This window comes from Ctenopharyngodon idella, chromosome 10 (assembly GCF_019924925.1).
Source record: "Ctenopharyngodon idella isolate HZGC_01 chromosome 10, HZGC01, whole genome shotgun sequence".
NCBI lineage: Eukaryota > Metazoa > Chordata > Actinopteri > Cypriniformes > Xenocyprididae > Ctenopharyngodon > Ctenopharyngodon idella.
This window is the reverse complement of record NC_067229.1, coordinates 4,988,301-5,276,658: the sequence shown is the minus strand read 5'-3', so window position 1 is coordinate 5,276,658 and position 288,358 is coordinate 4,988,301. Positions and strand designations below refer to the sequence as shown.

Genomic DNA, 288,358 nt, shown 5'->3' with positions numbered 1-288,358 from the left:
TAGTATGTCTGAATTCACAGTACTCATAAATGAGTAGGCAAAAAGTAGCCGGATAATCTATTACTTCCGGCGAGATTGTTTACTATCCCATGAGGTCACAGGAGAGGATTTGTGAATGGCAGTGAAGCTTATTTAGTGGTTATTCAAAACAAGTACATACACAAGACAGTATGCAATTTTGGATGCAGTCCTTGTTTCTCTCTCAATTAATCTGTCTGTGATGTGCAAGGTGATGTGCATCCCAAATGTTTGGTTCCTTTCAGAACGTTAGATTGAATCGAAACTTCATGAGATACTTCACCAGACGTCATGATTTTTAATGGGCATAATCATCCTAATTAGGCAGCATTGAAGGTTCTTTTGCAGCATTTAACATTTTGATGTTCTTTTTGTGGAGTTTTTATTCTCTTCTTGAACATTTTTTTCTCTTGTTTTGAATGTTTGAGCAATTTCACTCTTGTTTCTTTTGGTCTCAGTTCAAACGTGTTCAACATCCTTTCTTTGTGAATTCAACATTTTGAATGTACTTTCAATTGTAGAATTTGAACGTTTTAAACATTCCTTGATTTGATTTTTTTGAACATGCTTCCTTTTGAATCAAACAGTTTGAGTGATGTTTCTCTTCAATCTAATTTGTATTTCTACCGATTTAAGCATTTCGAAGACTCGTTCTCTGAATTAAAGCCATTTGATCATTTTATTTAAATGTCTTCAATTTGAACGTTAATTAAACAAAAAATTCTGTCTATTTGAATGTTTTGAACATTCTTTCTCTTGAATTGAATCATTTGAATTTCTGTCTCCTGATTCAAACATCTTGAACTTTTTTTTTTCTTCAGTTGTTTTGAATGTTGTTTTGTTTATTCTGAATCCAAGCCATTTGGCCGTTGTCTTTTCAAAGCTTTGATCTTGGAATGTTTAGAACATACATTCTCTTGAGTCTATTAATTTGAATTTCTCTCTCCTAATTCTTGAACATTCTATTTTTCTTCAGGTGTTTTGAATGTTCTTTAATTTGAACGTTTTCTCCATTCAAACATATTTTTTCTTCATTTAAGTGTTTTTTAATTATCTTATGTTTTAAATGTTCTCTCTCCTGATTCAAACATCTTGAACGTTTTTTTCCCCAATTCAAACCGTATCTTTCAAATGTTTTGATCATTATTTCTCATTAACATTCATCAAATGTCATGACCATTCATCTACTGTTTAAATCAACTTAGATACGAAGCACGTTTTTAGCTTTCCTGATGAATGTTACAGTGCGGCTCACTGGGTTTAGAGAAAAGTCACTTTCTCTCTCTCTTGCTTGCTCATGTTTTCTGTTTCTGGCTTTGGCCATGATTTATACTCCCTTCTCCCCCACTGCTGCATTGTCTAGTATTTTATTTATTTATTTCTCTCTCTTTCTCCTCCTCTCGTTCACTATTTTTTCTATAAAACCGAAGCTCGTCTGCCATCATCGGGGCTGAATTATCTCTTTTATCGCGCGAGGGAGTCGTCATCGTCTCTTTCCACAGCTGCAGACTCTCCGCAGAGGACACTTGGCTTCAGCCTGGGTGCTGATATAGGCAGCTTTCCAGATCACTACAGCATACACTATAGTGTCTGAGGTTTGGGTTAAGTGTGCAGAATCTTAAGTAATAACAGGACGGTCAAACCAGCTGTTACTAGATTACAACATTTGGCTGAATCTATAATCTCATTTGGCTAAATCTGTAAATGTGATCTCTTTAAAATCTCAAGTAGTTCTCAAAGACAGCAATAATTTAACGATCAAATGGAGATTTTGCTCAAGTCTATTGCTTCTCGGATGTTTCACTTATAAAAAGTACCAATAATCTTACATGTGTAAAGAAATATGTATTTTATCATTTATAAACTCTCAAATATAATGTATATTAATATTTTAAAATAATTTTTCTTTTCATTGAAATTATTTTTTACAATATTACAACAAATAATGATAACTATTTAAGAGTTTAGAATGAGATCTCAAAAAATATCTCAAATTGGGCTCAGATTTGCCAAATATTCAATCAAAACTCAAGATCTCATTATGAACTCAATTTCTCATTAAACAATCCACAAATGTTTTCTAGCTCTGTACTCTTACACTGTACATTTCAAAGTTGTAAATAAAGCAAAGTTTACTGGAGTACATTTTACAAAAAAATAATATTTTTTTAAAAATTGTCAGTGTACTTACTGTATGTCAACTGTTGACTCATTTGTATCTGTTTTTTAGTAATTTTAGGAGAAACATCTGAGACGTTGGGAAACATTACTTAAAGGAATCGTTCACCAAACATGAAAATTCTGTCATCATTTACAAGTTGTTCCAAACCTGTATGAATTTCTTTCTTCTACTGAACACAAAAGAATATAGTTTGAAGAATATGGGTAACCAAACAGCTTATGCACCCAAATGACTTCCATAGTATGGAAAAAACAAATACCTTGGAAGTAGGGCTGTGCGATATGACGATATATATTGTTACCACAAAATAAAATGTCTATCGTTAGAGATTTTGCTATATCGTATATATCGTAGTATGTAAATATATTGCACTGTTGACACTTCAGAGTGATGAAATGCATGACTGAGAATATAAAGAGCGGGACGTGCTTGATGTTAAAAGAGTTATAAGCGGAATATATCCTGAAAAGGAACTCGGTGCAGCGCTTGTGCTGACTGGCACACTGCCAAAGTGCACGCATGAAACCTGCCTCTCTCAGAAGGCGATCGCGAATTAGAGACGTGCTCGATGTTAAAGTGTATTAAGCACAATAAGTAGGGGTGGGCTATATACTGGTAGACAAGACTAGCCGGTAGAAATTTGTCAACTGGTAGAGATTTTGGACGATCGTCTCAGTCGCGTGAGGTTGCTATGCTGCGTGGTCACGAAAGCTTATAATTTGCATGAGTTTTTAAGCATTGTTTTAAAACAAGTGGTTTTAAACCGTTTAAGTGCAATTAGCAGCAAAAGACAACTCATTTCAGCATATGCACACGCTTTCTGAGAGACTGTTTCTCAGCGCCATCTGAGAGAAGTGCGACATGAAGCCGCTGCTCATAGAGCGTGTGAGGACTGAACTGAGTGCTTTTAGACACCTAATTGGGCTTGAACGGTTAAATACACATACCTATGTGCCAAAGTGACCACATATTTGCAAGTAAACAGAGCCATTTATGTCTTAAATGAAGGTACAGTTGAGAAAGACAAGGCATGAGTTAATGGATTGGTGCAGTCAGTCTTAAAGGGATGGCATCCAAATTTACCTGCTAATCAAACAACAAAAAAGAGAGAAAATCTCTCACTGCTTGCTTTTGTAACTTTAATAAGAATAAATGTGTATTTAATTTACACAGTAAAGACTATGCATTGTTTTTTAAACCTTTGATTACTTTATACATTTTCTAGTGCTTGAAGTTTTTTCACGTAGGTCTATTTTGTCTGTCTTTGTTCTATTGTAGTTTGTTTTCTTTGCTCTTTCCTTATCACAGTTTATTTGTCTTCAGTAAGCTTGAGAGTTTTTTAGGCTAGTATAAATGTTTTTAATTATATTGAAATTGATGATAATTATGAAATTTCAATGATATGGAAAATTTTGGTTTCATAAAGATCTTATTTAAAGCAAAAATAACTATATTGTGATATATATCATTATCGTGATATAAAATTACTCATATCGTGATATAAGATTTTGGTCATATCGCCCAGCACTACTTAGAAGTCAATGGGTTCCTCAACTGTTTGGTTACTGACATTCTTCAAAAAATCTTTTGTGTTCAGCAGAAGAAAGAAATTCATACAGGTTTGGAATAACTTGAGGGTGAGTAAACGATGACAGAATTTTCATGTTTGGGTCAACTATCCTTTTAATTCTCCTGAGTAATGAATAAGTGAAGTCAGTGAAAACAAACTCTAAAAGACTCCATTGTGGGTTAGAAAATGTAAGTCGCTTTTCAAAAGACGAAGAAAACAAACTTTCATCAAATTCAATTTCCATCAAAAAATACAGCATCTTCAATTTAGGCAAGACGAGCTTCACTTTCACTGGAGAAATCAATGAGCTCTTATTGAAATGTCTGCCATTTTATTCCAAATGGAAGGAGCTGTATTGCTGTCGTTTTTTTTTTTTTTGTGTGTTTTCCCTTTGTTCACCGTGAAATAAACCACTCGAGACCACATCAAGGCTATTTTGGGCTGCAAACGATTTTCCCCATAAAATGCAATCTCAGTTGTGCCTTTGTCATGGTTCTGCTCTTCAAGTTTCTTCCTAAACCCACTGGGCGTCTCTGCTAGACTTCAGTATCACTCAGCGAACAGATAAGTAGCAGAGATTGGTATTACTGTTCCTTGAACATATCATTTCTGCAATGTAGAAGTTTTTAGCAACATATGTTCTGGTTTCAGACATTCTAGTGTCATTTTCAATGTTAAAATACCCTTTTGTATCCCAGTGCAATGTTGTGTAAAGAATATGACTTTTTTGGGTCATGCGGTTGCCTTTCGGCCATCATTGAGAGGGTTCACTTTGGACCTCAGACCACTGAAGCATTTTATACACAATTCAAAGCATTTCTTTTTTATTTCAGGCCAAAGGAGATGTACTATCACCCTTTCTTACAAAAGAGCAGTGCATGTACATTTAAGAGGCTGAAAATATAGAAAAATCTTGCATCAACCCTTCTTTTTTCAGTCTTCGCCAATATGATGAAATATTTTATATATCTTTTAACCCATTTCAGCATCAAAAAGAATACATTGATCCTCTCCAGCAGCAAACTGTGTGGAGTTTTTCTCTGGAAAAAAGCAAAACAAAACACAGTTTCCTCGTAATAAATTGGTCTTTGACCACAAGCTGCAGACCAAGTTTTTGCCGAACACTGATTTGCGTCTTCATCTGGGTTTTGATGCTCAGCGTGTGCTTGTCCTCTCAGTGGAGCCGCTTCCTCTTTGATGAAGACGTTTGAAAGAAAGCGTCTGTGACTGTTGAACATGTGGGTGTGTAATGACGAACTGCCACTGAGGTCCCATGCCAACTTCACATGCCTCCAAAATATGAAAAATCATTGCTGTTTCTTCTGCCTGAGCCCTGAAAGTGACAGGTTATTTTTTCCTTTTGACGATAAAAGCACAATCCTTAATTGTTTATTCATCATTTTAACATTTTTAAATACAATCTATATAACTAAAAAACAACAGAGTAATGCAGGGATGACATATTTTTGTAGGCCAACCCGGAAGTCAGCATTAGCTCGACAACAACCCAATAGGATTTTTCCATTGGCTTTTGGATTATTGCAGAAAGTAAGGTCCATGACTAACAAAAGCTTATGATTCTTACAAGTTTTGTTCATCGTGATAATCTTGACACAATTTTTATTCATTTTTAAGCATAAATACAGTTGGCAGAAGTCAAAAGCTAAACATAGGCTATGAACAAACTACACCACGGTCAGTCACATGACTTCAACGTGACTTAACATGACTTCAACGACTCTTTCAGTCTTTGTTTCAAAACATTTTCTCTGAAAGTCTGAGTTAGAATAGTTTGCAAGAGCACAATTATAAACACAAGGCTGTGAAAGTGGATTAGTGAGTAGTTTACCTGTTCAACTGGGGATGTTTAATGTCCTCGACAAACTCTCTAGTCCCACTGAGACACTTGTTAGCATCTGCCTTTTACAACACAAGTAAAATCTTTAAAAAAAAAACATCACAAGAGGGTTTTACTGATGTATTTTATATTGTAGAATAAAACATGAAAATATCTCGAGCTTGCTCCAAGCATTTAACCAAAAAAACATTCAAAAACCCATTGGCTTTGGGACGATGGAAGTGCTAAAACGCAAACTCGCCTACAAAAATACATCATCCCAGCACCATTTAATAAAACTGAATTTGCATATGAGTAATTTAATTTATTTTAAAAAAAATTTTTTTAGATTTATCTTTAGTTATTGCAATAGTGTGCTTGTTACAGGTGCTAGAAAGAAAAAAAAAAAATAGTCTCAAGAAATGTAATTTGTGCACCACTATTACAATTGCTTTTTAAGATAAACTTACAGCGTATCATGATCTGTTCTCTCACAAAACAACTTTTTAATTGTTTGGTGAGCCTCAAATTCTCTTTGTCATTTAAAAACTATTCTTGGCACATATTTAATGTGACTATAAAATGAAATGTCAACTGTGAATCGTAACACCTCCACTGTAATTTATTTGTGACATTCATAGCTCCTTGCGTATATTTTTTCCCTCAGTAAAAGAAAGGACAACGGAAGAGGACACACAGTGCTTGAATGTCCACAGATCCACCCACCAACATTCACTTCAGATAAGACCGAACACATCCGGGTGTTTACAGGTTTATTTTGGCACAGTGTTCTGGTCAATACTGTCCTCTGATACGTACACATTTGGACAAGAGCCTTTGAGAGGCATCTCAGAGCCTGCCAGTGAAAAAAAGGGGTTATTGACTTTGAACACATTGTTAAGGTAAGTAGGCCGTGACCTATGGGCATCATGCCCACTTTTGCCTGCTCGACTAACAGCCCGAGCTCAAGAACATGCCCACTTACTGTCGAACAGGGATGGAGGGTGTAATTATTGGTCTAAATGATGCATTGAACAAGAGTCAATTAAAAACAAACCTTATTGTGATGTTAAAAAAAAAAAAAAAACACCATAGTGTGAATGTGTTGACGTCAATGTGAGTATTCTTGTGATAGGTGCTATTTTTGATGAAATGCTGCAGCTGGCATGAATAACAAACTGACACTTCACTGTATTCACACAGAATTCATTCACAGACATATTTCCTGCAGATTCTCAATGCATGTTTGCTCTCAGAATGACCTAGTGCAAAGTTAGAATTTAAATATATATAATTATATTTCATGTACATAGTTTATTTACAAAAAAAAATTATATATATATATATATATATATATCATTTATCATCAGTATGAGGCATAAGCTAAATTTTGATACAAATGTGGCAATATTTTTTATTTGAGATCTTATTTCACTCAAAATAAATCACTCATGGTTACTTATCACAGAAAGGCATCTTTTTTTTCTTCAGATAAAATGAAAAAAGAACGTTTTACCACTGCAAATAAGAAAGTTCAGTGAAGTAAAAGGCAGCAGAGGATGAGCGCGCTCACAGAGGAACAGAGCAGAGCGCGCGCGGAAGGGATGAAGCTCGCGCTGTTGCTGCAACGAGCGGTACACATAATCGCCATTGAATTACTTTGACTGAATTTATGAAAATTGAACTTCTTAAAGTGCAGGACAGATTTACAGTATGACAGAACCGCAAGAGTACAGGACGCGAGGAAAATGTGGCGACGTGTCCGTTTCTGGCAACAGTTGAGACTTTTATACGGGCTATATTTCTCTTCCCTGAGAGGGAAAATATGGAGAAATAGTGTTTTACCGTCCTTATTTACTACAGCGCTGTATTTCAAGCAGTTTTGATGAATCTGTAGATTTCTTTCCCGAGCGAAACGCCTCAGGAACAGAACCGCGCGATGAATATTCTTTTTGGAGAGCCTTGAAACGTTTAACGGGTCTGAGGTAAAACTGCGCGTCAAAGGACTCAGACCATCTCCAAAATGTGCCAAGGCGACGCCGCACCAAAACAACGCACGGAAGGATCTCTGAAAGAAGCCGGAAAGCTCTTCTTGAAGCACACGACCTTTCACGGATTAAGACACGTCTTTCTGAGCGGCTCGTACCCGCGCAGAGTCGCGTGGCTGCTGGCGTTTCTGACGGCGTTGGCGCTTCTTTTCACTTGGTCCTCCAACCGGGTCCGATACCTGCTCTCGTCGCCGGTGTACAGCAAGGCGCATATGGTTTACGCGAAACGCCTCGTATTTCCCGCCGTGACGATTTGCAACCAGAACATCTTGCTGCCGCGACGTATGAAAAAACCGGACATCTTTAGCGCGGGACGGTGGCTTGGGCTCTTCGGGAAAAACTGGCAGGTGTCCGCCGCGGTTCGAGACGCGCTCGCATCGCTCGATGACGGAACGAGTAGTGAGCCTCCCTGGTCACCGTTATCTCGCATACTCGACTTCAACCACTTTCTGCCCCCTCCTCGAGACTCTCAGCCCTCCATGAGGCAGTTATTGGACCGTCTGGGGCATCAGCTCGAGGAGATGTTGCTTTATTGTCGATTTCAAGGGCAGCTGTGTGGACCGCGCAACTTTAGCACCGTAAGTGTGTTCATTTAACTTTAGGATAAAAACGAATAATAATAATAAAAAAAAAATCGTTGTAACGGAAGCGAGATATCAATTTCTCTTTTGCAGATGTTTAATTAAAAGTAAGGCTTTGTTCGCAATAGCATACTGCCATATTTCTCGTACTATTTTTGAAGTATGCACATTGTGTCTTATGTGCACCATGCAAATTTGAACGGTTTTCAACTAATTTAATTCAAACTTTGGAAATTTGTATGCAGCAATCCCACAATGCACTGCCTCTTAACCTTCCATTTCCATTATAACTAATTAACTGCAAGTAATTTCAGCTGCAGTTTTATCTTTTTTTACTTTGATAAGATAAACAGTATACAGCATGTTGCCTACTACTTTTTAAAAATAGTAAGCGACGCAAATACTCTTACTGCTGTGTATCGTGCACTTTGGACAGTATGTGAAATTTCCATTTGTCCAAAATGTGTAGTATACAAGAGCACAATAAATGGAAAAAATGGATCCCACAATGTGACCTTTTAATTTCCGGAGTGACAAATGAACAGGAAGCTCAATCGACTGCTTTTTAAACATCTCCATGATTTAGTCAGATTGCCAAATTTTTCAGACGTTTTTACACAAAATTGAAATGAACTATTTTTGGAGATGATGAATGTTCATGGCCGTACATGGCCTCAGTCTTGACCCCATTTATCTAGATGACTGCTTGGTTTCAAGATCGCTGTATTTGCGCAAGTAAATATTTGTCAGTAAACAAATACAATGGAGCTTTAGTGTCATGTTGAACACATTTAGCAATGTGACTCCCGGGATATCGTGCTTGATATATTGCATCAGGAGGCCCTCAGCATCCCAAGAGCCTTATTTGCAATCTCCTCGCGTTCAGGTCCCACGTAATTTAGCTAAATGTATGCAGCACGTTGCATTTGCTGTAGAAATTATGATCCGTCATTTTGACGAGGGCAATGCCCTGTGAATAGCTTTATTCTTCATTCTGCATTGCTAGTATGTGACTATAAAAGAAAAAAACGAGGAGACGCAGTCAAGGTGTGTATTTGGGAAATTATGACTGGATTTATGCGGCTCGTTTCTTTTTAACACTTCATTTTTGCATATTTTTTTAGGGAAATTGCTGGTGTTTAGCATGAATCATTTGACTGTGGGGCTTGAAGCACTTTGACTTGATTTGTAGTTCAGCATCAATGCAGCTGCTGTGGTAGGTCACTTTCCCTGTGGGCTTGTTTCTATTTAGTCAATACACACACACACACACACACACACTGCTTTAAACGTCTTAAAACTTTTGCTTTGTAATTCTACTTTTTCTATCCCCCGTTCACACATGAGCAGAGTCACTTTGTCTAATTCAATCGCAGCACCTCTGCATGAGTGGAAAGAAGCTAAGTCAAGTCTCAGGGGTCTATACAGATACGCTTTCGTTTAAATTGCATCTATCTTGTACTATCAGCACACCGGAGTCTTGAGATTGAAGCGTCAGTCGAGCTTGAAGTAAACTGTAATTATCCTAACACAGTTCTCAACCACTCTGCATTTCTTCTTGCTGTAAAGAAAAATGTATTTTTCAAACAGAACAGCGCTCTTCTCTAAGCGAACAGTATTGGTAGGAAAAGCTTGTAGTTTGATTTTGATGAGTCAGCTGATGTGATGGATTTTATATATTTTAGGCCCTGTTTACACCTGGTATTAAGAAGCATTTTTTCCAATCTGATTAAATGTAGACGACGCTAAATAAACGGGGTCTAAAATGTTTTGAACTTGATCATTTTCGACCACTTCCAGAGGTAGTTGAAAACGCATTCTACTAGATTGCTTTAGTAGTGCTTTTTGGGCTGCGCAATTAATCAAATTTCTAATCGCAATTACGAATACCACGATTTTGTAATCGTTCAAAGGCGCAATTACAAAAAAAAATCCTTAAAAGGTGTGTTTAGAGCATGTTACGTTGTGAGAGGTGAATCATGACTACTTCAGAGTGTAAAAGGTCTAACGCAGCACAAAAGAAACTACCAGTGATGTGAGTGTACGCTGATTGGTCGACGCACGCGAAACATCAGCACCTGCCATTACAGGATTAGTTCACCCAAAAATGAAAACTTTGTCATTTATTACTCACCCTCATGTCGTTCTACACCCGTAAGACCTTCGTTCATCTTCGGAACACAAATTAAGATATTTTTGCTAAAATCCAATGGCTCAGTGAGGCCTGCATTGCCAGCAAGATAATTAACACTTTCAGATGCCCAGAAACATATTTAAAACAGTTCATGTGAGTACAGCGGTTCAACCTTATAATTATAAAGCAACGAGAAAACTTTTTTGTGCCAAAAAAAAAAAGAACGACTTTTCAACAATATCTAGTGATGGCCGATTTCAAAACGCTGCTTCGAAGTGTTACAAATCTCTTGTTTCGAATCAGTGGTCCGGAGCGCCAAAGTCACGTTATTTCAGTAAACGTGGCTTCATTACATCATAAGTGTTTTGCAATTGCAGTAGTTCACATAACTTTGGCAGTTTTATAAGCAATCTGAACCACTGATTCGAAACAAATGATTTATAAAGCTTCGAAGCAGTATTTAGAAATCTGCCATCACTAGATATTGTTGAAAAGTCGTTATTTTGTGGGGGTGGGGGGCACACAAAAAGTATTCTCATCGCTTTATAATATTAAGGTTGAACCACTGTACTCACATGAACTGTTTTAAATATGTTTTTAGTAGCTTTCTGGGCATCTGAAAGTGTTAATTGTCTTGCTGGCAATGCAGGCCTCACTGAGCCATCAGATTTCATCAAAAATATCTTAATTTGTGTTCCAAAGATGAACGAAGATCTTACAGTTGTGGAACGACATGAGGGTGAGTAATTAATAACAAAACTAACCCTTTAAAAAGCTGTATACACAGCCTATATATTTACTCCACAAACTAACTCTACAAACATGGAAAACCGTGATAGATAGACCTTTTAATCTTACACTAAGAAAATCCAGTGCGACTTTGAGAAGACCAAGTGAAACATGATTATGTATTTCTGCTTAGTTAACGACACTGGGCATCAACCACACGGCAAAGCTAATACATTTTCACACACTGTCTACTTTCTTTGTATAACAGTTCTATCTAATAACGTATTAGACAGGACTGTTAAACTGATCGTAAACTAATGGAGAATGTGAAAATAAAAGTCACATCAACAGATGCGGCTTATGTCACTTCAGAGTTCCTACTGGTGGTGCGAATGCAACCAGGAAAATGGCCCATATGTTTTTTTTTTGTTGTTGTTTTTAGAAAACCAAACCAATGTACAGTTGACATTTGAGGCTTAATGCTCTAAAAGCAATAAAAAAAATTCATAGAGTGTTTTCAGCTTTTTTGTTTTTGTTTTTTTGTTTTTTTTTATATAAAAAAAATATAGCATGCAGTTGCTTCAAACAATGATATAAAGCTATTCAAAACATCATTCAATGTGAATTGTGATAATCGTAATTAATAATCGCAATTAAAATTTCAAGGGAATAATTGACAATTATGATTTTTGTCATAATCGTGCAGCCCTAAGTGCTTTAGTAGTAGTCATGTGGTTGAATGCGTTTGAACAGCCACCTCCGCCTACTGACCTAATGCGTAAACATTATGGAAGCGCACTGGCCAGATGAGATTTAAACTTTGTTGGCTGAAGACCCAAAATTGGTTTGAAGAAGAAAAACATACCAAGCATTTAACCGCCCATAGACCCTCCCCTCGAAGAATTAGGACAGAAGTGGTTGAAAGTGGACAAAAGAGATGGATTAAAATACCAGGTGTAAACGGGAATGTGTCTCCTTCGTCTACTTGTGATCCGATCGACCAAAACACATCTTCATACCAGGTGGAAACAGGGCTTTAGGTTTGTTGCATTCAGATGTTTCCTTAATGGTGAGAGGTTTGTGTAGTGCCATCTTGATTTTTACTTTACCAAAAGAACCGAAAAATTTCATTGGTGAAAAAATTGACATTATGTTGTTATCTTGTGTAATGTTGTGTATTGTGTTATTTAATATTAATAATTGTTACATATTTATTATTGATGAATCTACCTTAAGAGGAAATGTGGTGTCAAAACTTTTACTCAAAGTGACTATAAATTATTACATACAGTCCATTTAATAAATCATTCATAGTGTTCTTTCAACCTCATATTTTATGACGCATCTTCAGATGTATTTTTATTATTAAAACATTTTGCTTTGCATTCCTCAGTTTTTCAAATGAGAGGTGATTTGAATAAGGATGGACATCTCAAGAAAAAAGCCGGTTGTCTGCTGACTTTACTGCTGCGCTGCAGGTGGATTGGATCTTATTGAGAATCAATGAACCTTTGCTGGCTCTGAAGGTTGTAGTCCAGTGTGGAGATCTATCTGAGAGATTGAACCTGAGATGGCATTGAGAGATTGGAGCCTGTGTTCCTGTCCACAGGCAGACCACTGACAGATAAATCGTAACCCCTTTAGCAGGCCTGGTGGTCCTAAATTGGCCATATTACCTCTCCATTACATCACTGACTCTGCTGTCAATGTGTGCAACCCGCAGGCTCTCGCTGTCAATAGAGGAACCGGTATTGATTTTTGTGACCAAGTTGAGTTGAGGCACACCCGGTGGCCATCTTTGTGCCAATATTGATCGCTGTCAGACCGGGAACACTAACCTCTCAAACCTGACAAACAATTTAGCTTTTGAGATCAAACCCACACACAGCTACCAGGAGACCAAGGGCTCTTCCGACTGAAGCTTTACCTTTTTGAGTCTGAATGCTTTAAAGAACAATTCATTCATAAATTAAAATTCTGTCTCACCCTCATGTGGTTCCAAACCCCCAAAATGACAAAAAAGCACCATTAAAAATAGCCCATATGGCTTTTACACTAGTCTTTTAAAGCCATAAGATGTCTTTGTTTGCATTACAATAGCCATAGATGGTTATTTAATCATTTTCACGAATAAGGGCTTAAAATTTGGTCTTTTCTTGAGGCAAAACTATAACTCATGCAACATGAGCAGAGTGGATTTGGGTAAATTGTTCGCAAAACCATTCTAAGTTAAACTGTCATGTTCAGTTCGGTGGTTTACATGTTCTGCCCACATTTTATGACTGAGAATTTCCTGATTTGAAAAGCAGGTGACATGTTCAACAGCTTGACTTTGGCATCGATGTATATATATAATTTCGTTGTTTTCCGATTCAGCAACATTGATCTAATCCGTTTTGAAAGCACAGAGCCATCGTACTAATGGAGCCACCAGCTGCGGCAAAACGGACAGTGAGTTGTGCAGATTATTAGACACGCAAGCTTTGCAATCAAAGCCCTTTGACAACTCTGACAAAAAGCTTTAGCTTGCTAGGAGTTCGCCATGGTACGCAGGCAGGCCTCAAGCGGGCGGCACGGTGCCATTTGGGTCTCAGTGAATTATTCATTTCAGAAGGCGAAACTGTCATTGCGCTGATCTTGATCAGTACTGATGGGTATATCAGTCACGCTCGCGGGACACCGGAGCCGTGTCTTCTTCAGCAGTCTTCCTTCTATCATGGTGAAGTGGAAGCTAATAGTGACGTATCGTCTTCTATTTCTGGCCCTGCTGCGTAAGGTGGATTGTGAAATTGCTTTGTGGAGTTGCAGGCATGTGGAAGAAAGCATTAAATAAATAAATAATCAAAAAAAAAATGTCTCGGGGCGCAAAAAGAACAATGTGCGATTTTAAAATCATATATCAGGGTTTTCACACTCTCCATATTTCATGATAGACTTTTTCATAATTTCTGCCTCCTTTTGTGTTGATAATAAAATACTGCCACCTGTAATGGGACAGATTGTGTTTCACCTTTTACAGTATTTGCTTATACATGCATTTTTGTTATATGTGTATGTGCTTGCACACACACACACACACACACACACACACAAACACGGTTTCTTCAATCGTCTTGGATACATGGCCACAGTTCTTCTGGATTTAGTTCGTCTCAGTTTCAACTGTTTCTTCATGTAATCACAGACAGACTCGATGGTGAGATCAGATCTCTGTGTGGAGCACCAGCTGTTGTCAGACTCCTTGTGTATTCAAAAATTGAAAAGTGAAAATACTGACATGCCTAAGATTTTTGCACAGTACTGTGTGTGTGTGTATATATATATATATATATAATGTGTGTGTGTGTGTGTGTGTGTTCGTGTTCCAGTGAGATTTTCTACTATAAATGTAAGGTACTTAGGACACCTGATTAAAGATGCATCCAAGGTCCAAAACTGATAAAATTTGATCTTAAATTTCTGAGGTTTTTATACCCATGCTGTTTGCTATATTTATGTAGTATATGAAGTATATAAAACTAATAACCTTTTATAATAAGTTTGTGTATGTTAACACAATAGTTGACATGAACTAACAATGAAGAAAATCATGCAGTCCGTGACGGACAGATCATTAACAGCTGTTAAATACAGTACTTTGGACAGGACATCCAAACGCTCATTCATCGACCTCAAATATGGCTTATCATATGAAACGTATGTAGTAGCAACTTTACAATAGAAAAATGTGGGCTATTCCAGTGTTTGGGCAGAGTGTGAAAGCTGAATAGTAGATTGCTTACTGCATGACAGCTAACATAGAGGCGCCGGTGCGATCACTTGTACTTAAAATACGCTTTGGTCATCATACAGATAAGAGTAATACATCTTTTGAATCTGTAAAGTCTACTTTTATTTGTGTGTACTTACAATAGCAACAAAATGTTTTGCTTTTGTAAAATAATGAAAGCAAACAGGTTGCGCTTTCTGCCATCTCTCTCTGTGAACCTGAGCGTGGAAAAAAAAAAAAAAGAAAGAACCGAAACTTGCCTCACAGACATGAAAAATGTATCTATAGAAAGTGAAATGTCTACGTTTAAATGAACCAATTGAAATGGAAAACAAAATCTCAGGTTACGTAATCCGTATGTGACATAGGCACGTCCACTACTGCGGAGATGACGAGTCAGCATTGTCAACGTCATCACTGCAGCCGAAAATAAAGAAAACACTAGTTTATCAATCAATTATTAAAATGTTAAAGCAGTCTTATTGCTGTTTTTCCCAGACGCATTCATAATCATTACTTTTGCCGGTGCGCTGTGGCAAGATTTATGCATGCGCTTGTACACTGATTAGGCTATGTAGGCATTAAAGGCTCATTATTATGATTTACATGGTTTATTAATAAACGTACAATTAGTCAACTAATCGCTTAAAATGAATGACTCCTAGTGGACCAGAAAAATCTTTAGTCAGGGGCAGCCCTAGTGACTAATCTACATGAATAAATGCTGTAAAATGCTGTATCATTTGTTGTTAGTTTGTGATACCTAACACATTCAAACAAAAATGCATTTTTAATTTATTTTTTAATAATATGCTTTCATTGCAGATAAATCAAGCGTAGCGTTAGTTCTGGCAGGTCACGTCAATCAAACTCGCATAAGTTGACTCGCAGTCTACCAATAAGAATACGACACCTATCACAGCATCCCTATATCGCTAACGGTGCGTTCACACTGAGCCCTGGCATTAAAAGTTCTCATTTACTTTTAATGGGTGATGTCATGTGTTGCCAAACTAAATTGTTGGTTCCATGGCGTCACGTCACTGGCGTTGCTCATGTCAGAAGTTGGAAAATGTTCAACTTTTCAAGCACCAAAGCAGCCAGTCAGATCGCTTATGCAAATACCCTAGCACAGATGCTAGCAAATTGCGTTCATGCAGCTGTAACAGACGTAGGCTACTAAGAGCTGTGCGTGTAAACCTCACTCCCCTGAACTCAAGAGGTCCTCTAGAGACTGCGGTCTCCCTGTTGGAGCGCCCACCTCCCATGTGGACGGGCCCGGGTTCGCGTCCCGCTTGGAGCGGGCAGGTGTGACCTCTAGGGGCTACACAACAATGTGATTGGCTGATGTCACTGTGACGGTCACGTCAGCACCAAGCTTCAAACGCCCTCCATCAAGTGCAGACGCCCCGTGTGAATGCAGTGTAAGATCATCAGTATTGTCAGCAGCTTTATTGTGTTGCTCAAGAGTGAATTACCCTCCTTCATCCTCCTCTTCTCGCCACAATCAGGACTTGGCCTTCTGATATTCCTCTTCAAATCAGACTGTCATTTATGTTGGTTCTGTTCTGTTTACCCTAAGGGGTTATCGCTGCGCTCCCTGCTAGGCCGCATGGATGGGTGGAGAGTTCTTGCACAGAACAGAACCATGCCAAACTGCTTACTAATTGTCAGTCATCTTTGATGATGGTGGTGGTCCTGACAGAGAAATATTTATGGTAAATTTTCTCTATTGACCCGGCATTGGCACAAATGGAAAGAAGTTAATTTTGAACTTAAATCTTTTGAATTTAATGCAGCTTTCACAACATTTATTCACTTCTTAAGAAGTTCTCATGGCTTTTAAACGCAGACTAGTTTTATTTTCAAAGAAATTGCTGATTAAGGCTGTAAGTTCTCCTCTTCTCCCCTGCGATTCTCTTCCAGTCTCTGAAAAGAGTCTGCCAACTGACAGCGTCCTACTGGGAGATCAGAGCACTTCGCTCTCTCAAAGTCCCCTCAGCAGCCAGAAAGTTTTAAAGACGTTTCATTTTTCATAAAGTCCCGTTACAAAGGGCAGAAATGATCATGTATTATTGATGTCTTCATTCCTTATGGAGGCTGTTCTCTTGTATTAAAGCAGCAAAGACACACAAGATGCTTGATGACACTCAATGGCTCAGCTTTCGCACTAAAAATTTAACGCACCTTAGAGGTCTGTTTGAATGCATTATTAGGTAGTGTTGTTTTGGTCAAGCATCACCAGTACTGTTACTCTTATTTAGGGGTTAGTGATGTGATCAAACCCCTCACATAAAGTATTTTAAGTACACCTTTTATAAATGCTGAAAAACAAACTAATGAATTTCTGTCCTCAAAATAACTCAAAAGTACTCCAGTCAGGCACGTACACTGTGTTCCTGACTCATTTTCCTTGTAGAACGGCTTGTGAAGCCTTTTGACTATTGTAAATATTTTCAAAAGCTCTGTTAGCATATAAAGGTCGTCATGAAGGCCTGTTCTTTCAAAATAACAAGCAGGCATCCGCACTCAATGGACCAATGGCCTCACTGAGGGAACCTCATTGTGAAGTTTCTCAGAAAGACTCCACAACACTTCCACTAGCGCCGACTCTCCTGGGTCCCAAGGTCAACGCCACCCTAACTAACTACTGCGTTGCCACGGTTACCACAGCAACTCTCTCTCGTCTTGGCAACAGCCTTGCTTATGTTTGCTAAACGCTTCAGAGGCTGTTATCTCATCAGGAGTAGTTTAGATGTTGAAGCAGCTCTGGAGCACTTACTGTCGGTAATGGCAAAAGAGAACAATTCTTCTGATGCATTTAAACTTGTTTGTTTGGAAGAGGCAAGAGCTTTTAAAAGCATTAATGCGGATGTTCCTTTTAGGCATCAGTTGTGCTTTTTGAATGTTTAAATCGATTCTTTAACTCTGTTTGATGCCCAAAATGCTGTCTAGGTAAGCAGCTCACAAGTTTTTGAGATATGGCCTGTATTCAGGGCTCATCAATAAGGATGGTCCGCTGGCCTGGGGTCAGTATGAGAGAATTATAGGACCAGTTAACTGAACTGTCACTTGTGATAGTGGCAGTGCTATATTTTAGAGCTTTTGAATGTAAAAGTATTGCTTTTATGCCTTGTAAACGAGTCATTGACGAATAAGGTTTTTAAAAGTGTAAAAAAAAAAAAAAAAAACATAATGGAGATATAATTAATTTTGAAGTTTTATTAAGTGTTAACAATGAGATTATGTGGTTTTTATAATCAATTAACACTGCTTTTGTCATTTTTACAAGATGGACAAAATTTGTCAGCAAAAAAGTCATTCGGTTTACCCAAATGACACTTTTGGTTTTACCAAATGATGATATTTTCAAACAATGCTAACAAGCTGATTTTGCTAGCTAGCTAGCAAAAGGACAACTAAACATTTTATATTTAGTACAAGTTTTTAAAATATTACAACATTTTCCATGTTTTACCGAATGACCTGATGTTTCGGGACATGCGTATGAGCAAGTGAAAACATGAAAACATGCGTATGAGCAAGTGAAAACATGAATTTTTCAAATAGTTAAAAGAGAGTTAGTTACTTTGCTTCACGACCACGTGGTCCTTTGCAGGTGTCTGAATTATGGCACATCCTGTCACATGATATTGACCACATGACTTGATCTAAAATGGTCCCTTTATATTGGTTACTCCGAATGACATCAATGAAATTCATTTTTCCGGACATTCTTTCTCATAACAAAGCAACGACTTCTACACATAATTTTAATACTATTTAGCCCTGTTAATATATGATGTTATAAAATCATGCCAGAATAAAAAAATATATACATTTATTACATTTTTAGATTTTTTTGTTTTTTTTTGAACAATTTGTTTATTGAGATGTAACAAATTATGCCAATATATTACAACAATATTATACAATAAAATAGTTAGATCTCTTTTTACATAATAACAATAAATTAAACGACAATAAAGGAAAAACATCAACTAACAAAAAACAAATAAATAAATAAAAATAATAATAATAATACAAAAAGAAAAAAAAAGGCACAGGTCAGTTCAGATACAGACTAAGAAGAGTTGAAAATAGTCATACAAGAAGCAAGTCATTATATAAAAAGGGGTAATTTAGGAAAAACAGTAAATGGTTAAATGACTAACAGTTTGGTAGTAATAAAATGTGGGTGGAAATACGTTGAGAATCAAGATATTTTATCTTTTTCTAGATAAAATCTGAGTTTGAGATAAAGGATATAAAGGGTTTCCAAATATTCTCAAATAAGGACAATTTACCTTTTAAAATATATGTAATCTTTTCCATTGACAAACAAATAGACATATTATTAATCCACTGTACAACAGATGGCCTTTCCACTTTTTTCCAATACATAGCTACTAGACGCTTTGCTTGAAGTATACACATGTCAATAAGTTTACGAGTGCTGCTACAGTGTACAATATTTTCAGGAAAAATTCCCAAAATAAACATTTCTGGATTCATTGGAAGATTAACAGATACCAGCTGAAAAATAAGTGAAACTGCCTCTTTCCAAAACTCCTGCACCATAGGACAACCCCACATGCAGTGCAAAAGTGTGTCCTTTATCAGATGTGCATTTAATGCATGTGTCTGGAGTGTTCTGACAAATTTTGTTTAACCTAACTGGAGTAAAATACATTCTCATAATCCAGTTGTACTGTATTAATTTAAGATTACTGTTAATAGTTTGCGCTTGAGCTTTTATACATATTTTTTTCCCATATATCTAAGGAAATGTTCATTTTTAAATCTTCTCTCCAGGAGATCAGTTTGGATTCTGAAGATTCTTTAGAGTATGACTCTAATAATTTATAAAACATTGATATTAAGCCTTTAGATTGGGGTGACTTTGATAGTAAAATTTCAAGAGGAGTCTTAATGGGTTTTGTAAGCTTTGTACCTTGGTGAGAAGAAACATAGCTCCTAAATTAGTATTATTGTATTAATACTAATTTATAGAATTATTAGTATTATTAGTTCTTATTAGTAAATAAGTAAAGGAGTCTACTATATTAAATTGGGTAACAGCTGGTAGTTGACTAACATCCTTATTCAATAAAAGAATACATGATTTAGACTGATTAACTTTATAACCAGAGAAGTTACCAAAATTTGAAAGAAGTTGTATTAGGGAAAGAATGGAGTAGGCCAAACTTGTTAGGTATAAAATGACATCATCTGCATACAAAGAAATACATATATCTGTTGTGTTTAATCTGATGCCTAGTATGTTACAGTGAGACCTTATTGCTATAACAAGAGGCTCGATTGACGAGTGCCCCTTTGGATATTAAAAGCCCTGGAGACTATACTATTAGTAAGTACTTTAGCCATAGGATGCGTGTAAATTATCTTAATCCATTTACGGAAAATTTCTCCAAACCCAAATCTTTTCAGGACCTCAAATAGATAGGGCCATTCCACCCTGTCGAAGGCCTTTTCAGCATCCAGGGACAGAATGGCCGTATCAGAAGCTCCCTTTTTAAGATATAAAATGTTAAGCAGAGTTCTAACATTATGGAGACCTTGCCTGCCTTCAATAAATCCATTTTGATCTCGATGTATTGGGTAAAAGTGCCTCCAACCTCCTTGCCAGAATTTTACTCAGTATCTTAACATCTGTGTTAAGTAATGAAATTGGCTGAAATGATTCACATTTAGTATTTATTTTATTAGGCTTAGGAAGTAATGTAATTAGAGCATTTCTTAAAGAGTCTGGGATCACACCATTTTCAAAGGATTCTTTAAACATTTCCAAAATTGGTGGGACAAGTTTTCTATTAAATTTCTTGTAAAAGTCTACATTAAGACCGCCCGGTCCCGGTGTTCGACCCGCTGTTAAACTATCAATAGCCTCTATAATTTCTTCTTCTGTTATATCTATGTCCAGGGACAATTTTGCCTCTTCAGAAAGACTAGGTATGTATAGACTATCCAGAAAGGTTGTTTGTGCACCATTGTTTGAATATTCAGAGGTGTATAAAGGCTCGAAAAAGCATTTAAAAGTATTGTTTATTTTAGCCGGGTCACTTGTGATATTCCCCTTATTATTTTCAATAGAATTTATTTTTCTTTCAGAGTGATTTTTTTAAATTCTCCAAGCTAACAATTTCCCCGGTTTTTCACCTTGATCATAATAATTTTGCCTTAACATCATAAGACTGGTGGCTGCTTTTTTGGCAGATAATTCATTGTATTTAGTTCTAAGAGTTAACAATTCTTGATGAATGGTTAAATTATCTTTATCTGATAAGGTTTTTCAAGAAGTTTAATTTTTGTATCGAGTGTAGTCAATTCTTTTTTTGTTGCCTTTTGATTTACTGCTTGTGACACTTATAAGAACACCTCTAATGAAAACTTTAAAAGCTTCCCATCTGATACAGGCTGAGGTTTGTGCTGTGTTAATATCAAAATACGTTTCTATCTGTTGTGTGATATTTTCATAAAATTTTTCGTCTAGGAGCCATTTAAGGTGAAATCCCCATATTGGAGGATTACCTAATAATGTGCGGTCATTATAAGTAAATAATATAGGGGCATGATCTGAAATTACTATTGTATCATAAAGGCAATCAGTTATATATGACATAATTGTTGCTGAAATCAGAAAATAATCAATTCTGGAATAAGACTGGTCTGTTCTAGAAAAGCAAGAGTACTGAATATCCTTAGGATGTAACTGTCTCCATATTTCTAATAGGTTTAAGTCCTTTATAAAATAATGAAGGGTCTTTCTGGTCTGTCTATGTGACTGATCAATGCCAGAAGAACGATCTCTAATTGGGTCCAGTGTACAACTGAAATCCCCACCAATTACATAAAACCCAGAAAGCCTGGATAAAGTCAGAAAGAGGTATAGAATTTTGGGATGTCCTCATTGGGGCCATAAACGTTGACAAGAATCAGTGATTTAGATAATAAAGTCCCTTGAACAATTAAATATCTACCTGATGGATCCTGTATTGTCTTAGCTACTTGAAATGGAATTGATTTATGGACCATTGTAATAACCCCTCGTGCTTGAGAACTAAATAAAGCTGAAAACAATTGACCAGGCCATCTGTTATGTATTCTACATATGTCTTTAGACATTAAATGTGTTTCCTGGAGAAAAACAATTTTAGACTGTAGCTGCTTTATCCTTGTCATTACTTGTTTATGTATGCAGCCCCCTACAGTTCCAAGAAATAAACTTAACCACAATAATCCCTGCCATATCTTATTGTACTACATAATACAATACTCTCCTTAGTTTTAAAATAGAAAACCACCTGTACCTTGTGACAGTAAAAAGTAAAACTAAAAAACAACATAATTAAAAACACTAACCAATAGAAACATTTAAACACTACAACTGTGAGTTGCCAAGAACCACCAGCAAATCCACACACTACTTTACTTCTAACTTCCCCCATCTAAATGGTACGATAAATCGCATCCCACCTGAGCTCCGCTGAAATTACCTTATCCCCTTATAAGGAATATGTCTTATTGATAATTGTCCGTTATTCACATATTCCTGAGTGTGAACAAATCGTTAAAATAATGTCTCAAAATTTCATATTCGTTAGAAAGACGTCAACTTCGGATGGAGTTTGAAATTTGTGAGATTGGCCATTAACAGTCACCTGAAAGCGCGCTGGAAAGATGAATCCACACTGTAGGCCCATAGCTTGCAGCTTCTTCTTGACTTTATCGAATTGTCTCCGCTGCTTGTTTACTTCAGCAGAACGGTCTGGGAAAAACGATTGGAACAGCACGTCCTTCTTCGCTCTGGCCGCATTCATTACATGCTCCTTGTCTCTGTAATCCAAGAACTCCGCGATCATCACACTCGGCTTTGAATTCCTGTCCGTATCAGATCTTCGCATACTGCCAATCCTGTGTGCCCTCTCTATGGCCAGGGCTTTTCGTAGTGGCTCCATGTCTAGCGCCTCAGGTAACCAGCTTTCTAAGAATGCACATGTGTCACTGCCCTCGGATTTTTCTGGTAAACCTACGAGTCTCAGGTTGGAGCATCGACTGCGATTCTCAAGGTCATCTATTTTCCAGGTAAGTGCTGCAACTTTATTTTCGAGAGCGCTGGTCATCGATTGAAGTGTAGTAATCGAATCTTCGGTTTGTGAAATGCGTTCCTCCGTCTGCGTCAATCTTTCGAAACACACCGCAACTTGATTTTTAACATCTTGTACAGCTGAAAGGACGGTTTCAAATTGAGAAGCCATGTCAACTCTCACTGAATGTATTTCTTGGAGAATATCACTAGTGTCAGTGTGGAAGCCGCTAGCTTGATCTCCATAACTCGGTGACGAGTTTTCTTCGCCATATGCAACATGCAACCCTTGTTCCAGGCCCTCGGAGTCCAATGCAATATCTGTTGCTTTTTTCGCCTTTTGCTTTGCTGGTTTAGGTGACATCACAGACAACATTCACTTTGAAAACAAACTGTGGACGAATTTTAAATGAAATGGGTGAAATTCAAGAAAACTTAATACAATGACAGCGGAACCAACTCGTGCGTCTCATCAACACGTCGCCATAACCGGAAGTCCCCCATTTTTAGATATTTTAATCACAATTGTAACGGCTGTGTTGGCCTTTGGACGGTTAAACCACATGACCTTTTGACAATTCAAAATCTTTAAAATACCTTTATATGTAGCCATAAAACCTTTTGGATTCAATAAATAAAAAAAATCTAGTTGTACTACCTTACATACTTTGGATGTCATATCTTTGTTTTTTATTATTATTAAGGCCTTTGGACAAAAAAAAAATGACCCGTCACTTCATTCACCCAAACATAAAATTTTGGTTTTCTATGGCATTTGGTTGTAAATTCGGCTTGTTAATTTTTCATCTTGGTAAAATGATCTAGCTGGCTTACATTATAGTTTTGTTGAAACTGCAAGAATGAATTATGAATGCATTGCTGTCTTGAGTTTGTTTTGTTATTCTCAACATTCTTCTTTCACTGTAAGATTCATTGCAATGCGTCAGTGTTGGCTTTTTTTTTTTTTTTTTTAAATATAGCAGTCATTGACTCATGGATGTGTAGAATCTCATAGGCCATGTACACACTGTAAGTTTCAGGTGTGACAACTGCATTTAAATGCAGGAGTGAATCTCCTAAATTATCATTACATGTGTACAGAAAATGACTCAGAACACAAAACTGTGATGATTGACAGCTTGGAAACCATAGCAACATTCTGGTGTCTTGTGTGTTTGGTATCCATTATTGTGACCAAAGAAGGTAATATTACAGTGGCAAAACACTCGTTATTTTCAGCAGTTTAACTAAACACTGTCGACGGAGGCATCATGTTTTGTTTCACACTGTGTTGCCATGATCAATCATTATAAACGTTTTTGGGCTTGTCGTTTAAGCTCGACTCATAGAGTGACCAGGTTTATGGAGTTATTAAAGTGAGCAGACACGAGTCGTGATATTTTGGTCTTATATTCAGCATAAAGTATTTGGATTTATTTCGGTTTATTATGGGTTCTTGTTTCCTTTTTTTTTTTCTTTTCTTTTTTTTTTAGCAAGATCTGGCAACACGAATGAGTAAAGGCTCGTACTGCTTTCCCTGTGATTCACCGCACGCACGTTAAAAAAAGTCATTAGCAACTAATTGTTCAGTTTGGTTCTGTACGCACTGCATACTACCTGTATTTTTCGGGAGTTAATTCGGTTGTAGAATGCGGTTGTCACTCTCGTGTTTTACTGAACTGTGTGTGTACAGAACAGGATTAAGCACTAAAAGGTGAACTGACAACCAAATTTCGCTATAGTGTGTACATGGCCATAGAAAACAGAATCTTTTTTCTTTTTGCTGTCCTCGCCAGGATGTGTATAAATGCTCCATCTGTGAATATGTGTATGTGTATATTGGCTGAATCAACCATTCATCTGTCTGTCTGCAGCATTTCATTCATCACACACAAACCGATATCTGACACATCTTTCAGTGGCTTTGAGAGATGTCTATCTCAAAGAAAAAGCTGTCTGTAACACATGTTGCATTTCTTTCTGAGATGCGATTCCCTGGTGAGCTGCTGCCGTTTTCTTTTGTTACTACGTTCCCTAAAGATGTGGCTGTTTCATTTCCTCCAATTTCTCATTTGTCTGTGATGGTAATCAGGTGCGCCCACAGCGAGGAGTGGTTGTGTTTCTGAGACGCCATGTTCTCCATATCCTGCTGTCTGTGATCTGATTAGATGTCCATTAGTTCAGTTTCAATTAAGACTGTCGGCATGAGTCCCTCTCCCTGAGTGTAGATCACGTCACGAGTTAGAGATGCTCTATAATTAATCAAACGATTTCCCGAAACCTGCCTTATAAGACTTTGATTTTAGCGGGAAGTGCAACTGGGTCATTCCTGTTGTGAAGCACCTTTGAACTCTAACTTTAATGAATATGATTGTGAAATATGCTCTGATCGAACACTTCAACTGTATTAATAACTAGATCATTTATTTATAATAATTCCACATATGTTGATGAGCATTTGATGAATTAATGTGGCTGTGATCACTAGAAAATCAACGTTAATTTTGAGCAAACAGTTGTTAATAAACAATTGTCTCTGTTTATTTCAGATCTTCACACGCTATGGAAAATGCTACACCTTCAACTCTGGACAGGACGGACGGCCACTGCTGGTGACTATGAAGGGAGGGATGGGAAATGGCCTGGAGCTGATGCTGGATATCCAGCAGGACGAGTACTTGCCCGTGTGGGGAGAGACTGGTACGACTCATTAACCCCAGTAATCTCATGTGTCTTCTCTGTTTTAGATGAGATCCCATCATACTGACCAGCACAAATGTAAACAATGGCCTCATTTTTGTCTGCTTTTACATCTCCTAAAGAACTGTAGAAGAGACGCCAGAGATTAAGTTGATACTTGCATTTCATCTTTCGCCCTGTTTACACCTGGTATTAAGATAAGTTGTGGTCGATTTGGATTTGTTTAAAGGTGCCATAGAATGCACTGATACAATATTTTAAATTGTGTCTACATAGAAGGTATGTGGCAAAAATTCTCCAGATACGGTTTTACATGTCCTTTTACAACCCTAGGATTTGTCCCTAGAATGAAATGGGCTGTTATTACCTTATTTGGAACGGTCATGAATAATAATATTGAGCTCTGCTCTGATTGGCTGTTTCACAGGTCGGATCCTGATGATTATGAATAGAACTGCAAATAGCAGCTGACTCACCACACTAAGCAAGATTACCATTAATAATAGTACACAATTAATCTGTCCTTATAACGCAGCACATACACACTTAATAATAAGTATCATTACCTTTGCTTCAAAGGTGGGACCTCATTGTTTTCAAAGACAGTTGTGTTCCCTTAGATAAAACGATAGGATCATCTGTTTGGCAGCCTACATTTGTACGCAGGAACTGTGATGTACTCTGAAATACAAGCGTGCAAAATAATCATATTTCAGTTCTCAAACAAAAAAATATTTTAATAAATTGACTAGATGCCTTGTCAAATGACAATCAATTCAACTGAAGTGGTGGAGGTCATCACGTTAGCTAGAAGGAGTGAGTGAACTATCTGTAAGCAACCAAACTAACATAGTTAGCTCCTGAGTTATGTGTTGTTGATGAAATATAGTCTAAATTATAATTTAGATGTATCTACAGTTGTATTTTGTAGATTTATATGACAACACAGGCAGGAAATAATAACCTCTGCGTAAATAGGTCATCATACTATTTAGTTATCTACACTAGTTACTTGAAGCTTGCTAGTTAGCTATGGTTAACGTTACTGTACTAGCATCTTGTGTTCGATCTCGACAACACAGGGTAAATTATCGTTAATGTTGTTAGCTCGCTAAGAAACTTTCAATTTAAACAGAAATGGCTTCAACAGTCAAGAAGTGGATAAAATCACTACTTACTGCTTGCGGTAGGGGTTGTAATGGCAATATAGTTGGAATTGCCCCCCTTCTTCAGTATCAAATGCTGAGCGAAGCCTGCTTGATATTGTCCCAGATTAGAAAAACTGTCAGTGGTGAAATGGACAGAGCAAACTAACAACTTTGAATTAAATTGGTGCGGTATCCTGTTATAGATAAACATCAACCCCGCCCGTTGACAGTTCTGTTCTTTGGGAAGGGTATAAAAAGAGCTCACATCCCCTGCACAGCCTGGAACATAACATTTATATCCATGATCTGCCATTTTCGCATTGTCCTTGCTTGCTTCCTCACAATACCTGCAGAACTTCTAATGATTTGTCTGTGAAGGTCCACGTTAAAACTGCCTGGCCTAGAACATGGGTTGGTATATGCAAATTTTGAGGGCGTAAATATTAATGATCCCGAGTGCAGCGTCACAGTCAGTTGAATGATTTTTAGCAATGTAATGTGACAGCACATAGTCCATATGTCATATTTGCCTAATGTCTTGTACCGTTAAACATGGTATCACGTGGATGGGAGTGCATGGAAATGATATGCAGATGACGTTATGCATAGAAAAACATGGTGCATGTACGTACAATCTTCCGCTGACTGGGTTTTATAAAGGGAATTTTGCGCAGGTTCTTGCGTACGCATGGTTTTATTATAAATCTGCAAATCTAGCTTTTGTGCGTATGCACACTTTTAGAATAAAATCTATGGAAAGTTTTATACATGAGGCCCCAGGTGTAAACGGGTATGTGTCTCCCTCATCTACTTGTGATCCCATCGACCAAAACGCCTCTTAATACCAGGTATAAACAGGGCCTAGGTGGAACCATTCAGTCTCCTGAGGAAAGAAAGATCTTTTTCAGATGTTTATCCATCAGACCATCAGTTCTCTAGTTTTACACTCCTGATTCCGATTCCAGCTGAAACTCTTGGGATCGCACTCATTCTTCCAGGCAGATTTGCATAAAATCAGCATGACCTGAGCCGTCTAAACGTCAATAATCTGCTTATGAGGGTTTAGTTTAGGATTAAACTGTGTTTGCTAGACTGGGGCTCTGAATTTAATATTAATCAACAGGTTAAACTGAACAGACTGTTAAATGATGTTGTTAAGCTCACCGCAAGGGACAGAATCAATGCAAATCCATGAAAATACCGCTAGCGGGCATAGACACACAAACACACTTGCACATTAGCTCTGTTCCAAAACCTAGTTTGTATGCCCTACATAGACAGCTGCCTTCTAAGGCAGCATCCTATCTGAAGTACAAACTGATTTGAAATGCTCAACTCGACTTTATTTCAATGAAGTTTCAATGTTAGCGTGTTGCTAATGTTGATACAACTATAGGCTAAATAGTGTTTTTTATTAGATTAAACCATTTTATGCCTTAAATAAACAAAGACCAAGGATTTGGCCAAAATGAGGTATCTTAAATTATTAGTTCACTTTCAAATGAAAATTAGCCCAAGCTTTACTCGCCTTCAAGCCATGACTTTCTTCTTTCTGATAAATATCCTGACGCATCCGAGCTTTATAATGGCAGTGAACAGGGGTCACGAGTAAGAGCTGAAGAAAGTGTCTCCATCCACATCCATCCATCATAAACGTACTCCACACGGCTCCGGGGGGTTAATAAAGGCCTTCTGAAGTGAAGCAATGTGTTTGTGTAAGAAAAATATCCATATTTAATAAGTTATGAAGTAAAATGACTAGCTTCTGCCAGACCGCCTTCTGTATTCAAGTTACGAAGAAAGTGGCGTCGCGTCAGTTACACTTTTTCCGTAAGTTTAATCAGGAAGGTGTAGGACGTAGCATAAACTTTTTGAACTGCAAGAGTTTTACACTTTCTTTGTACGTTGAATAAGGAAAGCTAGATATTTTACTTCATAACTTGTTAAATATGGATGTTTTTTTACACAAACGCATCGCTTCACTTCAGAAGGCCTTTATTAACCCCCCGGAGCTGTGTGGAGTATGTTTATGATGGATGGATGTGGAAGGAGACACTTTCTTCAGCTCATACTCGTGACCCCTGTTCACTACCATTATAAAGCTCGGATGCGTCAGGATATTTATTAATATATCTCAGATTGTGTTCATCAGAAAGAAGAAAGTCATATACACCTAGGATGGCTTGAAGGTGAGTAAAGCTTGGGCTAATTTTTGAACTAATCCTGACTTTGTCCTGACTTGTCGGCCATAGTTAATTGTTTTTCACTGAGCTTGTTACAGTTTATTCTGGAATAATAATACAGACGATGTTGCCTTAAAGAAAGTAAGACAAATATTTTGGCCAAAATATGGTATCTTAGAAGGATTCATAACTATGCCTTTGACTTCTTAAAATGCTGTCTAGGTAGGGAGCTCACTTTTGGAACAGAGCTCTAGACACACAATAAAAACCAGTTCAACACCCAGCAGAACAGTTTATCAGACTGAGCCTTAAAAAAACGAAAGAGCACAACACTGCAGTAAACAACAACAGCAGACGTTGGACATGTTTTCCGGCTGAAGGTCAGAATGCTGCGAGGAGAAAACGTCTGTGACCTTTCCGGTAAAGTTCAATCGTTTTTTTTTAGCACTCAAGATGCATAAAGTGACGTCAGGCTGGATCCTATTGATCAGAAAATGGCAAATATACAAACACATGTTACAGCTGCAGGTCTGCAAGCCAATTAATCGTGATGCGATACATCCAGACTTGGAAGTGAAACTCACTCGTGGCTGTCTCTCAGCGGGACCGGTTTAACTTCTCAACACCTCTGTAATTGAAAAGAGAGAGGGGGTAGATGGGAAACCCTGCACACCTGCCTTGTGTCACCGCCCGACATTTACCGAGATTGTTTTTATAATGCTGTGATTTCCCGAGGAGTTCTGCTCGTGCCCCTTCAAATTTCTCCACACGGCAGGTGCTCTCTGAGTTCTCAGATATCTAATCACATCCTGCAAGCAGCTCTCTGGTTATTCGGGTGAGCGCTGTCCTGAAATCTTTTCCACAGCTGACTGGATTTCACCATAATTACAGAGCAGCTGTCTCGAAATCCTGACAATGCCAGGCTCCTTCAGATACTCTGCACTGCACTGTTTCTTCTCTAAGGCTTTTCCCTCTACACTTAGCCCAGGGTTAACGTCTTTTTAACCCTGAGTTAATACATGTGTCACGCTTTTAACCCTGGGTTATGAAGCCCTGCTAACCCTGAATTAGATACCAAAGGGGTACAACATGAAGCAATGCTGTGCTAGAATGTTTTAGCAAGGCGTTTAGCATCAAGCAACCAATCATAAACTGGCTATTTCTTGCCTAAATAAATATTCATGAGCTTCACAGCAACTTTCACTCATTTTTTTTTTTCACTTTCAGCATCTGAGGAAAATAGTTTAAAATGTTGAAAGGTGAGGAGGGAGTCAAGTCTTCATTTTGTATCAAATTTTAAATGGTTTAAATGGTCTCAGACTTTGACTTCACCAAATGTTCCGACCTTTCCTCAGGCAAATGGTTATTAAAACAGGTTGAATGCTCATCTTGTCCTGTACTTGTCCAATTTTGTAATTATATAAGAACATTGGCCCAGGGTTTTCAGTGTAAAACCTTGAAGCCTGACTAGTCAGGATTAATTACAAACCCAGGATTGAGTTTAGCAAGGCCTGCTATTGACTGCAAACTATGAGTTAATTCTGTTTGCTGGATGATTCTCCAGATGATCTGCTAATATACAATTCATTAAACAGGGCATCTGTGAGTTTACTGTGGTTGGCTGTATAATTTCCCCCATGTTATTCTGTTGGTGTTGTAATGATCATTAAGCAGATGTTTAAAAGGGAAAAATGGCAATAAAGCAGGTGGGTGACGTCTGTAACTCCTCTCTGCGCTCATAGATAATGTGCTTGGAAACTGCATTTGTAACAATAGTCATTAGTACTGTCACATGTGGACCGATTTGTTGACTGAATAAAAATCCAGCAGGCTGTGGAAGAAAGCCAGCATTCAGATTGTAATATGCTGATTTAAAGTATTTAAATGAGGCCGGGTAGTGTCAAACGCAGCCTGTAATCTGCTCTAACACCCTCAAAAGTGTTTGCTCAGCTGTCCGTAGAGAAACCTGAAGATTATTCCTGTTTACAGTCTGAGAGTAAAACACATTGCTAAATGTCAAAATATTATAGTTGTTTGAAATATTTTGAGACTAGTCTGTTTTTCTGCCGGTGTAACTGTTTTTTAACGTTTGTTTTTGGTTTGTTCTCTATTCATATTGTCTAATGTCTTTTTGAAAATTGTTGTTGATTTCCTGTTTACTAATTTGTGTTGTGCCTAAAAACTGTGACTGCAATTGTCTCTTGTTTAGAGCCAAATGTTTAAAACGGTCATGAATTGAGAAATCAACTTTTCCTTGAGCTTTTGATATATAAAAGGTCATCGTACTATAAGAATATCCTGTAAGTTTCAGAACTGAAAACTTCCTTGTTAGTCCAATAAAAGCTTTTATTGACACCAGGCTCAGCGAACGGCTGATCCTGGAATGTGCCTATCTATAGATAGGTGAAACGCCGCCTCCGCAGAAGAAATCAACGCCTACTTCATCATTGCAATGTTTGCCCCACCCACTGGCGCGTTAGTGAGATGAAGGAGAGAAGAGTGATACTAAAAATATCATTACCTTTCAAAGGATACTAATGCTAGGCATATAGTTATTTATTTTCAACAATGTGAATGTCTTAGTTGAGCTTTATTTATTTGTATTCGGTACTTTTCATTGTGGATTCTTTGGTAAATCAATCACATTTCGGCGCAGGCTTTGCAAACAGACTTCTATGATATGGGCTCGACAGTAATGAAACAGCATGTAAGTAACTGTGTTCATTCTAATGCCTGATCTGATATGTAATTATTCATGTACAGTCAGATGTTCTTTGTCTATGTGTCAGTAAATCAAACTAGTGACTAAACGGTCAGCTTCACATTGTTTCTCTTAGTAGGATGAAAATAAGATGTTATTTAAACGGTGATTAAATTATATATAGAAAGCGGTCAAAGAACGCTGCCTTTACAATCGCTGGAGCTGTCAATCAAACAGGGTGATTTTATCAGTGACAAAGTTCTGAAGTTCCAAAACTCCCATTTTATTTAGTTACATCGAGTTTGCACTGTTAGTTATGATGAAAGCATTCGTTAGTGTGTAGAAATTGAGTTGCAATGATGAGATCACTGCTTTCATGTGCTCAACAATATCTGTGATCGGCTGTTTATCACTGCAGCCTTTCATGACACAATCTAAATATAGTCATAGAACTAAATGTAATGCTATAATCAACACTTTTCATGATTAGTTAATCTTGAGAGCTGTAATAATAAAAATGTGCTAAAAGTTTTCGAGAGAGTAATACTTAGCTATTTCATAGGCAAAGATGTTAGCCAATCACAGCAGTGGGCATTTACACTGAAGTCTCACAGAAGACACGCCCCTTAAAACAGAGCATTCAAATCAGAGGGCTGAAGTCAGGGTAGGTAAAATGCCTTTTATTTCTAAATTATGATTTTTGATGTAAAAAGCATACTAACATTATAAGTGCACCCCAGGAAATATTATAAAACAACACAGTTCATGACCCCTTTAAACTAAGCTTTTTTGTTGCTTTATGCACAATGTTTTATCTCAATTGCTACATATTGTTATGGTCTTACATGCTGTTTTTATTCATATTGGATGTGGGACATTTCTCTATCGAAGTTTTATTGTCATGTGGTGTTTTTAACTTCCCAGTGGTTTCCTAATATTTGCAAACATCACTTGTTGAATATTGAATGTTTAAACTTGCATTATTGCATTGTTTTACTGTTATAATCACATTATGTCATGTTTTTGTAGAAGTCGTGCTTTTTTTGGGTTCTTAGTTTGAATTTAGTTTGTCTAATCAGTAGTCACACCAGTGACTTTCTTCATACAATCCTCTTTTACTTTTTCAATAAAAAAACACTCTTGGGTTGAACTTGAGTCTGTTTTATGCAGTGATAATCTGAAAGAGCAGCCCATCTGATCTGATATCATCTGTTCTTCTGAGAGACCTGCGTTGAGTACATGTCTCAGTCTTTTTGTCTCATTTTCTCTCTCTCAGATGAGACGTCGTTCGAGGCAGGAATCAAAGTCCAGATCCACACGCAGGATGAACCGCCTTTCATCGATCAGCTGGGATTCGGAGTGGCTCCAGGCTTCCAGACGTTCGTCTCCTGCCAAGAACAGCGGGTACCACATGATTGTTCTTTTTGTAAATTTCTCAGTGCTGGACTCATCTCAAAACGCACAGGACTGCGATGGTGTCAGTCTGATGTTTGAGTGTTTGGTTTTGGTCTCTACAGCTGCTTGTTTTTATTCATTTATTTGTTTGTTTTGTTTTGATTGCATTAATGTGAATTAGCACAACTCCATTTTAGAAAATTCTGATTGGCATAATGACATTATTTTGATGCAAATGAAGCAATTTTCAGCCCAAATTCTCATCACTGTAAAGCAGCATCAATTTTTCATTACTATATATTACGTAAAGTATTCATATATCATGGTAGTAGCTGTTATACTGCCTTTAATAAGTCAGTACACAATATTTTTGGGAATAATGAGACCAACAATTCTTCACATTTTGGTAATGAGAATAAAGTAAAAATGCAAAATCTCGTGGTCATAAAATAGGCTTCATTTTCACTATTCAAAAAAATCTTGTGGTCATAAAATAGGCTTAATTTTCACTATTCAAAGCATAGTTTCCTGTTTTTTGTTTGGTTATGAGGTTAGATACAGCTTTGAGATTCACCCAAGAAGAAATTTCATCTCCCACAACCACAAGCATGATTTGATTTCTAAAGGAGAGCAAACGGCCGACACAGAGGTCGACCCTGCTGTCTGGAATAAATATTATTTTTTATTTATATGATTCTCAGAATCCATGTATAATTTTCATGAAGGCCACATCATAAAATAGGAACAGCAGCTTTGTTTCTGTGAGAGAAAGAAAGAGGTGAAATCCAGGCGTATGTGATCGATAAATAAGCGTCAAAGAGACGGGCTGAAGATCTTGACTCGCTACAGACAGACAGAAAGGTGGTTGATATGCACAGACGGCTCCCTGCTCCTTGTAATTGGAGGTCATTGCGTCTCCCATGTGTGGTGGATTGATTTCAGTAACATTTCCCCTCATTTATTTTCCTCTTACACAAAGATCAGGCCTGCGTCTCCAGATGCATCAACAAGATTCAATGTCACTGGCTTTTACGGGATTAACATCCATCTCTGTCTGTCGCTCTCGTCATGGTTCACACAGTCAGCGTTTGGGATTGACAGGTGTATTTACTAATGGATGTGATGCTCAGATTGTCCTGGGCAGACAGGAGCAGATCGAATAATGTTTACATTAACATCTGAGTTAACGTGAGTCAATCAACTTCACTTAATCAAATAATGCCTGTAAAGTCCCGTTCACACCAAGAACGATAACTATAATGATAACTATATTTGTGTCCACACCAACAAACGATAATGGTCTGTTTATTCTGCGGTTTCCAAGTGTGTACAACATGTTTCTGCTGTTCTTGTTGCATTTACACGGCTTTAACCAGCAGATGTCCTCAGCATGCTATGTTTCGAGTGAATAGCTAGTGTAATCGATCTAATCTAACAGTGAATTTAGCTGATGAAGTCAATATAGAGGAATTAAAAAAACGCCTAGTCTTTTTCACTGCAACTTCAAAGGAAGCAAGAAAATGTTGTTGAAACTAGCGCTGGATACCTGAGGTAATTTTATGTTACACTGTTTGCTAGTCTGGCATAATGATCTTAACGTTAATACATTATTCAGAGGGTATGACCGATTGTTTTCCATAAAGTATCCTTGAAAAGGGGGTTTGACTAGTCAAACAGTGTTAGCTTTTTCTGGACCTTGGCAAATAACTCATCCGCAATGTTGTCTGCCATTTTAAATGTGCGAGCCCTTAAATTAGAACGGATTCTGATTGTCAGTGTTTTATCGTTCAACAGCTGGAAAAAAAAATCGTTCTGAAAGTGATCCCAACAATATCGTTTCTCTATATCGTTATCGTTATTGCTGTGATGTGGACAGAGCTATTCTTTTAACCAACTTCAATGCTCTTTACTAAAAATTAAGTCACTATCATTTTTAATTGCAAACACTTTTCTGTTTGCTGAAGCTTTCTACAGAATATGCCAGATTCATTTAAGTCATTGATATTCACCTCACACAGTCAATATGGCATTATTAGTACCTGTGGAAAGCAGGTGAAGTAATGCTGTACAGTTCAGAGTTTGACATGTTGCCAAGCTAACAAGGCAATACTCCAATAAGCCTAAAAAATACATATCTCACACAGAAATTTTGGCCAGATGTAATTAGGCTGAACTATTTTTAAGTCTTTTTTTTTTTTCACTGAGCCCAGTGCATTGTAGGATTGGATACATGCTGAAGCCAGGTATCTTAGAAGGCAGCACAATGATGCCACCTTCTACCTTGAAATGCTGCCTATATTGGCAGCTTACTGGGTTTCGAAGCAAAGTCAACATGTCAGATGCTGTCAGTAGAGCTTGCGTTGTTTTGAAACTGAAACATTGCTTAAAGGTTTTATGTAGGAAGTTTATGGGTAGTGTTGAGGGGTGAATTCATATGCAGTTATGTAAAGCATTAACTCATCTTACCTTTTGTGTCTGGAGTTTGTGTGTGTATTTTTAGCACATATGCAGCATTTGTTTTATGGTGTGTGTGTGTGCATTTCTTAAGCTGATAGTGAGGTGTCTTCAGGGATTATAGTGTTGTCAAAAACCAAGTGAGCTGCCTACCTAGACATAATTGTGTCCCAAAATGTAGGCTGCATTATGCAGCCTTTCGAGATACTTTGTTTGGTCAAAGGCAGCATCACATGTAAAATAATGCTTTTTCATGTGCTCAGTTTGAAAAATTGAGAGAAATGTCACTACTGCTATTTCCAGTGAATGTACAAGACTTCCGATTCATTTGCCGCTATAGGTAAATAACTAGAAGAATAACAAAGTGCAATAAACAGTAACTATTTGAGCTACAAACCAGTGTGTTTATGGCCACTCCTAGTCTTATATAGAAAATAAGGTGGATAATTTCCAGTATTTCATTTAATATTTAAAATATATTGATAAAAAATAGTTGTAGATGTGAATTTTTATGCTCATTATTTTGTTAAACTGTTAGGAACATGTGATAGCAATTGTGATTGAGTCTCCTGCACACTTCATGCGAGGAGCAATATTTGTGTTGCTGCCTATGTAGAGCTGTTTTGTGATGTGATTGCACTTTAATTTATTATAAAGTATTCACCTAAGATCGAAACAGTAATTCTCTGTTGCCATTTCCTTCTTTTCTGTCATGTAGCTGACATATCTTCCTCCTCCATGGGGTGACTGCAAGTCGACACCCATGGACTCTGAATTCTTCAGCACATACAGTATCACCGCCTGCCGCATCGACTGCGAGACGCGCTATCTGGTGGAGAACTGCAACTGCCGCATGGTGCACATGCCCGGTAAACAAACAAACATACACACACACACAGAAATGCAAAAGGTCTATTACACAGCACACATGATCGTGTCACATCTGGTTTTCTGTGTTATTCTCTTGTGAGCACAAAAAGATATAAATTTAACAAAATTTAAGCATAAATATTTCTCCAAATATTTCTTTTTGGTTTTATTCTGTATCCTAATTCTCAGTTAAACCATCTTAAAATCTTTAACTAGAATAAATGACCTGGTTTTATGTTTGATACGAAACCTCATCTCACAAAGTCTCATCTTTTTAGCTCGTCTCTATTTTAGTGTGTTCTTGCCACCAGTTAAATAAATTAATGGCTCATATTTTGTAGCTTGTTATTCCTTTTCAGAATGAAATGTTTTCAAGCAGTTGCTTTTTTAAGCCTCTGATGATTTCAAACCCTTCCTGTGCTCCCAAAGCTGTTTAGCACGTCTTGCTTTAATTCTAGTTTCTAGTTTTTGGCTTAGCGAAAGTAAGAGGATTTTAACTCCATAATTTCATGCAGCCCTGTTAGAAACCAGCACCCCACTGAGCTCTGCACATCCGTTTGAAATACAACCCTCTGATCATCTCTAAAGACTCTGTCATTAACTAGATCTGAACTGCGTCAAACAGTGATTTGCTGTATCTTAAACACCATCTACACTGCGAGCGGCGTGACAAAACCGGTTATAATCAACAAAGCTGTCTGCACTGCAAGCGGACAACATTGTTAGACAATTTTGTTTATTATAACTAGAGATTTGTAGCCAACTTTATTGATTTTGACAGGAGCTTTCTTGGCAAGTTTATTGTAGGGGAACGTTCTAATTTTGTTACCTCAGTAGCTTGCCTTGTCTAGACATGTTTTTCTTTCAGCATCTCATCGACTGTATGAGCTCTTTCTCTCGCTTCTCCTCACTGCAAGTCCTTGAACTATTCAAAGAAACTTCAAGACCTGAATAAATAAAATTAATTAAAGGAGGAAATCAGATTTTTGAGAAGGTTCGGCGCTGATAACAACAGCGTGATGGACGGCGACACGTTTTAATTAACAGACAGACAGAGGCCGCTTCATTTCACCTTTAGCCAGAACATTGTGTTCCTCTCTCTCTCGACGGCACACTTTTTGTTCTTTATCCTCACACATTTCTTTAAGGGTAAATCACACAAAAACATTTTCAGGTCTTATTTCAAAAGCTTAAAATGAGAAAATACTTTATGTAGGAAGAAAATGAAGCCTATTTTAGCACTATTAAGATTATTTTTTTGTATAGTAACTGTTATTTGCATAACAATTAAGCACATTTCTCATCACTGTAATGAGTGTGGACATTTTACTTAGGGTTTGTTTGTAATTCTCATTATTCTTAATGGTTCTGATCATTAGATTCTCATTACTGTTATAAGGTCATGAAAATTCTCTTTTGTGTCTATACTGACATCAGCATAATGTAAAGGCAGCACACAAATACTTCTATGGTATGTATACTTCATAATTTAAACAGATAACTTTTTCATGTAGTTTTTTTTTTTTATTTTGCAATGCCTAATTCATGCTTATTTCAATAAATAGTTATATATAATTATAATAAATTAATCACTGTGTCCAGACTAGAGGTTTGCTACCCGGGTCCCGAAGAACTTGCGGGTTTCGGGTTGGGTTTGGGTTAAGGTTTCTTGAATAGCTTCAGGTTCGGGTTGAGTTTGGGTTTGTAACAAAAAAAAAAAAACTTTGTAGGCTATATAAGATTTGCGTGCTGTCTGCTGTGTTGTGGCCAAAAGAGCGTGCGAGTTTGGGAACACATTTATATATAATTTATATAATAACAGAACTGTTTTGGTTCTGTTTTTGTTCTGTTCTGTTTTTGAACTCTCTTTCGGTCACAACGCAGCACACGACACTCAAACCTTTAGCTATGAGTGCGATAAGACAAAAAATGACTGAGTGAAAACTTGTTACAGTGCCAAATGCAGGGAAAGCTGCACTACAAATTTTACAGAATAAATGGGAAAATATTCATCAGACACATTCACTCCTCGTGTTTGCTGCATAACAGATGAGGCAGGATATAGCACAAAATTATACACAAACGTCTAAAATTACTACGCAATAATGTGTGTGTGTGAACTGAATGAGTGTAAACTGAGCACAGCGCAAGTCAAACAGTCTCTCAGAAATCAGAGCTTTATCAAGAGTATCAACTAAAATACAACATCATACACATTTTCTTCTATTTGACATATTTAAATGTTTTAAAAATAGTATGATATTATACACAAGTGTAAACTCTATGAATGAAATGAGCACAGCGCGTTCGTAAATCAAATAGACGCGTCTCTCAGAAATCAGCTTTGTCAAGAGCAGTCTACTATCATCTAAAACACTGCCTATATCATACGCATGTAGTATTATTTGATGTGTATTTAAATGTTTAAAACATCGTACAATATATAACATGATTGAGTGCAAACTATATGAATGAAATGAAGCACGATAGTAAGTCAAATAGTGGTGTTGCCGTCTCTGTGTGTCTCTTTAATATTATTTTGTTTCTATTTAAGCATTGTACAATGATCTTGTCGTTTTAACCAATAAATAGTTCAGTGTTTACATGCAGTGTGGGTCTTACAAAGCTGTCTTGGCTTATGATAGCAATAATGCAGGTACATCTCTACAGCGACAGATTTCGGGTTCGGGCTTAAACTTTTACAGTACCGGTCGGGTCAGGTCAAACGTTCTCGGGTACGGGCCGGGTTCGGGCTTAAGTTTAAAGCCTGTGCAAAGCTCTAGTCCAGACAAGATGATTTTCATAACTTTATTACAGTGATGGGAATCTAATGAAAATCACCATTAAATGTAATATAACAATGACAAGCAAACTTGTCACTCAATGAGGATTTGAGGGGGGAAATGTGTTTAATATTTATTAAATGCAAATCGCAAAATAAGAAACCTTATGACCCTAAAATAGGCTTAATTTTCTTAATGGAAAATATTATTTATTTTGATTATGGAGTTAAATTTGACCTAGACATGTCCTTGGCAGGTTTCATGAGATAACAATTATAAAATTAAAATGATATTTTACTGTTGCTGTTTCTGAGTTTTCTTCACTTTATAGTCTCTGTTTCTCTGTCTTTAGGAGACGCTCCATATTGCACTCCGGAGCAGTATAAGGAATGTGCAGATCCAGCTCTAGGTAAGAAATCTGCCTCCTCCATCCAACCTTTCAGTCTAGAGGCCAGTTTTCCTCGCTGAACCCATCTAGTCCTCATTAGAGATGGCTGAACCTGAGGCCACAATGGGACAGCTCGATTTATGACCCCTCCTAACCTCTCTACCCACTTCCCCAGGCCTTTTTAAACTTCTTCATCTGTCCCATTGTTTTCCATCCAGGATTTTTGAGGTTAAGAGAAATGTTCTGTCTTTTTCTCTGGCTGTAGATTTTCTGGTGGAGAGAGACAATGACTACTGCGTGTGCGAGACGCCCTGCAACATGACACGCTATGGCAAAGAGCTGTCCTTCGTCAAGATCCCCAGCAAAGCCTCCGCCAAATACCTGGCCAAGAAGTTCAACAAGTCGGAGCAGTACATTGCGTGAGTCTTGCTTGTCTCTGTAGTGCTACTTACAAAATTATATAAAAATTCAAGTAAAACAATCAGTGTTTTGGCCAAGACAAGACATTTGTTGATTGGTTTATATCTCTTGTCAAGCTCCAAATTCTCATTAAACCAGAACAGTTAATTTTGCTAATCTGACACTGCGCAACTTAATTATCTGAACGAGATGAATTTTGTGCAGACACTTAAAATGAGAAATATTTACTTAAGCATAATTAGGAAAACTCTTTGTTATAAGAAAATATATCTTGAAATAAGTTTATTTTTCTGACCTCATTGGCACTTGTTTTTCTTTCGTTTCCTTCTTAAGCATAAACTAAATTTAGTGAGGTTTAAATATGTGATTATGGTTGTTTGTGATGCCCTAAATGTTTCACCTCACATGTTTAATTGTCCAGACTGGCAGCTGTTTAGCGCCTCATCAGTAATTAACTGGGATCTTTGTCTGCCCTCACACAAGATCCAGACAGCCAATCATCAAAGCTGCTCAAAGCCCAGGCAACAGCATGGCAGACATGTAACACTTCACTGCCTTGACAAACACGCCAAGAAATGTCAGGAAATGTCTCCACATCCGCAACCATCTGGAACAACACGAATCCAAATTAAGTTTACAGAGCGAGGTCAAGAAAGTTAGTTTGGTGCTGTTTTCAACAGGCAATTATACTAGTTTGGTGTGTTGATGTAATGTCAACATGAAATTTGCATTTAATATATGTTTGAATCATTCATCTGTTTATGTTATTCTTAAGGGAAAAAATTGTGTTCCAAAATTTGTATGAAACTAGAATGACTTTCATTTTCAGCTGACGTGTTAAATATTACTTTAAAGCACTGTGTTGTGCCATTTCATGTTGACTTTCACATTCATTTGTGAAATTGTTGTCAGCCTAATTATACAAAAGAGTGACAATCAAAACTTTCATGAAACCCTTTTCTTATATTTGTGTGAACTGAATGGAGAAGAACTATTTGCAGTAATTTACATTTATAAAATGAAAAGAGAAGTCATGTGGAACCGTTGTAAATTATTTGCAGTATTTTACATTCAGAACAGGAAAAGAGAAGTTGCTGAAGAACTTGGGGGAATTTAATCTTCTGAAGACGACGGTTGAATGCCTCTATTTAGTTTTCTGCTTGTGCCCAAAGATATTGATGGCTTTCCAGTGAAATGGCTCAAAATCAGATCTCTGCTATAGTTTCTTAAATTTAGGAAATGAATCATAAGTAATCTTAGATCTGCCATCTCATCTACTTATCTTTGACAGTAATAGGGTTATGTATTAATCTAAAGCAGGGAGACTGATGTTTTGAACTCAGATGATGTAATCTCTGGGTTTTAAAGGAGGAAGATGGTGTTTTTTAAAGCTTGGTTTTAAAATAGCACCTCATTAATATTCCTTGATAAACCTGCTACAAAAGTACCATTAAGTCTAACCTTTTTATTGTTTTTGGCTTCCAGGTATTTTTGAAAAGCTTGGGCAAACACTCATAAAATAACTGCAGCTGTCGTCTGCAGCTTAATTAAACTTTTAATGTGTGTTCAGTGGGGACAAAAATTAAACTTTCACACTATCTGTAGTGAATGTGTAGAAAACGTTCCTAATAAAAACCAAGAAGTTAAGAAGTTCAGTACATTCTAGCTATGATATAAACTCTGAAGTACCAGGGCTTGAAGGTGCAGAAACGTTACAGAGGCGTTCAGACTCAACTCCAGCTGTGTCTAAAATAGCCCCAAGTCTCTGCTGGCTCCACTCCAACCATCTGCTTACAGCAGTGCTAGATTAGAGAATGAAATGCTGTGAAATTGGCAGAAATTGTGGATCGATGCTTGGAGGGATGGTGTGAAGGATCGGGAGGGTTGTGGAAGTAAGTGCAGTTGAGATGTCCTCACCTTTCCCTTCTGTTCTGCTTTTTAGAGAAAACATCCTAGTGTTGGACATCTTCTTCGAGGCCCTGAACTACGAGACCATCGAGCAGAAGAAAGCCTACGAGTTAGCTGGCCTTCTTGGTGAGTGACATTTTCCCAGACATCAAGAGATAAATTCACAAGCCTCAGAATAATTTGATTCCTTGACATTTCCAGTGGTTATTTCACTGTGAAAATATAAATGTTTACAAAAATAGCTCTCCCAAAAAGAAGTCATAGTGATTCACTTTTTAGAAAGTCAAAGTTGCTTACTTATAGTGACACTAATCATGGATACAATTCATGATTAATTGTATCCAAAATAAAAGTTTGTTTTTACATAATATATGTGTGTACTGTGTATAATTATGATGTATATATAAATACACACATGCATGTATATATTTAAGAAAAATTTGTTATATTCATATATAAAATATTTATATTTATATTAGGGCTGTCAATTTAAAGGGTTAGTTCACCCAAAAATGCAAATTATATCATTTATTATTCACCCTCGTGTCGTTCCACACCCATAAGACCGTCGTTCATCTTCAGAACACAAATTAAGATATTTTTGATAAAATCCGATGGCTCAGCGAGGCCTCCATTGACAGCAAGTTAATTTTGTTTTTCAGTGCCCAGAAAGCTACTAAAAACATATTTAAAGCAGTTCATGTGACTACAGTGGTTCAACCTTAATATTATAAAGTGACGAGAATACTTTTTAAACAAAATAAAGACTTTATTCAACAATATCTAGTGATGGCCAATTTGAAAAAAAAAACTGCTTCATGAAGCTTCGAAGCTTTACAAATCTTTTGTTTCGAATCAGTGGTACAGACCTATGTAGTTCATATGACATTTCATACAGTTGATTGATGATGAATATGATGCAAAGCAACAACTCACTGCGTAATGAAGTCCCTAAAATTCAAGATATGGGGGCAAAAAAGTCCCTGTTCGAATTTTTCTCATATTTAGAGCATACGAGTTAAGCAATATCACACGAGTAATGAGTGCAATATTACACGAGTGCTGTTTTTGTCCCATATCCTGTATAACGAGTGCAAATGCAATACTGATTTAATACAACAGTTCAGTAAATAAGAAGTTAATATTGTGTTATTTTAGACACACTATTGTCTATTTTGTTCAGTTTTGCCAATGTAAATATAAAGACAAAGCACAACTGTTCATCTCCATGCAATGCACAGCAGTGTTTCATTTCTGAATCTGCGTTTTGAACGAACCGAGTGATACCAATGTTTCAGCGGACCATTCATTAAAGACTTGTTGGACACAGACACAGACCGATCGGTGTATGACATCAAAGTACAGCGAGAGCAATTCAAAAGCATATGGAGCCGTCTGCTCTCTAATCGCTCTCACGGTACTTTGATGTCATACACCGATCGGTCTGTGCAGCACCGCTTCAAGTCCAACAAGCCTAAGAGAACCATTTAATGAATGAATCAGCCGTTTGAATGAGTCGAATGAATGTATTAACGACTTAATCATTAAGACATTTGCTGCCACCTACTGGCAGTTTTAGTTTCTTATTTAGAGTCTAATTTTATTTGAATAATAATTTCATATTTCCATATTAATTATAATAATAAAAAAAAGGTATAGTTCACCCAAAAATGAAAATTCAGTCATCATTTACTCAACCTCATGGTCCAAAAGTTCATGTGTAATAAATCCTATGTTGAATCTTTCTGAAGCTACTTTTTGCGATGTCTGTTTGATGCTTTACACAATAATGACTTCAAATTATCTTTTGTGGTTAATTTCTCAGCCAAAATTGATGGGCGATTAAATTGGGATTAATTAATCGCCACATCATGTAATTAATTAGATAAAAAATGTATATATAATATAAATTATATAAATATATACAGTATATACATGGAAATATTTCTTAAATATGTACATGTATGTTTGTGTACTTAAATATACATAATAATTATAGACTGTAAACACACACATATTATGTAAAAACAAACTTTTATTTTGTGTGCGATTAATCGCAATAAATCGTTTGAAAGCCCTAATTTGAACATAAAAAAACTACGAGAGCAGCTTGTAATTTTACAATTCATCCACACACTATATTCTGCAAAGCTTGTAAAGTGTGTTCAGGTGGCTAATTACTGAGCTAAACGGTTTCAGGTGACATTGGCGGACAGATGGGGCTGTTTATCGGGGCCAGTATCTTAACCGTCCTGGAGCTCTTTGACTATCTGTATGAGGTAAGACCTCCATGACTCAAATCTAAACCTGCACCTGTTATTTCTTATTATTTTTATGTATTAAAGACCCTTCAGAAATAATTGTGGAATTTCTCAGTCACTCAAAATGGCGTATGTTCTCCTCTCCCCTGTAATTGTGTTTGATATGACCTTCACAAAAGCAGTGCTCTCTTAACACTGGAGCTTTCTTCCACTCAAGACCCTTTGCCGCAATCAGAGTCTGAATGAACAGAGTGTAAATATAATATTATTTTACCAAGCCTTTGCTCAGGATGTGATTGCTTATGAGATATCAATACCCTGAAGGCGAAGTGTGGAATTATCTTTTGATTGGGAAAATTGTCATCGGGTGTGATAACAGGTGATTCAACAGGCAAGCAAGTAGAGCAGAGCAGAAGCAAACTACTAGAATTATATTCAAAGCGAGCCGTGGACTCAATGTTGTTGACAGATGCTGTGCCTCAGGCGTTATGAAGAAATCATTTTAGTGTGCATGCACACACTCTGTCATTAGCATCTTAATCAACCTACCTTCTGCAAAGATGTCCTCTGATCTTCTGTTTAAGATGATTGATAACCATCGGCCTCATCTGCAGAAGTATTACACACTTGGGTGGGCGATGTTACGTATAATATTGCAATATATTCCTCCTTTTGACAATTTTCACTGTATATCTTTATATTTATGTATTTGTTTCTTTGATCATAGGACCAAGTTGATTCAAAATGTTGAAAATATAGAAAAATACCTGTGCATCTTGAGTCATATATCATCACAGTATTCATGATTTTGCTTAATGTAAAATCAGCAGCAAATTCTTTGTGAAACACCCAGACCTGCTACGCATCAAAACATATGACTGGAATAACAGGGAGGTGATGCCAGGAGAGCTATTTTTCTTGTCTGTTGTCTCTGGCCCTCCTTGGGTATCTCTGTATGGCAGTGATTGATAACAGATCATGTGACCTTTTACAGGAAGTGCTGACTTGCGCCTCTGCCCTGCAGACTCATATTAGCCTGTGGAGAACAAAAAGCAAAGGCACAAGCATTCAAGATGTTTCTGCTGGAAGATAAAAGAGACACATTGAGATGTGAAAGGCATAGTTCACCCAAAAATGAAAAACCTGCTATAATTTACTAACCCTAATGTTGTTTTTCTTCAGCAATGTTGAGCAGAATGTTCATGAAGCACAATCTCATCATTCCCACTCGGGGTGTTTTTTTGATGCCTGATTTTCCTCATAATAAGAGAGAAAAAATATCCATCCAAAATACTTATTTTATTCTGACCGAAATCACACATTATTTTGTAATTATGATTATGATGTACAAACCTTTTGGGAGAACTTGAAGGTGGTGACCAAAGCCTGGGATCAAGTCTTCTGAAGCACTGTGATAGTTTTGCGTGAGGAACATATTGAAAGTCGTTATTTAGCAATTAAGAAATTTAAGTCATTTTTAGTGATTTATCATGCCAGAATAGATGCTTTCAGTTGGGGATCCTTTACCCAAACCATTCTTGTGGAAAAATATAAATAAACTTAGCAATGCACCACAGTTTTGATAAATTGACACTCAACGTAAATATCCCCTTGAGTCTGGTTCAGACTCGACGGCAGGCTCTGGGTATTACCAGTGACATTAGGACACAGATGGAAGACAGCTTGTCAGATATGGCAGGTGGAAACTGGCGTCGTTTGCAGGAAAATGAGGCACAAATACTGTCAGTTCCAGGACTTGTGTTTGTATAATCCAGCTGGTTTAAACTGACTTCTGAAACATGACAGCTGAAAGCCAATAACAAACAAACAAACATCATCCATCCATCATGTTGTTCTGTGTGTCAGGAGGCCCTCATGGGGAATGGGGGAAATGCCCCAGTTACAAGTTCAGATCTGCATCTTCATATTGTTCTGTCTGTCTCTAGAAAGCAGCATTTGAGGACAGAAGAAAATGTTGACTTCCTGGAAAATGTTTATTTTGAATGTGTGCTTTACTTTTGGAACCAATATGCAAAACCTTATATCTAAAAAACCCACAAGTGTTTAGTTGGATGCATCCATGTCATCCATGTACAACTTAATCTCAGTGGATGTTTTTCTGTAGTTATCTTCGGATGTTATCACATTTGTATTAAATAATTTACTACCAAATGCATTTAAATTTAAGTATTTGTTTACATTCTGATTTGCTGCAGTTGTTCAATTAAGCCGGGCACAGACTACAGGAGTTTTTAAATCCTAACCGATTATGAAATCTGGTTGCATTACACACATAAGGAGAAGTTCAAAACCAAGGCAATTTCTCCCAAACTCTTCTCTTTGTCCATATGGTTGTGTCATGTTTTCAAAGACACGTTATACTAGCACGTTATACTGTTGTTGCAACACCTCCACACGCCGTTCCACCATCTCTACTGTTCAACAGACCCGCGCAGCAGCTTGTTTCACGGTCGCAATTTCAAAAGCGCTTCACTTCTCTCATTGGCTATTGTAAAAGAACTGACGTAATCATAGTCGTAATCATCCCGATTTAAAATCCTAAATATCAAACATGTTTGATAAAATCATGTCCACGAGCAGATCGAGAGATTAAAGACTTGATCTGTAAACACCTCACGTTACCACATGACCACCTACTGCAGATATAATAGTGTGAACTGAACAGCAGTTCTAATGTGCAGGTGTATTTTCTCTCTTTGCAGGTGATCAAGTTCAAACTGTGTCGCTGCGCCAAGAAGAAACACCAGCGGAGAGACAACAATGAGCGAGGAGCTGTTCTCAGCCTGGACGACGTGAAGCGTCACGTCAGTAACTATCACATCAGTATCTGTGCTGACCGATAAACTCTTACTAACAGACAATAAAGACTATGTTTTGGAATAGCATACATACTGCCATAATACTCATACTATGTATGCAGTATTCGGTATGTATACTGTGCACAGTATGCAGTTTTTTAACTAGATGAACAACTTTTTATATGCAACTACAACAGAGCAGATGTTGCCCACAATGCAACGCGACCTTCCATTGACATTGTGATGATGTTTTTTAGCATCATCTTGAGTCATTATTTGATTTGACTGACAAAGGTTCAGACATTTTTACACAAAACTGAATTTGAAATGCATTTTTATCTCCATAGATAGCAACTTGGATGTGCACAAAATGAAACTTTTACTAAGGGTGTGACGGGACACTTAGCTCACGAGACGAGATGCGAGATTGAGTTCAAGAGAACGAGACGAGACAAGATCTTTGCACAGTATTTTTAAGAAATCAGTCGGCTTTTATCAGTGCTAGTGCTTTGGTGTCGGTTTGGTGTGTCCCTACCCTAAAAGGTTTTGCCACAAACTCAACTGACTGGCTTCTCTCTTGTATGATTTCTCTTCAGACCTTAATGTACATGAGTTATGAGCTTCCAGAACTTCTGATTGAGGCTGTGTGTGACCTCCTAATTGAACATAGAAATAAAAACCATAAAAATAACAAAAATAAATAAGTTTTTCTTAGTCTTATTAAGTGCAACCAAAATCACAGTACTCAATATTCAAATTGCAAACATAGACTGAAACAGAGACCAGAGCTAAGAGGTGGTTACAACTACACAGCCCAGCCTAAGGTTTGATACTGGGAGAGAGGCTATTGTATGTAGCCTAATTAGCTCGCGTTTTACTTTCGCTTTCGAATTTGTGATCACACGTACTCTGTGTATTGGGAGTGGCAGTGCTGAGGTGGAGGTGGTGGGCGCCGTAATGTAATGTTAACATAGCATATTCTATGCTAATTTCACCCTCATGCAAAGACTGCTGTTCACTCGACGAGAACTCTCACTACATTTTAATATCGCGAGATCTTGCGGCACAAGATCTCGTCTCACTCCTAATAGCTACTGCTGCATACTGTTTAATGTTTCATGTACTATTCTCAAAAAATAGTAGGCAGTATTTAGTTTATACAGTGCAGATTCTGATTATCTGTTTCCTCTCAGGCTCCCTGTGACAATCTTCGTACCCCGTCAACCTACCCAGCCAACATGCTACCTCACCATCCTGGCCAGGGCAACTTCGAAGACTTCACCTGCTGAGCTTAAAGCGAGAGCAGCCTGTCTGACAGAGAACAACCAAAGCCGATCACATCAGTACGGACTCCATTCACAACCGGACATTACAGAGAAACCTTCTGGATCTGCTGCACATGGGAAAACCACCATGTCCTGAGATATATAACCTGACAACGGAGGAATGGTACCAATCAACAAAGTGTATTTTCACTAACACACTACATGGAAATGTGCAAAACTTTTAATGTTTTTTGAACATTTAAAGGAAATACTGCCTCAAAAACAAAACTCCTTGAAGCCTCGTAAATGTGGAGCGATTTCCCCACGCCAAATTACACATAATGTGACTCGGACATCGAATAGCTTCTCGCAGCTGGACCCTGATGCCTTTTGTGTACATAGTGCCGGCTCTAAACTGTCTTCAGACCAGTGGCTTACGTAGATCAGTAGATAAATATAGCTCTTATTCACTGTATGTAGCCTCATTAGTCCCATCTGCTGGATCGATTCAGTCTCAGTGTATCTCACGAGAATGTAACTTCCCGAACAAGGTGACCATTACATGCGTCATGGTGGGTTTAGGGACAGTGGAGAGTTCGGGTTCCATATGACATTGTGTTACAGGTCTCATCTTGTAAATGCATGCTGGTTGTCCTGTGCATGTTTTTATTTTTATTTAGATTTCATTATTACTATTGCCAAGTTTGCCTCAATTATATACAGGTGTTGGAAGATGGTGTAAAGTTTGTTTTTGTGTGTATATGCGTGCGTGTGCAGGTTTTGCTGTTCTTGTGGGGATGAAATTTCTCTGTGACCCCAGAAGAATAGCTAGATGACAAAAGCACCTTGTAAGAACATCTCTACAATGATACAACAGTTCAAAAAGAAACTAAAAAAATGTATAAATTCATATCTAAAAATGCCAAAAAGTTTTATTTTACGTTTAGGATTAGTCTAGTATAATTAGCATATTTGACAAACAATAGATGTGAATGGTCCTCAAAAGGATACAGTGGCCCCAAAAAATATTTTGACACTCAAGTTACTCTTACAAATGTGGGGAAATGGTTGCATTAGAAAGCAGTTGTGCATCTCAAATGCTGCAGTTTGTTTTCTCTTTACTTGTCTTTGAATCAGCAGGTGTTTTTTAGTGAATTCTCCTGAAGTTCTTCATTTTAACACTGTTTTCTTTTTCCTCTGTCTTTTAACACTTTCCTCTCTTACCTCTTGTTTAAGAAACAAACTATTTGTCAAATGTTTTTACACTTTCTTTGATATTTTTTGGCCAATTAAATGATATTCAGACATTTGTAAGTGTGACTTAAAGGATTAGTTCACTTCAGAATTAAAATTCCCTGATAATTTACTCACCCCCATGTCATCCAACATGCTCATGTCTTTCTTTCTTCAGTCGAAAAGAAATGAAGTTTTTTGAGGAAAACATTCCAGGATTTTTCACCATATAGTGGACTTCAACAGGGTTCATCAGGGTTCAGGTCCAAATGTCAGTTTCAGTGCAGCTTCAAAGGGCTCTACACGATCCCAGACGAGGAATAAGGGTCTTTATCTAGTGAAACAATTGGTCATTTTCTAAAAATATATATATATAAATACATAAAATATAAAACTTTAACCACAAATGATCGTCTTGCACTAGCTCTGCGATGCGCCACGCATTACGTAATCACGCTGGAAAGGTCATGCGTAACGTAGGTGAAAGTACTGAGCAAGTGTTTACAAAGCGAACGTGCAAAGACTAAGTCACACGCCCTTTACAAAAAAAACAACAATGTCGGACGATTTTGAAGTTGGAGGAGAAAATGAGATGGATTTTTTTCAACCGCACTACTTCTGTCTACGTCACGTGACCTTTCCGACATGATTACATAATGCGTGGCACATCGCAGAGCTAGTGCAAGATGAGCATATGTGGTTAAAAAGTATATACATTTTTATTTTTTTCACTGAAACTGACATTTGGATCTTCAACCCATTGAACCCCACTAAAGTCCATTATATGGAGAAAAATCCTGGAATGTTTTCCTCAAAAACCTTAATTTCTTTTCAACTGAATAAAGAAAGATGTAAACATCTTGGATGACATGGGGGTGAGTAAATTTTAATTCTGAAGTGAACTAATCCTTTAAGTGCCCAAATACTTTTAGGGCTGGTGTATGAATACATGATTATGTGTGCATGAAGGTGTGACTGAACATGAATGTGCGTGACGAATCTTTCATCATTTGTGCGATGTAGCTGGTCTGTTTCTGGACGAAAAACTTTCCAGGATCAGGAATGTAACAAACCAAAGAGTTTGTATTGTTGGGTGGACCAGACCGATCGCTCGTACGAGATTCCAGTCATGAACGCTAACTATTCTAACTGTGCGTGCGTATGTGTGCATGTGTGTTTGTTCAAGTGAGACTGTTATTCTTCTGTCTTTATTTTGATTGTTAATGAAAATTTAACTGCATTTAACAACTTATTATTGTTCAGTTGAATTCTGTACTTGCGAGACGTATTTGTTAATGTCGCAAACTTCATATCAAAGCACAAATAAGACCACCGATATGTAAAGGTGATGTTAAAGAATGATAAAATATTCTTATCAGTGTTATCATGATAATCAGCAGATTCATTATTACTCTGTTAAACTTTCCTTTGTTTTCGTTTTTTACTACAAACATACATATTGCCTGATAGTGCAGTCGGCAGATAATAGGCTGTTCTATTTATCTATGAAGGTATAATAAATATTCATAATTTTACAAATGTCTCACTGTAATTTCGTTCAGCTTTGTTCATGCTTAACTTCAGAAGTGGGAGATTAGAGTCATAATTCTTCTGGATTCATCTATGTTACTGAATTATACTAAACTGCAACCTCGCTTTAACCATAATGCTTCAGATTCAAAAGTGGAGAAGCACTTTTACAGTATTTTAGTTCAATGTTTCGCTTGCATCAGCGGAAGAACGCAGACCTTAAGAGAACTGGACATCATGGAAATTATTCAGCTGCCGTATTCTTAAAAAAAATGGAATAAAAATGGTTTTGAATTTCAAGTGGTTCCCAATTCCCAGCCTTAATGTTCACTTACCTCAAAACTATTCATGAATTCAAACAGCAGGTAGAATTAATTTTGAACCTACATTATGGAAAGTAGAAACAGAGAGATGAAAGATGAAGGCAGTGTTCATGGGCATCAGACGGTATCAGGATACAGGACATGAGTGCATGAGCTGAAAGATCAAACCTAAGAGGAATAAGGGAAAAATCCAGGCATGCGACATCCATCAAGATCATCAGAGGACATCCGACCCGACTCTTCTCCGGAAGATGTGTATTAAAGTAGCCTACTGGCATCAGAACCATGATTAAATATAAATAACAGTTCGCATTTAACTGGACTGCATTGTCCAAAGTCACCCGCAGGCTTTCGATCGGCCCTCGTGGTGGTCTAGCATATGCTCTGTTTGTTTAAAGGAAGTGGAGAACATCACAAATGACTGATGAATGTCATTTCCTGCTGTCGTCTCTGCGCTGATGTGGGAGCTTCTCTGGCAGATGCAGGGAACACTGCCAAGGACTTCAGCCCCAACAGTCAGCGCATTCTAATGAGGATCTTGTAGTGCAACACTAGTGCCTTTGAGACGTTCCTTCTTGTCCTAGAAATGCATCAAATATATACATTTGGAAAGATGCATTTATTCTTGATTCACCACAGCTGCTACTCTTGTGAATGCACAATTTGTTTAGGGTTTGAAACCAATATCCTTCTAAGGCTACATCAAATTCACAAACTATCCTATGTTCAAAAGTTACCTAAATGGTGTACTATTTCAAAAGGGCTTTTCACACTTGAAATAGTTAATAATATAATAACCCAGGACAAAAGTGGTGCTAACCCTGCTCTGGAGCAGGGTTTCATAACCCTGGGTAAAAAGCGGTGCTAACCCCGCATCTAAATTACAAGTGTGAAACGTTCCTTTACCCGGGGTAAAGCAGTGTTTAGAACGACGATAACCTGGGGTTAAGCGCAGTGTGAAAAGCGATAAAAGGGCTTTTCACACTTTAAATAGTTAACCCTGGGTCATTCCAAACCCCAGGTAAATGGAATCCTGGGTTATCTTTATTCACATTTCACACTGCTCATTATACTCAGTCATGAACGCACATGAAATATTTATTTTTATATATATATATATATATATATATATATATAAATAAAACAGTTGCTAACTGTAAACAGAAGCTCGCAACGCTTTCCCCTCCTCCAAGTTCTTCTGATTGGTCCACTGTTTCAGAACTGACATTGATGAGCGGCGCTGCGTGTAAAAGTTGAAATTCTTTTAACTTGACACGATGTCTTAAAAACGCGGCGCTCATGTGTCGAGGCACTGCAAAAGACGCGAGCGTAATGGTCATGCATGTCCATCTACCACGTTTACATTGAAAAACAATGGAAAAGTAGTGCATTGCAATAGAAAAACACGTTCTGTGTGATTGGCCCCTAACCCCGCATTGTTTCACACCGTACAAATTTGGGTTTCATAACCCTGGCTAAAGGCTGATTTATACTTCTACGTCGGACCTACGGCAGAGCCTCTGCGCTATAGGCTATGCATCGGTTTTCATTTATATTTCTGTGTCGTTGTCTGCGTCGACGTGCATGTGCAGACCGCTAGTAGGCAGTGTCCGCGGTCATATTGCGTATCAAGGCAAAGGCCAAAGAAGAGGCAGCTTGTCATGTACGTTGTCAGAGAAGCTTTAGCAATGATTGCCGCCAATAGGCAACAACTTTTGTTGCAGTTTGACGGCGTGTGTCCCCTGAAACAGTGTTTTTTCATTCATATGGAAGTTGAAAACACTTGGTCTTCTCCGCTTGCTCCGCGCCAATTGTTTGACCTGAGGGAGGGGTTCTAGCAGACCATTGACGCGTTGTTACATTTTTGAAGAACCTGACGTACGCTTGAGGCAGAAATATAAATAAGCCTTAAAAAGTGGTGCTAACCCCACATCTAAATTACAAGTGTGAGACGCTTCTTTACCTGGGGTTAAAAGCAGTGTTGAGAATGACGATAACCCAGGGTTAAGCGCAGTGTGAAAAGCCCTAAAGTGTACATCATCCATGGTTAATTTTCTAAAAATGCCCATAAAGACTAATTTATACTTCTCTCGAGTGTACGCCTTAGCCTACAGCGTAGCCTGAAGTGCACCTCTCCAAAAATGTAACAACACGTCAATTCTGCGCGGACCGCAAGCGCTGTGATTGGTCTGCTAGAACCCCTCCCTCAGGTCAAAAAACTGGCACGGAGAAGAGCGAGCGTTTTCAACTTCCATAGGAATGAAAAAACGCTCTGTTTCAGGGGACTCACGCTGTCAAACTGTAACAAAAGTTGTTGCCTATTTGCTGCCATCATTGCTGAAGCTTCTCTAACAACGTACAAGACAAGACGCTTCTTCTTCAGCTTTTGCCTTGATACTCAACATGACAGCAGCTGCCTATTAGTGGTCTGCATGTTGCACATCGACGCGGACAACGACACAGAAGTATAAATGAAAACCGACGCATAGCCTACAGCACAGAGGCTCCGGCGTAGGTCCGACACAGAAGTATAAATCAGCCTTTACCCCTTGTACAACTAAGGAGGTCTAAGAATACCACAGCACCCCATGTTAAAATGTTCTGTGTAGTACCATGGCACCATGTCCATAAAAACACAATAATACCATGGTACACAAAATGGAGGTTAAACATCACACATGGTTTATAGTTTGCTATAGATATATCTAAATAATTGAGTAGACTGACACTAATGTCCTTGTCACCTGATAGGTGCTACGTTCCTATAAAGTATTATCACATTAGCTGTGTCACTTAATTTTTCAGATCATTTGAAACTGAAAATGGAAGTACCCTACAAGTCTCTTTGAGTTCATCACACTGGTACTCGCTCATTGAAAATGAGTTACTATTCATTTCCCATAATGCAACTGTCAGGAGTTTCTGCCCTTGTGCCAATTTATCCTGTCAGATCTCGTGGCACAATTAGAAGCTGCAGCCGTTCGTCACTGATAAGAGTGTCATCGCGCTCTTTGAGAGGATTAATAATAACTGCAGAGACTGGAGCTTTTTAACCGGCTCGACTGGAGAGACCTTAATTTGCTTTCATGCCAGTTTTGCATATATTCATTATATTTAGAAGGTCCAGCATCTGTCTGTGTGAAACATCTATCACCGATTGCATGTCAGATTCATCAGTAATAGTTTTGTGGAGAAGGATGCTGTGAAATAATATGACTGACTACAAGATGGTAAAACTAAAAAAACTTTAGTTTTGTTCACAGGCAGCAAAATTAGCAAAACATATCAGATTTAGCTAACAGGGACAAAAATACGGACAAGCAACAGTAAAAAAAGAAAAAAAAACTTTTTGTTTGTATGTCTGTCTTACTACACGTACCTGAGCCCTGCATCATTCTTCTTTGGCACATGTGTTGATGTAAAGGTTATAGCGAAGGTAATTTACTCACAGTTGAGTGAATCATACCTCAAAGGTTGGCCAATGTGGATTTCTCCTAAAAAAAAAAAAAAAAAAAAGGCAATAATCTTTTTTATATAATCTATAGCTCTCTTCCATATTCAATAAGTGTAAAAAAAAATGCAGGCCAGCGATACTGACCAGCATTAACTGCTTAAGATAACAGCAATACAGTGATTCTGAGGATAAACAGTGATGGCATGAGTGACATAGCCATCAAATGGGTGACATTTGCTTGTTGTAACTTAAACTTTATTTTGTATATGTTTTCAACACTGATTCTAATACTACACATATTTAACTATTCAAAATGTGTATTGGTCAATCTCAGGTTACTTTATTATGTTGTTGAAGGATTGTGTGCTTGTAGTACTTCACAGTGAATGAGGTGGAAAGAGGAGAAAAGGAGAAGAGAAAGATAGGGAGAGAAAGGGAAGGAGAGTCAAAAGGGGGAAATACAGAGGGTTGTGGGTGTTTCACTCCTTCCCTTGCAGTATGCCATGGGTGGGTGTTTCTGCATAAAAAAAGGCAAAAATTTTAAGTCATTTTGTGGTGGTACATTGTAAAATTAATCAACAAAATTATAGACATTATAAATTATAGACATTAATCCTGAATGTCTATAATTTAAGTAATTCAGCTGTAAATCTCATAAAACAGTTGAATAGTAATATATCAACTAATATTCACACTATTAAATCAACAAACCGGAGGACTCAACTCACTCCTGTTATTTGTCATATGAGCAACAGGACTGAACGTAACAGGAAATGATCAAATACATGACATATGGCCACATGGCGTACGCTAATAGCATGAGGACACACATATTTTTAAAATAAAATAACATCTAAGAAACAATTTAGGTAACAGGACAGTACATTGATTGACCTTCTCAGTCATAGTTACAATTTCATCAAATATACAGAGATTAAAATGAGAGGACTTACTTTTGGTGTGTGTGAGGGCAACAGGACTGAGTGAAAACCTGGGGACACGACTAAAATGTGTATTTTATGTTACATATTATGGATTTCTTATGAAAAATGTTTTAAGCATAGATGGTATATGGAGTCACAATGCAAAAAATAAATAAATAAATAAATTTCTGAAAGATTTTAATGATTATATTTCATGATAAAGTTACGGTTTATATAGCAGGGACATGTAACAAATGATGTTTTTTTTTTTTTTTTTTTTTTTTAAATAGAGTTTTAAAATTGTATATTTTAAATTTGCAGTTAGATTAATGTTCAGGACACTTTGATTAATAATAAAAAGTATTTTAGAGTTCATTTCCATGCATATTTATACATACAATGTCCAGGGGACAGAAATGTTACCCATTTATGAATTATTTGTTTTTTTGGAAATGTTCTCCCGAATGTTAATCACATTGGCATCTACTGGCAGTTTATGATCAGATTGGATATTTAGTCGCAGAGCATTTATGAACATTGAAAAACTCAATGTAACTCACAATAATAATCATAAATCGTACGAACATTACATGAGGAATATTTTTACTTCAGTAATGATATGTTAAAGACGTGATAATTAATTAAATAGCCAATTCTGAATCAGCTACTTTAAGCACAAACCAATGAAAGGGCGCAAATGGGGAAAATGATGCATGCCGTTGGTTAAATATGTCATTTTTATATTTGTAATTGTGTGTGTGTGTGTGTGTGTGTGTGAATATATTAAAATAAAAAATAAGGATTTGTTCTCATGTCACACATGAGAGTTGAGTCTGCTTGTCTCATAATGTAGGATTTGCAGAATCATTACCTAGAAAAAAAGGGGGGTTTGTGGGTCTGTCACTGTAGTTTTATTAAGGTGCGTTATGTGATTTATGGTCATTTTCAATATACATAAAATAATAACCAGATTATATCAGCTGTTAGAATCTCATATTTTGTTATTGTGATATATGGCATGATATGCCTGGGCAATAACATGGCCACAGAATCTGTTTAAGACTTATCAACATGTTAAAATGTCTCAGAGAACTGACCTTTGACCTTCATTCACTTTAAGTCACTGTTAGCAACATTTTTTCAATCATTGACAATTTTTGAGCTGGTTATAATAAATCTATTGACCTGTGGTCTGTTATGAGTAGAGCAGGAAAAATATGGCTTTACTCCTTGACTGAAGTGTTGATAGCTTTGACCCGGTCCTTTCTTGAAACTGAAGCAGAGCTTTAACCGAAAATATTTACCTTGATTTTGGTGAATCTTGACAGGAAAAGGGGCTGTTAAACAGCCATATGTGAAGATATATTTGATGTTCATATTTGTGTTTGTTGATCAGAAGTGTGGGTGTCAAGCAGGCCACCTGTTATATAGTACAAACACTCTCAGTATCCAAAGAAAACCTGACAATATTTTCTGATCTCTTGTTCACTCAGAATATGAAGTCTCAATGACATTATAAAACGGTTAGTTCCTGTCCTTGAATCTGATCGGTCAATAGCTGTGTTTTATTCACCCAAAAGTTCTGTGTATCACCACACAACACTCTTAGCAACCACTCTTAGCAACGTAAACTGTTTGTTCTCAATTGATTTTGTTCATTGAAGCTTACTGTATTATGTAGAAGAGTATTGTGAGAAAGAGATCGAGTGAGAGAGTTTACCCGCATTCAGATTTAGCATTTTCCTTCAGGTCAGTCCTATGTTCATAATGAAAAATCTGTTTAAATGTCTGATGTATTATCTTGTCCTTTTAACAGTTAAGGGGTTTTCCCGTGACTGACAGCGTTAGTCAAAGCATTTGTCAGTTGCGTCTTGTTCCGTGTTCACAACAATTCAGGCTTTTCAATGTAAAAGTCTTCGCTACTGACTGACACACTCATAAAGACAGTCTTTGCCGCCATCTAAGGGCGTAATAATGTAACTTCTGTTGCTGTTCACAGTCAGGGACTATTTTTTCTGGCGGAAGGAAGGCTTTTAGTGAAAGTTTACTACAGTTGCATTGATACATATTTTTGGCTTTAATATTTGTATTTTGTGGTAACCATGTCATGCCCAACAACACCCTTCAGCCGTGACTTATTTACGATACAGCACTAGCCTCGAGTACCTTATTGCTTACATAAAACATATTTTATCAAAATAGAAGGGAAAATGAAATGTAAATGAGAGGGGAGAGAATGAAGGCAGCTGAAATGTAAAGCCTGCTCGTTATTTCCTAATTAGATGAAGCAGATATTCTATTCCTGTTTCATACGGCTGTGCTGCAACTAATAGCACAAGATTAGCTCGAGTCCATTCCTGTCAGCACAATGCAATTAATAAAACCTTTCAAGTGGCTGCGAAAGAAAATGTTCACATTTATAATGATGACAAACATGCATGCTACTGTTTTTCGAGAGCTGTACTTTTACAAGTGTCAGTGTATTAGTGATTTTTACAAATGTGTTTTTTAGGCCTGCAAAGGTAATTTTTTTTGTATAGTCTCCATGGAAACGTTTGACCAGGAATACATCACACCTCATACACATATATTTGCACAGCAAATTAAAGGATTGATTTTAGAGTGCGCTAATGGGAAAGAGTTTAATGATATCATCAGAGTGTTTGTGACCAATGATGTGTGACTTATGGACTCTGGCTCAGTCGACAGGAAGCTGCTCGGCCCTCTTAATCAACCGCAGTGAGTGCTTATGTGAGCCACTCTGTGTGTGTATAAATCTGTGCATTAGGACGTCAGCCCAAATGTCAAAATGAAGGACATAGAGAGAGATGTTTGACTTCTGCCTGGATCTGATTTGATTCTGGGACCGATCTTTAAAAGCCATGTGATGTTTCATTCATGTAAAGGCCATAGATGATGACCTTTGACCCTTTCTCTTTTAACTGTTCTATTTTCATGTTGTGTTTTTATTTATAACAATCTAATTCCAAAAGGCTGTCAAACGTGACGAAACACCATAAAAATGTCGTTACTGTTTAGTGTTAATGCTGTATTTATTTTGTTAGTCCATCTAATGAAAGCCTAATGACTGTTTATGGGTGTTTGTCTCCCTCTTGTGGATGTAGTGTGAATTTATTCACATCCATTTGGGCCACGCGTAAATAAATGCTCACTTTTGTATAAATCTTTTTTTTGTTGTACGTTTTTAATTTCAAACCATGAGTCAAATTTTTTTGTAGCCTTTTTCTTTTACAAAACCACAAGAGTCAACATTAAAGCCTTACTGATTACCGCTAACGTATATCCACAAAATACAAAATGTTTATTATTAATAAATACAATCATAATATGAATGAATTACATTTATATTTTCATCTTCTTTAATAGAAATATAGATCATCAGATACTAGAACTATATATATATATATATATATATATATATATATATATATATATATATATATATATATATATTCATCAAATGTCGTCACTGCGAAAGCGGGATTACTTCACATCTCGCGAGATTACTTGTCGTTGCTGCTCTTCAGCTCTCGCGATACTCGTTCACATCACACCGGTGGTGCTCCGTTTGCGGCTCGCGGAGAAGATGGCGGCGCGTAGTGGTTTTCAGCCTGCGACACCCGGAGGCGGAGGAGCTCCATTGGGACCCGGGCCGCCAGTAGCCGGTGCAGGGCCCGGTATGGGTCCCGGTACGCCCTCGGGAAGGATGGGACCCGGCGGCCCGCAGAACCATATGTATCGATCACCGATGCCTGGATACCCGGTAAGGCGCGAGGAGAACAAAGAAGCAGCCGAACCTAGTCGCAGGGGTTTTGTTTAAATGTCTGCATGCAGGACTCGTGGGTTTATTCAATGCACCAAACATTCTGAATGTTTTGAAATTAATTAAAAGTGTTCAAATCAGAATACATTGTATTATTATGCGCGCGTGCAGTGGTGTTGCTTTGAGTAGGTCACTGCAAAGCATTAAACTTCATATGCTTCTGATCATTAAGCCAGATTATTTTTGTGAGTTTCAATTAAAATTAACAAAAGAAAATGAATCGGCAGTTAGTTTTGATGATGTAAGGGGAGTCTCCCGCTTAAATACTGGGGTTTGTATGTTGGTGGGGCCTACAAGAGCATCATCCTGGTGGGTTCGGCTGCAATAATGGTCAGTGTGTTTATGTTTATGTTAATATATTATGCTTGCAGTGTGCCTGAGACCACCAGTGGAAATGGTTTTTGCGGGGTTTTTTTTTCTCAGTCAAATATATATATTTATTCCATTATACTACCAGCAAGCAATTTAAGTGAAAAGTTGAATTGAAAAATGAACATGACTTTGGGAATTATGTTCTCAGCATGATTTGAAATGTTCCTAAGAGCATCTTAAGCTTTAATGACCATCTGAATAAAGAGTCAGATGATTAGTGACACTTATTTTATTAAACAATGTTTGTGTGCTATATTGTGACTTATCCATTCAAAAAGCTACTTTTAGGGTCACTAAAATGCTATTGTGTTGGGCTTGTTACTCAAAAAAATTTTAATTTATTACTCGTTATTAGTTACTTATTGCAAAGGTAATATTATTACTTATTACTTTCTGGCAACAGTAATTAGCTGCACTACTAGTTATGTTACTTTTCCCTCACGCCCCACAGAAGTTGTAATTGTGTATCTTCCCCATAAAATTCTTCTAAAATGTTACTAACAACATATTTCTGCCTCATCGTTTGACCAAAATCCACATTGGATCGCAGTCAGACGTTATTACAAACACTCAGTGTGGATTAATGCTGGCTTTTGAGTAGAAGTGTTGTATTAATTTCATTAATTGTGTAGCTTGAAGCCAATTGTAGCTATAATTTCTCTGTTATCCACATCTGATTATATTTCATGAAGTATTTTATCAAAAGAATCATAAGTTTGTGAGAAAATCTTTAATTTATATTGGGATCAGAAAGATGTGGGTGGGAAAGCCATGTAATGCCACAACTTAAACAACAATGTTCAAATCATCTTTTCTCCTGACAAAATGAATTTAATGGCAATATTTTCATCTGCTGAATGTAAGCTTTTCCATATTTCAAGCTTGCCTGCTGCACTGGTGACTTCATGTGCCTGTTTGAGTGGTGAAAATAAATCTAGGAATTATTGGATTTTTGGATTTCAAATCAGTAGGGGTTGAGGCATCGAAATTTACTAAGTAACTGTTTTATTGGTGGTAATGTTATTACTGAAATCTTATTAGTAATTAGTTACACTACTAGTTACAGCAAAGAGTAATATTATTTCTGTAACTAGTTACTGCCCATCACTGGTGTTGTGTGAAGGTCATTCCAAAAGAAGTTTAATACTTTAAAGGCAAGGAAGTGCATAAATGTCCATAAAACAGTGGATAAGAGCAAAAATAAAAACAAAGGTTACAAATACAGTCAAACTGTTTTTACAAAAACTGCTGGAGACCGAAGATTGTCATCCTCAAGCAGCAATAACAACCTTTGTATTAAGCTCCAAACCACTCTCTGTTCTCCTGCCTCACTTGTAAACACCTTAAACACAACATTTTCCCGCCTTTAGTTAATTGGAACATACAATTTTCTGTAAAACGAACCCTTGACTTGCTATATATTTCAGCAAGTTCCCTAAATAGTAGTTAAGACTAAGAGTTTAAAAACAATAAATACAACGTACACACAAGAGAAAAAACAAATATTGTCATTTGCACAACTGATATATTTCCAAAATTAGTTCAAATGAGCATTCCCCTCCTCACAGGGTGTGCACTTCCTTAGAGGTTAAGCCCACTCCTCCAACAACAGGAAATAATACAGTAAAACCCAGCATGAACAATTACAATATGCATGATCTAAAGAAGTTTTGAGCAGCACTGGCTCTCCATCACATGTTGGTCAAGAATTATAAACAGTCACAAGTTTTACAATTAGGAAAAAATATGTGGAGAATTTGTGCTGGCTGCATTTTGCATTCAAGGATGTATTAGGTTTTGTTTTGCTGTTTTTCTTGTTTGCATACTTCCTTCAGTAAAACCTTGAACACATTTACTCTTATTTTGGAGAAAAGCATAGTTTTCGCATTTTTCCACAATGCAATTTGCAGTCTCTAATTGTTTGAGTTGAGATTCAAGGTTATTGATTCTCTTTAAGGAATATAAACACAATGCAGAGGAATGATATGAGCGTTTTATTCAGCACATGATAAATTATCTTAGAATGGACTCGACAGCTTGTGCACTTTTAATGCCCTTTTCGAGCATGAATGGACTCCAATATTTGGCCCTTGACATTTACAACAAGAGGTGAACCGTCCGTCAGCCAGAGAAATGCTGCTGTTACTAACTGTATCAAAATAATACAAAAAAAAAGAGAGAAAAAAAACTATTAAATGGTTTAGTAGTTACAGTGGTTTTCCCTTTTTTTTCCAAAATCCACTCATTTATTAAGAATTTTATAAAATACATGTTTAATTTCAGCAACTTTATTTATCTTTTATTATTATTATATAATATGTGACAAATACATTTACGGCTGCACAGTTTATCATATTGCTTTATAAATACCAAAAGAAGTATAAATCTGCAAAAGAAGTGAAATCACATTGAATCTGCAGATCTCGTGGTCTCCATCCATTCAGATAACCGTCCTTCATTCCTACCTTTGCAGAGACCAGGAATGCCTCCAGCCAGTCGTATGACCCCTCAGGGACCCTCTATGGGGCCCCCAGGTTACGGGGCCAGTCCGGTGTCCCGCCCTGGCATGCCAGTCATGGACCCGTCCCGCAAGCGACCGGCGCCAAATCAGATCCAGCAGGTCCAGCAACAGAATCGCAACCAACAGTAAGTCCAGTTTACACTTGATTTTGTTAGTAAGTAACTGAAATCATTTGAATCATCAAGTGCTTAATTGAACTCATGGCTCTTTTTAATAGTGCTGTTTTTCATTTTAGTGCCAAGAAGAAGAAAATGGCTGATAAAATCCTACCTCAAAGAGTAAGTGTCCATGAAATCTGTTATTTTTAACTCATCAAATAAGTCTAAATAGTCTTTAAACCAGGGGTGTCCAATCCTGGTCCTGGAGGGCCACTGCCCTGAAGAGTTTAGCTCCAGCTCACCTCAACACACCTGACTGGAAGTTTCTAGTATGACTTGTAAGACCTTGATTAGCTGGTTCAGGTGTGTTTAATTAGGTTTGGAGCTAAACTTTGCAGGACAGTGGCCCTCCAGGACCAGGACACCCCTGCTTTAACCCATTCAAGATGTAAAACTAGTGGCATAATTTGTGCAGTACAAGTAGACAGCCTCAATAAACACCAGGTTGTTTGCAAAACTCAGAATTTTGTGTGATTTGGCATGCTTTTTTTCCCTGTATACTTTTTCTACCGATGCAAATAAAAAAAACCTTGTGTTTGTATCAGTTTATAATGAGAAATTGAGCTCAAAGACTGAACAACTAAAGATGTGGCTGATTGTGATGAAAACAGCTCGACAGATATGGTTTAAAAAGCTATTTAGATCATCTTATTTTTCTTATTTTAGATCAGAGAACTTGTTCCTGAGTCTCAGGCGTACATGGACCTGCTGGCATTTGAGAGGAAACTTGACCAGACCATTATGCGCAAACGACTCGATATTCAGGAAGCTCTCAAAAGACCCATCAAGGTACATGCAGATTATTTACCAACATTGTTCTGGATATATTTTGGTCACGTGGTTCCTTTTAGAAGAACAAAATTGTGGCTGAGCTTCCTTCATTTATGTGCTTTAACTACATTTTATTGAAAGGTGTCACTCAATATCTGTTTTCTCTGTTCAGCAAAAAAGAAAACTACGGATATTTATCTCCAACACCTTTAATCCTGCCAAACCCGATGCAGAGGACGGCGAGGGTACCGTTGCATCTTGGGAGCTGCGTGTGGAGGGACGACTTCTTGAAGACGTAAGTGAGGCTTTCAAGTCAAACTCTTTATTGACTTTGTAGAAATACTAGATTATTTCTGAAAGCTTTTAATGTTTTTTTTTCCTCCTCCTCAGACTGCTGTGTCCAAATATGAAGCCACCAAGCAGAAGAGGAAATTTTCTTCTTTTTTCAAGTCTTTAGTGATTGAGTTGGATAAAGACTTATATGGACCGGACAATCATTTGGTGGAGGTGAGATGCAGAGAAGTGCATTTCTCAATTGTATTACTTTAAACTTAGTTCACTGATGTACTGTCTACTAGATCCTTTTTGTTGTCATTTATTTTAGTTTCTTTGTCTTGATTTCAGTGGCACCGAACAGCCACGACTCAGGAGACTGACGGATTTCAGGTGAAGAGGCCCGGAGATGTTGGGGTCCGCTGTACTGTACTGCTCATGCTGGACTACCAGGTGATGATGCATGTAGTATGCAAGTATGCTATTCCAAACATAACCCCTGTTGATCCTGAGAAAGCACCAGCAGGTGGTGCCACCTCACATTGATAAATGTCTCTGCTGGATTATATTGTCTTTGAATTTCATTCAGTACTATTTTGAGTAAATGTGACACATCAATCTCTTTCTAGCCCCCTCAGTTTAAGTTGGACCCCAGGTTGGCCCGGTTGCTGGGGATCCACACTCAGACTCGACCCGTGATCATTCAGGCTCTGTGGCAGTATGTGAAGACCCACAAACTCCAGGACCCTCATGAACGAGAGTTCATCAACTGTGACAAATACCTCCAGCAGGTAACAGACTATGGAGTTTGTCTTTTGATGCTTTTAACCCTGTAACCATAGGTTATTAGATGACTGTAACCTTGTGAATTGCTGAATGTAGTCTTATACTGGAAATGCCCAATTAGACAGGAAAATTGACCATCTGAGCCAATGGAAAGCAGTTTTATGTGACATTTAAAGGCTAGTAATACATTTGAAATGGACTATCACATTGGTAGACTGCTGCGCAAAAAAATAGCACCCCATTTTAATAGACAACACCAAATAATTAGTTGAAAATGCATGTAATTTTTGTATGACTTTAGGAAGTTGTACAAAAACTAGTTGTTTGCAGTAGACCTTATTTCTGTTCAATATGCATTTGTTTGGATAAAGAGCTTCACATCCATTTTAAGGAATAATTGTTAGTTCTTCTAGTTCTTTTAAACCCAGAGGATGGCCTTTTATTGTCACATTTCTCAGTTATTTAAGTGTGTTCTTTTTGTCTTGTTTTCTGTAGAACTGAATAGTCATGACTCTGGAGAAAGATGAATTTCTGATCCTGATACCTTTTGAACAGTTTCTTAAAGAAGATCTGACAGTTATTCTTATTCTCATCCAGATCTTTGAACCCAATAATTGTTGGTTCTCCTTGTCGTAGATCTTTTGAAACCCAATAGTTGACCGTTTTTTTTTTCTCATTTTAAATATTTAAAATCTAAATACTTTTAATAGTTATTGGTTCTCATTCTAGATCTGTGGTCCTGTTTACACCTGGTATTAAAATGCGTTTTTGTTGACTGGATCACAAGTAGACGACACTAATTACAGTCTAAAAGAGTCTAAAAGTTTTGAGCTTGTCCACTTTCAGCCACTTCCAGAGGTAGTTGAAAACGCATTCGACCGGATTGCTTTTGTAGTGGAAACGCTCATGTAGTTGAATGTGTTTGAACAGCCACTAAAACCGCTTACTATCCACCTACTAACCTAATGCGTAAACATTATGGGACGCATGCTAGCTAGACGGGATTTTAAACTTTGTCGGCTGAAGACCCAAGTTTGGTCTGAAGATGAAAAATGTACCAAGCACAATGTTCTCTCACCGTTCCTGATTTCTAACACACACTCACAGCGTTTGGCCGGTCTTACGGCTGTCAGAGCAGAAATGAAAGCTGCTGATTTCCGTTGTCTCTGGTCATATGTAAATGTCGTGAGCTTATTTCATCCATTATGATCGAAAGATAAAAAAAAAAAAAAAAAAAAAACCCATATGCATTTACATTAAAACACCAGGTATAAACGGGAATGTGTCTCCCTCATCTACTTGTGATCCGATCAACTAAAACGCATTTTAATACCAGGTGTAAACAGGGTCTTTGAAACCCAGTAATTGTTGGTTCTCCTTGTTCTAGATCTTTGAAATCCAATTATTTCTGGTTTTCCTCATCTTTAGATCTTTGAAACCCAGAGGATGAAGTTCTCTGAGATCCCTCAGCGGCTGCATGCGCTACTGATGCCCCCCGAGCCAATCATCATCAACCACGTCATAAGGTAACTGCTGGCAATGTTATGCTATTCAAAACAATTATTTCTTCCTCATCTGAGATGTAATGTCTGAACATCCGTTTGTGCCTCAGTGTGGATCCCAACGACCAGAAGAAGACGGCGTGCTACGATATAGATGTGGAGGTGGATGACACCCTGAAGACCCAGATGAATTCTTTCCTGCTGTCCACTGCCAGTCAGCAGGAGATCGCAGGCCTCGACAACAAGGTAGGAAAGTTTTGCATGTGGCCGAGAGCCTCCAAAGTTGTGTCTTTTTGTTCTGGCTGGATAAACATTCCTCAAAGTGCGCGGCACATCACCACAGGGGAGAACGCTTCTGTTCTCGTTCACTCTGAAGATCTGCGCTGTTGCTTTGTGGCACATCCTGTGCTTGTCTGCTGCATATCAAAGTGACTCTTGGCAACACGCAGGTCTGCATGTTTTCGATTGGTTTTGTTGTGGATAAAAGACAGGGAGTGGTCCAGGAAAAAGGGTCCTGCTTTCCATCAGCTCTGGTCATGTTTAATTTTTATTCCTCCCAGTTTGCTGAGAGTCTTAAGTAGTCTAGTAACCACTTTAGGGATTGCAACCGGACTCACCATGGTTACAATGTTGCCACGGTTACTACATGCTTGATGTAATCATTGTTTTTTTTGCATGAGAGATTGTGAATTTGTTTAATCAGTAAAATAAATCAGCTGTGAGTGAAAGTTCACTTCCTTTCATTTCCTCTTTAAAAGTTTATTCAGTCACACAGTATTCGTTAAAAATAATAATAATAATAATTTATAGCGAAGATTGTTTGTTTAATGTTGATTATCTGTTTTCATACAGATACATTTTGTTTAAAAAATAAATTTCCCCAAATGTGTTTTTGCTATCAAGAATTTGCATTATATATTAGAATCAGGCATTGGAAAAACCCATATTGGCAACAACTAGTGTTTATAGGCTTAAGCATTATAGATTTCTAATCAGATTTGAGTAAATAGTGCTGTGAACTTTCACACACATACATTTGACCTTTTTTTTTCTTTTTTTTTCTTTTTTTTCTTTTTTTTTCTTTTTTTTTTGGGTTATTCCCCTTTGACCCAGTTGGCTCACTAGTCAGTTTGCAACAGTCTAAATCTCCGTCGCTCACAGTCAGTGTTTGAACTTTGTATTTTGTGACAGTTTGTGTTGATGAAAGCTAAGACTACAATAAAACCTCAATGATGTTTGGCAAGATTGTGTGATGGCTCTTATACTGCAGTTCACTAACGAAGTTCATATTTTATTACAATCCAAAGTAGTGAAGCAGCAGAACTAATTGTTGTGTAATTAAAATGTTAAACATGATCCCTCACATGTTTGCTTGTTCCCTCAGATCCATGAGACCATTGAAACTATAAACCAGCTGAAGACTCAAAGGGAGTTCATGTTGAGCTTCGCTCGAGACCCGCAGGGTTTCATCAACGACTGGCTCCAGTCGCAGTGCAGAGACTTGAAGGTGAGGCCAAATACTGCAAGAACCTGTGCACACATTAACTTTAAGAAGTAGTAGCATCTAAAACCTTTTGGTCCTGATAGCATGATAATACAATGCTTGCAATAAATTTGCTAGTCGGAAGAGGCTGTTTAACCTTCGCCCGGAGCTGTAGTCTTTCTCCATCTGTGTGTTTGCTCAGCTGAGTGTTGGTTAGTGGGCTGACTGGACTTGTAATGACTTTGGGGGTTGGGAGGTTGTTGTAGAGGCAATTGTATGGGATGCTGAATTTATCTGTAATTTATCTGTCAAAAAATGTACCATCTATTAGAAAGCAGTTGCATGTATTTCCTTGGGATTGAATATTGCGACAAGTCTCTGAAAGTGTGTTGCTCCAGACAAAAGCCATTAATCAGTAACCGTTGTCATATTCTGCTGATGTCTGAATTCGGTGTCCTTGCAGACTATGACGGATGTGGTAGGAAACCCCGAGGAGGAGAGGAGAGCCGAGTTCTACTACCAGCCTTGGGCTCAAGAGGCCGTGTGCCGTTATTTCTATTCAAAGGTGATGCTTTATACTTTGCAGTTATCTTATTTAGCCACTGAAATATTTGAAATATTGTTTAAAATCTTAAAGGTTACATGGGAAGTCGCTCCTTTTTATTGACATTTCTCACACATTCTCATTCTCTCAGGTTCAGCAAAGGAGACAGGAGCTGGAACAGGCTCTTGGCATTCGAAACACATAAGCAAGCTTGCAGCCGTTACGACACAGGACCGTAGGGGCTTCTGGGCAGCGAATTTCCTGCTGCACTGTACTGCAGATGCTGATCACTACAGTTATATTACAGTTTATCTTGTGCTGTCCTGCTGTAGCTGCCCAGGAATGACCCCTTATACAGAAATTATCTTATTTTTGTTGACTCCACCAAACTAACACCCCTTGAAGTTCTGCTGTCACCCTTGTTTTTACCTGATTGAAGCTTCCCATGCAACTGGACATTTTCAAAGTGATTGGAAAATGTAGTTTTCCAACGAAACTGACAGACTTTGTTGGATATTTTATTATTATCAACTACTAAATTCCAAGCAGAAGTCTTATGAATGCTCTTAGACATGCTAATGTTTGAGCCCATTTGCCACTGTCCTTGTTAGCATATCAACAACAGTTATTTTTTGGAGGGGTCGTTGTTTATTTTCAAAATTATCGATATTGTCTTTGATTATTTTAATGTTCTCATAATATGAACTTTATGAAGATCTAGTCTAGTTAAGCATAGATGATGGATAATGATGTAGTTTAGTACCTCAGCTCTGTGAAGATGAATTAGCCTATTCGGAGGAAGTTCCTTTGACCAAGTCTGTTGGCATTAAAGGTGAGAGCTCACTGGTTAACGTTTTCTGCAATGCTCAGTAAATAAGACTTTTTCAGAACTCATCTGTTCAATAGTCGTTTTAGATCCACAAGATTAGATGTACTGCTGATTGACCTGTTTGATTATAGATCTTTTGGTCACAAGCTTCATCCTGGACTGTAAAGTACTTCCACTCCAACCTCTCTGTGATATGTATTAATATATTTGGAGAATTGCCTTTATGGTTCAATGGTTCATTTGATTAATTTTTATCATAGTCGACTTGTCAGTCTCAAAGAACAACATGAAAAACCTGCCAATGCAAGTACTAACTGGCCATGGCTATCTACAAGAGATGTCTGGGAAAACTATCAAGTGTTTTAATATTTTATAGATGCGCTGCAGATAGGCCATTGGTTCTTCCACTCGAGTAATTCAAAGCGTTTAGAAGTCAAGTGCTAAAGACTTTAACATTCTTGGTAGTTTAAGTTTTAACTGCATTTTGTTGTTTTCCTAAAGTCATGCAATTGCGTTGATTTTATATCTTTACAATCTTGTTTTTCATTATTTTCTTTAATGGACCAAATGTTGTATTTCTCTACTAGCCCATGTGTTATAATAAAGATTATCTTGTATTGATGCTCAAACCAGTGTCAAGTGTATTTCGTGAGGTGGTGAATAGAACTGGTTGCGATGTGATGCAATATACAAACGCTAATATTATCATTTAATGCCATTTTCAGATTAAATTCTTTTGAGTTTTGTTTTTTTTAGTATCCACTTAGCCAAACTTGTAAAGACTTTTTAAGGCGAGACACTACAGGTGAATAGGGATTTTTTTTAAATTAGAAGATATCACTGTGAAACTTCTCCAGTTTATTACTGGCATAAACGTAAGAAAAAAATGTATTACAAGTTTTGTGTAAATTTATGTTTTAATATGCAAATGAGGCCTTATATACTTAAACATATGCTCATTTGCACACATTTCCAAAAACGAAATTGGAAAGGTCCAGGTTTAAAATTCTTGGTTCTATTTGTTGACATATTAGATGAAAGGGCTTTTACAGAGGGGATTCTGGATATCTTATTTTGTGCTTTAGTAAATTAGAGAATACTGACAATAGCCTTAAAAAATCTATTTTCGCCATGTTTTTTTTTGAGTAAAAGGACCTATAACACAGGATAGGAATGATATATCAACAAATCCCTCTGTAAAAGCCTTCAAAATATAGATAGGAATAAAACTGTAAAGTTTGGTGTATGTAAGTTCTGCTGAAGTGGAGATTTCTGACTCAGAGCAGGAGAAAAAACTCATTTTGAGAAAACGGCCTTTAAAGATATTTACTGTAATTGAAATCTATAGACGCAAATAGATAAAGTGCTATAAGATACACACTTAAAAATGTATTTTGGATGTTTTCTTTCCACCAGTCTGAAAAAGCACTTTATGAAAAGCCAAAAAGTGCAAAATCTCAAAATTGATAGGTGCCTGAAAAAACAGTGTTTTTGCCTGTAGTGTCTCCCCTTAAATACAGAAAAAAACTTATGTGCTATTCAACTAAAGTAATCCATTACTAAATTGATTAAATGTAAATTTCATTTGTTGACGTTAGTCAAATTTAGCTATTGCTAATCTGCGAGGCACAGTCTTTTGGCGCCCTTATGTCAACTTTCTGAAAAGATTTTTTTACCACAAACCTGTTCAGTGTACATTTTAAAGGAAACGTTTCTATTTTGTCTATAAAATACAGCAGTTATTAATGATATAATATAACTACTAACGTCTCGTCGAACTGTTTCTGTGTTTACCACAGAAGATTTTGAGATTGCGAAAATGTTTACAAACGCTGTTGACATGTTTCTTGTGTAATATAGAAAATTAGGCTCAAATTTTGCGGTTTCAAGTATTAAGCAGGTCAAATCTAACGTTATTTGCAAACTATACGAATGATAATAGTTTAAAATAATAATAAATCGTCGGATCATTGGTCAGTAGTCAGGATCCTGCCCTGAGTTCGGCTTATGTATGAGAAGAAATAATGAGCCAATGCGCGTTAAGGGGAGTGAGGCGCGTTCACAGGCTATTTAAAAGCGCGCCCACAGGATTCTCTCCGGTCCGTCAGCGGCTCTCAAACACACCGAAGTCTTTCAGCCAGTCCAGCCGGGACAGACGCGCAGCATGGCGGCCAAGAAAGTCTGCATTATCGGCTCTGGCAACTGGTGCGTGACATATACACTGAGTGATTGTTTTCTGTTTTTTTTTTTTTTTTTTGCTGGTTCGTGTTTTATAGTAATAATGCAAACCTGCTGTGGGTGTTTTTGATTTAAGTGTAATTGTAAGCAGCCTGTTTTAAAACAGAATTTATTTCTATTTTAAGTTGATTAAATGCGATATATGTTTCAAGGCATCCCTCTGCGGATATCAAGTGTAAACCAGTAATAACCCTGTTTAAATATCACACATTACATAAATTATGTAGTACTTTAGATTTAGTGAATTATTTTAAAATTAAGCTTATTTCATGTTTTTATATATAATGTATTCATTTATTTATTCACATTTAAAGTCCAAATGTGCATTGCCTGGCTTGCTGTAGTTGCTGAGGTAATATTTGCTGAGTAATGATTGACTCAGGTGTCCAGTGATCCTCCTCAAACCAAAAGAAAAGGCTGCAGGTTTTTTTTTTTTTTATGACCAATAAACTTCAGCCTGTTGGCGTTGCAGATACTGAAGCGAAACTTTAATATGATATGCTCTGGATTATTATTATCCATAATTAGTATCTTAATTGCATGGTTTCATGCTTCTAGTTTTAGAAGGTTTTTTTACTATTGCAGACATAATTTCAGATGTTTGAATGGTATTACCATAATAGTAGTTCCCAGAAACCAATGGTAAATAATGCAATAATGTTTACAACTTCAGCACCTGTTCCCAGTTGCAACAAAGCCAAGAGCCAATCTGTAGTTTAGAGAATGTGTGTCACAGTAATTCTTGTTAATTAAGCCCTCAGTAGACGTGCAGCTGTCATTACTGATCCAGCAGTATTGAGCACTAGCTCCATTACAGTTTATCTGTAATGTTAAAGCAAATGTCTTTCATTTCCTCAGGGGTTCTGCAATTGCCAAGATAGTGGGCGCCAATGCAGCAAAATACAACACGTTTGACAGCACAGTGAACATGTGGGTGTTTGAGGAGATGATCAATGGACGCAAACTTACCGAAATCATCAACACCGAACATGAGAACATCAAATACCTGCCCGGACACAAGCTGCCGCCCAATGTGGTGAGATTGTAAAGCGTCTCCAGAATCCTTGATCTCTTTTGCCATTATTGCCATTTACATGGTAACATCGACTCTGATTGGTGGATAATTTAGTACTTCTTCACTGGAAATTTGGCAATTAAACAGTGAAGTTGCATGTTAAGTTATGATATGTAAAGAAGCATATGCTTAACAAACATAGAAAAGAGCACAAAAGTTGCCTTTGATGAAGAAAAGTTTAATAAACCCAGTGATTTTTCTTCAGGTGGCGGTTCCAGAGCTGTTGGACGCAGTGAAGGGCGCAGATATCCTCATCTTTGTCATCCCACACCAGTTTGTGTCCCGAGTCTGTGACACAATCAAGGGTCACATCAAGACAGATGCTGTGGGAATGTCCCTCATTAAGGTAAATTTTCTTATATGCATTTCTTACTTTATGAAGTTTAGTTTGAGTTTGTATATGCACTGCTATATCACTGTGTGTGTTTCATAAGGGTGTGGATGAGGGTCCTGACGGACTGAAACTGATCTCTGATGTCATTAGGGAAAAACTAGGCATCACCATGACCGTGCTGATGGGAGCCAATCTGGCCAATGAGGTCGCTGACGAGAAATTCTGTGAAACTACAATCGGTAAGTACACAAAAAGAGAAACATTGCCTGGATTTCAGCAGTGGCATATAACGCAGTCACTCCTACTAGCCACTTTGGCGAGATTAATTTTATATATAATATAGGCTATACATTTTTCAATTGTAGTAATTTAAAAAGGCATCTGAAATAGTGTTGTCAAAAATATCAATTTTTCAAAACATATTGATAAATAATGCTTCCAATAGGCTACTCATTTTCCGCAGAATAGATATACAATAACAGCTGCGCTTTCTTGCTCTCTCATTTCTCTGACAGCAAGATGACACACAAACCCGCCTCCCCTCACTCACTCGTTTCATTTGCTCCGGATGAATATTGTTTTTTTTGCCGTCGGATTGTATGTATTGCGCATAATTTTACTCACACTCAAAGTGCACACATATAAAGCTCGTACTAAACTGAGTTATTTTTCGCTGCTTATATATTGTGCTTAAATAGTCAAAAACACACAAAATAATGACACAAATGCCGGTCTTGGCGAGTATTCACGTAAACACAGTCAGTTGTGTTTTAAGTGAACGTAAACATGCATGTGTAAGTTAACAGTATAATGGATCTGTGCGTCAGGTCTTAAAGTGACAGCAGCTTAATATACCTGCTGCCAAATTATGAGATTATATTAAAAATATCTATGGCAGTTTTTCCCCATGGTATTGATGTCAAAATTGTGGCCAGTGAAAATGTTGAGTGGCTAGTAGTTTTTAAAAACAACTAGCCACAGTAGCTGGTGAGCAAAAAAGTTAATGTCAAGCGCTGTTTATATTATATTAATATATATTATTCTATTATAATATATAATATTCAGATGTTATGATTTAATATGTATGGAGCCCCTAAAGGGGCATTAAAGGTGCAATGTGTAAAATTTGGGAGGATCTATTCACAGAAATGCAAAATAATATATATAATTTCACCATTTCAGTGGTGTGTAAAGACCTTACATAATGAACCGTTATGTTTTTATTACCTTAGAATGAGCCATCTCATACTCCGCGGGTCCCTCCGCCATGTCAAGTTGCCATTATGTGCCGGCATGTTTCTACAGCAGCCCTAAATGGACAAACACTCTAAAGAGCGTGTTTCCTCACTATGCTGTTCTTCTTTTAAATCGTTCATGTTTTTAGAGGCAGTTTGCATCGTCACTACGTTGAATACACACGTAGTAGTAGTAGTAGTAGTAGTCGTCTTTTTTATTAGAAGCAGACACCGTTCTGTGTTAAGGCCTTTGCACACTGAGTCTGAAATTTTCGTATGCGTTTTTTCGTATTCGTGATCCTAAAAATTCGTCACGCACAGAAACCTTGCACACTGAGTGCGATGCGTATTAACGAATCCGTTGCGGAAAAATTCACAAAATAATACAAAATGAAGTCTTCAAGCAGTGAGAATGATTTAGTTGTCCTCTCTCTTCTTAAAAAAGACAAAAAGAAAGAGGAAATATTGGGTACATCCAATCCTGAAATTGCGTAGAGAGGAAGGAGAGTTCCACCTCATCAAGGAGCTGCGTGATTATCCCGAGCGTTTCAAAGTTTACTTCAGGATGTCAGTGGCTCAGTTTGATGCTTTGCTAGTGATACCGGCACACACTATCTTTATATTCTGTCTCTTTCCACACTTTGTTTGTCATACACTGCTACTGCTTTGTGCTGTAGACGACATGGATCAACTTGTCAAATGGCATTGGGGATTTTGGCGTTCCCATACGGTGGCTCTGAATTGTCAAAACGTCTCTCAAAATGCGTGCCACGGATGCGAAAAACGCAGAAAATCGAACCTGATCCGAATTTTTTTATGATGGACGAAAGTTTCGGAGGCAGTGTGTAAACGTGATTGACATAACGTGAGGTCGTATTTATTTTTTAACGTGCGAAAATTTCGCATGCGAATTTCGGACTCAGTGTGCAAAGGCCTTTAGAAGTAAGAAGAAACCTCATTGCTTCACATAGGCTACTCTCTGCTCTCTCAGACGACGACATGTTAGCGAGACGGCCACCGTAGGTTCTCTGAAAAGGAGGGGGGCGAGGGGTGTGTGCCGTTAGTTGCAGTTTGCATCCTCACCACTAGATGCTGCTAAAATTTACACACGGCACCTTTAAGGAAAAAAACGTTGCGTTTACTCACAAAATGTTTTGTTCTCCCGAGAAACTTTGCACTTGCTTATAAATAACACACAAAGTTTCTCAGGGGAATGCAAAGTCTCTCGGGGAACACAAAAAGTTTGCAAGGGTTTTGTAAGCGAATGCAAAGTTTCTTGGGGAAATGCAAAATTGTGATTTTTTTTTTTTTTTTTTTTTTTTTTTTTTCTTCCCCTCATATTGTTTTCCATCACCATGCCCCATATGGATATATTAAATGTTGGATATAAGATTGACATTTTACAGACATTTTCATTCAAAAGTGTTTTAAATACAAACATGTATGCATTTTATGCTAGGTAGGTACAGTAGGTATTTAAAAATTGACAAATCATTCACATTTTACAGTTTCATCATTACCACAACGCCCAAAAATGTTGCTGTAATGATCTAAAAATTCTCCTGAGGACTATAATTGTGTTTTAATGTCATTACAAACATAAGTTTGTGTCCTTTAAACATGAATTTTAAATGCATTACCATTTAAAAGTTTGGGGTCAATAAGATTTTTTTTTTTTTTTAAGAAATTTAATTCAGTAAAGACCTATTAAACTGAAAGTGTATTGTGTTGTGGTAATGACAGAGAAGGACGATGTGTCCAAATATAGCACTATACCTATAATTACATAGTTCTGGCAAGAAACTCTGAGGATGCAGGCTGATAGGTCTTTCACTCATTTGGTAGTAATTGCATCATCATCTACACAGCACAGCTGATTGGTTGCTGTTGCTGGTTGCTGTCAGCGGCCAAAGAGCTTGCTGCTCAAACATTCAAATATTTGGCATTGATGGCTGTTAGCAGTGCAGCGTGCTTTCAGAACCCTCCTCCTTCCCCAGCTCCACCTGTGTAGATCTGCTACAGGGGTTGATTCATGTATGTTACATGTCTTACATGCTCACAGCAATGTCTGTGAATGTATTGGCAGTAGCAAGTCTCAGTACTTGATCTGCAGCAGCAGCAGCATAGCAGATCTAATCCGAAGACCAAATACATTAACATTGTCATATCCATTACCACGCCAATCTCAATTACCATACCAATATCCCGAGAGTTGTCTTGACAGAACTGTAGGTATGTTATCAGCCACTTAAACTTTTTCAAATAAATAATAATAATCTCATTTTCAGGATGTAAAAGCAAAGCTCATGGGCCTCTGTTAAAGGAACTGATGCAAACACAAAACTTCCGTGTGACGGTGGTGGAGGAGGCTGATGTTGTGGAGATCTGTGGGGCGTTAAAGGTAAAAGTTCATCCATTCCTTCTACTACTGTTCCTGAAACATTTAGCCGTTTTGTGTTTTATTGAATGATTGTGAATGATTGATTGTGTTTTATTGTTGTGTGTTTATTGTAGAACATTGTCGCTGTGGGTGCTGGTTTCTGTGACGGTCTGAACTTTGGTGACAACACCAAGGCCGCCGTGATCCGCCTGGGTTTGATGGAGATGATCGCCTTCGCTCGGTTATTCTGCACGGCCAGTCCGGTTTCTCCCGCCACGTTTCTGGAGAGCTGCGGCGTCGCTGACCTCATCACCACCTGCTACGGAGGACGCAATCGCAAAATTGGAGAAGCGTTTGCAAAAACGGGAAAAGTAAGTTTGATCCTCAGCTTTAAATGTTATCTTATTTTCTCTCACTGTTCATGTGCAACATTAAATATTTCTGTTCATTGTCAGTCTATCGAGGAGCTTGAGAAGGAAATGCTGAATGGCCAGAAACTTCAAGGTCCGGCAACCGCAGCAGAAGTTCATCAGATCCTCAAACACAAAAACCTGGTGGAAAAGTAACTATCCTTATGTTTGTTATAGTATAGAAAGCATTTTGTCTCTTTTTGATTTTTGATTTCATCTGTTTCTCTACAGGTTTCCCCTGTTTAATGCGGTTTATCAGATCTGTTTCCAGGGTCATCCGGTCAAAGAGTTCGTCACCTGCCTACAGAATCATCCAGAACACATGTAAATGTCCATTATGGCTTTTTTTAGTTGTTTTTTCAATAACACCATAAAAGAGTTTTGTGACAATGTTGTAAATTATCGGTACATAACATTTTATTTTGGCTAAAAAGCATTGTAAAGGAAGTTTGTCCTGTTTTAAAGTCCTACACTCTCGCAAAGTTTTTTTAACATTTCCTATTCTGTAATTTTGCAGCCAATAATGAGAATGTGCCTTAAAGCTGAGCCCTCAACTTATTTTCTTCTTTTCTGGCAAACAGAAAGAATTTTATGCACTATGTGTTCATGTAAAAAGTGCCATAAAAACATATTTCATTCACACTTTGTGTCTTGCATCTGTAAGCAAGTTAGAAATGGTTTGTGAGTTTGCTGTCAGAAATGACTGAGAATGAAGCTAACATTGAATCCTTTAGTCCGGTGTGTCTCTGTACATTGATATCTCTCTAACACACATGGAATGTGACCTTTACTTTCTAAACTCTCTCTGATGCATTACATGTTCACCTTTAACATTTTAGAGGTTCAACCTTTGACCTTTTCTTGAGAGCAAGCCACTCCTCACAGAAACACAGAATGAAATATTTAAATTTCTAATGTTTGCAAACTGGACAGATCTAAACTAAACTGTACTGTACAACAGATATTATATTTACTGTACAACAGATATTAAAGAAAGTTATGTCTTGTGTGATTGTACTGTTTTGATTTGTTGTTAGAACCATTTTTAAAATGGTCTTTTCATATTCCAGATTTGAAAGGTCAGTTGTGTGTCTTAGTTTTGGGAATGTGTCTTATTTTGTTTATTATTATTGGGTCTTTGGGGGTTCCTCTGTGAGAACAGCAGAATCTATTTATAGCGCACCCTATCGGTAAAAGGAGCGCTATTTTTGGAAAGGTGATTTTCTGCTTTGGACGCTAGAGAGCGATGGTGTGCTTGTGCTACATTAAATTCTCTAAGTGGCACTTTACACTGCAAATTTGGCAGAGAAGCACTTCTGAATTGACATTATGCTGCTCAGATGTGGCATAAATGCATTTACACAGCAAATACAGCTCTATACTTTTTGTATCCTAACTTTTATTATTCTTTTTAAAACTTTAAATGGTTAATCTCTATGTAACCTTATTCAGATATTTCTTAATTTGCATGCAGCACTTGTTGATTTTCAGTTTTCTAAATAATAGCTGCAAAATTAAAAACATTCATTTCATTTACACTGTTAAAAATGTTAGTGTGAAATTACAGTATATTCCAGGTTAATTATTGCATGACTTTCACAGTAATTTCTCTTGTATCTAACTGCACTCTCAAAAAATTACTGTAAACAAACAATATAATACTGTATTTCTACACAGACAGTTGATGGTAGCCTTTGACATCCATAGCAATTTTTTTTCCTACTATGGATATCAATGGCTACCATCAACTGTCTGGTTACCAACATTCTTCAGAATATCTTCTTTTGTGTTCAACAGAAGAAAGAACGTTACACTATGTCTCCTTTAACATCATGAGATATATGTTCCTTAAATATGTTTTGTTTTGATCTGTTTGTGTTTCTGGCATCTGGTTGGTAAGTTTGAAATGTGTTTTCATGCCTTAAAGGGTTAGTTCACCCAAAAATGAAAATAATGTCATTTATTATTCACCCTCATGTCGTTGCACACCCGTAAGACCTTCGTTCATCTTCGAAACACATTTTTGATCAAATCCGATGGCTCAGTGAGGCCTCCATTGACAGCAAGATAATTAACACTTTCAGATATTACATAGTACCAGAATCGAAGCAACTTAAAGGGTTAGTTCACCCAAAAATTAAAATTGTCATTTATTTGTTCATCTTCGGAACACAAATTAAGATATTTTTGATAAAATCTAATGGCTCAGTGAGGCCTGCAGAAAGATCATTTCCTTTTTCAATGCCCAGAAAGCTATATTTAAAACAGTTCATGTGACTACAGTGGTTCAACCTTAATATTATAAAGCGACGAAAATACTTTTTGTGCACCAAAAAAAACAAAATAACAATAACTTTAATAACAATGACTTTATTCAACAATATCTGGCAATGGGCAATATCAAAACACTGCTTCATGAAGCTTCAAAGCTTTACAAATCTTTTGTTTCGAATCAGTGATTCAGAGCGCCAAAATCCCATGATTTCAGTAAACGAGGCTTCGTTACGTCATAAGTGTTTCGACATTTCAGTGGTTCACATGACTTTGGCAGTTTGATATGCGATTCGAACCACTGATTCGAAACAAAATATTAGTAAAGCTTCGAAGTTTCATGAAGCAGTGTTTTGAAATTGCCCATCACTAGGTATTGTTGAATAAATTTTTTTTTTTTTTTTGGCGCACAAAAAGTATTTTCGTCACTTTATAACATTAAGGTTGAACCACTGTACTCACATGAACTGTTTTAAATAAGTCTTTAGTAGCTTTCTGTGCATTGAAAAAGGAAATGATCTTGCTGGCAATGCAGCCATCGAGCCATCGGATTTTATCAAAAATATCTTAATTTGTGTTCCGAAGATGAACAAATAAATGACATAATTTTAATTTTTGGGTGAACAAACCCTTTAAGTTGCTTCGGTTCTGGTACTATGTAATATAAACTGTGTAGGGAAAAAATACTATGGATGTCAATGGCTACCATCAACTGTTTGGTTACCAACATTCTTTAAAATATCTTCTTTTGTGCTCAACAGAAGAAAAAACTCATACAGGTTTGGAACAACTTGAGGGTGAGTAAATGATGACAATTTTCATTTTGGGCTGAACTATCCCTTTAAAGCTGCAGATTCACCTTAGTAGACCTTAATCTCTTTAAATATCACAAAATAGCCATGTTTTTTGTGATTGTGTTTCAGTGGAAACAGGCTAAACAGAATGGAAATCAGTTACCCAGCTAACAGAATTTTGTTACAAGAACGTTCTCTAAATATTCAGTGTTGGTTCTAGGAACGTAAAAAATGTCCAGTTTTCTTGCCGTTGGAGGAACGTTTTTATAAGGTATGTTGTTCCTCAAACATTCTTTCAACTTAATTTTGATTTAAAATTCAGCATTTTCTTCTTCCACCAAAATAATGATCTCCCCGCCTTCATCCTGAATTCTTCACTTAACCCATTGTTTCTCAAACTTTTTCTGCCATTCCCCACTTTGAAGGTATAGGGAAGGGTTCTGAGCCCCACCTGTCCCCAATCGCCCCAACAAACTAGGCTTTAAGTTTAACTGTTAAAATGTAATCACATTTTAAAAACATAACATCAAATAGCAGCATTAAAAACTTTCAAAGAGAGAGATAGTTTGCAGGTTTGATATGCAGAATTCACAAATCATGAAGAATGACATGCGATATTATTTGCATGTCTACGACAGCGCACTGCGGATTAATAGCCAAATGAAATCTGCATATCAAACCGCATCTTTGTTGTGGTGCATTCCCTTACGAAAATTAACCATGGTTTTACTACGAATAAAACCAAAAAACATGGTTCTTGTAGTTTTTCCATTGTAACCATGAACTTACCATGGTTTTGCTACAAAAACCATAGTTTAACCACAGTTTTAGAAAGGGCTACGATGTTATGCGTATTTGATGGCTTGTAAATAGCTGTTCATTTCTTCTTCAGGTTTCTTCGGTGTTGGTTCAGATATGTCAGTGTCAGTGATGGAGGAAGATTCAGTCACTTTATACACAAATGTTGAAACAATCCAACAAGAAGAGATTAGATGGTATTTTAATGACACACGCATTACTGAAATCACTGGATATCCCAATAAATCCTGTACAGATGTTCAGTGTGAACATGGAGAAGAGAGATTCAGAGACAGACTGAAAGTGAATCATCGGACTGGATATCTGACCATCACAAACACCAGAAACACAGACTCTGGACTGTACAAACTACAGATCAGCAGCAGCAGTGACAGTCTTCTTCAGCTCTTCAGTATTTCTGTTTATGGTGAGTATTATATGATCCATCCATTTCAGGTCTTAAAGTCTCTACTAATGATAAGTTGATTCAGGTGTGCTTGATTAGGAAGAGCTGAAAATGTGTACCGTTGGTGTGCCAAACAGGTTTAAGAAACACAGGAATAGGGCTTGTGCAATCATTTTCATCCATAGGTTTTTTTAAAGTTGTGTAGTTTGTTGTTTTCAGCAAAATGTTCCTCCAGCAGCTGTTGGTTTTTGTTTTAGATGTTCCTGATTCTGAACGAGATGAAATGAAAAGAAAGTCAGTGATGGAGGGAGAATCTGTCACTTTAGATCCTGGTGTAATTAAACACCCAAATCATTTGATGAAATGGGGTTTTAATGATGTTCGCATCACTAAAATCAGTGGAGATCTTAGTTTTATCTGTACTGATGCTCAGTGTTTATATGCTGATGAGAGATTCAGAGACAGACTGGAGCTGGATCATATGACTGGATCTCTGACCATCACAAACACCAGACCTGAAGCACCATCAGATTCAGCATCATAAAGAGCTTCATTGTTAATTTCACTGGTGAGTTTCATTTAGTGATGAAACTAAGAAAATATATTCATCTTTGATCTTGTATAGGTGTCTGATCCTCTATGTGAAGTGGGAACTGTCTCTCTTGCACGTATTTCTCTACTCACAATCTTTATTATCTTTAGAAAAGAAAAGAAAATAACTTTCTTATTGTATAATTTTGTTTGGCTTATAATTATGATCATTTCTTCAGGTTTTGTTGGTGTTGATACAGAGAGAGTGTCAGTGAAGGAGGGAGATTCAGTCACTCTAAACACTGATGTTGAAACAAACCATCAAGAAGAGATTAAATGGTATTTTAATGACATTTGCATCACCAAAATCACTGGAGATCAGAATAAGATCTGTGAAGGTGGTGATGAGAGATTCAGAGACAGACTGAAGCTGGATCATCAGACTGGATCTCTGACCATCACAAACACAGACTCTGGACTCTTTAAACTATAGATCAACGGCAGAAGCAGCAGCATCATAAAGAGCTTCACTGTTACTGTCACTAGTGAGTAACATTTAATAATTCAATGTATTTTCCCTTAAACAGTTTTAGAAAACAGTTGGACATTTTTAAATCGACCCAGTAAGTGTTTTCATTGTGGTCTTTCACATGCACATGAAGTAACACACGGTTGTCACAACAAACAAGTGCTGTTCACATTTCTAATGTTATTAACATGAAAATGTATGAAATAGTCAGTTTGTCTGTGCTGATGTTTCCAGTTGATCTCGAAGTGCTGATGCTGTTTTAGTTGCCGTTCTTCAAAAATCCCACCAGAGGGCGCCATTTATCAGTTAAATCAATATCATACAACTGATTACTGAGTAGAAAAGTGTAAGATGATTATCAGTCATTCTCTAAATAATAATGACTGTCTGTCTTTATGTGTTTCAGATTCAGGTCTGTCTTCAGCTGCTGTAACAGGAATATGTGCTGCTGCTGTTATTGTTGTTCTTCTGTTTGTTGCTGCTGTAATTTACAACTGCAAGCGTCAGGCTGGACAAAATGGTGATTATTACACAGATGGTTTCAAGAATGAGATTTATTGTGTGAGTAAACTTTGTTTTTTGTTTTTAAATTCTAATTAAGCAAAAGAAATGTTTAATTGAGTTTATATTGTTTAAACAGAGATCAAGATGCAATGCATTGATCAGGTGAGAAACTCTGTGCACTGAATCTGCTGTCTGTAAAAAAAAAAAAAAAAAAAAAAAACTGATTCAGATCTGTGACAGTATGTGGTTTGATTCAGAAATCATTGTGTAGAGACATTAATTACATCTGACTCTTCAGCTGCTCTCTGTACAGTGAATACACTTTGTAATATTGTATAATTAACTAGACAGATAAAGTTTAAAAAGATAAAGTGACAAACTTTGATGTTGGCATTATGAAGCCTTGTCTGCAAGTTTGAAATATCTGAGGAAAAACCTTCAAACTTCAAGCTTTTTAGACAAAATCAATAAAATGTTGTGAACATGTTTTAGCATCTTGCTAGCATGTTTTTAACGTTTATAACATGTTGTTAGCATGTTTCTAACATAAACATGTTTCTAGTATGATTTAACACATTGTCATCAAATTACCAGCATGATTTTACACATTGCTGTTTAAGAATTTTGCTAACATGATTTAGCATGTGACTAGCATGATTTAACCCATTGGTAGTATGATTTAACACATTACTAGCATGTTTTAACATGTTTTAGCATTTTGCTTGCATGTTTCTAGCATAGTTTAACATGTTATCCTAGGTTACTTGAATTTGTTAGTGATAAGACTGCTTAAATACTCTATAGCCTGGTTTCACAGACAGGGCTTAGATTAAAGGCCCATGCACACCAAGGACAATAACTATAACAATAAAGATATAGTTCTAAAAATCATTCTGAGAATAGCAGAGTTCACACCACAACTATAACGATTATGATATAGATAAAGCAATATCAGTGGGATCACTTTTCAGAACTATTTTTTTTTTTCCAGTTGTTGAACGATAAAACACGGACAGCCAATCAGAATCCATTTGATTTAAAGGGTGCGCACATTTCAAGTGGCAGATGACATTGCGAGTAGTTTATCGCTGAGGTCCAGAAAAATCTACCACTGTCTGACAAGTCAAACCCTCTTTGCAAGGACACCTTAAAGAAAATGGATATATGGAAAACAATCAGTCATACCCTCGGAATAAATGGTGAGAAGTATTAATGATGAGATCGTTATGCCAGACTAGTTTCGACAACATTGTCTTGCCTCCTTTGAAGTTGCAGTGAAAAAGACTAGGTGTTGTTTTTATTCCACTATATTGACTACGTTCGCTAAAGTCACTGTTAGATTAGATCGATTACACTAGTTATTCACTCGAAACATAGCATGCTGAGGACATCTGCTGGTTAAAGCCGTGTAAATGCAACAAGAACAACAACATGTTGTACATACTTTGAAACTGCCACATGTGAGCTTAGAATACACAGACCGTTATTGTCCGTTAATGTGGACGCAAATATAGTTATCGTTATAGTTATCTTAATAGTTACTGTTCTTGGTGTGAACGGCCTTAAGCCAGGATTAGACCTTAGTTCAATTAGGACATTTAAGTAGCTTTTATATAAACATTACTGGTGTGCATCTTGAGACAAAACAATGGTTCTGACATATTTAAAGGTATGTCAGTGCAAGTTGCTTCCAGTTAAAACAGCTCAAACATGCATTTAGTCTGAGACTAGACTTAAGGCTTGTCTGTGAAACTGTTGGTATATAATACTCTGTTGTAAAAAAGTTTTCACCCACTCAAAGGAAGTCTGTGGTAATTTGGGCCTGTTCGAAAGTCTGTTATGGGAATCCCATGCTTTGGATCAGTTTGAAAAGATACAACACAGAGTCAGAACAGTCTGAAGGTCTGTGCCAAGTTGGGAGCTGAGGGAGAAGTTAATTTTAGAAATTTGGTCTTGGAAGGAAGAATAAAAAGAAGCTTAAAAAGTAGATCAGTATACTAAATAACAGTATACCAATATAATAATAATCTCTATATTATTATATTATATTATATTATATTATATTATCATAATAATATTTACCATAAGCTGTTTCAACCCACGTCTATCAGGGTGAAACAAATGTTTATTATTTTTATGACTATGGCAGCAGAAGATTTAAGACATTGTTATATATATATATATTTTTTTTTAAAAACACACCATAAATTCCTCAAATGTCATGAAAACAACATAATTCCAAGTCTTTAGTATTTTTGTTTCTGTAACTCAAACATCAATCCTGTTCATTTCTTTTACCTTCTTTGAATCCGTGTTTTCTTACAGATAATATATTTACAAAAATATATTTAGGTACCACTTGTAGTACACTATGGGTTCAAATGTACTATAAGTAGTATCTAAATACATTTTTTAAATACAGAGATAGTATATTAAAAGCACATTTTAGTTCATATTTCATGGTGTCTCAAAATAGCACAGTTGAGTACACTTAGATGTTCTTAAGATTATCTTAAAGAATTTTTAGTATATTAGGTACAAAATTAGTGCACGAAAATAGACCACTTTAAGTACATTATAGAAATGTACTTTTTTTTTCACCTGGGCAACTCCACAAACAGCATTACCAGCTTCACTTATCACTAACCAGATTGACTTTATTTCTATCAGATGTCTACAGAAGTTCTCATTGAGAATTAACAGAGGTTTAAACATCAACATCTAAATTAATCCGAATTATTAACTTTTTGTCGGCATGGTCTGAAGATGATCTGGTTAAATTTTCGTGAAAATCGGAGTAACGGCCTAAGAGGAGTTTGAAAAAGTAGTTTTTTCAGAAAATTCAAAATGGCGGAAAAATTTTTATGACGGAAAATGACGTCATAGGGTGCAATCGAATCGTCTTGAGCCAAGAGACTCCAAATTTGCTATGGACACAGTTCAGACTGTCCTCTAACTGTGTGCCAAATTTCACAACTTTCCCACAAACGGTTCTATGGGTTGCCATAGACTTCCAGAGCGGAAGAAGAAGAAGAAGAAGAAGAAGAAGAATTAAAAAAAAAAAAAAAAAGTTGCCAACAGATACAATAGGTGCCTACGCACCTTCGGTGCTTGGCCCCTAATAATTGAAAAACTAAAAATACAGTTTTTAGCAGTATAAGAAGAAGAATAGGCTTAATAATAATGTAAATAATTACAGATAATGTTTTAAATAATGTTTCATTAATGTTAAGCTTTTTGTTGCACACTGCTGAACATTAAAATATGCATAACATTTGTATTCCTGCAGGAGGCGCTCGACATAATAACATGAAGAGACTCTTGAACCTCAGACTGAGAAAGCTTTATTGATAAAGGCAAGTAAATACATATGACAAATGGATAAAAGTAGTAGTAAAGTGAGATCTGTGTATCTTTATTAATTTGTTTTATGTATCTGAGGGAAATCTAAACAAAGCTTTTCAAATTGGATTAAAATATCAGACACTGCAAAAGCAAAGCGAGAGCACAAGCTTAAGTAAAAAAAATACATTTATTAGTACAAAAACACTAAAGGAACAAGAAACACACTTGAGGAACCTTTAATGTTCAGCATGCTGCTTTAGATTTCAATTCTTCCTGAAAAAGATGAACATATAAAGCCATAAATCAATAAATCTAACAAATATTTATGCAAAAACAGTTTCTGAGAAATGACATCACCAGTGAGGTACCTGATGTGTGAAAATGCGCTTGATCTTGTTCAGCTCTCCTGGATCTGATGTCATAAACCAGACCAATGACAGTAGCCACGCCCACCAAAGCAGAGAGGACCAATCGGATCACAGCTTCAGTAGAACCACAACAGTGGACAGAGTCTGAGGAATGAAAACATCTAACTCAACTCAGTCAGTAAAGTCAAAAAATCAAATCAACTCATTCAGTAAATATTAATATCAGCACTGACTTCAACTAATATCAGTGCTGCTGTACCTGCACATGTGTGACAGAGTTGAGTGATGTCCAGATGTTGAGTCTGGTTGCTGATGGGATTGTTCAGCACACAGCTGTAGGTGTTTTTATCCTGATATTCCACCTCCAGAGGTAGAGAGAGACTGATGCTGAGATCAGACACACTGATGCTGGACAATAAACTGTTTCCTTTGTACCAGGAGAGAGTCACATGACTCACATTCATTACTGTGCACATCAATGAACAATTTGATGATGATGATGAAAAACATTGTGAAGAGTTACTGCTGATGACAGGAACAGGCAGATGAGCTGAAACATGAGAGAAATATTGATGAATCTAATCATCTTATTTTCAGTTCACTGTGTTGAGTGAGTGTTAATACTGTCTGTCATCTCAAACTATAAAATGATTTAAAAAATCATTATGTAAATAGTTTATAAAATAAGATTTTATAAGGACAGAACAAATGATCTCTGCCCACCATAGACAGAAACACTGAATGATTTTGATGACGATTTCACTCCACTTATCTCTAGTTTATAAATTCCAGCATGTTCAGCTCTGGTGTTTGTGATGGTCAGAGATCCAGTTTGATCGTCCAGCTTCAGTCTGTTTCTGAATCTCCCATCTAGAACATCATCAAATGTGGAGAAGTTTTGTTTCTGAATGCTGATTTTAGCTATGCTTTCAGCTGCAAATTTCCACAGTATGTCGTCGTCTTCATGTAGTTCAGTAACATCAGTGTGTAAAGTTACAGAATCTCCCTCCATCACTGACACTGACTTCACTTCATCAGCACCAATCACACCTGGAGAACAGAAACATTTAAACAGATTAAGACTCCCGTTGGTTTACAATTCCTGAAATCAGCTGAAGTTTTTGTCATGTACATATGCACTGAAAAACATTCTCAGCAGCAGTAGAGACACGACACAAGATGAAAGCTGAAATAAACAGATGTGTGAGAACCAATAATTTGGTCTTAAATTTATCATCAGTGGAGCAAAATCAATGTGTAAAATTACATAATTTACTGAAAACAAAAGCATGAAAAGAGCATCAAGTTTAGTTATGCTGGATATTTTCAATATATATTTTTTTAAATAAGATGTATAGATCAGTAGATAAAACAGGCTCACTGAATCTTTAATGCTCTCAGGGTTGATGTGCATTTTGACAACTGAATGTCCATGACGTTTTGTCTGTTTATGATTACTGCAGAAGTGTTAAAAAATAAATTATAGGACCTGAATTCAAACTTGTAGATCTCGCAATAATTTTTCATGTGATACAGATAGCAGCAGATGAAAATAATCTAATTTGAACAGTAGCAGCAGCTTTATTACTCTAAAATGGGAAGAAATTAAACCATTAAAATGTTTTTATAACTTACCAATCAGACTCCAGCCGCACAAACAGAACAAAACAAACATGTTAAACATTTTCTTTAACTGTTCAGAGTTTGATCTAATAACACTGTCTGCCAAAACACTCACGCTGGTGTGAGTCCTCCCACAACAGAGTTTGACCCTCCTATTTCACACACTGCATCTGCATATGATATAATGTTATAGTTCAACTGGCCCTTATTGCCCCTTGGGCTGTTTTAACTGATATATTTTAAGATAAAACAGCTAAACAGTGTCATTGTTTTGTCTTGTCTTAAGATGTACACCAGTAATGTTTTTTCTAAGGCACATTTACAAAGTTAATTAAATGTCCTAATTGAACTAAGGCCTAATGCTGGCTTAATCTAAGCCCTGTTTGTGAATCTGGGCCTAACTTTTTTTAATGGATGGAAATATGTTTTTATCAGTTAACATACTTTTTGAAAGGTATTTTTCAGACTGTTAAATGGCTAAAAGTAGAAGAATAACATTGAATATCAGATTCATAGAAAAATATAGCCAAACCCTTGTGATTTTAATATGGTTGTATATATTAATTCAATTCTCTATTATAGTGTGTGCAATAACCAAAATAAAGATGCAGAGTTAAAACCATGTGGTATCTCACAGTGCCAGTTGCACAGAGGTTCATCTTCTGAGTCAAACTGAAAGCAGCTGTGGTCTATTTTCAGAGACGTGGTGTGATCTGTTTGGTGGACACATCTTGTAGGTGAGAGTGTGTATTCAGAGTAGGTGTGTTATATGTAAGTTTTTTTTTCTGGCCTTCTTAAGACTCTTAAATAAAACAACAACAACAACAACAACAAAAACATGATAAACTGTTACTGACACGGAGGGAGAGAAATGACAACTTTCATCTGTTGTAAGTAAGGGAATGTGTGAAGTTTCCACCCACTGTGGTGAGAAAAAAAAAAAAAAAAAACTTAGTGGCCTTTAACCATAGGTTTAGTAGGTTACCAGTGCAAATGTATAGAGAAGAAGGGTATATTTGAATCAGGATGTTGGTTGTATGATGTTCGTTATCAAGATCACATTAGTTATATAACAAATAATAAAACTGATCTCGATCACCTTCACATGCAGTTCACACTAAAGACACAATTTCACACTAATTCATAACTACATGAGTCTCATGGATGATCTTGAAAAACGTAATGAACATAATACAACCAACATCCCTACTCATATGTCTTTGGTCGCTGTAATATTACTTCGGTCAAAAATAGTGAATACCAAACGCGTGAGACGCCAGAACATTGCTTGAGTATATATGTCGTGCTTTTGTCTTCACCGGCTGTGTGCAGTGTATCATTTGACTGAACCTGATCACTCCCGAGTTACTGCATTGTCTTTATAGTTCACAGACATCCCATTTCTATTCTTGAGGTGCTGCCATCTGTCTGTTTCCTGTTGAGCTCGCAGTACTGTGATGCAGCTTTAGCTGCTGTTTCTCAGAAACCCACTAGAAGGCGCCATTTATCATTTAAATCAGTAGACAACTGAAAGGTGAAATATCACAGGCATAATTTGCGGGTGATGGGACGTGTCCCTCCCACTTTTTTTGCCAGGGTCAATATAGAGTACCTCAGGGATGACGTGAAGTCCTAAAATGCTAACTCGCTTCTGGGATTGCATACAAAAACACGTCATCTCTGAGGTACTCTATTGTCTCCACCATCGGAGACAATAGGATTGCTAGTTCTGTGCATACCCTGAGATAAAATCCTGCAGGTGCCCATGTACGTGTTCATATGTTTTGAAGGAGGCGTGGCTTTGGAGACGGTCTGAAAGGAGGGAGGGATCTTATGCTTTCAAGGCTAGCTTGCTATTGCTGTGCTCACTGTAAAGTTTCAGAAGTGACAACTGCATTTAAAAATAGGGTAGGCAATTTCGGTGAGGCTAGCAATAGCAAGCTAGCTTTTAAAGCATGAGATCCCACCCTCCTTTCAGACGTCTCTAAAGCCACGCCTCCTCCAAAACACACGAACGCACAGAGCCTCATAAAGCTACAGGAAGCTTGCGCTCTAGATTGTTGTAAACGCGCTCAGGATCATTTACAGAGGCTGTGGATTACAAGTAATAATGTTGTAAATAATGTTCAGTTTCTTGCACAGACCAATCGTTTCGCTTCATAAGCCCTCAATGAATCACCAGGAGTCATGGGTATTCATTTTGTTTTGCCTGTATATGTTTTTTTGACTCCCAAAGTGACAGTAGCCGTCGACATGCATTATATGAATCATCAAAGACCACAGTTTTAGCTACAAATCTTCTTCACTGTTCTACTGAAGAAAAAGTCACCTACATCTTGGATGGTTGAGTAAATTAACAGCAAATTTTCATTTTGGGTAAACTATCCCTGTAAGAAACAATTAAAAAAACAGTGAATGCACAAGCGCCGTAGTTTCGCCAATAATAAGACCACCTCTGGTTTCATTTAATTTAATTTCATTTCTGTCTGATAGAAAGAACAACTAGTATATTTAAGACACATCATTCAAAGTGTGCTGCATTTTATTAACATTATAAGGGGAACATAAACTTTTTTATATATATATATCAAAGGACCATGCTCATAAATATACAAACCCGATTCCAAAAAAGTTGGGACACTGTACAAATTGTGAATAAAAAAGGAATGCAATGATGTGGAAGTTTCAAATGTCAATATTTTATTCAGAATACAACATAGATGACATATCAAATGTTTAAACTGTGAAAATGTAACATTTTAAGGGAAAAATAAGTTGATTTTAAATTCCATGGCATCAACACATCTCAAAAAAGTTGGGACAAGGCCATGTTTACCACTGTGTGGCATCCCCTCTTCTTTTTATAACAATCTGCAAACGTCTGGGGACTGAGGAGACAAGTTGCTCAAGTTTAGGAATAGGAATGTTGTCCCATTCTTGTCTAATACAGGCTTCTAGTTGCTCAACTGTCTTAGGTCTTCTTTGTCGCATCTTCCTCTTTATGATGCGGCAAATGTTTTCTATGGGTGAAAGATCTGGACTGCAGGCTGGCCATTTCAGTACCCGGATCCTTCTTCTACGCAGCCATGATGTTGTAATTGATGCAGTATGTGGTCTGGCATTGTCATGTTGGAAAATGCAAGGTCTTCCCTGAAAGAGACGACGTCTCGATGGGAGCATATGTTGTTCTAGAACTTGGATATACCTTTCAGCATTGATGGTGCCTTTCCAGATGTGTAAGCTGGCCATGCCACACGCACTCATGCAACCCCATACCATCAGAGATGCAGGCTTCTGAACTGAGTGCTGATAACAACTTGGGTTGTCCTAGTCCTCTTTAGTCCGGATGACATGGCGTCCCAGTTTTCCAAAAAGAACTTCAAATTTTGATTTGTCTGACCACAGAACAGTTTTCCACCTTGCCACAGTCCATTTTAAATGAGCCTTGGCCCAGAGAAAACACCTGCGCTTCTGGATCATGTTTAGATATGGCTTATTTTTTGACCTATAGAGTTTTAGCCGGCAACGGCGAATGGCACGGTGGATTGTGTTCACCGACAATGTTTTCTGGAAGTATTCCTGAGCCAATGTTGTGATTTCCATTACAGCAGCATTCCTGTATGTGATGCAGTGCCGTCTAAGGGCCCGAAGATCACAGGCATCCAGTATGGTTTTCCGGCCTTGACCCTTACGCACAGAGATTGTTCCAGATTCTCTGAATCTTTGGATGATATTATGCACTGTAGATGATGATAACTTCAAACTCTTTGCAATTTTTCTCTGAGAAACTCCTTTCTGATATTGTTCCACTATTTTTCGCTGCAGCATTGGGGGAATTGGTGATCCTCTGCCCATCTTGACTTCTGAGAGACACTGCCACTCTGAGAGGCTCTTTTTATACCCAATCATGTTGCCAATTGACCTAATAAGTTGCAAATTGGTCCTCCAGCTGTTCCTTATATGTACATTTAACTTTTCCGGCCTCTTATTGCTACCTGTCCCAACTTTTTTGGAATGTGTAGCTCTCATGAAATCCAAAATGAGCCAATATTTGGCATGACATTTCAAAATGTCTCACTTTCAACATTTGATATGTTATCTATATTCTATTGTGAATAAAATATAAGTTTATGAGATTTGTAAATTATTGCATTCCTTTTTTATTCACAATTTGTACAGTGTCCCAACTTTTTTGGAATCGGGTTTGTAAATTCACAAATGTTAAATCAATTTTTAGTCTTCAAATAGCTGAAATATATTTTGAGTAGATGGAGGGAAGGGCTCTTATTTTGACATGTCTTGCATTCTCAGATGCAGATTAGTATTTTTTTATTATTATTATTAAGGAATTATCAGTACTCTCCAGAAAGACACAATCTTCTGTGGTGGATGTCGTATTGTGGTTGTTTGGCTGGTGTGCATGAACTGCTTTCTGGATCTACTCAACTTTTTGCCAATAATCAAATCCAAACAGTCAAGTCTTTTATGATATTGTACGTCAAAAATAAATAAATTATTAAAATATTGAAAATAAATGTCATATTAGCAATTAGCAAGATAAGCTAACATACAAAGCCAGTTACTTAGAAACAGTCAATTTCATTCAACATGTTAATTTATTGTATTACCTTGTGAACGCTGATTGGATGCTTGACAGGTACTCCAGATGTATGTGACTTTTCTTCTACAAGTGAACACATGTTCATGTTTGTTTGGACCACACTTTGCCATACTGAAGAACTCCAGGTTAGCAGGTTCAGCAATAATAGGATTCATTATTGCTCCTTAGATGCCAGCTTAGGGATACACACTCATTTTCTGTCATGGTCTGTGGAGCCCCTGAAGTAGCTCACGTATAAAACTCTATTTCAACACTGACACTCATGTCAATGTTATGGCACATTTTACAATAAAGATAATAATAATAAAAAATAAAAAAACCCACAAATGTTTATAAAATAATTGAGGCTGAATACTTTGCATTTAATGAGCTGTTGACTAAATTTCTAAATAAAATAAATGTTTCTTTAAATAAAATCCAACTACAACCTTTAGAATGTGAAAATATTGTTTATGGTTCTTTACTACCTAGATATAGAAGTATCAATTTCTTTTAAAAAACAAACAAAACAATGATATTTTCATTTGAATGGTAGTTAAATATGATCATCATGTTTCTGTTTTTCTCAGTTTCTCGTCTTGGTTTAACGTTTCCTTAGATTAAAGAGTCATAAAAAGCTGTTCACAAAAGCAAGAAGAAGCCCTTCACCTACAAACTAAACACGCATGCTCTCTAAATAACCATCCTCTCTCAGAAACAAGTTTGTCCACCCAAGAGATCAAACCACACATCTGAAGAAAACCGACCGCGGTGGCTTTCGGTTTTACTCAGAAGCTAAACTTCAGTGAAACAGGTTCAGTGAACAAGTAACTTTTTACTTTGGTTTTTCCATACACAAAAACTGAGAACTGAATAAATATATACAACCATATTAAAATCACTGTATAGTGTTAGGCTCTATTTTACCATGAAATAGTTGATCCAACATTCACACAGTATTATTACATATTTAACACAGTCAACTACTTTTCAAAAACTATAAATGTTATATGATATAAAGAATGAAGAAAAGTTTAAGAAATCAATGAAAAATTAAGAAAGTTCACTATGTTAAAGAACAGTTAAAGCTATAAGTGCCAGGAGAGCATCTATATGTAACTATACATGACATGCATTCTGTGTGTGTGGGCTGGATGTTGTCAGATTCTCTTGGGGGAGGAGGATCCACACACCAGAAGAACATGCTTCTTTTTAGGTCAGACTTTTCACGAAACTATTGAAGAAAATGTTTTACACGCTTGTTTTATTCTGTTTGTGCTGGTGGAGTCTGATTGGTAAGTTATAAAAACATTTCTACATCTTAATTTCTTTCCGTTTCAGGGTAATAAAGCTGCTGCTACTGTTGGAATAAGCCTATTTTCATATGCTGTTATCAATCATTATTGTGAGATCTACTTATTCAGGTCTCTGTGACCAGAATCAGAAATGTGAAATGTGATTTCTAGGCCTGGAATAGTCATGAAAATTAATGAAAAATAAATGAGAAATCTGTTCCTTTTCATGTTCTTCAGGTGTGTTTGGTGATTCAGTGTCAGTGATGGAGGGAGATTCTGTCACTTTATACACTGATTTTACTAAAATATCTAAAGAGGACGACATTATGTGGACATCTGGAGCTGAAAACTCTCTGATAGCTAAAATCAAAAGAGAGAAACTATTCTTCTTCACATCTAACGGTACTGATGAGAGATTCAGAGACAGACTAGAGCTGGACAATCAAACTGGATCTCTGACCATCACAAACATCACAACTGAACATGCTGGAGTTTATCAACTAAAGATAAGTGGAGTGAAAACGTCATCAAAATCATTCAGTGTTTCTGTCTATGGTGAGCAAAGATAGCATTTTTGCTCATTTTTTATGATAACATTATTAAACATTTAAATACTTGAGATGACAGACACTACTTGTCATCATCACACTGTACTTACTCAACACTCTAAATCAAAAATAAGATTGTTGATTAGATTCATTCACATTTCTCTCTATTCTTTGATGTTTTCCAGCTCGTCTGCCTGTTCCTGTCATCAGCAGTAACTCTCCACAATGTTCTTCATCATCATCATCAAATTGTTCATTGTTGTGTTCAGCTGTGAATGTGGGTCATGTGACTCTCTCCTGGTACAAAGGAAACAGTTTATTGTCCAGCATCAGTGTGTCTGATCTCAGCATCAGTCTCTCTCTACCTCTGGAGGTGGAATATCAGGATAACAACACCTACAGCTGTGTGATCAACAATACTATCAGAAACAAGACTCAACATCTGGACATCACTCAACTCTGTCACACATGTGCAGGTACAGCAGTGATGATATATGTGTTTATTTACTGAGCTGATCTCTGTCTTCAGTTGTAGATCAGATTAATGCATTTACTTCTTTCTTAATCATTACAGCACTGGACACAAACTCTCCAGTCTCTCTGATAGTGTTGATCTCTGTTGGATCTCTGTTGATTGTTGCTGCAGTCGGGATCTGCATCTGCAGGAAACACAGAAAAGCTGATCAAGAAGGCAAGTGTTACATACTAATTTTATACGTTAAATATTTTAATTGATAGTCTTTAACCCTTTGATGCATAAGCTATGAAAACCCCTTCTAATGCACAACATGGGTCAAAAATGACCAGCATTCATTTTCTATGTTATTTCAATCATGGCTGAGTAATTCTTTGCTGAATCTTTGAAAGAAATCTATTTTAGAGATTATAGACATAAAGGGTGACCAATAGCATTGATTTATGACAAAAAATAAAAATGATGAAATATAATATATATAGCCTAGTATATGATATATAATGACTTACATCCATCAAATATACAAAGGCAGCCGTGTTGAGATGTGAAAAGTGTGGCAGATGAAGTTTTCTGCAGTAAATATGTTCCTACTTGCAAAAATTTGCAAAGGTTTCTATATGGGACATTTTTGACCCATGTGTGTAAAATTGATGTAGACATACAAAAACTGTGTTTGTTTATAAAGTAAGGAAGAAAAAATAAACATAATGATTTGTGAAAATCAAAAACAAGATATTTAATGAATACCTGAAATAAATAAATGATAAAATAGATTTCTTTCAAATATTTAACAAAGAAACACTTAGCCATGATTGAAATAACATAGAAAATGAATACAGGTCATTTTTGACCCATGTTGTGCATTAGAAGGGTAGTGATACAAAAATTATTTTTATTCAAGAAATAAAAAAGAAAAAATGAAAATGAGGATTTGTGATGATCAAAAACAAGTTCATTGAGGAATACCTGGAATACTGAGTAATGAAATTAATTTCTTGCAAAGATATAGAAAATAAAAACTCGGTCGGGTCATTTTTGACCCATGTTGTGCATCAAAGGGTTAAGGATTAGTTCACTTTAAAATGAAAATTACCCCAAGCTTTACTCACCCTCAAGCCATCATAGGTATATATGACTTTCTTCTTTCTGATGAACACAATCGGAGATACACCGATCAGCTCTGTCAGGTGAAGTGAATAACACTGATTATCTCTTCATCACGGCACCTGTTAGTGGGTGGGATATATTAGGCAGCAAGTGGACATTTTGTCCTCAAAGTTGATGTGTTAGAAGCAGGAAAAATGGGAAAGCGTAAGGATTTGAGCGAGTTTGACAAGGGCCAAATTGTGATGGCGAAATGACTGGGTCAGAGCATCTCCAAAACTGCAGCTCTTGTGGGGTGTTCCCGGTCTGCAGTAGTCAGTATCTATCAAAAGTGATCCAAGAAAGGAACAGTGGTGAACCGGCGACAGGGTCATGGGCGACCAAGGCTCATTGATGCACGTGGGGAGCGAAGGCTGGCCTGTGTGGTCCGATCCAACAGACGAGCTACTGTAGCTCAAATTGCTCAAGAAGTTAATGCTGGTTCTGATAGAAAGGTGTCAGAATACACAGTGCATCACAGTTTGTTGCGTATGGGGCTGCATAGCCGCAGACCAGTCAGGGTGCCCATGCTGACCCCTGTGCACCGCCCAAAGAGCCAACAGTGGGCATGTGAGCATCAGAACTGGACCACGGAGCAATGGAAGAAGGTGGCCTGGTCTGATGAATCAAGATTTCTTTTACATCACGTGGATGGCCGGGCGCATGTGCGTCGCTTACCTGGGGAACACATGGCACCAGGATGCACTATGGGAAAAAGGCAAGCTGACGAAGGCAGTGTGATGCTTTGGGCAATGTTCTGCTAGAAAACCTTGGGTCCTGCCATCCATGTGGATGTTACTTTGACATGTACTCCACATGTGTGTGGATGCACTTTCACAGCTCGTATTTGTTGGTCTTGTTCACTGCCAGTATAAAGCTTAGATGCATCAGAATATTTATTAATATATCTCCGATTGTGTTCATCAGAAAGAAGAAACTGAAATACACCTACTGTACGATGGCTTGAGGGTTAGTATAGCTTGGGGTAATTTTCATTTTAAAGTGAAATAATCCTTTAATGATCATTCATGAGAGTTATTCTCATTATTTTTGTAGTAACAGTCTCTAGTTCCATTACCAAACTAATATGTGTAGTTATTGTGTTTGCCAACTACTGTAGAGTATACCCATATCAGAATATATGCATATAATTACACTGGTTAACATGGAGCCCCTAAAGGGACATGGTGATGAAAAAAAAAATGAGATGAGAGGAAAAAAATGTTTCAGTGCTTTTGCATTAATTCACAAATGTTTTGCATTCCCTTGAAAAATTTTGTGTTCGCTTGAAAACCTTTGCATTCCCTTTCAAAACATTTGTGTTCTCGCCTATAGTTATGTGGTTGTGTTCCCTGATTCTTCCGAGTTTTTTGAAGTAAAGATTAAATATATTAAATATATTAAAGACTGTCATCATAGTATTTCTATCGTTATGCGCTTCATTGAATCAGCCACCTACCATGACAATATGTTTGCATTAATTCAATAATAAAACAACTTTCTTCAATTTATGAACATAATCTTACCTATGTAAAAAGGCAAACTGCTAGTGTTCAGATGAGTGTCTCTATGAAGTTTCACTGGTGGGTGACGTTTCAACGTGCTTCTATTAAAATTGTGTAAAGAATGTTTAAAATAATTATTGCATACTCTGCTAAAGACTTTTTGTGTACATAAAACAGTTATAATGTCAAATAATAATAATAAAAAAACATTAATGCTCTTCAACAAATTGCAGAATTAAGCATTTTAATTGTGTGTGTTAAAGGGTTAGTTCACCAAAAAATGAAATTTCTGTCATTAATTAAGACCTTAGTTCATCTTCGGAACACAAATTAAGATATTTTTGATGAAATTCAAGAGGTTTTTTATCCTCAATAGAAAGCAACGAAATGACCACATTCAAGGTACAGAAAAGTACTGAAAACATCGTTAAAATAGATACAGTGGTTCAATCTTAATGTTATGAAGCGACAAGAATACATTTGTGCACAAAAACAAAACAAAAATAACGACTTTATTCAACAAATTCGTCTGTCCCCTGTCATTCTCCTACGCTATTTTCATTGTAGCACTTTCAGGTTCTGTGTCAGAACAGTGACTCAGTATTGGCCGAGGCTGTTCACATGAGCAGCAGGACGCATGCATGTGATGCTGATGCAGGAGCTGGCCAATAATGAGTCGCTGTTCTGTACTGCGTTCACTGTGTCAACTGCATAAGAGATTGACAGGGTAGGGAAGAAACTGTTAATTAAAGTCTTCATTTTTGTTTAGTTTTTGTGCACAAAAAGTATTCTCGTTGCTTCATAACATTAAGGTTGAACCACTGCAGTCACACTGACTATTTTTAAGATGTCTTTAGTACCTTTCTGGACCTTGAATAGCAGTAATTACATTGCTTTTTCTATGGGGGATAAAAAAAAACATCAAAATTTCATCAAAAATATCTTAATTTGTGTTCCTAAGATAAACGAAGGTCTTACGGTTGTGGAACGACATCAAGGTCACCTGAGTAATTAATGACAGAAATGTCATTTTTGGGTGAACTATCCCGTTAGCGCTTAAATTTGACCCTTGATAATAATAATAATAATAATAATAATAATATGTCACTCACAATAATTTTGTGAATAAAAAGAATTGGTTCATTTTTTTGTTTAATGCATCTGTCATTGTATTGTTAAAACAGTTCAGACTAATGCAGAAGAGATCACTTACTCTGAGCCAGTGTTCTACAAAAGAAACACACATAAATGGGTAAGATCATTTATTCTCTGTCTCATTTCAGCAGCAAGTACACTGCAAAAAATGCTGTTCTTACTTAGAATTTTTGTCTTGTTTCCAGTCCAAATATCTAAAAATTCTTAGATCAAGAAGCATTTTCTTGACAAGTAAAAATTATTTTCTTGTTTTTAGGAAAAATAAGTCAAAATTAAGTGAGTTTTTCCTTAAAACAAGCAAAATAATCTGCCAATGGGGTAAGCAAAATAATCTTAATCCGAACTGAAAACAAGATTATATATCTTATTTTTGGTTTGAAATAAGATTATTATTTAAACACTAACAAAAACACATAAAATAACATTTCATTTCAACATTTAATCTCCTAATGCAGTCCCATGCTGGGAACTGCAATCACTGCCCAGTTAGTTATATCAGAAAATAAGATTAATGTCGTCAGTCCTGCCTTATAACAAGGCTACATCTGGCAGATCGGATCTTGTTACAACAAAAACTCGTATCAGATCAGACCAAGGAAGTGGTGCCACGTAATGTTGACCACAAAACTTGCACTAAGCAGCAGCAAGATCTCTTGCAACCCCCCCCCCCAACACACACACACACACACACACAAAAATGGGTCACAGGTCTGGTAATATTACTACTTTTCAATATTTTATTTTAAAGAAATTTCTTTTGGAAGATTAACAATTTTGCTACTATGCTGGGTCACCACATGATGTGCAATGTAACATTTGAATCCTGAAGCAGAACTACTGATATATAGTAAATGAAGTAGATGTTTGATAGTGTTTTCTCATGCTGCTTCCTCACACCGTACCTCAATCAGTCTTCACAAATTAATTTGACTTGTTTTAAATATTTCATTTTTTATTTTGTGTAATGCATTTTTTTTTTAACAGAAAGTTAAAGAGGATCATGTGGAATATGCACCTATCTCCTTGAGATGATCAAACTTCAGTCTTTTTCTGAGTAGAAGATCCAGCTGTACGATAATTTCACTAGGAACATCCTGAGACAACTTGAGTCTGAGTGGAGTTCTTTGAGAGAATCACTACTAATTGTCCAATAAATGTAGCACAAATTCTTACCAAAAAAAAAAAAGTTAAAACATAATATTTTTATTTTCAGCAGGATATTTTTCAGTTTTGCTCTAGTTTCACCCTGAGTATGATCAATAAATCCCAGCAGACATTCTGAGGGGTTTGAAGTGTGATATTCAGAGATGGGCTAATGAATTAGTCTCCTAAAGAATTAGCTATTTAATGGTCTTTTAACAAATTATCTAAATATTGTGGCCCATTGGAGCATTTTCATGTTTAACTGTTAAAGGGACAGTTCACCAAAATGGAAATTAAGTCATCATTTACTCACCCTGGTGTTGTTCTAATGCTGTATGCCCTTATTTCTTTTATGGACAACAAAAGGAGTCCCGCTTACATATCCATATAATGGCAGTGATAGCGACCAGCATCAAGCTTTTTAAAAAAAGACACAAAGGTATCACAGAATGATCCCATGTGACACATGCTGTATATCCCAAGTGTTCTTGGGGTATATGATAGGTTTTGGTAAAAACAAACCAAAATTTAATGTATTATTTGATGAAATTCTTGACCTTGACCGTTTGTCTTCTGTGCATGATGTGCACTTTCATGAGACTGCACTGTTCACTCCATCTTGCCCAGAAAAATCACACAAGTTGTGAGAAATCAAGATTAACAAAAATGTGCCATTCTCTGAGATGAATATATCCGTTGTGTTTCCATTCACATCTGTCAACTATCAGTCAAAGACAAACAGATTTTTGGTCCAGTGATATTTGAGTCAGTGAAGAAAGTACACGGGTATTCTTGTGGGATTTCTAGAAGTTTCATGTCATGTTTTTGTTAATCTTGATCTCTCACAACTTGTGTGCTTTTTCTGGGTGAGACGGTGTGAACTGCAGCGCTAAAAAAGTCTCACAAATGCACACATCATGCAGCCCTGCACAAGACTAATGGCCAAGATCAAGAATTTTGTTAAATAATACATTAAGTTTCAGTTAGCTTTTCACCCTGTCGTACATCCCAAGAACACTTGAGATCATTCTGTAATACTTTTGCATTTTTTTTAAAGCTTGCTGCTGGTCGTTATTCACTGCCATTATATGGACGAGTGCAAGCATTTTTAATAAATTCTCCATTTGTAGTTCATAAAAGAAAGAAGGGCATACAGCATTAAGAACAACACCAGGGTGAGTAAATGATGACTTAATTTTCATTTTAGGGTGAACTATTGCTTTAAAGTCTCAGCAAATTAAGACTGTGTTTAAATCTCCAATTAGATGCAATCAAAAGGAGTCAAAGTGAACCCTGCTGTGGTCTGGACAAACAGCTTCTGCATGAGCATATAGATGTTTGTGCTTCGTGTCTGTTTGTATGTCTGCGGTGTGTGTTTATGTGAATAGCATGTGGTTGAAGGGCTTTTTTTCCTTTCTGCTCATATGAAGCTGACAGTTTAACCTCTGCTCCACACTAAAGCAGCTTTATTGTGAAATGAAGTACTGAATCCATCAATGATGTCTGACAGATAAAAGATTCTCTCAAATCAAACAGTGAAAATATCATATACTATGTGTCTTAGCATAAGATTTACATTCAAAGACATATACATCTTACTGTATACTGTATGTCCATCACCTTATACACGTGCTGTGACCCTGCAGAGGAGCTCTACTAGTTTCAGTAGTTATTTCTATCAGAGTTAGCAGGTTATTTCTGAGAAGGACTATTTTTGATCTCACCCTTTTTTTTTGTAAATATGTCCTGTTTTGTCTGTCAGTGTCTGAGAGTTATTTTAAAGTCCCCTTGTAGTCAATAATTGTATCCCTTATCACCCATCTTTGATCTCCAAATTTAAAATTAATTCAACGTTTTTTCCTGGGGAAAAAAATCTTCATGTCTTAAAATAGGTTGAATGTAACTCTACACCCTTGCCTCACCCTAGCATGGTTCTATGAATATGCAAATTAGCCTTTTTGAGACTGTCTTTGGCTCGCTGCAGTTTTAAGGAGAAAATACTCAGCAATGGTGTTGACTTATGAATTTGCACATAGTTTTTTTTTTTTTCAAACACTGTTAAAGTGTTAAAATAAGAGTGTTAGATTAAAGCATATTAAAAACTCCACTCAGACATGTAAACAACATTAAAAACTTGATTTTCACCACAGGGGAACTTTAAGAATGAATGCAATGTCTGGTTTAATGTTGTATTATTTATGATTTCATGCACATGTCTGAAAGTTAATAATTTCTTTAGTTTTCATCCGTTTTGGGAAGTAATTGACTCAGTAGCAATGCTGCTAACAAACTATTTCTTCAGCAGCATAACAGTGCTGCTGTCCAAAGGCAAAATGCAGTAACTACATTTCCTCAAAATTTAGTTACTTGAGGCTATGATCTGTTCTGTGACAGGTTTGGTATAAATATTGTATACTTCGATTCAGAGAAAACCGTGGTAATTCAAAAACAATCAGAATTCAATAAAAACTCAATTTTAAACAACTTTAAGCGGTCATATGATGCTTTTTAATGTTTTCCTTTTCCTTGAGTATGTAATGTATCTGTGTGTGCATATGTAAAATCTGCTGAATAATTTAATACTGATTCAGCTGCATAATTTATTCATACTGCAATGCATGCTGGGAGCCATGAATGTGTTTTGTATGCTGGCATGAAGCAGGTCACCATTGTTGTGTTTCATATGCCGAATGTTGATGTCTGTGAGTGTATAAATAAATGACACAAAACATGTTTTAAACAGGAAGTTAACAATGACAGTGTTTCAAAAAACAAACAGTTGTTTAAACCACTTTAGTGCAATAACTTGTCTGTTTCTAAAAGTCATGTTGATCAACTTTATCAATGCAGAAATGTTTTCTGAAAACACCTGCAATTGCTGATAAAGAAGTAACTCAACAAAAGTCAAGGGTCAAAAGACCAACTAAAGCAAACACTGATCTCCATGGTGGTGACCACAAACGAAACATTTTCGAGAAGACATCAACATCTAAACCTCTGTTAATTCTCAATAAGAACTGCTGTAGACGTGTGACAGAAATAAAGTCAGTCTGGTTAGTAATAAGTGAAGCTGGTAATGTTGTTTGTGGAGTTGTTTAATCAGATCTTCAGAGATTTAATGTCTTTTATCTTCAGTTCATCTAAGGCTATAGCTGAAGAAAGTTGTAGTTTGTGTTCTTATTTCTCTTTCTTTCAGTGTTTGTTCACAGCAGGTGTTTGAATGATTGAAAGAACGTTTGAGGAACATCATACCTTATTAAAAAAAATGTTAACGTCAAGAAAACTGGACATTTTTTACATTCCCAGAACCAACACTGAATATTTGGAGAATGTTCTTATAACAAAATTCTGTTAGCTGGGTAGTAACTTATTAAAAGTGCATATTTTTAAAAGGGAACACAACTGCTTCAAAATTTGCACTTTCACTGGGTATGTGTTTAAGTTAGAACAAAACTGCAATTTGATCCAAACATCTCCTCTTCCCAACAATGACTGTGACAGTCCTGTTGGATCATTTAAAAATGCTTTAAGTAATTCAACGGTATGAAAATAAAAGTGTAGCTGGGGCACATGTAGTAAAAATGACACATACATGGTATGCAGAGAGATGTGGATGCTAAATTGCATTAGCCTCAATTCCCAAATTAACACGTATAAAACCGGTACGAATCCTACATTTACAGTATTTAATTAACGTGTGGCTTTGTACTTCAAATATTGATTTGTACGTCTTAAGTCTGGTGAAACCTATGCCATAATTTTAAAAGAACTACACAATGCACTGGTGTTAAAAAAAAAAAAAAAGGAATGATCTCTTGCTATAACACAACACTCCCACCTTGTGGTCTATTTACCTTATTGCCATGAGTAAACCGAAACTAGTCACAGAAGACCATGTGCAAGTTGCAGGCCTACAAATCAATGTCATTTTTGCATGTTAATACCAGTTAAACTTTTATTAAATTGTAATCATTTTGAAATGAGCCTTCACCTTTTTTGACTGAGTCTGCTTTGATTCTGAACTATTGTCCGTCAAGTTTTTTTTTTTTTTTTAAAAAAAAAAAGAAAAGAAAAGGAAAAAGCTGATCTTCTGCTGTAGAATCACAGAGCTGCTTTAATCGATAATGTAGATCTAACTCAGAGATTGGGCTCTAAATGAGTTTGGTGATTCAGGTTAAATTATGATTATTATGCTGTGTTGAGTTTTTAAATATGCTTCAATTTAACACTCTTCTTTTGGGGAAAAAAACGTAAACAGAAAGAAAAAGGGTGATTTACGGTCCGTGTAACGCTTCACAATTCAATTTTCAGACTATACAATGCAAATGCAAAAATGAAAAAATGAAACCAGACGTTCATTTTTCTTGTTTTGCGGTTACATCATCAATGGATATTTGCCATTTTCCCCCCTTTTTTCAATTTTACTTTTGCTAAATTACGAATTTAGAAACAATAATTTGAATAAATGAAATCTAACCGATTTTCTATTTTTCATTTTTTTTTTTTTTTGTCTTGTAATTTGAGCCGTGGGCTGTACCATTAGCACGGGGGTGCGGCCGCGGACTACTATCATCTCATTGACGTAACTGCTAGCATTTTTATATGCCTTATATTTGGCACAGTTATTATATTAATAATAAAAATGATAGTACTTTGGGTGGAAAAGGTCATATTCTGTGTTCAGTCTTTTAAACTACTCCTAAACATGCATGCAGTGTAAATAAAGCAGTTACATCAATGAAATGAAAGTAGTCCGCGGCCACACCCCCGTGCTAATGGTACAGCCCACGGAGCAAATTACAAGACAAAAAAAATGGAAAAATAGAAAATCGGTTAGATTTCATTTATTCAAATGATTGTTTCTAAAGTCGTAATTTAGCAAAAGTAAAATTGAAAAAAGGGGGGGAAATGGCAAATATCCATTGATGATGTAAAAACAAGAAAAATGAACGTCTGGTTTCATTTTTTCATTTGCATTGTATAGTCTGAAAATTGAATTGTGAAGCGTTACACGGACCAATTTAGCATAATTAATATACTTCTCTAAAGCAAAAAAACAAAAAAAACTATTACTTAAAAATTAACAATACATATCTTCAAGTCCAGGGTGAAGTAGGTGAGTACATTAACAGCGATTTATTTGTTAACACAATTATAATGTGAGATAGGCTAGTGGAAAATTCTGAGTAGGCTAGTACACAAACAATGAGCTCGTCCAGTGTGCGCCACTGATTATTCTCAATCTCCTGTATCTCCAACGACTGTTTCACACATACTCCCTCTGCAGTGCGTATGCGCTGCATAGCCTACTTTGCATTTGAAATAAAAATAAGTAAATGTTTGTGATATACAGTCACAGATCAGTTGCGCACTGCAACCCATACTGCAGACGGAGCATAAGTGAAACGAGCGTTAATGCTTCCTCTTTCTCTTTTGAAAAAATGCGCGGATTGAATAGATGAAATGAGATCATCATCAAACTGCGAATGAAATGTCGGGGTGGCACCCGGGGTAGCCAATCGGATATCAGTGTCAGCGAGCGCGTCTTTTGAACTGCTTTCATTATGCAGAGGAACAACAGCAGAGCACGTTTATGTATCAGAATCTGCATTTATTATTATTATTATTATTATTAAAAGTAGTGAAAATGAAGCTTCTCTTTATTTCGATCTTGTTGTTTTTGTGTTTACGTATGAATGGTAAGACACTTTTTTTGTTACAGTCTCTATTTGTTAATGATATATAAATGGAAAAAAGTTATTTATGTGGGGGATTCAAACAACAGGACTAAAAATAAAAATATTTTGTTAGTTTTTTTATGGATAAAATTCATAATTTTCATACTGGGTAATATTCATTATGGGTATATAAACATTGTTGTATTGATGCACAAATCTATAGGGAAAGGGAGCAAAATATGAATCATGATGTGATTTGTATGATGTCCATAAGTTACAAGATCATTCATCAGACTTGTGTATCTTGATGAGTGAATGCTGCTTGTTTACATGTGTAACATTATGAATCCAGACATATTTCTCTACTCACAATTTATGATCTGTAAACAAAAAAAAAAAAAAAAAAAAAATTTTCACAGCACTTTCATTTGTTTGTATTTGTTTAGCTTATAATTGATGATTTCTTCTTCAGGTGTGTCTGGTGTTGGAACAGTTGAAGTGTCTGTGAAGGAGGGAGATTCAGTCACTCTACACACTGGTGTTCAAACAAACCAACAAGATGATATTAAATGGTATTTTAATAACACTCGCATCGCTCAAATAATTGGAGATCTCAGTGAGAGCTGTACAGATGTTCAGTGTAATGAAGGTACTAAGAGATTCAGAGACAGACTGAAGCTGGATCATCAGACTGGATCTCTGACCATCACAAACACCAGAAACACAGACTCTGGAGAATATAAACTACAGATCATCAGCAGCAGGATCAGAGAAAAGATCTTCAATGTTACTGTCCGTGGTGAGTCAGTTAAATGTCTGTGTTTCCTAGTTTATCTAATCTGTTAATTGGTTCAGTTATCCTCTGTCCCCTGTCAGTTTGTTTACTGTTTTGAGTATTCTGTTCAGGTGTGTCTCGTCTATTATCTTGTTAGATCCCCTGTTTGCCAATGTATTTAAGCCTGTCTTTAGTCCTGTCTAGTTATCTGTCGACATTGCTATTTTGCCTGGTTGTTCTGTTCTTGTTTTTGAAGTCCTGAAGATTCCTGAGTATTTCTGTTGGTTTGAATTTGTTTACAATAAAGACTACTGCACATTAGCAGTCTTTATTGCAAACAAATTGCTTCTGCACTTCTGTCCGGTTTCTTCTCTGCTGCAATCAGACTCGTGACAGTTAGTTGTGATTCATAAAAAGCTTTGTGTTCGTTTCTCATCATACCATCTCTAACCTAATATAATAAACATGAATAAATATTTCTTTTCAAACCTAAAGTTCAGAAAGTAATGTAGTTTTCCAGCAGCTGTTGGTTTGTGTTTCAGGTGTTTCTGCTGTTGAACGAGATGAAGTGAAGACAGTGAAGGAGGGAGAATCTGTTACTTTAGATCCTGGTGTAATAAAAAACCCATTTGATTTGATGTGGTATTTTAATGACATTCTCATCGCTGAAATCACTGGAGATCAGAGTAAGATCTGTACAGATGATCAGTGTGAAGAGAGATTCAGAGACAGACTGAAGCTGGATCATCAGACTGGATCACTGACCATCATAACCACCAGAAACACTGACTCTGGAGAATATCAGGTACTGATCACCAGCAGCAACATTCCCCATCGCCACCTCAGCATCAGCAGCATCAGGAGATTCAGTGTTACTGTAACTGGGGAGTATATTTTGGAATTTTAAAATACAGTTCAATATTTTTAAACTTAATAATAATGACTGTCTGTCTTTATTATTACAGATTCAGGTTTGTGTTCAGGTGCTGTAGCAGGAATAAGTGTTGCTGTTGTTGTTGTTCTGCTGCTGGCTGCAGCTGCTGTTGGTGTGATTTACTGTCACCGCAAGATCTATACACCTGCAGAACAGATTGTAAGTATTACATACAGCCAATTTAACAAGAAATATGAGATTTATCATGCAAAGTGAATCTTTAAATTTACAGTAGCATGGATACATTTTTATATTATTACTGTATAGTTATTTATTAATTAATAAGTTATGTAGGTTTTTTTTACATAGTTTATGGCTTATCTGCATGTTTTATTGTTATCTTATGAGTTTTTATTTTTATCTTGCCAAAATCGTTTACAATTGTACAGCACTTTGGTACAACACTTTTTGTTTTTAAATGTGCTCTATAAATAAATGTGAACTTGAACTTGATTTATTTAATGTATGGTTTTAGGACACAGGTCTAGGATCAGGTTGTTACCAATGTATACTTATTTTTTAAAATCACAGAATCAGATCTTTGAAGGTAAGGCAGTGCCAAAATAAGGAAAAAAAATTAAAGGGATAGTTCACCCAAAAATTATCATTCACTCACCCTCAAGTTCCAAGGATCTTCCAAACCTGTATAAATTTCTTTCTTCTGTTGAACACAAAAGAAGATATTTTGAAGAATGTCAGTGACCACACAGCAAAATCCCCAGTGTTAAATTAACACACGAAGTGTACATATGAGTCCATCTTGCCGGGTGTTAAAAAGTAACACTGAAGCAGTGTTAAAGTTAATGAAATAATTGATTGATGATTGAGTGATGATTGACAATCAGTGGTGACACCTGATGTTAATAAGCAGAATCATTGAAGAAACAACAAGAGAAAAAGAGAGAGACACGACAACTACAACTGACTTCCAGCCATTAAACCAGTGGTCTCAAACTAAATTCCTGGAGGGGCATGGCTCTGCACAGTTTTGCTCCAACCCTAATCAAACACACCTGATCCAGTTAATCAAGGTCTTCAGGATTACTAGAAACGTCCAAGCAGGTGTGAGTTGGAGCTGGTTGGAGCTAAACTGTGCAGAGCTGTGGCCCTCCAGGAATGGAGTTTGAGACCACTGCATTAAACATTATTACACTTATTATTAACCAGTTTGAACCAGTTGATGTCATACATCAACAAAAGTTCTTATTGAGAATTAACAGATGTTTAGATGTTAATGTTTTAATGAAAGTTTAGTTTGAAGTCACCATGATGGTGAAAAGCATTTCCTTTAGTTGGGCTCTTGACTCTTTATTTATTAACATTATTCTTTCTCTGGCTGCTCCAACTTTGTGTTTGTAGAGCACATTTGTTATGGCCAGAGAAACTGTGATCTGGGCTGCATTTCCCACAAGTGTTGTAAGCTGAAGTTGATCAGTTTAGGTTTACAATGCTTTGGGAAGCACAGTCATAATGATTGTTTTTTGATGATGACATTCTCATTGTGAAATGGCCTGATTCATTGGTGACATCCAGTATTGTTAACCGGTCATACAGATGTTATATTATTTCTTTATACTAAATCTGTTACCGCTTGAGATCCAGCAGAGCTTTTATAATCTAAAGCTTTTTTTGAAACACACAGACATCAAGAATCAGCATATGACCCTCAACAATGGTGACAATCAAACAAAGTGCTTCATGTTGCAGTGCATGATGGGAGCCACCAATCAAAACTCATCCATGGCTCCCATCATGCATTGTTGCATGAATAAATTATGCAGCTGAATTATCCTGTAATTTTCGTAGGATTGTTCATGTTTGCTTTTATTTTGCTGTTGTTTTGTTGTGACAGTAGCTTGTTTTGTGATGTTCAGAGTTGATCTGTTTGTCAGTATTTTGTATTTATTTATTGTCAACGTTCTTGAGAATCATATGCTGATTCTTGATGTCTGTGTGTGTCTAAACACAGAAGCTTCTGTGCGTAATGTATTTTTCTTAAAAAAAAAAAAAAAAATTTGTTCGTACTGCTGTTGGACCTCAAGCTGTAAAATCACAGGACTACAATCACTAACACTAAAGCTACACATCAAGCATACGGTCAGAGATTTAGACTCTAAATGACATCAGGCCATTGCATGATGATAATATCATCACCAAAACATATTGTGACCAGATCATATTTTCTCTCACCATAACAAATGTGCTTTACAAACACAAAGTTGGAGCAGCCAGAGAAAAACTAATAATAAAAGGTAAAGAGTCAAGAGCCCAACTAAAGCAAACGCTGACCTCTTTCATGGTGACTTGAAATGAAACATTCCATAAAACATTAATTAACACCTTTTTTCTCTCTTTCCTTCAATGATTCTGCTTATTAACATCAGGTGTCACCACTAATTGTCAATCATCACTCAATCATCAATCAATTATCTCATTAACTTTAACTCTGCTTCAGTGTTACTTTTTAACACCCGGCAAGATGGACTCATATGTACACTTTGGGTGTTAATTTAACACTGGGGATTTTGCTGTGCAAAGTTGATGGACCCCAACGGAAGTCACAGGGGTCCATCAAATGTTTGGTTACTGACATTCTTCAAAATATATTCTTTTGTGTTCAGCAGAAGAAAGAAATTCATACAGGTTTGGAACAACATGAGGGTGAGTAAATTATGACAGGATTTTCATTTTTGGGTCAACTATCCCTTTAACTCCCAAATAAACAAGATGTAAGGGAAACAGGTCAATTTAGCTCAAAGGGAATTATTAATTAATTTATTAGGAATTTTGAATGAGTAACTTATTTTACGACTGAGAAAATGAATCGTCCAGCGTTCATTTGAATGGGCCGTACCACCAACTCTGCAGTGGATATGAATATCCAACCTATAGTGAAATCACTATTTATTAGCAAAGTAACAGGGTCAGCAGTTTAAGACATTAAATTCGTAAGCACATAACACAAGACACTTCTGATCTGATTAAACAACTCCCAAAGACACAGCAAGCAGGTGTTTTCAGAAAACATTTCTGCATTGATAAAGCAGATATACATGTCTGGTTTAATAACAGATAAATGACTGCATTTAAGTGGTTTAAATAACTACTTTTTCTGTGGCTTTGCTTATTTGTTATCCAAAAAAATTGGATTTCCTACTTTTTAATTAAACAAACAAACAAACAGAGGTTTTAATTATTAAATCAAAAACCTCCGCACATAATTAGAATACAGTCTAACACCAATCTTTCATTTGAAAGCCACATTTCTAGCATCTTTCAAACCGCATTTTTCCATCTTAAAGTATATCTATATTACGACATATGTTCACAGTGACAAATGCAGAACAGTTAGTTCATGCGTTCATGACCTCAAGGCTAGATTATTGTAACGCTCTATGGGTGGTTGCCCTGCTCGCTTGATAAACAAACTACAGCTGGTCCAAAACGCAGCAGCTAGAGTTCTTACTAGAACCAGAAAGTATGACCATATTAGCCCGGTTCTGTCAACACCGCATTGGATCCCTATTAAACATTGTATACATTTTAATGTAATGAATGTCATCGTGATGAATCTGATCTTCAAGCAAAAGGAATTGTATGAAAAATTTGAATGCTACCGATCCACAATCTGATTTCTGACTTGTGATGTAGCCTGTATCATAATTACACCGTATTTGTTCATTGGCCAGAGGAGAACTGGGCCTTCAACTGAGCCTGGCTTCTCCCAAGATTTCTTTTCTCCACTGTCACCTAATGGAGTTTGAGTTCCTTGCCACTGTCACCTCTGGCTTGCTTAGTTGGGGACACCATTCACAATATTATTGATTTCATGACACTATTTTCTTTTAGAGCTGCTGTACAGTCAGAACTAACTGTTTGCATCATTGAATCATAATCCTGTTATCATTGTAAAGCTGCTTTGAAATGATCTGTATTGTACAGGTCCTGTTTGGTAAGCAGAACACCCGAACCATTATCTGACAGCAACACTCATTTTATTCTGTACCTGACCCGTTAGATCTGAAGACTGTGACCCGCACCCCCATGGTCACCCAGTTTTATTGTGTCTGGAGCACTTCCAACATACTGACGAGGACATGAAAGGTTCAGTAGATTATTTGCTCTAAATAAATGGTTCATGTCATGGTGTAATGAACAGAAACTGCTCTTTGTAAATAATTGGAACCTTTTCTGGGAGCAACTTCTGTGCTGATGGCCTGCACTCCAGCAGAATCGGAGAGGATCTTCTGTTGGACAACATCTCCATAATGCTTCGCATCATAGTAAGTCAATCCTCAAATCACAGTCTTTGTTCTACCCTCTTATGAAGACTTCAGATGACCAGCAAATTTGAAGATATGACACCAACTCCTGCGAGGACTTGAGATGAAGCAAACACTAAATCAACATGCACCAATGTTCAATTTTCCATATATTGTAATCATTATGTCCCAGCTTGTAATAATTACTTAAATGAGCTCATTATTTCTGCCTTAAGTTATACATTGTTAGCTAACTGCGTTAGCTTCTGAAATACATTACTTGGACACAATCACCTCTGATAATAGATCACTCTAAATAGTAATGTAGACACATGCATTTTCTGTAAAGCTGTTTTGAAACTGTGTATTGTGAAAAGCGCTGTACAGATAAGTGTGAATTGAACTGAATTCAATTGACTATATCAGGCAGACAAAAATTATTTATTTTCTCATGTAACAATTAATTTGAGAAGCTGTAGGGGGAGAGTGCCGTGTTTTTGTAGGCCAAAAGGCTATGACTTTTTCTCCTGTTTATTGGACAGATAAGGAATATGTTTTGTTTCTTTTATTTGATTCATAGGGAAGTTTGTTTATTGTTTTGGCATTAGCTCACCCCTGAAGATTTTGCTTCCAAATTTTATTTTTTACACAAATAGTTTTTTACAAAACAAGAAAAACAAACAAGAGAACAAGAAAATAAAATAAAAATGGGTAATTAAGACGTATTGTTTTGTCATTTATGTTACACCCTGACCTAGACCAGGGACTGTAACCGGCTGCTATCACTTTAAAACCTAATGCATGGATCTGTTATATTGACACACACCCAATATTTTCTTCTCTAGACATAACCGACTATGTTTACATGGATACTTGTCAAGACGGGCATTTTGACAATTTTGTGTGTACTCGCGTATTGTCTGAGAGGGCTTTTTGTGTGCGTGCACCAAAACAATCTATCACAGCGCACGAGCAGGGGTTAACTTGAAGGGGCAAGAGAAAGAGAGTTTTACTTGTCCTGATTAAAACATCAATAACAAAAATAACTAGGGAATCACCAAAACGCAAGCATGATTCTATTACATTTAGTGGTGATTCATAATGGATAATAATAATATATAGGCAAGGCAATTTTATTTGTATAGCACATTTCATACACAATGGTAATTCAAAGTGCTTTACATAAAGAAGAACCAAATACATAATAATAAAAATGGAACACATAAGAAATAGAAATAACAGAGAATTCTGCTATCTAGATGGAAGAGTTAGGAAGTTTCAGGGAGTTTTTTGTTGTCCATCAGAGCGAATCTAAATGGATCTTCCTCACACGTCAGGACCACTGTCTATTCTGTTCTTTTAATCATGACATGTTTGCATTTTTGAATCTTTTGTATTTTCTGTTCGAATCAGAAGATCCTGAGACATTAAAAATCTGAACCTGGTCGGTCCTTTTCAATGTTTTGGTCAAACAGGTTAGCCCTGTTTCAAATGACACGCTTCATGTGCACTTGTGATCTTGTGGACTTACAATGGCTGCTACGTGCGGTACGTGTCTGTTAAAGTCTCCAAGTGTCACAGTTCCCTTGTCTCCCGGACTCCATTTCCCATGATCCTCCTGTCTCCACACCTGCACTCACTTCCCTCGTCATCTCCCCATCAGCACTCATCACCTGCACCTGGACTTCCTCATCAGCACTCCCTATATAATGGACTCACTCCCTTCACTCCCGGTCCGTTCTAAATGTTAAACCTATGTTGTGTAACGTTGCCTGATCTAGTCTTCTGCGTATTATATTCCTGGATTGCTATTAAAACCTCTTGTTTGTGGATATCCGTACTTGCCTCATCTCTCCAACTTACACAACTGTAACACCATGAAATCAAAATTGAAGTTTTTCTGCATTTATCTTTATTGTAAAAAAGGGGAGGAGCTGTTTGATATGTCCCACCCTTTCTTCCAGTGAAAATTATGTCAACACATTGAATAATGCTGTGTGTTTCAAGGCACTTCAGTGGGCCTTTAAGTCTACAAGACTGTAAGGTGTACCATTTGCCATTTTAGGTTTCAGAATGGTGCTCGTGAGTGCCTCCTTTGTGGCCGATATATGTGCCCTTGATGCACACTTTTGCCAAGCCTGCAAGCCCATGAGCTCTGCAGCAGGCTTTTCCCCGACAGTCAAAGTGGACTTGGAGGAAGATTGCGAGGGCTTATGGTTCCATTTGGGACAAGGGCTGTGTATAAGTTGATATTTTTTATACCCTTCCCTCGCTAACTTCCCTCATTCACTCAGATGTACTTCCTTGCTTATGTTGCACGAGTGCCCACTAGCAGAACCCGTGCAATGTGTTTAATGGAATGGCCTTGATCACTTGGAATTCAATATGGAGCTGATTTATTACATATAGTTGTTTTCCTAATAAGTTTATGTACCATTCTATAGGCCTGTATTTATGCCTCTATATATTACACAAACGAAAATTATAACAATGCAATGAACTATTACTGTAGAAAAACAGTCAGCTTTAGGTAGCTACAAGTATTAAATGCTGTTAAATGTAAAAAAAAAAAAAATGGGGTGGGCTGAATTAAACATGGCCTGCTGTGACATCACAATCATGTTGCACTTTGTTCTATGGATCTGCCTGAAGTGTACAGGTGCTGGTCATATAATTAGAATATCATCAAAAAGTTATTTCACTAATTCCATTCAAAAAGTGAAACTTGTATATTATATTCATTCATTACACACAGACTGATATATTTCAAATGTTTATTTCTTTTAATTTTGATGATTATAACTAACAACTAAGGAAAATCCCAAATTCAGTATCTCAGAAAATTAGAATATTGTGAAAAGGTTCAATATTGAAGACACCTGGTGCCACACTCTAATCAGCTAATTAACTCAAAACACCTGCAAAGGCCTTTAAATGGTCTCTCAGTCTAGTTCTGTAGGCTACACAATCATGGGGAAGACTGTTGACTTGACAGTTGTCCAAAAGACGACCATTGACACCTTGCACAAGGAGGGCAAGACACACAAGACACCCTCTTTTGCAAAGGTCATTGCAGGGAGGAAAGGAAGGAAGGAAAGGAAGGAAAAGATGTGGTAGAAAAAAGCGTACAAGCAATAGGGATAACCGCATCCTGGAGAGGATTGTGAAACATAAACCCATTCAAAAATGTGGGGGAGATTCACAAAGAGTGCACTGCAGCTGGAGTCAGTGCTTCAAGAACCACTACGCACAGACGTATGCAAGACATGGGTTTCAGCTGTCGCATTCCTTGTGTCAAGCCACTCTTGAACAACAGACAGCGTCAGAAGCGTCTCGCCTGGGCTAAAGACAAAAAGGACTGGACTGCTGCTGAGTGGTCCAAAGCAGTGTTAATTTCGTTGACGAATAATTTTCGTCATAATTTTCGTCAACGACAGTTTTTCACGGACGAAAACGGGACGATGACTAAATAAAAATGCGTTTTGAATGACTATGACTAAAATCTACTCTAATTTTCGTCACTCTACAGGCTCGCGCAGCAGCACTTCAGACTGCTTCACAATTAATGAATAGCGCACATTTATGCCAAGCGATTGCTTATAAGCTAATGATGATGAATTATGACAATGTTTACTACACAATGTTTATATGGTAATATGTTTTAGACGGTTGTAAGAAAGCATATTTTATCTCCCTCGTGAGTAGCCTGCTACTACAATAGGCTACAGTGCAGACCTCAGACATTTCAGAATAAGAGTCACGGTATATTTCGGAATGGTTTATAATTATTATTTTTTCCTGGTCATTGTTATTATGCTTACACAATAAACTGTATTTAATTTAATTTCTATTTAATTCATAGTAAACTACTATCTTCTGTCACAGGAAGGAAAGACTAAGAACATTATTTGACACAAGTATAAGGGTATAAGGGTTATTATAGTTAACTAAACCTAAAACCAAAGAAATCTTTATTACTTGAAATGAACATTAACTGAAATAAAATTAAATATATAAAAATGTAAACTTTTCATTAAATGTTTTAGGGATAAAATTTAGTGAGGGTCAGCTGTGCGCAACGATTACTTTTTATTGATGCATTATATGTTTTTTTGGTTACGTTATGATGAGATCACACTACTTTATGTCCATGCCAGGCATTACGTGTAGATCACAGATGTGTGGATTAATCAATTCACTGTAAACCTGACTTAACCCAACTTGTTTTTTATTTTGTAATTTTTCCCCTATTTTACATTTGTTCAAGCAGAATGTCCACAGGCTCTTTAGAAGCAGCACTTATTCTTGGAGATGTGTTTCTTGATCAGATACAGGTAACTTTAGAAATTGTATCTTAATTTTTTTTTTATTTTGACTTTTTCTCTGTCAAATAATTTTAAAGAAAACTACAAATGAATAGTTATATAGGCTAATATATTATTCATGTAAGGTAAGTATAAACCTGTTAAATATACCATTTGCAATTTAGAAAGAAGAAAAAAAGCAAGCCAAGAGGTCTAAGCCACATCCTACAACTGTGAAGTGGAGGCAAAGGGACAGAAATGGGAATGTTATACGGCCGCTTCGAAAAAAAAACCTCAATAAAACAAAAACTGAAAAGAAAGGCTCCTAACCACGGTGAGACAGTTGTAAATTTACAGTTATTGTTTAAATTTACTTTTATTTTCAGTTGTGATTTATATTTCCCACATGAAAAAATACTAGTACTTTATAGTAAATACTATAGTGTTTTTGAACCATACTATAGTAAAGTACTTGAATTAATTTGTTGTGGTAATTCTATAGTTGCTGTGGTAATATAACAACTATAGTAATATAAACAAATTACTTTACCCAATACTGTACTAAGTTTTCTACAACTATAGGGTATATTATACTACAATATACATTACAGTTTACTCTTGTAAAAACTAAAGTATACTACAGTATTTATTAGTTTATTAGTTCACTATAGTTAATACTACAGTATATTGTAGCAGCTTAGCAGCACAAGTGTTGTAAATACTATAATATATACATTATACTATTTACTATAGTATGGTTCAAAAACACTATAGTATTTATTATAAATTACTATAGTATTTTTTTCCTGTGGGTTTCTCCATATTCAATAAATGTTTAGATTTATGCAGTCTGTTTTAATCTTTAAGCGCACTTAATTACATGTAGAACCAGATATATAGAACACCAAAGCATAATGTATTAATTTTATTTTGTTTAAAGGTCCCACCAGTGTGCCCATCCAAGAGGAATTTGTTTATCGAGCAGAAACTGGTAACTGTGCACTATGGTTATATGGAATGGCATCTGGTTAATAGAGTTTAAGTAATATTCTGCCAGCTGCAACCTACATAATTGCATATTTTTTTATAAATGAGATCCTGGTAACACTTTAGAAAACTGATCCTTCATTAATGAATAACTACACCGGAACAAATGAGTAATGCATTATTAACACTCTAGTAACTACTATTAACTAACAAGAAACTCTGATTAGTGAATTAGTAAGTAATAGTGCTCAGTTGAAGGTAGTAGTTCACTATTAGCTAATCAGTAACTACTGTTTTTTTTTTCATACCTCCCAGAGAACTACTAAGAGCTACTATATACAGGTTCATAATTAATGTGAATGATGCATAATGTATAATTAATTCTAAAGTAAAGGTCACGTTAACCCACTAGTAATGACTGAAGTATTACCAAATCCTTCAGAAGGAATTACTAATTATTTGGATCTGTATTCTAAAGTGAAGATCATGGTAACCCACTAGTAACATGCTCACTGTTCTTGCTTCTGCATGGAACAAATGGAAGTCTGAAAATCTGGCCAAATGTTTGTCTCAAAGATACATTAAGGTATTTTACTGATGCAAAAGTCAACCTTGTTCTTATCGTACAAAAAGTACATTTAAAGGGTTAGTTCACCCAAAAATGAAAACTCTATCATTAATTACTCACCCTCATGCCGTTCCACACCTGTAAGACCTTCATTCATCTTCAGAACACAAATTAAGATATTTTTGATGACAGAATGGTGTCAGATTTCCATCCATAGACTGCCTTTGTTACTGAAACGTTGATGCTTCAAAAACTCCATAAAGAGACTGGAAAACTAATCCATATGAATTGAGTAGTTTATTCCAAATTTTCTGAAGAAAATCGATTGGTTGTTATGACGAACAGATTTAATTTAGGCTTTTACTCGCATGTAAACATTGATCAGCAAACATAAGCAGAAGCTCAACCAAACTTGAATAATGCACAAGAGCAAACCTCTCTTGGAGGCTCAAACGTGCTGCATAACCAGTGAGGTTCATTCTTCATCTGTTCATCATAACAAGTGATCGATTCTCTTCAGAAAATGTGGACTAAACCGCTTGATTCATATGGATTAATTTTACAATGTCTTTATGAACTTTTCAAAGTGTCAAAGTGGTAGTTGCAAAATTCAGTCTGTGGAAGGAAATCTGACAGCATTCTGTCATCAGAAATATCTTAATTTGTGTTCTGAAGATGAACGAAGGTCTTACGGGTGTAGAACGACATGAGGGTGAGTAATAAATGACAGAATTTTCATTTTTGGGTGAACTAACCCTTTAACATAATTTGAGCAATTACGTCTATTGCATACATTGTTGAACTATAAACCTTTATGATCAAATTAATTTTATAGTGTTTTGATATGTATTTAGACAACCGAAAGGCTGAACGTAGAAGGAAAGAGCTTTGAAAGTCTGCAGGCTGAGCTTAATGTCAGTGATGATGACATTCAGCAGTGGGTCAGTGATGTCCAGCAGTGGGCCACAGGTTATACATTTTGAAGGGCCTGTTTTAGTTTTTTTTTAGAAGAGGAGTGTTTATTTGATTTCAAATATGTTTCTGAGAAACTGCTTATTGCACCTCTAAATGCAATCAATAAATCTGTTATTTCATACTCTTTAAAAAAAAAGTTCACTAGGAATCCAAACTGCATTGCAGCTGAATTAATGTAAATAAAAATATCAATAAATAAAAAATAAGTAAATAAAGCATGTAAATTGTGTATTATAAGCACAAAAGGTCAACAAATAGAGATAGAGCATGAGGAATTGCTCTCATATCTGCAGTTCTTGATGTTGTGTAGTTTATTTTTGTTCTCACAAAGATACTTCAATCAGTTGCTCATTTGTGTTTCAGGTGTTTCTGCTGCAGTCCGAGATAAAATGAAGAGAAAATCAGTGATGGAGGGAGAATCTGTTACTTTAGATCCTGGTGTAATAAAAACAGCAAATCATTTGATTATGTGGTATTTTAATGACACTCTCATCGCTGAAATCACTGGAGATCAGAGTAAGATCTGTGCAGATGAACAGTGTAGTAAGAGATTCAGACACAGACTGGAGGTGAATCAGACTGGATCTCTGACCATCTCAAACGTCAGAATCACAGACTCTGGAGATTATAAACTAAACATCAGCTACATCAGATTCAGCATCATAAAGCGCTTCAGTGTTTCTGTCATTGGTGAGTTTCATTTAATCACTCATTACATTTTCCTATGAACAGTTTTTAAATATATTTTGATATAAAGTAAATGTTTTCATTGTGGCCTGTTTGAAAAAGCAACTGCACATCAAGTTCCACACAACAACTAACACGTGCTGTTAAAAAGTCTATTGTTATTGAAAAATACATGAAATGAATCAGTTTTCCTGTGCTGCTGTTTCCTTTTCAGCTCACAGTGCTGATGCTGCTTTAGATGATGTTCTTTTAAATCCCACTGGATTTATCACTTAAATCAATGTCATACAACTGATGACCAAAGTAGCAGACAGATAATTGTTAAAAGTTGTCTGAATCAGTCACTCTATATGTAATAATGACTGTCTATCTTCAGCTGCTGTAGCAGGAATACATGCTGCTGTTAGTGTTGGTGTTGGTGTCCTGCTCCTTGTTGCTTCTGGTTTAATTTACTATCGCAAGCACCAAGCAGGAAGGAATGGTGAGAATTGCATACAGCTGATGTAACAAGATGGAAATATGCTATTTATTGTGTGAAAATAGTCTTTAAAAGATGTGAACAGTTTTATTTTTATTCTAATTAACCAAAGTACTGTGTTTAATTGAGTTTGTTGTTGTTCAAACAGGCAGCAGGAGGGAGGACAGTCTTCAGGTAAGATACCATGTGAACTGAATCTGCCTGCTGAAAAACTAATTCAGATCTGTGAGTTTGAAACATGTTTGAGTGTTTTATGTGGTTTCACTCAGAAATCTCAAGACAGTGCTGCTTTCTTATAGTTTAACTATACAATAAAGATGAATAATATATTAATAATTTGTATTGCTATCCTTATATTCTTATATTGCTATCCTTATTATTATTTATTTACCATAGGATGACCCTAGTCTAGGATGAGGGTGTATCATAAATGTTTCTCCTAGGGATGCCACAATTCTCAATATAATATTGAACCGTTCGGTACGACATTCACGGTTCAATACGCGCTTGTGAATTGCGTTTTTTTCGGTTTTACGTTTAAATAATTTATATGCGTTTTATTTCTCTCCGAATTGACTGTTCGTGTGTGCCTGTAAGTTTACGAGCTGAGATGAGGAAACTCCTCACCGCGAGTAAATATTCAATCACTATGCTCTAAAGTTAGGGGGCGCTGAACCATCATTCCACACTTTAACATGGCGAGCGGCGGTGAAGTGAGGCTACAGTACGAGGAAGCGCCGGCATCTTTCAAATCCGTGGTGTGGAGTAGGGGTGCAACAGTTCTCGGTAAAAAATCGAACCGTACCGTTCTCCTTTTACGGTTCGGCACGCACTTGCACCGCGGTCCATCTCGAATGACGACGCATCTATAGGCTAATATGGTTTGTTTAAAATAGCAACGTGGAAAACAGACAGACAGAGTTCTGTATGTTTCAGTCGATGGATTCGCATTCTGGCTTCTAAAAACGTTGCAACAACGATAATCAAAAAGCGTGGACAAAACAGTCACTCTTTGTAAACTTTGTTCAATGCGAGTGCCGTATGCTCTAATGTCCAGTCATTTAAGCCGTCATTACCCGGGTGTTGATAGCGCGCGAGCGCAGGTGAGACCTGAACAGCATACGTTGCTATCTGTGTTTAAACTGAACTCATTTAAGCCTTGCTAATTTAAACATTTAAGACAAAGACGCGAAAAAGAACTCGCGCGTGCTGTGAGAAGATTTGTGTGTGCGCTCATCCGAAGCGCGCACACGCTTATTTCAGACAGCGCGCAAATACTAAGTTCTCTTTCAAGTCTTGCGCTTCAGCGGACAAATTCATACTAAAATTATGTCAACATGCCCATCTTGGAGAGTATCCTAGCAAACATAGTCGGTTATGTTTTAAGTAAACGTATAATAGTCGAGAAAGACAATGCATGTGTAACTGGATCGTGCATGTCTTAAAGGGAAAAAAACTATTCCTGCTGCCTGTGTTTTTAATGTTAAGTCAAACAACAAATGACAAAGAAATCACTCACTGCTCTTGACTGAATAGCCTTTGTAACTAAATAATGATTAATATTTATTTAATTTATACAGTGAAGATAATATGCAGTGTTATTTTATATTTGATTACTTTATCCATTTTTGTACCTGAAAACTACTGTTAGATACCTGAAAAACCTGAAAAGCATTGTTTATTTTATTTGAATATTCGCTCTATTGTATTTATTTGTGATGTTGCTTGTAGTTTGATTATTTGTTCTTATTTTCTTTATTTTTATTTGACAGTAAGTCCTATTTTCCCTGAACATAGCACATACCGAACCGTACCGAAACCGTGACCCTAAAACCGTGATACGAACCGAACCGTGAGCAATTTGAACCGTTGCACCCCTAGTTTCTCCCAAATAAAACTAAATAACAAGTGATAAAACAAATGATAAACAATATGAAAACAAAACGCACAACTTTAATAAGAGAGCATGTTAGAGGACCAGTACTGTCTTATTTACATTCACCAGTGTGATAGTTTAAGCATTTTAGATGTGCAGACTGTTTAGCAAGATGGTTTCAACAAAAGCTATTTTTTGCTGTGCGGAGGAATGTTTGAGTTCTGAAATTTAGAATATGTTTTATAGTACAATGACCTCTGATATGTCAACAGATCAAAGAAATTTCGATTGCTCATGTCATGACCCCTTGAGGAGAAACACCCCACATTATAGACATGTTGTTCATTTTTTGTAAAAGAGACAACTATGCATTCCTCAAATATCATGAGAAAAACATTTAAAGTCTTTAGTATTTTTGTGTTTGTGTAACTGAATCATCAGTCCTGTTCTTTTACCTTCTCTTATCTGTTTTATTACAGGAGAATGATGCAGAGTACTCGCCCCTTAATCACAGTAACTCTCAATCGCCGAATGTGATGTCCCTTAATCCGTCTGTGTCTGAGGCTGCCAATGAAACACCACAGTAACATTATTATACTGACTTGAGTAATCCAAAATTCGGATCTATTACGCCATTTTTGCTTTGTAGTGTGGATGGAGAAAACAGAGGTATTTGAAAACGATGACACTTGTTTAGTCATGTGACGCATATTGTACCCATAGATATCTATAGTTATACCGGCATTGTTGTGCCTGTTATTTACATGAACAGTATTGCAAAAATTGAATTTACTCGCATATGCTGTCCTGCATGGCAAAATATGATGATAGTTGTGTTTTAAACGTTTGGAAAAAGCTTGAAAAACACTAGTGTGGATGAGGAGCGGTTTTAAATGAAAACTCAGTTTTCAAATGTCTCTGGATTACTGTAGACATAGCCTAAACTGCTATTCTGTGTGATATTTCTAAGCCATTGAGACTCATTTAAGCTTCCATTCTATCTTACATTTACTATCAAAAATTCTAACTTTTAATGCTACTAAACTAAAACTTGAAACTATTTCAAACTTACAACCTCTAAACTTAAAACTTAGAGGTTAAAGGCTTTCTCAAGCCAACATCAAAGTTTGTCGTTCTTGTTTATCTAGATTTTTTCAGTGAAAAAGAACATAAAGAGAAGATAAGGGAATGAGAGAAGACAATCAGCAGAAACTCAAAACACCCAGAGAGAAATAGTGCCACAATACCAAGATTGTTGCTTCAGAAAAACAATCAATTAACAATAAATAAGAAACAAAGAAACACGTTAGCAGCAATAAAACAAAGATTGCTGATGTTTTTCATTATATAGAGGGTTTACTGAAGCAGCTAAAGTGATCCAGATAGGTATAGTGAGACATTTCATTAATAACTGAACATGAATCATGATGGATATTTTGATCAAGTAATGTCATACTCAAGACAAGCTCTTCACAGACCAGCTGTCAGTCAAACTCTCAGGTACTGAATTGAGTCTCTACTGATAATCTTTACAGTTTTACTATTGTCAATTGACAACACTACAGATGAAAACACCAGTATGATGCTGCCTCTAACAATTACATTATTATATACATATATTTGTCTATGGGTTTTTTTTTTTTGGTTTGTTTGTAATGTCATAGCTTTGTTTTGTCTAAAGTTTAAAGGTTAAAATCCTCAAGGGTTGATCCATGAAATATCACCACTGTGTCCTTGATCAAACTCTGAATCTCAGGAACTGAACCTGTAATAAGTGCTCTGAAAGACACTGTGGAGGAAAGTGGCAACAAAAAATGCCAAATATGTGTTTTATTGTATTTCATTTGCAATATATTGTGTTGTTGTTGTTTTTTTTTCAATGTTCCATACCTTTTACTGGCTGCTGCACAAGCCTTTTTACAGGTATTAAGCATCTGAATGCTGTTTTAAGCACTTCACATAAATACACTTGTCTGAACAAAAAGACTTGAAATTGTGCAAATCTCTGTTTGTTAGGTTCATCCTGTTTGATTTACTCATTCAAAGAGCTCATTGTCTGCTCACTGAACTCTGAGATCTGGGGTTCCCAAATCAACAGCAGGATTTAGGTGTCATCGTGGTGCACTTTATTGTAAATGTTCTCAGAAAAGCCATTTCAGTTTCTCAGTTAAAGTACTACACTGTAAAAAATAAATGTGATTTTAACAGTAAAATATTGTAAAAACGGTACGAAAAAAAATTGTAAATGGGTTAACAGTAAGTTCCAGTACTATGTACAGGGAAAAACTGTAAAAGCTCTTACCAGACATTTTATGTAATTTTCACAGTAAAATGCTGTAAATTTTACAATTTGTAGAAGTAAAAAAGAACAAATCAATGTATAATTTACAGTCAAAAACTGTAAACTGATATTCCCACAATTCCCTGTGACACTCCACATTTGAAAGTATTTTGTTTAAAAAATCATGTTTCTTAATAGTTTTTGTTATCAGTTATGTACATTAGGGTTTTATGTTACATCTTCTGTTGTTTAATGAATGTTTATTGCATTATGTAAGTGTTGTGGGTTACCATGATGGTGTTTTGCATTTGCGTGAATGACTCTTTGCACCCTCTTTACATTAGTATATACTTCAGCTCGTGGAAAAGCTATTTGTGATGAACTCTGATTCTTCATGTGGCTTTCTCTTTTACCGCCTGCATTATTAGGTGGTTGTCAGTATATGTTAAAGGTACAAAACAGATTTTAGTAGTAGTGTGCATTGTTGAATTTACTTGTTTACATTCAAATTTTCTTGTTTGTAAATTAGTTTTATACTGTAAAATTGACAGTTTGTTCTGTAAGTGTTTGTAATGACGGGTCGACAGAAGGAGGATCCATTTGCAGCTTTATTAAGATAATTACCAAAGCAGACAGGGGCAAAGGCAGAGGCATAAACAGGGACAGGCAATGGTCGAGGCAGGCGGCAGACGAACAGAGTAAAGTCACAGGCAATGGTCAGGGCAGGCGGCAAACAAACACAGTCCAATAAACAGTCCAACGGCAACAGAAATACAATCCACAAGAAAACGCTCAGTAGTGATCACCGGGGCAAATCAAGATTTCGCAAAGGGTGTGTGTGTGTGTGTGTGTGTGTGTGTGTCTTAAATAGTGTGAGTGTAATGAGGTGCAGGTGTGTGCGCAATCAGTCCCAGGTATGAGGGCCTATGGGAAACGTAGTCCGAATGTAAACCAGTCAATATTCAGGTGACGGCTCCCTCCGGTGGTGCGGAGGAGGAGGCGCGAGAGCCACATTCGTGACAGTGTTTTTACAGTTTTTCTGTATTTTTTACAAAATTATTCTGGCAACCACAGCTGCCAAAATTATTTTGTAAAAACTACGGAATATTTTTTACAGTGTATGAAAGGCCTCAGAAAAACCTGTGCCACAATCTCAGAAGACAAAACTTTGGTGCCTTGCACATTAAGTCGTTTGTTTGTTTGTTTGTTTGTTTTCTTTAACTTTGCAACAGTCCAGGAAAAGGTGATTTCAATTTTTATAAAAATGCTTGTATTTCCTGAATTATGGAAAGGAACTTGAAAGGTCTTTGTGTGTTCATGTGATAAATGACATTAAAACAGATCTGATTCACTCATAACGGCTGGAATCTGAGTTTGTTATCAGAGATAACTGAACTAAGCTAATAGATTGACAGTCTTTGTACATTCCCTGCAAACAAGCCTGCACCGGTCCTTTACAGGCCCACTTTTAAGAAAAAATATGAGAATAATATTTAAATGTTTCACATGTAGTTTAAGACTGGATTTAGATTTTTAAAATGTACTGTAAGGGAATATTTTTTATGTTTTAAAACCTATTACAATTATGAAAATATGATGTTTTTGGTGAGTTCATAATGTAATACATTTCCCATAATGTAAGAATTATGACAGGCTATGAGCTCAAGATTTTGTTACGTTTTGAGAAAAATTATTACATTATGAACATTTTACTACAATAATAATGTAATACTTATGACATTATGTGCAGTTATTACATTATGAGTTGCTACAAGCCCTCACAGCACTATTAATCTGCAACAATAAATCTGTTTCACTATAAATACTTTTCGGCTACTATACACTGTAAAAAAATAAATGTAAAAAACAGTGAAATGCATGGCAGCACAGGGTGCCAAACCTTTACCATTAATGAAAATAACGGTTAAAAGGGTGTGTCATTGATTCACTGTGTGATTTATTTATAGCAACCTGTCAGTCAAAAGTAGAGCTGAAATCATGAAATCAGATTCTTATTTATTTTACTCTTTCATGATGATGTTTACTGGCGCAAGGATGGGACAACCTGTCACTCACATGAGATCCACCAATAGCAAGCCACAACCATCCAATCAATTTCCTCATGGACAAAATCAAGCTCTGCCCTATATTCTTTTTCTAGAAGCATTTTATTTGATATGCATCACAATGGGGAAGAAATCACATCTTCCGTTTTATGCAGATAATGATTGAACATCTGCATAATACCATCAGAGATGGGCACAAATACATCAAAAAGTATTTAGTTACAAATTACAAATACTTACTTATTTAAATAAAATACTAAATACTGCTGTAAAAAAAATGTAATTAAAATACAAGTAATTTGTAATTTGAAAATACAAAAATACAAGCAAAATTTACACGCAATCATTTGAAGTGCTCACTGTAACAATTCAATAGATTGATGATCCTTATAAAGATACTAAAGTTATTCCGTCAGAAGTGAGTGATTTTATCTTTTTCTTTTGTTGCTTGATTAACAATAATGACAGACAGCAGCAGGTTTATTAGGCTGCTGTCACTTTAAGAACGAAAGCACAGACCGAATATACTTATGGTTACATTAATTTAAGACACAACTGACTCTGTTTTCAATTAATCAGTGTAATTTTTTTTATTACTTGACCTGCCCATCCACGGATTATCTGCAGCGCCCGCAGATCTGCGCATCACTAGACAGTGCATGCCACTCTTTAGCTACCAAGTTCTAGCCATTTGCGTTAATCTTCTGTCCTATAATGGCATTCAGTGAATAATATCTGATAGTATATTTTACTAGATACTTTACCTTAAAGCAGTTTAACTACATTTAATTAAAATACTGCCCATCTCTGAATACCATAAATATTACAAAATTTAATCATACATTCAATTTATTTTAAAAATGACTGAGATTGAAAAACAAATAAATAAATAAATAAATAGCAAGTGCTTTGGCTGTCTTGTTCATCATAATTATTTTTTACATAAAAGCAACAGAACTTAAAATCTTTATTAGCAACACTGCGCATGAGCATGAATCACGTGACATCCGCCTTTGACGTCTTATCCATACGAGAGAGGTCTGTGCGTTTCGGCTGCACTCCTCTTACTATAGGGCGAGGCGGAGCTCATCTCAAAAGAGCGAACAGAAGCTGATTCATCCCATCACTAAACAGAAACTGAAAAAGAGTTTTGTTTTATATGCAGATTAAAGATCATCATTATGTCATCGCACTGCGTATATTAGGCTACTTTCAGTTTAACTGGTGAAAACAGAAGAACTGCTTCACAGAATCTGCAGTCATTTTAGGCAAAAACTGAAAATGCACCATGTCTCAGATTTGCTCTCACTGAGCATGTATTTACTCGTGTGCGGTAAGACATTTTTAGGTTATAATTGTCTCTTTGGGACAACGATGAAAACGAACGTGACGCAATTTAGTGTTTTAGTGTTTAGTGTAGTGTTTTAGTGTTTGGCTCGACTGTCATTTCTTCTTCAGGTGTTTTCGGTGCTGGTGCAGATGAAGAGTCAGTGTCTGTGATGGAGGGAGATTCAGTCACACTAACATATCCTTTGAAAAAAGAAGAAGAAATTATATGGTATTTTAATAACAGTCGCATCGCTGAAATTACTGGAGATCAGAGTAAGATCTGTACAGATGAACAGTGTAATGAGAGATTCAGAGACAGACTGAAGCTGGATCATCAGACTGGATCACTGACCATCATGAACACCAGAAACACAGACTCTGGACTTTATGATGTATGGATCTCCAGAAGAAACAGTGGCGATGGAGGATCCTACTCTGTTGTTGTTCATGGTAAGACATCATTATGTTTAGGCTATGTGATTTACTGAAAATGTGATTTATGTAGGCTACCCTTTTACAGGTTAACCAGATATTTTCTATTCTTATTTTATATATGTAATTTTGTTATAAAATGAAAAGATTAATAATTCATTCCTGTTATATTATTAAATTATTAGTAATCAGTTGTTGCATGTTTGACTAATGATAATTTTATGCGTGTGTGATTAGTCACGCCTACGTATTTACATGCTCGCATCTGGGGCTCGGCGCGCACACTTCAGAGAGTATGGCTGCATCCAAAAATCTAGGCAGCTGACTTGTTGCCTCGATGCCTAGTCAGGCAATGACTTGCAAGGTAGCGTTTGCACATGGAGGTACCTCACGAAACTGATTTCAGACAGACTTGTGAGACAACAGTTTAATGATCTACCGCAAAATAGCGCGAGAATTGATAACTAAGTGAATATTTTGTAAATGCTGCCATTATATTGTGTATATTATGTAGCCTATAACTTTTATTTTGGTTTCTAAAATCACTTTCATAATTGATAATTAGGGGTTCAAGCACGTAGTGCTGAAACCCTATTGTAATTGCAAGGATTTTTATTATTTTTCTTCTGCCGTAAAATTAATCTTGCAGCCCAAACCGTAAGGCCTAAATACTTGAAACTTTGCCAGATGATAGTCCTCAATTTGGGGAGAACCTCAGAAGTTATGACCCCAGTTGGCCATAGGTGGCGCTACAGTGATCAAAAACGCGAAACGGCTCATAACTCATAGACCATTTGTCATAGACTCAAGTGTCTTATACCACTGTAATCCTTGGCTCAAAACTAAAATGTATATCTGCGATTTCATTTTCGGTATGCAAATTTTTCCGCCATTTTGAATTTTATCCAAAATATACTTTTGCGAACTAGTCCTAGGTTTTTCGCCCGATCAGAACCAAACCAGTGCAAAAATGTTCTCTGGAGTCTGAATATCAAAAGTTATCCAAAAAAAAAGTAGAAATTTCGATTCACGGTCGCTAAGGGGCGCCAAAACGTACGATGCAGGTGGAGCCACTTGTACTAAAATGGCTATAACTCGAGAACGAAATGAGATAGTCGCAGCAAACTCGGTTCACGTGTGTACTGGCTCAATCTTTGGTCACGATAAAAAAAATCGCAACCGTTGCATCTATGCAACCATTTGTCTAATCAACTTAAAATTGGGCATGCAGTGTCTTGGTCCAAGGGGGCATGATAGTCTATGAGGACATTGGCATATCTCAAAAAACATGGCCACCATTGGCCAATGAAATTTGAGCACCTATTCGACAAGGTTAAAGGAGGTCGATCGGAACGAAACTCGGTGGGCATGATTGACTCATGGTCCTAGAGGTCTGTGAGAATTTTGAAGGAAATCAACGTTCATTTAGAAAGTGGGCGTGGCTAAATATACCCAAAAGCCTATAAATCCTAAGCAGAAACTCAGAACTTCACAAAAATAGGTGAGCACATGCAGGATATAACTCTAAAGAGGCACACCCATTTTTGTGTAGATCGGACCATAGTTGGCGCTAGAATTGTGAAAAAACTTTAAAAAACATGTGTTTTTAATGGTTTTAGATGAAAATATATATAACTTTGTGTGTGGTTGACTTATTTTCACGAGAATCATGTCCTTAGACTCCTGAATCCTTGCCGAGTCCAACGATACCAAACCTGGTAGGTTTCGCCTTATGGTTTGTGCTATGTTGTGATTCAGCGCTTAAACTTTTGCGAATATCTTAGAAACCATTAGTTTGATCGAGACGAAATCACCTTAGGAAACACGGAACCTAAGCTGATTAAATAAATAATAAAGCCCAAATGTCAAAATTTTGATGGGAAGTGGCAAAAAAATCCAATCAAAGACGTTTTTGGGTCATATTTTATGCTCTCACATATATATAAGAGTCTATATAACTTCAAAACGAAATGCGATATTTTCACCAAATCACTCTGAGGACACCCCAAAAAAGTGGTGTAGATTGGGCAATAGGTGGCACTATAACTGTCAAAAAAACTTTAAAAACCATATTTTTCCTTACTAAATTGCCTGTATTGGCTGTAAATGGTCTTTTTCATCTATGATCAAAGTGTTTACATGCTTGCTAAATAAAATATAATACCTTTTTATGTGCTTAAAGTGCTTGAACCCCGGTAAATGCTGCTTGCAGCTTTAATTTAAGTTGAGTTTGTTATTTATGTGTTTATACATTATTTTATTAAGTTGAAGTACTTTTATTTTGAAGGCTCAGTTAAAGTTTATTCGCAAATGCTGACTTCACGTCAGACTCTTAGCTCCTGCAAGCAAGCGGCAAGCACGCACATTTTGTATGCTCCGATAAAAGTTTATTCTCGTCAAAAAGGACTTGAACGCTCATAAGGAAGATTCTAAGACTATTTCCCTTTCTTGCAGTATGCAGCCAATGAGGTATTTCGTTTCGTCTGCATTTTGTGTCTGTAAAATGCCATGATGCGCACGCTTTGAGCACGCTTTCATTTTGTCAAGCTAATGTCATTTTGTATTGTCATTTATACTGTGTTTAGTTTTCACGGTGGATTTGGAGAAAAGTCTTCAATTAAACCAGTTACAAGAGAACCACTTGTGTCTGCGTATATGCTTGGAGGGAGATACATATTTAATTACTACAGTAGTAATTTCCCGCTAGAAATGACATCAAAAGTGGAAAATGTTGGTCAAAAACGTATCCGGAACCTCTTTGACAACCGGAGGACGTGGACAACCGGAGCTGACTCGTGGACAACCGGAGCTGACTCGTGGAGAACTGGAGCGACAGGTTCAGTTCAAAAGTCAATGAGCCAACTGTTCTCCTCGGGTGAAGGTTTAGGCTTAGCGGCGGCCATTACACATTGTGGCCCCAGTGCGGCATCGGCCATCTTGCCCTGTGGCTCTGGCATGGCAGCGGCCATCTTCTTGGGCGGTTTGTGCTTCGCGGCGGCCATTTCATGGCTTGGCTCCGATGCGGCGGCAGCCATTGGTGGTTTGGGCTTCGGGACAGGCAAGACAACATGGGAAGACCCACTGGAGGGATATGTGGAGGAAACTGGTGGCTGGTGAACTGACCAGGCCACGTGTGTTTCTAAGGGGAAAGGATGAGGAAGATACGATTTTCCTTGAACCTCTTAAATTTCGAAATCAGAACCATTTAAAAAGAGAATCAGATTAATAGCCTTGACTAGGGAGAAGGAACAGGCAGGTTCAATATAACGGATCCTATCCGTGTCCAGGCCCTTCAGAAAACACGTGTTAAGCGGTGCATCTGGCCAGTTCACCAAGCAAGATAGCTCAGAAAATTCCTCCACGTACCTCTCCAGCGGGCAACCGTCCTGTCGAAGGGCCCATAGACAGTCCACTGCTGAGCTGTTGGATGTCTGGACAGCCGGAGGAATCGGGGTAATGAAGATCCCCATTTTGAAATGAAAGTCCTCACTGTTTAGGTCCGTTGTTTCTGTCACAATGGTGTGGTTGCAGTGATGAGGCAGAATCGGACTTCCAATAAAAGATGGGTTTATTAAACAAAGGATATCCAAACAACAACCAAACACAAATGTACAATAAAGCAGATAATTAACAATGGACAAGGAGTGCAGGGAAGTGAGTCCAATATATAGGGAGTGCTAATTACAAAGTCCAGGTGCATGTGATCCATGGAGAGCGGGAAAGATGATGAGGAAGTGAGTGCAGGTGTGGAACAGTGAGGATCATAGGAAATGGATTCCAGGGGAGACGTGAACTGTAACACACTGTGAATATTACATAGTCGAATGTTACACATGAAAATACGTGTGTACTGATAATCTGCTATTTTCCACACCAAATAGGATTTCCATTGGAATTTCCTATATATTTAACACTTGAAAGGTTGAGTTTTGATGAAAAATCAGACCAATTAATCAAGTTTATCTACAAAACCCCAAAGCTAGAGTGAGAGTTAATGGTGCACAATAGAATATTTAAGCCTCTCCAGGCCCCCGGCCCGCCGTGGCCGCCTATGACTCCCGACGCGCCTACCGGGAGGGGGAGGTACTGTCTCAGTTCCCTTGTCTCCTGAACTCCATTTCCCATGATCCTCCTGTCTCCACACCTGCACTCACTTCCCTCGTCATCTCCCCATCATCACTCATCACCTGCACCTGGACTTCATCATCAGCACTCCCTTTATATTGGACTCACTCCCTTCACTCCTTGTCCGTTCTTAGTGTTATGTTGTTGTGGTTATGTGTGTTACGTTGTTCTATATTCTAGTATTACCATTAAAGCCTATTGTTTGTGGATCTCCGTACTTGCATCATCTCTCCTGCATACACCCACTGTAACACTCATTTAGTTGTTCTAGATCGTTCATGAGACTCATGCATGTTTGTCTGATGAGTGAATCTGTAAATCAATGATGTTCTTCTGTTTGTTTGCCTGTGCTACATTTAGGGGTGTGCAATATTGGGGGAAAAAAAAAATCTCAATATTTCTGAGATTTTAGTCAATATTTTGCTTGGTGTGTTTTTGTGCTGATACCTTGGCTGGTTTAGCTCTGTCATAGACTCGCTTTTTATATTCTTCATATTCTGTGTGCTGGTTATACTTCACAGTAGTAGCAGAAATTATCTTTTCCATTAAGGGCTGATATTTGCCTCTTTAAAGAGTTGTACTGAGTTGCACTGTCTATACGTTGAATTGGCAGTTCAGCGCTTCCGTGTTCTATGTCAGAACGCCGACTAGTTATTGGCCGGCTCCTGTGTCAGAATCACACGCATGCGTCGCGCTGCTCACGTGAACAGCATTGGCCAATAATGAGTTGCCGTTCTGATGTAGCACATGGAAGTGCTGCACTGTCTATTCAGTGTAAACTGCGTAGGAGACTGACCGGGGAGAGATGAAATTGTTGAATAAAGTAGTTATTTTTGTTTTATTTTTGCACACAAAGTATTCTCGTCGCTTTATAACATTAAGGTTGAACCACTGTTGTCATGTGGACTATTTTAATGATGTATTTACTACTTACTTTCCTAGACCTTGAATGTGGTTTTACGTTGCTTTCTTTGGGAGATTAAAAAACCTCTCAGATTTCATCAAAAATATCTTAATTGGTGTTCTGAGGATGAGCAAAGGTCTTGCAGGTGTGGAATGACATGAGGGTGAGTAATTAATGACAGAATTTTCATTTTTGGGTGAACTAACCCTTTAAGATTGATTTCCAAGGGCATTTTTCTAACCTTATTATATTTATGCGTCATCTTTTTATGTCAAATTCATACATTTAATCAATAAATCTAATTCAGTTTGAATACACTACAGACATGTTACCAATCAAATGAAGTCAGTATCAACAAAATACATTTTTGCACTGCAGAGGTGGCATGAATGCTTTTACACTGCAATTACAATTGCATAAATAATGTTACGAAAATAATTTATTTCTTTTTCATTTATTTATTTATTTAATCAGGGACAATGCACATCAATAATACATACAACTACAATGCACCAGATTTAACACTGGCTAATTTTCATCCATAATAATGTTTAAAATATAACATTTTGATTATAGCTGTATGAATATAACTTAAAGGTGCCCTAGAACGTTCTTTCACAAGATGTAATATAAGTCTAAGGTGTCCCCTGAATGTGTCTGTGAAGTTTCAGCTCAAAATACCCCATTGATTTTTTTTAATTAATTTTTTTTAACTGCCTGTTTTGGGGCATCATTAACTATGCACCGATTCAGCGCGCGGCACCTTTAAATCTCGCACTCCCTGCCCCCTGAGCTCTCGACTATAATACAGTGCATAAACAAAGTTCACACAGCTAATATAACCCTCATGGATCTTTACAAGATGTTCGTCATGCATACTTCGGATCGTGTAAGTATAGCATTTATTTGGATGTTTACATTTGATTCTGAATGAGTTTGAGGCTATGCTCCGTGGCTAATGGCTATTGCTACACTTTTGGAGAGATTTATAAAGAATGAAGTTGTTTATGCATTATACAGACTGCAAGTGTTTAAAAATGAAAATAATGACGGCTCTGGTCTCCGTGAATTCAGTAATAAACAAATGTAACTTTAACCACATGTAACAGTACATTAGCGATATGCTAACGAAACATTTAGAAAGACAATTTACAAATATCACTAAAAATATCATGATATCATGGATCATGTGAGTTATTATCGCTCCATCTGCCATTTTTCGCTATTGTTCTTGCTTGCTTATCTAGTGATGATTCAGCTGTGCACAGATCCAGACGTTAATACTGCCTGCCCTTGTCTAATGCCTTGAACATGGGCTGGCATATGCAAATATTGGGGGCGTACATATTAATGATCCCGACTGTTACGTAATCGTCGGTGTTATGTTGAGATTTGCCTGTTTTTCTGAGGTCTTTTAAACAAATGAGATTTACACAAGAAGGAGGAAACAATGGTGTTTGAGACTCACTGTATGTCATTTCCATGTACTGAACTCTTGTTATTCAACTATGCCAAGGTAAATTCAATTTTCCATTCTACGGCACCTTTAATTTTTTTTAATATAACTATTATAGCTGTATGAAATGAAATGATTAATGAATAAACCCAGTAGATAAGCCACTATCTTAATGAACGAGTTATTGATCATTCATTCAAATGACTTGTTCAAATAGCTCATCCGTTTGTTTGTTTTTTTTTTTTGTTTTTTTAATGGTTTGTTAAATCATTCGAGATTAGTTCAAAATGCAGATTCATTCAGTAACGAAACACTTGCTCAGAGACGCACAACAGTTCTTCTCTGGCTTTGTTTGGAACTATTTTCAATAGCAAAATAGAGCAAAACATAATATTTATAAACAGATAATTATTGAACTTTAGTATAAATTAAAAAAATCGCAGTCATGCTAATATTCAGTTAACAGCACTCTTGCTTGTGTGATAGTGCTTAACTACATCATATAAAATGATTTATAAGACAAATTAATATCTTGATTTTCCAGGGCATTATAACTGCATTTGAATAGGCTTTATAACTTAATGAATGCTTTTGCACTCTCAAGACGTCATCTTGCATAATGTTAAGACAGCAATCATAATATTATTGTAGACAATATATATTGCACAGCCCTATTTACATTATTAATCCACACACATTTCTCTGCGCACAATCTTTACGATAAGGAAAAAAACAATTCACAGCACTTTCCTGTTGTATAATTTTGTTTTGCTCAAAGAAACTGTTCTTCTTCAGGTGTGTCTGGTGTTGATAAAGACAAAGTGTCATTGATGGAGGGAGATTCAGTGACTCTACACACTGGTGTTAAAACAAATCAACAAGAGAAGATTACGTGGTATTTTAATGACTCTCGCATCGCACAAATCACTGTAGATCAAAGTAAGATCTGTACAGATGTTCAGTGTAAAGGTGGTGATGAGAGATTCAGAGGCAGACTGAAGCTGGACAAACGGACTGGATCTCTGACCATCATGAACATCAAGACGTCAGATGCTGGACTTTATAAACTACAGATCATCAACAGCAGAATGAGCATCACAAAGAGATTCAGTACTACTGTCGCTAGTGAGTATAATAGTGTTGAATCTCCTTAAATATATACATCTTTGATCTCATAGGTTTGATCCACTATAAGAAGTCAGAGAAGTCATAAAGTATAAGATCAGTCATGATACTGAATGTATGTTTGTCTGATTAGTGAAAGTGTAAATCAATGATGTTCTTATGCCAGACATATTTCTCTACCCACCGTCTGTATGATCTGTAGAAAAACATCACAGCACTTTCCTTTTGTGTAATTTTTTTGGCATATAATGAACTGTTCATTTCTTCTTCAGGTGCGTCTGGTGTTGATACAGACGAAGTGTCATTGATGGAGGGAGATTCAGTCACTCTACACACTGGTGTTCAAACAAACCAACAAGAGAAGATTAAATGGTATTTTAAGGACACTCGTATAGCTCAAATCATTGGAGATCTCAGTAAAGTCTGTACAGATGTTCAGTGTAATGAAGGCACTGAGAGATTCAGAGACAGACTGAAGCTGGATCATCAGACTGGATCTCTGATCATCACAAACATCTCAAACACAGACTCTGGAGATTATGAACTAGAGATCATCAGCAGCAGGATCAGCATCATGAAGAGATTCAGTGTTTCTGTTCATGGTGAGTGGCGATGTTTTTAAAGTCTTGTGCATTTGAATCACATCAATAATGTTTAGTGACATTTTTGCAATGATGTTCAAAGATTTTTTTTTTTTTTTTTTAACGTGTAAATTAATTCACATCTATTCACATTTGCTGTTAAAGGGGACTTATTATGTCCCTTTTTACAAGATTAAGTCTCAGGTGTCCTCAGAATGTGTCTGTGAAGTATCAGCTCAAAATAACCCACAGATGATTTATTATACCATGCCCTAAATGCCCCTTTTTGAGTGAGTGCATCTTTAAATGCAAATGAGCTCTGTGCATTTACACCTCATGCTGATACTCAGCAACAGCAAATAGGGAGAACAAAAATGAATGACTGTGTCAGACTGTGTCAAATACGTGTTCAGCCATACTGTATACGTATGTAAGAGCTGGAGTTGGACATTGATGAAGGAGAGACTTTGGCAGAGGTAGAAACTCCGAGAATGCATCAGGATGTTTCTGAATGGTTAGTTGATAAATTTGTTATTGCTGAAAACTTCAAACATTTAAACCGTTTTCCACATATTTGAGACATTGTGTTACAGTGCTGTAAAGTATTTGAGTAAATGTAATTAGTTTTTGTACTTAAAGGGATCCCCTGGTGTTAAGACTTAATATAACTTGATATTAAGGCTTAATATAACGTAAATGATCCATAACATATTTGGACAATGGGCAGCGCCATTTTGTTTGTGTTCTATGTCGATGACGTCAAATGGTTGCACTCTGTCAGCTACTTACATGGCTATTATTACCGCAACACAACTCGGAATATAATATACTCGGGCTGGGCGGTATATCGAGTTTGTACGATATACCGATACAATTGTAATTGAGACTATAAACTCAGCCATTAACCCTGTTCAAAATAGGGTTCCAGATCCTGCCATTTTAAGTTGTGAAGATTTTCTTAAATTCTTTTATGGGAAGATTGTCAACCTGCAGTCAAAAATACCAAAAGTGCTTGTGGCTCCATCTGTAGACCCGGCTGTACCGTGCAGCATGGAATGGGGTGAATTTCATCCTATTACCCTTCCAGTTCTGGCAGACGTTGTGGCACATCTTAAACCCTCTTCATCTAAAAGGGATGTTAAGCCAGCGTGCCTTTTTAAACAGATTTTTGATAGTGTAGGGACCACTGTACTGCCTCTTATTAACAAATGCCTTAGTCAGAGCATTTGTCCAGCGGTCTTTAAGCATGCTATTGTTTTCCCATTGTTAAAGAGGCCTAATCTGGCAATAGAGGATCCTAATAACTTTAGACCCGTTTCAAACTTATCTTTTTTAGCAAAGGTTTTAGAAATAGATGAGCCTTTTCAATCTGGCTTCAAGTCTCACCATAGTACTGAGACGGTGGATCACAAGATTTTAATTAAACGTCTGAAACACTGGGTCGGCCTAAAAGGCAATGTGCTGAAACGGTTTGAATCTTATCTCATGGACAGATCTTTCTCAGTTAGCAGTGGGAACTGTCAGTCATCAAGAGTACATCTTTCCTGGGGTATTCCACAAGGGTCGATTCTCGCCCTTTTATATTTAACCCTTTTTACCCTATTTTCAGAAAATATAAAGTATAATTTCATTGCCATGCTGATGATACACAGATCTGTTTGCCCGTGAGAGAGTTACAGTCAAACTCATTTGATGCTCTATTAACATGCTTTCAAGAGGTCAAGGACTGGATGGCTGTAAATTTTTTGAAACTTAATGAAAATAAAACCGAGGCTATTGTGTATGGCCCTAGAAAGCACAAAGTGGTTCAGTACTTAAATGCTACTACCTTATCTGGCCCTACTAAAACTAAGGTGAGTTTTGGATAGTGAGTTAAAGATAGATAGTCAAATAAACTTGTTAGATCATGTTTTTTTCAATCTACGTTTGTTAGCAAAGACTAAACCATTTCTATCTTTATCAGATTTTGAAAAGGCAATTTCAGCTATGTTTTTTTCTCGAATGGATTATTGCAACTCCCTCTATTTTGGAGTTGATGGTAAAGCACTAATGCGTCTGCAGAAAATCCAGAACGCAGCAGCGAGAATGATCAAGTCAGCAAAAAAACATGACTTCGTTACTCCGCTATTAATTTCACTTAAGTGGCTGCCAGTATACGTTATCGAATTATTTTTAAGATTCTCGTACATGTTTTTAAGGCCATTCACAATTTAGCCCCTATTAACCTGGCTAGGATGTTGACAATGTAGCTACACTCCCCCCAGATCCTTGAGATCAGAAAATAAATATTTTCTTTCCATTACTAAGACAAAATACAAACATAAAGGTGATCGAGCCTTCTCTCGAGCCGGTCCTAAATTGTGGAACGATCTCCCTGACGCTATTAGATCCGTCAAATCTTTACCTGTGTTTAAAGCCATGTTAAAATCACATTTGCTCAACTCTGATTGCAAGTTCTAATGATGGATAGTGATGTTTATTGTGTTTGTTTTCTCTAAAGTTATATGATTGTTTATACTGTTTATCTGTTGTGTTTTTTTTTCTTTTCTTTTCTTTTTTTTTGGGACTGTGAAGCACTTTGGACAACCAACGTTGAATTAAATGGTGCTATATAAATAAAATACCATACCATATATTTTTAATACGATACGGTATGAGGCGATACCGTTTATATCAATATAGGCTACAGTAGTTTTAAGCACATCTGAAAAACAGCGGTGGACGTCACAGAGTGCTGCTGCGGGGAAATGCATAATACAATTTGGCTTAAACGTGAGATATGCTTAATATTAAGGGCTTTAAAAATAACTCGTAAGATAAAGATATAGTTAACACGTAGGCCTATCGTTTAAAGCAGCTTTCCCCGTCAGATGATCACGCCAAACAGATGGAGCTTAATAGAATGGGGTCGCCACAATTCTGACTAAAATTTACATTTTGATAAAATGTTTGTTGTTGAATAATAAATGTGTTTTTGTTTTTATTTTAATTTTTAGTCAAGTGAATTTAACTTCTGCTTTAAAAAGTTTTTTTTTTTTTAGATTGTAATGTTAGAATGTAAAGTAACTTTCTCTTTTTTGCACATACTGTAGGCCTATAGTGTGCCAGACTACATGGTTACATTCCCTATTGTAGCCTATTAATAGCTTTACATATTTAATATTTGTAGGACAACGTTAGGCAGGATGTTAAATTAAGAATTAAGTAAATACAGATACATTTTTTTTCTAAATCCAAACTGGGAAGACTAATTGAAAAGTAAGTAAACAGATCACCCAGTTAGATATCACTGCTTTATGTCACGTCAAAATCAAGACGGTGACAGACGGTGTTTACGGAGCATGACTGATGTTCCAAAATAGCATAAGTTGACTATTAAAAAGAAAAACATAAATGCAAAAATATATTGTTTAAATTATTATTGCCTTTAGTTATTATTTTGGAATTAATGTAGAAATGCTTAAAACACTAACTTGATGAGATTGACTGGGTTTTGATAAATAGAACATTTATTACAATACATTGTTAATGTAGCTAAAATTACAAAATAGAACATTTTGTATTTAGTTTCTTTTTTTTTTTTTTTTTTTGATGTAATGTAAAGTAATGTTCATTTAACAACGTTAAGAGTAGGCTAATGCACATGAATTTACATTGATTCATAAATAAATAAAAAAATTGCCTCATTTCAGAACACTGCACGCCACTGACATATTGAGACTACAAGCTAGCAAAAGCCGGCAAATTGAGCTTATTCGCCGTATTTTACAACTTTCCCGCTGACGAGTTGTTTAATCAGAGGAAGTGTGCAGAAAGAAGTGAAAGAGTCTGGGACACATATTTAAAAGAGAGGGAGAGCCCCTCTCATGACGCGAATTCGCGTCTGTTGTGAAGTGAATTTCACGCGCGAATGAAGCGATAAACTCAAAATGTTCAAGCGTCCAACTACGCGCGAATAGCTTGTAAGTCGCGTCTGGTGTGAACGCCCTATGAGAGAATTGGGATCGCGCGCAAGAAAGAGAGAGAGCGCGTGCGAGACAGAGCGCTTCTGGTCTGTGTCATTCAGCGCGATTCCGCCCATCCCGCCTTCACTAATCGATAATTAATTGTGATTGAAAGCATGCAGTTCGCAGTCATCATTAATTTAAGTATTTCCACACCTCCGAGGCTGGCATTGTTTCTGCTGCTGCCATCGCGGTGTCTCTGTGCACGGAAAATTCTATCGGTTACGTCACGTGAGGTATTTTTACGAGTACAAGTACATGAGATTGGTATCGGGCCTCCCTTGCATCCCTAATGTTTAGTACATGTTAACTCGAACAGCAAAGGAAGCTGACCCCAGGCCTGTGTTAAGGTAAGGCATGTTATTCGCAATTATGTGTTGTGGCTGGGTTGTTATAGCTCTGCGTGACACTCGATGTATTAGACCTAATTTAACGGAGAAATTTTGGTATTCCTCTGTAGCCTGACGAGTAACTTTAACCGTTGTTCATGTGAACTCAAAGACAGCCTGATGCTTTGTTTATAGACTATTTGTAGTTGGCTGTTTGTTGTTTCACCTATCAATTCTTGTTAATAATGTATAATAGGGTAAATCCTGTATAGTGATTTATCCTGTATAGTTCTTGCATAAAGCAAGTAGTGTACACAGTCATAGCTGTGTATCTTTGTAACTCATTGTAAGCCCTCTTTTGAGGCATGTGAAAGGGACATCAAGAATCAGCATATGAATCTCAACAATGGTGATATGCTTCATGTATTCAAGTATACTTCAAGTATTGTTGATGAATATAATATTTTAATATCAAGTAACCACTTTTGGTCAGGAACAAGATTAGTAAACTACTCTGCTTTATGAGGCAGAATATCATTTGATCATTTTATTTCTGGTTTTCTTTGCAACAAATGATGTGGTTTGGTAAACACTGTTACAAAGACCACAAACTCACACAAAAAGCCAAGAGTCAAACTGCCCAACTAAAGGAAACACTGATCACCAAAATTATCAATAAAACATCAACATCTAAACCTCTGTTAATTCTCAAAAAGGGCTTCTGCTGGGATCTTGAGAGATTTATTGTCTTTTATCTTCAGTTGATTTCAGGCTGTGTGGTTTTAATTCAGTTGTGTTTTATTTTCTGAGAGTGCAAGCATGATGTTGAACCAACATCACATTGTGACATTGATTCAATGCCGTTACCATTGATTTTTTTTTGTTGAAATTTCAATATTTTTTCAACATTAATTGTGGGTGCAAAAGTGATATTGATTCAATGAGGTTAACGTTGACACATTAACATTGATTTAACATTTCGATCATTGCTTGCTATCTGGGTAGTTGTACTGAGTGTCAAAGATATTAGCAACCTTTACTCTTTACTTGACTACATTTTGACAACAAGTAAATGTACTTTTTAGTCCAATACATTTGACCTTTTTTAACAACCCTTTCCAATTCAGCGTGCATGTGCAAAGGCGGAAATAGAAAACAGTGTGGCAACCGCACACGGAGACTCCTCCAGAGGTATTCCTCTGGGTGAGTGTCTTTTCCAACTGCTATTTCTTACACCACACACCCCTTTTAACATGGCAGACTTCACCATGGATGAAGTGAGGGCAGTGGTGACAAAAGCACGGGCGGGATCAGCCCCAGGACCATCAGGCACCACCTATAAAATCTACAAATGCTGCCCACTGCTGCTGAAGAGGCTCTCAAAGCTCCTACGGACACTGTGGAAGAAGAAGCTGGAACCTGGGCTCTGGACTCTCGCTGAGGGCTGCTTTGTGCCAAAAGAGCTAAATTCCACAAGACTCAACCAGTTTCGGGAGATTTCCCTGCTGGACGTAGAGGGGAAAATCTTCTGGTCCATCATTGCTAAAAGGCTAACAACATACCTGCTAGTTAATGAGTTCATCGATCCCAGTGTCCAAAAAGGAGGAGTACCAGGATATTCCGCCTGCCTGGAGCATACAGCAGTGATTAGCCAGCTCATCAATGAAGCCAAGAGGAACAATAACACTCTCTGTCGTTTGGTTGGATCTCGCTAAAGCCTATTCAAGTGTCCCACACCAGCTGATCCGAAAGGCATTAGATCACTACTGTGTTCCATCAGAGGTAGTTGAGCTTGTATAATGGCACACATGGATGTGCTACAGATGAGGTTCACCAGGGGAAGTGTCACCACCAAATGGCAAAGGCTCGAAAAGGGCATCATGGCAGGATGCACGATTTCCGTGGTCCTGTTCATAGCGGCTATGAACCTGTTGCTAAAGCTAGGAGGAATGCAGTGCAGAGGCCCGAAAGCAGATGACGGCATGATAAAGTGACATCAGCTCTTGCATTGCGTGTTTTGGGGGTGAAGCAATGAAGGGAGAGGAGTGTTTATTTGATTTCAAATATGTTTCTGAGAAACTGCTTTTGCACCTCTAAATGCAATCAATAAATCTGTTATTTCATACTCTTTAAAAAAAAAGTTCACTAGGAATCCAAACTGCATTGCAACTGAATTAATGTAAATAAAAATATCAATAAATAAAAAATAAGTAAATAAAGCATGTAAATTGTGTATTATAAGCACAAAAGGTCAACAAATAGAGATCGAGCATGAGGAATTGCTCTCATATCTGCAGTTCTTGATGTTGTGTAGTTTATTTTTGTTCTCACAAAGATACTTCAATCAGTTGCTCATTTGTGTTTCAGGTGTTTCTGCTGCAGTCCGAGATAAAATGAAGAGAAAATCAGTGATGGAGGGAGAATCTGTTACTTTAGATACTGGTGTAATAAAAACAGCAAATCATTTGATTATGTGGTATTTTAATGACACTCTCATCGCTGAAATCACTGGAGATCAGAGTAAGATCTGTGCAGATGAACAGTGTAGTAAGAGATTCAGACACAGACTGGAGGTGAATCAGACTGGATCTCTGACCATCTCAAACGTCAGAATCACAGACTCTGGAGATTATAAACTAAACATCAGCTACATCAGATTCAGCATCATAAAGAGCTTCAGTGTTTCTGTCATTGGTGAGTTTCATTTAATCACTCAGTACATTTTCTTATGAACAGTTTTTAAATATATTTTGATATAAAGTAAATGTTTTCATTGTGGCCTGTTTGAAAAAGCAACTGCACATCAAGTTCCACACAACAACTAACACGTGCTGTTAAAAAGTCTATTGTTATTAACATGAAAAATACATGAAATGAATTCGTTTTCCTGTGCTGCTGTTTCCTTTTCAGCTCACAGTGCTGATGCTGCTTTAGATGATGTTCTTCTAAATCCCACTGGATTTATCACTTAAATCAATGTCATACAACTGATGACCAAAGTAGCAGACAGATAATTGTTAAAAGTTGTCTGAATCAGTCACTCTATATGTAATAATGACTGTCTGTCTTCAGCTGCTGTAGCAGGAATACATGCTGCTGTTGTTGTTGGTGTTGTGTTGGTGTTGGTGTTGGTGTCCTGCTCCTTGTTGCTTCTGGTTTAATTTACTATCGCAAGCACCAAGCAGGAAGGAATGGTGAGAATTGCATACAGCTGATGTAACAAGATGGAAATATGCTATTTATTGTGTGAAAATAGTCTTTAAAAGATGTGAACAGTTTTATTTTTATTCTAATTAACCAAAGTACTGTTTAATTGAGTTTGTTGTTGTTCAAACAGGCAGCAGGAGGGAGGACAGTCTTCAGGTAAGATACCATGTGAACTGAATCTGCCTGCTGAAAAACTAATTCAGATCTGTGAGTTTGAAACGTGTTTGAGTGTTTTATTTGGTTTCACTCAGAAATCACTGTGTAGAAACACCAGTAATAACTGACTCTTCAAGACAGTGCTGCTCTCTTATAGTTTTACTATACAATAAAGATGAATAATATAATAATAATTTGTATTGCTATCCTTATATTCTTATATTGCTATCCTTATTATTATTTATTTACCATAGGATGACCCTAGTCTAGGATGAGGGTGTATCATAAATGTTTCTCCTAGGGATGCCACAATTCTCAATATAATATTGAACCGTTCGGTACGACATTCACGGTTCAATACGCGCTTGTGAATTGCGTTTTTTTTTTTCGGTTTTACGTTTAAATAATTTATATGCGTTTTATTTCTCTCCGAATTGACTGTTCGTGTGTGCCTGTAAGTCTACGAGCTGAGATGAGGAAACTCCTCACCGCGAGTAAATATTCAATCACTATGCTCTAAAGTTAGGGGGCGCTGAACCATCATTCCACACTTTAACATGGCGAGCGGCGGTGAAGTGAGGCTACAGTACGAGGAAGCGCCGGCGTCTTTCAAATCCGTGGTGTGGAGTAGGGGTGCAACGGTTCTCGGTAAAAAATCGAACCGTACCGTTCTCCTTTTACGGTTCGGCACGCACTTGCACCGCGGTCCATCTCGAATGACGACGCATCTATAGGCTAATATGGTTTGTTTAAAATAGCAACGTGGAAAACAGACAGACAGAGTTCTGTATGTTTCAGTCGATGGATTCGCATTCTGGCTTCTAAAAACGTTGCAACAACGATAATCAAAAAGCGTGGACAAAACAGTCACTCTTTGTAAACTTTGTTCAATGCGAGTGCCGTATACTCTAATGTCCAGTCATTTAAGCCGTCATTACCCGGGTGTTGATAGCGCGCGAGCGCAGGTGAGACCTGAACAGCATACGTTGCTATCTGTGTTTAAACTGAACTCATTTAAGCCTTGCTAATTTAAACATTTAAGACAAAGACGCGAAAGAGAACTCGCGCGTGCTGTGAGAAGATTTGTGTGTGCGCTCATCCGAAGCGCGCATACGCTTATTTCAGACAGCGCGCAAATACTAAGTTCTCTTTCAAGTCTTGCGCTTCAGCGGACAAATTCATACTAAAATTATGTCAACATGCCCATCTTGGAGAGTATCCTAGCAAACATAGTCGGTTATGTTTTAAGTAAACGTATAATAGTCGAGAAAGACAATGCATGTGTAACTGGATCGTGCATGTCTTAAAGGGAAAAAAACTATTCCTGCTGCCTGTGTTTTTAATGTTAAATCAAACAACAAATGACAAAAATCACTCACTGCTCTTGACTGAATAGCCTTTGTAACTAAATAATGATTAATATTTATTTAATTTATACAGTGAAGATAATATGCAGTGTTATTTTATATTTGATTACTTTATCCATTTTTTGTACCTGAAAACTACTGTTAGATACCTGGAAAAACCTGAAAAGCATTGTTTATTTTATTTGAATATTCGCTCTATTGTATTTATTTGTGATGTTGCTTGTAGTTTGATTATTTGTTCTTATTTTCTTTATTTTTATTTGACAGTAAGTCCTGTTTTCCCTGAACATAGCACATACCGAACTGTACCAAAACCGTGACCCTAAAACCGTGATACGAACTGAACCGTGAGCAATTTGAACCGTTGCACCCCTAGTTTCTCCCAAATAAAACTAAATAACAAGTGATAAAACAAATGATAAACAATATGAAAACAAAAAGCACAACTTTTTATTAAGAGAGCATGTTAGAGGACCAGTACTGTCTTATTTACATTCACCAGTGTGATAGTTTAAGCATTTTAGATGTGCAGACTGTTTAGCAAGATGGTTTCAACAAAAGCTATTTTTTGCTGTGCGGAGGAATGTTTGAGTTCTGAAATTTAGAATATGTTTTATAGTACAATGACCTCTGATATGTCAACAGATCAAAGAAATTTCGATTGCTCATGTCATGACCCCTTGAGGAGAAACACCCCACATTTTAGACATGTTGTTCATTTTTTGTAAAAGAGACAACTATGCATTCCTCAAATATCATGAGAAAAACATTTAAAGTCTTTAGTATTTTTGTGTTTGTGTAACTGAATCATCAGTCCTGTTCTTTTACCTTCTCTTATCTGTTTTATTACAGGAGAATGATGCAGAGTACTCGCCCCTTAATCACAGTAACTCTCAATCGCCGAATGTGATGTCCCTTAATCCGTCTGTGTCTGAGGCTGCCAATGAAACACCACAGTAACATTATTATACTGACTTGAGTAATCCAAAATTCGGATCTATTACGCCATTTTTGCTTTGTAGTGTGGATGGAGAAAACAGAGGTATTTGAAAACGATGACACTTGTTTAGTCATGTGACGCATATTGTACCCATAGATATCTATAGTTATACCGGCATTGTTGTGCCTGTTATTTACATGAACAGTATTGCAAAAATTGAATTTACTCGCATATGCTGTCCTGCATGGCAAAATATGATGATAGTTGTGTTTTAAACGTTTGGAAAAAGCTTGAAAAACACTAGTGTGGATGAGGAGCGGTTTTAAATGAAAACTCAGTTTTCAAATGTCTCTGGATTACTGTAGACATAGCCTAAACTGCTATTCTGTGTGATATTTCTAAGCCATTGAGACTCATTTAAGCTTCCATTCTATCTTACATTTACTATCAAAAATTCTAACTTTTAATGCTACTAAACTAAAACTTGAAACTATTTCAAACTTACAACCTCTAAACTTAAAACTTAGAGGTTAAAGGCTTTCTCAAGCCAACATCAAAGTTTGTCGATCTTGTTTATCTAGATTTTTTCAGTGAAAAAGAACATAAAGAGAAGATAAGGGAATGAGAGAAGACAATCAGCAGAAACTCAAAACACCCAGAGAGAAATAGTGCCACAATACCAAGATTGTTGCTTCAGAAAAACAATCAATTAACAATAAATAAGAAACAAAGAAACACGTTAGCAGCAATAAAACAAAGATTGCTGATGTTTTTCATTATATAGAGGGTTTACTGAAGCAGCTAAAGTGATCCAGATAGGTATAGTGAGACATTTCATTAATAACTGAACATGAATCATGATGGATATTTTGATCAAGTAATGTCATACTCAAGACAAGCTCTTCACAGACCAGCTGTCAGTCAAACTCTCAGGTACTGAATTGAGTCTCTACTGATAATCTTTACAGTTTTACTATTGTCAATTGACAACACTACAGATGAAAACACCAGTATGATGCTGCCTCTAACAATTACATTATTATATACATATATTTGTCTATGGGTTTTTTTTTTTTGGTTTGTTTGTAATGTCATAGCTTTGTTTTGTCTAAAGTTTAAAGGTTAAAATCCTCAAGGGTTGATCCATGAAATATCACCACTGTGTCCTTGATCAAACTCTGAATCTCAGGAACTGAACCTGTAATAAGTGCTCTGAAAGACACTGTGGAGGAAAGTGGCAACAAAAAATGCCAAATATGTGTTTTATTGTATTTCATTTGCAATATATTGTGTTGTTGTTGTTTTTTTTTCAATGTTCCATACCTTTTACTGGCTGCTGCACAAGCCTTTTTACAGGTATTAAGCATCTGAATGCTGTTTTAAGCACTTCACATAAATACACTTGTCTGAACAAAAAGACTTGAAATTGTGCAAATCTCTGTTTGTTAGGTTCATCCTGTTTGATTTACTCATTCAAAGAGCTCATTGTCTGCTCACTGAACTCTGAGATCTGGGGTTCCCAAATCAACAGCAGGATTTAGGTGTCATCGTGGTGCACTTTATTGTAAATGTTCTCAGAAAAGCCATTTCAGTTTCTCAGTTAAAGTACTACACTGTAAAAAATAAATGTGATTTTAACAGTAAAATATTGTAAAAACGGTACGAAAAAAATTGTAAATGGGTTAACAGTAAGTTCCAGTACTATGTACAGGGAAAAACTGTAAAAGCTCTTACCAGACATTTTATGTAATTTTCACAGTAAAATGCTGTAAATTTTACAATTTGTAGAAGTAAAAAAGAACAAATCAATGTATAATTTACAGTCAAAAACTGTAAACTGATATTCCCACAATTCCCTGTGACACTCCACATTTGAAAGTATTTTGTTTAAAAAATCATGTTTCTTAATAGTTTTTGTTATCAGTTATGTACATTAGGGTTTTATGTTACATCTTCTGTTGTTTAATGAATGTTTATTGCATTATGTAAGTGTTGTGGGTTACCATGATGGTGTTTTGCATTTGCGTGAATGACTCTTTGCACCCTCTTTACATTAGTATATACTTCAGCTCGTGGAAAAGTTTTTTGTGCTGAACTCTGATTCTTCATGTGGCTTTCTCTTTTACCACCTGCATTATTAGGTGGTTGTCAGTATATGTTAAAGGTACAAAACAGATTTTAGTAGTAGTGTGCATTGTTGAATTTACTTGTTTACATTCAAATTTTCTTGTTTGTAAATTAGTTTTATACTGTAAAATTGACAGTTTGTTCTGTAAGTGTTTGTAATGACGGGTCGACAGAAGGAGGATCCATTTGCAGCTTTATTAAGATAATTACCAAAGCAGACAGGGGCAGAGGCATAAACAGGGACAGGCAATGGTCGAGGCAGGCGGCAGACGAACAGAGTAAAGTCACAGGCAATGGTCAGGGCAGGCGGCAAACAAACACAGTCCAACGGCAACAGAAATACAATCCACAAGAAAACGCTCAGTAGTGATCACCGGGGCAAATCAAGACTTCGCAAAGGGTGTGTGTGTGTGTGTGTGTGTGTCTTAAATAGTGTGAGTGTAATGAGGTGCAGGTGTGTGCGCAATCAGTCCCAGGTATGAGGGCCTATGGGAAACGTAGTCCGAATGTAAACCAGTCAATATTCAGGTGACGGCTCCCTCCGGTGGTGCGGAGGAGGAGGCGCGAGAGCCACATTCGTGACAGTGTTTTTACAGTTTTTCTGTATTTTTTACAAAATTATTCTGGCAACCACAGCTGCCAAAATTATTTTGTAAAAACTACGGAATATTTTTTACAGTGTATGAAAGGCCTCAGAAAAACCTGTGCCACAATCTCAGAAGACAAAACTTTGGTGCCTTGCACATTAAGTCGTTTGTTTGTTTGTTTGTTTGTTTTCTTTAACTTTGCAACAGTCCAGGAAAAGGTGATTTCAATTTTTATAAAAATGCTTGTATTTCCTGAATTATGGAAAGGAACTTGAAAGGTCTTTGTGTGTTCATGTGATAAATGACATTAAAACAGATCTGATTCACTCATAACGGCTGGAATCTGAGTTTGTTATCAGAGATAACTGAACTAAGCTAATAGATTGACAGTCTTTGTACATTCCCTGCAAACAAGCCTGCACCGGTCCTTTACAGGCCCACTTTTAAGAAAAAATATGAGAATAATATTTAAATGTTTCACATGTAGTTTAAGACTGGATTTAGATTTTTAAAATGTACTGTAAGGGAATATTTTTTATGTTTTAAAACCTATTACAATTATGAAAATATGATGTTTTTGGTGAGTTCATAATGTAATACATTTCCCATAATGTAAGAATTATGACAGGCTATGAGCTCAAGATTTTGTTACGTTTTGAGAAAAATTATTACATTATGAACATTTTACTACAATAATAATGTAATACTTATGACATTATGTGCAGTTATTACATTATGAGTTGCTACAAGCCCTCACAGCACTATTAATCTGCAACAATAAATCTGTTTCACTATAAATACTTTTTAGCTACTATACACTGTAAAAAAATAAATGTAAAAAACAGTGAAATGCATGGCAGCACAGGGTGCCAAACCTTTACCATTAATGAAAATAACGGTTAAAAGGGCCATACGGAGTGAATCGGTCCACGATTCAGTTTGAGAATGATTCTGACAGTTTAAAGGTAGTATGTATTTAGCATTTGAAATGGGTACTGCAGTCCAAATTAAATATAGAGAGGGCTGTTTCTCCCACCCCCTCTTCCTCAGACTCTCACTCAGGTTGCCAGATTGAGGTTACGCAACAGGAACGAGCGCAATGGACAATGGAAGGCGACAAGCATTACACTGTAAGAAGATTAGTTGATTTATCAGCATTTTAATATTCCTTTGGTCAGATAGCTTTTTTGATGAATACCAGTTTTTTTCTTTTGGTTGGGTAGAATCTGAGATCTCTGGCTATATTTTCAGAGAAATTAGTATGTGAACTTAGCATGTTTACTAAATATCTGCAATTGTATTGTGGTATTTTTTATGCTTTAGTATAGTCAAAAATTACATAAACCTTAAAGAATTGAGAAAGGTCAGTGGTGTGTCATTGATTCACTGTGTGATTTATTTATAGCAACCTGTCAGTCAAAAGTAGAGCTGAAATCATGAAATCAGATTCTTATTTATTTTACTCTTTCATGATGATGTTTACTGGCGCAAGGATGGGACAACCTGTCACTCACATGAGATCCACCAATAGCAAGCCACAACCATCCAATCAATTTCCTCATGGACAAAATCAAGCTCTGCCCTATATTCTTTTTCTAGAAGCATTTTATTTGATATGCATCACAATGGGGAAGAAATCACATCTTCCGTTTTATGCAGATAATGATTGAACATCTGCATAATACCATCAGAGATGGGCACAAATACATCAAAAAGTATTTAGTTACAAATTACAAATACTTACTTATTTAAATAAAATACTAAATACTGCTGTAAAAAAAATGTAATTAAAATACAAGTAATTTGTAATTTGAAAATACAAAAATACAAGCAAAATTTACACGCAATCATTTGAAGTGCTCACTGTAACAATTCAATAGATTGATGATCCTTATAAAGATACTAAAGTTATTCCGTCAGAAGTGAGTGATTTTATCTTTTTCTTTTGTTGCTTGATTAACAATAATGACAGACAGCAGCAGGTTTATTAGGCTGCTGTCACTTTAAGAACGAAAGCACAGACCGAATATACTTATGGTTACATTAATTTAAGACACAACTGACTCTTCAATTAATCAGTGTAATTTTTTTTATTACCTGACCTGCCCATCCACGGATTATCTGCAGCGCCCGCAGATCTGCGCATCACTAGACAGTGCATGCCACTCTTTAGCTACCAAGTTCTAGCCATTTGTGTTAATCTTCTGTCCTATAATGGCATTCAGTGAATAATATCTGATAGTATATTTTACTAGATACTTTACCTTAAAGCAGTTTAACTACATTTAATTAAAATACTGCCCATCTCTGAATACCATAAATATTACAAAATTTAATCATACATTCAATTTATTTTAAAAATGACTGAGATTGAAAAACAAATAAATAAATAAATAAATAGCAAGTGCTTTGGCTGTCTTGTTCATCATAATTATTTTTTACATAAAAGCAACAGAACTTAAAATCTTTATTAGCAACACTGCGCATGAGCATGAATCACGTGACATCCGCCTTTGACGTCTTATCCATACGAGAGAGGTCTGTGCGTTTCGGCTGCACTCCTCTTACTATAGGGCGAGGCGGAGCTCATCTCAAAAGAGCGAACAGAAGCTGATTCATCCCATCACTAAACAGAAACTGAAAAAGAGTTTTGTTTTATATGCAGATTAAAGATCATCATTATGTCATCGCACTGCGTATATTAGGCTACTTTCAGTTTAACTGGTGAAAACAGAAGAACTGCTTCACAGAATCTGCAGTCATTTTAGGCAAAAACTGAAAATGCACCATGTCTCAGATTTGCTCTCACTGAGCATGTATTTACTCGTGTGCGGTAAGACATTTTTAGGTTATAATTGTCTCTTTGGGACAACGATGAAAACGAACGTGACGCAATTTAGTGTTTTAGTGTTTAGTGTAGTGTTTTAGTGTTTGGCTCGACTGTCATTTCTTCTTCAGGTGTTTTCGGTGCTGGTGCAGATGAAGAGTCAGTGTCTGTGATGGAGGGAGATTCAGTCACACTAACATATCCTTTGAAAAAAGAAGAAGAAATTATATGGTATTTTAATAACAGTCGCATCGCTGAAATCACTGGAGATCAGAGTAAGATCTGTACAGATGAACAGTGTAATGAGAGATTCAGAGACAGACTGAAGCTGGATCATCAGACTGGATCTCTGACCATCACAAACACCAGAAACACTGACTCTGGACTTTATGATGTATGGATCTCCAGAAGAAACAGTGGCGATGGAGGATCCTACTCTGTTGTTGTTCATGGTAAGACATCATTATGTTTAGGCTATGTGATTTACTGAAAATGTGATTTATGTAGGCTACCCTTTTACAGGTTAACCAGATATTTTCTATTCTTCATATTTTATATATGTAATTTTGTTACAAAAAGAAAAGATTCATCATTCATTCCTGTTATATTATAAAATTATTAGTAATCAGTTGTTTGATGTTTGGCTAATGATATGCGTGTGTGATTAGTCACGCCTACGTATTTACTTGGTCGCGTCTGCGGCTCGGCGCGCACACTTGAGAGAGAATAATGTTCGAGATGCGCTTCATTCATGGTGAACTCTCGCTGAAGAAGCCAGCATCTGTCTCTTTTCCTTCTTTCATTATTTCTTTACTTTTTCAGGAGTACTACATTTAAAAGCAACTCATGTAGGCCTAAATTTATCATATTAATTTATCATTAATATGATATTTTTTGGAGTGACATTAAATATTAATTTATATTATTTAAGAAATTGCTTCTCAAGGATTTCCACTGGAAGGGACTGAATTGGGGTAAAAAAAGGATAGTTCATCCAAAAATGAAAATTGAGTCATCAATTAGGCTACTCCCCCTCAAGTTGTTCTTGTTCAAGAAAGATATTTGGAAGAATGTTTGTAACCAAGCAGATCTCGCCCACCACTGACTGCCATAGTATTTTTGTTTCCTACTATGGTAGTCAATGGTGGGCAAAATCTACTTGGTTACAAACATTCTTCCAAATATCTTCCTTTGTGTACAGCAGAACAAAGAAATGTATACAGGTTTGGAACAACTTGAGGGAGAGTAAATGATGACAGAATTTTCATTTTTGGGTGAATTAACCCTTTAAATACAACAGACACTAAGGCTAATTCCCCCTCTTACTATCACTGAAGGCCATACAGGGAAGGTAAACGATCATTTCTCAAAGTCTCTCTTCATGGTCTTCATCATAATTTACCTAATACAGCATAGTTAGGTCTTTAGTTATATTTACATTTAAGTATTTTAGATATTTTTGTTATTCAGTTTTATTACATCCAACATAATCAAAAAATAAATTGCTTGCAAAAAATTGATTTAACTAAGCTGAATCATCCCCAACGAGACTAAATTTATGTTCCATGCTATTCATTTCTATTCCTGTCTCATAAATTGGGTCAGTGGTTTTATATGGATAGTGAAAAAAAAGAATGTAATACCATAAGTGTGTAATACCATGTGTACTAATAAGAAAAACATCCTTCTCCTGTATCCTATTCTTCTGTATTCCAGAATAGCAGCACAGCTGAAAGGTTTGTTTGAGCAGTGCCCTCTACTGTACAGGCATAAATGTCCATTTTCTTCAGTCTGATTCTGCATTCCATTCGGAAGGGCTCACCCCGTGCCCTAATCTCTTCAAAGGGTTTACCCTCCGGAGTGAGAGCTTCGAAGGGATGAAGGGTGTAGGGGTCAAAAAACCTCTTCTTTTGCAATGCACTTCAGCGTCATCTTGACGAGACAATCAAGGAAGCACCTTTTTCGCACATTTTGTATGCTGGTTAACCCCCCAAAAAACATATTTTGTTTAAACGTTCGTTTATTTATTTATTTACATTATATATTATGTATATTGTGTTTATGTATCTGAAACATTTGAATGGACTGATAAAGGGAGCTGTTAAGTATGTTTGTTGAAGTACAATATCATTTTGAGTAATTTTAGAATTTCTGTCAAATATTCAATTGACAGATTCTATGTAATTGTTGTTATTATTAATGTTGTTGTTATTGGTTTATATGCCTGATTTTGTATAGTGATTGTCTTTAAGACATAATTGTTAAATTATTGTAAACAATGTATTGAAGTGATACTGCTGACTGCCATGAATATAGCCATTGCTGCTGATATGGCATTAAATCATAAATAAATAAATAAATAAACAATATCATTTTGACCATAATAATGTACCAAATCTAACTCGTCTATATTTTACAGTAGTATAGAAAAATACTATACATACATTTCTAGGTAAGACCGAACTCCTGTGTAAAGGATCATGGGGGCCCGAAGTGTTCATCAGTTGTACCCTTTGAAATCCTTCATTTCGAAGGGCCCTTTGAAGTGGCCAGTTTTGAGCACTTCGGTTTGGAACGACCCTTCAATATGGCGGCCATGATTGTTTTCACTCCGAAGTGCCCTTCGTAGGGTGATACATCCCATTTGGAAAGCACCGTGAGGCTTATTCATTTCACTTTTGGTGTGAAAGGGCCTCAATATTTGTCAAAAAGTAATCCAAAAGTAATTCAGTAAAAAGTAATGCAATTAGGGAGTAATGCAATATTGTAATGCATTACTTTTAAAAGTGACTTTCCCTAACACTGAATATTCGTGTTGTATGATGGTCATTTAGTTGTTCTAGATCGTTCATGAGACTCATGCATGTTTGTCTGATGAGTGAATCTGTAAATCAGTGATGTTCTTCTGTTTGTTTGCCTGTGCTACATTTAGGGGTGTTCAATATTGTCAAAAAAAATCTTTCTATATTTCTGAAATTTTGTTGATATTAGACAATATTTATATTTATATCATTTTTGGCCGGCATTAGTGTGGGAACCGCAGGGTACCTTACGATACGATATGATCACGATACACGGCGCACAATAGCGGTAATATCACAATACAGCGATTTTGCGATAATATATATTGCTAGACAATCCTATAATGATACATCATGATATCGGTTTAACTATGAAAACAAAATGCCAGTGAAAAGATGCATGTCATTAAAACAGCAATGAAAATATTATTGTAGACAATACATTGCACAGCCCTATTTACATTATTAATCCACACATATTTCTCTACTTATAATCTTTATGATCTGAAAAAACATTTTCACAGCACTTTCCTGTTGTATAATTTTGTTTTGCTCAAAAGAAACTGTTCTTTTCTTCTTCAGGTGTGTCTGGTGTTGATGAAGACGAAGTGTCATTCATGGAGGGAGATTCAGTCATTCTACACACTGGTGTTGAAACAAACCAACAAGAGAAGATTAAATGGTATTTTAATGACATTCGAATAGCTCAAATCACTGTAGATCAGAGTAAGATCTGTACAGATGTTCAGTGTAAAGGTGGTGATGAGAGATTCAGAGACAGACTGAAGCTGGACAAACGGACTGGATCTCTGACCATCATGAACATCAGGACATCAGATGCTGGACTTTATAAACTACAGATCATCAACAGCAGAATGAGCATCACGAAGAGATTCAGGGCTACTGTCACTAGTGAGTATAATAGTGTTGATACTCATTAAATATATACATCTTTGATCTCGTAGGTTGATCTACTGTAAGAAGTCAGAGAAGTCATAATGTATAAGATCAGTCATGATACTGAATGTATGTTTGTCTGTAAGTGTAAATCAATGATGTTATTATGCTGTTTGTTTGTTACATTATCAATCCAGACATATTTCTCTACCCACTGTCTATATGATCTGTAGAAAAAAACATTGTCACAGCATTTTCTTTTTGTGTAATTTTTTTGGCAAATAATGAACTGTTCATTTCTTCTTCAGGTGCGTCTAGTGTTGATACAGATGAAGTGCCAGTGACTGTGAATGAGGGAGATTCAGTCACTCTAAACACTGGTGTTACAACAAACCAACAAGAGATTAAATGGTATTTTATTTATACTCGTATAGCTCAAATCATTGGAAATCTCAGTTATATCTGTACAGATGTTCAGTGTGATGAGAGATTCAGAGACAGACTGAAGCTGGATCATCAGACTGGATCTCTGACCATCACAAACATCTCAAACACAGACTCTGGAGATTATGAACTAGAGATCATCAGCAGCAGGATCAGCATCCTGAAAAGATTCAGTGTTTCTGTTCATGGTGAGAGGCTACGTTTTTAAATACAAGTCTTGTGCATTTAAGTTACATCAATAATGTATTTAATGACATTTTTGTTTTTTCATTTTACGGGCAAATTAATTCACATCTATACACATTTGTTGTTAAAGGGGACCTATTATGCCCCTTTTTACAAGAGTAAAGGCTGATTTATACTTCTGCGTCGTAGGTTATTCGTCTGTTTTCATTACTTCTGCGTCATTGTCCACGTCGACGTGCATGCAGACCACTAGGAGGCAGTGTCCGAGGTCATGTTGATGATCAAGGCAAAAGCCGAAGAAGAAGCGACACTCCCTGTCCCAAATGGCACACTTCATGTGGACTTTCGGTCTCGTGGACTTAAATTGCGCATGCTCACCGAGTCTACGAGTCCGTAGGCCGTCCCATTTAGCATTTTAATGCTCTGAAGTGTGCTCAGCAGCACCCCCTTTGTACCCTTGAACGGTCTTCCGCGAAGCCTGCATAGATCAAATGGAATCTTAGTTCAAATGGAACATTATGTATTATTACAACTGTATGCATTATTTAAATAAGCATTTATATATTGTCTAATGCCCAGGTGGCATAAGCAAAATCAGGCTGTATAGTTGACATGGAGATAATATTTTGCAAAAGAAAAGAAACCTGTTCTCGATGCTAAATATTATAATATTTGTATAAGATATTTGTGATATTTATCTAATAAAGGGACTGATGAGATGACCTTTCAGTTTATTCGGCTCCGTATGGAGAGGTAAAATGGTAAAAACAACAACAACAATAGGCAGCATATTCCCTGAACCTGCAGCTCCTGTCAAAAAACAACCAGACCGTTATTTCCGGCATGACGATCGAGTCTGTCCCAAAAATACCTCTCAATGCGCCCTCGTGGACTCGCGCCAAGGGCCCTATAGGTCTGCACTACATGACGTCACCAAAGTGTGGACTCTGAGGAAGTCCACAAGTCCGAAGTGTGCCATTTGGGACAGCCATAGATATACATAATAAAGGCTAGACGTCTCGTCCGCGCTGCTGGCCAAAGGAGGTCGACGTCCGCACTTGGCGGCCATCTTGTAACAGTCAGCTCACTCACTCGTAACATTGTGTTTTAATGGTGCATGTACTTTTTAAATAACCATAACTTGCTCAATTTTCTACCAATTTTCAAACTGTTTGGTTTGTTATAAACGTCAGAGATGTACTTATGACACTGCATACTTATGAATAATTATAACCATGGACTTCAATATGAAAATAACATTGCAATGAATATACACACGCACAAGGTATTTATGTTAAATCAGGCTACTAAAACTCAGTGTACAGAATGGCAACATGATATATATCTACACTTTTATAGTATGAATATTACTATTATAATAAAATAATTTGTATTATTATATATATTTAACTTCTTCAGGGTTGGGCCATTTACTAGGCTTTTCCCCTCGACATTGCACTGTGCCTACTTCAGAGATCACTGTTCCAAAAAAAAAAAAAAAGAAAAGAAAAGAAACATTCTGCGATTGTTTAAACAAACTTGTAAAAAGCTTTGGGTCAACAACAATCTTGTAATACTATTATGTCATAGCCCCGTTGTTCCTGTGTAACAGGACCTGTATTGTGCATACATCCACTAAGTAACTAACGATTATCCCAAATATAATCATAATATTGTCATATCTTACAGGTGAAAGGTGATCCCACGGGCTCTCGTTTTGAGACTACGGCGATTGGAGCATCCGTAGGCTGCACAAAAGTCTGGCATCTTCTCCTATAAAGCCAGCAATTTCTTGTATCATAATGTAAGATGTTTTTAACAAACCAAACCGATTGGAAATCATGTGCAACTTAAGTTATATTGAAAAGAAAGAGCAATTCTGCCTCTCCCACTGATGTAAAATTGCTGGGTAGCAGCTAAACTGTAACTACTAGGTCTCACTCAAAGCTTCTTGTTATTAGCCAGCTAATAATTACAACCACATCCACAAAGATTGTAATTTAGACAAAAGATTAGTTGTCATAAAATCGTTATTGGTGACAGTAAAACCTGTATAATTGAACAGCTCGATTGTGGTCTCAGCCTTGATAACTTGTGCAAGTAGCCATGATACAACAACTATGCTGCTCGATTAATTCATTTTTCGAAAAGAAAAGCTGCATGTCAACATGTTCAAGCATCCAGAATTATAGCCACGTTAAGAACGTTTGTAAGAAACCAAACCATTTGTAAATCCGTCAAGATTTCAGCGAGATAAGAGTATTTGTGTTCGTGCCTTTATTATCTATATCTATGATTGCAACACCAGTGCCCAGCAGTGGCCCTGCGTTTCCGCCATTTTGTGGTGAAAGCGACTCGGCAGTCCACTAGTTTCTTTGGCAGTATCAGCTGCTTTGTTAAAAAAAACGTACATTAAAGCTGAAATCCAACTTGAATGATTACAACACAGAATAAAATACTATCACTAGTGATCATCAAATTCTTTTAACAGTTTATTTTACACACTTTATATTTAAGTCTTCCACTTTTTTCACAAAACCTTTGCTCTCTATAAACCCAGTCAGTTTGGGTTAAAATTCTTTGAAGTTCAAGTATTAGCATTATAAACACTGAATTAATACCAACATATGAAATTAAATTAAGGACATGCATCAGAAAAATTGGGAATGTTGGACAATAAATACATGAATATAACAGCTTGATTTTGCAGTGTTGTCTAATGTCCGTTTAAGCAAAAGTGGGAATTATGCGATAACGGACACAGCAATGCATCATGTATTATAAGATCATTATGTTTGTAGCGTGATCCATTAAAACGTACAATATAGCCTATTTCAATTCAGACCTAGTGGAGTAATACTTCACAGGGGCCGTGGGCGGCCATGACGGGTCAGGAGCCGTGGGCGGCTATGGTGGGTCTGGAGGAGTGGTCAACCTTGGCGGGTTCTGAGCCCCACCCACATGTTTAACGCCCACATGTTCCCCACCCACAGGTTCATGCCCCCCCCTTCTTCTGGGAGATTTAGGGGGGGCTGGAAGGGCTCGTGGCATGGAGTGGGTTCGTGGGCTGGAGTGGGCTCGTGGGCTGCTGGGGCTGACTCGGGAACAACTGGAGCGGACTCGTTGGCAGCGGGAGCGGCGAAGGCTGGAGCGGGCTCGGCGAAGGCTGGAGCGGGGTCTGAAGACGGGGCCCAGGTCATCCCCTCATACTCAACCAGAAGCCCCACTGGCACTGGAGTGGGCGTTGCTAGGAGCGGCGGCTCAGGCTCGGAGGCAGACTTCACAGGGGACTTGGGCTGCTCGGCGGCAGAATACATTGGAGACTGGGGCTGCACGGAGGCAGAATTCTCTGGAGACTGAGGCTGCTTAGCGGCCTTCTTTTTCGGCCATCTGGGCCTAGCGGTGGACCTCTCTTTGGCGGGCTTGGGGTTTTGGTCCCACTGGAGGGGCATGTGGGGGAAACTGGCAGTTGGCGAACTGGCCAGGCCGTTTGTATTTCTGCGGGGACTGGACGAGGAAAACACGATTCTTTTTGAACCTCTTCAATTTCAAAATCAGAACCATTCAGGAAGAGAATCAGAATAATTGTCTCGACTAGGGAAAAAAAACATGCAGGTCCAGTAAAGCGAATTGTGTCCTCGTCCAGACCCACCAGAAAACAAGCGTTAAGTGGGGCATCTGGCCAGTTCACCAAGTAATCAAGCTCAGAAGATTCCTCCACATACCTCTCCAGCGGGCGACTGTCCTGCCGAAATCCCCAGAGACGATCCACCGCTGAAGGGAGCTCCTTCCTGGGAGGAAGGCGCTGGCAGTTCCTTTCAGGAACAGGGACAAGGAAAATGGCCATTTTTTTAGTAGAAGTCCAGCGGTTTTGGTCCGTTCTTCTGTTACAGTTGCTTGTAGTGGAGAGAGCACAAACACAGTCTTCTACGTTTATTAAACAAAGCAAGGCTACAACACAACATTAACAACAACAAGAACGGACAGGGAGTGCTAGGAGTGAGTCCAACTTATAGGGAGTGCTGACGAAGACTAGGGATGCACCGAATATTCGGCCACCGAAAATTTTCGGTCGAAAATGGTCCAAAAGTACATTTTCGGTTTTCGGCCGAAAGACTTTTATCACCGAAACAATACGGCCGAAATGTTGTGATGACGCAAACAGAAACTGCGACCTGCACGTGCTTGTCTGAAGCATATAGCGCAGATCACGGGCTCCCGCGACATTCACTTCACACCAGTGGGTCTTAATAGAGAACATTCTCTCTCTTCTTGCCCCCTTTGAGCAGCTAACTAAAGAGATCAGCTCCTCTGATGTATCTGTAGCGGACGTTATTCCTTTAATCGCAGCTCTAAAGCGTCTCCTAAGCAAAGTGGCTGAGACGGACCACGGACTGAAAACAATGAAAAGTACACTCTTAGAGTCTGTCAGCACACGTTTCACTGAGATCTATTCGGATCCTCTGCACTTCATCACGACTGTACTTGATCCGCGTTATAAAGACCATTACTTGGATGCGGAAATAAAGCAGCGCGCACGAGAAATGATCCAGGCCACGATGGTTGCGGAGAACCCGCGTGGAGACGGTGGCGCAGCAGCGGCCAGCGCAGGAGAAGGAGATCAGAGCGCAGAAAAAAAGACTCGTCTCTCTGCACCAGATGAGGGGCATGCACCCTCGTCTGATATGTTCAGTGAACAGACTTCACTGTGATAAAGCAGAGAAGCTACTCTTCATCAAGAAAAACCTGCCACTTTACCTCAAGAAGTAGAATGGGCTTTATTTTATACTGTGCATTGTTGCAATGTGCTAAATAAATATTTGCATAATTTGTAATTGATTTATTCTTTGAAACTTTAATATTAATTTATGCAATTGCAATGCCTTGATTTTAGTAAAGTTAGTACACAGTCATAGCCATAAATGCAATGGTACTAATAATTGGCATAATTTCTTTCGGTGTTTCGGTTTTCGGCCTTGGTTTCCTCTTTTTCGGTTTTCGGTTTCGGCCAAGAATTTTCATTTCGGTGCATCCCTAATGAAGACAGCAGGTGCAGGAAATCCAGGGAATGGCGGGAAGCTGATGAGGAAAGTGGGTTCAGGTGTGCAAACAAGGAGGATCATGGGAACTGGAGTCCAGGACAGAGGGGAACTGTGACAGTAAAGGATTCTATGGTCCAGTTAGTATTTTCACCCCATTATGGGGGCCACGCTACCGGAGCGCCATCTAGTGGCTGTTACCCAAAAAGTATCAGAGTGTCTCCTCTTGGGTTCTATACTCTTTGCTCTGCAGGACAGTGGCCCTCCAGGACCTCGCTCTAATGTGATTCTTTTGTTTATATGCATGTTTGACTCATTACTGTGCATTCACACCGCCGCCGGTGAGAGCGTCAAAATTCGCCTTGACTGCCCTGTGCGTTCAAACCGGTGCTGGCGGGAGGGTCAAAGTATATGACAAGTTGTGGCAACCAATCGAAATCCTCTCAAGCGAGGACCTCTACACTGCGATAGGTTGCCCCTGAACCGCGTCATAGCTCATTACCATAAAGTTGACCTGCCGGCTCTCATTGAAAATGAATGACTTCCTGTCACTTTGACGCTCGGCGGCGGTGTGAATGCACAAGTGGGCGTGTTTTCAGTGCCGACACACCCCCAGCGTTTGAGAGCAGAGAATATACTGCTTATTTTTTTGAGATTTTCATAACTTATTTCATTTACTCGCCGATTTTTTTTTTTAGTTTTTTTTTTTTTTTTTAATCATTCAAATTTGACTGGGTGGTTAATAACACATTTTTCTGTAGTGTGACAAACTCAGAACACATACTTTAATATGGCTTTGCAGGGACTTTAACTTTATTTTATTTATCCGCTATATTGACGAGAATGTTTTGAAGGATATGGTTTACTTATGACCTTTTTGTGCGCTTAAGAGGCTGTTGTGTCGACCTTCAGTTTTATATTGATTTTAGGAAATAAATGTTATTGCTCTCCTCACAAATCAACTGTTTCTTATTTTCACTGGCATGTCTCTCAGGTGTCGAGGACTAGAGCATCTTTGAGCCTACATTCAGTATGAGTAAAATACTTAAGTACTATTAAAATCAGATTTTTAGACTTTTACTCAAGCCGCATTGGAATTGGTGACTTGTAACTTTTAATGGAATAATTTTTGCTGCAAGATATCTGTACTTTTACTCAAGTATGGTTTTCAGGTACTCTTTACACCTCAGCTGTGTTACCACTAGCTGCTCTAGTGAGGATATAAACATGGTGGACTGTGTGCCGCCCACTTTAAAGGAGGCATCTATGCTAATAGGGCACACTCCATCACCAGCTGTAAGCAGGGTCTAACCCTTTGTGTTACATCATAAAAGATGGTAGACATCGCTTCTCTAGTTGCCCATCAACTGAAAATTTTGCCATCGTATATTATATGCGGAGTTGTGCTGCAGTAAAAATAGCAACAGGTAGCGTCAGTAGCTCACCCAGTGCAACCATTTGCTGTCATCAACTTAGAATGCACTGTGCACCTAAACAAAATGGCGCCCCCCATTGTCCAAAATATGTAATGGATTTTTTAAATAACACAAATCTTTCATGGGTTTTCTACTACATATTTCAGTAAGAGACAACATTTATGTTATAATAAGCCATACAAGTCTTAATACCAGGGGTTCCCTTTAAAGTGGAATTTGTAGAATTAAAGGTGGGGTATCCGAACTACACTGTTTGGAAGTTAGTCGGGCTGATACCAACAATAAATGTCTAACCAATCAGCATTAGGGGGCATATGATGGATGAGGAGACAGAATGAGCAAGAGGGAGATTTGAAAAGAAAAAAAAATGCAGAAAGAGAAATGAGACATTACAAAAGAGCTCAAAAGAATATCACTGGAATAAAGGTTTATGACTGGGACCCGCATTAATATTAGAAAAGCTTTCCAGCACTGGAGAGAGCTGAGCGGGAAGGCCTGAAAACAGATGCGGAGGCTGCTTTGATCCCGCTCATGTGAGCACACTGGGTTTTGATTGTCTGGAGCTGCTGTGCTGTTTGCGACTAACAACGAACACTTTGTATTGTGTACTGTATGTTCATTTTTTGTGCTTTATTGTTGTTCGTTCATCAACTGTGCTTTATTTTCCGTGAAGCATTTTGTTGCGCATCAGCTGTGATAAACAGACATCCATTCTCGTATCGCGTGTGTAACAGTGGCCAGATAGTGAGAGTTCTGCAGTTAAACCACTGCACACTGATGACCGCTAGAGAATGAGGTATTTAGCGTCATTGTTAGTGCACTCGCCTCACCTGCCAACAGCAGACAGGCCGGGGTTCAAGACTGACTTGGAGCAGGGTGGTTAGGATTGGAGAATGAGTTTTGGAGGTGGAGCAATGAAGAGAGGGGTGGGTTTGTTTGGGTTGATTTCAAATATCAACAATGTCCAACAGCGTGCTGAAAAAAATGATACCCCACCTTTAACAAATTTATTTCAGTATGATTTTAAACCAATTTTTTTCCCATTAAGTTGTTTTATCAGTTTGTTCAGATGAAGATGACAGTTCTCATCAAACAATCTCTGATCACCTTTTTTTATCATCTGTTTAAAGGTACATTTAGCGATTTCTGAGAAACTGTTGAAAGTGGATCAGACCCAGCAGCACAATGCACTTGTAGACAATCAGCAGTAGGGGGCATGTCCTCATGATGGTGAAGGAGAGAGTTTGTGGGCATGTCCTCTCATCATGGGGAGAAGAATGAGCCAATCAGCAGTAGGGGGCGTGTCCACTCATGATGGGGGAGGAGAGAGCCAATCAATGGTAGTGGGCGTGTCCCCTCATGATGAGGAAGGAGAGAGAGAGAGAGAGAGAGAGAGAGTAAGTGAGTGTGTCCTCTCAACAAGGTTGTGAAGAGAGCCAATGAAGGGAGGGGAGTGTTTAGTTTGATTTCAAATGTTTCTCAGAAATTGCTTACTGCACCTCTAAATGCATCTGTTATTTCATTCTGTTCTTTTTTTTAGTTCATTAGGAATCCAAACTGCATTCTAGCAGAGGTGGAAAGTCCAGGGGTCAGAAAGTAAAAGTCCTGCCATATTTTTATTCCACCCACTGAAGCAGTGTTAAAGTTAATGAGATAATTAAGTGATTAATTGAGTGATGATTGACCATTATTGAAGACACCTGATGATAACAAGCAGAATCACCAAAGGAGAAAAATCACAATTTTTAAGTCACCATCACAGAGATGAGTGTTTGCTTTAGTTGAGCTCTTGACCCTTGACTTTTTAATATTAGATTTTGTTTGGGTTGTTGTAACTGAATCGTAACAGCCAGATGAGCAAAGAAAAAAGATGATCAGGTGGTGTTGGTTATGGTTTCACATAATCATTATTTGGACTGAATCGCTGAACTCATTTAGAACCCAATCTCTGAGTTAGATTTACATTATTGATTACAGCAGCACTGTGATTAATCACTTAATTGTCTCATTAACTTTAACACTGCTTCAGTGGGTGGAATAAAAAATATGGCAGGACTTTTACTTTCTGACCCCTGGACTTTCCACCTCTGCATTCTAACGAATTTCATGTAAATAAATAAATAAAATAAATAAAAAATAATATACAGTAATCAGCTGCTTATTTGTGTTTCAGGTGTTTCTGCTGCAGAACAAGATAAAATGAAGAGAAAATCAGTGATGGAGAGAGAATCTGTCACTTTAGATGCTGGCAAAATAAAAACAACAAATCATTCAATTATGTGGTATTTTAATGACATTCTCATCGCTGAAAACACTGGAGATCAGAGTAAGCTCTGTACAGATGAACAGTATAATGAGAGATTCAGAGACAGACTGAAGCTGGATCATCAGACTGGATCTCTGACCATCACTAACATCAGAATCACAGACTCTGGAGAATATAAACTACAGATCAGCAACATCAGATTCAGCATCATAAAGAGCTTCAGTGTTTCTGTCACTGGTGAGTTTCATTTAGTCACCCAGTACATGTTCCTATGAACAGTTTTTATATAAATTTTGAAATAAAGTAAATGTTTTCATTGTGGCCTGTTTGAAAAAGTGACTGCAAATCAAGTTACACACAACAACTAACACGTGCTGTTAAAAAGTCTATTGTTATTAACAGAGGTGGAAAGTCCAGGGGTCAGAAAGTAAAAGTCCTGCCATATTTTTTATTCCACCCACTGAAGCAGTGTTAAAGTTAATGAGATAATTAAGTGATAAATTGAGTGATGATTGACCGTTATTGAAGACACCTGATGATAACAAGCAGAATCATCAAAGGAGAAAAATCACAATTTTTAAGCCACCATCGTGGAGATGAGTGTTTGCTTTAGTTGAGCTCTTGACCCTTGACTTTTTAATGTTAGATTTTGTTTGGGCTGTTGTAACTGCCAGACAAGCAAAGAGAAAAGATGACCTGGTGGTGTTGGTTATGTTTTCACATAATCAGTATTTGATCTGAATCACTGAACTCATTTAGAGCCCAATCTCTGAGTTAGATTTATGTTATTGATTACAGCAGCACATCAGCTTTATCAATGTAATACAAAGGATTTCACATAAGGTGTGCTGATCAAAAATTAATTGTCTTAGTAATTTCCTTTATTGTCACTACTTTTATTTATGCATGATGGGAGCCATGGATGAATTTTGATTGGTGGCACCCAGAATGCACTGCAACATGCTTTTTGATGGTCACCACTGTTGAGATTCACACACTGATCCTTGATGTCTGTGTGTGCCTAAAATAAATACTTTTGATCAGCACACCTTTTGAGAAATCCTTTGTATTATATTGATAATGCTGATGTTCTGCTGTAGAGTCACAGTGCTGCTGTAATCAATAATGTAAATCTAACTCAGAGATTGGGCTCTAAATGAGTTCACTGATTCAGGTCAAATAATGATTATGTGAAAACATAACCAACACCACCTGATCATCTTTTATCTTTGCTTGTCTAGCTAACTCAGTTACAACAGACCAAACAAAATCTAACATTAAAAAGTCAAGGGTCAAGAGCCCAACTAAAGCAAACACTCATCTCCACGATGGTCGCTTAGAAATTGTGATTTTTCTCCTTTGGTGATTCTGCTTGTTATCATCAGGTGTCTTCAATAATGGTCAATCATCACTCAATGTATCACTTAATTATCTCATTAACTTTAACACTGCTTCAGTGGGTGGAATAAAAAATATGGCAGGACTTCTACTTTCTGACCCCTGGACTTTCCACCTCTGGTTATTAACATGAAAAATACATGAAATGAATCAGTTTTCCTGTGCTGCTGTTTCCTTTTCAGCTCACAGTGCTGATGCTGCTTTAGATGATGTTCTTCTAAATCCCACTGGATGGCGCCATTTATCACTTAAATCAATGTCATACAACTGATGACCAAAGTAGCAGACAGATAATTGTTAAAAGTTGTCTGAATCAGTCACTCTATATGTAATAATGACTGTCTGTCTTCAGCTGCTGTAGCAGGAATACATGCTGCTGTTGTTGTTGGTGTTGTTGTTGGTGTTGGTGTCCTGCTCCTTGTTGCTGCTGGTTTAATTTACTATTGCAAGCACCAAGCAGGTAGGAATGGTGAGAATTGCATACAGCTGATGTAACAAGATGGAAATATGCTATTTATTGTGTGAAAATAGTCTTTAAAAGATGTGAACAGTTTTATTTTTATTCTAATTAACCAAAGTACTGTGTTTAATTGAGTTTGTTGTTGTTCAAACAGGCAGCAGGAGGGAGGACAGTCTTCAGGTAAGATACCATGTGAACTGAATCTGCCTGCTGAAAAACTAATTCAGATCTGTGAGTTTGAAACGTGTTTGAGTGTTTTATGTGGTTTTACTCAGAAATCACTGTGTAGAAACACCAGTAATAACTGACTCTTCAAGACAGTGCTGCTCTCTTATAGTTTTACTATAAAGATTAATATAGGAATACATTTGTTGATATTATAAAGTTACTATAATAATTTGTATTGCTATCCTTATATTATTATAATTTATTTATTTACCATAGGACAACCCTAGCCTAGGATCAGGGTGTAACATAAATGTTTCTCCCAAATAAACTACATAACAAGTGATAAAACAAATGACAAACAATATGAAAACAAAAAGCACAACTTTAATAAGAGAGCATGTTAGAGGACCAATACTGTCCAATACTGTCTTATTTACATTCACCAGTGTGATAGTTTAAGCATTTTAGATGTGCAGACTGTTTAGCAAGATGGTTTCAACAAAAGCTATTTTTTGCTGTGCGGAGGAATGTTTGAGTTCTGAAATTTAGAATATGTTTTATAGTACAATGACCTCTGATATGTCAACAGATCAAAGAAATTTCGATTGCTCATGTCATGACCCCTTGAGGAGAAACACCCCACATTTTAGACATGTTGTTCATTTTTTGTAAAAGAAACAACTATGCATTCCTCAATTATCATGAGAAAAACAGCATTTCAAGTCTTTAGTATTTTTGTGTTTGTGTAACTGAATCATCAGTCCTGTTCTTTTACCTTCTCTTAATCTGTTTTATTACAGGGGAATGATGCAGAGTACTCGCCCCTTAATCAGAGTAACTCTCAATTGCTGAATGTGATGTCCCCTAATCCGTCTGTGTCTGAGGCTGCCAATGAAACACCACAGTAACATTATTATACTGACTTGAGTAATCCCAAATTCTGATCTACTATGCCATTTTCGCATTGTAGCGTGGATGGAGAAAACAGAGGTATTTGAAAACGATGATGCTTGTTTAGTCATGCGACGCATTATAACATAGTTATACCTTGGTCTGTTTAAATACTCGATTCTAATTGGCTGGAAGGTGTGCAGTAAAACCATTTAATGCACAGGTAGTTCCAGTCAGTTAATCCCCCACTATAAACATTGGTAACCCACAGTTACACTTGCAAACAGAGTGAGAGACATATATTAAAACGTTTATTTAGGTAGGCTAAATGGATGATTTTTGCATATCGTTTAATTTGTACGGTGAATATGGCAATTTTGAGAAATGGGCCCAGGCACAAGACGAAATAGAAGACTTGGAGAAGACATTGAATGACAAAAAGCGACACAAAGAATTAACACCGGCAGAGCTATAAGATAGAAGGCGACAAAGATGAGGTCAATACGAAAATGACAACTAAATGGGCAGTTAACACTTTCAGTGACTTTTTGCGCCAAAGACAGAACAATTGTGATGTCAAGACCTACTCTGCTTCTCTTTTAAATGAGACATTGCGGGAGTTTTATGCCTCTGTTCAGTCTACCGCTGGACGCGAATACAGTGTTTCAAGTTTGATGTATCTCAGAGCAGGTATAAACGGTGATTTTTTTTTTTTCATTTAATTTAATGCATTTAAATAAATGTAATGTGTCTTTACATTTATAGTAAACTGTGGTTAGAGACGCCGGTCTTATTTCACACTCTACATAATTCATTTTAAAAAATGATATGATTAGTTCAAATAAAGATTGCCTTGTCACTGTCAGTGTTGCCTGTCATTCATAAATAATTTTAATAAATCCATTAAAGAATCATTAAGTTAGCCTATGTTAGCTATATGCTTAAAGGTGCTAAAGAGGATGTTTTGTTTTATACATTTTTGCAATATTACTTGAAACTGTCTTTACTAACTGATAAAAGACTATTTATTAGGTGCACTGAAAGGAATAATATTAATATACATCATCTGTGCACGAGGTAGAGCCTTAAAAACATCAGCCAATTGTTTACGCGATCATCGCGTAAACGATTGGCCCTCTGGCTTGTCAATCACTGCCATGACGTTCCTTGTGAAAGACGTGCGCGGCTGCGCGCTCCAGTAACTTTCCACACTCCACAGGCGCCGCATGCAATGTTATTGTCAGGAGACAGGAGTAACAACTGCAGATTATGAGTTACCTGCGGTGAGTCCGACATAATGAATCCACTAACACGACACAGCGAATGCCGGTGGTAAACACTCGTGTTCCAATACTCGTGCACGAGTTTTGGGAGGCGTTCCCTCGAAATAAGCTGTGAAGGAGGGGGGTTGTTCTTACGCATGCGCTCATTTCAAAAACTCACTAACAGTCTTTGGTTTCTCAGTCGTCGAAAACATCCTCTGTATTACCTTTAAAATGTTAGCCCATAAAAAACACTATTTTATTTTCAGTAAAACGGTACTGAACTTTGACTTGACTTGAAACGACATTAAAACGGATCTGATTCACTCATAACAGCTGGAATCTGTGAGTTTGTTAGAAAATAACTAAACTAAGCTAATAATTTATAGAATGACTGTCTCCGTACATTACTTACTGATGTACTAAATGTTCACCTGTAACATTTTAGGATTCAGCCTTTGACCTTTACTAAAGCTAACTAACTGTTTAAATCCATCTTTAGCAATATGAACACAGTGTCCAATCAACTGTGATTTTAAAAAGTTTTTATTTCGTGAACTTATATTGGAGGAAAGAAAAGGCTGTTCTTGGAAGTTTGAATTCTTAGTTAGGACACTAGATTAGGACACTAGATTGCTCTCCAGTAGTACAGTATGCATGCTACTTGCAGTACTCACTCTTCAAATTAAAAAAACAAAACTTTGGCTTTGACTAACTTATCAGATGCATTGTGATTAACATCTTGTAATGTATAACATTTCAACAATAAAACAACTGCCTACATTTCTACTTAGTTGGCATCCATTTGTTATCTTGTTGTGATTGTATATGCAGATGAGTTCATATACAGCCAGTGACCAGAAAAAAAGAGACTGAGGAACAGAGGGAGAAACGGACAAAGCTAAACCTGAAGCACATCTTTCATCACAAAGCCAACAGGCAAAACCTGAACTAAAAACTAAGCACATGCAAGAATGTACAGGTGCAAGCATTTAATTATTTGCAATATCTGAGAGACATTTATTTATTTTCAGTAGGGATGTAAGGATTCACTCAACTCACGATTCGATACGATTCACAATACTGGTTTAAGATTAGAGTTTTACACTTTTTTTTTTTTTTTTTTTTTTTTTTTTTAACAAAATTAGATTTAAATGTGAAAGCGTCTTTTTATTTCTTCAACATAATGCTGCATATTTCTTTGTGAAATTGAAATATCTTTATAACAAAACTAAATTGAAATTTTTAAACAAATCCTAAACCTTGGTTACCACTGTAAACAAAGCAGCGCTGCACGCTAAAACTACTTTAAAATGCATTGTACGGAAGTAAGATGAAAAGAAAATACCATCTAAACTTTTCTGAACACAGTCAGTTCCCCTCAGCTATATATTCATATAATCCCCCACCCCCAAATGTATCGCGATTCATTTATCATCTCAACCGACTTGAATCATGTTTTAATCGATTTTCAACCGGTTCCGGATGCATCATTACATCCCTAATTTTCAGCAAACCTCAACCAAGATGTCAGTTGAGCAGGAGGTAACGGTTCCTATCACACCACGGGTCATCATGCTAGAAGTTAGAAATAGTTGTTGAGAATTCTATTATATGCAACAATTTAGCTTAAAATAAAGATAATTAAAAGCATTAAGAATGTTTGAAAGGTACTTGTCCGACTGTATTAAATATAGGCTATAAAAGTAGAAGAATTTTGTGTAAATTCCCTTGACTTTCATGGTAAAAAGAACGTATTGATTTCAAAATAGTTTTATAATTCAATTGAATAATCCATTTATCAACTACTGTGAATGTAAAAACAAAACAAAAAAGCCTCACATTGTGTAACATTTGAAGGAAGGGGTCAACAAGCATGTGAGTGTTTTCTTATAGTCTACTCTGGGGTTGGAGATCACCAATGTTGGTCTTGGAGGGCTGCTGTCCTGAGTTTAGCTTCAACCCTGATATAAACTCACCTGCCTGTACTTTACATTTATTTGTATAGTGCTTTTCACAATAAATATTTGTTTTACAGAAAATCCAGAAAGTGTCTGATTTCAGTTTCTTAGTTATGCATTTCATAAATGTTCGTGTACAAATCACTAATAGAAACAATGTGTTAATTTAAGGCAGAAACAATGTGTTCATTGAAGTTATGAATACAAGTTGTAGCAAAGTGACTTCTGTTCAAAGTAAGGTATTGCATTTAATATTGTTTAAGTCCTTATCTGATGACATCATAAATGTGAGCCTAGTTTCAGCAGAGACAAGAGCATGAGGTCATGGCTATTATTGCTCCTTGAGTTAAGTTGATTTGAAGGCACTTTCGGTATGTAGATATATTGCTTAATTTTATTTAAGTTTTTATGTCTTATATTCCAAATATTAATGTATTTTCTGTATATCGTTTCTGATATAATTTATGCTAATTATATGTGATGTAAAGAGCCTTTATTGTGCTTATGTAAACATGTTATTGACTCTGTACACTTACAACTCTTTATTTTGTATTTATTACTATATAGATTGTGTCTTGTTTGTGTCTCTGAAAGCTTAATAGGTTAATATTTAAATTAATCCAGATCTTAACAGTAGCCTTCAGCTTTTTTTGGAATAATAAAATTGCTAACAAGTAATGTAATATACATATTAACACCATAAAATAACTTTTGCACAGAATTGTACAATTGATCACATCTTATTGGCTTCTCATTGCGCGTCAATGTCTCCCATTGGTTAAGCATAGAGACAGAGCGACATGCGTCATAATCTGAAAACAAGGAAATAAATAAAGGGAAGGAATAAAGGGAGGAAAACAATGGCCTTTACTTTCAGTTTTTTGTTTTTATTTTTTTAGTAGCGACGGAACACTTTAATGGATTAGAATCTACATTAAAAAAAAAAAAAAAACCTACGAAAAGCAGTGAAAATGCTTCGCCTTATTTTGCCCTCATTGCTTTGGTGTTTACGTGACTGTGGTAAGACATTTAGACCTATGTTTCTCTTCGACTCCCATAAAGTGGAAGTGTCTCTGAGTTTTTGTTTTGAATATGCTCTAATCGCTTTATATTCGACAGAAGTGTATTTACGGGTTGTGCTGGCTGCGTTTGCTTGGCATTAACATGCGATCCCCGTGATCTGGTCAAGCCTATCGGGTCATTAGCCAATCCACAGCGTTTATATTGTTTACAAATCAATGTTTATCAGGCCTTCATCACGTAAGGAGGACGCTTCATAGCGAAAAACACTGACAGTTCCCATATTCACACGGGACTGTGGTGACTTCAATCATAGACAAATGGTATACTTAAGCTATCAATTTAACATTAATCTGTTATGATAATATAAAGAGACATGTTGTGGCGACTAGGATACTTGCACAAGTTAGATTTACATTATTGATTACAGCAGCACTGTGATTCTACAGCAGAAGATCAGCTTTATTAATATAATCTGAAGGATTTCTCAAAAGTTTCTGTAAAAAAAAAAAAAAAATCTCTTTCATTTAGACACAAATATCAAGAATCAGCCTGTGAATCTTAACAGTGGTGACCATCAGCATGTTGCAGTGCATTCTGGGAGCCACCAATCAAAATTCATCCATGGCTCCCATCATGCATTGCTGCATGAATAAATTATAAGCTTAATTGTTTTAGTAATTTTCTTTATTCTCACTATTTAGTTTTTTTCTGTTTTTTTTTTTTGTGACTTTTTAGTAGCTTGTTTTCTAATTTTCAGAGTTGATCTGTTTATCAGAATATGTTTCTTGTCACCGTTGTTGAGATTCATAGGCTGATTCTTGATATCTGTGTGATATCACATTTTTTTAATCAGAACAACTTTTAAGAAATGTTGATTATATTGATAAAGCTGATCTTCTGCTGTAGAATCACAGTGCTGCTGTAATCAATAATGTAAATCTAACTCAGAGATTGGGCTCTAAATGAGTTCAGTGATTCAGATCAAATAATGATTATATGATAACATAACCAACACCACCTGATCATATTTTCTTTTTACCTGTCTGGCTGTTATAAATCAGTTAAGTAGCCAAATAAAACCTACTACTAAAGAGTCAAGGGTCAAGAGCTCAACTAAAGCAAACACTCATCTCCACGATGGTGTCTTAAAAATTGTGATTTTCTCCTTTGGTGATTCTGCTTGTTATCATCAGGTGTCTTCAATAATGGTCAATCATCACTCAATTTATCACTTAATTATCTCATTAACTTTAACACTGCTTCAGTGGGTGGAATAAAAATATGGCAGGACTTTTACTTTCTGACCCCTGGACTTTCCACCTCTGTATATCGAATTAACCTTTTAACCCAATTAACATTTTTTCCCCCTAAGGGTCTTGTCCTCATCAAGTCTTCCTGTCTGGTCCCGTCCTGTCCTGTTCCCTTTTGGACTCTTCCTTGTCTCTCCTCTCTTCCAAATCCAGCCCTTGCCAGTTGCAGCTTCAATATCTCCCTCTCTTTCCCTCTGGAATAATACGCAGTAGGACTCTCCCTTCCACCTTTGACTCTGCTAACTGCCCAGATAGCAAAGTGACATTGATATAATGTTGAATCATCATCACTTCATAGAGCTGATTCAATGCCATTACTATTATTATTTTTATATTTTTTATTTTGTATTTATTTTTTTTATCTTTTTGTATTTTTTGAAATATCACCATTGTTTTAAAATGAATTGTGGGTGCAAAAGTGATGTTGAGCTAACATTACTTTATAATGTTAATTCAGTGACATTTTCATTGATTTTGTTGAAATCTTGACCTTGTTTCAACATTAATTGCAGGTGCAAAAGTGATTTAGAACCAACTTCACTTTGTAATGTTAATTCAATTATGCAATTAACGTTGACTCATCATCACTAATAGTTGCTTGCTATCTGGATGGACTTTGTCTTGGATCTGGCACCTCTTCTTTTGTGTTATTGTATCATTCAATAAAGTGTCTCTCATTCTGCTTCTGGGTCCTCTCCTTCATTCAGATTCTGACAAAATAATTTTCTATTTAAGATATCAGATGTTTACCTACAGTCCACAAGACAAAAATGAATTTACAATTTATTTGTCTTCTAGTAAATATAAATGTTAATATCTAGGTTAATAGGTTTGAGACTTGAGGTTTTGCCCCTCTCTCCCCTGTAATGTTCATTAAAGGGTTAGTTCACCCAAAAATGAAAATTTAATTACTCACCCTACTGTCGTTCCACATCCGTAAGACCTTTGTTCATCTTTGGAACACAAATTAAGATATTTTTGATGAAATCCGATTGCTCAGTGAGACCTGCATTGACAGGAAGATCATTTCTTTTTTCAATGGCCAGAAAGCTACTAAAGTTATATTTGAAACAGTTCATGTGACTACAGTGGTTCAACCTTAATATTATAAAGTGATGAGAATACTTTTAGTGTGCCAAAAAAAACAAAATAACATCTTTATTCAACAACTTCTAGTGATGGGCGATTTAAAAACACTGCTTCATGAAGCATAGGAGCTTCAGGAATCTTTTGTTTCGAATCAGTGGTTCAGAGCACCAAAATCATGTGATTTCAGTAAACAAGGCTTTGTTACATCATAAGTGTTTTGAAACTTCAATAGTTCACGTGACTTTGGCAGCTTGATACTTGCTCAGAACCACTGATTCTCACACGACAAGACTCATAAAGCATCAAAGCTTCATGAAGCAGTGTTTTTAAATCGCCCATCACTAGATATTGTTAAGTCATTATTTTGTTTTTTAGTGCACAAAAAGTATTCTCGTCGCTTTATAATATTAAGGTTGAACCACTGTAGTCACATTAACTGTTTTAAATATAGCTTTCTGGGAATTGAAAAAGAAAATGATCTTTCTGCAGGCCTCACTGAGCCATCGGATTTGATCAAAAATATCTTAATTTGTGTTCCGTAGATGAACGAAGGTCTTACGTGTGTGAAACGACATGAGGGTGAGTAATTAATGACAGAATTTTTATTTTTGGGTGAACTAACCCTTTAAGTTGTTCAATATCATCTGATGAGTGAATGTGTGAATCAGTGATGTTCTTGTACTGTTTGTTTGCATGTGCTGCATTGTGAATTCAGACAGATTTCTTTACCCACAATCTGTATGATCTGTAGAAAAAACATTTTCACAGCACTTTCCTGTTGTTTAGTTTGGCTTTAAATAACTGTTAATTTCTTTTCCAGGTGTGTCTGGTGTTGGTACAGAGAGATTGTCAGTGATGGAGGGAGAATCAATCACTCTAAACACTGATGTTGAAACAAACCAACAAGAAAATATCAGGTGGTATTTGACATTGGAGAATGATATTCTCATTGCTGAAATCAGTGGAGCTCAGAGTAAGATCTGTGAAGATCAACAGTGTAAAGAGAGATTCAGAAACAGACTGCAGCATCAGACTGGATCTCTGACCATCAAAGGCACCAGACCCACAGACTCTGGAGTTTATAAACTAAAGATCAACAGCAGCAGAATCAGCACAAAGATCTTCACTGTTACTGTTCATAGTGAGTCATTGTGTAATCACGTCACATCTTTAATGTGTTTACTAATGTTTTTTAAGTGACAAGGTGTTTTCCTTCTTTAACTGCATTCTAATTCACATTCAGTACATAGATCATTCAAAAATGTTGCTGTGAATTTGTTATTTGGCAGCTATTCTGCTAAACATTCCTGAAGAACTACATTGCTTGGCAAAGAAATTATTTGTTATTGTTATAAATTCGTTATTAAATTAACATTTTCTTGTTTTATGAAAACTTGCCGGGTATATGTAGTAACCATTTTATAAAAGCAATAAGCCCCGTAAAGTTTTCACTCTATTCTGTGTTGTGCTCAACAACGACACTTGGCTGGTGGACTGAAAAGCATTTTCACAGTATACTTTCCTGTTGTTTTATTTTGTTTGGCTTATATGTGTCTGTTTATTTCTTCTCCAGGTTTTTTCAGTGGTGATACAGATGAAGAGTCAGCTTTTGTGATGGAAGGAGATTCAGTCACTCTACACACTGATGTTGAAACAGACAAACAAGAAAAGATTAGATGGTATTTTAATGCCATTCGCATTGCTGAAATCACTGGAGATCAGAGTAAGATCTGTACAGATGTTCAGTGTATTGAAGGTACTGAGAGATTCAGAGACAGACTGAAGCTGGATCATCAGACTGGATCTCTGACCATCACAAACACCAGAAACACAGACTCTGGAGTTTATCAACTACGGATCATCACCAGCAGCAGCATCAGTACAAAGAACTTCATCATTGCTGTATATGGTGAGTCACTATGTTTAAGAGCACGTCACGTACAGTTTTGTTCTTATGAAGATGATGGTTTAGCTTCGTTTAAATCCATTTATTATACATGGTATTTTTTAGTTCATCACCAGGAATCCAAAGTGCTGTGGATTTGATGAAACGTATGCTTAATAATAGCTTAAAATGTGTATGAATATTGCTTTTTAGTTTTTCCCCTAAAAAGGTGGTTTGTGTTTGGTTTGTGTTTCAGATTTTCCTGTTGTTGAAGTAAATGGAATAAAGAGAAAGTCAGTGAAGGAAGGAGGATCTGTCACTTTAGATACTTATGTAATAAAAAATTCAAATGATTCAATGACATGGTATTTTAATGAAACCATCATTGCTGAAATCACCAGAGATCCCAATAAGATCTGCACAGTTAATCAGTGTGAAGAGACATTCAAAGACAGACTGAAGCTGGACCATCAGACTGGATCTCTGACCATCACAAACATCACAAACACAGACTTCGGACTCTATAAACTACAGATCAACATCAGCAGAATCAGCATCATTAGGAGCTTCAGTGTAAATGTCACAAGTAAGTATCATTTAGTCATTCAGTGCACTCTCCTTTGGAGTGCACATTCAAAGCTGGTACGTTTTAGAAAATGAAATATACATGGCCAAAAAAAAAAAAAAAACTTTTAAGAAATCCTTCGGATTATATTGATAAAGCTGATCTTCTGCTGTAGAATCACAGTGCTGCTGTAATCAATAATGTAAATCTAACTCAGAGATTCAGATCAAATAATGATTGGGAAAACATAACCAACACCACCTGATCACATTTTCCCTTTGTTCATCTGGCTGTTACAACTCAAGTTACAACAGCCCAAACAAAATCTAATATTAAAAAGTCAAGGGTCAAGAGCCCAACTAAAGCAAACCCTGATCGCCATGATGGTGACTTTAAAATTGTGATTTTCTCCTTTGGTGAATCTGCTTGTTATCATCAGGTGTCTTCAATAATGGTCAATCATCACTCAGTTAATCACTTAATTATCTCATTAACTTTAACACTGCTTCAGTGTTCATTTAACACTCTTGAGTGTGGAGTCAAATAAACTCCCAGGAGAGTTAATTTAACACTGGAGTTTTTGCTGTGCAAAAGATGTATGAAGACGAATCATGGCCATATTCCAGGATGACAAAGCCAAGATTCATCAGGCTCAAATTTAAAAAAAAATGATTGGTAGTGAGCATGAAGAATCATTTTCACACATGAATCGGCCCATCTGAGTCCAGACTCTTACATTGTGAATATAATGTCACAATACAATGTCTTGACCAAAAATTGATGCACCTCTTGATGGAAATAAATGTAGTGATGTTATTACAAGAGGTGTATACATTTTTGGTGAAGATCTTGTATTGACAGTGCAAGAGGTGAGCACTCTGTAAAGTCTACTCCAGAACATCCCAAAGACTTTCAATAAATGTAAAGTCTGGATTCAGAGGTGCCAATTCATGTGTAAAAATGATTCTTCATGCTCCATCTAAACTATTCTTTCACAATTTGAGCCTTATGAATCTTGACATTGTCATCCTGGAATATGGCCATGACATGACTTCCTACATGGTTGTATAAGAAATGAAAAGCTACACACTCCATTAATTAGGGTTAATGATTTGGAACGACACGAGGAGGTGTACTTAATGACAGAAACTTCATTTTTGGGTGAACCAACCCTTTAAAGTTGATTATCAGTTGATCTCTTGTAATAATGACTGTCTGTCTTTAGCTGTTCCAGATTCAAGTGTGTCTTCAAGTACTAAAGGAGGAATATATGCTGCTGCTGCTGCAGCTGTTGTTGTTCTGGTGGCTGCAGCTGTAACAGCTGGTGTGATTTACAATCGCCACAGGAAATATACACAAGCAGGCCAAAATGGCAAGTATTACATACTGCTGATTTGACAAAATGGAAATATGAGATTTATTGTGCAACTGAGCTTCACTGATTTTGTTGTTTAAACAGACACCATGATGCAGAACATTCATGAAGAGGTGAGATACTACATGCATTCAATCTGTCGGTTTGCAAAAAATAACTGAATTTATGACAGATTCTGATCTGTGAGGTCTGCAAGTCTCACAAATGTAAGGGTACGTTCACACTGTCAGTCCAAAATCTGATCATTTTCCGACTGGAATCTGATCTAAATTATTGACTGTCCACACATTGCAACAACACAACCTTGCAACAAACGACTTTCAAAATGTTTGCTATAACATGTCTGACATTTACATTTCCAGAAATGCAATTTGAATAAGATTTCAAACCACATATGAACGTAGCTCAAAACAGATATAAAAAACAAAAAAACAAAATAAAAAACAAACGCATTTCATGAGGATTTCAATTGTATATGGACAAAAATCGGATTTGGACTGACAGTCTGAACGAGGCTTAAGTGTTCTGTATGTTTCTTCATTCAGAAATCATTATATAAACACCAATAATTTATATGGACTTATTTATTGTGCTGTTTTACTTTATAGTAAAGAGCATTCAACAAATATCAAAGTAAAAAACACATTTGTTTTACCTTCTGTGAATGTGTGCTTTCTTACAGAAGAATGGTGTGGACGACTCAATTCCCATATCAGAATGGGATTCCACTAATCGCTGCTGATAATGGGACATCAGTAGTTTTTCCAGTATATACGGATAAAGTGCCATCTTGATCTTGCCCGTGTTGATTGCATTATTGCTTTCTTTAACCATTAGCAGCAAAATCTGATCTGCAAGGTATAACGCTCTGGTCTATTTTGATCAGATTCATAATCATCATGTTGCAAGATACAAGTGCTCTTCACAGACATGTGTCCAAATGCCACAAGGCAACTGTCAGTTAAACAACACACAGGTCTTGAATTGAATCTGTGCTACAGATACTGTTAATGTTACATCTTCACAATTTTAGGATTGGCATCTTGGCAGTTTGTTGAGTTTTTTTTGCTGGTGTCCCTACATCTGTTTTAACCAGAAAAAAAAAGAGATAAATTCTAAAGGCCCTTCACGACCAGCTTAAACCAGCTCATGACCACCTAAGGACCAGCATAAACCAGCTCATGACCACCTAAGGACCAGCATAAACCAGCTCATGACCAGCTAACAACATAGCTGATGCTTTGGGTTTTGGTTTGTTTGTTTGTTTGTTTGTTTGGGGTGTCATAACTTTGTGGTTGTGGTTAAAGGTTCAAATCCAGCAAAGTCTACTGCAGCATTTCACATTTTATAAATGTGTTTATTGATAAAACAAGAATATCATTTTTCTAAAATAGATTTCAGATGTTTATTTTACTAAAAATATTCACTGTTGAAATGTGCAAAAATTGTATTTCTTTGTATTTTGTTTTAACGTGTGTGTTTTAAATTGTAACATTCTTACCTTTTTAAGCATTTAAGCATATTTATCAGTTTTGTTACTGCATTTGATGTGAGGAAGAAGATGGAGACCTGTGGGGTGTTCAAGGTAAAGATGCAGTACTTCACATCATCTGTCCATTATAGATGTTTGTTTTGACCATCTCCATCTATTTCAGTTCTGTCCATTAAGCATGTTTGACTGTTGTGTTTGTTCAAAGTGCTTGTTATATCATGTAATTATTGTGTTTTTATGTGTTTGCATTCTAGAAAATCATCACTGTGTGATGAAAATGATCACCTTCACTTGAATTTTCTGCATGCTTAGTCCGGTCTCTACCACCACATTAGAGGACAGGAAAAAGAACAGGAAATAATGAAATGAAGTATGTTTGCCCCCAGTATTAACATAATCTGTTTGTCTGAACATGTCAAGGTTATGTTTAGTTCAGTTTGGTTTTGTTCTGTTCCTGTTTGCCCATGTTCTCTGTCATAGTTACCTTGTTGCTGATTTGAGTTTAACACCTGTTCACTGTTTCATTGATTACTCCCTGTGTATTTAAGCCTGTTCTTTTTTGTTTGTGTTTTTTCTTCTGTGTGTGTCATTGTTTGGATTATTTATTAAAAATAATTTTTGTTTGCTACTCTATCATCATGAGTTTTCTGCAACCAATTGTGACAGAACAATGGGAAAAGACTTTTAGTATTGGTATTATTATTGGATTTCAGTAAAAAAATTTCTAATTGCACAAATCTTTTTCTTTCTCAGGTTTATCCTGTCTGATGTGGATTATGAGATCCCAGGATCACTTACTCAGAAAGCTCTTTTTTTAACCTGTAAAAACCTGTCAAGTTGAGCACATGTATAAACTTTTTTTACCTTGGAAATGAACTTGAAGGATCTTTGTTTGCAACCATTTTTTGTTTAGTTTGTTATCCGAAATAAATGAACTAAGCAAACATTGAATAATTTAGAGTGATCATTATGTGTCTCTTTACATTCTGGAATGTAATTTTAACACAACATAGATTGAACTTTCGCCTTTAACATTTTAGGTCAATAATGTCAACCTCTGACATTCATCCAAGCTGTTCAACTTATTCCTTGGAAATATGAACACATGAGTCTATTCAACTGTTATTTTAAAAGCTTTTTATTTAGTGTGTTTATAGTGGATGAGGGTAAAGGCTAAAGCTAATCTTGGGAAGGTGAATTCCTGGTTAGGACACTAGATGGTGCTCTAATAAAGTATACATAATTGTGAAGACATTTTTTTTTTTTTTTTTTTTTTTTTTTTACAAATTTTGTTTTTATATATATTTTTTTACATTTGAAATATCAGTGATGGTGCACATACTTACAATATGTTGAATAGGTTTGGTTTCTTTCCCAAAAACATTGGTTCTGTGAGCGGGTTTGCTTCTAGCTACATTCAGTACAGCTATGTGATGTGGGAATATTATCCAGTAAGCCAAAAAGGTTCGACCCGATAATGGCTTAGATCCGGCAGGCCGGAAGAAATAACTCTGCCTGGTTGTGGTTTCCAAACTTGGAATGGACGTGGGATGAATGAAACCCCAGAATTAAACCAGCTCATGACCACCTAAGGACTAGCATAAACCAGCTCATGACCACCTAAGGACCAGCTTAAACCAGCTCATGACCACCTAAGGACCAGCATAAACCAGCTCATGACCACCTAAGGACCAGCATAAACCAGCTCATGACCACCTAAGGACCAGCTTAAACCAGCTCATGACCAGCTAACAACATAGCTGGTTTGTTTGTTTGTTTGTTTGTTTGTTTGGGGTGTCATAACTTTGTGGTTGTGGTTAAAGGTTCAAATCCAGCAAAGTCTACTGCAGCATTTCACATTTTATAAATGTGTTTACTGATAAAACAAGAATATCACAAGAATATCATATCACCTGTGAGCGGGTTTGAGATTCCACAAAAAGCTAGATTTCTTGCTTCTAGCTACATTCAGTACAGCTATGTGATGTGGGAATATTATCCAGTAAGCCAAAAAGGTTCGACCCGATAATGGCTTAGATCCGGCAGGCCGGAAGAAATAACTCTGCCTGGTTGTGGTTTCCAGACTTGGAATGGACGTGGGATGAATGAAACCCCAGAATTAAACCAGCTCATGACCACCTAAGGACCAGCATAAACCAGCTCATGACCACCTAAGGACCAGCTTAAACCAGCTCATGACCAGCTAACAACATAGCTGGTTTGTTTGTTTGTTTGTTTGTTTGTTTGTTTGTTTGTTTGTTTGGGGTGTCATAATTTTGTGGTTGTGGTTAAAGGTTCAAATCCAGCAAAGTCTAATGCAGCATTTCACATTTTATAAATGTGTTTACTGATAAAACAAGAATATCAAGAATATCACAAGAATATCATATCACCTGTGAGCGGGTTTGAGATTCCACAAAAAGCTAGATTTCTTGCTTCTAGCTACATTCAGTACAGCTATGTGATGTGGGAATAGTATCCAGTAAGCCAAAAAGGTTCGACCCGATAATGGCTTAGATCCGGCAGGCCGGAAGAAATAACTCTGCCTGGTTGTGGTTTCCAGACTTGGAATGGATGTGGGATGAATGACACCCCAGAATTGGCCCAAATACACTGGCTCGAGTCCGGCTGCCAAAACACAATCACGCCGACAAGAATTGAACACTTAACCGGTACTGGCCCGTGTCTGGGTACTAAAACAGAGCTGACACTGCCGACATTGGGCCACAATCATACCAACAAAAAGCAAACACTTAGCTGACTATAGTCTTGTTTGCTAAATTAAAAAAATATACTTGCACTTACTCTTATACAAAATTAAAAACATTTTTGTGTGTTCAGTACAACTTCTAAAATATGTGTATTAAAGACTTTTATATTAAAACTAAGCTTTGACTAATTAGTTTTTTTCGCAAAATAACACTGTTACCTTAACCTTAAGATAGCTTCTACTTCTTCACACTAAAATAAAAATATATTTTACAGTGTCCTTGTTAAGCTACATGTACTTATGCATTCATAAGTCAATTGTACAGTGATTAAGGGTTTGGCCCTTACAGTTTTTTTTTTCATAGCATCCCTATCTACCCCATGAATTACCCATAATGTTCATATGTGCTCTTTTCCCCCCAAGTATAAAAATGACACAAAACATATGCATGATATGAGAATTTATTTGAAACATACAGCTTTATAAGAACTACCAATAAGTGTATTAAAAAAAACTCTTAGGAAGAATTTGTTTGCTTTCAGACGCATTCGTTTCGTCCCCCATCTCTGTCTGAAGCATGTTTTGTTCATTAATCTGGGTTCTACGTCAGAACACAGTACTGGCCGAAGCTGTTCTTGTGAACGCATGCGTGTGATGCTGATGCAGCAGCCAGCCAATAATGAGACAGCGTTCTGATGTAATACACGGAAGCCTGCACTGTCTATACAATGTAAACAGTGTAGGAGAATGACAGGAGAGAAGAGATTGTTGAATAAAGTTATTTTTATTTTGTTTGTTGAGCACAAAAAGTATTCTCGTCGCTTCATAACATTAAGATTTAACCACTGCAGTCACGTTGACTATTTTAACAGTGTCTTTACTACTTTTCTGGACCTTGAATGAGGTAATTATGTTGCTTTCTGGGAGATAAAAAAAAACCTCTTGGATTTCATGTGTTCTGAAGATTAACGAAGGTCTTACGGGTGTGGAACTACAGGAGAATGAGTAATTAATGACAGAAATTTAATTTTTGGGTGAACTAACCCTTTAAATGTTGAAGTCAACTCAGCCTGATATAATATACAGACTTAGTGACTTCTTATAGGGGACGTCCCATATGTGCATACCTCATATAAAACCATAAGTGGTGTCATCAATTTGTTATCAAAGTGTTTATCATTAGGACTTTGATGTTACAAGCAAGTTTTGTCAAAAGCAGAAGTCACACAGTTTCATGTGAGTAGGAATGGAAAAAAAGCCCTTCAACCACACAATATTGACACCTCAGACACTCTCACACACTGACATTAAACAGAAACATCTAGCAGTTACAAGCTCATGCATAACTGTCCAACAGATCAACCACTTTTCTGTACAGATGTGAATAAATGAGACCACAGCAGGGTCTCAACTCCTTTTGGTGATTATTTTGCATCTACGTTTTGCACTTTCTTTTTTTTCTTTTCTTTCTTTCTTTCTTTCTTTTTTTAAAAAAAAAAAAGAGATTTACACAGTCTTTTTAAAACATGAAAATGCTCCAATGTGCCATATGATTTAGATAATTTGTTAAAAAGTCAAACTCTTCAGAAGCTTTTAGGAGATCATTTCATGAATCCAGCTTTAAGTACCACACTTCAAACCCCTTTGAATGATCCTACTGCACGTCTGCTGCAATTTTGTCATCATGTGGTGACTGTAATCAATCCCGAAACTCAAGCATAGACTCTGAACCTGAGGTTGTTGGCGCTTAGAGAAGAACTGAAGTTTGATCATCATCTCGTGGCAATAGGCGCATACTCAACATGATCTTCCTCTTTAACGTTCTGTAAAAAACACCACACAAGAGATGATAATACTAAAAAAAAAAAAAAAAAAAATCAGAAGTGTGACCCTAAGAGCAGACAGATTTTTTTTGGTTGTGATGTAGCATGTGTCTTTCTGACTTCAGTGATTCACAAATGTATCCCTGACAACAGTTTTGGCCCAGATCCGGCCCACATCTGGTCCGCATGTAATCCACATGTATTTTGTAAAGTAATGCCAAACTGGACACTAAATATATGATCTGATATGTGATTTTGCAGTAGCAAGATCCAATCTGCCAGAAGTCTGCAAAAAACAGACAGTTTTCAAGATGAAAGTTAAGTCTGTAGTGTTGATGGTGAAGTTTAGAGATCCTGTGCTATAAAAAAATAAGCAGAGCGTTTTTTGTGTGTGTGTGTGTGTTTCTGGCATTGAATGATGATCTTATGGCTTTTATAAATATCGGATATGGTGCTGTTGAGTGAGATCGATCATTATACAAAAACACAGTCACACTCATCAAAATATTACTGCTGAATTAAAAGAGACACAACATAAATTAGGAATAAATTCTCTCACCGATTTATGTATTTTTCTTTTGAGGAATGTAGGATCAGCGTATGTTATCTCTTCTTCACGAGGTTGAACTGTTTTAGCAACAACAAAAATAGATGCATTAAAACAAACAAAACTCAATCTTATCTAGATCGGTTTCTTATGTGATATTATTAGGGCTGAAATTCCATCATTAAAACTCAACAAGTTACACAAAAGTTGTTTTATTATTGAAATAATGTAGATTTGCATTTCTTTGTTTTGTTTGTATTTCCAGTGTGTTTTGATGCAGACATGCATGATTGTATGAGTGTAATCTACAGAAATTGTGAAACAAAGTAACTGCACATTTAGTTTGTTTTATATGCATGCATACTTATATGTAAACAATTAAAATAGTTATTAGTATTATTTGTTATAAATTAAAAGCAGTAGTTAACACTTGCCTTCTCTATCAGTTTTTCTGTGTTTCCTGTAGATGAAGAAGATCCCGATGACTGCAGCAACAATCAACAGAGATCCAACAGAGATCAACACTATCAGAGAGCCTGAGACTGGAGGATGTAAAAGAGAGTGAATTGTAATGATAAAGAGAGACAATAATGTAAGTGAATGTGTACATAAACACACATACACACACACATATATATATCAGCACTGTCGTACCTGCACATGTGTGACAGAGGTGAGTGATGTCCAGATGTTGAGTCTGGTTGCTGATGGGATTGTTCAGCACACAGCTGTAGGTGTTGTTATCCTGATATTCCACCTCCAGAGGTAGAGAGAGACTGATGCTGAGATCAGACACACTGATGCTGGACAATAAACTGTTTCCTTTGTACCAGGAGAGAGTCACATGACTCACATTCACAGCTGAACACGCCACTGAACAATTTGATGATGATGAAGAACATTGTGAAGAGTTACTGCTGATGACAGGAACAGGCAGACGAGCTGAAAAACATCAGAGAAATATTGATAAATCGGTAACACTTTACAATGTTTCATTAGTTAACATTAGTTAATTACATTAGTTAACATGAACTAATAATGAACTGCACTTATACAGCATTTATTAATCTTTGTTAATGATTATTTCAACATTTACTAATACATTTTTATAATCTTGTTAACATTATAGTTAATGCACTGTGAACTAACATGAACAAACAATGAACAGCTGTATTTTCATTAACTAACATTAACAAAGATTAGTAAATACAGTAACAAACGTATTGCTCATGGTTAGTTCATGTTAGTTAATACATTAACTAATGTTTAACTAATGAACCTTATTGTGAAGTGTTACCAATAAATCTAAAAAACTAATTTTCAGTTCACTGTGTTGAGTGAGTGTTTATACAGTCCATCATCTCAATCAATAAAATGATCAAAAAATTCAATATGCAAATAGTTTATAAAATAAGAATATGTGAAGGACAGAACAAATGATCTCTGCTCACCATAGACAGAAACACTGAATGTTTTTGATGACAATTTCATTCCAGTTATCTCTAGCTCATAGTTTCCAGCATGTTCAGTTCTGGTGTTTGTGATGGTCAGAGATCCAGTTTGATCGTCCAGCTTCAGTCTGTCTCTGAATCTCCCATCAGGAACTTCATCATATGTGGAGAAGATTTGTTTCTCGATGTTGATTTTAGCTATGAGAGACGTTTCAGCTGCAAATTTCCACGTTATGTCTTCATCTTCACGTAGTTCAGTAACATCAGTGTGTAAAGTTACAGAATCTCCCTCCATCACTGACACTGACTTCACTTCATCAGCACCAATCACACCTGGAGAACAGAAACATTTAAACAGATTAAGACTCCCGTTGGTTTACAATTCCTGAAATCAGCTGAAGTTTTTTCCATTTACATATGAACTGAAAAACATTCACAGCAGCAGTAGAGACACGACACAAGGTGAAAGCTGAAATAAACAGACAGATGTGTGAGAAGAACCAGTCTTTGTTTTAAAGTTATCTGCAGTGGAGCAAAATCAATGTGTAAAATTACATAATATACTGAAAACAAATGATAACTTCAGCATGAAAGTACAAGTTTAATTATGCTGGATATTTTCAAAACATTTTTTTTTTTAAATAAATGGGACATTTAGGTCCGTAGATGAAACTGGTTCTCTGATACTCTCTCTCTGATACTCTCTCTCTAATGCTCGCAGGGTTCATGCGCATTTTGACAAATGAATTTCCAGTCTTCTGAGTCTGGAAATTCTGAGTCTTCATGCAGTGCATAACCTGACACATTTACATTTGCTGTAGAAATGACCATTATGTACCATGACTTTTAATATTTTGTTTTCATTTAAATTTAAAATTATGAAGAGAGACCTTCAAAGTTAGTAGATCTAACAATAATTATTAATCTGGTACATACAGCAGCAGATAAAAATATCTAATTTGAACAATTGCAGCAGCTTTATTACTCCAAAATGGAAAGAAATTAAAAAATGTTTTTTAACTTACCAGTCAGACTCCACCAGCACAAACAGAACAAAACAAGCAAGTGGAACATTGTCTTTAAACGTTCAGTGTTTTGTCTAATGACACTGTCCGCCAAAACACTTAAGCTCTGTGAATCCTCCCACGACAGACTTTAACCCTCCTAGTTCGCGTGCTGTACGTATTTCATAATGTTATAGTTCATCAGGCCTGGTTTTACAGACAGGGCTTAGACTAAGCCAGGATTGAGTAGCTTTTATAAACATACCCTAGAAAAAAACATTACTGCTGTGCATCTTGAGACAAAACAATGGCACTGACATATTTAAAGATCTGTCTGGGAAAGTTACTTTCAGTTAAAACAGCTCAAACATGCACTTTAGACTGGAATTATCTTAAGCCTTGTCAGTGAGACCGGGGGATTATGATTATGGATTTTTAATGGATGGAAATATGTTTTTATCAGTTAACATACTTGAAAGGTAGTTCTCAAACTGTTAAATGGCTAAAATTAGAAGAATAAAGTTGAATATCAGATGAACATCATAGAAAAATAGAGCCTAACTCTTGTGATTTTAAAATGGTTGTATATGTTTATTAAATTCTCAATTATAGTGTGTGCAAAAACCGTCTGGCATCTCACAGTACCAGTTGCACTGAGGTTCATCTTCTGAGTCAAACTGAAAGCAGCTGTGGTCTATTTTTAGAGACGTGGTGTGATCTGTTGGATGGACAAAGGTGTGAATGAGTATTCAGAGCAGATGTGTTTAACTTGTAGGTGAAGGGCTTCTTCCTGTCTTGTTACATGAGCAGCTTTTTAAAAACTCTTTAATCTACAAAAACAACAACAACAACAACAAACATGATGATCAACTGTTTCTCACACAGAGGGAAAGAAAGATAAAAAACAAAACAATTGCCCCCGCCCCCATCCCCCGGACCCAACCCCACAGATTTTTTGTAAAATGCTTTAATACTATAGCTGTATAATGAGAGATGTTGTGAGCGAACTGTCATCTGTTGTAAGTTAAGGACATTGTGAAGTTTCCACCCACTGTGCAAAAAAATAAAAAATAAATTAAATAAATAAACATGAGATGCCAGAACGTTGCTTGAGTATATGTCATGCTTTTTTCTTCACCGGGTGTGTGCAGTGTATCATTCATTTGACTGAACCTGATCACTCCTGAGTTGTTGCATCGTCTTTACAAGCTAGTTCACAGACATCCCATTTCTATTCTTGAGGTGCTGCCATCTGTCTGATGTTTCCTGTTGAACTTGCAGTACTGTGGTGCAGCTTTAGCTGCTGTTTCTCAGAAACCCAATAGATGGCGCCATTTATCATTTAAATTAGTATACAACTGAAAGGTGAATTATCACAGGCGTAATTTGCGGGTGGGACATGTCCTACCACTTTTTGCCAGGGTCGATATTTTCCCCACCACTTTTTGAAACCTTTGAAACATTTCTGATATAACCAGCAATCTATAAAATCTTTCTTTATTTTTACAGATTCAGGATTTGGGGGGCCTTGAGCCCCTGCCACTTTGATCGCGAAAGCGAAAGTGCCCTTTGCGGTCGCACCCATTTCTCCTTCCCTGGAGCCCTGTTCCCGTTCCTGCCTCCTCCTTCCTCCTGGGTTTTGGCGCCAAAGTAACAATGTTTAAAGTTCAGGAAAGAAGGAGGCCTTCATCTTGGCTGGGGGCTCAAGTGCGGCGGCCATTTTGGCTGAGGGCTCAGACTCGGCAGCCATGGCGGGACGAGACTCTGGAATGGAGGCCATGATGGGATGAGACTCTGGAAGGGCGGCCATGACGGGACGATACTCTGGAATGGCGGCCATGACGGGACGAGTCTCTGGCTGGCTGTGATACATACGGGGGAACAAAGTACTCCAGACATCTGTAGATGGCCTCTCTCCAGTCCAATCCGGCGCAATCAGCGAGTTCTCATGGATCAACATAGTTGACTCAAGTCCGGTACAGTGACTTGATGACTTGATGACGAGATGACAGAATTTTTCAGTGAATTTGAACAGATTGCGGCTATTTTGAGCCACCGCCGCAAAGTCTTTATTTGTAGGTAAAGGGAGAGCAGAGTGGGAATGCAACAGGCAACATAAATATATGACTTGATGAATGTTGATTGTAGACATAACTGGTGGTAATGCTATGTCTTTTGTGCAGGTGACGAGGTGGTGGTGCTGGCTGAGTGGAGGAACCAGGAAGATGATGAAGGGAAACAGATGATGACAGACAGAAGACAGATCAGACGATACAGGCTGGTTCTCAGGTGAGTCGAACTGGTAGATATCTCAGGTGAGTCTAGGGTCTGTGGTGCTTGTCCTTGACATTGATGAGACCAGACCAGGATGTGAAGGGAACGGTGGCAGATAAACGGTGAGTAAACGAGGAAAAACATAAACATAAAGCATAAACATATAAGATGGAAATATGAAATAAACATTAATCTATGTTTAACTGACGTTGTTATTGTTCAAACAGACATAAGAGAGCAGTGCATTTTTAATGTAAGACATCTTATGTTCTTCAGCGGATCCTCTATAACAGCAGGATCTTTTAAATAGTGCAATTTATCGGTTAAAAGTAGTGCTGTTATTAGAGATGTGATTGCTTTGTACAGCACTTTCACTTGAGGCAGTAGAAATGTGCTTTATTAAAAAAAACAAAAAAAACAAACTAAACTTAGATGTGATTTCTGCTTTGGAAACTAGAGAGCGATGATGTGCTTGTGATATAGCTGCCAAAATATCTAGCAGATCACATTTTGTGTGTGATACTGTAAACCACTATGCAATGCAGTTAATATCCAATTAATTTTTTTAAAACTAATAAAACAAGAACAGTAAATGACAGTCAAAGAAGCACAGTAAAGGGTGGAATCAATATTTACTAATGAAAGTTACATTTCTATATGATAAACTAAAAATATAACATTTTAGTTGAGTTTATGGATGATATGCTATGGGCACAAACTAAATTACAACAAAATTTTAAAATTCCAACACACACGAAGTGAAAACAGGGAATAAACGTGAGCAAAACCAAAAGGTGTGAGACAAGGTCCAGTGTGAGCTCTGACATCAGTTCTAGTAGATAAAGATCATCGTCTTCTGGGGACATTTTCATACACAGACTCCGTCTTAGATTTCTGCAAAAAAAAAAAAAAACCACAAACTCAATCAGGAACCTGAAAGCGACCAGAAAATTAATGACAGACCAAAATTTCTCTCTGAATAATCTTGTTATTCTCTTAATAAAACCTTTTAAACCCCAGATAGGTCAGTGGACACAATTTTCTACCATTTTTACTCCAAGGTTTGATCTTGTATGCTGCGTTTTATTTTTAATATGCAAATCTACAAATGCAGACAAGTTTTTTAAACTACTACTGAATAGATTCTAACATGGAGTAGCAGGAGGAAATGACATCAAACATCTCATTCATGGCTTTTTAAACCACTAAATCATCAAACAGATTAAGTTCTGAAGGTTTTGTCATGACAGCCTCTGCACTGAGTAAGAATGTCTTTCACACTAAAGCAAAAGCAAAGACACTTGTTGCAGCACGTCTACACAGCAACCGATGGCCGCTAAAGCTGCATTTAACCTCAGATAATCATGAACCGCAGAGACGCTGCAGCTCGAGGACAGACTTCAGCACAGCTAACATGGGTAAACCGCTCTGTTCTACTTTCTGTCCTATAAAAGATGGTTTTATATGGTTGATTTTAGAATAACAAACAAATGTATCTATAGTTAGAACTGTTTTTATATGATTTTAAACAAAAGATTATTTAAATTATTAGGCCACAGTCACAGACCAGATCACAGGCTGGCTTTGCTGTAATAGTCAAATGTTTTTAGCCTACATGTAGGCTATAGGCCTAACTAATATACGTCATAACACTTTGTAAATTAAAAAAAGAAAAGAAAAGAAACTGTCATACTTTCAAGCAGACAGCAGAACATCAAAAACAGAAATGGGCTGTCCATAAACTAAAGACGCATCATAATGCAACAACGGAAGCAATCTAGTTCAGTCAAACGACACAATGGTCACTGTTCCTTCTCATTCGAATAAATGTGTAACCAAATGTAATTCATTTGTATGTATTGGTTTTTATTGGTGGTTCTCTTTTCCATGCTGTATTCGTGCACTCAGTGCGTTAAAAGACAACCTGCACTGTTGTTTACAAATTAATTCTTAATGTGTTAAAAAAGTACCAGGTCAAATGTCATGGCACCCACGTTTTAAACAGATTTATAGGTTGAGAAATGGTTTTCAAATGTCTATACTGTTTTAAGTGGATAAAAGATTTCACTTGGCTTGTGTATGACCAGTAAGTTAAAAAAAAAATCCAATCACTTTCACTTAGCGTTTACATGCACATTTTTAACCCGATTATGCTTAATAAGCCGATAAGCCGACAATGTGTGTGGTCATGTCAATAATATTATTAATTATTCTTCTTTATGATGCCAAAAACTATATCACCTGGTCATCTTTGCCAAAAAATATGTGTTTTGATAAACACTGTGACAAAGACCACAAACTCACATAAACAGCCGAGAGACAAACTGCCCAACTAAATGAAACACTGATAACCATAATGGCGACCAAACATTTTCAATAAAACATCAACATCTAAACCTTTGTTAATTCTCAAAAAGAACTTCAGTAGATGAATGACAGAAATAAAGTTAATCTAGTTAGTAATAAGTGAAGCTGGTAATGCTGTTTGTGGAGCTGTCAAAAAATTTTCAACATTAATTGCAGGTGCAAAAGTAATGTTGATTCAATGTGGGTAACATTGACACATCAACATTTATTTAACATTGTTTCGATGGTTGCTTGCTATATTAATTGATTTGTGCTATGATAATAACACAAATGATAATAGGCCTATCCTTGAAAAATGGAAAAACTAACACGGAGGTGCCAGCAGTACATATTTTTAGTCTAAATAACTCTCCTTTTGATCTGCTCCCTACTGAAGGTAACAGTGACAGTTGATTCGATAAACCACCCACGTCTGTTCACTGACCAACTGCTGCTGCAAACTTCAATCAGCAGGCTTCAATCACACTAACTGACTGCAACAATTTCCTGTAACTTCTTACCGTTTTTCGTGTTGTTGGTTTACACAATGCTGAATCAGTTCCGTCTTCCTCCTGGATCTGAACTGCATTTACAATAATCACAGATATGTTGAAACAACAAAGCTTGCAGTTTTACATAGAAATGTGTAAATCTGTAACAAATAAATGTTTCTGCTTCAGATGCATTATTTGTAGTTAATATTTGAAATTAATAATTGCTCTCTTGACCTGTTTTTCTACATCTCCTGCAGATGCAGCATATCGCGACTGCAGCTACAATCAACAGAGATCCAGCAGCAGCAGAGATCAACACTATGTACAATAAAGGTAGACCTTGATCTGTAATGGATGAAATAAATCATTAGTGTTACTGAATCTGTCTGTCCAATTGACAAAAACAAAACAAAATAAAAAAACAATAGATCAGCACATTAAATAAACACAGAGTATATGACCACTGCCATACCTGCACATGTGTGACAGAGCTGAGTGATGTCCAGATGTTGAGTCTGGTTGCTGATGGGATTGTTCAGCACACAGCTGTAGGTGTTTTTATCCTGATATTCCACCTCCAGAGGTAGAGAGAGACTGATGCTGAGATCAGACACACTGATGCTGGACAATAAACTGTTTCCTTTGTACCAGGAGAGAGTCACATGACTCACATTCACAGCTGAACACAACAATGAACAATTTGATGATGAAGAACATTGTGAAGAGTCTCTGGTAATGTTAGGAGTGGGCAGAGGAGCTGTAAAACAAATGTGGGTAAATCTAGTCATCAGTCTTATTTTCGATATATCATGATGACAGTCAGTGAGTGTTTCTCATCTCAAAATATATGAGTAAACATTTCAATATGTAAATAGTTAAAGGAACATTCGGAGTTAAGCTCAATCACCAGCATTTGTGGCATAATGTTGATTACCACAATTTATTTCTATTTGTCCAGCCGAAAAGCAGAAATCAATAGTACAGCCACAAGATATGAACAATATGAATGTTAACATGATTTTAGTAAAAATGACTTGCTAACCTTTGTCTAATTTTCACAATTCTGTCACTCTGACAACAGAACACATAAAATGACCCCTAAAAAATTATGATTTAAATAGCTTTACAGTTTAAATACTAGTTTCAAGAGAAGAAATATTGTGTTTCTATTAAATCATAAGCTTCACATTTCTCCTTTTAATCCTCATTGACTTCCTCTATCAGCGCCTTGCCATAAACTTTTTTCTTTTCTTGCCGTAATCTTCGTTTTTTTTTTTTTTTTTTTTTTTCAGAATTATTTTTGTGGTAATCAACATTATGCTATCAATTAAATTTAACTTGTCTTGAATCCAAAATATTCATCAACAATGTCCTAATAACAAGAATATATAAAGGACAGAAGAAATGATCTCTACTCACCATAGACAGAAACACTAAATGTTTTTGATGATCGTTTCGCTCCACTTATCAGTAGTTTATAAACTCCAGCATGTTCAGTTGTGATGTTTGTGATGGTCAGAGATCCAGTTTGATTGTCCAGCTTCAGTCTGTCTCTGAATCTCTCATCAGGACTGTTAGACGTAGAGAAGATTCCCGCAGCTCTACTGATTTCAGCTATCAGAGAGTTTTCAGCTCCATATTTCCACAGTATGTCTTCATCTTCACGTATTTCAGTAAGATCAGTGTATAAAGTGACAGAATCTCCCTCCATCACTGACACTGAATCACCAAACACACCTGGAGAACATGAACAGGTTCAAAACTGAAATCAGTTTATAATCTTTAGCAGCAGCAGAGATACAAATCAAAATAAAAGGTGACATTTGATCTTAATTGTGTTTTAAAGTTATCTGCATGAAGAGAAAAATAAACATTTGAAGTTACATGACAGGTTAAAAGTAAAACTTATAGTTTAATTCAGCTAGACACTTTCAATAGTTTCATATTTTTTTATTTGGCTCATTAAAATAAGAGACCTGAATCCAAAGTAGATCTCACAATAATACGTGTTAGATTTAATTTATTTCGGAAGAACAGCAAATGCAAATTTGAACAATAGCAGCAGCTTTATTTGTCGAAAACTGGAAGAAATTAGGCTGTCAAAATATATGTATAACTTACCAGTCAGACTCCACCAACACAAACTGAACAAAACAAACATCTGAAACATTTTCTCCAGTGTTTCAGTGAAAACTGATCTAATAAACCTATCTGCTGAAAACACGCAATCTGGTGTGTATCCTCCCCCCACTGAGTTTGATCACCCTACTATTTCACTCTCTCTCACACACACACACACACACTGTATGCGTGTTATTATATAGGCCTATATAAAGTCTTAATAGCCAGACAATGTGTGTGTGTGTGTGTGTGTGTTTCTGACTCTTAAGACTTAACTTATCCATTGAAAATAGTGCTGGGTGCTATACCGGTTTCAATTTGCATACAATATATTTAAAATACTACCATACCGGTGCATAGCTGACACAATTGCTGCATCTATTCAAGAAGAGTGCTATGTAGAGTGTTTTGAGAGGGTAACTATTAACTTCACAGAGCAAGAGTGCAACAATTCACACTACATGCAAAGACAACAACTGACAAACCAAGACTGAGGCCACATCCACATGAAGCCAGAGCTTTCCCTATCCAAATCTTTTTTTTTTTCCTTGTTCTAAAAACAAATTCTGTAAACACGGCATCATCTCAAGATATATCTGCGTACACACGAAACCACTGAAACCGACTCAAAACAATGCATGCCAGATCAGTATGTGGCACTATAATTCTGCCACAGAGATAGATTAAAAATGGAGAATAAGACTTGGAGCATGCGCAGAAACCTTAGTAAAGTTTATGGGGTGAAGACATCATTGTTCACAAAATATACAGATTGGCTGTACACACGAAAATGCAAGGGTGTCATTTTCAGATTTATCCACTCTGGGACCCGGTTTCAAAAAATAGCGGTTTCAGGCTCATAAAATGCCAGATCCGTCTGGACAAAGCACCGATACATCTCTGTGTGGATGGGCTCTGAAACACAGGGGAATGTATACACAGGATAACAAGAGGTTAACAAGGCACACCTGAAACTGATTAATCACTATGACAACTAATGAGGGTAACTACAAACAGGGTGGCATTAGGCACTGAACAAGGAAGTAAATACAGAAACAATGGGGAACAGAACACACTTCAAAACAAGAGTTCATAAACACAAAACCAAGACAGGGGAACAGTAAAATAAGCCTCAATAAACATATATCAAGGACCAATCATGGAAATCATATGAAAAAAAAATACTGTGAATACCACCCAGCACTAGTTAAAATTTTATAGTTCGGATATAAACACCAATGTTGTGGCAATCGCAAAATGCGTAAGTGACCTTTGAAACTAATGTTACGCTTGATATAGATTGTATCTATTACACTGTTAAGCCTGTAGGAGGCGACCAGTGACTGTTAAAATGTATTTGATAAAATTTGTTGAAAAACTCTGAACAAAAGTCTTCATTCATTCATTTTTTTACATAAGGAATTAATTTAAATTAATATATATATATATATATATTTTAATACACTCATTTATAACATTAAATAGAACATTTTGTCAGAACCTTAGACTACATATTATTTTGTTTGGCTGCCTAATGTTTTGTTTTCAGAATCATGGGAGAACTGTGATCTCTATCTCTAAAAAAATACAGATAATCCAGAGTCATAAATGAAGCTTAAAAGAAAATATGTCTGGCATCTAACTTATAGGCTATTAGCACTGATATTAAAATGCAGTGAGACTAGGATGTAAAATGTAGCGACAATCTTACAGACTAAGATGAAGTCTTTGTGTAGCCTACATTAACAAGGATTTGGGGCAGTTATAATGCATTATAATGGAGGATTCTGAATTTTTTTCTTATTTAAAATGTGGTGCTTCTCATCCAGTGTGTAAAGTTCTGCAAACCACACCCCTCTGTCATCTATGGACGAGTCATATACCTCTCAGATTTCATCAAAAATATCTTAATTTGTGTTCTAAAGATGTACGAAGGTCTTGCGAGTTTGGAACAACATGAGGGTGAGTAATTAATGACAATAATGATAATTTAAATTTTTTGAGTGAACTAACCATTTAACACTGATGGTTTTTGAAAGGTAGTTTCTGATTGTGTCAAATATGAAAAAGTAGTGGGATATTCTATTGTTGAATAGTCCTGATAAATCTGGATTTTAAAATGGCTTCATAATCATTCAGTTTTTGCCAAATGGCTAAAAACATCTGCCATCTCACATTGCAAGTCTTACTGAGGTGAGACACTAGCAGCTCGACATCTCAAGCTCGAGTCAAACTGAAACCTGCTGCGGTTGGTTTTCTTCAGAAACATGGTTTGATCTGCTGGATGGACAAACAGCTCTGCAGGAAAGTGGTCATTTGTTTCATCTATGTATAGGTGTAGGGCTTCTTCCTGCCCTGCTGTTATAAACCTCACAGTCACAGTCTGACTTCCCTCCTACACAGAATAGCTTTACAGTGAAAAAAAATTAATTCTTAAAAAAAATGATGTTTGAAAAAAAGTTTTACACATCAAAAAGATTGTGTTGAAGCCATTGGTTATTTGGAATAATTCACTTCTGTGTCTGGTGCTGAGTTCTGTGTTAAATATATTGTGGTACAATGAATTTTCCCATTAAAGGGATAGTTCATCCAAAAATGTGACCCCAGACCACAAAACCAGTCTTAAGGGTCAATTTTTTGAAATTTAGGTTTATACATCATCTAAAATTGCTGAATAAATAAGCTTTTTAATTGATGTATGGTTTGTAGAGTAGGACAATATTTGGCCGAGATACAACTACTTGAAAATCTGGAATCTGAGGGTGCAAAAAAATCAAAATATTGAGAAAATCACCTTTAAAGTTGTCCAAATGAAGTCTTTAGCAATGCATATCCACTCACAAAAATTAATGTTTCATATATTTACGGTAGGAAATTTACAAAATATCTTCATGGAACATGATCTTTACTTATCATCCTAATGATTTTTGGCATAAAAGAAAAAACGATAATTTTGATTCATACAATGTATTGTTGGCTATTGCTACAAATATACCCGTGCGACTTATGACTGGTTTTGTGGTCCAGGGTCACAAATAAATATTCTGTCATTTACTCACCCTCAAGATGTTCTATCAATCATTTGACACATAAATTTTATTCTTCCTATTATGGTCGACGATGTACTTGGCATATTATATTATATAACAAGAGATCAAAACAAGGCATGGCTTGTGTACTCATTATTGACGTACATTATGCTAAAGAACATACTCTTGAATCTACTCTGCAATCCTAAGGTCGTGTGTCCACCAAAGTGTTTTTTTCCTGAGGCTACCGTAGTTTTTTAGTTGTTTTCAATAAAAGCGCTGCATATTTTAAAATGGCAGCAGCATTACAAGGTGCTGAGGTGTTTTTTTCTGCGCAAAGTTACGAAAAATTGTCACTGTAACTTTATATCCATTAGTAAAATCACAGTGGAGAAGGGGCGAGACCACACCGACCAATGGTCATCTTACTTGTACTATGACTGAACAACAATGGAGGAGAATTTAATATTGCTTGTTTCAGAGTACTTATGTCTGTGCCAGATGGGATTCCCGGACTTTCACAATATTAATATGAAAAATAACGCTTGGAGAACATTCGCGATGGGTCTGCCACAATTGGTGGACACACGGCCTAAAGGGAATGTTCTATTTTTGCAAAGAAAGAACCAAATCACGTCCCTAGAAGTTTCACCTCCTACAAAGAAACAGTTGACTACTGACCTGTCCAAATTAAACTCTAAGCCCTAGCGGTCTTCCTCCAAGTTTACACTTTTGTGACGTAATGCTGCTTTGACTGTTCAGTAGAAGTCTGCTGTGGAACCCTTCTGAAACCTAAAATGACAAAAGGGACACTCTGCGGTCTTGTGGACTTAACAGACATGTGCACGCAGTGGTCATTGTAAGACCACAAGTGCAAATGAAGTGTGCCATTTGGGACAGGATGCGTTTCTGAATACCAAGTACGCATAGTTTGGACTTGCATCCTTGTTAGTTCGGACTTGACAAGTTTGACTCAGGAGAACGGACTCCTGAGGACAGAAGGATGCAAGTCCAGTGATTCTGCAAATGGTACTGACAGCAACATAGTGTCGGCCCAGATCCGGCCCACATCTGGTCCGCGTGTAATACACATGTACCAGATCTGGGCCACACTATGTTGCTGTCTCAGACAGCAGCTTTCTTGATAGCGTCACTCAGCTCGCTCTGGCTACTCCTGTTATCTCTGTATGTGTATTTTAGGCAACAATAAAACAAAATGTTATAAAACACCACTCTGCCTCTTTTCGTTTTCATTTAAAAAGTCTTAAACATATTGATAGCCACACAAATGTGGTTCAGCCAAACATGTTAGTTGATTATCTTTACTGCATGTATATTTATAACAAAACAAAATATAAAACACAACCCTGCCTCTTTTCGTTTACATTTTAAAAATAATTAACTTATTAATATGGTTTGGTAGCCTATGTGCATAGCCTACTCTAATTATCTTCACTGTAATAAAATAAAATTATAACATAAAACACAACCCTGTCTCTTTTTGTTAAATGTAAGTTTTAACATCAATAATAGCTGTTATAAAAGTATAGGTAAAAGGTATAAGAAGCTATACAATAAGAAATAAAGCAAAAAATTCAGTCAAACATACAAAGTCATATATAAAATCTATCTTTGTTTGCAACAGTTATGTTAACAACAATAATATAAATATATATGAGATTTGACTGCACACTCACTTGCAGAACGTTGCAGTCAAATCTCATATATATTTAGATTTATCTCTCTTGACCTGCTCCTCGGACGGAGTGCGGTTGTTTATGTCTTCTTTAACAACATTAATATGAAATGCAAATTTTAACAGGGGAACCCCGCCAAATACACGGATTTCCCCCCCGGAACGCGATTTTTACCGTGAGATTTTTTACTTTCATTTTCGGTAGGCGTCAATAGAGACAGCAAATACTTGTTTCCACTGAATCTGCATGGTTTTTCGGAGTAGAGGTGATGAGGCTCTTCATTTTCATCCTATGGTTTTTACAGCTTGGTAAGCATGTATGTGTTTCTGGTGAAAGACAAAACTGTGAATACCATGTGACGACCATTTTAATGGTATTCTACCGCTGTTTACGGAATTAGGCTATAGCCAAAAGAAATCTGAACCGGGAATGTTTCTAGACATTATAGCCTAAATCCGCAGTGCGCTGTCGTCGACGCAAATAATATCGAATGCATGTCATTCTTCGTGATTTGTGAATTCAGGTGACGTTGTCCTTCAGTCCGTAATCGGTCTCCTCTTTATAATGACTCTTATTGACATCTTGACCTGCTTGATTTGTGAATTTTTTTCACAGCAAAGCACTTGTTCGTAAACCTCTTTAAGTCTGGTAGTCCATAACCGAGCTTTGTTCACTGAACCATCATTTATTATTTTTAAATTACTGTTGTTTTAAGAGGCTGAGATTTGGACTGTTCGAAAAATCTAATTTTAACTCTTTTAGATTTTGATATCCAACGACAAAAAATATCCCCTTTCCTTACAACTTAATGTCCAAATCATTCAAATCATGTAACGCATGCAGTCTATTTCGGGACGTATGGAATCACAATCACGCCATATAGTTTTGCAAAAGAATAAAGTATTGCAAAGGAAAATAAAGTTTTACAAAAGAAGCATAAAGTATTGCAAAAGAAAAATAAAGTATTGAGCAAAAAAAAAAAAAAAATGTTTTGCAACCAAAAGAATTGCAAAAGAAAAGTAAAGTATTGACAGAAAAATAAGTTTTGCAAACAAAATAAAAAATTGCAAAAATCAATGACAGCTGTAAAATTTGATCCTATTTTATCTCTGCCACAGATATTTTACATGGTCATACTACTAATTCATTTGCAACGTTCCTTTTATTCTGCGTTTCAGTCAAGTGTGCGCTTGCGAAACCGGTTTCACTTTGCGCTGCACTTCTCTGTGCGTTTCACTTCATGGCATTGTTTTGACGTGGGGTGGAGTCACGAAACTGGGGCGTGTTCAGCCTCCCTCAAAGTGACGTCATCCGCTCGAGACGCAGATCAGCACAGATGAAGGCACCACCGCTGAGAGGCACGCGGGTGGACCGTTTCTTGTACTCACACTTTTACTAACATTAATATGTTTATGGTTTCGTTTTATTAACTGTATTACCCGAGTCAGGGGCGCAACTGCACATTTGCTGAGGGGTATGCAAGATCATGGTTGGCGCCCCCCCTAGCCTACATTGTGTTTTGTCTACTTGTGACTTTAATGAATATGACATTGAGCAATTGATATGATCAATTAATCCAGAAAATCCAAAGGATTCACATTTTCTCACATTTTTCAATATTCTTGCCACTCTATATCCCCTAACCCTCACACACAGAAAACTTCTGCATTTTACTGTCGATTTAACACGTTAATTAGATTAATTAATTACGATTTTAAAAAAAAACAAAACTTTAAATTAAATTTTTTAATGCACTTGCCCCGCCCCAAACCTATGTAGGTCATCTGATGAGGAATATAATGCAGGGCAACAACTCACTATGCGATGGATAGAGCTTACAGAATGCAGTTAGAATGGCCATAAAACTCAAAAAAATGCCCCTTATTGAGTTTTTGTCTCATATTTATCATATGAGTTAAGCAGTATCACAAAAGTAACGGATTTCTATATAACACGAGTGCTGTTTTTGTCCCAAATCAAATGAGTGCAAAATGCAATACTTATTTTATACGTAAGTTCAAAATAAGTTTATATTGTGTTATTTTAGACAAAATATTGTCTGGTTTGTTCAATTTTGCCAATGAAACTATAAAGACAAAGCAGAACTGTTCGTCTCCACGCAACACACAGCAGTGTTTCATTTCTGAATCTGCGTTTTGAACGTAACAAAAGTGATTCAGCGGATCATTCATAAAAGACTTGAAGCGGCGCTACACGCAGACCGACCGGTGTATGACATTAAAGACTTACAGTGATATAGGTTACGCTTACCAATTTCTTGTTATCCACATGGACATCGATGTCCTCATTTTAAGACACTGTTTTTCATTTTCATTTTCTTTTTTGCGTTTTCTGTTTTCTGTTCTGCGCCCCAGTAACGCTTCCCTCCTCTGTCCATTTTGGACACGTGACTGTCCGTAACAGAGCAATGGCTCTTGTCGAAATGGTGAGCAGTTGATATCACTTGAATTTAAAATGCTAAACAAACATTATTTTTCGACAAACATCATTTTTAAATTTATTTTAAACATTTTATTCAAAAAGATTTTCAAAGACGTTTTGGCACAATGGCGCCCCCCTCCGTGCGGCGCCCCTATGCACTGCATATACTGCATACCCCATTTTTGCGCCACTGACCCGAGTTAATAAGGCTTAAGTGAAAGAAGTTAGAGATCGGTTAAAGTCTTTGAGGATACTCCTGAAATAGCCAGCATCTGTTGTTTATTTCTCTCATTGTGCACACTTTTATATTGATGCGGTTCTGTGTATCACTACACGACACCATTAGCAACCACTCTTAGCAACGTAAACTGTTTGTACTCAGTTGATATTGTTTATTGAAGCTTACTGTATTATGTAGAAGAGTATTGTGAGAAAGAGATCGAGTGAGAGAGTTTATTACCTGCATTCAGATTTAGCATTTTCCTTCAGGTCAGTCCTATGTTCATAATGAAAAATCTGTTTAAATGTCCGATGTATTATCTTGTCCTTTTAACAGATAAGGTTCACAACAATTCGGGCTTTTCAATGTAAAAGTCTTCGCTACTGACTGACACACACATAAAGACAGTCTTTGCCGCCATCTAATGGCGTAATAATGTAACTTCTGTTGTTGTTCACGGTCAGGGACTATTTTTTCTGGCGGAAGGAAGGCTTTTAGTGAAAACTTACTTCATGAAAGTTGCATTGATACATATTTTTGGCTTTAATATTTGTATTGTGAGGTAACTGTTTTATAAAAGCAATAAGGTACTCGAGGCTAGTGCTGTATCGTGAATAAGTCACGGCTGAAGGGTGTTGTTAGGCATGAAGCGATGGTGCCTTCATCTGAGCTTGACTATGCTGATTACCACCAAAATGTTTAGATCGTTTAGAAATTTCCAGAAAATCAAAATTCACTATGCTTGTTGTGTCCTACTTTCTTTGAAGTGATTTATGATTATGTGTTCCTTTCTTCTCCAGGTGTGTCTGGTGTTGATATAGAGAGAGTGTCTGTGATGGAGGGAGATTCAGTCACTCTACACACTTATGTTGAAACAAACCAACAAGAAAAGATTAAATGGTATTTTAATGGCATTCGCATCGCTCAAATCAGTGAATATCTCAGTAAGATCTGTACAGATGTTCAGTGTAATGAAGGAACTGAGAGATTCAGAGACAGACTGAAGCTGGATCATCAGACTGGATCTCTGACCATCACAAACATCAGAACCACAGACTCTGGAGTTTATCAACTAAAGTTCATCAGCAGCAACAGCATCAGTGAAAAGATCTTTACTATTACTGTCCATGGTGAGTATTTAATGAATGCTTATTCACAATGTGATTACATCAGTTACTTTCAGAGCTGTTTATTCTCTTTACCTGTGTATAGTTGCGTCCCATTTGTGGACCCATCCAGTATATGACCTTCTTTTATCCATTGATTTGTTTAAATTCATATACTTATGTTTGGTTCACCGGGAATCCAAAGTGCAGAGGTAAAAGAAAAGAAAAAGTAAATAAAATGTGTGGACAAATTTTCAGGTCTAGAAAGAGAATGTGTTGTGGTTGGACACACAATTAGATAATAGATTTTTAGGGTAAAACACTATTATTTTGAAGTGAAAGTTAAAGTGAGACTATTGGGGTAAGATGCACCACTCAGTAGCATGTTGTTGCTTTTGTTTTTGCTTATTTAATATTTGTAATTCATGTTAAATGTATTATTTATTCTATTTCATACATGGAATGGATTGTATAGGTACATTTAAAACATCTCCATTTATTATAACCTATAGGCAAATTGAGCAGAATCATTAAATCTGACTCATAGTTTATTCCTGTTTGGACTCTTAGAATTATATAGAGTAACTCATATGTATCTCTTTGGTGGATTCTGGTATTTGAATTTCTTTATGAAATTGAATGATATTAACAATTTTCGATTTTGTAGTATAACACTGTTGCTGTGTCCGAAATTGCATACTGAGTAGGTACTACATTTTAATTTACTTTGTGACCGTTAAAAAAGTACATTCTATATAGTTTGTATATGGTAGTATGAATGAAATTCTGATATACTACATTTGCCATGTTGTCATTATCATGTGACCTACCAGTGTCAGATGCTTCACATTACTGCCATTCCTAAATCCCCTCCCGTGGCCTCATGGGATTGTAAAGTGTCCATTGAACGCGCATTTCAGGATCTTGCCGGAAGTAGTAGGTCACCTGGGGACTTTTCGCCTACATACTACTCATTTGGGTATACTATATAGTAGGGAAGTATTTGATTTCGAATGCAACGCGTCTACACCAAATGCGAGCAGCGGGATGACGCGTCCAGTACACTGTTTCTAGCTGTATATAGTTTCTAGTAGACAGTTTCTAGCTGTATATAGCTGCGTGACCGTAAAGTCGCCTTTCCACCATCTCCGACAAATGATAAGCCACAGACCGGCAGTCATTAATTTTCAGTGTAGTATACAGGAGCTGCGTAAGGTAAAAGTGAAAGTGATGTGTAGCCAAGTATGGTGTCCGTCCCATACTTGGAATTTGTGCTCTGCATTTCACCCATCCAAGTGCACACACATACAGCAGTGAATATTGAACATACACACACCGTTTTTTGCTGACGCGCCCGGGGACTGATTGGGGTTTAGGTGTCTTGCTCAAAGGTACCTCAGTTGTGGATAATGAGTCTAAGTCCACCCTAAGTCCAACTCTCTAACCATTAGGCCACAACTGTGCCCTACTTTGAATGCGCAAAAATATTTGAACTTCTGCGGCTAGACTATAGACCGCCCAATCGGATGTCATGAATTCTATTCAAAACTATGGGTGCGAGGTGAGAATTACCAGTATATTTCCACTAAAACTTCATTCTTTAAACACTATTTCTTTAAAATGCCATTCATAGATACTTATGGGATAAATTATAATTTTATAATTATTTAATCATTATTTACGTTGATTAGCCCTAGAAAATTTTACATATTGAGGGTCATTTTTCAGATTGAGGGTCATTTGCGAATATATTCAGACATTCATTATATTCATTCAAAACATTCATTATAAAACGGATAGTTCTGGCCCTTGATTCTAATTGGTTGAGCCGCGTCCGAAGCCATCGTAAAATTCCCAAAAACATACAGCTTACCACATTACATAAGTATCGCTGCGCCACTGAGTGTGTATGTTGCTGCGTCAGTCTTACCAACCACTCTTAGCAATGTAAACATGTTTGTTCTCAACTGATTTTGTCCATTGAAGCTTACTGCATTATGTTGAAGAGTATTGTGAGAGAGATATTGAGTGACTGAGTTTATTACCTGCATTCAGATTTTCCTTCAGGTCATTCCTATGTTCATAATAAAAAGTCTGTTTGAATGTCCGCTGCGATCTTGTCCTTTTAACATTTAATGGGTTTTCCTGTGCCCTGCTGACACTGACAGCGCTAGTCAAAGCATTTGTCATTTGCGTCTTGTTCTGTGTTCACAGCAAGTTTCAATATAAAAGTCTTTGAGACTGAGTGACTCGCTCATAAAGACAGTCTTTGCCTAACAGCGTAATAATGTAACTTCTGTTGCTGTTCATGGTCAAGGACTATTTTTTCCAGCGGAAGGAAGGCTTTTAATGATTTTACTTAATGTAAGTTGCAATGATACATATTTTTTGGCTTTAATATTTGTATTGTGTGGTACTCTGCACCGCGTCATGCCTAACCCCCAAACTGTTATAAATTCACTGTAAACCACAGCTTCTTGGGGCTTATTGCTTTATTTTACAATGGTGAATAATAACGAAAGTTAACGGGTGTTTCACAACCAATTTGAAAGTTTCATGCAACTGCCACTAGGGGGCGAAATGCAACTATCATATGGGAATATTGGAGAGAGAGAGAGGAAAGGCATGGTTTCAGAATCCTATAGTAGAATCCTCTATCCAGCAGCAAATGTTTGTGTTTCAGATGTTCCTGGTGCAGAGATGGATAGGACAAAGTCAGTGAAGGAGGGAGAATCTGTCACTTTAGATCCTGGTGTAATGAAAACCCCCAAAGATTTGATGACATGGTACTTCAATGACACATGTATAGCTGAAATCACTGGATATCAGAGTAAGATCTGTACAGAAGAACAGTGTAATGAGAGATTCAGAGACAGACTGAAGCTGAATCATCAGACAGGATCTCTGACCATCACAAACACCAGAACCACAGACTCTGGAGTTTATAAACTGAAGATCATCACCAACAGCAGCTTTAGCATCCACCGGCAGCACAGCATCAGCATTATCAGCAAAAAGAGCCTTACTGGCACTGGTGAGTATAATTCAGTCATTCAGTTCAATTTCCCTTAAGCAGGTCTAGAGTATAGTTCAATGTTTTTGTTTTTATTGTGGCTTATCTGAAAAAGATAGCTCTCAATATTAAAATATAATTGAGATCATCTCTATTATCATGATGTGCATGTCAATTGACATATTTTTCACAACAAATGTGTGATGTTCACAATTCAAAAGTTATTAACATGAACAATGCATAAAATCGGTCAGTTTTTCCATAGATGACGTTCACTCAATAGCATACAACTGATGAAGGTGGTATCAATTGTTGTCAATCTCTAATAATAATGACTCTTTTTTTCATTACAGATTGGATTGTGTATTTACTTGCTATAGGAGGAGTAGCTGTCGGTATTCTGCTGGTGGCTGCAGGTGTAACTGGTGAGAATTTCTGGTTGTGTTTTCTGTGTGTGTATGTGTGATGTGGTTTCATTCCGTCATCATATACACCAGTATAATGACTAAAGATAGTGCTGCTTTTTTAGACGTGAAGTTGTTTAGGAAAGATGACTGGATTTTAAACTGAAAGTCAGAAGTTTTGTTTCAAATCACATGCCAAAAAAAAAAAAAAAATCACATGACAGTTATATTTTCCGTGCCATTTTATAGAAACAACAAAATCCTTAATGAATGGTTTGTGGGTATTTTAACCCCTTAGCATTCCTGTAAAATTAGCCTAAAATGCCTAAAAAAAAGGCATACCCAAAGTATGCTTTGGGTGCTGTTCTTTAACAAATCTGGAGTATATGCATGGTTTTGGTCTCTTTTGAAAGGTATGTATACCACGAGCAGTACAGTGGAAGCTAACAGGTTAATCACAAAGCATCAGATACTGCATTCAAACATGCTGCATTGATAGTCCAGAAGATGTCACTGTGATTCAGTTTATCAGATTGTAGATTCATTATTTTAGTATTTTGTGAGTGTGTGACTGTGTGTGTGAAATGAACATCAATCATGTTAATTTTCTTTACCTTCTGTGAATCTGTTTTCTTCAGGTAAATGGTGTAGAAAACCTGCCCGTAAAAACAGCATCCTGTATCCCTCATTAAGTAATCTTGTTTGGATAGAGGATGAGTTTTATTTTCAGTATGTGTAATTCTGTCACAACCATTTAGCTTTTAAACAATGTTAAGTGTAAAGTGATGTAAGCATTTTATTCAGGACAATGTAGTCTCACATAGCCAGACCTTCAGAATGACGCAGAAGGTCTGGACTGTATCGCAGCTTTTATTGGCCAAGGACCGCCCAAGAGGATGTTTGACTGAGACCGGCATGCAACTTATAAATTACTCATTCAAGAACGTTGTGCAAGTTTACAGCAACAGTGGAGCCACAAACTTCACATACTTTTGAAAATCCAGCATTTAGCTGACCTGATAAGCGCTCATTGTCACAGTTGTTAACTCGACGGCTTTCTTCTTCCACGAGGGGTTTTGGCGTCACAGTATTTGTTTTCAGGCGGACCGTTAAAGAACGTGACACACATGTCTCCCGAACATCCTGCAGAATTCAACCAACCAGATGTGTTTCCAGTGTGTGCCATATGCAGGGTTTGGGAGTAACGGAATACATGTAACAGTGTTACGTAATCAGGATACAAAAATCCAGTAACTAATTCGTTACAGTTACGTCAAAAAATGTAGTAATCAGATTAGTTACATTTTGAAGAAAGGAGGAATACTATCAAGATTACAATAGTTTCATTTAAAAACTAAATAAATCATTATTTTACCATAACAACACCACATAAAGCGCTGCCCTCAGGGAAAACGCTTTCAATTCATGGAAATTTCGTTGCTATTTTGTTTTCAAAAAAGAAAATGCAAACAACATGGTTGTACAGTGCAAACTCTGCCTTCCAGCTACGAAAACACGTTCTTTATTAAAGGACTAAAAATAATCTGTAATACCATACTGTAGCCACTAGATGTCTGAATAGCCCTTTACATATATATATTTAGGGCTATGTATTCCCAAGTTGTGGAAATGAGACATGATTGCTTAGTTTTTATATATTTTAAAAGTAACGAAAATGCTAAACATTAAAATTAAAGCAGAACAAACATGAACAGAAATGTTTGATACGAGCTTGTTCAGTTTGGTTATGATCTGATGTCACTTTTACAGGCCTATTTTTAAGCTCTAAATAATAACAATGATAATAATAATATTGCAATAGGTAATTTATCAGATTTTGTAAATATTTCTATTGTTGAGACCCATTCAAAAGTATGGAACGTGTAACATTTAAAAACTTAATTAAAATTAAATTTAAAAATGCAATTTATTTACAGTAAAGTTGACCCCTTTCTTTCTTTCTTTCTTTGTATATGTGACCTTGAAGTAATCCAAAAGTAATCAGATTACATTACTTTCATATTGTGGCACTTGGATTATGTTACTGAATACTTTTTTTATGAAGTAATTTGTAACTGCAACGGAATACATTTTTTAAAGTAACCCTCCCAAGCCTGGCCATATGCATCAGACATTCAGCCAACTGTCCGTGGGCGTGATGTCTGAGGCTGAGACTAATGCTGACTTGCAATATGTTTGTGCATCATGGATATTTTGGATCTTCAGTCTAAACTGTGAAGCTTAGTGAAATTTTCCTGGATTTAACCCTGGGAGTTATTCCAGCCCTATTACGCATTGTGGACACTACTGTGGACAGCTATTCAATAGTCATTTTCCTTTAAATGCACGGTTTTCAGTGATGTAACAGCATATGAGAGGACACTGCTGAGTCACTCCATAGGCTTCCACCCAGTGGCCAGAAGTTGTAACTGCAACTAAAATTCCTTTAAACAAAAACATTATGGCTGGTCAAAAAAGATGATTATGGCAGGAAAATCATTTATCAAAATATGAAGACTTAAAGGAAAAATAACATTGTTTAATTTTTAAAGTAGGCTATTTCATATACAGAGCCATATAAGTATATATTAATTTCATATATAGAGTCAGTTTTGATTAACCATGTGTTCACTAAATTGGACATCATGCATCTGCAGCTATATTTCAGCTAGTCATAACGTTGTTTTGAAAGTACTTAGTTCTTAGTAAATCAGTTTATGTTATCATTATGTAGCTTGCAGAGTATTTACTGTAAAAGAAATTTGCAAAGTGCAAGTTTTGTTGGCAAAGGTTATTTACACTATTGCTCTGTCCACCATTGACTGGTTGAGCAAGACAAAATTACTTACCTGTAATTAGTATGGTAACATGAACAGTGGTGTGGCTTATCAGCTGAGAGCTATTTAGAATATAAATTAATAAAATATTCCAAAAGTGTAAATAAAGTGACTAACGGGTATTTAATAGGCCTATAATTAAAATTTGAGGTGGCGTCCTCGCAGTGATTCGACGGGATGGCACACCGACCGTGACATGTGCAGCTCATAATGTTAAGCCCAAAGTATACTTCATTTCTGATGTGAATAGCATATGCATATACCAGGAACATAGCCTTTCAAATCAAAGTATAGTCCATATATAATCATGGCTCACTTCCTGGACCTTCAAGGACAGCTTTACTGATCAGCAGGTTCAATATAATTAGGGTTAGGTGTAGGTCTTACACTTACATGCTATTTCCATTCACACTAATGCTATTTGCTCCAGTGTATTGTAGTACATTTTAAAACTGTATGCAATAAAAACATTCAGTGTATCCTGTATGATTATATTTATTAAAATAATAAATGGATGCTGTCTTATTGGGACCTTACTTGATTTATTTGATTTTTTTTACACCTTTACCTGCCCATTGTTGGTGCTTTCGGCGGTGGACAGGGGTCAGCATGGGCACCCTGACTGGTCTGCAGCTATGCAGCCCCATACGCAACAAACTGTGATGCACTGTGTATTCTGACACCTTTCTATCAGAACCAGCATTAACTTCTTGAGCAATTTGAGCTACAGTAGCTCGTCTGTTGGATCGGACCACACGGGCCAGCCTTCGCTCCCCACGTGCATCGAGTCTCGGCTGCCCGTGACCCTGTCGTCAGTTCACCACTGTTCCTTCCTTGGAGCACTTTTGATAGATTCTGACCACTGCAGACTGGGAACACCCCACAAGAGCTGCAGTTTTGGAGATGCTTTGACCCAGTCGTCTAGCCATCACAATTTGGCCCTTTTCAAACTTGCTCAAATCATACACTTGCTCATTTTTCCTGCTTCTAACACATCAACTTTGAGGATAAAATGTTCACTTCCTTCCAAATACATCACACCCACTAACAGGTGCCGTGATGAAGAGATTATCAGTGTTATTCACTTCACCTGTCAGTGTTCATAATGCTATGTCTGATCAGTGTATATTGTTCAATTAAAAGATCAGCAATTGATTATGGCTGTATGGTAGATAGAACAGCAAGTTATACACAAATAAAGAAACTAGATGTGATGCAGATGCAGGCTCTGAGAATGTGTTGTGGGGCTTTTAGTAGTTCTCCTGTGATGCTGTACAAGTTGAAATGGGTGAAATACCACTAGAAGTGAGAAGGCAACAAATAGCTATGAATGAATGTGTATATCATTAAAAGGACAGGGATATACACCCAACTAAGCCTGTTTGACCAAATAATGGGTCTAGATCAGTGGAAATACACTCAAAGTGTGCCATTACCTGAAGTACCTATATGATTGTTTCCTATGTCTTGTATACACATGTACAAGAACTGATTAAAGAAAATAAGGACACGACAGTTGAACATTTAGTGAATTATACACAAAACAAAAATACAGTAATATTTTACTTATTTTTACAGATGGATCAAAAGACCCAGAATCTGGAGGAAAAGTAGGAACAGCAGTAAATGTTCAAAAACACCAGGTAAATATTAAAATTAGTATTTCATATAATCTAATGATGTTTACAGCTGAGCTTGTGGCAATATATCTGTCTCTACAGTGGGTGGAAGAAACAAGGCTAGACAAAGTAGTTATGCTCTGACTCTTTAGCAGCTCTAAAAAGCCTGATATATGGTCATTCTTATATTGTAGATGAGATATAATATATGATATATTGCAACTAGTGTACGTACTGTATAATACAGGAATTAACATTAACTTTGGATTCCTGCACATGTAGGAATAGAAGGAAATGAGATAGTGGATAAACTAGCAAAAAAAAAAAAAAGAAGAAGAAGAAGAAGAAAAAAAAAGAAAACTTTTCCACACTCAAGATCAGTTGGTGGCGCTAAAAGCTGGTTTGCCAACTGCCAACAAACAAGAAGAAGAAGTCACGGCTCCGTTTCCGGAAGTGAGGCAAAATTTCACGAAAACTGGGCGCATGCTCAGTGTCCGTAGTTGTATCCTTTCTAGTCTTTACTCGTTTCCTTCTCATCCTTCGACTGCTGCTCACGCCACTTGTTTTTTAGCAATAGGGTCTGGCTGTCGAGGCTAAGCAAAAATAACGCAATCCGTTTTTTTCCTGTTTGTTTTTCACACGTTTCGCAGTTTCGGCGTTGATCATCACATTACTAGCAAAAACGACACAAGTTTTGTTAATGTTTTTGACGCGGCCTCTTCAAATCCCCACTATAGGCTACTTTCGATTTCACTTAAAATGGTACCGATATAAACATTCGACAGAATCTGGACTTCCGGAAAAGTGAGGAAAATAATGCTCGGCATTTTTCTCGCACTGTGTGTTTTGCATCTGCATGGTAAGCTATTTATTTAGAAGACATGTTGTTATAGTATATTTAGATATGTTTCTGAGGGAGCAGTGAAGGAAACAGCCATTTCCTGTGGCATCGCGTCACCATTAACAGATAAGCCTAATCCACTCACATATCAAATTTAAATAGTGAATATATTTTTGTACAGCTTCAAGTAGACCTTTTATTTTTTTAATGTTTTTACGCAGTTTGATTTGGGAGAGAGGGAAGATTTAACCTCCCAACTTCAAAACAAAATTGTTAAACAAAAGGCTGTGGCAGGGTCGTAGGGCTACGCTTACGAAATTAACCATGATTTTATTATAGTAAGAGTGTAGTAACCATTTTTTTTTTTTTGCCGATTGATTACCATTTGTATAACCATATTTGCTATGCTACAAATACCATGGTTAAACTATGGTTAATGTAAAAAAACAACAAAAAAAACATGGTTAATTTGCGGTTGCCATGGCTTAACTACAGTAACTGTGGTTTTTGGTTTTATTTGTAGTTAATCCATGGCTAATTTTCGTAAGGGTACATAAACTTTGGAGCCTCAACTGTGTGTACTATTACAACTCTGTCTGTATGAAAGTTACAATTTAATTTCGAATATCTATAAATGAGCCTAACTATTGACATGAATGGGTCCGCTAAATTCACGGAAAACCGAAGACATTAATATCTTTAATACTTGGACAGACAAACTGTAGATTTGAAGACAAAGCAATATTTAGAATTAATATATGTAATAGTATTATTTAAAAATAACATTAGGTTATATGCCAGCACTTTAAAGGCGCAATATCCATCAAGGTCTATGAAAATGTGTAGTGATCCCTAAATTTATGAATTCACAAATATAATTATTTTGTTCAAGATCATTCATGAGACTCGTGTTTGTCTGATGAGTGAATGTGTGAATCAGTGATCTTCTGATGTTTGTTTGCATGTTACATTATGAATCCAGACATATTTCTCACAGTATGTATTATTTGTAGAATAACAAAAGTGTTGTATTGTTTTCACAGCACTTTACTGTTGTGTAATTTTGTTTTGATTAATGAGTTGATTTTTAATTTATCTGTTAATTTCTTCTTCAGGTGTGTTTGGTGTTGGTTTAGACAAAGTATCAGTGACGGAAGGAGATCCAGTCACTCTACACGCCAATGTTGAAATAAACAAGAAAGACAGAATTAAATGGTTTTATAAAAACACTCGTATAGCTCAAATCATTGGAGATATTAGTATCTGCACAGACATTCAGTGTAATGAAGGAACTGAGAGATTCAGAGACAGACTGAAGCTGGACAATCAGACTGGATCTCTGACCATCACAAACACCAGAACCACAGACTCAGGAGAATATGAACTACAGATCACCAGCAGCAGCAGCAATACCGACAGCCTTAAGATCTTCAGTGTTAAAGTCAGTGGTGAGTATAATTTAGTCATTCAATGCATTTTTCATTGAGGACTGTTAAATTACAGCTGAATATTTTAAATCCGTAAAGTAAAATGAAAAAGTAAGCTTTGACTCAATATTATTACTTTAACATTTTTCACATGAACAATGCGTAAAATGACAGAGCTATAATATCAGTGTTATTTTGCATGTTGGAAAAAAAAACATTGCTAGAATTTTTACCCAAATTTCAAAAGTGATTTATGATCATCTGTGAATTTCTTCTTCAGGAGCTGTAGTGTCAGTGATGGAGGGAGATTCAGTCACTCTACACACTGATATTACAACAAACCAGCGAGACAGAATTAAATGGTATTTTAATGACACTCGCATCGCTGAAATAAATGGAGATCTCAGTAAGAGCTGTACAGATGTTCAGTGTAATGAAGGTAATGAGAGATTCAGAGACAGACTGAAGCTGGATAATCAGACTGGATCTCTGACCATCATGAACATCAGAACCACAGACTCTGGAGTTTATCAACTAGAAATCATCAGCCGCAACAGTGAAAAGATCTTCAATGTAGCTTTTCATGGTGAGTCATTAAACATTTAAAAGCAGGTCATGTATGTTTATATCTTGTATTTGTTGTGTTTATAATATAAGTGTCTCTTAGCAGCATGAAAAACAAAACATTTCTTCAAAACATCCATTGTAAATGGATTATGTAAGTGATAATCAATGGCTAGGTGTGCATTACACAATTTGAATGCACAATGTGGAGGCAAAGAACCACATGGATTATACCATGGTCATTTGCCAGCACAGACAACTACATGCTGTTATTGATGTTTGCAGGTCAATATTTGACCGGAAGGGTAAAAATTGTGTTTTTTCATCAGTTATGGCTCATGAGATCAGGCATTCTGTCTGCTTTCAATCAGACACAGAGATATTGTACTGTGGTAAAATTACATTAATTTGAAATAATTGTAGCATTTATTTTGAGCAATTAGTGAGAGAGAGAGAGGGAGATTGTGTGAGTGTGTGAATTACCTGATCCTGTGCAGTGTCTCTCTACTAACAGTGAAACTGAGTTTTGGCTTAATTTTTCTACAGTGGAAGGAAGTGAAGAAACATGCTGTCCTTCTTTTTTGCAGTCTATGTGTGGTTTCAATAAAGGCAGTGCATTAATGTATAACAGTGATTAAACTGACTGGAACTACCTGTGCATTTGTGTATTCAGACAGACCATGGTATGAATACAGAAAATGAGCAAAGAACACACGTTATAATCAATGCATGTCTTTACAAACCATACTTTGTGTTGTATGCCTAAATTAAATCTGCTCATCATATAAAATATAATTGTTTCCATATCCACAGCTTTTATAATTTGCTGTTTTCAGCAAAAGATCTTTCAGCATCTGTTGGTTTGTGTTTCAGATGTTTCTGCTGTTGAACGAGATGAAGTGAAGACAGTGAAGGAGGGAGAATCTGTTACTTTAGATCCTGGTGTAATAAAAAACCCAAATGATGTGATGACATGGTATTTTAATGACATTTCTATTGCTGAACTCACTAGAGATCAGAGCAAGATCTGTACAGATGTTCAGTGTAAAGATGGTGATGAGACATTCAAAGACAGACTGCAGGTGAATCAGACTGGATCTCTGACCATCATGAACACCAGAACCACAGACTCTGGAGAATATAAACTAGAGATCAGCAACAGAAGCAGCAGCAGCTTCAGTATTAGAAGGATTAAGAGCTTCATTGTTACTGTCTCTGGTGAGTGTCATTTAGTCTGTCAGTGCATTTAAAGGAATAGTTCACTTTCAAATGAAAATTAGCCCAAGCTTTACTCACCCTCAATCCATCCTAGGTGTATATGACTTTCTTCTTGCTGATGAACACAATCAGAGATATATTAATAAATATCCCTGACGCATCTGAGCTTTATAATGGCAATGAATGATATCAATGCTTATGATCTGAAGAAAGTGCTTCCATCCACATCCATCCATCATAAACATACTCCACACGGCTCTGGGGGTTAATAAAGGCCTTCTGAAGTGAAGCGATGCATTTGTGGAACTGGCGTTGCATCAGTTAAGCTTTTTCTGTTTGTTGAATCGGGGCGGCGTAGGATGCAGCATAAGCTTTTTGAACTGTGAGAGTTTTACACTTTCATTGAATACGGAAGGCGGTCTGGCGGAAGCTAGATATTTTACTTCATAACTTGTTAAATATGGATTTTTTTTTTTTTTTGCACAAATGCATCGTTTCGCTTCAGAAGGCCTTTATTAACCCCCCGGGGCCGTGTGGAGCACATATTTATGATGGATAGATGTGGATGGAAGCACTTTCTTCAGCTCATACTCGTTGGTCCTGTTCACGGCCATTATAAATCTCGGATGCGTCAGGATATTTATTAATATATCTCCAACTGTGTTCATCAGAAAGAAGAAAGTCATATACACTTAGGATGGCTGGAGGGTGAGTGAAAACTTTCATTTGAAAGTGAACTAATCCTTTAAAAACAGTGCTTTTCGTTCTGGACAGTTTTGACCAACATTTTTATGAATGTTATTAACCTGCACAATGCACAAAATCAGTTTTCCTGTAAGCATGGGTGCTTTGGTGTCGTTTTGGTTCCTGTTCCTCAAAAACCCACCATTTATCAGTTAAATCAGTACCACACAACTGATGAACAAAACAGAAAGGTGTAAATATCCGTCAGAACCATCAGTAAAATTGATACGACTGTCTGTCTTTATCTATTTAAGGTTCAGGTCTGTCTTCAGCTGCTGCAGCAGGAATAGTTGTTGTTTTTGTTCTTCTGGTGGCTGCTGCTGCTGTAACTGCTGGTGTGATTTACTATTGCAAGCTTCAAAGTAGAAGTGAGTATACAGCAGATTTTACAAATGATATAATACAATATATGAAAATGAGTTTTCTTTGTAATTGGCCAAAGTCATCTGTGTTTATTTGAGTTTGTTATTCTTGTTCAAACAGGCAACAGGGAGCTGCAAAGTCCTATCCAGGTAAAATTAAACGATTCTGATCTGTGAGATCTGAAAGTAGTGTGTGTCTGTTTGAATGTGAGTTTTTGGTGTTTGTGTGTGTGTGTGTGTTTTATGTTTTAAAAGCAGTGGAGTGAGAATATTATTGTGATTTAAGTAATTCTATTTATATTATTGTACAATAAGTATTTTACTGCTTTAGGGTGAGGGTGTAAGAAAAAGGTTTAATTTTTGTCCTTATTGTTTATCACCATCAAAGCAGGTCTTCACAGTGGAGGCAGAGCCAAAAAACAACTCTTGAAGAAACTAAATGATAATAAAATAATAATACAAATTAAAACAATATAAAAACAAAAATTGCAACTTTATTTAGAGCAAGTGTCTTGTCAGTACTTGCCAATATAGTTCAAGCAATTTAGATGAGGAAGAAAGATAGTGTCTGACATGCAAAATCAAAAGTTCAGTGTTTGAAATCACATGCAGCAGTTTTATTGTTTGTCAGTAATTGTAGAAAACACCCAAATTCCTAATGAATAGTTTCAATCAGAAATTATGACATCCAAACATTGTACTACAGTAACATGTCAAATATTCAGGAAAAGTAAACCCCAGCATTACCTTTTTTTTTTTTTTTTGTCTGTTTGTGTGACTGAATCATCAATCCTGTTCATTTCTTTTACCTTCTGTGAATCTGTTCTCTCTTACAGGAGAATGGTGTACAATACTCAGTTGTTAGTCAGAATGTGGAGCTTGTTAATGAGACATCCCATAATTTGACTGAGACTGCCAATGGAAAGCATTAAACCTGCAATAAAGTATTAAGAAAAGCAGCACTTTACCAGCAATAGAACAGCAAGGCCTGGTTTCACTCAGGTCTTAGTTGAACTAAGGACTGATCCTGGCTTTATCTTTTATAAATGTGCCTTACAAAGAAAAAAGAAAGAAAGAAAAAAAAAAAGTTGTGCATTTTGAGACAAAACAATGGTTCTGACATATTTTAAGATATATCAGTGCAAGTTGCTTTTAGTTAAAACAGAGTGAAACTGGGGACAAGTGTTTGATGTTTTCCAGTGTGTAGAGGTTTATTAAAGCTGCTGAAGTGATCCAGACAGGAACAGTGAGACCTTTTTTGTTTTTCATTTGCACTGATCTGGTTTTGATATATCGGTTATTTTGTCCCGTCTGTGTACATCCTTCTGTAACTGACTGTTTTACCATTCCAAGATGGCCATTTTAATCCAGCAGTAAATTTGACTACTAGTATAGTCACAGATGATCTTGTACTGTAAGACACAAGTGCTCTTCACAAATACTGTCGAATCGGAATCGAACAACATGCAGGTGCTGAATGGAGTGTGCACTACCGATACTGTAGCTGCCTGTCATTTTTGTATTGACATTTATTGACTTTCTACATATTGTGTTTTGGATTGTGGTTACTAAACAGGGGTTTAGTAAGTGCTTTTGACAACAATCTTAGTCCCCTATTTTTAATCTTAGTCCCCTATTTTTTTTTTTTTTATTAGACTTTTGTTTTGTACTCATTGTAAATATATAAATAGCCTCAATATGATAGGGATTTAGAACTGTCTAAATGTATTATTTATTTGTCACGTACATATTTTGTCATGTCAAAGCAAGTACTGCCATTTGCCAAACTCTGCACAAAATCCTGTACCATGAACTAGACATGGATGTTTTCATTTCACAAACACTAATGGTTGAGTTTATTTTAGTAAGATGTTCAAATATTTTAAATAATCTGTGCATATAAAGATGTTTTATTTTGTGGGAAAGAAAAAAAAAATCGCATGCCTTTGATGAGCACAGAATTTTTAAACCCTATTTTTTCTGATTGTATGCTTATATGATAAATGCCATTAAAAACATTTGTTTCACCTATAACTGGATTCTCTGAATGGTGAATTCCTAGTTAGGACACTAGATGTTGCTCTAATACAGTATTCATTCTACTTGTATTGTACAAATGCACTCACCAGCCACTTGGTTACAGCTTGCTAGTAGGTTTGACCCACTTTTGCCTTCGGAACTGTTTTATTTTTTTGTGATATAGATTCAACATGATACTTGGATTGAGATCTGGTGACTGTGGAGGCCATTTGAGTTCGGTAAGCTCACTGTCATGTTCAAAAAACAGTTTGAGATGACTTAAGCTTTATGGCATGCCATGTTATCCTGCTGGATGTAACCATCAGAAGATGGTACACTCTAGTCATAAAGGGATGGACATGGTCAGCAACAATACTCGGGTAGGCTGTGGGATTTAAACGATGCAAAATGATTGACACTAAGGGACCCAAAGTGTTCCATGAAAATATCCTCAATGGTTTTCTATGAGAGCAAAGGGAGGCATGACTTCACCTGCGGGTGTCGCTGTTGGGCAGTGTTCCTTAAGAAATACGAGTGACTTGCGCTCTTTTTAATGTCATAATTTGTAATGTTTGTGTTGTTTTACTCCATTGCACCACCAGCAGCCTGAATCCTTAATACAAGGCAGGATGGTCCATGCTTTCATGTTTGTGATTTTGTGCTCTAATTTCCAACCCTGATCTAAACTATGAAATGGGGGAATCTTAGGGAAATGCAGGGGAAGTTATATGTTTACAATAAGTATTAGGTGCAAACACATAAATTTGATGTCAGCTATTATTTAAAAACATTGCAGCTTTGCAGCTGTCCATTGTCAACTCAAAATAAGTCTCCTAACAACCAACGTAAAGCACAACATTAACTCATTATCATTCGTGTTGCAGATGTATATCAAAAGAGTGTCACCAGACACATTTATTAATAGGTTTTATTTTTATGTATGTATAAGAACAAATTCGATGCGCTTTCCCTTGAAGGTGTTTGGAAGAATACTGTCAATCTGAGCTCTGCCTGCGGGGTATGTAGCTGGGGTTTCTGGCCATAGGAAATAATGCCACGGTAGCCGCTGGTGCATACATTCTTGGACAGGGAATTGTGACTCCGGACCTAGCTCTGTAGAGTCATTGACTTTATGTAAGTTGTTATGGCATTCATTCCTTTAGCATGGCGGAGTAAGTATTTGTTCCCCAAAGTCCTAGCAGTGCGAGTTTCCATACGAAAGGGAATGTCTCGGGTTATGAATGTAACCATAGTTCCCTGACAAGGGGACCGAGACACTACTGCATCTCATTGCCATGCTTTGGGTATGCCTGCCCACATCTCCTGCAGAAAGAAAAAACTAGGTTAATTTGAGATTGGCTAAAGGCCCCGATATACTTCAAACGAAATTGAAGAACGAGCTGATATGATGGCCAAAACAAAGTTCATTTTGTGTTCGTTTTGGGAGTTCAAAGCGGCTTGCCAAAGCAAACTCTCAGGAAAAGTTATAGGAGGTGTGCGCTGAGGCTCTGTCTTCTTTCACGTGGAATTTTTCTCGGACTCATTTCATCTGTAGAGATCGTAAGATCTCCGCGGGTAAAAAAAATAAACACACTAGATAGCCACTTTATAAATGAAGTTGTGCTTTTGATGAAATGAGGCACTTGACACTGTTTTTCATGTTTGATACTGTAAAGCTGCTTGTTTTTAAGCAATCTATTGAATAAAGTGCTATATAAATATGTGACGTGACTGGAGTGCTAATTTGCAGAGCTTGTGCTAACATACCAATGTTGTTATGATCAGATGCTTTTTTTTATGCTTTCTATAAAAAATTCTTGCTGTTTTCTCATTTTTGTTGTGTTTATTTTGTTACTGAGAAGAAAGTGCACAGCACATCAACATATTCATCTAAATGTCGCTCTCAGCAGTGTGGGCGGAGTCAGATGTTCGATTACAGTATATCGCAGCTCACACATTTCGAACTTCATTTTACCCCTAAATGAAGAGCGAAAAAAGAACTTAGTTTGAGGTATATCGGGGCCTTAAATCTGTGTAGAACTGATCACCACAAAATTCATGCCAAATGTGTCCGAGTGTGGCCCGCCTTGCTTTGATGTCATTCTGATGTGTCAAAAAACTCAGTCGACGGCGAGGCGGATTCTGCAGTCAGGCGCAGTTGCTCTCCACCGACTGTTCTGATCAAAAGCACGATGGGAAAATGTCTTGCTGAGGAGACAGCATAATGCTCATTGGTTTACACAGCCGTGATGTGTTGATCTCTTTTAAAATGTTTGATTTTAAAACTCTGATATTATGTTTTGTGTATAAATTGTGAATATTCTCAAACTCTCTGACTGTGCTATCTCTCTATAATATGTGACTGTTATGTGATATAGGATATATAATTGATCATATTTCTAAAAAAAAATAAATAAATAAATAAATGTCTGTAACTAAAAATTGAGGGAAAATTTTTGGATTTTCCATCTTTTGGATGAAATTAAATAAACAACCTATAACAACTACTTTGGGTGTCTTGGTCATAATATTTATTTTCCATATAAAATCAGCAGAACTAAATTACGTCCAGTTTGCATGAGTGTGAATCCTGCGATATCCGCCTTTGATCTTGTAGGTGTCTGATCCACTACGAGAACAGAGAACTGTTGGACTTGCCTGCACTTTTTTCACTCTTCCCCTCACTGCAGCCGCCTACTCTCGCCTACAAGTGAGGCTGTTATGCACTGCTCAGAGACACGAAGGCTGAGGATCCAAGTGCAGCATTTAATAAGAGGGTAATCCAGGGTAAAACAGGCAAAGTCTGCAGTCTAACAGACAAGATCTAGTGAAGAGTGAATGATAAACCAGACTTTATATATGGTGAACTAATGGCACTGAGATACAGGTCGAACTGATTTGAATTAAATTTAACTAAATTTTGACAATTTTTCTTTTGGATAGCACTGTTGTCCCATAATTTTTTACTTTTTGTTATTTTCTCAACAAAACCATTGAAACATCCATCAAACATCGGCATTCTACCATAAATATTACAACAGTACATCATACATTGAATTTATTCTTAAAATAATTCCCTTAAAATAATTCTGCCTTAGATTACTACATTGCTTAAATTAATACATTTTAGCTAATGCGTGATTTGTATATGTACATTTCTGAAATTACTTAATTTGGACACAGTCACATCTGATAACAGATTACTCTAAATTAGTTGACATGCATTCTCTGTAAAGCTGCTTTGAAACGATATGTATTGTGAATAGCGCTATGCAAATAGATGTAAATTAAATTGAACATTGACAGAAAAAAAAAAACAGGATATGATCTTTATTTAAAAAAGGTGTGAGATCCAAGAATAGTTCTTCTTAGAACTAACTTCTGCCTCTCTTGAGCTGGAAATAATGATTGAAACTAGCTGAGCTTATCTGCACGATCACTGCACGAGTGTATAAGGTCATGTTGCATATGCACCCAAAGTATAAGATATTTTCATATTTCACAGTAATATCACTGTTTGGTTTAAGACTATCTTTGTGAAACACAAGCTCAGTATTTTGTAGTAAAGTGTTTTTGTTCTGTAGAGCAGAAGTCAAACGGTTTCATGTGAGCAGCAATGGAAAAAACCCTTCAACCACACTCTTCACACAGACACTATTGACACCTCGAACATTCGCAAAAACTGACATCAAACACAAACCTCCTGCAGTAGATACATTTTCATGCTCAATGTCCAACAACAGAGCAAATAATGTCTGTTTAGATGTAAATAAATGAATAAAGCAGGGCCTCCACTCCTTTAGATGAGTTTTTTGCATCTATGTTTTGCACTTTTTTTCATGAGATTCGTATACCTATGGTCTCTTGAATACAGACAAGGTAATACAGAGATGGAAGGTGATGGAAAAAATATGAGATGAAAGGGAAAATATTGTTTTAAAAACAAATTATAGTTTTCTAAGCGAACACAATGTTTCTCTGGGAAACGCAATAATTTTGAGAGAGAATGCAGAAGCAAATTGAAATTTTTCCCCCTCCCAGCTCAATTTTTTTTAACCATCACCATGTCCCTTTAGGGCTCCTTACTTTCAGTTAAAACATGAAAGGAGATTCCTGAAAGTGATCAAACAGTTATGTCAGTGAAAGAGATTAAACAGTTGTGTCTTGTACTTATAAAAAGATTGAATTTTGATCATCTTTTCATGGTGAGAGGTGCATAATCCACATGATCCTCCTCTTTCACTTTCTGTAAAAAAAAAGCATAAAAGATATGATTATAATAAAAAATGTGACAATCTGAAGATTGATTGAGATTTAATGTGATATAGGCCTACAGCTTTTTTTCTAATAACATTAATCAACACTGTTATATGAAAAAAATCTCCCTCCTATGGCCAAACTAACATAAAGCAACTTCAGGAAACAACATCAAACATCTTCTATATCAGTGGTATTGCTAGCTAGTTATCTGACACAATAACTTTAATTTAAATTGAACAAAATATTATTTGTTCAAATCAACTTGTTACAGTCTTGTTGTACAAACCATTAATTGTTGAAATGTTTCTTTTCCTCAATGTAAAATTAATTGAACAAATTAGTTTAAAGTTTAGAGATCCTGCACTTTTTCAGTGTTTCTCAGTTGCTAAAATGTAGTCCGGATCAAATGAATAATTGCTTGCTTAAATGTAATCTGTGATGGGTCTCTTAATTAATTGTCTTACCGATTTCTGTGTGTTTCTTTTGTAGAACACTGGTTCAGCGTAAGTGATCTCTTCTGCACGAGTCTGAACTGTTTCAACAATCAAAGATGCATTAAAACAACAAAACTCAACTTCTTTACAGTTTCTTTACAACTTATTATTAGTGCTGTCAAAGTTAAAATATAAATGACACATTTAATTAAATGTTTAACGGTGCAGTTTTTAAAAATGGCAAAATTAATTTAACATTAGACCTTTTCACACACAAAACATCCCGAACAGAGTTTGTGTTTACCACTAAATTTAAAGAGACATTCTTTAATTTAAAAACCCAGGCAGGATGTTTAACAAAAGTAGAGTCATTTGCATTCGTTGCATGGCGAAATTTATCAAGTCATCATATAGAGATTTTAATTTGAGCACCAACTGCATCTTTACACATGTAAGATTATATTCATATAATGGAGAAAACATTTTTATTGTTGAATACTGTATTAATAATATTGTTTAATTTTTATTGTTTTTGCATTTCCAGTGTTTTGAATAAAAAGGAACTATGAGAATTCATAAAAAGTAATTATGAGAATAATTCTATGACAATAATTGATTAAATGATAATTAGGGCTGTCATTGATCAAAAATATTTAGAGCATATTTTAAAATAATTGTTTGTTATAATACTTCTTTGTAACACTTGCCTCCTCTGTCAATTTTTCTACATTTCTTGCAGATGCACATCCCAACGGCAGCTACAATCAACAGAGATCCAGCAGAGATCAGCACTGTGTGAAACAATGGTAGGGCCTGATCTGTAATGGACAAAATGAGCCATAACTATGAGTGAATTTCAGCACTACAGTGTGTAACTTGATAGATCAGCTTAGTTAATCAATGTTAATATCGTACCTGCACATGTGTGACAGAGTTGAGTGATGTCCAGATGTTGAGTCTGGTTGCTGATAGGATTGTTCAGCACACAGCTGTAGGTGTTTTTATCCTGATATTCCACCTCCAGAGGTAGAGAGAGACTGATGCTGAGATCAGACACACTGATGCTGGACAATAAACTGTTTCCTTTGTACCAGGAGAGAGTCACATGACTCACATTCACAGCTGAACACAACAATGAACAATTTGATGATGATGATGAAGAACATTGTGAAGAGTTACTGAAGATGACAGGAACAGGCAGATGAGCTGGAAAACATCAGAGAATAAAAGAAATGTGAATAAATCTAATCAACGATCTTATTTTCAGTTCAATGTGTTGAGTGAGTGTTTAGTGTGATAACAGTGAATGTGTCTGTCATCTCAAACTATGAAATTATTAAACATGTCAATATGTAAATAGCTAACAAAATATGAAGGGCAGGACAAATGACGTCTCTACTCACCATAGACAGAAACAATGAATGTTTTTGATGATCGTGTAGATCCACTTATCAGTAGTTGATAAACTCCAGCATGTTCAGTTCTGATGTTTGTGATGGTCAGAGATCCAGTTTGATCGTCCAGCTTCAGTCTGTCTCTGAATCTCTCATCAGGACTGTTAGATGTAGAGAAGATTCCAGCAGCTCTACTGATTTCAGCTATCAGAGAGTTTTCAGCTCCATATTTCCACAGTATATCTTCATCTTCATGTATTTCAGTAAGATCAGTGTATAAAGTGACAGAATCTCCCTCCATCACTGACACTGAATCACTAAACACACCTGATGAACATGAAGATATTTTGTCACAGATTAATGTCTTACAAAGCCTGAAATCAGTTTTTAACCTTTAAATATGAGTTGAGGAGCAGCAGCAGAGATGTTGAACGAAATGAAAGGTGGAACATATCAACAGTCAGACAAGTGTGAGTCAATAAATTGATCTTCAAAGTGTTCCAAAATGATCTTCTGTAGAGCAAAATAAATGTGTAAAGTTACATGATAAATACAGCTTGAGAGTACAAGTTTATTATGCTGGATATGTTCAATACATTTTATTATTGACTTTCCATGACATTTGTAGTTGATTACCGCAGATGTTTTTAAAATGATTTAAATGATTTTTTTAGTTGTTTCCTGACGCTGCTTTATGTGGATTATTTACATGTTTAATAATTGGAATTGAGATATCTAAAACAACAATAGATTTACAGAAGATGAAAATAATCAAACTAGTTTGACTAGTTTGTAGCAGTAGCTTTTTACTCTGAAATGAAAATACAAATATATAATAACTTACCAATCAGACGACACCAGCACAAACAGAACAAAACAAGCATGGGAAACATTTTCAGTTGTTCAGTGAAATAAGACTATCCACGGATAATACGCAAACTGATTAAAACATATGTAACAGAACTGTTAATCTAGCATGTGAATCCTCCCCCGACAGAGTTTGACCCTCCTATAGTGCACAAGCACAACCGCTCTGTACGCATCTTATACGGTTTACATAGTCTTATTAAGACTTTAATATTAGGTTTTTAGTAGAGGAATTTTTTTTTATTATTTTGATTGTCTTTGAAATTTAGTTGCTAGACTATGTTTAATATTTAAATGTAGAAGAATGATGTGTGAATATTGGATGAAAATATATGATTAACATGGTACAGCAAAATGGAGTCTAACTCTAGAGATTTTAAAATGGATGTGTATATTTATTCAGCTCTCAATTTTAGTGTATGGAAAAAGTACAAATTAAAAACCGTGTCTGATCTCACAGTTCCAGTTTTACTGAGGTTCATCTTCTGAGTCAAACTGAAAGATGCTGCGGTTGGTGTTCTTCAGAGACGGGGTTTGAGCTGTTTGGTGGACAAATGTGTTTGTGTGAGAGAATGTCTATGTGCATGTTTATAGGTGAGGGGCTTCTTCCTGTCCTGCTGCTATAAACGGCTCTACGAGTTTCTAATCTACAGAAACAATAAACCATGATGAGAAACTTTCTGACAGAGAGAAAAGCAATTGCAACACAACGATCATATTTAACAAATATTTTAAAAGTGTAGTTTGTAAACGTTATATTTTGTTGTTTTAAAAAGAAATGTAAAATTTGATATCAAGTTAGTTAAAAAAAAAATGCATTTTCATATTCTAAAGGTTGTACTCGGTTTCCACTGCTTTATTACAGGTGACATTTTGACAGTTCCCCTTATACATTTTACATTTGTTGTAAAATAATTGAATGCTGTATCTACAGTGTTTACAAACTCTAAGCTGCAGTAAGGAACCATGTGGGAGAAAAAACAAAACAAAACTCAATGGTACCTAACCTTTTGTTCCATTGACATATTTATGTTGTTTCTCATATGCTAACCATAAGAGATCTTCTAAAGCAGGGGTGTTCAGTCCTGTTCCTGGAGATCTACCTGTTCAGATCTAACCCTGATCAAACACTCTTATCTGTAATTATCAAGTGCTCCTGAAGATGTTAGGGTGTGTCTCAATCAGTTCCCTAGGTTGTGAATCTGTTAAAAAACAGGCACTGGTAAGGACAGTAAGGAGTCTGTTTCACTACACATTGGCACACTGATGACTCTATTTCTGCCGACATGACAACGTCCTCATTGCACAACATAACTACTGGTATTTATAAACAATGTTGTGGAGAAAAGTAATCTCTTCCTTGCAAATGAAGCTCAAGAGTTCCAGAAGTCAAAATAAGACTTTATTAAACAAAGCAACAAAGACGAGACGCCTGCAGAACATCTGAGTTTGTCTCTGGCCAGGGCTCTATTCTTATACCCTTTTCTTATCTGTTATTTCGCAATAACCATGACTTAACTCTCTGGTAAGATTCACACTCAGTTTCACACAATTAGGTCTTTCTTTTCTCACCCGTCTCTCTAATTGTAACAACCTGCCAAATGATGGTCACCCTTTATCATAGGCAAGATGTAGCATTTTCCAAGGACAACCGGCTCCTTCACAGAGGAGTGAAGCCTCACCATGACATCATTCACAACTAACTGTAGAAAATACCCCTAAATTGGCAGAATACTCAGTGGGTCACATGACTTTCTTCAATGCTCCTGACCTTTGAGACAGTTCTTACAGTCATGCAGTAGGCCATGAGGCCTTAAAACACATCTGGCTGTTGTGTTATTCAAACTATTTCTACAATGGTATATGTATTGATATACCAATCAATCTTATATGATTGATAAAACATTCCATCAACAATAGCAGAGCTGATATCTTTTTGACATTACTTAAAGTACATTATGATAAATACTTTGCTTGTTAGATATACGTGCAACATGAGCTATTAAGGAATTATAAATGTTATCTAGACTGTTCATTACCTGTCTAGTGATGTAAGTTTATGCTGAAATATAAATAATGGTCACGTGTCATTAGGCTTGTTCAAGATTCATCAGTGCTGCGCAGACCAATCGCCGTATGACATCAAAGTTGGAGAGCAAACGACTCCTTATGCTTTTGAATCGCTCTCGCCGTACTTTGATGTCATATGCCAATCGCTTTGCCCAGCGCTGATTCAACTCGAATAAGCCTAGTATGTGTAGTGAGTTGGCTCACGTGATTTATGTTTCGTGCTTCAGAACTTCCATTAAGGGAACAAGAGCTGTGTCCCAATTCAGGGCCTTCGGAGGTTGCATTTGAAGGCTGCATACATCATCGAGTCTGTCTCATTTAAGAAAACCGTAATAAAATTGACTGTTATTCCTCGTGAGGTGTAAAATACTGTAATTTCTTTATTACTTTGCAATCCAACAGTTACTTTTAGTATAAATAATGTTAGCCATAAGATTTTGAATAAGTTGGTGTGTTCCAAAATTCTCATTTAGGAGATATAAGCATTCAAAACTTACAGTCTCTCACTTCCGCTAAAATGGATCACGGATTTTCATGACATCACAGCGGACTTCAGCTTCTCATCAGATCTTCTGTCCGATCAAATGCTCTCTAGAATCTGAAGTGTCCCGCCTCCTACATTATAAACTGAAGCTGCAGCTGAAATGGGTCACTTGTTCACACATTTGCTATTTTCTACATGGTGAATGACACATAGTGCACTACATAAGGGATTGGGGACAATTAAGAGTAAATATGCTTTCCATTCCATCTGGTTTCACGTTAAGGCCCCGATATACTCATGGAGAAGTTCTTTTTCGTTCTTCGTTTAGGGGTAAAACGAAGTTTGAAATACGTGGGCAGTGTTATCGAACATCTGACTCCGCCCACACTGCTGAGAGCAATGTTTAGATGAATATGTAAATATGTGCTGTGCGCTTTCCTCTTAGTAACAAAATAAACACAACAAAAAAGAGAAAACAGCAAGCTTTTTTATAGAAAGCATAAGAAAAGCATCTGATCATAACAACATGGGCATGTTAGCACAAGCTCTGCAAATTAGCACTAAAGTCACGTCACGTTTATTTATATGGCATTTTATTCAATAGATTGATTAAAAGCAAGCAGATTTACAGTATCAAACATGAAAAACGTTTCTTTAGAAGCACAACTTCATTTTCTACTATAAAGCGGCTATCCAGTGTGTTCATGTTTTCACCCACGGAGATCTTAACTTGACGGACTCAACAAATCAAATGAGTCACAGAAAAGTTCAGCGTGAAAGAAAGCGGAGCCTCAGCACACACCTCCTGTTACGTTATCGTCACAGATCACTGCCCACATAGCAACATTGTGTCGGCCCAGATCTGGCACATGTGGCATGATGATCTGGCCCACATTCTGCAATGAATTACGGTCCTTGTGTGGACCGCTTCTGTTTGCCAGATCTAAACCACAAGCAGGCCACAGCAATGCCACATGTCAGCCAAGAGCAAAGAAATAAACCTAAACTGGACCTTATCTAAGCCACAAAAACCAGATTGACTTTATGTTAGAAATCTACAAAAGTTATTGAGAATTAACAGAGGTTTAACTGTTTCATTTGAAGTCACCATAATGGCGATTGTCACCATTGTTGAGATTCATATGCTGATTCTTGATGTCTGTGTGTGTCACTAAAGATTAATCTTTAGTGCTCATGTCTGTTAAAATCTTCTGATTGCTACAGGAGCTCACACTGTAGTAACACAATGTACATTTATAATGTAGATGTATTAATAGCACAGCACAATTGTAAGATTCAAATGACATCAGGCCATTTCATGATGACCACAAAACAATCAAAAGACAACCATCATCACCTGATGTCATTGTGCTATAGCTTCCTTTGCTACTGCAAATGTGTTTAACAAACACACTGTCACAGCAGACAGAAAAGACAAATATAAAATAAGAGTTAAGAGCCCAACTAATGGAACCATTAATCACTGCTATGGTGACTTCAAATGAAACACATTAGAGTTAAACCCCTGTTAATTCTCAATAACTTTTGTAGATGTCTAACATAAATAAAGTCAATCTGGTTAGTAATAAGTGAAGCTGGTAATGCTGTTTGTGGAGTTTAATCATCCTCTGTTGAGATCTTGAGAGGTTTAATGTCTTTCATCTTCAGTTGATTTCATCTAAGGCTGTGGCTGAAGTCAGTTGTAGTTCTTGTGTTTCTGCTCGTCTCTTTTTCTGTTCTCTTCTTTCCTTCAGTGATTCTGCTTGTTAACAGCTTATTAAGGCTCAGATGACTCTATACTTAATATACACAGATTTTGTGGCTCAGATAAGGTCCAGTTTAGGTTTATTTCTTTGCTCTTGGCTGACATGTGGCATTGCTGTGGCCTGCTTGTGGCCCAGATCTGGCAAACAGAAGCGGCCCACACAAGGACCGTAATTCATTGCAGCATGTGGGCCAGATCATCATGCCACATGTGCCAGATGTGGGCCGGATCTGGGCCGACAATGTTGCTATGTGGGTGGTAGTACAAAGGTGTTTTGCAGCTGGAGTTAACATTTCCTGAGAGTTCGCATGAATTCCCAAAATGAAATCCAAACAAACTTCGTTTGTTCGACGTCACATTAGTTCGTTCTTCGATTTCATTTTGAAGTATATAAGTGCCTTTAGTGTCACGTGAACTGCAGCGCACACAGTCTGCTCAGGTCCAGAGACACAATAGCACAGGGTTGGACGCAGACCACCAAATGTGCCGGACCCATATGAATTCTGCATAGAATGCTATTTTTTAAAGCGATATGGAGGAGATTAGAAGGTTAGCGATTAGAAGGAAACTGAGGTTTTATAGAGCCAAACGGCTCTGGCCAAGCTGTGATATAAATGAATAAAATAATATGTATGAATAAAATAATAATTGTTACTTTAATACATAAGTAATGGGTGGAGTCATATAGAATACAAGTGCAATGTGAGCATTAAAGTCACAAGTTCTTTTGTTCCTGAATTGGTATTTCTGACTATTCTTGAGTGTCCTGTGTCTTAATAAGTAAAAAAGGGACAGACATGACAGAAATGCTATTGGCTATTTAAAAAAAGAATGGAGGAGCTGTTCGATATGTCCCGCCCTGTCTTCCTGTTTCAGTTAAAATTACATCAACACATTGAATAATGCCAAGGCACTTCAGTGGGCCTTTAAATGTGACAGACTCGTTGACGTACGCAGCTTTCAATTGTGATCTTTGGAGGATGCAGCCCCTGAATTGGGACACAGCTATAGCGAGCATCGATGCTCCCTGGTTTTCACGGTGCATTGTGGGACTTTTCAGTGCCCTGGAAGGATTCTGTGATTGAGACAGCCCTTAAAATGGCCAACTCCCTGATCTGTGCCCTACTGAACTAGGGAGCTGATTGAGACGCACCCTTTGATTTTGTATGGGGTGTATTTTGTTGCGAAAATGAGTTTTCAAAAAATGAAAAATTGAGCTTTGACTCGATATTTAAATATAATTGAGATAATCTCCGTCCCCTTCATGTGCGCTGCAACACACTGAATACAAGGCATAAAATTAGTCAGTTTTCCTGTGCACTGTGTAGTGCTCAATTAGCCATCAGCAGTCATGTTATTTTGCAGTTCCTCTAGCAGCATCTAGTGTGTAAAGATTTTCTGCTTTGGACACTAGAGAGCACTAGATAATGTGCTTGTGTTACATTTGCCCAAATATCCAGCTGATCATATTGTGTGTGATACTGCAGTCATGCAATGCAGTTAGTATCCAGTTAAACTTCCTAAAAGGAATAAAACAAGAACAGTAAATGACAGACAAAGGGGCACAGTGAAGAGTGTGAGTAATGTTTAATTATGAATGTTAGGTAAATTTCCATATGATAAACTAAAAGTAGAACATTTCAGTTGAGTTTCTCGATGTTATGATATTGGGGAACCACTAAATAAAAACATCATTTCGTACATCACAATAACACCAAAAGATATGATACAACGAGTGAAAATAAAAGACATCCTATCAGATAATAAATGTGGTCAAAATGTGCAAGCCAGTGTCCAGTATTAACTCAAACATCAGTTCCAGTGGATAGAGTATTCGGTCATCGTTTTTTGCGGACATTTTCATACACAGCCTCTGTCTTTGATTTCTGCAAGGAAACACAAACTCAATCAGGAACCTGCTGATGCGACAGTTTAAAAAAATTTATTTTTACTTTGAATGTTAAAATACTCCTGGAACCACTGCACTACACTACTAAGTAAAATGGCAGCAATCTAACCATCAAATAATGATACAAACATCCGGTGTAGACAGCATTACTTTTCTCAGCACAGCCTAAGCTTGATAGAGCAATATGTGTAATGGATTTAAGATTTAAAAATTGTAGTTTATTATATGTATTTTATTAAATGATTTGATGTTTGGACCAGGGAGTTTCTGACTGCCAGAGATGCTGGAATAGGCTCCAGCAGACCCACAGGACAAGATGTTTGGAAAAGGGTGACTGGATGAATTTAATGTGTGTTTTTTCATCTGGATGATATCTATTTGGCATTGTCAATCTGCCGACAGATCAGTGTTTGCAGCCCCAGTGTCACCACCTATAGCATAAAATCAGCTCTGTTTTATTGCTGTCCTTATCGATGGAAATCAGTAACTCAAATGAATGACGTCCAATTGCTTTACTTGTAATAGCTATAAAAACATGTCCATGTCGCCATGGCCACGCTATGTGAAGTTAAGAGAGAAAATACATTGTTGTTTACGAACAGACCCATATCTCACGCTTTTAATGCTTTTAATGCAAACAAAGTGCTTTGTAATAATTTCCCAAAATTTCATTTGTGTGGAAATATTTACGAAGTCTGTTAATAGGACGTTAACACAGACACACGCTGAATACGGACACAAAGAGGAGAACCGACGCGCCAGCAGAAATACTCTACCATGCACAAGCTTCGCGAAAAATAGGAAGAATAATATAAATATTGAATTGGGGTTGATAGGAATGTATCTCTGAAGGGAACTGTCTTCAGAAAAGTTGAGATGGCTTTTCCTCTTATCTCCGTATAAAGTAGGAGCCTATTTATAAACGCAGCACTGCTTTGTGTATAGAGGTAACCATGGAAACGCTATATCGCTACTGTTCCATAAGCGCCACCTATACGGTGTACATTTTAGGACTTCCTCACACCTCAGTCATACAACGAAAAGCCGTCATGCCTCAGACTAAAAGGCTTCTGTCATCGGACAAAACGGCATCGCGCCTCAGACTGAAAGGCTTCAGGTCTCGTACAATTAGGCATCGAACGAAACAGCCTCAGACCAAAAGGCATCAGACTAAAAGGCATCAGGTTTTTTTTTTTTTTTTTTAGTCTAACTTTCTATTGGCTTTTATCCCATCATAATGCCGTCCTTCAGTTGTCTTTTTCTTTACTGTTACTATTCCCAAATTGATGTAAGATGTGTGTGCGTGCATGTTAATTATGTAGAATCTATCTGATGATGGTATTCATGTAGGCTATTTATAAGAAAAGAAAAGAACAGAAAAGAACATGCCGATTTTCACATTGGTCTGCAGAAAAACAGCAACAGGCTGAATGAAAATGTAAAATGTGACTCTTCCATCCAGTTAGTGGTATTCTGTTTTTATTGTTATTTTTATTTTTTATGCATTCCATTTTTATTCTTATGTATTTGTTTCCTTTTTATGTAAAGCACTTTGAATTACCATTGTGTATGAAATGTGCTAAATAAAATTGCCTTGCCTTGCCTAATCGACTCTCTGACAGTAGGTGGCGCTGGAACAGAAGAAATAAAGCCGTTTCCCTGGTAACCTCTGTACACAAAGCAGCTGTGCTTATAACAACACATTCAAATAGCTCAAAAGATTTTTTACACCTCTTATAAAAATGAACCATGGTTTTACTACAAATAAAACAAAATGGTTATTGTAGTTAACCACAAATTAACCATGGTTTTGCTACACTATAGTTTATGGTATTTGTAGTAAAATTATTGTTATACAAATAGTAGCCTATCAATCCGATAAAAAAAAAAAAAAAAAAATTCATAGTTACACTCTTTTAACCATGGTTAATTTTCGTATGTGTTCACAATAGTTTGCAATGCAAGCTATTTGCAATGTGTTATTTTGCTAACTTTTTATACATGCAAATAAAACTAGTGAATAATACAAATTTACAAAATCTCAGTGGGATATGTTTTATACAACTTAGTGTAACATTTAACAGAAAACTGCATGCACGTGACATCACATTGAGGCGGGGCAATTCGCTTCTTTCTAAGTCCGCTTCGTCTGATGCCTTTATGTCTGATGCCTTTATGTATGATGCCGTTTTGTCTGATGCCTTTTTATCTGAGTCCGTTTCGTCTGAAGCCTTTTGGTCTGAGGCTGTTTCGTTCGATGCCTATTTGTACGAGACCTGACACCTGACGTCGTTTTTCCTGAGACCTGAAGCCTTTCAGTCTGAGGCGCGATGCCGTTTTGTCCGATGACTGAAGCCTTTTAGTCCGAGGCATGAAGCCTTTTCGTTGTGTGACTGAGGTGTGAGGAAGTCCTAAAATGTACACCGTACACCTACTGTCAGAGAGTGAATTAGCATGTTCCTTCAGTCCGTCTGCTGATTTTGCTTTGTGCAAGTGTCTTATGTAGCATAATTTCACAAAGCTAAAGTCAGACCATGCTGTTTTTGCTGTTAATCTTGAAATTATACAATGATTTAAATTAAAAACAACTGTTCATGCTCATGTGCATAACATCTTTGTTGGGACTGTGATAAAAATGCAGTTTTTGTCTCTAGGCCACGTTCACAGTCATTTTTTTGGGATTGACAACCGCATTTACTTACAGGTGCGAGTCTTGAAATGTCCCGTTCACACAGCAACTTTCAGTAGCGTTTGGAACACTGTCTGTATGAACGTCAAAGTCATTCTATAGTCTTTGATGAACGTGCAGCGAGAGTCAAGCCCGTATTCTCTTACTAGTAACCATGACGACAGTGACCAACGTAATATTAAAGATGGCGACGTCCATAAAACTAAAAAGTATTATCACTTTTCACATGACAAGAGACTAACTGAACCTCGAGTTCATCCATCAAAACTTCATTAACCAACAGCAGCATGCAAACGCGCTAGCCGGAGTCTTTAATCGCTGCACACACGTGTCACGTCCTTTGCGACATCTCGCGCATGACACGGCATTTGAAAAGAAACAAAACTGACATGAGCCGCTCAGGTGGAGAACATTGACTGGATCTAACACCTTAAAGGGACTATATGTAAGATTTTCACTTTAATAAAGCATAAAAATACCCCAATATGTTTGCAGATATTTAGGAAACATGCTAAGTTCACCTACTTGTTTCTCAGAAAAACAATGCTACAGCCAGATATTCTACTTTGAAATGTGCGTTCCGTGTCGGAATGTCTGTCTTTGTTTTGGTCTGTGCGAAACCGTGTGCTGCCAGTTTATCCAATAGTATTTCGACATCACAGGTTGCCAGTTGGCGGAAAACACAGCGTATTGCAGCCATGGAAACCAGCAAACAAACTGGGTCAGAGAATCACAGATTCTACCCGACCTAAAAAGCCTCTACATCCATCTAAAAATCTCTATGAACGACAGCATATTAAAATACAGATAAATCAACTCATCAGCTTACAGTGTGTAAGTCTCATCGGCTTTCATTGTCAATTGTGCGCCCTTTTGTTGCGTGTCAAGCTGGCCACCCGCGTCTTTGAAGAAGGGGGCGGGGCAAACAATATATTGAATTTGGACTGCAGTACCTATTTCGACCACTGGGTGTCATTCCTACATCGAGCCCCTTTAAGTAAGTTGCTGAAAGTGAAACCATACACAAAACACCGGCTCTCTCGCACTGTATGACCTGACAGATAACTAGTTGTCCAGTGCGGTTCCGTTCACACAGCGCGAATACTCCGAGAATGCGGTTGTGAGTCTTGAAAATTTACAGGTGTGAGTTCGGTTATAGAATGCGGTTGTCACTCCCGTAAATAACCGTACTGCGTGTGAATGTAACCGTATTAAGCACTCAAATACAGGACTGACAACCGTATTCTGCTGCTGTGTGAACGTGGACTAATATTAAAGAGCTACACATATTTTTTTGAACAAATAATCAACAAGTAAATTTGCTTTATAAAAAAAAACTGCATCTGTAAAAACAAATGTAGTTTTAAGGAGCAGTGTACTAGTTTTCTTGCAAATTAATTTGTTGTTCATATGGTTAATATTAATGGAACTATCAGCGCACTAAGGGTTTTTGTTTTGTTTTGTTTTTTTAAATTCGGTCCGCGTTTTCGGTGTTCGGTGTTTTTTTCAGAACACCGGCCCTCAACCTAAGATGAGTTTGACACTCCGATCTAGAGCAACCTTGTGATATTATAGCATCAGTGTTATAACAAGCTGATAATTAACAAAGTTTTTTTCGTGACTTTAGTAGCTTGTTTTGTGACTTTCAGAGTTGATCTGTTTATCTGAGTATTTTGTCGATTGTCACCATTGTTGAGATTCTTTCGCTGATTCTTGATGTTTGTGAGTGTCTACATGAAGTCAAAATATTTTCTGCATAGCAACTTAACAAAATCTTTCCAAATATCAAAACACTGAGGGATTTTATGCAGTAGTATTATAGGGCTACAATGAACAATGTGAAATTAATAACTCATATTATTAAATGATTTAATCAAAGATTTGACTGTGGGTAGCACAGTGAATCAGACCACTACATGATGATTATATCATCACCAATAAGTAACCAACATTATCTGATCAGATTATCTTTTGCAATGGGTTTTTTTTTTTTTTTTTTTTTTTTTTTTGCCATAACAAATGTGCTGTAGAAAGAAACTGTCACGGAGTGTTGTAGTAACGAGCACGAAGAAGATGAAGGCAATCAGATGACATTTAATCAATCCAACAGGGAAATCCACAAAACAGAGCAAACACATCCTAAACTGAAAACACTGGACACTGAACTGAGAACAGAACTGAACATATATAAGGTTGTTAATGATAGTGATCAGTGGTGTAACTTTGTTTTAAAAAGTGGGTGGGACAGGAATGTGTGTGGTCGGTGGGTGTGTTGTAATTGTGTTATACAATAATAAAAGCACAAAATTTATTGACACAGATGATAGACCTCATGTTTAATATGATAGTTTCATTCTTGTATCTATAAAACAATATAATGTTAGTCTCAAGAGTATTTATATTAGTCAATAAATACGTGGATTCATATACAACATCAGATTGTCCTGATGGACTTCCGGTAGAATTTTCCTTCGGCGTACCAGAGGTTCTAGGTTCTAATCCACCCTCGTATCATTTTTTTTTTTTTTTCTCATTAAAACCAAAGATACAATACAATACAATCAATGATGGTATATCAAGAATAGGGACACGTTTATGTGTATTTTGTTTAGTGATTTCACCTGAACGAATAGTGTATCCGCAACAGCGCTAATAGATTGAAGTGCTGGTCCGTGTGAAGACTGTGCAATGTGCACGAGCGCCAAGAGAACACTGTTGCACCACCGATAACAGCAGCAACGAGCATTCAATATAGCGCCAGATTGCCTATTATTTAACACAAACGAACGAATTGCTAATCAACTAGAGATGTTTCTTTTGTATTAGATACATCCGTGCCACGAGAAAAAGTGGTGGGGACAAAATCGACCCTGGCAAAAAGTGGTGGGGACATGTCCCACCTGCAAATTATGCCTATAATAGTGATTGATGAGTGCAAAGCTGAACATGATTAGTGTCAGTGACAACAAATGAGTGACGAAGGCAGAGGATGACAAAACATAACCCAAACTAATGTGACTGTGACATAAACAGTTAGAGAAGCCAGAAAAAAAAAAGATTAAAATTATCTTAAATTATGATTATCAAGAGCCCAACTAATGAGCACATTGATCACCATAATGGTGACTTCAAACTGTTTCATTTATTTTCAATAAAAGATCAACATCAAAACATTTGCTAATTCTCAATAAGAAATTGTGCATGAAAGAAATACAATTAAACTGGTTTGTAATGAAGATGCAGATATCTTGAGAGATCTGTTAGTGTTTATGTTCTGTTGGGATTTAAAGTGTTTCTGTTGTCTAAGTTTTGGGGGTCATCATTGTGCTGAGGAGTAGAGCTTGCGCTTCGGTCCAGGATAAGCCAGAAAACATTGGTGTTAAGATGCATGTTGCTTTATTTAAAGGCAATAACAGTGTAACACTAACGCAGTAATGTCTGTATTTACATTAGCTCATGCATGTGTGCTATTTTGCTAATGTTAACAGCAAATTTACAGCGAAAGTGTTTGATAATAATAATTTGGGAAATACCTGTAAAATAACAGTGTTTTTCTTTGAAACATTATTATTATTATTATTTTACATTATATTAAATTGAGGATATTTAACTTCAATTTTACGGTTTTGTTTGTTCTGCTAGTCATTTGACCGTTTTTAATTTTTTTTTTTTTTTTTTTTGCAGTTAAGGCAATAATAATAACGCATGGGCCGTTATTCACACATCTGTTCACTGACCATCTGATGTTGCAAACTGCAATGAGTAAGCTTCAATCACAGTAACTGACTGAAACAACTTCTTGCAACACAGTCATGAATGATCTTACCTTTTTTCGTGTTGTTGGTTTACACAATGCTGAATCAGTTCTGTCTTCCTGTGTCTGAACTGCATTAGCAATAATACAGATGAGTTAAAGCAACAGAGCTTGCATGCTCATATAGAATTTTTTACATCTGCTTCAGATGCATTAATATTTGTAGTTAATAATTAAATTCCTGACCTGTTTTTCTACATTTCCTGTAGATGCAGAAGATCCCTACTACAGCTACAATCAACAGAGATCCAACAGCAGCAGAGATCAGCACTATCAGAGAGACTGGAGGATGAGAAGGAGTCTGTGGGGCCAGTGCTGTAACGGCTAAAGAGAGAAAGTAAAGGATGTGCAGTCTACAACAAAAGAGATCAGTTTCCCAAAAGTGTTTTTAGCCAAGTTGATTATAGAGAACACTGGTGGCAATGGTCTCCACAATCAACCTGGGCCCACAACGCTTTTGGGAAACACAGCCCAGGTCAGTAAATAATCACTATTGTACCTGCACATGTGTGACAGAGTTGAGTGATGTCCAGATGTTGAGTCTGGTTGGTGTATGAATTGTTCAGCACACAGCTGTAGGTGTTTTTATCCTGATATTCCACCTCCAGAGGTAGAGAGAGACTGATGCTGAGATCAGACACACTGATGCTGGACAATAAACTGTTTCCTTTGTACCAGGAGAGAGTCACATGACCCACATTCACCGCTGAACACACCAATGAACAATTTGATGATGATAATGATGATGATGATGACAGATTTTGTGAAACATCTTTAGTGATGTTAGGAGTGGGCAGATGAGCTGGGAAATATGAGAGAATAAAAAAACAATAAAAAAAAAACAATTAATTTCCAACAAAAATCTGGGTTACAAAGAGACTCACAATGATCCACAAACATGAAAATACTCACTGTTTCAGTAGCACAGTGACAAGATTTGAACAATATGAGTATGAACATAATGTAAAAACCTTTTCTGTGTAAAGTTATATTTACCTTTGTCAATTTGACAACACCATAAACACTAAAACCCTAAAACGAATGATTTAAAGAGCTTTACAGCTCAAATAATACACAGGTTTCAACAGAAGAATTTGTGTAAGTGTTTTTGTAAAAACTAATGAAAGTGTTGTGTAACATATATATATATATATATATATATATATATATATATATATATATATATATATATATATATATATATATATATATATATATTATATATACATATAAAGTAAGCATTTAATTTCTGCTTTAAAAATGTCCAAAAACTGACCCCATTGACTTACATTATTAGCACCTGTCAATGTCTAATTTTTCTTTTTTCAAGAAAACGAGAAATTCAGCAAATTAAGCTTAAATGTTTAGTTCACCCAAAAATGAAAATTCTGTCATTAATTACTTATCCTCATGTCATTCAAAACTCATAAGACTTTCGTTCATCTTCGGAACATAAATGACGATATTTTGATTAAATCTGAGAGCTTTCTGTCACTCCATTAACAGCTACGCAACTACCACTTTGACACTTTAAAAAGATTTCATAAAGAGAGATTTCAAAACGTTCATAAAAAGATTGTAAAACTAAATTATATGAATAGAGTGGTTTAGTCCAAATTTTATGAAGAGACATGATCGCTTTATATAATGAACAGATTGAATTTAAGCTTTAATTCACATATAAACATTAATCAACCAACACATCAGTGGTGATAAATGGATGCAAAAGCATGTTTGCTTAACATAAGAAAACCAATGAGGTTCATTCTCGTGTTTCACAGCACATTTGAGCTTCCGCGAGAACCAATGAGGTTCATTCTCATGCATTACGTGGAACATTTGAGCTTCCTCAAGAACCAGTGAGGTTCATTCTTATGTCACGCATCATGTCTGAGCTTCCGCAAGAACCAATGAGGTTTATTCTCATGCGTTACGCGGTACGTTTGAGCTTCCTCAAGAACCAATGAGGTTCATTCTCGTGTTACGCAACACGTTTGAGCTTCCGCAAGAACCATTGAGGTTCATTCTCGTGTTACGCAACACGTTTGAGATCCGCAAGAACCAATGAGGTTCATTCTCGTGTTACGCAACACATTTGAGCTTCAGCAAAAACCAATGAGGTTCATTCTCGTGTTATGCAACACGTTTGAAATCCGCAAGAACCAATGAGATTCATTCTCGTGTCACGCATCATGTCTGAGCTTCCGCAAGAACCAATGAGGTTCATTCTCGTGTTACGCAACGCGTTTGAGCTTCCGCAAGAACCAATGAGGTTCATTCTCGTGTTACGCAGCACATTTGAGCTTCTGCAAGAACCAATGAGGTTCATTCTCGTGTCACGCAGCATGTTTGAGCTTCAGCAAGAACCAATGAGGTTCATTCTCGTGTTACGCAACACATTTGAGCTTCCACAAGAACCAATGAGGTTCATTCTCGTGTGTTACGCAGCACGTTTGAGCTTCCGCAAGAACCGATGAGGTTCATTCTTGTGTTACGCAACACGTTTGAGCTTCCACAAGAACCAATGAGGTTCATTCTTGTGTTACGCATCATTTCTGAGCTTCCGCAAGAACCAATGAGGTTCATTTTCAAGTGTTACACAGCAAGTTTGAGCTTCAGCAAGAACCAATAAGGTTCATTCTCGTGTTACGCAACATGTTTGAGATCCGCAAGAACCAATGAGGTTCATTCTCATGCAATACGTGGAACGTTTGAGCTTCCGCAAGAACCAATGAGGTTCATTCTCGAGTGTTACACAGCACGTTTGAGCTTCAGCAAGAACCAGTAAGGTTCATTCTCGTGTTACGCAACACGTTTGAGCTTCCGCAAGAACCAATAAGGTTCATTCTTGTGTTACGCAGCACGCTTGAGCTTCAGCAAGAACCAATGAGGTTTATTCTCATGCAATACGTGGTATGTTTGAGCTTCCACAAGAACAAATGAGGTTCATTTTCGTGTTACACAGCACATTTGAGCTTCAGCAAGAACCAATAAGGTTCATTCTCATGTTACGCAGCTTGCTTGAGCTTCAGCGAGAACCAATGAGGTTCATTCTCATGCGTTACGTGGTACGTTTCAGCTTCAGCAAGAGGTTTGTTCTTGTGCATCAAGCAGGTTTGGTTGAGCTTCTGTTTATGTTCACTGATCAATGTTTATATGTGAATAAAAGCCTAAATTCAATCTGTTCATCATATATAAAGGAACTGAGTCTCTTCAGAACATTTGGACTAAACCACTCGATTCATATGGTTTTATGATCCCTTAATGAACTTTTTGAAGCATCAAAGTGGTAGTTGCATAGCTGTCAATGGAGGGACAGAAAGCTTTCAGATTTCATCAAAAAGATCTTCATTTATGTTTCAAAGATGAACGTAAATCTTACGAAACGACATAAGGGTGAGTAATTAATGGCAAAATTTTTGGGTGAACTATCCATTTAACTTTTGTTGAACTCAGAATATTCCTTTAATAAAACAAGAATATGTGAACATTTGGACAAAAAAAACTCTACTCACCATAGACAGAAACACTGAATATTTTTGATGAATGTTCAGCTCCAAATATAACAAGTTTATAGAGTCCAGAGTCTGTGTTTGTGGTGTTTGTGATGGTCAGAGATCCAGTTTGATTGTCCAGCTTCAGTCGGTCTCTGAATTTCCCATCACCATCGGATGTGGAAAAGATGTGTTTCTCCCTATTGATTTTAGCTATGAGAGAGTTTTTAGTTACAAATTTCCACAGTATATCATCGTCTTTACCTATTTCAGTGACATCAGAGTGTAGAAGGACCGATTCTCCCTCCATCACTGACACTGACTTAACTTCATCATCACCAAACACACCTGGAGAACAGAAAACAGAAAAGGGTTTTATACAGATTAAGGCTCCTATTGGTTTGCAAAGGATGAAATCAGTTGCATTTTGAAAGTAAATATGAATTGTTTTTGACAAATTAATTTGCATTATAAAACGGTTAGTTCCTGCTCTTGATTCTGATTGGACAATGTGTTTTATTCACGATAAAACATGGCTATGACCGTTTCACCCAACAGTTCTGTGTATCACTTCACAACACCGTTAGCAACCACTCTTAGCAATGTAAACTGTTTGTTCTCAGTTGAAACTGTTCATTGAAGCTTACTGTATTATGTAGAAGAGTATTGTGAGAAAGAGATCGATTGAACGAGTTTATTATCTGCATTCAGACTTAGCATTTTCCTTCAGGTCAGTCCTATGTTCATAATAAAATATCTTTTTAAATGTCTGATGTATTATCTTGTCCTTTTAACAGTTAAGGGGTTTTCCTGTGCCTGACAGCACTAGTCAAAGCATTTGTCCCGTGTTCACAACAATTCAGGCTTTTCAGTGTAAAAGTCTTCGCTACTGAGTGACTCACTCATAAAGACAGTCTTTGCCACCATCTAATGGCATAATAATGTAACTCCTGTTGCTGTTCACGGTTAGGAACTATTTTTCCAGCGGAAGGAAGGCTTTTAGTGAAAGTTAAGTTCATGAAAGTTGCATTGATACATATTTTTGGCTTTAATATTTGTATTGTGTGGTAACCGTTTTATGTAAGCAATAAGGTACTCAAGGATAGTGCTGTATCGTGAATAAGTCACGGCTGAAGGGGTTACTCCGCTTCATGTCGTGCCTAACAACGCCCTTCAGCCATGACTTATTCACGATACAGCACTGCCTCTCGTACCTTATTGCTTACTTACATTTGTAGTCATTCATAATTACTGCAGAAGTATTTTTAAATCATTTTTAATGATAGCTAGGCATGAATTTCCATTTGTCCATTTTGTATGAAATTAATATAATTAATATCACCAAAAAAAAAAAAAAAAAAAAAGGCCTGAGTTTTGAAAGCGGCACTTTGGAGGATTTTATTTCTGAGCCTCCATTGTTCGAGTTCTACATTATAGACATTTTCATTATTCTCTATGGCTTTTAACATTTTAATACATTTTCATGACTTTTCCAGGCATGCAAATTACAATTTAAAAATTCCCTGATACCAGAGACCTGAATCCAAAGTATATCTCAAAATAAAATCTCAGTTTGATTTGATCTGCGATAACATAATCTAATCTAATAAAATATATAAATATAATAAAATATAATCTAAAGTGTAGTAGTAGTTTGTCATTTTGTTCTGAAACAAATGAGATATTAAGCCATAAAAATGTTTTTAAAACTTACCAGTTGGACACCTCCAGCACAAACAGAACAAAACAAACGTGTGAAACATTGTCTTCACACATTCAGTGTCTGCTCTAACATGAATATTTGCTGAAAACACTCAGATGTAAATCCTCCCACAACAGTGTGACCCTCCTAGTTCTCTCTCTCTCTCTCACACACACACACACACACACACACACACACACTCTAAGTGTTCTTAATAGTGGACAACAGTCTTCATCTTTGTCATTTAACATTGATAATGTTTGAAATTTAATTCTCTGTATTAATTACGTAAAAATAGAAGAGTGGAATATTGTGTAAATCTCCTTGAATTACATGGTAAAGTAGATCTTAATGATTTTATAATTCAAATATTACGACAACACCCAAATTTACATTCATTTAAAACCTGATGATAATACAGCTGTTGCCTTTCTTGAACATTGCATCTCTGAGATAAAAACATGGATGTCTCATAATTTTCTCTGTCTCAACAGCAAAGAGACTGAGGTTATGCTCATCGGTTCACCCCAACAAATACGTAAAGCTGATGCTGTAACCCTAAAGGTGGCTGGCTCCGCTATGGAGTTTAAAACTAAATTAAGAAATTTGAGGGTGATATTTGATGCAAATTTAACATTTGGTCGTCATGTCCAGAATATGGTTAAAACTTCATTTTTTCATCACAGAAACATTGCAAGACTGCACCCCATGTTATCTTTCTCGGTGGCTAAAAAACTGATCAATTTTTTTTTTTTTCTCGCATCAACTATTGTAATTCTCTGCTTGCTGGGGTTTCTAAATGTACCCTAAACAAACTGCAGTATGTTCAAAACTCCTGACAAGGTCCAGGACAAGTGAGCACATCCCTCCTATCCTGGAGTCCTTGCACTGGCTCCCTGACAGGTTTTGCATCAGTTTTAAAATTCTCATGCTTACCTACATGCCCTTGCATGGTTTAGCACCACAATATCTGTCTGAACTTTTAACTGTCTACACCGCAAGACGAAATCTCAGTTCTTCTGATTCTGGCTTTTTAATTGTTCCTTCAAAGCGTTTACACTCTATGGGTGACCGGGCTTTTTCTTATTTTGCTCCCAAACTCTGGAATGCTCTTCCCACTGAGATTACACATGCGGACTCTCCTACACACCCTGACAAAAGTCTTGTCGCCTATCCAAGTTGTAGGAACAACAAATAATAACTTGACTTCTAGTTGATCATTTGGAATCAGAAGTGGCTTATATGAAAGGCAAAGGCCTCTAGATTATGCTTATTTTACCAAAATAAAATCTTATCATGCCTTGATTTTTAATTAGGACAGAAAGGTCAGACTTTGCTTAGACAAAAGTCTTGTCACATCTTTAAAGGATTCAACCAATCACAGATTAGAGTGTCACCTGTGACAAATACTGTAATTAACACATTCCCAGGTGTGTAGAAGAACCACCCCAGCACACCCAACCTTCATTTGAAATGCATCCTGACCTCTGACAGCATGCCAAAGATTCAACCACAGACCAAAGTGCTGATCATCAAGAGCCTGAAAACCAAGTCTCCTGCTGAGGTGGCAGACATCTTTAATGTATCTAAACGTCAAGTGGAGAGGATAAGAAAAAGATTTGAAGAAACTGGTGAAGTTCCAGCCTTTTCCAGGGCCAGCCTTTTTTCAACTGCAGCAGAGCTACATAACAGCTGGTCACCAGAAACCCCTGTATCTACAAGAACAGTTTGTCGAATTCTGTCACACAGTGGTCTCAATGGCCGAATTAGTGCTCAGAAACCAGCATTAAACAGAAGACAACTAAAAAATCGTGTTGCATTTGCCAAGGCCCACAGCTTGCAGGAAGGATGGACTGTGGAAAAGTGGCAGAAGGTTGATTTTTCCGATGAATCATCTATTGAACTGCATCCCAATCATTGCAAATACTGCAGAAGACCTATCGGAACCCGCATGGACCCAAGATTCACACAGAAAACAGTCAAGTTCGGTGGAGGAAAAATCATGGTTTGGGGTTACATTGAGTATGGGGGCGTGCGAGAGATCTGCAGAGTGGATGGCAACATCAACAGCCTGAGTTATCAAGACATTCTTGCTGCCCATTACATTCCAAACCACAGGAGAGGGCAAATTCTTCAGCAGGATGGTGCTCCTTCTCATACTTCAGCCTCCACATCAAAGTTCCTGAAAGCAAAGAAGGTCAAGGTGCTCCAGGATTGGCCAGCTCAGTCACCAGACATGAACATTATTGAGCATGTCTGGGGTAAGATGAAGGAGGAGGCATTGAAGATGAAACCAAAGAATCTTGATGAACTCTGGGAGTCCTGCAAGAATGCTTTCTTTGCCATTCCAGATGACTTTATTAATAAGTTATTTGAGTCATTGCCGAGACGTATGGATGCAGTCCTCCAAGCTCATGGGAGTCATACACAATATTAATTCTTTTTCCACTGCACCATAACTTTATGTTCTGTACTGTACATTATTTCAGTTAAGTGACAAGACTATTGTCTAAGCAAAGTCTGACCTTTCTCTCCTAATTAAATAATTAAAAATCAAGGCATGATAAGATTTTATTTTGGTAAAATAAGCATAATCTAGAGGCCTTTGCCTTTCATATAAGCCACTTCTGATTCCAAATGATCAACTAGAAGTCAAGTTATTATTTGTTGTTCCTACAACTTGGATAGGCGACAAGACTTTTGTCAGGGTGTGTAGTGTTTTTAAATCTTCACTTAAAACTTATTTTTTTAGGCTAGCATACAAGTGAAATTTTTTTTTCTCTTTAATGCATCTTTGTCTCTTTAATATGTTTTGATGTATGTTTCTATTTTTATTTCAGTGTATTTTATTTGTATGTTCTTGTAAAGTGCTTTGAGATGCAACTTTAAAAGGTGCTATATAAAATATTATTATTATCTTATATCTTATCTTATATATTACCTTATATTATTACTATTATTAAAATTACTATTATTATCAGTTAAATATCCATGTATAAAATGTGTACATGGGGAAAAAAAAAAATTAAAACCATCTGTCATTTCACATTGCAACTCTTACTGAGATGTGACTTTAGCAGCTCATCTATTGAGTCAAACTGAAACCTGCTGCGGTCGGTTTTCTTTAGAAACATGGTTTGATCTGCTGGATGGACAAACAGCTCTGCAGGAAAGTGGCCAATTGTTTGATGTGTGGTTAGTTTGTAGGTGAAGAGCTTCTTCCTGTCCTGCTTTTTACGAACCTCACAGTCTGACTTTAACTCTAAATAAAACTGCTTTCAAATCTAATAAAGTACTGAATCAATCCATCAAAACTGTTGCATGTAAAACAGCCAAAGAAGATTCACAGTTCAGAGGTCAAATGGTATTCTTAGCCAGGGGTTAAATTGGGATTTGTTATGTGGGGGGGCTCTGTGGTTTTAGGCTTTCGAGGGGTGCATGTGTATGCAAAGACTACAAAATTGTATCATTTGACAAACTGTAAAATATAACAAGTTGAGAGAGCCCTCTGCTATGAACAATAAAACGCTGATCAAAATCATTCTATAGATGCTGGTAGTGTGCAAAGCTACATCTGATGACAATAAAATCTTTCTGTAGGCCTGTGCCTTCTCCTTTGTGTCAGTATCAAATATAAGAGTGATGCTACCATTAAAGGAGAGAATATAAATACAAAATACAGTGCTCAACATCAAGCCTTGTTTTGTGCTTGTCCTTTGGACAACTAAACTGGTCATTTACTTAGCTTAAAAAGTAGCTTGTCTTTTTTTTGTGTGTGTGTGTGTGTGTGTGTGTGTGTGTGTGTAGTAAATATAATTTATTCTGAAACAAGCAACAGTGACATATTTAAAAATGCATATTTTTATCAGCAGTGACATATTTAAACATGCATATTTTTGTTATTTACTCTGGGGGCATTTTATTAACCTTTATAAAGGGCATTTCCCCCCAATCTAATTAAATTTAAATTTCATCTTTTATTTCAAATTCTTACAATTCAAATTAAAATTAAAATAGTAAGACACTATAGGGTTGTTACCAAATTAAATAATTTACACTGAAAAAGTACAACTGCATTCAATAATGTTTTGAGACTCCTTAAATATTTTTGAATATACAAATAAGAAATGTTGGTGGGAAATTTATACTTTTAAACATGAAATTAAACCGCCAGTAGATGGCGGCAAGTGACCGTCTTAATGAGTGAGCCACTGAGTCATTTATTCAAACGATTCATTCAAAAGGCTGAATCAAGAATGAAGCAGTTGTTTATGATTGGGCCATTGAATCTTCACTCAACCGATTCGTTCAAAACGCTGAATCAATCGAATTCACAAGCGCTGGTTCTGATTTGTTTGGAACTATTTTCGCTGCTACAATAGAACAAAAAAAAAACAGGCAATATTGCACCTAAAACGTAAGTGATTAATATTAACTACTTGTTTATTGAACTGTTGTATGAAATCTGTCAATTTCAATCGAGGTGATATTCAGGAATTCAGCACTTTCGGTCGTGTGATGCTTAACTTTATCATATGTCGTAAATAGCAAGCTATAAAAACCCCACATATTGAATTTTTATTGCAACATGATAACTGTGTGTGAGCAGAGCGCATTTGTTTTGAATTCTCCTCAAGAGGTTACGTGATACGCAATATCACCGTCAGTACATTACTAGTATCCACTATCAATCGCCCCTTAAGCTAAATTAATCTTTCTCGCGTTTTTGGTTGTTATTGACATTTTAATCAAGCTACTTATCTGGTCAGGCAAGTAAAATTCTCTTTCACTTCAAAAAAATCCACTTGTCCCGCAGTCCCGGACAAGCATATGTCGAGCCCTCGTAAGCGTATGTGCCGGGGCTCAGCCCCGGATGGCCCCGGCCCAATTTAACCCCTGTTCTTAGCCATCAATTATCATTGATAAACTACAATAGAATCTGTTCTTGGATTCTCCTCTTCTTCTGTACCTAAACTCTTGAACAAGGTTATCCAAACTTTGTATAAAGATAATTTCTCAACTATGTTATGATATATTTAATGGAATTGATTGATATACCATCTTACTTCATGCAATATGTGGGTAAAATGGCCATACATGGGTTTTCCCATTTAATGCAAAGTATCTCTACACTGTATATAAATTGCATATTAATTTGTTCTTGGGGCAACATGTAATGAATATTTAATAGGAACATTGATATATGATTTCTTTCCCTGTTCACTTGTTGTGTCTCCCAAAATGCCTGATAAACATGATTTAAGTCCTGGTGTCCTCTACTGAGGACATGTATGAAATCAATGCCCTGTTTTGTAACAGAAAGTCATATTTTGATTAGAAACCCCATAACATTTTCCTGAGATGTTTATTTATGACAAACAATTTGAAAAATAGTTTTAAGATTTAAATGATAATTATAAAATATCATATTTCCATGAGAGTACTACATTTGATCACTAAAGTAATGTCAGTCAAGCCATTCCATCGAATGGGTAATATTTTTTGGGGGACATTTTATAAATATGCATGAAAATTAACTCTAAAATACATTTTATTATTAAGGTGTCCTGAACATTAATCTAACTGCAAATTTAAAATACATAATTTAAAACATTAAATTCGATTGAAAACATTAAATATTTCATGCATTCTGACTTATTTACACTGTTAAAGAGTTGCATTCTCATGCTAAACATTGCAAAAGTTTTAAAACACGAGTTGGACGTATGATGGAGTATTTCTGTGCCAAATATACAACTTCTGGTTGTGAACATGTCTCGCCGAATTTTTTTCGAGTGTGGCCTTTATGACGTCATAAAAGGGCGGAATTCGTTGTATAGGCACTTCTCCATGATAAGCTGCACACACACATCACCCAGAGCAAGAGCACGCCCATCAACGCGTTTCGTTCGGGATACGGAAGCTGAGAGATTTTTCAACAATGGCTGTGTCCCAATTCAGGGGCTGCACCCTTTGAAGGCTACATACATCATCGGTCTCATTTAAGAAAAATAACCATTAGATTGCAACAAAAGAAAGAAATTACAGTATTTTACACCTCACAATGAATATCATTCAATTTTATTACAGTTATTTTTCTAAAATATGACATCCTTGATGAAGTATTCAGCCTTCAAATGCGAACTCCGGAAGACACAGCCTCCGAAATGAGACGCAGCTCCTGTCACCAAAGGAGTGTGTTTTTGGTTGTGAGGGAAAGATACCTTTTTCAGCTTGTCAACCCAACGTTAAGGGAACAGTGGATGAAGTTTGTTTTTCCGGGGCAGCAACGGAGTTGTGCACGTATGTTTGTTTGTTCCCGGGATTTTCGGTGACTTGTTTACTTGTTTAAATTTTTTACTTTGTAAACAAGTCCCAGTTCGGCGCTGGATTTGCAGATTGCAGGCGGTGAGTAAAGCAGTGGCGTGCAGTGGTGTTCTGAAATGAGGAGGCACATTTTTTATTTATTTATGAATCAATGTAAATTCATGTGCATTACTCTTAACGTTGACACATCTTCCTTGTTAAATGAACATTACATTACATCAAAAAAGAAAAAAAGAAACCAAATAAAATTCTATTTCGTAATTTTACATTAACAATGTAATGTTCTATTTATCAAAACCAAGTCAATCTCAAGTTAGTGTTTTAAGCATTTCTACATTTATTCCAAAATAATAACTAAAGGCTGTAACAATTTAAACAATATATTTTATTTGTGTATTGATGTTTTTCTTTTTAATAGTCAACTTAGGCTATTCTGGATCATCAGTCATGCTCCGTAAACACCGTCTGTCACAGACATGAAGATGTATTTTTAATTTCACCAAGCTGATTGCACTAAAAAAACCCCGCAGTCATCGTGTTTTCATTCCATTTCAAGTTTGATTTTGACGTGACATAAAGCGGTGATATCTAACTGGGTGATCTGTTTACTTACTTTTCAATTAGTCTTCCCATTGACACCATTATTTGTTCATTCAAACTGACGCGCATAACACACACGTCAACAAGAGGCGGGATTTATCACACAAACCAATCATATCCAATCATAACCAATTACATCTAATCATAGCGCGATGGAGACATAGCCTCCTCTGACGTGACTTTCCCCCATTCATTCTCAATTACCCCCACAAAACCCACCGCACGCTGGGGGTCTAATGGTTTTCTATGGTTTTCTATGAGAGCAAAGGGAGGCATGACTCCTGCTGTAACTTTACCTGCGGGTGTCGCTGTTGGGCAGTGTTCCTTAAGAAATACGATTGACTTGCGCTCTTTTTAAAGGAACACTCCACTTTTTTTGAAAATAGGCTCATTTTCCAACTCCCCTAGAGTTAAACAGTTGAGTTTTACCATTTTCGAATCCATTCAGCTGATCTCCGGGTCTGGCGGTACCACTTTTAGCATAGCTTAGCATAGTTCACTGAATCTGATGAGACCAATAGCATCTCGCTCAAAAATGACCAAAGAGTTTCGATATTTTTCCTATTTAAAACTTGACTCTTCTGTAGTTACATCGTGTACTAAGAGCGACGGAAAATGAAAAGTTGCGATTTTCTAGGCCGATATGGCTAGGAACTATACTCTCATTCTGGCGTAATAATCAAGGAACTTTGTAATGTCATTGCGCCTGCTGCACCCATGGTACGGCAGCAAAGTTCCCCCCCTTTAATAAAAACTACCGAGAACACACAAAAAATGTATAATCCTTAAAATCTTTCAGAAACTTTTTTTTCCCCCATTGTGTTACTCCATATACCATCTATGCTTAACAAAAAAAATAAATTCATAAGAAATCCGTAATATGTTGTATAAAATACACATTTTAGTCGTGTCTCCAGGTTCACTCAGACCTGTTACCCTCACCCATTCCCTTGCACATTCCACAAGATGTTTTCAACAGGAAGTTGCATCATCTTGATTTGTACAGGCCACGAGAACACCAAAAGTAAGTCCTCTCATTTTAATTTCTGTATATTTGATGAAATTGTAACTATGACTGTGAAGGTCAATCTCAATGTACTGTCCTGTTACCTAAATTATTTCTTAGATGTTATTATTTTGTTTATTTTAAAAATATTAACTTTAGGTAAGTCACTAAAATTTGCTCAGTGTTGTCATGCTATTAGCATGTATGCTATGTGGCCATATGTCATGTATTTGATCATTTTTTGCTTTAAAACTGAGTCCTCTTACTTTCAGTCCTGTTATTCATGAAAAATAACAGGATTGAGTAAAAGTAACAGGAGTAAAGTCCTCTGTTTTGTTTATTTAATGTGTGAATATTAGTTGATATAATAATATTCACCTGTTTTATGAGTTTTAGTTGAAATTACTTAAATCGTAGACATTTAGTATTAGTTTTACAATGTGAATACCATATTTAAAGGGAGCCAGTCCACCACAAAGTGACTTAAACATATTGTGTATCATATCTTTTGTAGAAGATGGAGAGAACATGCATCTATCTTCTGCTTAGAAACCTTGTAAAAAATGAAGTTACCTGACATTGACCAATACACATTTTGAATAGTTTTTTGTTTAGTATTAGATTCGGTTGAAGATAAAAAAAATGAAGTTTAATTTTAAAGAGCTACTACAAGCAAATGTCACCCATTCGGTGTAATGGCCCAGTCATTTTTAAAAACCAAGGAGACGTGAAACCTCCGATCTCTGAAGCCCTGACTCTTTACATGACATCCAGACTTAAAACCGTGACATGTATGGTGTCACAGAAATTCACTAAAATATAATGTCCACTACAGTAGACAAGTCTATGACTCAAAAAAAAGACGCATTTACGCTGGGTGGGGCGCACATCTCAGGTTCAGCGTCTCATACTCCAGAGGAACGAGCGCTCTCCTACACTCGTATTATTGCTTATTTGCAGCTAAAATGAACATCTTACGGTTTGTTCTTTCAGCGGGGATGTTTTTGCTCTACCATGGTAAGGCATATTTTGATATAAGCTATCTCTCTTCCGGGTTAAGTTATCAGCTCTAATATCTTTATACTCGACAGAAAAACATTTATTATTTGTATTTTGATTTGTATATTATTTGTGTTTTGCTTGACCATTGTAAGACATTTATTTGGTATAGTTTATCCTCTGGTAAACGATAGATCGAACGACGAAATGTGATGTAGGCTAGTTTCCTGAATGAAATCAAAGTGGCAACTGTATGGGCAAGCTGTATAAAAAAAAAATGTCTATGCTCAGTTTCATTCGGACTTCCGCATAGGCTACAATAACTTTGTATATACACAGAGAATATCACAAAAATACTACTCATCTGATTCAGACAGATCCGTCGTCGACTGCTGAACATTTTTTCTCGGATGTGATCTCAATTTTCAAAATAATAGTCCCACATATCCTTGCTGGGGAAAAAAATAAAATAAATAAATAAACAAACAACAACAACAAACCCCCCCCAACCGTGTCCAAAACTCCACCAAAGTTTTCACAGGTCTCGCATGTTACATTTTGCATGATTTTGTCAGATTGGCCGAGACCATGCGCTCTCTCGACCATACTTCTCAGCTGGTATCTCGGTTTGTGTCTGCTAAATCTCTGTGCTAAATCTCTGTGCTCTCACTCCTGATAAGGCATCACTGCCAACATGTTTCATTCTACCCTATACTATCAACAGAATGGACAGTTACCGCCGATATAGTTGTGACTCACTTTATTCAACCAAAGACTATAGTCTTCCCTTATGTTTTCATCGGTTAGTGATTGTGACGAGCAGGGCGGGCGAGAGCCGTGAAGGAACGGCGCGAGGCCGGTGACGCGAGAGTTAACGAGCTCCACCTGTGAGGCGCACCGGCCTTGAGTCTCTCACGGAGGAGCTCCGGAAGCATAAAAGGAGGAGCGACGACAGTGAAGGACGAGAGAAGTCCCTCCTTTTATGCTTCCGGAGCGCCTCCGTGAGAGACTCAAGGCCGGTGCGCCTCACAGGTGGAGCTCGTTAACTCTCGCGTCACCTGCCTCGCGCCGTTCCTTCACGGCTCTCGCCCGCCCTGCTCGTCACAGTGATAACTTACACATAAACTGTAAGAACAAGTAAAGTGGGACGGTATTTGTGTGTGTCAACTATTTTTGACAAATTAGCTTGGTTCAAATTGCTAAAAGTTTGTTTGCAGCTTAATGACCATGGAAAAATGTTGGTCCCATGGCCAAGCCATTTGAGAACCACTGTTTTATATTATTGATCAATGTTGTTTATTGTCTGAATTGGATTTTTAATTTTTCTTTCAATTACCTGGTTAATAAATTATGTTTGAATTTAATTTGACCTACTCTGAAATCATTGACTCTAGCATACGTTAAATCCGTCTTAAGGGAAATCTGCATTCATTATAAGACTATGAAAATCCTTGGTTGCTTGAATTCACAAATATATGTATAGAGAAAGAGGGTAAAATATGAATCAGGATGTGTGTTGTGTGATATTCAGTTGTTCAAGTTCATCCATGAGACTCGTGTATGTTTGTCTGATGAGTGAATGTGTGAATCAGTGATGTTCTTCTCCTGTTTGTGTTAAATAGAACAAAAAGTGATTTATAATTCTTATAACAATTTATAATTGTTTATTTCTTCTCCAGGTGCCTCTGGTGTTGATACAGATGAAGTGTCAGTGTCTGTGATGGAGGGAGAATCAGTCACTCTACACACTGGTGTTAAAACAAACCAACAAGAAGATATTAAATGGTATTTTAATAAAACTCGCTTAGCTCAGATCAGTGGAGATCAGAGTAAGATCTGTACAGATGTTCAGTGTGAAGAGAGATTCAGAGACAGACTGAAGCTGGATCATCAGACTGGATCTCTGACCATCACAAACACCACAAACACAGACTCTGGCCTCTATAAACTATGGATCAACAGCAGCAGCAGCATCAGTCCAAAGATCTTCAATGTTACTGTCACTGGTGAGTCATTTAATGCATGTTTATTAGTATATATGTTAGTATATATGTTTAAATGACATAATTATTGTGTTTTTTTTCTGTGTATCTGTATATTAATTCACATAGTCTAAAGATAATTTCTTCAAAAACAGATTTACTGTTAAAGTGGAATTTGTAGATTAAACTATTAAATTCATTTTGATTTAAAACTGAATCATTACCATATATATATATATATATATATATATATATATATATATATATATATATATATATATATATATATATATATATAATATATATATAATTTTTTTTTTTTTTTTTTTTTTTTTTTTTTTTTAGTTTAGAAAGGTGCTGTGTAATTACTTTCATTTCCACATTTCTCTCAGGTTATGTAGGGGTTGTTTTTCTTCAGTAAGAAGTCTTTACAGCAGCTGTTAAATTGTTTCAGATGTTCCATCTGCTACAGAACAAGTAACATGGAGAACCAGTCAGTGGAGGGAGAATCTGTCACTTTAGATCCTGGTGTAATGAAAAATCCGTCCCACATTTCAGCCCCAAAATTGGGAGCTTTGTCCCGTGTCCTGCAAGAAATACTCAGTGTCCTGCATTTCAATTATGTCTGTAGTATTTTTTTCTTCCCTGAAAAAACAATACAATACAGCAATAAGAAATTGTGTTTAAAAGTCCATTTGCTGGATGGAGCAAATGTGGAACTAATCAAAAGCAATTAACTACAGCAACATTAGTGAGAACTTCATATAGACACATACTCGATAAAAAACATCCTGATCAAATGTGCCAGATCCAACAAAAAATAAAGTTTCAAGATGCACTGAACACGGTAAAATGCAGTCTAATAAAGGGGGAAAAATAGTCATGGAAATTTATTTTAGTATAAAATTTGATTTTTACCTACTAGCCTGTTACTCAGCTCATTATATTTATATATTATATTCATTATATTTACTGTAGAGTAAATTACATTGTATCACTCGAACCACAAATTGAGAGCCAGTCGCAGAGCCGGTTACAATTAACAAAGCTTATTGCTGATTTAAAACATGTTATTATCCAATGTGATGGCAAATAGGCTTTCCAAATAATGTAAATCAATATTTACATAATATAATAGTAGTAAGTTTATTTCTCACACAAGTTCTCTGCATTGTCCCACAAAATCACGTCTACTGTCCTGCAAAAGAGCAATAACCAGGTCGTCACTCACTCTACCACAGCAACAGTATAAAAGTAGCCCAGTTCTTGGCAACTTGGTAACAAGTCTACAAAAGGATGTGAAATCATGAATAGAAAGTACAAAATTCAAAATAAAAGACATGACACTAATTTGAAACACAGACTCCTGACAGATATGTCAGCACGCTGCCCACAAGACTGTCTGCGCTGACTTTACATTGCATTTTATGTGACATTATGAATCTTGCAATTTTTAGATTCAACGTTATCAACAGGAAAAATGCATAACAATAGTGCTACAGTTTACTGTTTAGCTAGCATTGCTGTGGTGCTGTTTTAGCTGTCGTTCTTCAAAATCCCACCAGATGGAGCCATTTAGTAGTTAAATCAATATAGCTGATAGTCAAAGTAGGTGTAAATATGAGTCAAAGATATTGATAAATACTGGATGGATTATCAATCACTCTCTAATAATAATGTCTGTCTGTCTCCAGCTGTTCCAGATTCAGGTCTGTCTTCAGGTGCTGTTGCAGGAATAGTTGTTGTACTGGTGTTTGCTGCTGCTGCTGCTGTAACTGTTGGTGTGATTTACTGTCGCAAGTGTCAAGCAGGGCAAAAAGGTATTACATTCATACACATGACTTAACAAGTAAGAAAATATGAGATTCAATGTGTTAAGTGGGAAAAAAAACTTGTTAAAAGATGTGAAAATGTATTTTTATTCTAATTAAACAAAGTAATGTGTGTTTAATTGAGTTTGTTATTGTTTAAACAGACGGTGAGATGCAGGCCGAGCCAGATCAGGTGAGATTCTGTGTGCTGTAAATCTGTCTGTGTGCTAAAAAACTGTGAATTTACTACAGATTCAGATCTGTGAGATCTGTATGTGGTGTGTCTGTAACACTGTGTATTATGTAGTTTCGTAAATATAATATCTTTAACATTAATAATAATAACAACTGACTATTTAAGAATTTTTACTGTGAAGAACAGTTATGTACATTTTTTTTTTTTTATTATTATTACATAATTATTTATATGAATTATATAATTATCTATTTAACATTAGGTGTAACTGACCCCACTTTAGGTATAACAAACACTGTAGTTTTTTTTTTTTTTCCCCCTTAATTTATATCACCATGGAAGAAGTTCACAGGTAAGGCAGAGCCAAAACAATAAAAAACAGAAACAACTCCCAAATAAACTACAAAAAAATAAAGCAAAAAGATCTTGCAACTTTATTTAGAGAGCAAGAGTCTTATTAGAACACACCATTTACAATAGTAGGATTCTCTAGTCTCTTGAATTTCTCTTGTATTTTGTGTTTGTGTAACTGGAAACATCATTCCTGTTCATTTCTTTTACCTTCTGTGAATCTCTGCTTTCTTATAGGAGAATCATGTAGATGACTCGACCCCTGATCAGACTGACCCTCTAATGAAGAACGCTGCCAATGGGACGTCTCCAAATCAGACTGAGCCTCTAATGAAGAACGCTGCCAATGGGAAGTCTCCAAATCAGACTGAGCCTCTAATGAAGAACGCTGCCAATGGGACGTCTCCAAATCAGTCTGACCCTCTAATGAAGAACGCTGCCAATGGGACATCTCCAAATCAGACTGACCCCCTAATATAGAACACTAGCAATGGGATGTCTCCAAATCAGACTGATGCTCCAAAGAAGAACACTAGCAATGGGACGTCTCCTAATCAAAATAAGATTCCCCTGATGAACACAGCTAATGGGACATCCTCTAATCCACCTGAAGCTGCTGAAGAGGCACTATAACATCATGTTTTGACATGAGATATTTTGTCCAGTCTGTGCACATCCTCTTATAACTGCCTTACGAAGACGGGTATTGTGACCAAATTGTCCGCTGCACACAGCCATGTACTGCTGTCAAATCAGTCTGACCCTCTAATGAAGAACGCTGCCAATGGGACGTCTCCAAATCAGACTGACTCTCTAATGAAGAACGCTGCCAATGGGACGTCTTCAAATCAGTCTGACCCTCTAATGAAGAATGCTGCCAATGGGACGTCTCCAAATCAGTCTGACCCTCTAATGAAGAACGCTGCCAATGGGACGTCTCCAAATCAGACTGACTCTCTAATGAAGAACGCTGCCAATGGGACGTCTTCAAATCAGTCTGACCCTCTAATGAAGAATGCTGCCAATGGGACGTCTCCAAATCAGTCTGACCCTCTAATGAAGAACGCTGCCAATGGGACGTCTCCAAATCAGACTGACTCTCTAATGAAGAACGCTGCCAATGGGACATCTCCAAATCAGACTGACTCTCTAATGAAGAACGCTGCCAATGGGACATCTCCAAATCAGTCTGACTCTCTAATGAAGAACGCTGCCAATGGGACGTCTCCAAATCAGTCTGACCCTCTAATGAAGAACGCTGCCAATGGGACGTCTCCAAATCAGACTGACTCTCTAATGAAGAACGCTGCCAATGGGACGTCTCCAAATCAGTCTGACCCTCTAATGAAGAACGCTGCCAATGGGACGTCTCCAAATCAGACTGATGCTCCAAAGAAGAACACTAGCAATGGGACGTCTCCTAATCAAAATAAGATTCCCCTGATGAACACAGCTAATGGGACATCCTCTAATCCACCTGAAGCTGCTGAAGAGGCACTATAACATCATGTTTTGACATGAGATATTTTGTCCAGTCTGTGCACATCCTCTTATAACTTCCTTACGAAGACGGGTATTGTGACCAAATTGTCCGCTGCACACAGCCATGTACTGCTGTCAAATCAGTCTGACCCTCTAATGAAGAACGCTGCCAATGGGACATCTCCAAATCAGTCTGACTCTCTAATGAAGAACGCTGCCAATGGGACGTCTCCAAATCAGTCTGACCCTCTAATGAAGAACGCTGCCAATGGGACGTCTCCAAATCAGACTGACTCTCTAATGAAGAACGCTGCCAATGGGACGTCTCCAAATCAGTCTGACCCTCTAATGAAGAACGCTGCCAATGGGACGTCTCCAAATCAGACTGATGCTCCAAAGAAGAACACTAGCAATGGGACGTCTCCTAATCAAAATAAGATTCCCCTGATGAACACAGCTAATGGGACATCCTCTAATCCACCTGAAGCTGCTGAAGAGGCACTATAACATCATGTTTTGACATGAGATATTTTGTCCAGTCTGTGCACATCCTCTTATAACTTCCTTACGAAGACGGGTATTGTGACCAAATTGTCCGCTGCACACAGCCATGTACTGCTGTCAAATCAGTCTGACCCTCTAATGAAGAACGCTGCCAATGGGACGTCTTCAAATCAGACTGACTCTCTAATGAAGAACGCTGCCAATGGGACGTCTTCAAATCAGTCTGACCCTGAAATCAGTCTGATTTTAATGATTATTTCATGATAAAGTTTAGGTTTAGATAGTGGGGACATGTAACAAATGCTATTTTTTAGTGTTCTCAGTAGATTTTAATAATGTTTTAAATGATATATTTTAAATTTACAGTTAGATTAATGTGAGGACACTTTGTGCATGAAAATTAACTTTTTTTATTATTAAGCATTTATACACAGAAATGTCACCCATTCGGTGGAATGGCTTTTTAGCTATATTTTATATACCTGTTGAATTTACATTTTTAGATGAATTTGACTGATGAGCTCCCTTACGAAAATTAACCATGGTTTTATTATTGAAAAAATGTAGTAGCCTAACCATGTTTTTTTTCGCGGGTTGATTACCACTTGTATTACCACAGTTTTACTACAAATACTATGGTTGATTTGTGGTTACTATGGTAACTAAAACCATTTTTTTTTTGTTTCACTTGTAGTAAAATCATGGTTAATTTTCGTAACAGCAGTATTTAAAAACATGAATGAATGTGCCTTAACTGGCTTAAAGAAATGTAATGATGTGTTAAGTAATCTAAATTAGAAATGACAGCGTGACTGCTTTGAATTGTAATTATGAATTTTGTCAAATGTTGTGAACTGCATACAGTGAAATGATTTTCAATGAAAAATGACTTTGAATAATGATTAAAATATTTAATTCAAATGAATGAATATCACAGATCATATTGTGTGTGATACTGCAATCATGCAATGCAGTTAGTATCCAGTTACATTTCCTAAAAAGAATAAAAGTAACCTTTAATTATGAATGTTAGGTAAATGTCCATATTACAAACTAAACGTAGAACATTGCAGTTGAGTTTCTGGATGTTATGATATTGGGGAAAAAACAAAATGTCATGCATCACAAAAACACCAAAAGATATGATACAAAGAGTGAAAACAAAAGACGGCAGTACTTTATTTTACAGTCCTGTTCTGCATGTACATACTATGTACTTATAATAATTGCAATTGCAATAGGTACTAACCATGAACCTCACCCTAAACCTAACCTTAACCCACGTGGTTATATCCCTTATATATAACCCAGTACTTTCTTTGGTAAGTACACTGTAAGTACATGCAAGTGCACATACTGTAAAATAAAGTGCAACCCAAAAGACATATCCTATCAGATAATAAATGTGGTCAAAATGTGCGAGTCAGTGTCCAGTATTAACTCTAACATCAGTTCCAGTGGATAGAGTATTCGGTCATTGTTTTTTGGGGACATTTCCATACACAGCCTCTGTCTTTGATTTCTGCAAGGAAACACAAACTCAATCAGGAACCTGCTGATGCAACAGTTTAAAATCTAATAATACAATTTTGCTTCATATGAAATTAATTGCAGACCAATTCCACTATGTTGAACAGAAAAAAATTTTTTCTTTTATAATTTATTTAACTGAATATGAATCTGAATGTCTCTTGATCATTTCACAATGTAGAACTGTATCAACACGGAAGCACAAGAACAGCATCTAGAGGAAATTACATCATGCATTCAAATCATATACATCACATGACTTCGTTAAGGATTTTCAATGTTAAAATACTCATGGAACCACTGCACTACACCACTAAAATGGCAGCGCGCAGTCAAATAATGATACATTACAAACATCTGGTGTAGACACAGCATTACTTTTCTCAACACAGCCTAAGCTTGATAGAGCAAGATGCATGATGGTTTGATGGATTTGATGTTTGGACCAGGGAGTTTCTGACTGCCAGAGATGCTGGAATAGGCTCCAGCAGACCCACAGGACAAGATGTTTGGAAAAGGATGATTGGATGGATTTAATGTGTGTTTTTCATCTGGATGATATCTATTATTTGGCATTGTCGATCTGCCGACAGATCAGTGTTTGCACCCCCAGTGTCGGCGAAATGTTGGGTACTGACAGTTGGATACAGACATTGTGTCTACACTGGACACGACAAAGCGAATGTTGCAAATCCATTCGTCCTTCATGTCAGAAGTAGTGCAGGCGTGTGGAGTACATCAGAAATAGAACGAGGATTGAATAAATTTGTACTTTTTTACTTTTGTTGAAAAAAGTACATACGCAATGTAAATTTTAATAAAAAATTTAAAACATTTTGATCGGCTTCCTACTGAACATAATACTAATTTTACAGGAATTTTATTTTAAATTGTACTCTGTAAGTTTACATATAATATCTGTAAAATTAACAACTCAGCTGTTATTTTATGTATTATGCCATTCATGACAAATTACAGTAATTCTTATTTTTTTATACAGAAAAAAAAAAACTATTATTTATATAATATTTTTTTCTGTTTTCTTAAATTATATAGCAATGTATGTAAAATTACAAAAATAATGGTGATAATAGTTCGCAAAATCACCAAAAGATGGCGCAAAAGGACAGTTGGCACCACTGCTCACAGTGTAAAAAAAATAAATGTAAAAAAGTCAAACGAAGTCAAATGACAACAAAAACCATAAACTTGAAGTAAAATATTGAAGTAAAATATTAAGTAAAAAAAAAAAAATTATTACGATCAAACACCTTCACTGTAAAAAAAAAAAAAAAAGTAAAAAAGGGCAGATGACTGGCAGCAACAGAACAATAAACACTAACAGATCTCTCAAGATCTCAGCATCTTCACTCATTACAATCCAGTTTGACTTTATTTCTTTCATACTAAAGTTCTTATTGAGAATTAACAGAGGTTTAGATGATGTTTTATTGAAAATACTAAAATACTGAAGTTTGATATCACTATTATGATGATCAGTGTTTGTAACCATGGGCGACATTTGACTCTCGAGGTAGGGGGGGCAAATTCTTTTTTTTTTTTTTTTTTTGCAGGTACAAAACGTTTTTTTTTTTTTTTTTGTACCTGCATCATCAAATTATTCGCAGAAATTTTAAGCAAACAAGTTTAAGTTTGCTTGTTGTTTATTTACTCATTTATTTAATAATTCACTTAATTTTATTATCACGGGAAATTACGTGGACGATATGTGAATCAGTGTCCATCATTTTGCGAGCAACTGGTGATAAAGAAAAATGCCACGTCGCAATATTGAAAATATTTCCATTTTAAACCATGAAGGCGAGCCAGTTGATATCACACAAACAATGTGCAAACTTTGCGTGAGAGTTATGCGGGTGAAGTCTCAAACTCCAGTCAATTATTCACTACAGAAACTGAAAGTAAAAACTGACCGAGCTTTTGGCATCCGATGCTGCATTAACGGCGCATATTCTCTTAGAGACGATGAGAGATGAATCTAATTTATTTTCTTAATATTTCTCTTGTGGCCCATAGTGAGAAAAAAATAGTATTTTTCTTGAATCGAGAAGTATTTCGTGTTAAACAAGTTGTTCTATAATGAGGAGTAAGCTATCTAACTAATATTTTATTGTTATTCGGTGATGCGCTATGATATCGCGGGGCAAATTAATTGCAACATTAATTTAATATATAAGTAGCATGATAATAAGAAAAATAATTTAATAGCCCTGCATGCCCGTCCGCTATATGCCACTGTGAAGGGATAAACGGCGTTCGGGCACGGCATCAAATCGATTAACTGTTTTATCCAAATCCACATGCATGGACCGTTCAGTGTTCAGCACTGCAATGTCCGAGTCTCTCTTGTCTCATGATGTTTCTCATGTGTTTTCAGTCGGCGCAAGCAAGAAACGTTTACTAGACTGTGGACCAGCTTTGACTCTCTGAACAGTGGCCGCGCAGCCGAATTTTTATGACCATGGACGGTGCGCGTGTGCATGCGCCGAACGCGTCTTTCCGCGCTCATGGGCAAAGGAGTATCTTTGAAAGGCTCGCGCGCTCATGGGCAAAGGAGTCTCTTTGAAAGGCTCGCGCACTCGTGGGCAAAGGAGTCTCTTTGAAAGGCACGCGCGCTCAGGGGGCAAAGGAGTCTCTTTGAAAGGCTCGCGCACTCGTGGGCAAAGGAGTCTCTTTGAAAGGCACGCGCGCTCAGGGGGCAAAGGAGTCTCTTTGAAAGGCTCGCGCACTCGTGGGCAAAGGAGTCTCTTTGAAAGGCACGCGCGCTCAGGGGGCAAAGGAGTATCTTTGAAAGGCCCGCGCGCTCATGGGCAAAGGAGTAATTTTGAAAGACTTAAGCGCTCAACTGTGCGCGAGACGGAGGGGAACGTGGGAAATGAAGTATACCCGGGCCTTAACCGCTCCAAAGTAGTGGACTAGAGCTGACAGATCACATCGGGAAAAATATGGGGGGGCATTGCTTTTTTGTGACTTTCAGAGTTGATCTGTTTATCTGAATATTTTGTCGATTGTCACCATTGTTGAGATTCTTACGCTGATTCTTGATGTTTGTGAGTGTCTACATGAAGTCAAAATATTTTCTGCTTTATGACTTTATAAAATTTTTCAAAATATCAAAGGACAGAGATTTTATGCAGTAGTATTGTAGGGCTACAATGAACAATGTGAAAGAAATATCTCATGTTATCAAATAATTTAATCAATCATGATTTAAGACTCTGGGTGGTATCTGTGAATCAGGCCACTACATGATGATTATATTGTCGTGCTACTGCTTTGGGTCGATGCAGTGGGAAACGCGGGTGAAATGAGCCACGACAAGGGGATTCGTTCACAGAGTTTACTGTTCTTCTGCACAGATGTAAGTCACAGTTCACAGCGCACTCACCAACAGTATCGTTCATGAACACACACTTTGTATGAAATTGATGCGGCTGCTAGGTGCTCTTGTTCCGGCACAGGACGGCAGTTTTCCGACGTGCGATGAGCATGCGAACAACCCCAAAAACTAACTAAAGAGAAAACGTAACTTTACGCTCTATACAAAAGAGTGCGTAACTGAACAACCAATAAGAGACTAGATCACAGAAAGGGTAACTAAAATACTTAAAGGGGCCATGTTCTCTTTTCTACAATATCATCTCCAATAAGTAATCAACATCATCTGATCAGATTTTCTTTTGCCTTTTTTGCTTTAGAAACACAGTTACAGAAGCCAGTAAAAAAAGTTTAAAGAGTCAAAGGTCAAGAGCCCAACTAAAGCAAACACTAATCACCATAATAGTGACTTCAAACTATATTATTTTCAATAAAAGATCAACATCAAAACCTTTGTTAATTCTCAATAAGAACTAAGAAAAACAATCAAACTGGTTTGTAATAAATGATGCTAAGATCTAGAAGAGATCTATAGTGTTTATATTCTGTTGGGATTTAAAGAGTTTTGTGGGTCATCATTGTGCTGAAGAGTAGAGCCTGTGCTTCAGTCCAGGATGAGCCAGAAAACATGTTGCTTTATTTATGCATTATACCTGTAAAATAAGTTAGTGTTTTTCTGTAAAACTTTAAAGTTTTTTTTTTTTTTTTTTTTACAGTGAAGGCAATAATAATAACGGATGGGCCGCTATTCACACGTCTGTTCACTAACGGTCTGATGCTGCAAACTGCAATGAGCAAGCTTCAATCACACTAACTGACTGAAACAACTTCTTACCTCTTTTAGTGTTGTTGGTTTACTCAATGCTGGATCAGTTCTGTCTTCCTCCTTTGTCTGAACTGCATTAACAATAACACAGATGAGTTAAAAACAACAGAGCTTGCATACTTATATAGAACTGTATATATATATACATACACAGTCAAACCAAAAATTATTCAGACACTAGATATATATATATTTTTATATATTTTTTTTACTAGTGGGTGCAGGACACTATAGTTCATTTATGTAAGTGAGGATAGCAAAATAAAGTGAACTGTGACATATTATACCCAAAAATTATTCATACAGTGGACTACCAATAAAATTGATAAAAATTTGGGGCCAAAAATTATTCAGACACTTTTACCTGACCATGTTTTGCTTAAATGTTATATGACATAATTAAGATAATTTTTTTCTGACACAGTTTAACTCTGAGATATTGTCATATTTTATTACAATTTTTTTAAACTATAGTGAATAAGGTGTCTGAATAAATGTTGGTTTGACTATATATATGATTCAAATGCATTAATATTTGGAGTTAATAACTTAATGCCTGACCTGTTTTTCTACATTTCCTGTAGATGCAAAAGATCCCGACTACAGCTACAATCAACAGAGATCCAAAAACAGAGATCAGCACTATCAGAGAGACTGGAAGAACTGAAGGAGTCTGTGAAACAGTCTGTGGGGCCAGTGCTGTAACGGCTAAAGTGAGAAAGTAATTAGAGTAAAGCATGTGCAGTCTACAACAAAAGAGATCAGTTTCCCAAAAGCATTGTTAGCTAAGTTGATCATAGAGAACACTGGTGGCAATGTCTCCACGATCAACTTAGGCTCACAATGCTTTTGGGAAACACAGCCCAGGTCAGTAAACAATCACTGTTATCAGCGCTGCTGTACCTGCACATGTGTGACAGAGTTGATTAATGTTGAGATGTCTCGTCTGGTTGGTGTATGAATTGTTGAGCACACAGCTGTAGGTGTTTTTATCCTGATATTCCACCTCCAGAGGTAGAGAGAGACTGATGCTGAGATCAGACACACTGATGCTGGACAATAAACTGTTTCCTTTGTACCAGGAGAGAGTCACATGACTCACATTCACAGCTGAACACAGCAGTGAACAATTTGATGATGACGACAGATTTTGTGAAAAATCTCTGGTGATGTTAGGAGTGGACAGATGAGCTGGGAAATATGAGAGAATAAACAAAACCACAATTCATTTCCAGCAGAAATGCAAAAATCTGGGTTACAATGAGACAATGGCACTGAATGGCAGTGACCCGCAAACATTAAAGTCCTTACTGTTTTAGTAGTACAGCGACAAGATGTGAACAATATGAGTGTTAACATGAGTTTAATGTGAAAATCACCCACTAACCTTTTCTGTGTAAAGTTTTATTTAACTTTGTTTCTTTGACCTCACCACACCATAAACACTAAAATGAATTATTTAAACAGCTTTACGTAAGGAATAATTGACGATGGGCCATTGAATTCTTAGAAAATAATGAGAGAGAGAGAGAGAGAGAGCCTGAGAACTGTAAATTGTGAATTAGACTACCTGAGTGTCTGTGCCTCTCTCACGGCAGCACTGTCTCTTCTAATAGCGAAACGTAACTAAAAGTTTATCTACCTCAAGAATCGCACAGTTATTACCTTGCTGGTGAGTCATTTTACTGATTAATTTGTCAGAACAGTGCTGACAAAACATTTCTGTGTGAGTGTGTGTCCGTACTAACGTTATGCAGTGCGTGTGCGTGAGAAAGGATGCACTTTCAGGACACAATAAAACGTATTTTGTGGCAAAAACCATGACACTAATTTTTCGTCATTTTTCTTCATGAAGCTTCGGACCTTTTTAAGAATCAAATAGTGGTTCGGAGCGCCAAAGTCACATGATTTCAGCAGTTTGCGGGTTGGTACGCGATCCGAATCACTGAAAAAGTCGTTATTTTGTTTTTTTGGCGCACAAAAAATATTCTCGTCGCTTTATAATATTAAGGTAGAACCACTGTACTCACATGAACTGATTTAAATATGTTTTTTCTACCTTTATGGATCTTGAGAGAGGAAATGTCATTGCTGTCTATGCAGGCCTCACTGAGCCATCAGATTTAATCAAAAATATCTTAATTTGTGTTCCGAAGATGAACGAAGGTCTTACGGGTGTGGAACAGCATGAGGGTGAGTAATTAATGACAGAATTTTCATTTCTGGGTGAACTAACCCTTTAAGCTTAAAAGGTTAGTTCACCCAAAAGTGAAAATCCTGTCATCATTTACTCACCCTCTTGTCGTTTCAAACCCGTAAGACTTTCGTTCATCTTCGGAACACAAATTAAGATCTTTTTGATGAAATCATAGATTTCTGTTCCTCCATTGACATGACTCAGCACGTTTGAGCTTCAGCAAGAACCAATGAGGTTTGTTCTTGCCTGTCAATCAGGTTTGGTTGAGCTTCTGTTTATGTGCTCTGATCAAGGTTTATATGTGAATAAAAGCCTAAATGAAATATTTTCATTATATAAAGTGATCGTGTATCTTCAGATAATTTGGACTAAATCACATGATTCATATGGATTAGTTAGAATTTTCATTTTTGGGTGAACTAACCCTTTAACTTTTGCTGAACTCAGAATATTGCTTTAATAAACAAGAATATGTGAACATTTAGACAAATAAACTCTCTACTCACCATAGACAGAAACATTGAATGTTTTTGATGAAAGTTTAGCTCCAAATATATCTAGTTTATAGAGTCCAGAGTCTGTGGTTCTGGTGTTTGTGATGGTCAGAGATCCAGTTTGATTGTCCAGCTTCAGTCTGTCTCTGAATCTCCCATCAGGACCATTATATGTGGAGGAAATGTGTTTCGCTCTATTGATTTTAGCTATGATAGAGTTTTCAGTTCCAAATTTCCACAGTATGTTGTCGTCTTTATGTATTTCAGTGACATCAGAGTGTAGAAGGACCGATTCTCCCTCCATCACTGACACTGACTTCACTTCATCACCAAACACACCTGGAGAACAGAAACAGGTTTTATGCAGATTATGGTTTGCGAAGGATAAAATCTGCTGCGATTTGAAAGTAAATATATATTGGGGTTTTTTTTTGACAAATGAATTTGTATTACATATGTTGTCATTCAAGTATTTTTAATTAATACATTTTAATGATAGCTGTTTAAAGTCACATATTTAAAATCACAAAAAAAAGGCCTAAATTTTGAAAGCTTCACATTTCTAAGCCTCAACTGTTCGAGTTTCTTCATTTTGGACATTTCCATTATTCTTCATGACTTTTAAGATTTTAATACATTTCCATGACTTTTCCAGGCATGAAAATTCGAAAAAATTCCCTGACAACCAGAGACCTGAATCCATATCTCAAAATAAAATATTTTATTAAATAATTTGTTCTAAAACAATTATGAGATATTAAGCCATAAAAATGTTTTTAAAACTTACCAGTTGGACACCTCCAGCACAAACAGAACAAAACAAACGTGTGAAACATTGTCTTCACACTTTTAGTATCTGATCTAACAAAACATGCTGAAAACACTCAACCTGCTGCAAATCCTCCCACAACAGTTTGATCCTCCTAGTTCACACACACACACACACACACGCACACACCCTTGATCTTTATCATTTAACATTGCAGTAACACTTTACAATAAGGTTCATTAGTTAAACATTAGTTAATGTATTAACTAACATGAACTAACCATGAGCAATACATTTGTTACTGTATTTACTAATCTTCGTTAATGTTAATGAAAATACAGCTGTTCATTGTTTGTTCATGTTAGTTCACAGTGCATTAACTAATGTTAACAAGATTTTAATAATATATTAGTAAATGTTGAAATTAACATTAAAAAAGATTAATAAATGCTGTATAAGTGCAGTTCATTATTAGTTCATGTTAACTAATGAACCTTACTGTAAAGTGTTGTTGACTGTATTAATTATGTAAAAACAGAAGAGTGGAATATTGTGTGAATCTCCTTGAATTATATGGTAATGTAGATCTTACTGATTTCATAATTCAATTGAATTTCCACTTCTTACTGACGTATAACTCTATCAGCTTATCTATCGAGTCAAACTGAAACCTGCTGCGGTCTGTTTTCTTCAAAAACAATCTTTGATCTGCTGGATGGACAAACATCTTGTGCAGGAATGTGGCCATTTGTGAAGAGCTTCTTCCTGCCCTGATTGCGTCTGACTTTACCTCTAATAAAACTGCTTTCTAGTGTAATAAAGTACTGAATCAATCCATCAAAACTGATGCATGTAAAACAGCTGGATTCTTAGCCATCAAAAAATCATTGATAAACAATAGACTCTGCTCTTGGATTCTCTTCTTCTTCTCTACCAGTAGGCCAGACTCAAGTTCCTAATTACACTATAATTATTAGAGAATATAACTTTGTTTGACAGGCAATATTACTGACTCAGGAAGTAGCTTAAAATCAGTCTTGCTGCAGTCTGTCTTATTTGTGTCTGTGAAAGCCTAATAATCTTTAAATTCATCCAAATAATTACTGTTATTTTCCTCCAATTTTGTATCATGTCAGGGTTTCTGCAGGTATTATGAAGGTAAATTAAAGACTTTTTAAGACCAAGTAAAGAAAATTTAAGGAGTAAATTGAAGGGAACACAATAGAGGGTATGCACTGACGTCACTTTCCTGCCGGAACACACCCCCTCAACCTATATGTATACAATATAGGTAGGTCTAAATTCGGGTGATCGCTTATATCAATGTTATATACACTATATTGCCAAAAGTATTGGGACACCCCTCCAAATCATTGAATTCAGGTGTTCCAAACACTTCCATGGCCACAGGTGTATAAAATCAAGCACCTAGGCATGCAGACTGCTTCTACAAACATTTGTGAAAGAATGGGTCGCTCTCAGGAGCTCAGTGAATTCAAGCGTGGCACCGTGAAAGGTTTTCACCTGTGCAATAAGTCCATTCATGAAATTTCCTCATTACTAAATACTCCATGGTCAACTGTTAGTGGTATCATAACAAAGTGGAAGCAATTGGGAACAACAGCAGCTCAGCCACGAAGTGGTAGGCCACGTAAAATCACAGAGCGGGGTCAGCGCATGCTGATGTAGTCAATAGCTACAGACCTCCAAACTTCGTATGGCCTTCAGATTAGCTCAAGAACAGTGCATAGAGAGCTTCATGGAATGGGTTTCCATGGCTAAGCAGCTGCATCCAAGCCTTACATCACCAAGTGCAATGCAAAGTGTCGGATGCAGTGGTGTAAAGCACGACAACACTGGACTCTAGAGCAGTGGAGACGTGTTCTCTGGAGAATCACACTTCTCTGTCTGGCAATCCAATGGACAAGTCTGGGTTTGGCGGTTGCCAGGAGAACGGTACTTGCCTGACTGCATTGTGCCAAGTGTAAAGTTTGGTGGAGGGGGGATTATGGTGTGTGGTTGTTTTTCAGGGGTTGGCCCCTTAGTTCCAGTAAAAGGAACTCTTAATGCTTCAGCATACCAAGACATTTTGAACAATTTCATGCTCCCAACTTTGTGGGAACAGTTTGGGGATGGCCCCTTCCTGTTCCAACATGACTGCGCACCAGTGCACAAAGCAAGGTCCATAAAGACATGGATGAGCGAGTTTGGTGTGGAGGAACTTGACTGGCCTGCACAGAGTCCTGACCTCAACCCGATAGAACACTTTTGGGATGAATTAGAGCAGAGACTGTGAGCCAGGCCTTCTCGCTAACATCAGTGCCTGACCTCACAAATGCGCTTCTAGAAGAATGGTCAAAAATTCCCATAAACACACTCCTAAACCTTGTGGAAAGCCTTACCAGAAGAGTTGAGGCTGTTATAGCTGCAAAGGGTGGGCCAACTCCATATTAAACCCTACAGATTAAGAATGGAATGTTATTAAAGTTCATGTGCATGGAAAGGCAGGCATTCCAAAACTTTTGGCAATATAGTGTATATCATCCAGTCCCAAAACTTATAGTTTTTGTCAGTGTTTATTTAAAAACACCCAATTATGCAGAATATAAGATGGTAAATATTTAATTGATGAGTTGTCAATACAATGTATGTATGATTTTACCCCAAAATTCAACATATTAGCAAAACGATAACTGCAAATTCACATTTCGCTGCCTGGAGTCCAGCTGTTTCTGTGAATTGCGGCGATTTGCTTTTCTTTTCTGCTTTCGGCAGTCTGTAAAAATATACCTTAGATTAGTGTGTTTAAAGTCACTCTGGCCGACAGTGACATCACGTGTGTACCCTTCATATGTCAATATGTTCTCTAAATGTAAATGTTTAGGGAGCAGACAACATAACTTTTTTAAATCAGTTTACAAAAAATAGCTGAAAGCTTGAATAGCTCTGCTCCCATCCACTAGACTATGGAAATATCTACTGCACCTTCTGATCACGCTGTAAAAAAGGTGATGTTCTGCATCAGTATTTTTGTCTCATTCTCCAGTACAAATGTCTAAAGATTCTTAAATCTAGATACATTTACTTGAGAAGCAAAATGATTGGGTAAAAAGTCTTGTTTTCTGTGAAATTGATCAGAATGCAGTGAGTTTATGACATATTATTTTCTAATGCAAATATCTAAACATCCTCAAGATACATTTGCAGAAGCAAAATGAAGACATGAAAATAAAGGAAGTGAGTTTATGCTTAATACAGGAACAAATACTGCCAGTGGGCACAGAACAATTCACTTATTTTTTTTTATAAACCCTATTGACAGATATTTGTTCTTGTTTTAAGCTTAAACTCGCTTCATTTTGGTTTATCAGAAAACAACTACTGAACTACTGTAACCTTTAATGTCACAACTATCTATGAATGTAAGACTTTCTGCTCAGATTTAAGGCGTTTTTAAGCCTTAACCCCGAATGTGTTTGCTGAATATTTACTAAACCCTAAATGTGTTTGTTACATTTTATATTTACCACCTACATTTCCTGTCAGTACTGAGACTCTAACCCACAACTTTCGGTTACAAGTCTGACTTTCTAACCATTAGGCCACAAATGCCTCGTCTGCAATTTCAAATGCAGCCTCTGAGTCTGACTCTGTACAGGGAACAGAAATGATTCACATGACACAATTTTCAACCTAAAACTGAAAACTTTTTATGTGTTTTGGCCGTTCATTTACAAGACAAGTTTTTGAAAACGATACCATTATTGTCTCGATGTAAACAACAAAAACGTGAATTGTGAAACAATTAAAATATAATAATAGTAGTAATAGTATGATCATTCCTTAATATGTTCAACATTACATGCAGAGATAAGTAGTGCCCATGTGACAAATAAAAAGAGTCGGACTGGAGGAGAGACTCTAATTGGAGGTGAACTAATCATGGCTGCGTTTCTCAAAACATATATAATGTTTATTTTATATGTAATGTGTTTCATTTCCACACGACTATATTCACATTACTGATGTTATATTAATATTTCGTTAACTTTTTTCTTATGTTCACCCTTGTTAATCATGTTATGTGTTATGTCATGTTGTCATGTTAATTCATTTGCTGCTATGACAGATGACAAAACAGATGTGAAGTGAATAATAAAAAGACATTTTCAAATATTTTTATTTTCTGCACAGCAATTATACCATATCTGAACATACTTTAAGTTTAGTAGTTCAAGGTACACAGCATTTATTTCTCTCAAAACAACACCATTTAATTATTTAGAGTAAATGAAGGTATAAATCAGAACAGCTCTATTCAACATTAGCCTTCTCGATATTTGGAAGATTTAAATCCACACAGTGAAAATATACAATAAACTATGCCATAAAATAACATTTACACAAATAACATTCAACAAACATAACCTCCTGAGACCCAGAAAAACATGAAACTGAAAAATGATATTTTATTCATATGTTATGCTATGTCCACTGTAGTAGACACCCAGGACTCTAAAATAAAATGACATGAAATTACATGTTTTTGCCTATACAATGGGATTTTTTAATCACCAATCAATTTTTAGAATTCAGGATTTAAAAAAAAAACAAAAAAACATTGTATATAAATTATATTTAAAGCTGCAATGTAAAATTTTTGCAGTAAAATATCCAAAAACCACTAGGCCAGTGTTATATATTTTGTTCACTTGAGTACCTACAATATCCCAGATGTTTCCAACTATTTGTAAATCGTGAGAAAATTGCTATTTTAACCAAGGATCCGGGACATGTGAGGAGTCGCCTGCCAATTGCGTCATACCCACGTTATCCCTCGGTTTCCGGTTTTATTTTGTAGAAACCATGGAAACACCAAAGATGCTTTAATATATTACATGTTTTATTAGACAAGGGAACAACTGTTTGGTTACATTTATAAACAGAAAACTATTGTTATATAGCTCAACACGTTTAGTCTTATTGTTTAAATCTAATTTTCTTGATTTTTTGTGAGTACCATGCTTTACCATGCCTCAGAGAAAAACACTATTTTGTCAAGTAGCTAACATAGCATAATCAGATGCAGCTTTATTTTTAGTAACAGTAATACAGCATTTTCTCCATCATACAATATGTTTTAAAATTAATTGCATTCCATTTATCAACACAAGACATCCAGCATTTAATATGATATTCTAAAATCGATCTAGTTTACTGCAGTGTGCAACAAGTGTCTCACAGCAGCCACCGAGCGAACGCACAGAGTAACGTTATAACATAATTTTCAACACACTCAAATGTATCTAATATGATAAACAGAGCTGTGTTACCTCATACTCATGACCGGAATAGCGGAAGTGGCGCCGGCAACTGCGGCATAATAAAAGTTCTGCTGCTCGTGGTGTGTGTTGCACAATCGCTCCAGCGGCCTCGTTCAGCTCCCACAACACTCGGTCCTGCTCTGCTTCATACTACAGTAACAATCAATACAGTAACTACAGTTAATAATCTCATCCATGAACATGATTTCTCCCTGAGTCCTATCCCAATTTATTTCCACCGGCTGTGAGGTGGAGACCACATGTCCCAAGATTCCGCTCTCAAACTTGGCGTCATCAAGCTACGCCTTTGTTTTGAATAGACCTCTAGCGGATGGAAAAACTACATAGTGCACCTTTAAATATATATATATATTGATATACCATCTTACTTTATGCAATACTTGGGTGAAATGGCCATAAAGATACACTGTATATAATTTGCATATCAATGTTTTCTTGGGGCAACATGTAATTAACAAAGAAGTGTAATAATTGGCAACATTTTCATAATAATATCTAATATTTCACAGGAAAATATTGATATAATTTTTCCTTATTCACATGTTGTGTCCCCAAAATGCCTCTACAGTGGACAACCAATATCCTGTTTTGTAACAGAAAGTCATTTTTTGACTAGAAACCCTTTAACATTTTCCTGAGATGTTGATTTATGACAAACAATTTGAAAATGAGTCTGATTTAAATGATAATTACAAACTACATTTCTGTCCCCTGGACATTGCGTGTATAAATATGCATGAAAATTAACTCTAAAATACATTTTTATTATTAAGCAAAGTGTCCTGAACACTAATCTAACTGTAAATTTAAAATATATAATTTAAAACATTAATAAAAACTGCTGAGAACACTAAAACATAGCATTTGTTACATGTCCCCGCTATCTAAACCTAAGACTCCACCATATGCTTAAAAAAAAGTAATAAGAAATTCATATGTTATATACCAGGGGTGGCTAACATCAATTAGGAACATGCCACAAGACACATTTTCAACAGGAAATTGCATCATCTTGATCTTATGCAGGCCATGAGAAGACCAAAAGTAAGTCCTCTCATTTTAATCTCTGTATATTTGATGAAATTGACCTTCTCAGTCATAGTTACAATCAATGTACTGTCCTGTTACCTAAATTGTTTCTTAGATGTTATTTGTTTATTTTAAAAACATTAATTTTACGTAAGACACTATAATTTGCTCAGTGTCCTCATGCTATTAGCGTACGCCATGCGGCCATATGTCATGTATTTGATCATTTTTTGCTTAAAAACTCAATCCAGTTACACATATGAAAAATAACAGGAGTGAGTAAAAGTAACAGGAGTGAGTAGTCCTCTGTTTTGTTGATTCAATAAATATTAGTTGATATATTACCTGTTTTAGGAGTTTTACAGTTGAATTACTTAAATTCTAGACATATAGGATTAGTTTTACAATGTGAATACCATACTTGCAGGGAGCCAGTCCACCACAAAGTGACTTAAACTTTTTGCTTTTTGTAGAAGATGGAGAGAACCCATACTATGCAGAAACACCCACCCAAGGTATTATGTAAGGGAAGGAGTGAAACACCCACAACCCTCTGTATTTCCCCTTTTTTGACTCTCCTTCCCTTTTCTCTCTCTTCTCCTTTTTCTCCTCTTTCCACCTCATTCACTGTGAAGTATTACAAGCACACATCCCTTCAATACAGAAATCTCATGCACACTCTCTCACACACACACGGACACACAATCCTGTTACCCAGTGTTCATTCCTGTCTTCTTTAAAATAAAAAAAAGAGCCTTTTATATTATTATTGAAATACACCTTGCCTTAAAAGTGTTTTTTTTTTTTTTTTTTTTTTTTTTTCACAAATATCAATTAGCCTATTTGAACATATAACTAACCATTTCTTTAAAACAAATGCTTTCTTGAGGGGAAAAACAAAGGAAATAACTGACATGTTTTTAAACATGCTTTTTAAATGGCACATGAGTTTTGGTAACTGAGAAAACATGCATCCATATTCTGTTTAGAAACCTTATGAAAATGAAATAAAGTTACCTGAGATTGACTAATACACATTTTGAAGAGTTAAATATGTGTATTATTATAATCAGTGTTGAAAACATAAAAAAGTTTAATTTTGTCAATTACAACAAATGTCACCCATTCGGTGGAATGGTGGCCCAATCATTTTTATAGACCAAGGGGTTGTTGTCATGGTGAAACATCTTAAAAGCCCTGAATGTGCTCTTTACAGGACATACAAACCGTGACATGTATGGTGTCAGACAAACTCGCTAAAATGTCCACTACAGTAGACAAAAAGTATCTCAGAAGGACAACAAAAGATGGCACGACTCAGACCACTAGCAGGGTGGGGCAGATCTCAGCAAGAGGGGCTCAGCTAAGTTAATGTTTGATCGTCTCAGAGGAACGAGCGCTCTCATACAATCGATAGTATTATTATTATTTTGATTATTTCCGGTAAAAAAAAAAAAAAAAAAAAAAAAAAAATGAACGTCTTCCTATTTTTTCTCTCAGCGGGGTTGTTTTTGCCTCACCATGGTAAGACATATTTTAATATAGTTTCTATATATGATTTGTATCAGCTCTAATATCTTTATATTCGTCAGAAAAGCATTTATTATTTGTATTTTGCTCTCAGTGTGTTTTGCTTGACCATTGTAAGACATTTATTTGCTATATTCTAATCTCTTCTCTGGTTATTAAAAATAAACGACGCATTTTCAAATGTATTGCAGTTTCGTGAATTATATCAAAGTGGCAACAATGGGCAAAATATATGTGGTCCATGCTCAGATTGTAGCGTACGTCCGAATGATGGCCAAAACTTGACTGATGATTTTTTATAAGTTTTATTGTAACTTTCACCACACATTCATACAAGTGTACGTTTAACTCCAGGCAAAGTAAATAAAAGAGGATACAAAAATGTACATTAAACTCTTATGCAAAAATGCATTGATGGTTGCATTATCATTAGCATACACAGAGAATATCACAAAAATACTACTCAGAACTTACAGAGCTTGCTTTACCAGCGTCGACTGCTGAACGTTTTTCCGGTTGTGTCTAGAAGGATACAGCAACGAACGGAAGTGAGGCAAAATTTCACGATAAAATAACAGTAAATTAATTTGCTACTTATCAGAATGTGTTTTATTAACGACTACACCTTCCCCAACCTTAAACCTACCCTTACAATAATGCAAATACAGTATGACCCAATATTAATTTTAGCTGTATCCCTTCTAGTCTTTACCCGTTTTTTCCTGGAATATGCTCTCAAATGCATGCGTTTTCAAAATAATAGTCCCACACACCCCTGCTGGGGGAAAAAACAAAAACAAAAACAAAAAAAACAACAACAATAAAACGAGCCTAGGCTGGTTGGCTGGTTTAAGTTGGTCTTTTAGCTGGTCTCCCAGCTTGACCAGCTAAGACCAGACTGGTCAGCTAAAAAATTAAAAGTGTCCAAAACCCCTCTAAAACTAGCCTGGGAGACCAGATAAATCCAGTCAGCCAGCTTAGGCTGGTTTTAGCTGGGGTTTGTTTAATCAGGGACATAAATAGTGCAAACCTTATTTAACTTTAATCAAACAAAAACATAAAAAAAATGTGCATAAACTATGGGATAATTATAAAATAACCTGATCGTTGGGCGAGGCCATAACAAAGGGACAATCCCATTGCATGATTTGGTCATGTCACGGTGGTGGTTGTGTTTAGGTTAGGGTCAGGTAGGGGCATCATTTTCACTGCATGACTTAGAAACACCCATTCTTTCAATTACCTGGTTAATAAATTGTTTGAATTTATTCTGACCTACTCTGAAATCATTGACTCTAGAAGCTACGTTAAATCCATGTTACAGAAAATCTGCGATTCAGGTTAACAGACTAAAATCAGCTTTAAATGGAGCATTGGGATTCGCCAACTCAGATTTTAAAGCTCCGCCTAACAACTTGGCATTAATTAAGTGTACTGTAAAGTTTTTTTTAAATTTCTGTTTAGAACAACAGAATGCTGCACAATTTCCTCAAGTTTTTTTTATAGGTAATAGGCTGTTCATCTGTGTAATATTCATGGGTAACATTCATTATGAGGCTATGAAAATACTTGGTTGCATGAATTCACAAATATATCTAAAGAGAGTAAAATATGAATCAGGATGTGTGTTGTATGATGTTCAGTTGTCTAAGATCCTCAATGAGACTCATGTCTGTTTGTCTGATGAGTGAATGTGTAAATCAATGATGTTCTTCTGATGTTTGTTTGAATGTTTTATATTAGCCAAAAAGTAATTTATAATGATTTGTTCCTTTCTTCTCCAGGTGTGTCTGGTGTTGATATAAAGATAGTGTCAGTGGGAGATTCAGTCACTCTAAACACTAGTGTTGAAACAAACCAACAAGAAGATATTATATGGTATTTTAATAACATTCGCATCGCTCAAATCACTGAAAATCAGAGTAAGATCTGTACAGATGATCAGTGTGATGAGAGATTCAGAGACAGACTGAAGCTGGACAATCAGACTGGATCTCTGACCATCACAAACACCAGAAACACAGACTCTGGAGAATATAAACTAGTACTGATCAGCAACAGCAATAATCCAGAGATCTTCAATGTTACTGTCAGTGGTGGGTCATTTAATGAATGTTTAAAAGCAGAGTACATATTTTTATATCACATCATTATTTATTTATTTTTTTGTGTACCTGTATATTAATTCACATACAGCGAATAGATCATTTCATGAAAAATACTTGGTGGAATTCGTTGATTACACTACAAATTAAATTCATTTTTATTTAAAACTCAATAATTACCATTGATAAACTTAATTTTAGTGGTTAGTTTGGATTTATAAAATAGCTGCAGGTGTGTTGTGGAAAAGACTTTCTCATCGTATAATCTCTGATTATTATTTGATGTAAAATAAGTATTAAAATATGTTCATAAACACAAAACATGGATAAATGTTTGTTTTTGTTTTTTTTCCCCTTCAGATTTAAATTAAGAAAGGTCTTGTGTAATCACTTTCAGCTCCCTCGGGTTATTGTTTTGTTTTTCAGCAAGAAAGTCTGAAGAAAAAAAATGGTTTCAGAGGTTCCTGCTACAGAACAAGATAACATGAAGAACCAGTCAGTGGAGGGAGAATCTGTCACTTTAGATCCTGGTGTAGGCTAATGAAAAAAAAATAGCTTCATCTAAAAAAAAACAAAAAAACAACCGGCAGCAACAGTGTAAAAGCAGCCCGTTTCCGCAGGAAAACCGCAGACTTGGCAACAAGTCTACAAAAAGACGTGAAATCATGAACAATACAATAAAAAAAATAAATAAATAAATAAAAGACATGACACTAATACGAAAAACAGACTCATGACAGCTGTATATCGGCGCACTGCTCATGAGACTGTCTGCGCTGACTTCACGTTGCATTTTGTGTCATTATAAATCTTGCAATTTTTAGATTCAACGTTATCAACAGGAAAAATGCATAAAAATAGTTCTACTTTTTCCTGTTGAGATAGCAGTGCTGTGATGCTGCTTAGCTGCCGTTCTTCAAGATCCCACTAGATGGAGCCATTTATTAGTTAAACCAATAATACAGCTGATAGTCAAAGAAGGTGTAAATATAAGTCAAAGATATTGATAAATACTGCATGTATAATCATTCACTTTCTAGTAATAATGACTGTCTGTCTTTAGGTGTTCCAGATTCAGGTCTGTCTTCAGGTGCTGTTGCAGTAATAGTTGTTGCTGTACAGGCGTTTGCTGCTGCAGCTGTAACTGTTGGTGTGATTTACTGTCGCAAGCGTCAAGCAGGACAAAAAGGTATTACATTCATACACATGACTTAACAAGTGAGAAAATATGAGATTCAGTGTGTTAAGTGGGAAAAAAACTTGTTAAAAGATGTGAAAATGTATTTTTATTCTAATTAAACAAAGTAATGTGTGTTTAATTGAGTTTGTTATTGTTTAAACAGACGGTGAGATGCAGGCCGAGCCAGATCAGGTGAGATTCTGTGTGCTGTAAATCTGTCTGTGTGCTAAAAAACTGTGAATTTACTACAGATTCAGATAACACTGTGTTATGTGGTTTCAGAAAAAAGAATAACTTCAACAATAATCAGAGGTGTAAAGAGTACTTGAAAACCATACTTGAGTAAAAGTACAGATACCTTACAGTGAAAATGACTCCATTACAAGTTACAAGTAACCAATTCAAATACGACTTGAGTGAAAGTTTTAGAGTTTCTGATTTTAACAGTACTTAAGTATTTTACTCATGCTGAATGTAGGCTCAGAGATGCAGTAGTCCTTGACACCTGAGAGACATGCCAGTGAAACACAAGAAACAGTTGATTTGTAAGATGAGAAATCATGTTTATTTTCTAAAATCAAAATAAAACTGAAGACCTCAATATTGTAATGAATCAAGGTCGACACAACAGCCTCATCTACAGTCTCAAGTGCACAAAAAAGGCCATAAGTAAACTAATATCCTTCAAAAAGGTCTCTTCTATATAGTGGATAAATAAAATAATGTTAAGTAAAATTAACTAGTCAAAGTCTACTTGCACTGGATGTGCTGGTTTCAGCCTCGTCATGTCCTCATCTAATAAATCTAACACCTGTGATTCAGCAACTACCTCCTAATGGACTCAAATTCACGTAAAGTAACTTTGTTGACAAGTTTGGGTAAGGGTAAAACGCACAAGATATAGTACCTTCAATGCCTTTAGATAGCAATATCACTTCTTCAAACAAACTGCTGCAGAAAGAGTTAGGTGCCATGAAAAATGTAATGTGTAATTGCATTACTCATCACAAATGTCTTGGACTAAAAAAGTACATTTACTTAATCAAAAATGTAGTCAAGTAGAGAGTAAAAGTTACTAATATCTTTGATACTCAGTACAACTACAAAGTAGCCAAAAAGATACTCAATTACAATTACTCAAATATTTTACACCTCTGACAATAATAATAACTGACTATTTAAGAATTTTCTTCTTTACTATGAAGAACAGTTATATAAATATTTTTTATGTTATTATTGCATAATAATTTACATGAATTATATAATTATCTATTTGCATTAGGTGTTAATAACCCCACTTTAAGTGTAACATAAACACTGTAAATAGTTTTTTCCCGCTTTATTTTTATCACCATTGAAGAAGTTCACAGGTAAGGCAGAGCCAAAACAATAAAAAACAGATACAACTCCAAAATAAACTAAATAAAAAATATAAATCAAAAAAGATCTTGCAACTTTAATTAGAGAGCAAGTGTCTTATTAGAACACACCATTTACAATAGTAGGATTCTCTAGTCTCTTGTATTTCTCTTGTATTTTGTATTTGTGTAACTGAAACATCATTCCTGTTCATTTCTTTTACCTTCTGTGAATCTCTGCTTTCTTACAGGAGAATCATGTAGATGACTCGACCCCTGATCAGACTGTCCCTCTAATGAATGCTGCCAATGAGACGTCTCCTCATCAGACTGACACTCCAAAGAAGGATACTAGCAACGGGACGTCTCCTAATCAGAATAAGATTCCTTTGATGGACACTGATAACGAGACATCCTCTAATCCATCTGAAGCTGCTGAAGAGGCATCACTATAACATCATGTTTTGACATAAGAGATATTTTGTCCATTCTGTGTACATTCTCTTATTACTGCCTTACGAAGACGGGTACTGTGACCAAATTGACCGCTGCACACAGACTTGTACTGCAAGACGGCTCTCTTCACACAGCACAGATTGACAGCTGCCTTGACATGTTCGTTGTGCACCAGTTGGATTTTATTGATTTATTTGTTGTTGAGTATTTATCACATTCCGTGCCTGATACTGGATGCATAAATGACTATATTAGTGAACTAATGTAGGGAATAGAGAATGAGGGTATAGGATGTGATTTAGGACACAGCCTCTGAGGGTTGACTTTGAGTGATGTTAATTCATGGACCACGGTAGCCATAAATGACAAATATTACCCTGAATTCACTGTTTTCTACAGCATATTACTGTTTAATGGAAAGTGGATAATAATGGACAAATGATAGTGGAGCTAATGGAGGAAGAAAGCTTACTGTGTTTAGTGTGTTCTTTTCCGAATATAATTCCAGAACAAAAATATTTTGTGGAAGTGATTCCCCTTTAATTACTTATATCAGGCCCAGCTCATTAGTGTCACTGCCAGTGAATGAGACACAGGTGCAGAGTTAAATCAAATAAATGAGTATATATATATATATATATACACAGTGTATAATGTACAAGAAACCAAGTGGTACTCACTGCAGAGTCAAATGACATCCAGCTCCACCTTTCTGGACGTCTACGTGGAGGGATATGGTTGTGGGTAGGGTTAGGGTGTGGTTGGATATTCTAGCTCCACCCATTAGGCCCATACATTCGTTCCTCCTCGCCGGTCTGGAGGAGCTAGAAATAAGCTCCACCCATTTGCTCTGTTGTGAGCAGCCTCTCCCAGCACCTAAAGGGGTAAAAAGAACACAGAGCTATAATGGAGAGCTAAAAGCACATGAGTTCATGGTTTATGTTGACGCCGTTTCTAATCAGCAGTGAGGTGTAATGAAAAGCTTTCATATATTTTATATTGGATGAAGGTGAAGGTTATTCTTGGAAAGGTGAACTAGTTAGGACATTTAAATGACACTCCAGTGGGATAGAATGCATATGATTTTAGAATGATTTTTGTATGGAAATGTCAGGAAGTTTATAACAATACCAGTGCACACAGCCAAAGTGTTTGGTGATTTTACTAGGCCTACAAGTAAAACTGTGGTAATGCCTTATCAGACACCACTATCATCAAAATAACATTCAGAAAAACTCTTACACTCTTCAAAGACAAGATAGCATATTATTCATTTTAATTTATTCTTTTTTTACAATAATTAAGAGTGCACAAAAAAAAAAAGCTTATTAAATTGTGATTTTATAGTAGTAACAATAAACTATATTTACCATGATAAATCTGAGCTGTTAACTGAGCTGAGCTGTAACAGCCAGACAAGCAAAGAGAAAAGATGATCAGGTGGTGTTGGTTATGTTTTCACATAATCATTATTTGACCTGAATCACTGAACTCATTTAGAGCCCAATCTTAGATTTACATTATTGATTACAGCAGCACTGTGATTCTACAGCAGAAGATCAGCTTTTTCAATATAATCCAAAGGATTTCTGAAAAAAAAAAAAAAAAAAAAATCATTCTTATGGGCTCTAAATGAGTTCAGTGATTCAGGTCAAAAAGGATGTTGCAGTGCATTCTGGGTGCCACCAATCAAAATTCATCCATGGACATTTGGGCCACATTTGGGCCAAATCACCTTAAAGGAATCCGCATCTGTTCTGGAGCAGGCCCAGTGCTGGTCCAGATGAGCAAAAACAGATCTGTGCCTTTTGTGCCAAAAGACACCAGCCCAAGTCCGCTGAGCGAATCTGGCCCAGAACTTACGAAGCATCTGGGTTTTTGCTATCTGGGTATCTCTTCTTCCAGCAATATCAAAGCTTTAAAAACCCTTACACTGTGCAAAAGTTGGCCTATAATATTTGTTTTTTATAATGTGCAAAAAAAGTTTTTCCTCTCTCTCAAATTTAATTTATTTTAAATTATATGTTACCCCTGCCTGGCTCAAAGTTTTTTTTATTTTTTTTTATTTTACTGGTTATTTTGGTTATAATTCTATTTTTGTTGTTAAATGCTGTTTTGAGGTGTAACTGTGTGTATTTGCTTTTATATATGTTCAAAGAAAAAAAAACAACAACAACGAATAATGCATAGCACAACGGCGAGCGCGTAAACGCCTCAATCCGTTTGGGAGTCAGCGTGCGGCCGCGTGCGCAGTCAGCGGAGGCTCGCCCAATCCAACAGCAGAAGCGCAGAACCGTACGTCACAGCAGAGGACAACAGCAAGTGCGTTCAGTGCTGAAGAGGACACGAGCCTCAGAAGGACTAGGCTAAAAAGGACACAGCTTCACTAGGATGCGGCCTTCCGATTGGGACGCACCCTCTATTTCTCCCCCAATAACAACCCACACATATCTCACAACAAGCGGCAAATATCACCAATCGATAGAAGAGGAGGATCGGTTTTGGTAGCTTCAGAGTGGAATCTGGATTATTTTCGATTTCAGCCTATGCAGCAAAACGCGTCTGCGCAAGAACAGAAAATAACATTTTTTTAACGAACAATTGATATTCCACAAAACATCCATTCATTTTCAGAGGGATGAAGTTCTTTATTTTGCACATATCGAGTGTTTTACTCGTGCATGGTAAGACGTAGACTATCTGTTAACATGTGTATCTCTCTTCCAATCACCGGTTTCACAGACAAGGCTTAAGTCTTGTCCAGACTAAAATGCATGCTTGTGCTGTCTTCACTGAAAGCAACTTTTTAAAGTCAGTGTCATTGTTTTGTCTAAAGATGCACACCATTATTTTTTTTTTCTAAGGCACGTTAATGAAAGCTATAGGTAACACTTTAGATTCATTTGTTAACATTAGTTAATGTATTAACTAACATGAACTAACCATGAGCATGTTAAATTTGTTTACGTTAAAAATACAGCTGTTCATAATTTGTCCATGTTAGTTCACGGTGCATTAACTAATGTTAACAAATACAACGCTTGATTTTAATAATGTATTAATAAATGTTGAAATTAGCATTAACAAAGATTAATAAATGCTGTAGAAGTGCAGTCATTATTAGTTCATGTTAACTAATGTAGTTAACTAATGTTAACTAATGAAACTTATTGTAAAGTGTCACCGCTACTTAAATATATATATATATATATTAAAAATAAGTAACAGATCACTTATTATAAATTAAAGATATAAATTGTTATAGCCTATATTTGATCGCTGTTTTTATCATTACTGGTAAATATTATCTATTGCTTCAGTTGCCCAGTTTTAATTAATAGAACGGCCTGATGCAGTTTGGATGATCAGCGTAATTTATTATTCTGTTCTGTGATTTATAATTGCTTATTTTTTCTTCAGATGTGTCTGGTGTTCATACAGACACAGTGTCTGTGATGGAGGGAGATTCCGTCACTCTACACATTAGTGTTAAAAAAACCCAACAAGAGAGAATTAAATGGTATTTTAATGACACTTGTGTAGCTCAAATTAATGGAGATCCCAGTAAGATCTGTGCAGATAATCAAAGTCATGATGATAATGAGAGATTCAGAGACAGACTGAAGCTGGATCATCAGACTGGATCTCTGACCATCACAAACATCAGAACCACAGATGCTGGAGTTTATCAACTGAAGATCATCAACAGCAGCAGTGACAGTGATGAGACCTTCAGTGTTTCTGTCCGTGGTGAGTCATGTTTAGTATTATCATCACTGATATGTTCATTATACTGTATCTGTGACCATCTAAGCTATTTATTCTATTCTTGTATTTTAAGTAAATAGGTAATTTCCTTAAAAACAAATTTGCTGTGAAAGTGGAATTTGTATAAATATCACACTTTTCTTCATTACACAGAACCAGGGGTGAGGCCAGAAATCGTACAGTATGACGCATAGAGTATGAAAACAGCATGCCATGTACAAAGCAGCACAACATTTCAAATAGCAAATAACAAAACAACCTATAAACAATTATGACAAACACAAAAAAAATCAATTACCACGCAAAACACTCAGAGAGCTGTCATGACAGAAATAGAAAGTTCTCTCATGAAACTCTAGATGGCGCAGGCTGAATCTGTGTGTAATCACATGATTCTCTGTAGGGTACGGTTGATTGGTTCCTGTTGTATCAGCAGCTAATGAGCTCGCTGTTCAACCTTCAAATACTTAGTCAGCATTTGCTGTTTACAGGGATGGGCAACTTCAGTCCTGGAGGGCCTGCAGAGATTATCTCCAACCCTAATCAAACACACCTGAACAAGCTATTCGATGTCTTCAGGACTATTAGAAAGCTACAGGCAGGTGTTTTATTTATTTATTTTTTTAACAGGGTTGGAGCGAAACTCTGCAGGGAAGTGGCACACCAGGACCAAAGTTGCCCATCCCTGCTGTAGCAATTGCAGCGCACTTTCAGAAACCCTCCACCTTCCCCAGCTCAACCTGAATAGATCTGTGTGGCAAGCAAACAGTCTTTATTGACTCCCAAAAATGTAAAAAAATTTTATCCACAAGGTGGCAACTGCCTGGGAGCATCGATGGGTTTTGAGATTGCTCAAAACTGTGCATGCGTTGAACGCCTGTGTATGCATACGAGTCAAATGAAGTATACTTTCCATGGCTGTGCGTTTGACTGCGCACGTACACTAGATAACGCGTAAAAAAAGAAGTATACAGAGGGCTTAAGTCTCTCTGTCCCAGGTCTGTGGGGTGCTTATATCCTGTCTTTTTGCCAGTCACTGGAATTAGAGACAGGTGTTAGTTATCATGCACTTGACCTCCTTATCACCATGTGTGCTGGCTGTCTTACAATCATGAGTCAATCACTGTGCCATTATTGTCATGCTACCATGTCCAAACCCTCTGTTTCAATCCCTGTTGCTGACAATGACAGCAGAGGGTAACAAAGTTATCTACCCTGACACAGTCCACTTAGGCAATCGAATAGAGTTGGCACAGTTCTAAAAATGAATGATATTGGCAGCAATAAAGGTAGTGCCTCTGGGACTGCTCAAAGCACGACCACTGCAGTAGGTGGATCAAACATTTTCGACTTCACCACAGGCCAGTGAAGTTGAAGGCCACACAGAAATGTGTTCAGGCTCTGCGTCTATAAATAAGCAAAACAGGTTGAACCAAGGAGTTCCTCGGGTGAATATACAAGCAAGGAAAATGGGATGCTCTTCTGACAGGGCTGTCTGGCAAGGCAGAACAGTCAAAGACTCATGGGTGTTCCCCTGGACCATGGAACACATCAGTGTACTGGAGTTGAGAGCAATCTATCTGTCTTCGAGACATTTGATTCTATTCAGGACAAGCATGTCCTTATATGGACCGACAACTGTGTTGGCAGTGTATTATATCATTATATAACCATCAAGGGGGCACCAGATCATTGCGCTGCCTCCAGGAAACCAAGAGATTTCTGTTTTGGGCCTGCCCAAGACTCGCCTCACTCAGGGCAGTAATGCAGACACAGTTTCTCATCATATCATTTATTATCATATTGTGTTTAAATGCATACTTTGTATTTTTAATTGTAGAGGATTTGATAAGAAAGATAGGCTAATAAGTATGTAAAATGTGTTTAAATCGAAAGTCAAGGAAGAGCTCATGACATGATTTTTACAACATAATTGTTTGACAAAAAAATTATTATTCAAAAAATCCCATGTAATTATGCAATTTGCTATGAGTATTATAATTATACATTTTTTAGATCCGCTGTTGGTTTGTGTTTCAGATGTTCCTGCTGCTGAACTAGAAGAAGTGAAGAGAAAGTCAGTGAAGGAGGGGGAATCTGTTACTTTAGATCCTGGTGTAGTAAAACACCCAAATGATGTGATGATGTGGTATTTTAATGATACTTGCATCGCTGAAATCACTGGAGATCTCAGTAAGATCTGCACGGATGATCAGTGTGAACACGCTGATGGACGATTCAAAAACAGACTGAAGGTGAATCATCAAACTGGATCTCTGACCATCATAAACACCAGAACCACAGATGCTGGACTTTATAAACTGGAGATAAACAGCAGTAGCAGCATCAGTCGTCTCCACAACGGCAGCATCAGCATCAGCAGCTTTAAGAGCTTCAGTGTTGCCGTCATTGGTTGAGTATATAATTTTATTTAATGAAATTATGCATTTTTGATGAATTTTAAAGTTTCTGTGTAAACTGTTTGAGGGAAAAAAAGAGCTTTGACTCATTTTGACAGTTTTCAGTTTTCTGGTGACCTCTGCTTATTCCATGCTTTTTTAATTGCTGTTCTTAAAAAACATCTATCAGTTCAATCAATATCATACAACTAATGATCAATGAAGAAAGGGGTAAATATCAGTTTACAATATCAGTAAAGTTGATTATCATTTGATGTCTAATGATTATGTATGTCTGTGTTTACAGAATCAGGTCAGTCTGTAGCAGTAATATGTGCTGGCGTTGGTGTTCTTCTGCTGGTTTCTGCAGCTGTAAATCACACCGCTGGTGTGATTAACTGTCATCGTAATAAAGCTAAAAAACCAGGACAGAATGCAAGTATCAAATACATACAGCTGAGTTATATATGATTATATAATCAGGATATAAACTAATTCACATGTATGAAATAAAACAATATGGGCCAGATTTACTAACAGCTTGCGCCAGTGCAAACCCTCCCTTGGCGTTAAAAAAACAAATGTCAGGAATTACTAAAGACGCAGTGAGACATCAGCGAAGAATTTCCTTATTGCTTATGCATTTGTAGGCATTTCCCTTTCAAGCATGGTAGGCAAGTATTTAAATAAAGCATGCAAGATGATTTACTAAAGTTTGCCGTAGTCAATTTACTGGGATTTGCGCCATTATTTAAAGCCCAAACAAGTGTAACGGAGAGGCAAGCTAGTAAGAGCTGCGAATGTAAACCTCACTCCCCTGTCCTGAAGAGGTGCGCTAGAGACTGTGGTCTTCAGCGTACTTGTTAACGTGTCCGCCTCCCATGCCGGAGACGCCGATTCGAGTCCGAGTCGAGAGCGGGTCGAGTAGGACTGGTTACATTTGGTGCCGTGACCCCGATGGGAGTGAGGTTTAGGGGGGTGAGTGTAACGGAGGCAAGCTAGTAAGAGATGTGAATGTAAACCTCACTCTCCTGTCCTCAAGAGGCGCTGGAGACTGCAGTCTTTAGCGTCCTTTTTAGCATGCCCGCTTCCCATGTCTTAACCCATTTTCTTTTGACATGCTGGAGATCATTTTTACCCTTCGTCTTCATTAATTTTTAATGCCAGATGAAGATGTTATCCTAACGTTGTTTCTCAAGCAACGTTATTTTTTATTTGCTGCTGATAGTAAATTGCCCACATCTGATTATCATCGGCTCTGCTTGTTTGCGAGCCTACACTAATTTGCGATGCTCTTGGGGGATTTTGTTTGTCATTATGGAAATGCTCTGCTGCGTCTGTTTTTTTTTTTTTTTTATTTGCTCATTGTCCGTTTATCAATCACAGAACTCAATAAATCCACTTAAACATAGATCCGCATCTTCACCTGCATTTGCCGTGTTTAGTAAATCTGGCCCTATATTTGCAAAATATGTTTCACAAATGCAAGAAGATGTATTGTATTCACAAATATACAAGTGTGCACACAAAGTTTTGAATGCTTTAAATTTATAAAGTGGTTGTTGAATCTGTATGTTATCACATGTGTGGATGTGTATACATGCGTGATGCAATACAGTTTTAAGACTGAATATTCAAAAGAAATGTCCAATATATAAGACATTGTGTTACTTTCTTTTTTTTTAGAAAACCATCAGTCTTGTTTATTTCATTTATCTTCTGTGAATCTGTGTTTTCTTACAGGAGCATCATGTTGAATACTTGTCCACTAATAAGGCTGAGATTTCATTGTTGACTGTTGCCAGTGAATCGTCCCCTTATCCGGCTGAGACTGCCAGAGCGACATCACCTTTTTTAGCTATTTAAATAAATGAAAGCATGTAGCCAAAATCTATTTTTTGAAAGAAGCACATTATCAGCAATAGAACAGTGAATGCTTGATGTTTTTCTGTAGAGGTGTGTTAATGATGCTAAAAGAATTTTTTTTTTTTTTTTTTTTTTTTAGCAGTTTAGTACCTCCTTCCTTATGGCCAAGAAGTGTATTTTATTACTCTCACACAGTGTCATACTGCAATATGCAAGCATGCAAATCATGTGCACAAATATGCAAATAAGTCAAACAATATAAACTGACTCTGCACTACTGATAAAACTGCTGGAAAAGACTGATATTTGTCATGGATTCAGCCAGCATGCCTTCAGCATCAGGTCCTTCAGCTCCACCCACCGGAATATTAACCTGCCACACCCTCATCCAGCACCCATCAAAAGCACACAGCACATGCTTACCTGTTGTCTGGTCTTGTCAGTCTCTGCAAAAGAATGTTCATCATCTGTGTGCTCATCTAACCATCCTGCAAAGAAACAAAGACTCCTCAGTTAAGTGTTACCGCTCATTGAACTCCTTATGTTCATCACTTGCCTGCTTGATGGTCCTGCACAATCTAAACTATCTGTGAATAAAGACCTGTTAACTTCATCTCCATGTCTCACCTCCTGTTTTATGACAATATTATGTTGCATGTGTATCTGCCAGGCTTTCTTAAACAGGTCATATGATGCTATTTTATTCATTATTTTGTTTAGTTGTTTGGGTATAATAGAATAGGTTTACATTTTACTCCCAGTCTGTATTAAAGGGATAGTACACTCAAAAATGTACTCACTCTCAAGTTGTTCTAAACC

At 36.7% G+C, this 288,358-nt stretch overlaps 13 protein-coding genes and 3 long non-coding RNA genes across 34 annotated transcripts in view; 10 read left to right on the top strand and 6 right to left on the bottom strand.

Annotated features, from left to right (window-relative positions):
* The window catches only part of asic1b (acid-sensing (proton-gated) ion channel 1b), a 199,592-nt gene extending 148,550 nt beyond the window's left edge, over positions 1-51,042 (top strand). For 7 of the 8 annotated variants that reach the window (XM_051907282.1, XM_051907281.1, XM_051907283.1 and 4 more), the window contains 9 exons: positions 25,525-25,675; positions 32,984-33,111; positions 36,275-36,425; positions 39,562-39,618; positions 39,863-40,016; positions 41,960-42,051; positions 44,125-44,204; positions 46,910-47,011; positions 48,199-51,042. In XM_051907282.1, the coding sequence (XP_051763242.1) occupies positions 25,525-25,675; positions 32,984-33,111; positions 36,275-36,425; positions 39,562-39,618; positions 39,863-40,016; positions 41,960-42,051; positions 44,125-44,204; positions 46,910-47,011; positions 48,199-48,294 (1,011 nt within the window). In that variant the 3' untranslated portion in view covers positions 48,295-51,042. Of the gene's footprint in view, positions 1-25,524; positions 25,676-32,983; positions 33,112-36,274; positions 36,426-39,561; positions 39,619-39,862; positions 40,017-41,959; positions 42,052-44,124; positions 44,205-46,909; positions 47,016-48,198 lie in introns of all 8 variants that reach the window. The other variant, XM_051907280.1, reaches the window with a different exon arrangement.
* An 8,216-nt stretch (positions 51,043-59,258) lies between these two features.
* Positions 59,259-69,445, top strand: smarcd1 (SWI/SNF related, matrix associated, actin dependent regulator of chromatin, subfamily d, member 1). The gene is made up of 13 exons (XM_051907294.1): positions 59,259-59,517; positions 62,423-62,595; positions 62,706-62,748; positions 63,295-63,417; positions 63,572-63,694; positions 63,790-63,906; positions 64,024-64,125; positions 64,302-64,463; positions 65,887-65,984; positions 66,071-66,206; positions 67,345-67,467; positions 67,907-68,008; positions 68,139-69,445. The coding sequence occupies exons 1-13, from the start codon at positions 59,341-59,343 to the stop codon at positions 68,190-68,192; spliced, it is 1,533 nt and encodes a 510-aa protein (XP_051763254.1). The 5' UTR covers positions 59,259-59,340; the 3' UTR covers positions 68,193-69,445.
* Positions 69,446-70,853: 1,408 nt separating this feature from the next.
* gpd1b (glycerol-3-phosphate dehydrogenase 1b) lies at positions 70,854-77,495 on the top strand. The gene is made up of 8 exons (XM_051907379.1): positions 70,854-71,021; positions 71,913-72,090; positions 72,335-72,475; positions 72,564-72,702; positions 75,987-76,099; positions 76,213-76,449; positions 76,534-76,640; positions 76,720-77,495. Exons 1-8 carry the CDS (start codon positions 70,981-70,983, stop codon positions 76,814-76,816), a joined length of 1,053 nt encoding a protein of 350 aa, XP_051763339.1. The 5' UTR covers positions 70,854-70,980; the 3' UTR covers positions 76,817-77,495.
* An 8,101-nt stretch (positions 77,496-85,596) lies between these two features.
* On the bottom strand, positions 85,597-87,760 carry LOC127519841 (SLAM family member 5-like). The gene is made up of 4 exons (XM_051907499.1): positions 87,670-87,760; positions 86,758-87,084; positions 86,294-86,584; positions 85,597-86,178 (listed from the first exon to the last, which is right to left on the bottom strand). Exons 1-4 carry the CDS (start codon positions 87,716-87,718, stop codon positions 85,979-85,981), a joined length of 867 nt encoding a protein of 288 aa, XP_051763459.1. The 5' UTR covers positions 87,719-87,760; the 3' UTR covers positions 85,597-85,978.
* Positions 87,761-105,061: 17,301 nt separating this feature from the next.
* On the top strand, positions 105,062-111,891 carry LOC127519818 (uncharacterized). 2 transcript variants are annotated; one of them, XM_051907436.1, is made up of 5 exons: positions 105,062-105,220; positions 105,672-105,998; positions 106,517-106,858; positions 106,940-107,067; positions 110,927-111,891. In XM_051907436.1, the coding sequence occupies exons 1-5, from the start codon at positions 105,115-105,117 to the stop codon at positions 110,930-110,932; spliced, it is 909 nt and encodes a 302-aa protein (XP_051763396.1). In that variant the 5' UTR covers positions 105,062-105,114; the 3' UTR covers positions 110,933-111,891. The 2 variants fall into 2 exon arrangements, with proteins under 2 accessions (XP_051763396.1, XP_051763395.1); XM_051907435.1 differs by having other exon boundaries at positions 110,851-111,891.
* Positions 106,714-107,674, bottom strand: LOC127519907 (uncharacterized). The gene is made up of 3 exons (XR_007931959.1): positions 107,525-107,674; positions 106,938-107,053; positions 106,714-106,855 (listed from the first exon to the last, which is right to left on the bottom strand). It is a non-coding gene; the product is annotated as an uncharacterized LOC127519907 (long non-coding RNA).
* A 7,208-nt stretch (positions 111,892-119,099) lies between the features above and the next one.
* Positions 119,100-124,052, top strand: LOC127519910 (uncharacterized). Its single transcript, XR_007931962.1, has 3 exons — positions 119,100-119,172; positions 119,318-119,343; positions 121,525-124,052. It is a non-coding gene; the product is annotated as an uncharacterized LOC127519910 (long non-coding RNA).
* A 2,361-nt stretch (positions 124,053-126,413) lies between these two features.
* On the top strand, positions 126,414-148,394 carry LOC127519765 (matrix-remodeling-associated protein 5-like). Of its 3 annotated transcripts, XR_007931888.1 has the most exons (8): positions 126,414-126,725; positions 126,851-127,171; positions 134,434-134,763; positions 135,036-135,365; positions 142,045-142,371; positions 142,750-142,871; positions 143,015-143,040; positions 145,260-145,372. XR_007931888.1 is itself a non-coding variant. In XM_051907303.1 (7 exons), exons 1-7 carry the CDS (start codon positions 126,674-126,676, stop codon positions 145,365-145,367), a joined length of 1,494 nt encoding a protein of 497 aa, XP_051763263.1. In that variant the 5' UTR covers positions 126,414-126,673; the 3' UTR covers positions 145,368-148,394. The 3 variants fall into 3 exon arrangements, 2 of the variants coding, with proteins under 2 accessions (XP_051763263.1, XP_051763264.1); XM_051907303.1 differs by lacking the exon at positions 142,750-142,871 and having other exon boundaries at positions 145,260-148,394; XM_051907304.1 differs by lacking the exons at positions 143,015-143,040; positions 145,260-145,372 and having other exon boundaries at positions 142,750-143,008.
* A 2,188-nt stretch (positions 148,395-150,582) lies between these two features.
* LOC127519758 (carcinoembryonic antigen-related cell adhesion molecule 1-like) lies at positions 150,583-167,739 on the top strand. Of its 4 annotated transcripts, none has more exons than XM_051907288.1 (8): positions 150,583-150,894; positions 151,020-151,340; positions 154,272-154,601; positions 154,895-155,218; positions 163,865-164,194; positions 165,708-165,815; positions 165,970-165,995; positions 166,784-167,739. In XM_051907288.1, exons 1-8 carry the CDS (start codon positions 150,843-150,845, stop codon positions 166,889-166,891), a joined length of 1,599 nt encoding a protein of 532 aa, XP_051763248.1. In that variant the 5' UTR covers positions 150,583-150,842; the 3' UTR covers positions 166,892-167,739. The 4 variants fall into 4 exon arrangements, with proteins under 4 accessions (XP_051763248.1, XP_051763247.1, XP_051763249.1 ...); XM_051907287.1 differs by having other exon boundaries at positions 165,708-165,824; XM_051907289.1 differs by lacking the exons at positions 165,708-165,815; positions 165,970-165,995; positions 166,784-167,739 and adding an exon at positions 165,538-165,700.
* Positions 167,740-170,708: 2,969 nt separating this feature from the next.
* LOC127520217 (uncharacterized) lies at positions 170,709-217,163 on the top strand. The gene is made up of 12 exons (XM_051908160.1): positions 170,709-171,117; positions 174,340-174,660; positions 175,093-175,275; positions 201,972-202,124; positions 204,784-205,134; positions 205,467-205,538; positions 211,930-212,262; positions 212,522-212,827; positions 213,679-214,023; positions 215,022-215,135; positions 215,251-215,279; positions 215,966-217,163. Exons 1-12 carry the CDS (start codon positions 171,069-171,071, stop codon positions 216,059-216,061), a joined length of 2,352 nt encoding a protein of 783 aa, XP_051764120.1. The 5' UTR covers positions 170,709-171,068; the 3' UTR covers positions 216,062-217,163.
* LOC127519926 (uncharacterized) lies at positions 181,992-184,051 on the bottom strand. The gene is made up of 2 exons (XR_007931980.1): positions 183,929-184,051; positions 181,992-183,369 (listed from the first exon to the last, which is right to left on the bottom strand). It is a non-coding gene; the product is annotated as an uncharacterized LOC127519926 (long non-coding RNA).
* Positions 189,261-193,767, bottom strand: LOC127519838 (CD48 antigen-like). The gene is made up of 6 exons (XM_051907484.1): positions 193,607-193,767; positions 192,905-193,222; positions 191,958-192,242; positions 191,720-191,830; positions 191,513-191,574; positions 189,261-189,539 (listed from the first exon to the last, which is right to left on the bottom strand). Exons 1-6 carry the CDS (start codon positions 193,653-193,655, stop codon positions 189,492-189,494), a joined length of 873 nt encoding a protein of 290 aa, XP_051763444.1. The 5' UTR covers positions 193,656-193,767; the 3' UTR covers positions 189,261-189,491.
* Positions 217,164-222,544: 5,381 nt separating the features above from the next.
* On the bottom strand, positions 222,545-243,231 carry LOC127519799 (hemicentin-1-like). 3 transcript variants are annotated; one of them, XR_007931893.1, is made up of 7 exons: positions 240,350-243,231; positions 237,334-237,636; positions 237,021-237,158; positions 236,847-236,905; positions 223,246-223,563; positions 222,758-223,048; positions 222,545-222,660 (listed from the first exon to the last, which is right to left on the bottom strand). XR_007931893.1 is itself a non-coding variant. In XM_051907389.1 (6 exons), the coding sequence occupies exons 1-6, from the start codon at positions 242,089-242,091 to the stop codon at positions 230,261-230,263; spliced, it is 924 nt and encodes a 307-aa protein (XP_051763349.1). In that variant the 5' UTR covers positions 242,092-243,231; the 3' UTR covers positions 229,991-230,260. The 3 variants fall into 3 exon arrangements, 2 of the variants coding, with proteins under 2 accessions (XP_051763349.1, XP_051763348.1); XM_051907389.1 differs by lacking the exons at positions 222,545-222,660; positions 222,758-223,048; positions 223,246-223,563 and adding an exon at positions 229,991-230,308 and having other exon boundaries at positions 240,350-240,676; positions 242,043-243,231; XM_051907388.1 differs by lacking the exons at positions 222,545-222,660; positions 222,758-223,048; positions 223,246-223,563 and adding an exon at positions 229,991-230,308.
* A 5,023-nt stretch (positions 243,232-248,254) lies between these two features.
* On the top strand, positions 248,255-280,144 carry LOC127520216 (uncharacterized). The gene is made up of 10 exons (XM_051908159.1): positions 248,255-249,981; positions 252,642-252,968; positions 254,639-254,764; positions 254,920-254,948; positions 255,540-255,779; positions 273,305-273,392; positions 276,192-276,503; positions 277,576-277,701; positions 277,856-277,884; positions 279,302-280,144. The coding sequence occupies exons 1-10, from the start codon at positions 249,924-249,926 to the stop codon at positions 279,503-279,505; spliced, it is 1,539 nt and encodes a 512-aa protein (XP_051764119.1). The 5' UTR covers positions 248,255-249,923; the 3' UTR covers positions 279,506-280,144.
* Positions 258,185-275,750, bottom strand: LOC127519823 (natural killer cell receptor 2B4-like). 3 transcript variants are annotated; one of them, XM_051907448.1, is made up of 7 exons: positions 274,882-275,750; positions 271,837-271,977; positions 265,747-266,073; positions 263,947-264,234; positions 263,605-263,751; positions 263,053-263,114; positions 258,185-258,810 (listed from the first exon to the last, which is right to left on the bottom strand). In XM_051907448.1, the coding sequence occupies exons 3-7, from the start codon at positions 266,036-266,038 to the stop codon at positions 258,763-258,765; spliced, it is 837 nt and encodes a 278-aa protein (XP_051763408.1). In that variant the 5' UTR covers positions 266,039-266,073; positions 271,837-271,977; positions 274,882-275,750; the 3' UTR covers positions 258,185-258,762. The 3 variants fall into 3 exon arrangements, with proteins under 3 accessions (XP_051763408.1, XP_051763410.1, XP_051763407.1); XM_051907450.1 differs by lacking the exons at positions 271,837-271,977; positions 274,882-275,750 and adding an exon at positions 268,906-268,967; XM_051907447.1 differs by lacking the exons at positions 271,837-271,977; positions 274,882-275,750 and adding an exon at positions 266,522-266,632.
* A 1,429-nt stretch (positions 280,145-281,573) lies between the features above and the next one.
* On the top strand, positions 281,574-288,152 carry LOC127519798 (uncharacterized). 2 transcript variants are annotated; one of them, XM_051907387.1, is made up of 5 exons: positions 281,574-282,190; positions 283,050-283,256; positions 285,315-285,686; positions 285,981-286,108; positions 287,417-288,152. In XM_051907387.1, the coding sequence occupies exons 1-5, from the start codon at positions 282,145-282,147 to the stop codon at positions 287,537-287,539; spliced, it is 876 nt and encodes a 291-aa protein (XP_051763347.1). In that variant the 5' UTR covers positions 281,574-282,144; the 3' UTR covers positions 287,540-288,152. The 2 variants fall into 2 exon arrangements, with proteins under 2 accessions (XP_051763347.1, XP_051763346.1); XM_051907386.1 differs by having other exon boundaries at positions 281,577-282,190; positions 282,927-283,256.
* Positions 288,153-288,358: the final 206 nt, after the last annotated feature.

What these genes read in the sequence shown, in the direction of transcription:
- LOC127520216 (XM_051908159.1), top strand. Translation starts at nt 249,924, where the DNA reads ATGTTTTCAACAGGAAGTTGCATCATCTTGATTTGTACAGGCCACGAG. An exon ending in TGCAGAAACACCCACCCAAG is followed by an intron (nt 273,393 to 276,191) that starts GTATTATGTAAG and finishes TTTCTTCTCCAG; the next exon opens with GTGTGTCTGGTGTTGATATA. An exon ending in TGCAGGCCGAGCCAGATCAG is followed by an intron (nt 277,885 to 279,301) that starts GTGAGATTCTGT and finishes GCTTTCTTACAG; the next exon opens with GAGAATCATGTAGATGACTC.
- LOC127519823 (XM_051907447.1), bottom strand. Translation starts at nt 266,570, where the DNA reads ATGTTTCACACGTTTGTTTTGTTCTGTTTGTGCTGGAGGTGTCCAACT. An exon ending in ATTCAATGTTTCTGTCTATG is followed by an intron (nt 264,235 to 265,746) that starts GTGAGTAGAGAG and finishes CATATTTCCCAG; the next exon opens with CTCATCTGTCCACTCCTAAC. An exon ending in ACTCTGTCACACATGTGCAG is followed by an intron (nt 263,752 to 263,946) that starts GTACAGCAGCGC and finishes TTCTCACTTTAG; the next exon opens with CCGTTACAGCACTGGCCCCA.
- LOC127519765 (XM_051907303.1), top strand. Translation starts at nt 126,674, where the DNA reads ATGCACCATGTCTCAGATTTGCTCTCACTGAGCATGTATTTACTCGTG. An exon ending in CTACTCTGTTGTTGTTCATG is followed by an intron (nt 127,172 to 134,433) that starts GTAAGACATCAT and finishes GTTCTTCTTCAG; the next exon opens with GTGTGTCTGGTGTTGATAAA. An exon ending in ATTCAGTGTTTCTGTTCATG is followed by an intron (nt 135,366 to 142,044) that starts GTGAGTGGCGAT and finishes TTTGTGTTTCAG; the next exon opens with GTGTTTCTGCTGCAGTCCGA.
- LOC127519818 (XM_051907435.1), top strand. Translation starts at nt 105,115, where the DNA reads ATGTATCAGAATCTGCATTTATTATTATTATTATTATTATTAAAAGTA. An exon ending in CTTCAATGTTACTGTCCGTG is followed by an intron (nt 105,999 to 106,516) that starts GTGAGTCAGTTA and finishes TTTGTGTTTCAG; the next exon opens with GTGTTTCTGCTGTTGAACGA. An exon ending in ATACACCTGCAGAACAGATT is followed by an intron (nt 107,068 to 110,850) that starts GTAAGTATTACA and finishes TGTATTGTACAG; the next exon opens with GTCCTGTTTGGTAAGCAGAA.
- smarcd1 (XM_051907294.1), top strand. Translation starts at nt 59,341, where the DNA reads ATGGCGGCGCGTAGTGGTTTTCAGCCTGCGACACCCGGAGGCGGAGGA. An exon ending in CAACAGAATCGCAACCAACA is followed by an intron (nt 62,596 to 62,705) that starts GTAAGTCCAGTT and finishes TTTTCATTTTAG; the next exon opens with TGCCAAGAAGAAGAAAATGG. An exon ending in ATAAAATCCTACCTCAAAGA is followed by an intron (nt 62,749 to 63,294) that starts GTAAGTGTCCAT and finishes TTCTTATTTTAG; the next exon opens with ATCAGAGAACTTGTTCCTGA.
- LOC127519798 (XM_051907386.1), top strand. Translation starts at nt 282,145, where the DNA reads ATGAAGTTCTTTATTTTGCACATATCGAGTGTTTTACTCGTGCATG. An exon ending in CTTCAGTGTTTCTGTCCGTG is followed by an intron (nt 283,257 to 285,314) that starts GTGAGTCATGTT and finishes TTTGTGTTTCAG; the next exon opens with ATGTTCCTGCTGCTGAACTA. An exon ending in CTTCAGTGTTGCCGTCATTG is followed by an intron (nt 285,687 to 285,980) that starts GTTGAGTATATA and finishes CTGTGTTTACAG; the next exon opens with AATCAGGTCAGTCTGTAGCA.
- LOC127519758 (XM_051907287.1), top strand. Translation starts at nt 150,843, where the DNA reads ATGCACCATGTCTCAGATTTGCTCTCACTGAGCATGTATTTACTCGTG. An exon ending in CTACTCTGTTGTTGTTCATG is followed by an intron (nt 151,341 to 154,271) that starts GTAAGACATCAT and finishes TTTCTTCTTCAG; the next exon opens with GTGTGTCTGGTGTTGATGAA. An exon ending in ATTCAGGGCTACTGTCACTA is followed by an intron (nt 154,602 to 154,894) that starts GTGAGTATAATA and finishes TTTCTTCTTCAG; the next exon opens with GTGCGTCTAGTGTTGATACA.
- LOC127519838 (XM_051907484.1), bottom strand. Translation starts at nt 193,655, where the DNA reads ATGTTTCAGATGTTTGTTTTGTTCAGTTTGTGTTGGTGGAGTCTGACT. An exon ending in GCTCTGTCACACATGTGCAG is followed by an intron (nt 191,831 to 191,957) that starts GTATGGCAGTGG and finishes CATCCATTACAG; the next exon opens with ATCAAGGTCTACCTTTATTG. An exon ending in CAGGAGATGTAGAAAAACAG is followed by an intron (nt 191,575 to 191,719) that starts GTCAAGAGAGCA and finishes TTGTAAATGCAG; the next exon opens with TTCAGATCCAGGAGGAAGAC.
- LOC127519799 (XM_051907388.1), bottom strand. Translation starts at nt 240,797, where the DNA reads ATGCAAATTAATTTGTCAAAAACAATTCATATTTACTTTCAAAATGCA. An exon ending in ACTCTGTCACACATGTGCAG is followed by an intron (nt 237,159 to 237,333) that starts GTACAATAGTGA and finishes TTCTCTCTTTAG; the next exon opens with CCGTTACAGCACTGGCCCCA. An exon ending in AACCAACAACACGAAAAAAG is followed by an intron (nt 230,309 to 236,846) that starts GTAAGATCATTC and finishes GTTTCCTTGCAG; the next exon opens with AAATCAAAGACAGAGGCTGT.
- LOC127520217 (XM_051908160.1), top strand. Translation starts at nt 171,069, where the DNA reads ATGCTTCGCCTTATTTTGCCCTCATTGCTTTGGTGTTTACGTGACTGT. An exon ending in CTTTACTATTACTGTCCATG is followed by an intron (nt 202,125 to 204,783) that starts GTGAGTATTTAA and finishes TTTGTGTTTCAG; the next exon opens with ATGTTCCTGGTGCAGAGATG. An exon ending in CTTCAATGTAGCTTTTCATG is followed by an intron (nt 212,828 to 213,678) that starts GTGAGTCATTAA and finishes TTTGTGTTTCAG; the next exon opens with ATGTTTCTGCTGTTGAACGA.
- gpd1b (XM_051907379.1), top strand. Translation starts at nt 70,981, where the DNA reads ATGGCGGCCAAGAAAGTCTGCATTATCGGCTCTGGCAACTG. An exon ending in TGGGAATGTCCCTCATTAAG is followed by an intron (nt 72,476 to 72,563) that starts GTAAATTTTCTT and finishes GTGTTTCATAAG; the next exon opens with GGTGTGGATGAGGGTCCTGA. An exon ending in CACAAAAACCTGGTGGAAAA is followed by an intron (nt 76,641 to 76,719) that starts GTAACTATCCTT and finishes GTTTCTCTACAG; the next exon opens with GTTTCCCCTGTTTAATGCGG.
- LOC127519841 (XM_051907499.1), bottom strand. Translation starts at nt 87,718, where the DNA reads ATGTTTAACATGTTTGTTTTGTTCTGTTTGTGCGGCTGGAGTCTGATT. An exon ending in GTGCGGCTGGAGTCTGATTG is followed by an intron (nt 87,085 to 87,669) that starts GTAAGTTATAAA and finishes TCTGTTCTCCAG; the next exon opens with GTGTGATTGGTGCTGATGAA. An exon ending in ACTCTGTCACACATGTGCAG is followed by an intron (nt 86,179 to 86,293) that starts GTACAGCAGCAC and finishes TTCATTCCTCAG; the next exon opens with ACTCTGTCCACTGTTGTGGT.